This window comes from Coregonus clupeaformis, chromosome 3 (genome assembly GCF_020615455.1).
Source record: "Coregonus clupeaformis isolate EN_2021a chromosome 3, ASM2061545v1, whole genome shotgun sequence".
NCBI lineage: Eukaryota > Metazoa > Chordata > Actinopteri > Salmoniformes > Salmonidae > Coregonus > Coregonus clupeaformis.
Window position 1 is genome coordinate 17,553,608 of NC_059194.1, and position 288,358 is coordinate 17,841,965.

The window sequence follows — 288,358 nt, forward strand, 5'->3', positions numbered from 1 at the left end:
CACACACTGAGTCATAGTAGGTCTGTCATGTTGTGGGCTGGCAGTGTTATAGACCACACACTGAGTCATAGTAGGTCTGTCATGTTGTGGGCTGGCAGTGTTATAGACCACACACTGAGTCATAGTAGGCCTGTCATGTTGTGGGCTGGCAGTGTTATAGACCACACACTGAGTCATAGTAGGTCTGTCATGTTGTGGGCTGGCAGTGTTATAGACCACACACTGAGTCATAGTAGGCCTGTCATGTTGTGGGCTGGCAGTGTTATAGACCACACACTGAGTCATAGTAGGTCTGTCATGTTGTGGGCTGGCAGTGTTATAGACCACACACTGAGTCATAGTAGGTCTATCATGTTGTGGGCTGGCAGTGTTATAGACCACACACTGAGTCATAGTAGGCCTGTCATGTTGTGGGCTGGCAGTGTTATAGACCACACACTGAGTCAAAGTAGGTCTGTCATGTTGTGGGCTGGCAGTGTTATAGACCACACACTGAGTCATAGTAGGCCTGTCATGTTGTGGGCTGGCAGTGTTATAGACCACACACTGAGTCATAGTAGGCCTGTCATGTTGTGGGCTGGCAGTGTTATAGACCACACACTGAGTCATAGTAGGCCTGTCATGTTGTGGGCTGGCAGTGTTATAGACCACACACTGAGTCATAGTAGGCCTGTCATGTTGTGGGCTGGCAGTGTTATAGACCACACACTGAGTCATTGTAGGCTTGTCATGTTGTGGGCTGGCAGTGTTATAGACCACACACTGAGTCATAGTAGGCCTGTCATGTTGTGGGCTGGCAGTGTTATAGACCACACACTGGACACCTCATGCTTGGATGAGACACCTGCACTTCCACCAGCCATACACACACTGTCATAATCACAATATAGTAAAGAGAGACAGAGAGAGAATCACACAAACACCCAGAAATAGACTTAGTTCCAGCTTTATTTCTCATCGCAAATTAGCATACAGCTTCGAAGACACAAAAGTTCCCCATGACCATTTCTGTGTGTGTGTGTTGGAGTGCACACACACACACACTTTTCTCCATATGGATATCGAGGGTGAGACAGCAGTCTCTTTAATTATCAATGAACACCACCTGGCCACCTGCACGGGCCCAATCTGTTTGGGGAGTGTATATTTTATGATTTTACGTAAGTGTGCTTGTGTGTGTGTCTTGCATAATATGGCCTTTGGCCACGTGCCAGCTCGTGTAATGAGAGACAAACACAGCGGATCAGATGATGCATGACATTGTTGCTAAATTAAGAGGGACAAGTCAGTTCCTGCCTTGGGCGCTGTGCCCCCCTACCCAACTAAGAAACAACGTCATCTGGATTGAAAGTAACTCTGGCCATTTATACTTCATATGTGTAGATCATGTCAAACCTTTTTTTCTAGTCAAGAGGAAACCCTGACGAAAATGTTGAATCAACATTACAACAATGTTGGCTTGTGACATCTAATAAATCATAGCTTCAGCGCAAGTAGAGCGACTTGATTCTTTCCTTCTTTATTTCTTTAGCTAGATCTCACACCACCAAATGACTTCACGACACCCTTCAAAGTATTAATATGTCTCCCCAAGTATTAATGGGCATGCTGCTGTGCTCAACAAGTTTGCTTTTGGTCGAGCACCAGATGTGTCATCCGAGTGAGTCGGATGTTCCAAAACTGAAGATATATACTGTACACTTCACTGAAATGTGGTGCAGACGCTGCAATAGTTTTATTTGAATTTTCTCGACAGACTCACTAGAATATATGGAGAGAGCGGTTCAGAATATTAGGGATCAGTGAAAGAAAGCCATGTAAATACACGCATATTCGTCTCCTTTTCAGCACCAATTGGTAGATTAAAAAAATACTCTGATCTTGTATATTATTTAGGGATAGGAAAGTACTTATGAATAATAATAAAAAACATGTTTGGAGAGCCTTTACGCACAAAATATATTGGTGAATCAAAAATGGTGGTTTGATTCATCCTGAAAGTTGCCATATTAATTTGTTCAATCCATGAAATATTGGAAGGTGAGAAAAGTGTACAATAGGGGTTGAAGAGTATTCTACAAATCCACCCTAATAATCTTCACTAATCATGGAACTGTGATGACAATGGTCCAGTCGTCGTGAACCGTGCGCCATGCTCCAGGTTTAAACTGCTATGTATGGTCTGAGTTCCATAATGATTCAAATAGGCTACATGTCCCAAATTATTGTACAACTTGTATTACGTTAGCCTAATATGATCCACTATTGCTAGCGATCCTCAGGAACAAGCACACGGACGTGACAGAGAAAAGAAAGGTAAACTAACGATGTAATGGAATGATGCAAAATGTAATGAAACTAACACTAAAGTCACAGTTATAAATGCACAGTATGTGGGTATAACTGACGGTGGCTAACGATATATGTTGATATGCTTCAGTTTGCTGCCATATGACTGGTTTCACATGTCTCCAGTGATCATAAGGTAAAATAGATCGAAAACAATTGTCATTTATATGTACCCTTATCCAAACAGCTTAGTCATTTACCTAGCTCTTATCAATAGCTCTTATCAATTTGTAAATTACAGTGTATGGAGAATGGTGTTATTTCTATTGGGAAAAATACATTAGATGTTGTTCCACTTGTAACCGACAGGTTGCTCAACCTTATTCATCCTTTCCTCACGCATTAAGGTGGTAGAATTATTAGGGAATTAAGTCAATGTCAGAATATGGTGTATGAGTAGACAAACCTCTGCCACACCTTCATTTCTTAGATCTCCACCCCAAACAATTAGCGGGTGAATAGCATGCTCTTCTCATGTTTAAGTTCAAGGTCAAAATACCCGTAGAGAGAAAAGTGCATCAAAGGGAATTACAGTGCCTTCAGAAAGTATTCACAACCCTTGACTTTTTCCACGTTTTGTTTTGTTACAGCCTGAATTTAAAGTGGATTAAATTGAGATTTTTGTTTGTCACTGGCCTACACCCAATACCCCATAATGTCAAAGTGGAATTCTGTTTTTCAAAATGTTTACAAATGAATTACAAATGAAAAGCTGAAATGCTTAACAAGTCACATAATACTTTGCATGGACGCTGTGTGCAATAATAGTGTTTAACATGATTTTTGAATGACTACCTCATCCCCTCAGTCGAGCAGTGAATTTAAAAAAAAGATTAAACCACAAAGACCAGGAAGGTTTCCAATGCCACACAAAGAAGGGGGCCTATTGGTAGATGGGTAAAAATAAATAAAAAAGCAGACATTGAATATCCCTTTGAGCATGGTGAAGTTATTAATTACACTTTGGAGGGTGTATCAATACAGCCAGTCACTACAAAGATAAAAATGCAGTTGCCGGAGAGGAAGGAAACCGCTCAGGGATTTCACCATGAGGCCAATGGAGACTTTAAAACAGTTACAGACTTTAATGGCTGTGATAGGAGAAAACTGAGGATGAATCAACAACATTGTAGTTATGTTTGGGGCAAATTCAATACAACACATTACTGAGTACCACTCTCCATATTTTCAAGCATAGTGGTGGCTGCATCATGTTATGGGTATGCTTGTAATCATTAAGGACTGGGGAGTTTTTCACGATACAAATGACATGGAATGGAGCTAAGCACAGGCAAAATCCTAGAGGAAAACCTGGTTCAGTCTACTTTCCGCCAGATACTGGGCGATTAATTCACATTTCAGCAGGACAATAACCTAAAACACAAGGCTAAATCTACATTGGAGTTGCTTACCAAGATGACAGTGAATGTTCCTGAGTGGCCGAGTTACAGTTTTGACTCCAATCTACTTGAAAATCTATGGCAAGACCTGAAAATAGTTGTCTAGTAATGATCAACAACCAATTTGACAGAGCTTGAAGAATTGTTTTTAATAAAAAATGCACAATCCAGGTGTGGAAGACTCTTAAAGACTTACCCAGAAAGACTCACAGCTATAATCGCTGCCAAAGGTGCTTTTACAAAGTATTGACTCAGGGGTGTGAATACTTATGTAAATGAAATTTCATTTTCAATAAATTAGCAAACATTTCTAAAAACATGTTTTCACTTTGTCATTATGGGGTATTGTGTGTAGATTGGTGAGAAATATCAATTTTGAATTCAGGCTGTAACACAACAAAATATGCAATAAGTCAATGCGTATGAATACTTTCTGAAGGCACTGTACGTTCCATTTACCGCGCTTAAATCTGGTCAGAATTCCCCCCTTGATGCATTGCCGGAGATTAGACACCGTTTAGTGCAGAAATACATAAACTAAACATAGAGTAGATGCAATTAATGCACAAAGGAAATGCTGAGTAAATCTAATTTTCTGCTAAATGCTCAGAGGAAACATAAACCATTTCCTCTTACTTGATTCTCCCCCTCTTACTCTGCACTGCATGTAGTTTAAACCCACTCATAGGGCATGCTTTTATGGCTAGCCTCATGACAACAGCCCCCAGTGTCAGACTGTGTGTGTGTGTATGTATGTATAGGGCCACCCACCCCCGCAAGGCCAGGGTTACTGTCAAGGTTACCACAGTTTGCATGCAAGCCAGGGGTTGTGGACATGGAAGTCTGACACACACACACCTTTGGGCTGTTTGATAGGGGAAGAGCAACTGTGAGTGTGGCAAAACCAAAACCTGGACAACCTACCAAAGAGTAGAATTCACACTCTAACCTGCTTTCAAGTCAATACAGCAAGATCTACAACTCATGGGACAGCATTCTGCTTCCAAGTCAATACAGTAAGATCTACAACTTATGGGACAGCATTTGGCTTCCAAGTCAATACAGTAAGATCTACAACTTATGGGACAGCATTTGGCTTCCAAGTCAATACAGTAAGATCTACAACTCATGGGACAGCATTCTGCTTCCAAGTCAATACAGTAAGATCTACAACTCATGGGACAGCATTCTGCTTCCAAGTCAATACAGTAAGATCTACAACTTATGGGACAGCATTCTGCTTCCAAGTCAATACAGTAAGATCTACAACTTATGGGACAGCATTCTGCTTCCAAGTCAATACAGTAAGATCTACAACTTATGGGACAGCATTCTGCTTCCAAGTCAATACAGTAAGATCTACAACTTATGGGACAGCATTCTGCTTCCAAGTCAATACAGTAAGATCTACAACTTATGGGACAGCATTCTGCTTCCAAGTCAATACAGTAAGATCTACAACTTATGGGACAGCATTCTGCTTCCAAGTCAATACAGTAAGATCTACAACTTATGGGACAGCATTCTGCTTCCAAGTCAATACAGTAAGATCTACAACTTATGGGACAGCATTTGGCTTCCAAGTCAATACAGTAAGATCTACAACTTATGGGACAGCATTCTGCTTCCAAGTCAATACAGTAAGATCTACAACTTATGGGACAGCATTCTGCTTCCAAGTCAATACAGTAAGATCTACAACTTATGGGACAGCATTTGGCTTCTAAGTCAATACAGTAAGATCTAAAACTCATGGGACAGCAATATTCACAGTCAAACTGCTGAGTGTGAATTTTAGCGCGCTCACTAGAGGTTGTGGAACTCAATGAGGTGTGGACTGACATGAGGGTGATACTCCCCAGCCATTATACACAAACATAAACAGTTCCCTTCCCATCCCCTTTTCTGGCTCTCTGTGCACTGATGTGGGCAGGCTGTGAGTTAGAGGCAGGGGCATGCTGGTTGTGTCAGCTGCTGCCAACTACATCCTTGCCAACATTGTCAGTAAATAATGCCACTTATGTGTGGTAAGCCAAAACACAGACAAAGTGTAAGACGTGTTTGTGTTTGTTTGAGTGTCTAAGACCATTGCAGAACGTTATGAAGGACATACAAAGTTGTAGATTTACACTGTATGATTCTAGGTCTACAAAAAGCCATAACACACAAGATCAACCTTCATGTGACTCCTAGACTAGAGAACACAAAGCTTACCGCACCTGTAACTGTTCTCTCACTAAACATGCAACAGACAAAGCAGTTCTACCACTTTTTGTAAAGTAATGTGGTTGGTCTCCTCGGACTGACCCTGTCATTAGCCTGGTTAGCCAATAGCCATCATCTCACCCATGCATTATATTTTACCATCTACAACTCCTTCCACACAGTATTTATTGAAAAATGAAACTAGACGCTACCTGATCCCCCATCCACTCATTTGCGTGTTCACCTTAACATCCCTCACAAAATAACAATCTAGTTCTCTTCCACAACAGGTGTTTTTCTCTCTTTTCATTCAATTGTTCTTTTTCTTCAAAGGACTTCCTGCACATGAAACCACTGTGAATACTTGAAAGCAGATAGGATGTTGTATCAAAGGCATGTAAATGTTAATGATACAGCATTAGGACACTTTCAAACATGACAACCAATGTTGTTGTCAGTCTTATTTCCAGTCTTATTTCCTGTAAGGTATTTTTATTTGGAAGCTTGCTAACACACACACACACACACACACACACACACACACACACACACACACACACAGGAAGAGCTCCTTAGCTATCCGTTGTCCCAGTATTGATGAAACTGACAGACATCCTTAGTTACCCAGTTTCCCAAAAGAAGACCCCTGTCTCTCCCCGCTGGTGGTGTTAGTGTCTACACACACACACACACACACACACACACATACAGGCTCATGTTTCCCCTCTTATCTAGCCATGGTCTCGGTGTGGGACCTCTGAAGGCAGTGGGGGACTATCAATGTTTCCTCAGACGTACAGAGCAACATGATACCTGCCCCTACGCATCCCACTGGAACGAGGGAGAGAAAGAGGAGAGAAAGAATAGAGGAGGAGAAAGAACAAAGGGTCAATCCAGAGCTCCATTGCTCTCAGAATCACCCCTCTTCTTTGTGTACTGAAGAGTGGACAAAGACAAGTATGGATATCCACAGAGAACACATTATGGGTGTACTACAGCTTGGAAAACGACACTGACTAGCTAGCTACCTGATAAGACCAGTCTCTGTTTTCTTCAACATTCGGTTTGGAGGCCACATTAGATTAGCCTATACAAAACCACAACAAAAGCTCAATCAAAAGTGAAATAGCATGAGAGCGCAAAAGAAAGTCTACCAGGCAGCGAACATGTGGTGTGTGTGTGTGTGTGTGTGTGTGTGTGTGTGTGTGTGTGTGTGTGTGTGTGTGTGTGTGTGTGTGTGTGTGTGTGTGTGTGTGCTACTTGAGGACATCACCGAGCATGTGAGCACAAGGCCCGTAGTCTTCCTGTTTAGTGTGTGTGAGCAATTACTGTATGAGCCACTGTGTGTGTGTGTGTGTGTGTGTGTGTGTGTGTGTGTGTGTGTGTGTGTGTGTGTGTGTGTGTGTGTGTGTGTGTGTGTGTGTGTGTGTGTGTGTGTGTGTGTGTGTGTGTGTGTGTGTGTGTGTGTGCGTGCGTGCATGTGCGTGTGTTTCTGTGTGCGTGTGCTTCTGTGTGCGTGTGTGCGGTGGCCTAGCAGTGACAAACCAACTTTCACATCTCCCAAGAGTCATCGTGCTCCAGGGAATTCCGTAGGCCAAGTTGCATCAGACAGAAAGCCACTTTGAGGAACTAAACAGGGAATTCATGTTTGAAAATGAAAAAGAAAGATTCTCCAGAATTTTCCGGGAAAAGATAAATGTCTGTTCATGAGAATTCAGATGTATTGAATTACTTTAGGGTTGTATCCAGAGAGAAACCCTTGTCTTAATTTTCAGTCATTCATCAGCCCATTACATCATTTGTTCACTTACTCACTCCCCTGCATTTGTGTATCAATAATCCTAATCAATAATAATTTCTTATTCAATCCATTCATTCCTGGGGAACATTGACTTATCGGACACTGTTGATATTAAATTGGCATCTGATGAGTGGCAAGGTTCAGTGCAGTGTTAATCGGCCAGCTCAGATAGATTGAAACAGCCCTCAGCCCCCATTGGAATAAATGTATCAAACAAGCTTCTGAAATCACGTTTAGCTGTTCGCTTGACTGAATTAATTTGTCCAAGTGCTGGCTGGCTCAGAGAGGACCATCGAGGCACTTACTGACACACACACACACACGGCGGCGCAATCTCTCCCCGTTTCGCTCCCAAGTTAATTGCCATCAGTCCAGGAGTCAATTTCGGTCACATACTCCAGTCAACCGCACATGACAGTAGACATGACGCACAAGCCAGAAACACGGCCTTCCACAGGAAACCAAGGTGATAATGATGATGATGAGGAGAGAGAGAGGATGATTCCTTGACAGGAAATAGAGGAAGGGAGGAGACTCCGTTTCTCCACAATTAACTCAGAATATGAGGCATGTTAACAGTCTTAATAAGCTACACTGCACACACACCCTTCCCACTCCTTGCCTTCCCCCTGTAATCGAAGAGTTGTTGGGGAAGGTATGTCATTATTTTGATATGATGCAGTGAATTTGTTGGTTGATTGATTTCAGAATGCAGCTTTCTTCACATTGTAGTCTATTCTTTACTCTCTGTTCCCAACGTATCCTCTCTGTAGCACAACCTAAACATAGCCATCAGGGAAGTGTAAAGACCCCCAGGATATATTATCTAACTATGTGATATTAGGACTGCTATTATTAGATAATAACTGGGTATTTGGGAAGGTAAATGTGCAGTGTGTCTAAAAACATTCCCCAAGGCATGGGTTTGGCATGCAAACACTCATCTTTGTGTGCAGGGTCCTAACAGAATGAAACATTAAACTGCATCCAGCTAGAGCTCTGGTGCAAACTGCACACACCCAACACAGTGCAGGTGCACTTCCATTGTGGTGCTAATGTTGTGTTGGCTACTGAGAAGCATAATCTGCAGCTTTTTAAAGGTTCGATTCCATCTGGGTGAAACTAACCTGAAATAGACATGAGTCATTACCCTATTAAGTTTCTCTGAAATGTGGCACCAATGTCCAGGGAATTTGGCAGCTGAACCATAACAGGGAAAAGTGGCTGAATTTCAGATCTACCATAATAATCTAATGGGAATTTGCCTCATGACATATTTTCTTTTTTTCTTTAACATTTTTGTAAGACATTATAAATCATTACACAAATGGATAATCATGACATCATGCATTGGAGTTCCCAACAACATTGTGAGAGGCAGTGGCTTTCAAGTCCCTATTTAGTTGAACAGACTTTATCAGGTTACTTCTGTGCAGAGTTTGTTGACTAATAACCGCTGAAGAGGAATACATACATAGTTGTGATTTTGTTTGTTATATCCTCTCAGTGTAGACAACATTTGGCAGGGACCAAAGGCGAGTGCGAGGCTGCCAATGCCATGGGGGCTCCATGAAAGACCTGTGTGTGAACTGTCAATAACTATAGCAGCCCGCACTTTGAGGGAATTATCAGCCTATGAAGGGCACATCTGCTTGCCCAACAACTTCAAATCTCACAAAGCTCTATAAATGTACAAACCAAGGGGAAAAGGTCCATCAATGCAGGTTGAAGAGGTAGAATTGTGCAAGTTATACCACCAGTCAATTCGATTCCAGAACGTTAGATGCCGAAGTGCCTTAATATTGCAAGCCTCTGCAGGGAGAATCCTTTCTAAAAGCCAGAGCTACACAGAAACATTGGATCAGCATGAATAATCTACAGCTACTTTGTTTCAATCATGCTGCCTGAGATGCGCGCTTTGAGCAACCATCTGATTCATAATGTCAACGCTGTGTTTATACAGTGGAAAATATACCAAATACTACTCTGCAAGCGCAGGCTGAGAAATATAAAAACGCTTGTCTTGGGGGCTTTTAAAATTATGTATTTATCAACATAACCTGCTCAATGTAAGCAAAAGCTGCAAGGAAAATGCGTGACAAAGGTAGTAGGTCTGACGGTACCACCCGGTGAAAACGCTATCCTATTCCTCACGGTCAATGGATAACAACATGTCAATTTCATACACCAACACCAGCAGCTTATTTCCGAACACACAAACGCAAGTGAACGCTACACGATATCAGACCGATATTTTGTGTAGGCTCTGGTCTCCAATAGCAGACATCTTTCAAATCGCCTCAACAATCCCCCCCGCCCCATGGTGCGTTATAGCGGCCACCTTACCTTTGGAATTGCTGAACGCGGTGTACCAGGAGAGCGAAATGAGTCCGCATAGACCGAACAATACGACCGTTAGGAAGGTGCCATTTCGGAGCCTCATCTCCGGATCCCCGGGCTCATGTCCGAACCGAGTGCGGGGTATCTGGGCTCTCTCTGCTCGTTTGCGGCGCTTCCAGGAGAGAAATGCCTCTTCACGCCTGGCAGTCGGAGCAGAGGACTGGGTTTGTTATTGCGCGGCGCTGAGGACTGGGTTTGTTATTGCGCGGCGCTCTGCTCTCGGGTAGACTACTCGTTCGCACAAGCAGGCAGTGCTCACGGGGAGGGGTTGCCAGAAAAGGGGGAATATTTTTTCTCTCTTTCCTCGAGTCAGAGCAGAGTGGTTCAAGAGATGCCACACAATGTTGCGAGTGGGCGTTGGGAAATGTGAAAGGCAGCAGCTCCAGGTCGATGTTCATATTCCGCTAATTTAATTGAATGACGTGGGCCTAGGTGCCCGATGTAGCCTACAAGTGCTTCTCCATCCATTCGGATACTGAGCCCATGCATGCAACTGGCTCGCAAGTGCAGCACCAAGAGGCAATAATGAAATAGCCTTATCAACACACTTGGCTGAAAAATGTGTTACAGTGCTTTAAATGGAATGTTACTTCTGCTATAACATGGAAACGCAAACCATGTCCCCAAATCCATATGGGTTATTTAGCCTACCTAGAAGCTGGCTGTCAATTAAACTGTTTTTCGTTGAATAATAAGCCCATATAAACAATTAAATGGGATCCGGACTACCATTTCTAATTTGGGGCCGCAGGAGCAGTGCATTTCTCTCCACATCTGGTTTATAGGCTGCACTAATTAGCCCAATTATTTAGTTATTTTACCTTTATTTAACTAGGCAAGTCAGTTAAGAACAAATTCTTATTTACAATGTCGGCCTACACCGGCCATACCCAGACGACGCAGGGCCAATTGTGCGCCGCCCTATGGGACTCCCAATCACGGCGGGTTGTGATACAGCCTGGAATCGAACCAGAGGGTCTGTAGTGACGCTGCGCAACTCGGGAGCCCTAATTAACAAACCATTGCGCAAACTGTTCACACTTGTCAGTCGCTCTGCAAACAAGCTGCAAACATACTCACTACTGTCAAACTGAAAAACAATAAACAGGTAGCCTATCTTCCAAAAAACATTTTTTTCTTAAGATAACATTTTTTTTTTCAAACTATCCAGCAAGACAAGATCTTGTCAGACCCCATGTTTGATAAGCCTGTTTTCGTTTTGATAAATGCTCCATAAAAAAAATAATAATACAGGAATAATGTCTGCAAAGATAATTATGTCCATAGAGGTTATGCCAATGAAAATAGTCCCGTGTGGCTCAGTTGGTAGAGCGTGGAGCTTGCAACACCAGCGTTGTGGTTTCGATACCCACGGGGGACCAGTACGGAAAATGTATGCACTAACTACTACGTACTGTAAATCGCTCTGGATAAGAGTCTTCTAAATGAATAAAATGTAAATGACAGACACAATACCATTCTTAACATAAATAATTTGCCAGGAAAAGAAGGCAATGCGTAAATGTACAACTGCAACAAGCTTTGCGGGAACTTCTCAGAAATATCTTCAAATTTTAACAGGTCCCTGCCCCGCACCATGTAGTAGACTAGGCATATGGTTCGTGGAGAAATGCTATCATCTAGCGGTGAAAGCAAAACCTTACACATAGCGCATTTTTTTACTGTGAGTGCGTCTTGGTTTTGACTAGATGGAATACAGCTTTTGTCAGATTTGATTTTTCGTAGCAGCAGGTTAGGAGAATTTACGCAGCAGGTTAGAGTAATTAACGTAGCAGGTTAGGAGAATTAGGTCAAGGTTATGAAAAGAGTTAGGGTTAAAATGTAAAAAACAACCCCTTTTGACAAAAGATGTATCCCTTATTTTACATTTCCCAGACGCTCTTATCCAGAGCGATTTACAGTTAGTGAGTGCATACATTTTTCATACTGGCCCCCCGTGGGAAACGAACCCACAACCCTAGCGTTGCAAGCGCCATGCTCTACCAACTGAGCTACACCGGGCCTTATAGCAATGACTGTGCGCCTTTTCCTACCATTATTGCGCAGGTGACAATTACTCATCACATCAATAAGGTAACCATGGGATAACCTTAAATTACCCTATGAACATGGTCATTCAAGCTTTATGGCAACAATGATAGATTCATTGGACACAGAGTGACAACAACTTGTCACAACACAACAACAACAAAAAACTACATTCAGTCATAATCCAGAGATTTGATGGTTGAGATCCACGAATTATTATGCCAACATAGTCATACACCCACAAACAGATTTGATCTAGTTTATATAAACCATCTGTTTCTAGAAGCATCGTGCGTGTTCTACGGATTACCAAACGCTCCGGGGTAAAAAAAAAAAATCAACAGTTTGAGAACGCGGTCATAGGATCTATGAGTCAGAATCAGGTGACGGAGCACCACTAAGAGGCAGGAAAGGGAGGGTGAGATAAAAAGTAACGCTCTTTCACACAGCTTTCATCAGACGCTTTGGTTTAATATTTTCTGAATAACGTTGCATCGAACATTGACTAATGCAACATATCACCTCGAAGGTGTAATGATCATATTTCATAATTTTAGTATAGGCTAGGCTACTGCACAATAATGAATAACAAACTAATAAAATTGTGTGTAGCCTAGATGCTTTTGATAGATATATTGAAATTAAAATTGGTAGATATATTAAAAAATAATAAATAAAGTGACCTATTATGAAATATATTGTATGTCATGTCTTGTTTTAAGACATGGGGACCAACGTGCCACTCATGATGACTGCAAAAATGCTTAGTAAAAGTAGACCAAATCAACCCACTTATTCTACTCAAGTCTAAGGTACATCGTCTTTCTTATACGTCTATCGGCACTAAAACAAAGTGCATAGTCATGTAAAGGCAAAAGGGGGATACCTAGTCAGTTGTACAACTAAATGCATTCAACTGAAATGTGTCTACTGCATTTAACCCAATCCCTATGAATCAGAGAGGTGCTGGGGGCTTCCTTAATCGACATCCACGTCATCGCCGCCCGGGGAACAGTAGGTTCAGGGGCAGAACGACAGATTCGATCTAGCAACCTTTTGGTTCCTGGCCCAACGCTCCTACCCGCATGTAATAATATAATAATAATAATATGCCATTTAGCAGACGCTCTTATCCAAAGCGATTTTTTGTTTGTGTATGGGTGGTCCCGGGGATCGAACCCACTACCCTGGCGTTACAAGCGCCGTGCTCTACCAGCTGAGCTACAGAGGACCACTATGTGTACTATGGACTTCGTATTAGTCTAAACCCCTATAACTTAGAATCCGGCTATACAGAAGTTGGTCACTCATAAACTAATTGAGTCTGGCTCTCTCACTAGTATAGGCCTATTGCTATTAAGACTATTAATAACACAGTAATAGAATAGTTCGAAGCTATGTGAATCCAGAGTGATATGGGGATTTTTTTTTGGCAGACTAGTCTTCAAGACAAGCCCCTCTTCAAATATCAGTAAAGCCTGTCTTCAAATATCATCACATAGTAATCGAGGTCAATGTTTCAAGTCACTGGAACAGTTCGAGCTAGTGTAGATCAACACTGATCTCATGCGGGGAATTCCGGTACGGAAAGTGCCATGTCATACCTCGGCCTTCAACTTCATTCCCCTTTGGCGTCCCACTAATTTGTTTCAATGAGCTTGGAAGCCTTTTGCGCACAACAACAGAATGAGCAGATAACTTTGTCATTTAGTTAGTGCTATCCGGTATCCTTGGGACCTCCCTACCCTAACCTTAAAGCGGCAATCAGCAGTAGAAACAATAACAAAGCGTTTTCCCTTCCCCTGTTTTGCTAAAAAGCCGAGGGATGGGGCTGGAGAAATGTAACCATTCACAAATTCATAGAGCTTTGGATGCAAGGACTGACCATCCATGATATAAAAATCATAGTTTTAACCATGTTTTGAGGCTATGTAGTTGTTGTTCACATTTACTTTCTTTAAAGCAAGCTTATATTTTGGGTTCTGATGGGGGACAGTTGAACTAAGCTCATGAGGCATTTATAAGTTATATAAGCACGGCGCTTGTAACGCCAAGGTCGTGGGTTCGATCCCTGGGACCACCTATATACAAAAAAAATTATGCACGCATGACTGTAAGTCGCTTTGGATAAAAGCGTCTGCTAAATGGCTTATATTATTATTATATTTTTCAAGAATCAATGTGTACATATAATTCATTTAAGTCAAAAACTGGATGTAGCAACTTCTGATTACAACCCTTTAACCCATACTCTTACCCTAACAGTAACCCTTACATTTCCACTTTAATGGAGGGTAGGGACGTACCAATGATTTCGAATAGCGAGGGCCTTTGTCATTTAGAAGGTTGGACTTTCCCCTGAAGCCGCTCCAAGCCCTCGTGATTGGCTTGACAGCTGCATAAACATTACACGTGACGTCGCTATAAGGTTCATAAACGGAACTTTACCCAGAAAAGCAAGACGCACTGACAGCGACCGAGTTTACAGTGGAGCGGGCCTTTAACATTTTAACTGCGCAACAAATATTTCGGAGCGAGTATAGGACTGAAAGTCGTGAAAAGACTGAACCATGTCTATGACCGTCAAAGCCTATCTCCTTGGAAAGGAGGACGCACCGAAAGAAATTCGTCGCATTGCTGTCGACCAAGATGTTTCAACGAGTTTTGAGTATCTGAAAAAAAAGGTTGAGGATGTTTTCTCAACCCTGCGAAATGTCACCTACCAAATGTTTTACAAAGGTAAGCCTATACTAGTGTATGATTTTAACGTAGGCCTATACTGTAGTATCTTCGATTGTGTTTATTATGTTTTCATATCTGAATATGCCTGTTGGTGTTTGGCTGTAATCTTCCATAATATTGTCGGGCGCGCGCAGCGCAGTGCGCACTGAAACAACTAGCTACTGATTAATGTCGACGCATAGACCAAAGTGTGTCAAAGTTGCAATAAATGCAATAATCTGCTGACCAAAATAGAGCTCAACATGACAATTTGTCTTTATGCACCATATTGCACTAGATCAATCTGATAGAGCTGGTACACAGAGCGTTATTACATGCCTGCATTTAACAGCATTTCATGGTGAATGTCAGATAGAAATTGAGTGAGTAGGCCCTGTTTCATGTATGTCATACATGCAATGATGTAGATGTAGTAAATAAATACAAAAAGTCAATTACCAATTATAGCCTTAATTCTTCAATAGGCTAAGGCTGTTTTACTACGTTTCACTGAACTAGCCCTGCCTGCACACCTGTCAGTTCATAGTGGACAAAACATCCATTAATTATAACATGGGATACAGTGGTGGGGGCACATATGTTTTTTATAAGCCAGTGTTTAGGCTTTTAAGATTGGAAAGGGGGGTCTCTTGCCGTAACTTAGCAACAGATGGCATTAACCCAGGAAAAAAAAACAATACAATTCTATAAGAGCTCTACTCCCAATAAGCCTCCTCAACCCAAGGGAATCAGAGGTGACCTATTTCATACAGTAATATTATTCACTGGTACCACATCACAAAATTGACGTTTTCCATATTGGGCATCAGGGCTGGGGTCAATTTCATTACAACGCAGTCAAACCAGGAAGTCAATTGTAATTCAATATATGAATTGAAAAGACTTCATTGCTTAAAAATTGGGCATTTTCAAAAACGGACTTTGAAATTGACAACCCTGTTGGTCTTAGCACAACACCTTTTGAAGGAACAATATTCCCTAAACTAACCATTGTGCTTCATGTACTTATTGTGATCGAGATGTAGTTGTCCCTGATTGCACTGACTTTGCTCACAGCTGCTTGTTTGAAGAAGTGTACTTACTGTGATCAAGATGTGGTTGTCCCACTGGTTATCATAAGTTGAATGCACCAATTTGTAAGTCGCTCTGGTTAAGAGCGTCTGCTAAATAACTTAAATGTAAATAAAAAAGCAAGTGAGGATAAGCTGTGGACAGATGTCCTTACTTGTGAACTCTGGCAGCTATTATGTAATTATCTGGCTGAGATAAAGAGGAGCTGACAGGAAACAATGGCTTAGTGAATTAAATGTGACGACTTCTTTGTTTATTTTCTACCCAGATGAAGACGGTGATATGATCGCCTTTTCCACTGACGATGAGCTTATCATGGGCCTCACCTGCATCAAGGACTACACCTTCCGCCTCTTCATCAAGGGTGAGTCTTTTGTGATCAAATCTAATAGATAAAAATGAATAGAATTGTTACTAATGTGGAATGTATTAAGTAATCATTACCTTTACTAGAATAACTTAGCATTCTCATTGTTACTGACACATTGTAGTTCATAAGTACACCCGCCACACCCGTTGCTGACAGGTGTATAAAATTGAGCACAGTCATGCAATCTCCATAGACAAACATTGGCAATAGGATGGCCATACTGAAGAGCTCTGTGACTTTCAACATGGCACCGTCATAGGATGCCACGTTTCCAACAAGTCAGTTTGTCAAATTTCGGCCCTGCTAGAGCTGCCCCGGTCAACTAAGTGCTGTTATTGTGAAGTGGAAACGTGTAGGAGCAACAATGGCTCAGCCGCGACGTCGTAGGCCACACAAGCTCACAGAACAGGACCGCAGAGTGCTGAAGCACGTAGCGCATACAAATTGTCTGTCCTCTGTTGCAACACTCACTACCGAGTTCCAAACTGCCTCTGGTAGCAACTTCACCACAATAACTGTTAGTCGGGAGCTTCATAAAATGGGTTTCCATGGCCGAGCAGCCACATACAAGCTTAAGATCACCATGTGCAATGCCAAGCGTCGGCTGGAGTGGTGTAAAGATCACCGCCGTTGGACTCTGGCGCAGTGGAAACGAGTTCTCTGGAGTGATGAATCACGCTTCACTATTTGGCAGTCTGACAGACTAATCTGGGTTTGGCGGATGCCAGGAGACTGCTACCTGCCCGAATGCATAGTGCCAACTGTAAAGTTTGGATGAGGAATAATGGTCTGGTGCAGTGTTTTATGGTTCGGGCTAGGCCCCTTAGTTCCAGTGAAGGGAAATCTTAATGCTACAGCATACAATGACATTCTAGACAATTCTGTGCTTCCAACTTTGTGGCAACAGTTTGAGGAAAGCCCTTTCCTGTTTCAGCATGACAATGCCCCCGTGCACAAAGCGAGGTCCATACAGAAATGGTTTGTCGAGATTGGCGTGGAAGAACTTGACTGGCCTGCACAGAGCTCTGACCTCAACCCCATCGAACACCTTTGGGATAAATTGGAACACTGACTGCGAGCCAGGCCTAATCGCCCAACAGCAGTGCCCGACCTCACTCATGCTCTTGTGGCTGAATGGAAGCAAGTCCCCTCAGCAATGTTCCAACATCTAGTGCAGGGATCATCAACTAGATTCAGCCTTGGGACGCTTTTCTTTCTTGAGAGGCTGGTCAGGGGGCCGGAGCATAATAACAATTTGTAGCCTGCAAGTTGACCGCAAGATGCCCAAACAGATATAATGTTTGACTAAAACATAATCATTTCAAACCTTGCTTACATTTGTATACGATCACGTCGTGTCTCTTATGTGTGGGAATACTTGGGAACAGATTTCTTAAATTAAAACCACTTGGAGCTGATTTCCTGGTGTTTTTTTAGTATTTTACGTCCAACAATGAACATTTCCATAAAAAAAAGAAATACACTTTTGTTTGGTAACCCTGATCTAGTGGAAAGCCTTCCCAGAAGAGTGGAGGCTGTTATAGCAGCAAAGGGGGGACCAACTCCATATTAATGCCCATGATTCTGGAATGAGATGTTCGACGAGCAGGTGTCTACATACTTTTGGTCATGTAGTGTACTTGCTTTTCTTTACAGAGAAGAAGGCGCACAGGCGTGAGTTCCCTGCTTTTGCCTTCCCCGGCGGTGTCCCCCCTTTCGCCTTCCTCCCTCCCCCTGGAGCACCCCATACGGGACCTCCCCCACCCCATGGTCACGGCCCCCATGGTCACGGCCCCCACGGGCCCCCCATGGTGCACCCCAACGTGACCTGTGACGAATGTGAGGGCTCTGTGGCGGGGACCCGTTTCAAGTGCACCGTGTGCCCTGACTATGACCTGTGCTCCACGTGCCAAGCCAAGGGGCTCCACAAGGAGCACGTCCTCCTGCCCATCTGGCACCCCTTCAGCAACGCATTCGAGGTGAGACACACATCTTATGTTTATGACTTGTGTTTCTAAGTGGATATACTTGCAGATATACACATATCTGAGCAATTTTAAAACTCCATTGAAAGTGTTTTTTTGTCCAGGAACAAAAAGGGGTGTATGAATGTGTGGTTAGGGAGAGAGAAATGGCCTCTATAGTTGTTCTTCTACTCACAGTGGTGCCCTCGTGGGGGGAAGTGGATGCGGAAGATGAGGCACTGCATGTGGGCTCAGGCCCAAAGCCAGGCCCAGCCTGGTCCCTCTGTGTCCCAGCCAGGCCAGGCGGTCCCGGGGGACAGACAGCCCTCTGATGCCTCATCTGCTGCCTCCCAGCAGTCTCAAGCCAATATGGATTACCTGAAGAACATTGGAGAAGGGGTGGCAGCCATGCTTAGCCCACTGGGTAAGACCAAGAGAAAAGCCCCATTATAATAGTTTCATAATTATTATCAATCCATTATTTGAAATGTACTGACTACTCTAAATTTAAATACACTGAAATTGCTTACTTACCCTCTATGTTGCCTGCAGGTATCGATGTAGATATTGATGTGGAGCACGAGGTGAAGAGGACCAAGGTGATGACCACCAATCCAACCCCACTTGGGTCAGGAGGCCCCCCCAGTGCTAGGAGCGACAACGTGACAGGGGGGTCAGAGGGAGCAGGGGCTAAAGAGGGGGACATGGACGTGGACGGGCTGAGCAGCCTGGGGAGCACCAGTGATTTGGCTACGGTATGATGCACACATCAGAAAAGTTTAAATCACAATGTTTCATTATAATGAATAATTAATCACAAGTAATGGTGAAGAATAAAATACAATGGCCTCTCTGAGATGGTATGTGTTGTTGAACTCTATGAATCTCTCTGTGCAGGGTGGTAAAGACGCAGGGGGCAGTGGTGACGAGGAGTGGACCCACCTGACCTCCAAGGAGGTGGACCCCTCTACAGGGGAGCTCCAGTCTCTCAGGGCAGGCAAGGAGGGCTCTCTGGAAGTCCCAGAGTCCCCTACTGTCCCCCAGGGTCCCTCACAGGAACCACAGAAGTCACTCACTCTCGCTGAGGCCGCAGCCTACCCCCACCTTCCTCAAGGTAAGATAGTTAGAGGATGAGAATTCTCTTATCACTAGTAGCAGTTGTTGTGGTGATATCCTTATCCTCACTAGTAGTAGTAGTTGTGACAGTCAATGGTAGTTATATCCCCATTTAGTAGTAGGCATCATGGTACTTATGATATCCCTGATTACTAGTAGAATTGCCTACACCAGAGACTGACCCTCCACTGTGTCCTGTTTGTGTCTAGATGCCGATCCACGCCTGGTGGAGTCCCTGTCCCAGATGCTGTCCATGGGCTTCACAGATGAGGGTGGCTGGCTCACCCGCCTCCTCCACACTAAGGACTGCGACGTCGGGGCCGCCCTGGACACCATCCACTACTCCAAATCCCAACAGAAGTAACGGGGGCCCAACACAGTACCCTGAGGGACACCTACATCCCCCTATCATAGCCACTTCACCAATACTGCCTTCTCTTCTGTCCCTCTCATTCACACCTCTCTGGCAATTGCAGTTACTCACACAATAAAAGTCTTATTAGATCTGAATATATATAATGATCTTGCTATTTTAAATGTTTTTGCTCTACATCTATGGTTGCACTGACATTGAGAAGTACAGTATAAAGGGTTTACTAGTCAAGTATTTATCTGAATGGAAATTATGATATTTCAAAACCTTTGTTAAACTCTTTTCATTGTGATGTCATTGAACTGAAAGTGAAAGTTAACATATGGGTTCGTTTTTAAATTGGATTTACAAAAGCAGTAAAAAAAAGTTAAGATTAACCAACATGTAAAATATCAGCGTTAACTCAATAGGAAGTATCATCTATTGACTTTTTGATTAATCAAGTAACTGTTCTTACACTTATCATGTAGAGTTAATGCCAGATGTAATACATGTTCATTACCAGTGTCATCAAAATCAGGTGAAGGGTGTGGATAATGACTGTCTAACATTGAAATCATTTCTCTCCTTTCAAAACCAAATAAAATACTTCTGCAAAGAAAATGTGGTGTCATTCTTATACCGTCTCATTAAATACATAGTTGAATAATTAAATGTATTGCCACCATTAATATATTACAAAGAATAATTTGACAGAATCTAGAGATGAAGTATTTTTGTCAGTCGTGTCAGTGAAATGATTCATAAGAGAAAAAATATTAGTTTTCAAATTCAATAGCTTGAAATTTGCTAAATGTTTAAAATGACAAAACATTCAGTATTTACAGAGATGAATACATTTACATTACATTTACATTTTAGTCATTTAGCAGACGCTCTTATCCAGAGCGACTTACAGTTAGTGAATAATTTTTTTTTTTTTTATACTGGCCCCCCGTGGGAATCGAACCCACAACCCTGGCATTGCAAATGCCATGCTCTATCAACTGAGCTACATCCCTGCCGGCCATTCCCTCCCCTACCCTGGGCCAATTGTGCGCCGCCCATGAGTCTCCCGGTCGCTGCCGGCTGCGACAGAGCCTGGATTCGAACCAGGATCTCTAGTGGCACAGTTAGCACTGCGATGCAGTGCCTTAGACCACTGCGCCACTCAGGAGACTACGAGGCCACTTAGTATTTAGATGCACTCCTGCATCTACTGAAACAGAAAAAGGAGCAACCATTACATGGTTTTTCAAATGTCAAAGTCATCATCCGTGTAGAACAGGGTCCGGGGCGGGGCATGGTCGCTTGTTGGGCGGGGGCTGATGACAGGCAGGTGCTTCGCTCTCCTCATGTAAGGCCATATAGGTGGGACCTCCTCCGCTATTGACTGCCTCCTCAAACCCACAATGAGTGAAAGTCGACCTATCAAACGTCTTCCCTATGCTCTTCCCCAGAAAACCCCAACCCCACCTATCCCACCCAATATGGAAATACCACCACAGCCTGGTTGTCCTATAGGGGCCTATAGTACTGGTCCTTGAGCATCACATTAGACACTTTTAGAACATTGAACCAGTGGTTTGGAATTCATCCATATGCATTGTACAACTCCAGTTGGTCTCCTCATTTTACTCCGGAGGGGCAGAAGTTAGGATCTGGGCCCATTTGGAGGTCTGTGTGACTGCAGTACCCCAGGATCCAGAAGGTTGCGAGGTCCTAGCTGTGCAGTTGAAGAGGGTTTGCTGCTGGTAGTTGAGGGTAGTGCAGTTACAGTAGGGGGTTTGCTGTAAGCTGGGACTGGTGGCCTGCAGGGAGCTGATGGTTAGGAGACCATTCTACAGCGGCGAATGAGCTGGGGTAAAATGCCAACCAGAGAAAGCATATTAGTTTTGTACATACTGTACCACATACAAGATAGAGGCGGCTTTTGTGTGTGATAGTATGAATTAGCATTAGCTGCTTACCTTAGCCGACTTCCCTTGAGTAGGAGGCATGCTGCCCTCTTCTCCACTGGGATATACACTCACCCATTATCTCCTCTACCTCTCTTCCTTTTTATGTTGGGCCACATTAATCCATGCTGTCACAAATACCTATGCTCAATCTAAACACAGATTATGTCACATATAGAAGGCCATAGTATATAATGATGAGTGGTGCTGGTTTTAAATCAGTGTTTTATAATGGTGGCCATTTGATCCTCCTGTTCCATCACACTGGTGTTATTGAGAATCAGGAGGGTGACACAACAGTGGGGGATGACATGTAGGCCACTGTTTAGGCACAAACATGTAGACATAACAAAATATACTGAATAAAAATATAAATTCAACATGTAAAGCTTTGAACCCATGTTTCATGAGCCGAAATAAAAGATCACAGAAATGTTCCATCGCACAAAAAGTGTATTTCTCTAAAATGTTGTGCACAAATTTGTTTACATTCCTGTTAGTGAGCATTTATCCTTTGCCAAGATAGTCCATCCACCTGACAGTTGTGGCATATCAAGAAGCTGATTAAACAGCGTGATCATTACACAGGTGCACTTTGTGCAGGGGCAATATAAGGCCACTCTAAAATGTGCAGTTTTGTCACACAACGCAATGCCACAGAGTTTTGAGGGAGCGTGCAATTGGCATGCTGACTGCAGGAATGTCCACCAGAGCTGCTGCTAGAGAATTGAATGTTCATTTCTCTACCATTATACACCTTCAACATCATTTTAGAGAATTTGGCAGTACCTCACAACCGCAGATCACGTGTAACCACGCCAGCCCAGGACCTCCACATCAGGCTTCTTCACCTGCAGAATCGTCTGAGACCAGCCACCCAGACAGCTGATTAACCTGTGGGTTTGCACAACCGAAGAATTTCTGCACAAACTGTCTCAGGGAAGCTCATCTGCGTGCTCATCGTCCTCACCAGGGTCTTGACCTGACTGCAGTTCGGCGTTGTAACCGACTTCAGTGGGCAAAATGCTCACCTTCAATGGCCATAACCCCTAGCCTAGCTAACGTTAGCCACCTAGCTAGAATTCGTAACATATACATTTAGCAAATTAGTAACATAACACATTTAGCTAATTAATAACATATTTTACGTTTTTCAAATTCGTAACATATAAAAACGAATTGTATTTCGTAACATATCATACTAAATATTGTTTCGGATTTATGTACAGAATAATACGAAATGCTCTGAGATCAGGTTGGGTCCATAACACAACTCATAGCCCACACTGGTTGAATCAAAGTTGTTTCCACGTCATTTCAATGAAATCTCGTTTTATATATCAATGTTTTATTATTAGTTAGGCTGTCTTGTACACATGCACAGCTAAAAGCTGAATTGCCGTATTCAGATAAAAGAAAAAAGGAGAAAAGTTAGTTGAAGAAGAATAAAAAATATGGAGAGTGAAGTCTAGTCTTGACAGCTTCGGATGGTGCCTGCTCTTGGTGAAGGCCTCTCGTGTGTATAGATCATGGATGGGAATAGCTATTAAAAATATTGCCTAGTCAGCATGTATGATGTATTTGATAACATTCCGCATATTACCACGAGCCCGTCCTCCCGAATTAAGGTGCTACCAACCTCCTGTGTTGGCGATACTTCCTCAATTCCCGACTTGGAAGACAACACATTTTTATTTTAGAAAATGCTCCATTATTAAATAAAATAAATGTTTTGCTCCATGAAGTAATCCAACAATGTGGATGCCGCCATCTTGTCTATTTCTAAATCTTCTTATTGATCAAGACAGGTGAGTGGAAGTTTAGAAGACGTGTTGTCTTCAAGTCAGTATAGCCTAGTGAAGGTTGGTCGAAAATTCTCTGTGCTACGCTTAATATTACCTACCTAATAACTCCTATCAGCCAGATGGAACCGTAACAATGGTCTGACTAGGCTAAAATTGTAATAGCTAAGATTGCCATTGACCATGGCAGGCTAACCAGAAAGATAGATGGATTACATGTCTTAATGTTTTGTATAGGTGTGCATACAGTGCATTCGGAAAGTATTCAGACCCCTTGACTTTTTCCACATTTTGTTACATTACAGCCTTATTCTAAAATGGATTACATTGTTTTTTTGAATTAGAGTTGATGACAATGCAAAGACCATCAATAACCTACAGAACTTGAGACAATGGGCTTGTTCGACATTGCAGCCGACAATACAGGCGACTGCAGACTGACTGATTTACAAATCACCTTGCACCATAACTACTCATTATTATTTGTAGATCAGTCATTCAGTCACCGTTTACCCACAATGCATCATGGATTTGACTCTCTCGAACACGGCCATTGGCATGCAGTAGGCTTATTACAGTTTTTTTTCCAATTGCTAACAAGCATCATCAATACTGAAGCCACTTTTTCAAAACTCTTCACACAGTCTGCATTACCAACATGCAACTTGGCCAAACAGTTAATCTCACCTCCAAAACTCACTCAAACCACCAAAACACTTCATACATGTCTCAAAATAAGCTTGTTCGACCATAACACTGGCAACAATTCTCACTCAGAAAGCAAACATTGTCACTCATAACACACTGACCTAAAAAACACTAACAACAGGGAGCATTACATAAATGATTAACTTTTCTCTTTGAAGTTTGAATGATTTTTCACATAAATCAGTATTTCATTATAGAATAACACCTTTTCCCTTGACTGTACTAAAGTGTGTGTAACAAGAACGATTCAGAAATGCAGCAATTTGCTTCAATTGCCTTTTTTTCTATATCTTTGCATATAGTAATGTACTTGTGAAAAATAAAAAGTTGAAACAAAATCCAGAAATTACAATAATTACAACAACAAAAAACATCAACAACATGTATAGTATAATCACTCATACTGTACAGGACTGTGAGGGTTCTAGTTCTCCCTCTCCTGCATTTGGCCACAAGTTCTCATCAACATCACATCTTATATCTTCTCTGGCGATGCATCTTGGAAAGTATCTTCTGGAATGTCTAATCCGACCCTGGCAGTCTTCAGGAGAAGTGTCTCCACACCCCGCATTCATGGCATCCATTAAGGACATCTGGTCATGTGGATGGTGGTCATAAACCTTCCACCTCCACGCAGAGAAAAACTCCTCTATGGGGTTTAGGAAGGGGGAGTATGGAGGCAGGAATAGTACTGACATCCTGGGATGTGCAGCAAACCAGTCTGTGACTGCAGCAGAGTGGTGGAATGCCACATTATCCCACACAACAACGAAGGTAGAGGAGTTTCTTGCCCCTCTCTCCTCCGCTGGCACAAGTCGATTATGTAGGTCATCCAGAAAAGAAATGAGCCTCTCTGTATTGTAGGGTCAAATGAGTGGTTTGTGTGACAGCAAACCATCATTGGACAGTGCTGCACACATTGTGATGTTAGCTCCTCTCTGGCCTGGGACATCCACGGTTGCTCTCTGTCCAATCACATTTCTTCCCCTGCGGTGTGTTTTTGCCAGGTTGAATCCAGCTTCATCCCCAAAGATGAATGTATGTGCAGTTTGCCTGGCTTCCATCCCCATTGCTCTCTAAAATACAGTAAATCCACAGTTTTACAGTACTTTACATTATGCATAGCTGTGTATGTACCCTGTTTGGTTATTGAACAGACATCTTACCTGGACATATTGATACCGGAGTTCTTTCACACGTTCACTGTTTCTGCTTCATCCTTATTTTATGTTTCTATAGGACTCTGGCAATTGTCATTGTGCTGACCGTATTCACATTCCCAAAAGTGATATTGTCTGCCAGCACTCTGTCCCGAATTTCCCACAGTTTTATTGCATTGTTGCCAATTACCATGGCAACAATGGCAATTTCCTGCACATCTGATAATATTCTGGCTCTCCCTCCTGTGGGAGGCAACCTTTGGATCCTACTGAAAAACACAAAGCAATCAATATATTTCAAAATGTCAGAACATGTAAAAATGTGAACATACTGTATTGTACTGTAATATGTAGTTCAATTATCATTGAAGGATGCACATCTCACCTGTTGTTTTGCCGGAAAATTTGTACTATTGATGCAACTGTTGAACGCAGCAGATTTGGTTGCACCCTTAAACTGGCTTCTCTCAAAGAGAGACCATGGTTTACAACATGGTCAATAATTGTGGCCCTTATCTCATCAGAGACCACCACTCTTGGTCTTCCTCTCCTTTGTCCTCCACGCATTCTCCCTCTCCCTGCCACTCTTCTTTCCCCACCAACCTCTCTTCCTTGATCCATGTTTCCGAAATCATTCCGAAGCCGTCCTCTTTTGTCTGTTTGGTAACGAGACTAAAAACAGCACACTTGGGTAGGCTTTCAACTGAAATTGCAATCAGCTGTGTTTGGAATGATTAAATATTCTGCTGAGATTTTCTATATGTTTCAATCTGGTTACTGCAGAAATGCACAACATTTGCCATCATTCTGTTTTGAATGTGTTTTTAACAGTTTTGGAAACAGTGTGTTAGCATTTGAAAACGTGCTGCAAATATATAGTTGTGCAGGTGGTGGAGTATGAATGAGAAAAGAGTTCATGGATTTCTGAGAATGTGGTCATTGAATGCATTTTGTGTGAAAGCAATGAAAAATGATTCACAGTTTGGTCCAGATACACTTCTGTTTCGCTGACTGTGTGAAGAGTTTTGACAATGTGACTTCAGTTTTGACCAATGCATGTTAGCAATTGAAAAAAACTGTAAGCCATGAAACACTTTGATTGGCCAGTGTGTGACCAAGCCCTCATCACACCTACAATTTATTCATCAAAACCCAGCCCTTTCGCACCTCCGCCAGCTACTGCGCTCATAATTTCCGTTGTGAAAATAACACAAATATTTCTGACACACCCCCAGACCTATACCGCTATGATTTACCATTGTGTTAGGTTTTTTAAATAGAGCCGTAAGTGTTTTGAGATTATTTTTGTAATGAAAAGCTGCTGTGTGTTTAGATTGATAGAGCAGCCAGTCATGTAATGAGCTCTGCAGTATGATTAGTGTTCTGTGGTCACTGCATTGTCTCACCTCAGATAGCGTGAGACGCTTCTCGTGTTAAAATGACTATGGGCGCGTTCGAGCGGATCACTTTTGTAAAGTCAGTGACGAGCCTTTCAAAGTGTGTTGCATTATGGTTATAAAAATTGTTCGACTCGCGACTACATGTCGACTGCATGAACTTTACAAAAATCATGTGATCAAAGGTCATGCAGTTTTTTATGAAGTTGCCTTCAAGTCACTGCAGTTGCTTCTCACTAACTGCACCATGCAGCCATCCCCTGCATTGAGGCAGGCACTATTTGTCAACCAATTATTAGGGTGTTTTTGTTTGACCCACACGAACATGGCCAAAGATGTGACTGAAACAGGAACCAACTTTGTCACGATTCTAAAGCTACATGAAAGTGATATTTGAGACCTCTACCAAACTAATTAATTGTACACACGTTATGTTTTCAATTTGTGAGTGTGTGATATGGGGGGTATAGAAAAGTTTATTTTGACATTTATACTTTTCTTAACAATAGCAGCTATGTTGACCTTTGTCCATGTTCGCGTGGGTCAAACAAAAATACCGTAATGATTGGTTGACAAATAGTGCCTCCCACAATGCAGGTGATGGCTGCATGGTGCAATTGGTGAGAAGCAACTGCACCGACTTGAAGGCGTCTTCATCAACAACTGCATGACCTTTGATCACATGATTTTTGTAAAGTTCATGCAATCGACATGTAGGCGCAAGTCAAACAATTTTTATCCCCATAATGCAACACATTTTGAAAGTCGGTGACCAATTATGGTCACTGACTTGACAGTGATCTGCTCGAACACGCTCCCGCTCTTTCACCCTCTCTCTCTCAGTTAAATCCATCTATGTGATCAACCTGCTCAGGAAAATTTAACATTGCAAATGTGTTAATTGTAATGCTCTTATTTGCTGCCATTGTGTTAATCCATGCTTCCCTTTTGTGGTATCTCAGGAAGCTGTTCAGCCTGCAATGACGACAAATGTGCAAAAGTGAATAAAATATGGATAAGAAATGTATCGAATGACACTATTGTATTAGAGAAGTGACCCCATGGACAACCTTACAAGTTGCTCCACCATCTCTACACCACCTCAGTCAGAGATTTGTTGTGTGTCTTGCGCATACCGGAGCTGCCATCTTCTGTTTCCCAGACAGCTGGAAGGCAGCTGGGATGCTTGACTTTGAGGTTAATGGCTTGGGTGTCCATTTGAAAAACATCTCTGGGGTTGGTAAGTTTAATGGAGAACACAATAGTGAATTGAAGCAATGTCACAAAACAGATTTTTCTAGAATAATTGATTGCATTTATATAGCGATAATATAGCTAACATTAGCATACTATTCAGCAGGATGGGGAAATGTTGCCTTTTGTATATAAAATATATTTTCTATTTTTCTTTCTGTAAATAAGTAATAGAAATACTGCCATCCCTTCTATCAATGTATGTTTATAATCATTAACTTTTTTATTGACAGGCTTCCCAACAATGAAGACTGTTACTGAGCCAACAGGTAAACATCTGCTAAAAACATTCATGAAAATAGAAAAGTGCTATACTGACCTAAAAAGGTCAGCACCATATTTCTAAGAGAATAGTTGGATCCCAAACAAATAGCTGAAAGTGAAAGTTTTGTCTTTGCAGGATATTTCACTCGCTAGCTAGGCTAAAGTGAGAAAAAACGGTATGTCTACTAGCAGGGTGTAATCATGTGCCTATGCAACACCTCAGTCTACCCCACCCTTAGTCCTGGATGGATTTCTGGTACCATCAGCCCTGGTTGGATTGCTGTTATTTCAGGTATGTACCAGTTCATAGATTTTCTTTCTTTAGATTTGTAGTGTTTTTGTGGGTGAAGAGAATAAACAGTGAATAACTTGAGAAGTGTTAGGAATGTCAAGAACAAAACAGATTTTGTATTTTTTTTTTTTTTAAGTATGAAAATGTTTCCCCTTTCATAGTGATTGTCCTCATGTTGGTCACCATGTTGGGAATCAGATTCCACTGTTATCGCAAGACTAAATGCTGCTCTTGTCCTTCTAGACCTGTCTGCTGCCTTTGATACTGTGAACCATCAGATCATCCTCTCCACCCTCTCCGAGCTGGGCATCTCCGGCGCGGCTCACTCTTGGATTGCGTCCTACCTGACCGGTCGCTCCTACCAAGTGGCGTGGCGAGAAGCTGTCTCCGCACCACGTGCTCTCACCACTGGTGTCCCCCAGGGCTCAGTTCTAGGCCCTCTCCTATTCTCGCTATACACCAAGTCACTTGGCTCTGTCATATCCTCACATGGCCTCTCCTATCATTGCTACGCTGACGATACACAACTAATCTTCTCCTTTCCCCCTTCTGATAACCAGGTGGCAAATCGCATCTCTGCATGTCTGGCAGACATATCAGTATGGATGACGGATCACCACCTCAAGCTGAACCTTGGCAAGACGGAGCTGCTCTTCCTCCCGGGGAAGGACTGCCCGTTCCATGATCTCGCCATCACAGTTGACAACTCCGTTGTGTCCTCCTCCCAGAGTGCGAAGAGCCTTGGCGTGACCCTGGACAACACCCTGTCGTTCTCCGCTAACATCAAGGCGGTGACCCGATCCTGTAGGTTCATGCTCTACATTATTCGGAGAGTACGACCCTGCCTTACACAGGAAGCGGCATAGGTCCTAATCCAGGCACTTACATTTACATTACATTTACGTCATTTAGCAGACGCTCTTATCCAGAGCGACTTACAAATTGGTGCATTCACCCTATAGCCAGTGGGATAACCACTTTACAATTAGTTATTTATTTATAAAAAAAAAAATTTGGGGGGGGGGGAGGGTAGAAGGATTACTTTATCCTATCCCAGGTATTCCTTAAAGAGGTGGGGTTTCAAATGTCAAATGTCACTTGTTGGCTGGGCTCCCTGCCTGTGCCATTAAACCCCTACAACTCATCCAGAATGCCGCAGCCCGTCTGGTGTTCAACCTTCCCAAGTTCTCTCACGTCACCCCGCTCCTCCGCACACTCCACTGGCTTCCAGTTGAAGCTCGCATCTGTTACAAGACCATGGTGCTTGCCTATGGAGCTGTGAGGGGAACGGCACCTCCGTAACTTCAGGCTCTGATCAGTCCCTACACCCAAACGAGGGCATTGCGTTCATCCACCTCTGGCCTGCTGGCTCCCCTTCCTCTGCGGAAGCATAGTTCCCGCTCAGCCCAGTCAAAACTGTTCGCTGCTCTGGCACCCCAATGGTGGAACAAGCTCCCTCACGACGCCAGGACAGCGGAGTTACTCACCACCTTCCGGAGACATTTGAAACCCCACCTCTTTAAGGAATACCTGGGATAGGATAAAGTAATCCTTCTACCCCCCCCCCAAAAAAATAAAAATAAATAATAATAAAATAAATAAATTGTAAAGTGGTTATCCCACTGGCTACAGAGCATATGAGCGGAGTGGAGCGGTGAGAATCTCCGCTCCTCGCTCACGGAGCTGTTCACCCCTCCGCTCCCCCCGCTCAAAGCCACATCAGGCCAGTCCGCTCATTATCGCTCAGCGCTCAACGCAGTTTGCATCGCACTCCACTCAAATCGCCCCCCGCTCACTCCAAAAAAGGAACAAAATCTGCATGTATTTCACTTTTAGCTTAAACCACAGCCTTACTTTATCTCCCCGGATTATCCATTCTGTCTTGAAGCGGGATCTAACACTGACGCTAAAATGAGATGTTAATCAGTATAGTATATTCCATAGCGAATTGACACGTTGTTTGCCAATGTTTCTGCAAAAGCAGCGATGCACATTGGAAGTGCAGCGTGAGTGTAATCGGTGAGCAGGGATTTGATTTCTGTGACAGCAGGGAGGATCATCCCCAGGTTCCCCAGCTCCTTCTGCATTTTGTCTGTGAGATCTGCTAGTGGTGTTAGCACACTGACAAGGTGCGTCAGCTGCCGTACTTGATTCAGGGTGATGTTAGCAACATTAGACTTGAGTTTGTTTTGCCATAACGGGTCTTTTTGGAACAACCGGATGAACGACTGAATCATCCGCAGCTGGCTGCTCCATCGAATGGCACAGGCATTTGTGGGGCGGACACCTAATTGGTCGGTTTCCTCTGTGCTCTTGCGTACACTTTTCACCAGGTGCCCGACTTTCACTAACAGCCTATTAATGTTGTCGTGCTCGTTAAAGGCGTTTTTGATCGCCAGCTGAAGCATGTGAATGGGGCATCTCAGATGTAAATTTGACAAAGTAAAGTACTGATTTATCATAGTTTCTTGGGGGGGGTGTAGCCCGGTTGAGCTGCGCTGGCGAAGTGTTGCATCCCTTCGCGTTCTCCTTTACTCAGCGGTTCATAGTCCATGAAAATCATTTTAAAAAATGCTACATCCAGCTCTCTTTTTCTCTCCCTTGTTATGGTTGGGCCTTTGCGTGCAGTGAATAAACTTTTGAATTCCTCAACCCTTTTCTCTTGTTGCTGCTGCTGCTCCTCTCGCTCTATAAAATACAAATTCATGGACGACACAAATTAAATTAAACAGATGGATTCTGGGTCAGGCTTGAGCATGCTTCAGACTCGTGGTGTGAGCGAGCGAAATTGGAGCGGGACATAGGGCGACGCTCCGTCCTTTTAAAAATGCCGCTCTGCGCTCTGTTCAAAATCCGTCCGCTCACGCTCCACGCTCGCTCCCGCTCCGCTCATATGCTCTGACTGGCTATAAGGTGAATGCACCAATTTGTAAGTCGCTCTGGATAAGAGCGTCTGCTAAATGACGTAAATGTAAATGTAAATGGTACACACTTTCAAGGTGAATAGTTTGAGTCCTCTTATCCAGATATTCTGACTTCTTTAAAACAGATTGCATTATATGAAGTTATAATCAGGTTGGCTATTCTCAATTCTATATAATTAACCATAACATACTATATAGTAAAATTAAATGTATTTATTCCCTTGGGAATATTGATTCAAAATATTATTTTCTATAATAGCTACAAACAATAAGATTGCTAACCTTTATTTTATTTTACAGGGAATTGTCTGAAGGGGAGCGGGTGGGTTTGGTCAAACTTTATTTTTTTCTCCCTTAGGTGATGGTTAAGACCATTATCAACAACATATAAACGTTTATCATGGCTTTCTCTGGCATAAGTAACTCCTCGATCACACCGACAGCGTCATTGCGCAAAATGGTACGCAGATCATCTGGATATGTGTGCAACAAAAGTTTAAACATTCACCTTCTGCTACCATTTCTGTCAAGCCGTCTACGCATACAGTTGCACCACACAGAACGCAGTGCAACTGCTTCTGCAACGCAATGCTGCAAGGCAAACGCAGCGTTCCATTGGAAATGAATGTACTTCTGGTGTACCAAAATGCAATAACGCTGTTGGTGTGATTGAGGCGTAAGGGGAGAATAGATTGATGATAAACATGTTTTGATCCATGTCCACTTCTTTCTATAGGGATGAAAGTCAGGAGATGATGGCGCAAGTGTGGGAGGACCAGTGAAGCATTCTACATTTTCAAACAAACTTCAGAAAGTATTAATTACCCTTGACTTATTCCACATTTTGTTGTGTTAAAGCCTGAATGCAAAATGGATTCAATGTGTTCATTTTTTTCTCACCCATCTACACACTATACCCCATAACGACAGTGTTTTTAGAAATGTTTGCAATATTATTGAAAATTAATATATTTAATTTACATAAGTATCCACACCCGTGAGTCAATACATGTTAGAATCACCTTTGGCAGTGATTACAGCTGTGAGTCTTTCTGGGTACGTCTCTAAGAGCTTTGCACACCTGGATTGTACAATATTGCACATTATTATTTTTTAATTCTTCAAGCTCTGTCAAGTTGGTTGTTTATCATTGCTAGACAGCCATTTTCAAGTCTTGCCATAGATTTTCAAGTCGGTTTAAGTCAAAACTGTAACTAGGCCACTCAGGAACATTCAATGTTGTCTTGGTAAGCAATTCCAGTGTATATTTGGCCTTGTGTTTTAGGTTATTGTCCTTTTGGAAAGTAGACTGAACCAGGTTTTCCTCTAGGACTTTGCCTGTGCTTTGCTCTATTCCGTTTTTTTTAAATCCAGAAAACACCATAGTCCTTGCCATTGACAAGCACACCAATAACATGATGCAGCCACCACCATTCTTGAAATTATGAAGTGGTACTTAGTGATGTTTAGTGTTGGATTTGCCCCAAAGATAACGCTTTGTATTTAGGACATAAAATTCATTTCTTTGACACATTTTTTGCAGTTTTACTTTAGTGCCTTATTGCAAACAGGATGCATGTTTTGGAATATTTGTATTCTGTACAGGCTTCTTCCTTTTCACTCTGTCAATTAGGTTAGTTTTGTGGAGTAACTACAATGTTGTTGATCCACCTTCGGCCCTTCTTTGCGAGGCATTGGAAAACCTCCCTGGTCTTTGTGGTTGAATCTGTGTTTGAAATTCACTGCTCGACTGAGGGACCTTATAGATAATTGTTTGGGGTACAGAGATGAGGTAGTCATACAAAATAAATCATGTTAAACAATATTATTGCACACAGTAAGTCCATGAAACGTATTATGTGATTTATTAAGCACATGTTTTACTCCTGAACTTATTTAGGCTTGCCATAACAAAGGGGTTGAATACTTATTGACTCAATACATTTCAGCTTTTCATTTGTAATTACATTGTAAAAATGTCTCTAAACATAAATCCACTTTGACATTATGGGGTATTGTGTGTAGGCCAGTGACACAAAATCTCAATTTAATCCATTTTAAATTCAGGCTGTAACACAACAAAATGTGGAAAAGGTCAAGGGATATGACATACTTACAGTACCAGTCAAAAGTTTGGACACACCTACTCATTCAAGGGTTTTTCTTTATCTTTACTATTTTCTACATTGTAGAATAATAGTGAAGACATCAAGACTATGAAAGAACACATGTGGAATCATGTAGTAACCAAAAAAGTGTTAAACAAATCAACATATATTTTATTTGAGATTCTTCAAAGTAGCCACCCTTTGCCTTGATGACAGCTTTGCACACTCTTGGCATTCTCTCAACCAGCTTCATGAGGAATGCTTTTCCAACAGTCTTGAAGGAGTTCCCACATATGCTGAGCACTTGTTGCCTGCTTTTCCTTCACTCTGCGGTCCAACTCATCCCAAACCATCTTAATTGTGTTGAGGTCGGGAGATTGTGGAGGCCAGGTCATCTGATGCAGCACTCCATCACTCTCATTGGTCAAATAGCCCTTACACAGCCTGGAGGTATGTTTTGGGTCATTGTCCTGTTGAAAAACAAATGATAGTCCCACTAAGCGCAAACCAGATGGGATGGCGTATCACTGCAGAATGCTGTGGTAGCCATGCTGGTTAAGTGTGCCTTGAATTCTAAATAAATCACTGACAGTGTCACCAACTAAGCACCATCACACCTCCTCCTCCATGCTTCATGGTGGGAACCAAACATCCGGAGATCATCCGTTCACCTACTCTGCATCTCACAGACACAGCGGTAGGAACCATCAGACCAAAGGACAGATTTCCACCGGTCTAATTGTCCATTGCTCATGTTTCTTGGCCCAAGTAAGTATGTTCTTCTTATTGGTGTCCTTTAGTAGAGGCTTCTTTGCAGCAAATCGACCATGAAGGCCTGATTCACGCAGTCTCCTCTGAACAGTTGATGTTGAGATGTGTCTGTTACTTGAACTCTGTGAAGCAATTATTTGGGCTGCAATCTGAGGTACAGTTAACTCTAATGAACTTATCCTCTGCAGCAGAGGTAACTCTGGGTCTTCCTTTCCTGTGGTGGTCCTCATGAGAGCCAGTTTCATCATAGCGCTTGATGGTTTTTGCGGCTGCACCTGAAGAAACTTTAAAAGTTCTTCAAATTCTCTGGATTGACTGACCATGTCTTAAAGTAATGATGGATTGTCGTTTCTCTTTACTTATTTGAGCTGTTCTTGCCATAAATGGACTTTGTCTTTTACCAAATAGGACTATCTTCTGTATACCACCCCTACCTTGTCACAACACAACTGATCGGCTCAAACGCATTAAGGAAATAAATTCCACAAATTAACTTTTAAGAAGGCACACACACCTGTTAATCAAAATGCATTCCAGGTGACTACCTCATGAAGCTGGTTGACAGAATGCCAAGAGTGTGCAAATATGTCATCAATGCAAAGGGTGGCTATTTGAAGAATCTCAAATATAAAATATATTTTAATTTGTTTAACACTTTTTTGGTTACTACATGATTCCATATGTGTTATTTCATAATTTTGATGTCTTCACTATTATTCTACAATGTAGAAAATAGCTAAAGTATAGAAAAACACTGGAATGTGTAGGCATGTCCAAACTTTTGACTGGTACTGTATGTAAATGTCATATTTCAGTAAAATAAAATCAATTTAAGAATGATAGAGGCCACTGTGTTGTTGGGGACCTTCAATGCTGCAGAATGTTTTTGGTACCCTTCCCCAGATCTGTACCTCGACACAATCCTGTCTCGGAGCTCTACGGACAATTCCTTCGACCTCATGGCTTGGTTTTTGCTCTGACATGCACTGTCAACTGTGGGACCTTATATAGACAGGTGTGTGCCTTTCCAAATCATGTCCAATCAATTTAATTTACCACGGGTGGACTCCAATCAAGTTGTAGAAACATCTCAAGGATGATCAATGGAAACAGGATGCACCTGAGTTCAATTTCAAGTCTCATAGCAAAGGGTCTGAATACTTACAGTTGAAGTCGGAAGTTTACATACACTTAGGTTGGAATCATTAAAACTTGTTTTTCAACCACTCCACAAATGTATTTTTAACAAACTATACTTTTGGCAAGTCAATTAGGACATCTACTTTGTGCAATTGTTTACAGACAGATTATTTCACTTATAATTCACTGTACCGCAATTCCAGTGGGTCAGAAGTTTACATACACTAAGTTGACTGTGCCTTTAAACAGCTTGGAAAATTCCAGAAAATTATGTCATGGCTTTAGAAGCTTATGATAGGCTAATTGATATAATTTGAGTCAATTGGAGGTGTACCTGTGGATGTATTTCAAGGCCTACCTTCAAACTCAGTGCCTCTTTGCTTGACATCATGGGAAAATCAAAAGAAATCAGCCAAGACCACAGAAAATGTTTTGTAGACCTCCACAAGTCTGGTTCATCCTTGGGAGCAATTTCCAAACGCCTGAAGGTACCATGTTAATCTGTCCAAACAATAGTACACAAGTATAAACACCATGGGACCACGCAGCCATCATACCGCTCAGAAAGGAGACACGTTCTGTCTCCTAGAGATGAACGTACTTTGGTGCGAAAAGTGCAAATCAATCCCAGAACAACAGCAAATGACCTTGTGAAGATGCTGGAGGAAACAGGTACAAAAGTATCTATATCCACAGTAAAACGAGTCCTATATCGACATAACCTGAAAGGGCGCTCAGCAAGGAAGAAGCCACTGCTCCAAAATCACCATAAAAAGGCCAGACTACAGTTTGCAACTGCACATGGGGACAAAGATCGTACCTTTTGGAGAAATGTCATCTGGTCTGATAGAACTGTTTGGCCATAATGACCATCGTTATGTTTGGAGGAAAAAGGGGACACTTGCAACCCGAAGAACACCATCCCAACCGTGAAGCAATGGGTTGGCAGCATCATGCTGTGGGTGTGCTTTGCTGCAGGAGGGATTGGTGCACTTCACAAAATAGATGGCATCATGACGAAGGAAAATTATGTGGATATATTGAAGCAACATCTCAAGACATCAGTCGGGAAGTTAAAGCTTGGTCGCAAATGGGTCTTCCAAATGGACAATGACCCCAAGCATACTTCCAAAGTTGTGGCAAAATGGCTTAAGGACAACAAAGTCAAGGTATTGGAGTGGCCATCACAAAGCCCTGACCTCAATCCTATAGAACATTTGTGGGCAGAACTGAAAAAGCGTGTGCGAGCAAGGAGGCCTACAAATCTGACTCAGTTACACCAGCTCTGTCAGGAGGAATGGGCCAAAATTCACCCAACTTATTGTGGGAAGCTTGTGGAAGGCTACCTGAAACGATTGACCCAAGTTAAACAATTTAAAGGCAATGCTACCAAATACTAATTGAGTGTATGTAAACTTCTGACCCACTGGGAATGTGATGAAATAAATAAAAGCTGAAATAAATCGTTCTCTCTAATATTATTCTGACATTTCACATTCTTAAAATAAAGTGGTGATCCTAACTGACCTAAGACAGGGAATTTTTACTAGGATTAAATGTCAGGAATTTTTATTTTTAGATTCTCTATTCTGATGAAACCAAGATTGAACTCTTTGGCCTGAATGCCAAGCATCAAGTCTGGAGGAAACTTGGCACCATCCCTACGGTGAAGCATGGTTCTGGCAGCATCATGTTGTGGGGATGTTTTTCAGCGGCAGGAACTGGGAGACTAGTCAGGATCGAGGGAAAGATGAACGGAGAAAAGTACAGAGAGATCCTTGATGAAAACCTGCTCCAGAGCGCTCAGGACATCAGACTGGGGCGAAGGTTCACCTTCCAACAGGACAATGACCCTAAGCACACAGCCAAGACTTTGGGACAAGTCTTTGAATGTCCGTGAGTGGCCCAGCCAGAGCTCGGACTTGACCTGATCGAACATCTCTGGCGAGACCTGAAAATAGCTGTGCAGCAACGCTCCCCATCCAACCTGACAGAGCTCGAGAGGATCTGCAGAGAAGAATCGGAGAAACTCCCCAAATACAGGTGTGCCAAGCTTGTTGCATCATTGGATTTTCAACATTGCAGAACAAATTACATTTTTTACATTTTAATTGAGAAAATAAAGACAAATGGCATGGACAAAATTATTGGCACCCTGGAGCTAGTACTTGGTTGCACAGTCTTTGGCCAAGGTAACTGCAGACAAACACTTTATTGCCATCAATGAGTTTGCTGCACCTTTCTACTGGCAATTTGGCAAACCATTCAGCAGCAAACTGCTCTCATTCTTCAATATTTGAGGGGTGCCCACCAACTGCTGTTTTCAGATCCCGACATAGTTGGGCTTTTTTTACCCCCCTTTTCTCCCTAATTTCGTGATATCCAATTACGATCCAAAACCCTCCCCTAACCCGGACGACGCTGGGCCATTTGTGTGCCGCCCTATGGGACTCCCGGTCACGACCGGTTGTGACACAGCCTGGGATCGAACCCGGTTCTGTAGTGATGCCTCAAGCACTTCGATGCAGTGCCTTAGACTTCGCTGGCCACTACAGAACAGTCCACCATCTCTTCTTAACCATTGTTGAGTGCTTTGTTATGTGTGTTTGGGGTCGTTGTCCTGCTGGAAGACCCACAACCTTCAAAGGAGACCCAATTTCTGGACACTGGGTTGAACATTGGGGACTACAAAACACCTGATAATCTGCTGATTTCATGATGCCTTTAGTATGTTCAAGGACCCCAGTAACAGAGGCAGCAAAGCAACCCCACAGAATTATCAAACTTGATTGTAGGGAGGGTTTTCTTTTCATTGAATGCTTCATTCGGTCATCAGCCCTGATCTGTATAGCCAAAGAACAGTAATTTTGTTTCATTGGTCCACAGAACATTTCGCCCAGGATTTACGTTTATTTAGGTGGGTTTTTAAGAAGTTCAAATCAGGCTTTCTTGTCTCCTTTAGCAGTGGGGTATTCCTATGTTTACCAACGACAGTGACTGTGTTGCCAGTGTCCCCTCCAAAACTTCCACCCTACTTGTGTCTTTAGACGCAGACCGGAACCTTGCCCAGACAGCATGGGGAGACAGCGGCGTGTACGTCTGCTCTGTGGCGTCCTCTCAGGATCTGACAGGGAACAGCGAGGACTACACTGAGCTCATAGTGCTGGGTGAGTGGCTCCTATCCTCTCAGAGCCTCCATAGATCCCCCTGCCCTGCCCGCATCTTCCACCAACACCCCTCCGTCCTTTGACAAAAAACAACAACTTTTCCATTCAGTATTTGTATTTAGTACACAATATAGTACAGTACTGATCAAAGACAATTTAAAATGCAAGTTTGTGAATAAATAAATCTGTTACATGAATACTGTGATGACATTATAGCTATAGGTGGATAAACCGATTTGCAATGGCCACAGACTATCCTAGAAGCAAAAAGGATCCAAAACTGCTTCCTCATTCTTTGTTTTCACATTTAGCAAGTAGTCTGCAAGGTAAACGAGTACAATTAGTACATTTCAATAGATATCAGAAACATAGGCAGGTGCAAAGTGAAGAATATACAAAGAGTGAGACAGGGTTTTGTGTGCAAACTAAAAAAATCTACATACAATTGAATGAACTGGGACACTGTGATACCTTGGGGTATAAAACAATTATCTTACAAAGTGCCGATAAACATGGTATGTAATGCAGCAAACAAATTCCTTGGGCAACGCTGGACTGTTGTGTTTGGTTATGCACAAAGGGCCAGCCAGACAACATTTTACTACAGTCTGGTTTTAGTGTCACAGAAGAACAGTTCTGAGATTAGCATTGAGCCGTGGCAGCACATTTCTCCACTGATAATCAGACCTGTCTGGATAATCATAGGGGAAACTAAAACTGTGAGGAGCCTAGTCTTGTCTATCAATCCCTAACTCCTATTGACTACTCTAGTGTTTTTCAATCTGAAGTTCTGAAGGAACTAGATAGGTGCGAGCAATATTCTAGATATCCCCAAACCTCATCGGGACTGGAGCCATCGCCATATTGTTTACATCTGTCCGGTCCCTTCCAAAGTAGGGGACCTGAATGGTTTAAAGACAAGGGGTTCTTAAAGATACTTTTTCTAGTCAAACATTAAAAGATATTTGTTGACGAAAGTGGGCATGAAGCATTCTGTAGAAGTGCAAAATATCTGTTTGTGACCAATGTGACAGGTAATACAACAACGAGCATTAGATGATATTAAGCAAGTGTTTCTAGACTGAAATGTAATCGGAATCAGTAAAAAGAGTAGTTGCTTGTTTTCAGTAAACCATCAGGAAGTGTTTCCTTACTGCTATTCTGAAATGACAGAAGAAGTGCATTACAGGGGTAACCATCAAACACTTACTTACATAGATAAAACTGACTCACTGACAGTTAGGCCTAGTAACTGTAATGGGAAAACCATAGTATTTCTGTGGGTAAAACAATACTTGAGGTCATTTCATGAATGACAGATAGTGCCCCCTGAGTGTCTGCTTTGAACTAGGGGAAGAGAGATATTGCCTTGTTTGATATGCAGGTTAAAATCAAGAAGTGTATTCAATGAAAACAATGCCATTTCAATGCAATTTCAATGAGCTATACGGAGGCCCCCGCATTGTTACAGTTGGAATCCCTGTGTATATGCCAACCTACCCTTACAAAACAGTCTAATCAGGTCCTAGTAAGTTACGAGTGGAAGACAAGTCACCCAATGACAGAAGCTCCATGCTTATCTGAAGGCTGCAGATTAATTGACTGTTAGTTAGACTGCTGAAATGGGACTAATAAAACAAGTACTGGCCAGAGAACCGACTGGTAACGGCAACGTTCTCCCTAAGAAAAAACTACATAAAACAAAAACAAGCTGCTTTGAAGAAATCTAACATCTAGTTCAGTAATTTTTTTAAGGCAAGGCTTTCTTTCTTTAGTTTGAGACGGCTATGGATTTCACAGACACACAAACGTATACATGTCTCATATACAGGTCTTACATTTAAAGGCTTTTATCCACAGCTTCGATTGTGGTCCGCAGAGTGCAGAGAAGCAACAGAAAGGGCACAGGGATAGATACAATAATACAGTTGAGTACTAACATGTATAACTCTGATATGTTGCATCAACGCTCCTCTGCCCAACATCCTACCCTTGGATTAGCCACTACGCTTCAAGGGCCGGTTTCCCAGACCAATATTAAGCTTAGTCCTGGAATAGAAAGCATGCTCAATGGAGAATCTGTATTTTGAAAGTGCTTTTTAGTCTAGGAACAGGCTTAGGTGGAATCTGGTTCTGGGAAACCAGCCCTAAATGTTTAGGGTTATGTGGCTTTTATCAAAGGTAAGATCTGTTGGGCAGACTCTGGAGTATTTTGTTTCAATAGATATATTTCCTATATATACACATCTGGTTCTGTATAAGGATGACAATCACAACAGTGATACAGGTCTAGAGCTCCCTGTGAAATGGTAGTGAGGCAAGGCCCGACTTGAGTAGGACAGTGATGGGTTTCCCCTACGGGTGTGAAGAGACAGCGAGTGTTGAGTTCTGGATGGGTCCACTCAGGTCGAGAGCTGGGCCAATTCGTGGTCGCTTGACGAGCTCACCTGCCTCTCCACCCCCCTTTGCATCTTACAGGCGGCCATTCTTGCCTGAATGTCTCCCTTCTTCTCAAAGTAGTCCACCAGGGGCGGCTCGGTGAGCATCGACGCCAGCACCTGCTCGAAGGTGATGGACCAATCGCCGTCCAGTATGCTGCCTCGCCGCTGCTGGTCACCGGAGCAGCCAATCAGGACCGTGTCGTCGGCGATGTCCTCGCACTGCAGCGAACCTGTGCTCACCATGGAGTAGGACGAGACCGACGTGTCATCCTTCACTTCTTCATCCGACGACTGCTGAGGCGGCGTTTCTAGCTGGGCCTCCGCCAAGGCCCTGCAGACCAGGGACTGGCCTGAGCTGCTCTCCCCGTTCGGCCCCTCTTTTTCGGGTTGGGAAAGTTCAGCGGCAGGGGCGGGAGCCTGGGCATTGGTGGTGTCGGTTTGTTTCTTGGCACCGTTGTTGGTGAACTTCTTGCCCACCTCTCCAATGCGCAGCAGCAGGCTGGCCACAGTGGCGATGGCGTGGTAGAGCTCCTGCTCCAGTGGGTCCTCGCTGAACATGTTGTACAGGGTCTTACACAGCTCTATGAACTGTTCCTGTAGAGGACACAAACAGGGGATCAGTCAGAAATGGCTTCTCTATGTGTGTATGAGTAGTCAACTCTCAGTAATGTAGTATGTACCTGGTTCATCCTGCGAAGGTCTTTAATAGTCTCCTTCTTGGGCTCATTCTCCATGGCCCACATCCGCAGGTAGTACTTATAGTCCTTCACCTCTGAAACAGACATCACAATATTACACTGGATACAGTGCCTTCAGAAATTATTCATACCTCTTGACTTATTCCATATTTTGTTGTGTTACAGCCTGAATTTAAAATGGATTAAATATATATGTTTTTTCTCGCCAATCTACACACAATAATCCATAATGACAAAGTGAAAACATGTCTTTAAAGATGATCGCAATTGTATTGAAAATGAAATACAGAAATATATAATTCACAAGTATTCGCACCCGACTCAATACTTTGATTACAGCTTTGAGTCGTCTTGGGTATGTCTGTATCAGCTTTGCACATCTGGATTTTGGGATTTTTCCCATTCTTCCTCTCAGATATTCTCAAGCTCTGTTAAGTTAGATGGGGAGTGGCAGTGAACAGCAATCTTCAAGTCTTTCCACAGATTTTCAATGGGATTCAAGTCTGGGCTTTGGCTGGGCCACTCAATGGCTTTCAAATTCTTGTTCTGAAGCCATTCCAGCATTGCTTTGGCTGTATGCTTGGGGTCATTTTCCTCTTGGAACGTAAATCTTCGCCCCAGTCTAAGGTCGTTTGCACTCTGAAGCAGGTTCTCATCAAGGATTTTCCTGTATTTGGCTCCATTCATTGTTCCCTCTATCCTTACCAGTTTCCATCAGACCACAATCGTTTTCCTTATGCTCTCAGAGTCTTTCACATGCCTTTTTGCAAACTCCAGGTGTGCTGTCATGTGCCTTTTTCTCAGGAGTGGCTTCCGTCTGGCCACTCTCCCATAAAGCCCAGATTGGTGAAGTGCTGTAGAGACTTGTCATTCTGACAGGTTCTCCCATCTCAGCCAAGTAACTCTGTAGTTTTGTCAGAGTGGTCACTGTGTTCTTGGTCACCTCCCTGACCAAGGTCCTTCTTGCCTGGTTGCTCAGTTTGGTTGGATGGCCAGTGCTAGGTAATTCCATATTTTTTCAATTTCCCAATGATGGAGTTCACTGTGCTCTTGGAAACTTTCAACACTTTCAATAGTTTTATACTCTTCCCCAGACATATGCCTCATCACAATTGTCAGAGATCTATGGACAGTTCCTTAGACTTCCTGGTATAGTTTCTGCTCTGACATGAACTGTCAACTGTGGGACCTTATATAGACAGGTGTGTTTCTTTCTAAATCATGTCCAAACAATTGAATGGGCCACAGGTGGACTCCAATCACGTTGTAGTGACATCTCAAGGATTATCAAATTAAATTGGATGCACCTGAGCTCAATTTGGAGTGTCATAGCAAAGGGGTGTGAATAACTATGTAAATTAGATATTTCTGTATTTAATTTTCAATAAATTTGCAAATATTTATAAAAACATGTTTTTACTTTGTCATTATGGGGTATTGTGTGTAGATGGGTGAGAAAAACAAAAAAACAAATGTAATCCATTTTGAATTCAGGCTGTAACACAACACAATGTAGAATAAGTCAAGGGGTATGAATGCTTTCTGAAGGCACTGTATGTATAGCAATACCGCTTGAATCTTGCAGAGGGCAGGACAAGGAAGAAGACCAATACTGTAGAAAGGTCATTAATATAGGCAGGGGACTGAGACACACCTTTCTTCTCCTCTGCATCTCTGCTTCCCGACGCGTCCCCAGCCTCTTTCACCTCCTCTCCTGCAGACAGAGACAACCACCACCATCATCATGTCCACAAAGTCACTAATCAGACCATCCACACCAGTGTACACACTACTGTGACAAGTAGGAAAGTGGGTTACCTAGACAGGGGTTGGGAGGTGGGGGGTCTTTCCAGTGTAAAATGATTACAGTTAGTTTGATGTTTGTGCTAGTTTGTGAGACATCCACTGCACAGAAAATGTGACTCAACTAGCCCCCAGATGCTAGGAGGCTAGTTCTGTAATCTGCTGGTATGATGCTGTGCTGTCATTGAATGTGCTATACCACATGGGGAGGTTATTAACAGGTTAGAGATATGTCCTCTATGAACTACAACTAATCATTGTTTCACAAGTTTGCAGATTATTCAAACATGAGATTGACTATTCCCCCTGAAGACAGTGTGGCCACCATTTTGTTGATCAAAAGTGTCTTTGTGACACAGAGATTTACAGAGAGACAAACCTGAGGTCACTTCCTGCACCAGGAAGTCCAGATCAGACAGGAAGGTAGGTTCTGGAGCGGTGAGAAGAAATTGGAACCAGATGGGGAGAGAGGACAGACATGAGAGGAAGAATTAAAGAGAGCGATAGATAAAGAGCAAGATAGAGAGATTAAGACAAGTGAGAAGGGAGGGAGGAGAGGAGAGGAGAGAGGGAGGAAAGAGAGGGTGGGAGGAGAAAGAGGGAGGCAGGGAGGGAGGGCATCAAACGATAGGAAGATGAGAATACATATTCTGTTTAGTTAAGTCAGTAGTAGGAATCCGTTTTCCATGCACAGACGCATGCAAGGGAGCAGGAATGTAAGAACCACTCATTGCCTCAAGCAAAGAAATCTAACCAACATGTAAAATATTGCATGTAAATTGTGAGCAAACTACAGCATGAAAGATGGTTCACAAGTGTGTGTGTTCCCTCCTATGAGGGAATATGTTATGTTTATGTAAACAGCAATGTGTGTGTGTGTGTACCCTGTGGAGTGTCATCGTCAGTGAAGAACTGTGCCGCTTCCAGTGCAGACTCCGCCTCCTCTGGACACAATGCTGTAAGAGAAACAAGAAGCATGTTAGCCCCAGAATGTATTATCATAACACATACGCACGTACACATCTTTTCTCCAAAACTGCTAAATTGTTCCCTTTCTGAAACACTATTGTAAAACACCCACAGACACTAACGTAATTATTCTGTCATGCACACACATGGTGTCTGTCCCTTTAAAAACACACCACCCAAAGCACAGGGTCACAGGACTGTGTGCTGATTCACTACAACTGTGTTTGAGGGAAAAAGTGTGTGAAGCCAATTAGTGAGAATGGGAGTGTGAATATCCATGTCTACAATGAGTTGATCAGACTGTTATTGGACCGGCAGAGTTGTGTTTTTCCCTGCTTACCTGGAGGCAGGTGAAGTTTGTACAGTAACTTCAGTTTCTCTGTCATGTCTCCGTGGTACATCCCACCTGATGGGAGACACGTGGTGGGTCAGTTGGATCCATGCTGACTACAATCTTATAATCAACCAGTCAATTAAACAGTGGGATTTATCCTGCTACAAACCTGCACATAATTGGTCTCGAAACTACCTCAAAACACCAGCTGCACAACCCCCACCCCTCCCCCCGACAGCCGAAACATCAATGTTTTATATAGAAATCAGTTCATTTTTCAAACAGCAAGTTGCGATTCTTTACTTCAAATCTCCAAACTCACTCAGGCCTGTGACAAACTCCTTGAAGTTGATGAGGCCATCCTTGTTCATGTCCAGCAGGTGGAAGAGGCGTGCGGCCAGCGTGGCGGTGTGCGTGCCACACAGCCAGGTGCCCAGGGCCCCGAACAGCTGGCAGAACTGTCCCAGGTCAATGCGGTACTGCTCCAGGTAGGGCAGGCTGGGGTCGTGGCGCTCCGCCGCCGTGCTGCTGGCCCCCCAGTAGCAGCTCATGATGTGCTTGGCCTGCCATGGGGAAGGGGAGTGGGATGCAGATCAGAGGTGGTACTGGCTGATTGAAACATTGAATCGATAGTGCAATGGTGCTTGACAGTTGAGGGACTTGAGCTATTGACAATGGCTTGACAATGATGGCTTTTGTTGCAGGCTTTCAGTTTAATTTAAAAAAAAATGTTTTGTCACCTATACCGGATAGGTGCAGTGAAATGTGTTGTCTTACACTTGTTTGGGGCATGACTCACAACTTGTTTTGTTCTCAGTCTATTGATAATGGTTACATAACACCTAACGTGTGACAGCTGTGTGACTTGTTGTCATTACCACCCACCACACTAAGTTGACACGCCCGAGTATAGAACAACATTGCTAACAGAGAAAACTAAATGTTCCAAACCAGTGTCGGGTAAAAAGCCGTAGGTGCGGTAATAACAATGATTTCTTACCTTAAAGAGAACATAGAGTTCCTCTAGCTCCTCAATACTGAAGGCTGAGTCTGTCATGATAGCTCTCACCTGTGGACAGACACACAGCTCTACATCAGACAGAGAAAGACCTCTGGCTACAGCATATTAGGTAGGCACTGTATGACTTAGGCATGGACATGTTTTTGTTCCAACCTTAACATAACCTATTACATCTGATATCCACAATTGATCATTATTAAAGGGATACTTCAGGTTTTTGGCAATGAGGCCCTTATCTACTTCCCCAGAGTCAGATGAACTCATGGATACCATTTTTATGTCTCTGTGTCCAGTATGAAGGAAGTTAGTGCTAGTTTCGAGAGCCAATGCTACCTAGCATTAGCCCAATGACTGGAAGTCTATGGGTATCTGCTAGCATTTTGGCCTCATTGCCAAGATCTTGAAGTATCCCTTAAAGGTTGGAATGTATAACCTAATCCAGAGTCATATACACAGAGTATACCAAACATTAGGAACACCTTCCTAATATTGAGTTGCACCCCCTTTTGCCCTCAGAACAGCCTCAATTCGTCGGTACATGGACTCTCCAAGGTGTCAAAAGCATTCCACAGGGATGCTGGCCCATGTTGACTCCAATGCTTCCCACAGTTATGTCAAGTTGGCTGGATGTCGTTTGGGTGGTAGACCATTCTTCATACACACGGGAAACTATTGAGCGTGAAAAGCCCAGCAGCATTGCTGTTCTTGACACACTCAAACTGGTGCATCTGGCACCTACTACCATACCCCGTTCAAAGGCACTTCAATCTTTTGTCTTGCCCATTCACCCTCAATGGCACACATACACAAAGTCTCAATTGTCTCAAGGCTTAAAAATCCTTCTTTAACCTGTCTCCTCCCCTTCATTTACACTGAGTGAAGTGGATTTAACAAGTGACATCAATAAGGGATTTTAGCTTTCACCTGGATTCACCTGGTCAGTCTATCATGGAAAGAGCAGGTGTTCCTAATGTTTTGTACACTCAAGTGTATAGAGAGTTGGGCCAATGCGGTTTCTGTCTGACCGTTCCAAGCGCACTACTTTCTCCTCCATAGCCATTGCTAAGTGATAATTATGGACATATGAAGATGTCCAGTGAATATGCAATTTGTTGACAACAACACAGTACAGACTTGGATACACATTATCCCGAATACTAATCAATAAAAAAGTCTGTTAAATTGGCTGCTCTGTTTTGCTTGTTTACAGTGGGTCATTTCATAGGGAACTGTCAGAGGCGAGGTCACCAAATGCTTCATTCATGGTCACTTCTTTGCAGTAGTGGAAAAAGTACTAAATTGTCATACTTGAGTAAAAGTAAAGATACCTTAATAGAAAATGATTCAAGTAAAAGTGAAAGTCACCCAGTAAAATACTACTTCAGTAAAATGTCTAAAAGTATCTGTTTTTAAATGTACTTAAGTACAGTGGTGGAAAAAGTACTCAATTGTCACACGGACAGCCAGGAGCACACTCCAACACTCAGACATAATTTACAAACGCAGTATTTGTGTTTAGTTAGTCTGCCAGATCAGAGGCAGTAGGGATGACAACGTATGATATATTGATATGTGCGTGAATTTGACCATTTCCTTGTCCTGCTAAGCATTCAAAATGTAACAAATACTTTTGGGTGTCATAGAAAATGTATGGAGTAAAAAGTACATATTTTCATTAGGAATGTAGTGGAGTAAAAATAAAATATATAAACAGTGAAGTAAAGTACAGACACCCACAAAAACTACTTAAGTACTATATATTTCAAAGTATTTTTAGCTAGTTACTTTACACCACTGCTTCTTTGACATATGAACTCACCACGCTCCTCTTGGCGGTGTCCTCCAGCGATTGGATAACCTTTAACCTCTGCTTGAACCTCATCTGCTCGATGACATCAGCACGCAGACTACCAAACTTCTGCTCAGGGACACGGACAGACAGAGGGAAAAGGCAGTGAAGTCACTAATATGCAGAATCTACATCAATCTCTCCTTGTTCTATGCGATTGACTTAACCAGTGAGTTGTGTGACAGAACTAAGAATGGAATGAATTTTCAGTGAAAGGTAATGTGGCTCTACTAGTTATGTATTACGTCACAGGATGACTTGATGAGCTGGAACACGTCAATCTGAGGCGGTGGCTCATCGCCACTGGTCAACAGGGCGTGGAGGTGGGGAATGGGCGGAGACACAGTCTGCTTGTTGACAACATTGTCCAGATACCTGTGAGTGAGTGAGAGAGAGAGATTTCAATATTTTGCACTCCAGGGCAATGTGGCTATAGCTTCATCAGTCTAGAGTAGTAATGCCATCATTCATAAATAAAAAAACCTTTCTGTATAGTTACACTATAGTTACCATTCCAATTAAACATTTGGCTGCGTAATGTGTGTTGGTGTCAATTACATGGGAGTCAGTTCAGTCAAGTGAATTAGGTAAGAAACACTTGAGAAATTGTTCCTTCCTTCCATCCCTTCCTTTCCCTTCCCCCACTCACCGTCCAAGGAAGGTCATGGCCTCTCCCTCGTCAGTGCAGCCCAGCAGATGACCACAACTATGGTCCCTCCCTGCCTTCCTTCCATTCCCTCCGTCGATTCCATCCCCCACTCACCGTCCAAGGATGGTCATAGCCTCTCCCTCGTCAGTGCAGCCCAGCAGGGTGTCCATGTTGGCGTGCAGCACGGCCAGTGCCACCTGGAAGATGACCTTGATGCCCTCGTAGAAGAAGCAGTCGACCAGAAGCACGGCGCTGTCGAAGGGCATGACGCTAAGGAACAGGGTGAGGAACCAGGAGAGGGAGATGGTGGAGATGACTCCCAGCTCCTGCATGTGCTCGTAGAGGAAGGGGAGGCACTCGCGAGTCAGCTCCTCGAACACGCCCTGGTCAACGAGAGCACCTGGGAGAGAGAAAGGGAGAGCGAGAGAGAGAGACACAGGGTAAATTATATCCAATTTTCGCTTCCTCTACTCGCTCCAAAACGACTGAGTGGCCATGTCTGAAATCTGGCTTGCCTACTATACTTACTAAAACGACATACCTTGTACTAATCGTACTATTTAGAACGTACTGTTTAGTAATAAGGTATGCAATAAGCAACAAATATCAACATACTACTCATCCATACTGAGAAGCAATGTTCCCTCACATTTTTTTCAGCACTGAGCAAATTTCAGGTCTGCTGAGCGCAAAATGTAACTTTGTGAAAATTCTGTGCAACTTTCAGCGCACGTTTACTGTGAACACTGAGGCTGTACCCGCTTTAAGTTACAGTTTCAGACAGTGGTCAAGTAGGCTACTGTGGCTATTTGATCATAATGTAGGCCAATGGAGAAAATGCATTCCCTAACATTTCAACATGGAAATAGCTGTTCTATCATTCAGCCTACAGTGGCAGCCAATGTGTGGTGTTCAATGTAGGCCTACATTCCATGAGACTTTTGAAAAACACATGCAGGGCTTAACATTAACCTGTTTATCCACTTGTCCTTCAGACAAGGAGGTGACTGAAAATGTTGTTGTGTTGTTTGTTGCAAGAAACCACTTTACAAAATACAATGCATTATTATTCCCATTCCATTATTACAGAGAATCAGACAAATTATGCTACCCTCTGCCTACTTAGCTTATTCAAGCCGGTCTCAAAATACAACACGGCCTAACACTTGCTTTTCAAAGATGTCTAGAAATGTACACGTTTTGTCCTCTTGTTGGAAGCAATCACTCCCCCATTGCTGACTACAAATGATCTGTAACTGGGCTATTAAATCACCAACTAGCAAAGGATATGAACAAAATGTGCACACGTGGTTATATGCAGCTCTCGCTTTGATCTCAAAACAAGCGCATCTACTCACGACCGCTCATGCTGTAAACACTGTCCAGTTCAAGGTTAATGGCACAGATCCATATATGGCAATGGTCTATTTGCATATAGGCCTACTGCATCTCTGAATGTTTATGCCGCACCGGTCTGTGTAGAGTACGGGCTGAGTAGTACATGTCAATGAAATAGAATCCTACTCCGATGCGTTCTGCCTACAACAAAATCTCTTCGATAGTTAGTTTTGCATATCAAGTCCTGCATAGTTTGTTTTGTTTCGGTATGTTGCATTGAAAGTGGCTAATATTGCGTTGATTCGATCACAATTCCCACAGTAAAGGGAAACGTTGATCGTGTTAACTAAGGGGGAAAACTCTAGAAAGTTGAGTGAAGTTCAATCTCGTGCGTCTCTGCGTGGGCTGATATTTATTCAGCGCGGCAGTCCGAGGGGAGCCGCACACAATTTAGAGGCAACATTGCTGAGAAGGCGTCATCTTAGATGTGCAATTGTGCTTGTTCCCCGCCATTCGTTCAATTTTGTAGAGCGCATCCCCTATTCAGATGATAAACTATTGTCAAACACACGTGTGGAAAGACAATTATCTTCCTCAATAGTGGGCAGGGAATTATACTAGATGAAAAGCCAAAATGAGTATGACATCCTGGCATTTAAAGCATTCTACATTTTCTAAATTTCACATACTACAGAACGTTCTATTTTTCCATACCCAAATAGCTTACTAATTTAGAGCACAAGTATGGTTATTGGGACACTGTCACGGTTTCGGCCGAGGCTGCTTCTCCTCCTTGTTCGGGCAGGCTTCGGCGGTCGTCGTCTCCGGAGTACTAGCTGCCACCGTTCTATGTTTCGATGTTCGTTTGGTTTGGTCTGTTTGTACACCTGTTCTTGTTAGTGTTGATTATGTGCCCTATAAGTTCTCTTAGGTTTTGTCATGTGTTGTGTGTAATTGTTTCGTGTCAGCTAGGCGTCAGTTTGTTCTCTCTCGTTCTGTTTTGTTTTGAGAGAGTGTCCGCACTGTGTGCGCAGTTTGGGTTACGCACTGTTTTCTGTGTGCGTAATTCTTCGCTTGCCCTCCGGCTGGGATTTTGCCGTGAGTCTGTTGTATTGTTTGATCCTCACTAAAGACTGTTGAAGAGCCTCTGTTGTCCTGCGCTTGATTTCTGCACCACATCTACGCTCAGCCCTTGACAGAATTACACACCTTTATGGAATCAGCAGGAGCCGCCTCATCTGTCGAGGCAATCGAGGAGCGCCTTCGCGGACAGGATCAAAAGATCAGCTGGATTGGGAACTCTCTCGAGGGGGTGGTGGAGACCCTCCGTAGATGGGAGACCGGCGGGGCTCCCACGCATCCACCCATCGCACCATCGCCATCAGCCAGCCCGCCTGTTCAACTTCCGGAACCCAGTAGGATTCGGCTCTCGCTCCCGAGGGCGTATGATGGCACCGCTGCCGGGTGTCAGGGTTTCCTTCTACAAGTCAAACTTTACCTAGCCACTGTACACCCGGTGCCCTCGGGATACGAGAGCGTTTCCGCCATCATCTCCTGTCTCACCGGCAAGGCGTTGGAATGGGCCAACGCCGAATGGAGGAGGATAGACGCCGCTACTATCACATATGCGGAATTCTCCCGCCGCTTCCGGACTGTGTTCGACCATCCACCAGAGGGGAAAGCGGCGGGGGAGCATCTGTTCTACCTCCGGCAGGGGATGAGGAGTGCCCAAGATTTTGCACTGGAGTTCCGGACTCTAGCGGCTGATGCAGGGTGGAATGAGCGGGCCCTCATAGACCACTTTCCCTGCAGCCTCAGGGAGGACGTCCGTAGAGAGTTGGCCTGCAGGGACACCACTCTCACCTTTGACCAACTGGTGGACATGGCAATTCGCCTAGACACCCTGCTGGCCACCCGCGGACGCCCTGGGGGGGGTCGCCCATTCCACCCTCCAGCACCTCCGAGTCGAGTCCCATGGAGCTCGGGGGGGCTGGCGCTAGAGAACGGAGGAGTGGGAGTTCGAGGGGGGCCGTCCCCTGCACCAACTGTGGCCGTGGAGGACACACTGCGGCCAGGTGCTGGGGAGGGTCTCCTGAGGGACGAGACGGCAGGCCACGCGCTGGGGAGTCCTTCCTGGTGAGTAGGCGCCCCACTTACCCAGAGCTCTCTGTCGTGCACATAACCATACCTGTTTGTTTTTTACAGGTTGCACCTCGTTCCCAGCATAAGGCGCTAGTAGATTCAGGCGCGGCTGGGAATTTTGTAGATCGTAAGTTTTGTAAAGAGTTAGGGATTCCTCTCCTCCCTGTTAAAAGATCCCTTCCCTGTACATGCCCTAGATAGCCGTCCGTTGGGATCGGGGTTGATTAGGGAGGTCACAGCGCCACTTAGGATGGAGACGCAGGGGGGTCATGAGGAGACGATTCAGCTATATCTGATTGACTCTCCTGCGTATCCGGTGGTGCTGGGGCTTCCCTGGTTGATTACTCATGATCCCACTATTTCGTGGCGAGAGAGGGCTCTTAAGGGGTGGTCTGCCCAGTGTGTGGGGCGATGTCTGGGTGTTTCCGTGGGGGCGACCTCGGTGGAGAGTCCGAACCAAGTGCCCGCATTGCACATTCCCCCCGAGTATGAGGATCTGGCAGTTGTGTTTAGCAAGGCGAGGGCGGCGCGATTGCCACCTCATAGACAGGGGGATTGTGCGATAGATCTCCAGGCAGGAGCTGCGCTCCCGCGGAGCCATGTGTATCCGTTGTCGCAAGAGGAGAAGAGAGCTATGGAGACATACATAGCTGAGTCTCTGAGACAGGGATACATACGGCCCTCCACTTCCCCTGCGTCCTCAAGCTTATTTTTTGTGAAGAAGAAAGATGGAGGTTTGCGCCCGTGTATTGATTACCGTGGTCTCAATTAGATTACTGTAAAATACAGTTATCCACTCCCTCTGATTGCGACTATGACGGAGTCATTACACGGGGCAAGGTTCTTCACAAAATTGGACCTCAGGAGCGCCTACAACTTGGTGCTCATTAGGGAGGGCGATGAATGGAAGACAGCATTTAGTACCACCTCGGGTCATTACGAGTATCTCGTCATGCCATACGGTTTAATGAATGCTCCGTCAGTCTTCCAATCCTTTGTGGATGAGATTTTCCAGGACATGCAGGGACAGGGGGTGGTCGTGTATATAGACGATATTCTGGTGTACAGTTCTACCCGAGCCGAGCATGTAGCCCTGGTGCGCCGAGTATTGAGGAGACTGTTGGAGCACGACCTGTATGTCAAGGCAGAGAAATGTCTGTTTTTCCAGGAGTCGGTCTCCTTTTTGGGTTATCAGTTGTCTGCGTCAGGGGTGAAGATGGAGGTTGACCGTGTGTCAGCCGTGCGTAATTGGCAAACCCCAACCACAGTTAAAGAGGTACAGCAGCTCTTGGGCTTTGCGAATTACTACCGGAGGTTTATCCGGGGTTTTGGAAAGGTGGCAGCTCCCATCACGTCCCTTCTGAAGGGGGGTCCGGTGCGCAGGTGGTCAGTTGAAGCGGACAGGGCTTTTGGGAGACTGAAGGACCTGTTTACTTCGGCGCCGGTGCTGGCGCACCCGGATCCCGCTTTACCATTCCAAGTGGAGGTGGACGCGTCAGAAGCCGGTATCGGAGCCGTTCTCTCGCAACGGTCCGGCACGCCACCTAAACTCCGCCCCTGTGCCTTTTACTCGAAAAAGCTCAGTCCGGCGGAGCGAAATTATGACGTAGGGGACAGGGAGCTGTTAGCCGTGGTGCAGGCCCTAAAGGTGTGGAGGCATTGGCTTGAGGGGGCTCAACACCCTTTTCTCATTTTGACTGACCACCGTAATACAGTCGGGCAGCTAGGAGACTAAATCCTCGCCAGGCGCGGTGGACTATGTTTCTAGCCAGGTTCGTGTTTAAGATCACTTACATTCCTGGGTCCCAGAACGGAAAGGCAGACGCCCTGTCTCGGCGGTATGACACAGAGGAGAGGTCCGTTGAGCCCACTCCCATACTACCGAAGTCTTGTTTGGTGGCACCGGTGGTGTGGGAGGTCGATGCTGAAATCGAGCGGGCGTTACGTACCGACCCTAGTCCTCCCCACGTACGTTCCGCTCGAGGTTCGGGATCGACTCATTTATTGGGCTCACACGTCACCCTCCTCTGGCTATCCAGGTATTGGTCGGACAGTGCACTGCCTTAGCACGAAGTACTGGTGGCCAACGTTAGCCAGGGATGTGAGGGTTTATGTTTCCTCCTGCTCGGTGTGTGCCCAGTGTAAGGCGCCCAGACATTTGCCCAGGGGTAAGTTACAACCCCTGCCCGTTCCACAACGACCCTGGTTACAGACCTTCCCCCCTCACAGGGGAATACCACCATTCTGGTCGTTGTGGACCGGTTCTCGAAGGCCTGTCGTCTCCTTCCCATGCCGGGTCTCCCTACTGCCCTACAGACCGCTGAGGCACTATTCACCCACGTCTTCCGGCATTACGGGTACCCGAGGATATAAGTGTCTGATCGAGGCCCCCAATTTACTTCCAGAGTCTGGAGAGCTTTCATGGAGCGCTTGGGGGTTTCGGTTAGCCTTACCTCGGGGTACCACCCGGAGAGCAATGGGCAGGTCGAACGTGTGAACCAGGATGTGGGTAGGTTTCTGAGGTCATATTGCCAGGACCGGCCGGAGGAGTGGGCGAGGTATGTTCCCTGGGCCGAGATGGCACAGAACTCTCTCCGCCACTCCTCCACCAAACTAACTCCGTTCCAGTGTGTTTTAGGATACCAGCCGGCTCTGGCACCTTGGCATCAGAGCCAGATCGAGGCCCCTGCGGTGGATGAGTGGGTGCGGCGCTCGGAGGAGACGTGGAACGCTGCTCACGTCCATCTGCAGCGGGCCATCCGTCAACAGAAGACGAGCTCCGATCTCCACCGCAGTGAGGGACCGGTGTACGCACCGGGGGATCGGGTCTGGCTCTCGACCAGAAACCTGCCCCTCCGCCTGCCCTGCCGGAAGCTGGGTCGGCGGTTTGTGGGGCCTTTTAAAGTCCTGAGGAGGTTGAACGAGGTGTGTTACATATTACAATTGCCTATTGATTACAAGAATATTAACCCCTCGTTCCACGTGTCTCTCCTCAGGCCGGTGGTAGCTGGTCCACTCCAGGACTTTGAGATAGAGGAGACTCCTCCGCCCCCGCTGGACATCGAGGGGGCTCCGGCGTACACTGTTCGGTCCATCCTGGATTCGAGACGCCGGATGGGGGGGCTCCAATATCTCGTGGAGTGGGAGGGGTACGGCCCGGAGGAGCGGTGCTGGGTTCCGAGGAGGGACATCTTAGACCCCTCTCTTCTGACCGAGTTCCATCGTGGTCATCCTACGCGCCCTGCTCCGCGTCCGCCTGGTCGTCCTCGAGGCCGGGGTCGGCGCACGGCTGGTGCCGCGCGTCAAGGGGGGGGGGGGTACTGTCACGGTTTCGGCCGAGGCTGCTTCTCCTCCTTGTTCGGGCAGGCTTCGGCGGTCGTCGTCTCCGGAGTACTAGCTGCCACCGTTCTATGTTTCGATGTTCGTTTGGTTTGGTCTGTTTGTACACCTGTTCTTTGTTAGTGTTGATTATGTGCCCTATAAGTTCTCTTAGGTTTTGTCATGTGTTGTGTGTAATTGTTTCGTGTCAGCTAGGCGTCAGTTTGTTCTCTCTTGTTCTGTTTTGTTTTGAGAGAGTGTCCGCACTGTGTGCGCAGTTTGGGTTACGCACTGTTTTCTGTGTGCGTAATTCTTCGCTTGCCCTCCGGCTGGGATTTTGCCGTGAGTCTGTTGTATTGTTTGATCCTCACTAAAGACTGTTGAAGAGCCTCTGTTGTCCTGTGCTTGATTTCTGCACCACATCTACGCTCAGCCCTTGACAGACGCGGTCACTGTGTGACTACTATAAACTTAATTTGAGTGACGGCCATTTGAAGGGCAGTGAACGAAGAACGGGCTTGTCTACCCTATCAAACACTCCAAAATGAGGGGATTTGGAGGAATCTTAACAGATGATTCTTTCCTAAGCATGTAGTGAGCAACAAAACAAAGACATAACCCAATGGAATTAAACACAAGTGTGTGTCTATGAGAGGTTGTGTCAGTCACTCACCCACCACCCTGGTGTTGTAGTAGTCAGGCAGCATCCTCTCACACAGAGCCACCAAAAGCCAGAAGGCCTCCTCCTCCGTACAGTACAGCAGCAGTACCGACGTCACAATGTTCATCGCCTGGAGAGAGAGAGAGAACGGTTTAGTGATAACACAGAGGTTTATCACAACAGAAACAGACAGATAACCTTGACAGTAAAGAATAAACCACCAGAATAGAGTAGTCACCCTGACAGAACCATTTCCAGTCAAATAACCTAGTTACAATATCATGATTATGTTTCAAGAAAACAGTCACGCTTTATTTTAAATGGCATTTTCCTGGTATTTGCTAATTATAGTTATGGGCCCATTCTACTACTTCAAATAATTCAAATCAATTGGCCACTATCTGGAACCAAATCGTTAATTACAGTGAAGCAAAAGCCAAATTATTAAGACATTCTCTTTCCAAGGATTTTTGTACTTGTTACCCCTTCTTCTCCCCAATTTCATGAAATCCAATTGGTAGTTACAGTCTTGTCCCATTGGGAGAGGTGAAGGTTGAGGGCCATTCGTCCTCCAAAACACGACCCTGCCAAGCCGCACTGCTTCTTTACACACTGCTCGCTTAACCCAGAAGCCAGCCGCACCAATGTGTCAGAGGAAACACCGTACAACTGGCGACCGAAGTCAGCGTGCATGTGCACGACCTGCCACAGGAGTCGCTAGAGCACGATGGGACAAGGACATCCCGGTTGACCAAACCCTCCCCTAACCCGGACGGCACTAGGCCAATTGTGCGCCGACTCATGGCTCTCCTGGTCGCGGCTGGCTGCGACACAGCCTGGGTCGAACCCGGGTCTGAGGTGATGCAGTGCCTTAGCGCCACTCGGGAGGCATTTTAAGGAATTTCTAAGTCAGTCAGATAAGTCACACATTTCTATATCAGTCAGATAAACTACACAGTATATACAAACGTATGTGGACCCCCCTTCAAATTAGTGGATTCGGCTATTTCAGCCACACCTGTTGCTGAAAGGTGTATAAAATCGAGCACACCGCCATGCAATCTCCATAGACAAACACTGGCAGTAGAATGGCCTTACTAAAGGGCTCAGTGACTTTGAACGTGGCACTGTCATAGGATGCCACCTTTCCAAAAAGTCAGTTGGTCAAATTTCTACCCTGCTAGAGCTGCCCCGGTCAACTGTAAGTGCTGTTATTATGAAGTGAAAACGTCTAGGAGCAACAACGGCTCAGTCGTGAAGTGGTAGGCCACACAAGCTCACAGAACGGGACCGCCGAGTGCTGAAGCGCATAAAAAGCGTCTGTCCTCAGTTGCAACACTCACTGCCGAGTTCCAAACTGCCTCTGGTAGCAACGTCAGCACAAGAACTGTTCACCGGGAGCTTCATGAAATGGGTTTCCATGGTCGAGCAGCCACACACAAGCCTAAGATCACCATGCGCAATGCCAAGCATCGGCTGGAGTGGTGTAAAGCTCGCCGCCTTGGACTCTGGAGCAGTGGAAACATGTTCTCTGGAGTGATGAATCATGCTTCACAATTTGGCAGTCGGATAGACGAATCTGGGTTTGGTGGATGCCAGAAGAACGCTACCTGCCCGAATGCATAGCGCCAACTGTAAGGTTTGGTGGATGAGGAATAATGGACTGGGGCTGTTTTTCATGGTTCGGGCTAGGCCCCTTAGTTCCAGCATACAATGACATTCTAGACGATTCTGTGCTTCCAACTTTGTGGGAACAGTTTGGGGAAGGACCTTTCCTGTTTCAGCATGACAATGCCCCCGTGCACAAAGAGAGGTCCATACAGAAATGGTTTGTCGAGATCGGTGTTGAAGAACTTAACTGGCCTGCACAGAGCCCTGACATCAACCCCATCGAACAACTTTAGGATGAATTGGAACGCCGTCTGCGAGCCAGGCCTAATCACCCAACATCAATGCCCGACCTCACTCATGCTCCTATGGCTGAATGGAAGCAAGTCCCTGCAGCAATGTTCCAACATCTAGTAGAAACCTTCCCAGAAGAGTGGAGGCTGTTATAGCAGCAAAGGGGGGACCAACTCCATATTAATGCCCATGATTTTGGAATGAGATGTTCGACGAGCAGGTGTCCACATACTTTTGTAATGTAGTGTAAGTAAGACATTGTCAGTGTTGATAATGTGGCCCTGCGATAGACTAGCGTCGTGTTCAGGGGGTGTACTTGTACATCAAGCTGCTTCACACTACAAAAACTGGAGATTTTTCTGATTGTCTGTTGACCACCTGCATAGTTTTAAACAATGCTGTATAAACCCCCCCCAGAAAAACAAAACAAGTTGGCATACCTGGCAGTATCCTATGCCAGGGTTGCGGCAGGCGTAGGCGGTGAGGACCCTGCGGAGGGCAGCGATGCCCATCTCATTCTGGAAGGCATGGTGCTCAGGCATGGAGCGGTGCAGGTCCCTCTCGATTTCCTCCGTGGCCAGGGTACAGCGGCCCATGGCCTGCTCCACCAGCTCAGCATAGTAGCCAGGGTGGGTGGCCATCTCATTCTGAGCTCCTGGAGAGGGGATGGATGGATTGATGGAATGGATTATAAGGCAGATACAGTCAATATGGGTTTGTCAGTGTGCAAATGATCTAATGTTTAGATCCTTTTGATTCTAACCATTGTAAAAAAAATTCCAAGAGTCCAGGGAGTCAGCTGATCTCAGATGAGTCAGACAGCTTGGTGACGTTGCACCACTAGGCAACAACAGCGCTTCCCTTATCACCATGGCAACAGAGAGACTGAAACACACACTACCTTCAGGTCGCAAGGTACAGTGAGGGAAAAAAGTATTTGATCCCCTGCTGATTTTGTACGTTTGCCCACTGACAAAGAAATGATCAGTCTATAATTTTATTGGTAGGTTTATTTGAACAGTGAGAGACAGAATAACAAAAAAAAAATCCATGTCAAAAATGTTATCAATTGATTTGCATTTTAATGAGGAAAATAAGTATTTGACCCCCTCTCAATCAGAAAGATTTCTGGCTCCCAGGTGTCTTTTATACAGGTAACAAACTGAGATTAGGAGCACACTCTTAAAGGGAGTGCTCCTAATCTCAGTTTGTTACCTGTATTAAAGACACCTGTCCACAGAAGCAATCAATCAATCAGATTCCAAACTCTCCACCATGGCCAAGACCAAAGAGCTCTCCAAGGATGTCAGGGACAAGATTGTAGACCTACACAAGGCTGGAATGGGCTACAAGACCATCGCCAAGCAGCTTGGTGAGAAGGTGACAACAGTTGGTGCGATTATTCTCCCTCGACCTGGGGCTCCATGCAAGATCTCACCTCATGAGTTGCAATGATCATGAGAACGGTGAGGAATCAGCCCAGAACTACACGGGAGGATCTTGTCAATGATCTCAAGGCAGCTAGGATCATACGCCGTGAAGGACTGAAATCATGCAGCGCCCGCAAGGTCCCCCTGCTCAAGAAAGCACATATACAGGGCCGTCTGAAGTTTGCCAATGAACATCTGAATGATTCAGAGGAGAACTGGGTGAAAGTGTTGTGGTCAGATGAGACCAAAATCGAGCTCTTTGGCATCAACTCAACTCTCCGTGTTTGGAGGAGGAGGAATGCTGCCTATGACCCCAAGAACACCATCACCACCGTCAAACATGGAGGTGGAAACATTATGCTTTGGGGGTGTTTTTCTGATAAGGGGACAGGACAACTTCACCGCATCAAAGGGACGATGGACGGGGCCATGTACCGTCAAATCTTGGGTGAGAACCTCCTTCCCTCAGCCAGGGCATTGAAAATGGGTTGTGGATGGGTATTCCAGCATGACAATGACCCAAAACACACGGCCAAGGCAACAAAGGAGTGGCTCAAGAAGAAGCACATTAAGGTCCTGGAGTGGCCTAGCCAGTCTCCAGACCTTAATCCCATAGAAAATCTGTGGAGGGAGCTGAAGGATCGAGTTGCCAAACGTCAGCCTCGAAACCTTAATGACTTGGAGAAGATCTGCAAAGAGGAGTGGGACAAAATCCCTCCTGAGATGTGTGCAAACCTGGTGGCCAACTACAAGAAACGTCTGACCTCTGTGATTGCCAACAAGGGTTTTGCCACCAAGTACTGTCATGTTTTGCAGAGGGGTCAAATACTTATTTCCCTCATTAAAATGCAAATCAATTCATAACATTTTTGACATGCGTTTTTCTGGATTTTTTTGTTGTTATTCTGTCTCTCACTGTTCAAATAAACCTACCATTACAATTATAGACTGATCATGTTTTTGTCAGTGGGCAAACGTACAAAATCAGCAGGGGATCAAATACTTTTTCCCCTCACTGTAGGAGTTAGTGCTTTCCTTGATAACAACAGAATTCTGATGTGGATGTGTTGACACACACAATGCTTGCTTGCACACACAGACTCATTTATTCACACAGAGTATTGTTCACTGTGTTGCTAACATGGTGGCTGACACTCACATCCATCCTGAAAGATTAGACACCCACACTAATTTCACACTCAGGCACAAACAACGGCTAGCACTCACATATAAATATAGATGTCATCTTATCGCTCATAGAAACTCTTCTTATTACATTTTACATTTTAGTCATTTAGCAGACGCTCTTATCCAGAGCAACTTACAGTTAGTGAGTGCATACATTTTCATACTGGCCCCCCGTGGGAATCGAACCCACAACCCTGGCGTTGCAAGCGCCATGCTCTACCAACTGAGCTACACAGGGCTTATCTCTACGCTATCTCTATTTAACCTTCAAACTCTGCCATTCAAAATCATCATGTTTGAAGAAACCATATATGGCGTATATTGAGTCAGTGTATTAGTTTATATTTGGTAAATTATCTATTTTAATCTATACAATCTACAATTATGTTACCTTTATATAGGGCAAATTGACTTCATGGTACAGTCTGCTAGCGCCATCTAAACCAAACTTCAACCCTCAGAGAAGAACAGAAATCATTTGAGGAAGAGTTCCTCTGCAATGACACTACTTGTGGCTGTGGTCGGTGGTTTGAAACCCCACAGAGGTGCTGCTAAAAACACCCCAAAGACATGTGTGGTGGAGAAATTACAAGATTATGTTTAATAGTGTTTATGCAATAGAATAGGGTTCTTAGAACTCTCTCATCTGTGTGAACTGAGAGGAGCCTCTGAAGCTGGAGTTGACAATTGATTTATGAATGGTTTGGTGATAAAACCTACAGCATTCATTCCATAGAATGAGTTGGTGTTTGTGTAATGTAAGGTACCAGGGAGAGATGGCTCGGGTATGGATAATGATGAGAGGAACCTTGTCTTGGGGGCCAAACCCTGGTGTCCATACAATGAGAACAGTCTTCACCGCAGATACTGTCTGCTGTGAATTATTAATTTATTTCATACAATCCTAACCCTTTGACTCATTCCACACATCTGCTGTTTGTCATGTAAACTGAGAGGGTGTATCTTTGCTATAAAATATATTTGTATTGCCTGTATGTCAGAGCTCTCGGCCCAACACACAAGAGCGTTGGGTCGACCAGCCTCACTTACTACCTTATTAATACGTTTTGAATAAATAAATATCCTGATTGGTGATTGACCTTGTCTCTCCTCATTATTGATTAGAATTTCCACGACAATTTTGGCGATGAGGAGGTGATCTGCACTTCACCTGTTGACCGCTCCTGAAGACCTTGATAAATTGTGCACAGGAGATCAGAAATTGGGATCTCAGGGAAAACCACGCTCCTGTATAGCAGCTGGACCCGCCCAAGATCTGAGAGGAAGCAGGCACGGGGGGATGCCAGATCCCGAACATAGTACTGAGAAAGGTGAGCTTGGACAATTTATCAATAAGTGATGAAAAGTAAAAAATAAGAAAAGCCCCTGTTGTATGCCCAGAGCGAGGTCCTCCTTAAGGGGGCCACAGCTGGGTTAACTAGCAGGACTGTGTTGAGTTGATAGGAGTGTTCTTAAGTGAGGTATCCTTGACACAGGAAAACCAAAAGTCCAGATCCATGGTACTGGGTTGATCATAGTAGGACTGGTGAGGTTAATGTATTGAACGAGGGACTACAGTGCAGGTGACGCCTTGTGAGGGCATCTGACTTGGTGAAGTTTAAATTATAATGTATAATGTTTTGAGGAAATGTTTTGATAGATGAGGAAAACACGTATGCCCTGGGTTTGGGATGGTACATAGTTAGATAGGAGACACGGGTACTCTGTTGGTAGTTTTGCATAGACATAAGAGAATCGATACCACAGTAATCGCAGTAGGCAATATCCCAGTGTGGAGACAACACCCCGGTTTTGGGACCACTAATTAGGATAATGGTATGGGGGTTTCCCTGTTCATATAGACAGGGTTTGAAATCTAAAAACAGCGCTAACTGGTTTTCCTCGTCTGTCTCATTCCCCTGTGTGTCCTGTGTGTTCGTGTTCTGTGTGTTCGTGTCCTGTGTGTTTGTGTGTGAATGTGAGATGTTATTGTGAGTGTAGAAATAAGTGTTAATCTTAAATGTGGATAATAAGATATAGACATTTCCATAATAAGATGATTTAAATTTGGATAATAAGTTTCGATATATAGCGTTATTTTGGGGTTCCGTCCATCACTGCCCATCATAGAATATCGTGGGGTGGTATTGAGTGCGGATGTTATTTTAAACAGTAACGGCAAGTTTGGAGAACCGTTGAGGATACTTGTGGAGCATTATTCCCATGACCCGAAGGGCAGTGTCCGGGAAACTAGTTTTTTTCCCCCGTTGGGAGTATGACAACACACATGAAGTGGTGGATGTGAGTACCTAAGATTTCTAATGTTATACACTGCTCAAAAAAAAAGGGAACACTAAAATAACACATCCTAGATCTGAATGAATGAAATAATCTTATTAAATACTTTTTTCTTTACATAGTTGAATGTGCTGACAACAAAATCACACAAAAATTATCAATGGAAATCAAATTTATCAACCCATGGAGGTCTGGATTTGGAGTCACCCTCAAAATTAAAGTGGAAAACCACACTACAGGCTGATCCAACTTTGATGTAATGTCCTTAAAACAAGTCAAAATGAGGCTCAGTAGTGTGTGTGGCCTCCACGTGCCTGTAGGATCTCCCTACAACGCCTGGGCATGCTCCTGATGAGGTGGCGGATGGTCTCCTGAGGGATCTCCTCCTAGACCTGGACTAAAGCATCCGCCAACTCCTGGACAGTCTGTGGTGCAACGTGGCGTTGGTGGATGGAGCGAGACATGATGTCCCAGATGTGCTCAATTGGATTCAGGTCTGGGGAACGGGCGGGCCAGTCCATAGCATCAATGCCTTCCTCTTGCAGGAACTGCTGACACACTCCAGCCACATGAGGTCTAGCATTGTCTTGCATTAGGAGGAACCCAGGCCCAACCGCACCAGCATATGGTCTCACAAGGGGTCTGAGGATCTCATCTCGGTACCTAATGGCAGTCAGGCTACCTCTGGCGAGCACATGGAGGGCTGTGCGGCCCCCCAAAGAAATGTCACCCCACACCATGACTGACCCACCGCCAAACCGGTCATGCTGGAGGATGTTGCAGGCAGCAGAACGTTCTCCACGGCGTCTCCAGATTCTGTCACGTCTGTCACATGTGCTCAGTGTGAACCTGCTTTCATCTGTGAAGAGCACAGGGCGCCAGTGGCGAATTTGCCAATCTTGGTGTTCTCTGGCAAATGCCAAACGTCCTGCACGGTGTTGGGCTGTAAGCACAACCCCCACCTGTGGACGTCGGGCCCTCATACCACCCTCATGGAGTCTGTTTCCTGACCGTTTGAGCAGACACATGCACATTTGTGGCCTGCTGGAGGTCATTTTGCAGGGCTCTGGCAGTGCTCCTCCTGCTCCTCCTTGCACAAAGGCGGAGGTAGCGGTCCTGCTGCTGGGTTGTTGCCCTCCCTACGGCCTCCTCCACGTCTCCTGATGTACTGGCCTGTCTCCTGGTAGCACCTCCATGCTCTGGACACTACGCTGACAGACACAGCAAACCTTCTTGCCACAGCTCGCATTGATGTGCCATCCTGGATGAGCTGCACTACCTGAGCCACTTGTGTGGGTTGTAGACTCCGTCTCATGCTACCACTAGAGTGAAAGCACCGCCAGCATTCAAAAGTGACCAAAACATCAGCCAGGAACCATAGGAACTGAGAAGTGGTCTGTGGTCACCACCTGCAGAACCACTCCTTTATTGAGGGTGTCTTGCTAATTGCCTATAATTTCCACCTGTTGTCTATTCCATTTGCACAACAGCATGTGAAATGTATTGTCAATCAGTGTTGCTTCCTAAGTGGACAGTTTGATTTCACAGAAGTGTGATTGACTTGGAGTTACATTGTGTTGTTTAAGTGTTCCCTTAATTTTTTTGAGCAGTGTATATATGGATTCTGTGAATATATGAAAATATGACAAATTGTATGTGTGTATAATCTATTACTACAGATTTGATGAAGTAATAATGGAACGTATAATATTCATATACCAACTTGCGCACCCAAATGTAGACGTACGTCAGGGGTGGGGAAAAAAATAGATACAACAATTCTGAGTGGTCCGTTTATGGATCATTTGAAAAAGTTAAGGTTAAGCATTATATGACTGGGTAATAGTCTCAGAACATGGTTGGCGTATGTCCACTTTTGAAAAATATGGGGAATTGACTAACCGATGTAACTATAAAACGCTTATGGGATTTTCTCCGTCCGGGTACTACATTTAAAATAAAACTGCCCATAAGGCCTGAAAATGAGTTTTTTTCCCATACAGTTAGAGCAAATTAAGGTGGAATCTCCATGTAACTTATATCATAGTAAAAAAACTAATTAGGTTTTTCCATCTAAATAATTATCATTGCGGAGCTAATGTGATGTAGTAAAGGAATTTCATTATGTCGCAAGGGAAAAGATAATCCGGTTTTATTAAACTCATCAGATCTTTTTCCAAATCAATAAATGTGGATTTAACTCGTTGACTGCTAATGTATTCCCTTTGAGCATGTGAAATCTTTGCAAAGAAACACTTGGACAAACTTTAAGGGTCTTTTCTGGTAATTGTGTCGTTATGTGCCAGATGTTAAGACTACAAACCATTGTAATTGGGTTATTTGCGGGATTTACTTGTCATTTCAATAGGCACAGGGTCTGTGTTACTGACTACAATCTGGGTTTCTGATTGTAATTCAACTATTGGCATGTTTTGCTTCGATAGATACAACAGTCAGTGTTCAAATTTAAAGGTTCATTTATTCAACATGTGGGACAATTTTGAGGTAATAATTGTTTGTGTGTGGCTTAATGGTTTGCTGGAGGAACCTACTGAGAATGGGGTTGTAATTTAAAACACTGAATTGAATATGGATATGAATTGAATATATGCTTGTCAACAACAGCAAGTGTTTGTTTTATTACCTGTAGTCTAATCAGAAGGGACTGTTACCTATATCTTAATGCATTTTAATAATAGCGGATAGGCAATTGTGATAGAGCTGTGACTATGATCATAATTGATAACTAAACATGGGTATTAATTATTGCATGATAATACAAGGCTACAACAGCAATGAATTGAAGTTGTGGGCAGAAAGGGGGTCTAGCATTGTGAAGTGTTTTAGCGCCCGTCAAAATGTATATTTTTCCTTATGAATTGACTGATGTATAAATTTGGCGCATTACATGTTAACTTTAAAATAATGGACATTAAATAAGTGTGATGCAGAAAGAGAAGACAAAGTTGTCAAGTTTTTTAAAAACTTTACAATAGAAGTTAATGCAGAACATTGTTTGAGAATGGTTTTAAAAAATGTCTACTGGACAGAATGGAACAGTTTCTGTGTTTTAATCTGCGGGTGTTAGCGACTGGTGTTCGCTGAAATCGAGTGGGCTGTAATGGCCATAGTGGGTTAGTTTGGTGTAGAGTTTTGACTAAGTTGTATGCAGAGATGTTTTTGATAATTTATAATTAATTAAACACTAATTATTTTGATAAGAAATATACTGAGAAACTTACTGTAAACCTGGGATACGAAATGTATGAAATGTTTGACTGTTTCTAAATAATTAGTCTAATATAGAAAGAAACACTTATTTGAAGGGTTTGAATGACCTCTGACCTCTGTCCTGACTTTCTAGTGTGGTTTGATCGCCCTCACTGTAAAGCCGGGAGACATTGGATGATGATTTAAAAGGTCATATGTAATACTGATTTGAAGGTAATTTGTAATACTGATAATTATGAAGAAGTTTATAGTTCATAGCCCTATTTGTGATTCGGTCCACAGGGGAGAAGGAGAGGGTGTTGCCTTTCAATAAGGGTTGGCTGTCTTAGGTCTATTTTCCTATGACCGTATTGGTAATTTTTATTTATTTTTGGATTTATTATGGATTTCTTATTTTAAATTGGTTTTTATTTCACCAGTAGTGTGTTTATTTTTTATTTTTTACACATTAATCACATTGTGAGTAATGTGTCAAAATGGGAGACTTACCAGTCCTCTGAAGGTTTTTTGGATTGAAGTTTTACACACCTTGAGTGATATATAGAAGTGTATTGAGTGATATATGAAGAAGTGTATTGTTGTGTTGTTTGTTCTGTTGTGTTTCGATACAAATCTCACCAGATTGGGTCTGCTGGATGATAGAGATAACTCCCTAAGTATTAGTGGTCTAACTTCCTGATCCTGTGACTCTGCGGTGAGGACGACAGTGTGATAGGGGAGTATAAGCCAATTTGAAAAAATTGTTTCAACAGAATGTGTTGTTATTCTATTTGACATTTGTCTTAGAAATGTGTATTAAGAATATTGGTAAAAGTAATAATTTGTCATACAGTTAATGCTTGTCTGGATTTCCTGAATCAGAAATTAACTGAACTAAACTGTTGTTCTGATCTGTCCTCTCTCGAGGTTATGGTGAAGGTGACTACAGATGGTATCTAGATGCATGGAAGGGATCATTTGGCCAAGAACGGTGTGAACCTCCTCTGACCGGCTGAAGAAGAAAATGGCGTTCAATACGGCCCTGTCCTGCACCACTTCTACCGAGAGACCCGAGTCCGAGCCAGCAACCTGTACACAGCATCCAATCGAAGCTATCAACTGCCTTTTCTCTCATGACTTTTCTCTCAGGAGTGCGACAGTAGTCCACATGGAGTGAGCATGGAGAGAGATCTGCTCCAAACTTCTCTCATGTTGCTGGTATACTGGTTGGCAAATGGACAAGACATAATAGGCATTGTGGTTGGGCTCAGGTGAGATATTAGTCTGTCTAGGAAAATCAGATTATTCCTGAGACATTGAAATTGGGACATTATCATGGGCCATCCATTTTGAACTGTGAAGCTATCTGAAGAAGACAATGAAGAGACGCCAGAAGAATGAGTGCCTGCAGGGGGGGTTGGTCAACTGTGCCCGTAATTGATTTAGGCTTGTCAAAAATGGTTTATTTTGGGATATCAGGTTGATTGTGGAGGTCTATGCACTGCTAAATGTATAGTAATTTAGATTAAGAATGCATTAAGATACTGATCTGTAATTATAAATTGTGATGAGAAAGTTAATACTAGAATTATGAATAATTATACTATATGTTAATATAAATGTACATTCTGCCAGTGTTGATATGTGTTAAGTTAAGGGTTTTAACTCTGAGTGATAGGACTAATGTGAATCACTGAAGCATTGTCATTCTAAATTTGGGTTGGATAACTGAATGATTTTTTGAAAACTGACTAATTGGTTTGAGTAAGTTTATAGTATGTTAATAACTATATGAGTGAAGCAATTAATGTATTAGGAATTGATTGTTTTGATTGTTGTTATGCTAATTGTGACATGGTTAAAGATGATGTGTACTAAAGATATTGACACTATTCTCAGAATGCCCTGGTGAATGAAGAGGTTGAACTCTGATCCTGAGAATGAAACTGATCCTAATCTATTTGACCTATATCCATTACCAAATTACATTTTTGATGATAATGATAACTCAGAAACTATATCAGGTTTATGCTAATGAAACATTGAGTCCATAGGCGTTGCCTTATAAATAGTGGAATCATGATGCTTGTCCAGGGTCATGTTCATTAGGCACTAAACGGAATACATTTTACTTCAACCGCGAGTCACTACCTGGATTTGTCCAACAAGATATGCTAATTTTAGTTTCTACAGATGGTGTTATGGGGATGGAAATAGTTATTTACACTATGCTGACCAATAGGAGTGTGCTGAGTATCAACATGATGATTGTGTTTCGTAATGATGAGAAATGTATTTTCAATTTAGATTGCTGATAATTTCTTAATGATATTTGAATGTTTATATCATTCCCAATGAAGGATAATTTATGTTAAGGTTGAAAGCTCAATGAACCAACGGATGGTCATTTACAATGGTAACATACTAGTGCAAGGAAGTTTTTCCCCCCTATATGCTTGAGTTAGAAGTTGTTTGATGTTTTATTTGTAATTCATGTATTTTTTAACCTTGTAATTTTCTTTTAAATTGAGAGAAATCTCAAAATGGGGGATTGTGGTGGAGAAATTACAAGATTATGTTTAATACTGTATATGCAATAGAATAGGGTTCTTAGAACTCTCTCATCCGTGTCTGTGTGAACTGAGAGGAGCCTCTGAAGCTGGAGCTGACAATTGATTTATGATTGGTTTGGTGATAAAACCCACAGCATGCATTCCATAGAATGAGTTAGTGTTTGTGTAATGTAAGGTACCAGGTGAGAGGAACCTTGTCTTGGGGGCCAAACCCTGGTTTCCATACAATGAGAAGTCTTCACTGCAGATACTGTCTGCTGTAAATTATTCATTTCTTTCATACAAATCCTAACCTTTTGACTCATTCCACACATCTGCTGTTTGTCATGTAAACTGAGAGGGTGTATCTTTACTATAAAATATATTTTTATTGTCTGTATGTCAGAGCTCTCGGCCCAACATCAACCAGCCTCACTTACTACCTTATTAATACGTTTTGAATAAAGTAATATCCTGATTGGTGATTAACCTTGTCTCTCCTCATTATTGATTAGAATTTCCACGACACATGGTGTGTCTGCTACAGTTCTAGTGGCCTAGTGGTTAGAGCCAGAGGCTCACATATAGACCTAGACTCTGTACAGCCAAAGCAGAAGTTGAGAATAACTTTCATCAGATTCAGCACAAGTTAAGAAACATTGAGTGCAATTACTGTACATTGGGAAGAAGTACCTGCTCCATTTAAGACATCCCCCAAACATTTTCTAGGGCTATGTGGGTTAGGATAATGCAATAATCCATTAGTTTAAGAAAAAGTGTTTGAAATGAAATTTCTACCTGAGAAGAGCAGCCACAGCTCCCCTCTGAGGCTCTCAGGGATCCCATTGAGCACCAGCTCTCTGGTCTTGGAGGTACGGTACATACACACACCCCTGCCAAACTCAAAGAAGTGGATGTTCCACGACTCCTCCTTCATCTTCTCCTTTGTCTGAGGAGGAGAAAGTAAGAGGGGGGGGTCAGTATATCAGTATGACCTAACCAAAATGTAATCGAGCTAAAGGTATGTTTTAACAATATAACGACCAGAATGTTGTAAGGCCACGGTGGCTATGCTCCTTTGGCACCATGAGCAAAGCAAACAAAGTCAAAGCCCTACTACTAAGAGTCAGTAATCCTACAATCCCTTGAGTTTGGGAACCTAAACTGAGCTAGATAGCGGAGCCAGATGGATGAACAAATGGTGGCCTTCAAGCTTGCCTATGCATACATTTGGCTAAGATAGTTTCCTCTAGTGTAATGTTAACCCTGAGGACCAGAACCATAGACACAGCATACATTAGCCTACATTCTAAAGCATCCAACTGTGTCTACATCACTAGGTAGGGACAATAAAAGACTGTTTAGAAAGGATCACTTCAGCTTAATAACAGATGGCGACCACACTGAAGTAATAAAACCCTATTAGAAATGTGTAGGATATTCTAAGAGGATAAGACAGTCTAAGCCGTTGACGTGGGTCTGGGAGTGGGGTTGAACTCACAGCTTTGGGTCCGTGGTCCTCTGGGGCATCCTTCTGGTAGATGCGGAGCAGGCCCTGATTGGCTGTTGGCAGGCTGGGGCTGTAGTGGTGCCCCTGGGACGGTTCCACTGCTGCACCTATGGGTGTGGGGAGGCTGGAGGAGAGAGGGGTGGTACTGGGGCTGGGAGAACCCTGGGGAGAAGGAGGAGATCGTGGATTTAAAGGGGTGTTATGAGAGAAAGAATATGGATATTTTGATTTGTGTAACAAACTAATGCATTCAGAGAAATCATTCTGCCAAAAGCATGAACACAAATGAGTGATTATAGCATATTATTGTCATGTAGAAAGTAGCAGAAAAATCACTGTGTACATCAAAAAGCCCTATTATCCATCACAATTGCGATCTCGTTCACGACAGAGCATGACTGACAGTTCAAAGTAGGCTTGGGCGGTATACCGTATATTTGGAAAAAGCCACAGGATCGTTTTTCAATGCCGTCCATACCGTTTAAACTATTTATTTGGGGTTTTTCAATAAATGTGAATATTTGTAGCTACTTTTTAAGTAAATACCTGCAGTCAACTTGTGCAATAGGTTAGGAGATAAAGAACACTGCGTTCTTCATGTCACATTATTAAGAAGCTTACAGTAGTCCCCAGTCACGTGTCACATGGTGTTTGTTTACAAGCACACAACGACGAGAGACCGGAGCCTTGTGAGTCACTCACTGTTGTGCAGCATGCGCCAGGTGATCTAGTTACAGTATGGAATTCACAACTAAATGTTTGCCAGCTAGATATCTTATAGCTATTTAGTTAACCGTCTAAAATACGCTAAATGCTCTGCAGTTGTGCATTTGGTTTGCTAATTTAGTAGCTAGTTGACTATCTGTTCTTCCAAAATCAAGCATTAATTTGGTAACAGCAGAGAATCCCCTCCTGGACCAAGAGCCTTGCTAGTAATATTTGTTTTGTTCGTGCAGCAAACTGTGGGTAGCATTTTTTAGTTACTTGTACAGGATTTTACATGTACTTGTTAGCATTGGGTTTGAAAACAGCGCCCCTTGTGTATTACCGAACATCCCGGTATGGCACAAGGTTGGTATGAAGGTAAAGCCCAAGCCTAGTTCAAAGGGTAGACCCAAACAGCACACCTCCCCTCTGATTGGCTCACCGAATGGCCACTGTCCGGGGTGCGCTGCAGGAAGTCGGAGATACGCTGGACCAGGAAGTCGCGGTCCTTGAGGTTGGCGAAGAGGAAGGTCATCTTGTTCTTGGTGCTGATGGACACGGGGCAGGGCAAGACGCTGCTGCTGTCTGCCTTCTCCACAATGGACACCTAGAGAGAGGGATGGAGGGAAGGAGGAGAGAGAAGGGGAGATAGCGAGAGGGATGGAGGGAAGGAGGAGATAGAAGGGGAGATAGAGAGAGTGTGGGGTGAGAGAGGGAGGGGAAGAGAGACAGAGTGTAGGAAAGAGATCTACTGAACAACTTTAAGAACATTAGGCACATCCCACAATGAGGGTCTGTTATGTCCCCCATGAAAAACAGAAAGACAGATAGAGGGTGAGAAAGTGAGAGTGAAAGAGAGAAAATGAAAATTAGAGAATAGGAAAGAGGGATGCAGGATATAGGGAAAAGAGAGGGAAAGAAACAGAGAAAGGAGGCAGAATGCAGGAAACAAGAGAAAGAGGGCTCATGCTAGCATTGTGTTGTGTGTGTAGGTACCTCTCTGAGGGGGATGATGAGCTGACAGAGGTCCTCCTCACGGCTGCAGAAACAGATGTAGTTGTTGGAGACAAACAGCTGGCCCACAATGTGCATCTTGGCAAAGGGCGTCCACAGCGTGCAGTCTGTGTGTCCGTCCAGGCGCTCGTCCTGGGTCAGACGGAAAAGCGCCCGGTAGCGCTCGTTCTTGGCCCGTGCATCCAGGTCCCTGAAGTTGACATCCAGTAGTGAGAGGAAAATAGTAAATTAGCAAAGGTAGAAAAAGTACAGATACAGTAAATACATACAAAAAATATGAATAATGTCTATAACTACACTATACCCCCAAAAGTGATGCATTGGTGAGATGCAGAAACGGACCACTACATTGAGGACCATTATTAGCTAAATCAGGTGTGTTAGGACCTGAATTGTCTACCCCTGTTCTCTAGAGGGTGAAAAGACACGTTCTTGGAAGTACCACTCCATTTCAGTGAAAACAGTTGTTCGAAATACCACATTTTTTTATGGTCTGAAAAAACGGGATTTTCCTTCCTCTTGTACCTTGAAACCTCCTACCTCTTGAGTGCCGAGACGTTCTTGAGCGTCTTGCAGGGCTTGGGCAGCGAGCGGTCGGCGGCGAAGCCCTCGTTGTCCAACAGTTGGCGCATGGCGATGGTGGCCAGCTGCTCCATGAGCTTGAAGGTGTCGTTAACGTTGAGGAACATGGAGAAGTAGTGCTCTGTGTGACGCGTGCTCACCCGCACGCTCTCTGGGAACAGCAGCGTGGCGTTCTTCTCCAGGCGGGTGACCTCCGTCCACTGCACCACCAGGGTCACTATAAGGGGAGTGGGGGGTGGGAGAGAGATCATTTAGCAGACGCTTTTATTAAAATATTTCACTTCACTGAGAAAAGAGGGGGGGAGACAGCGGGAGATACAGCATAGAGAAAGAGAGATAAAGATGGGAAGAGAGTGAGACAGAGGGAGAGAGAGAGAGCGAGAGAGCGAGCAAGATAGGGAGAGGGAGACAGAGGCAGGGATAAGAGGGAGAAAGAGAAAAGGAAGGAGACAGTGGGGGCAGGGGGCAGGGAGAGATAGAAGGTGTACAGTAGAGGGGGAGAAACAGCAGAGGAGGAAGAAACAAAGAGGTAGATTTCATAGAGTTCCATCTTAGAGGTTTGAATTAATACAGCATTTTGCTGAGGGTTGGTGCTGCAACATTGAAGTGGGGCTATTCACTAGGAGTCAATCACATTCCTCAACATACGCACTAACACACACTCTCTAAGCCTCACTCTCTTCTTCTGTAATCTATCTCATAAGATCACTGCCCACAAACAGTACATTTCTTTCAATCCAATTGACATTTTTCAATCTCACACACACCAGGGTTTCCGTTAGGAAAATTTGGTGCTAGACAACATGACCGGCAAGATTTTAATTTACTGGACATCCATATGCATTGGGTGCGTAACGCATTAGGACGTCCACCCACGGTGCTCAAAATCACATTTAGATAATTGTAATTCATTTTAACAGCTTAGAAATTAGCCTGTAAAGTAGAACAATGTTCTTATACCAATATCACAGGTTTTATTGAAAAGCAAAACATTGCCTGTTACTTCTTCTTCCCTGCTATAAATCATTAAAAATAATAATGTTTTGCTTAGAAGAACAAGTCGCCTACACAGTAATAAAACTGATTTTAAAAAAATATTTGTATAATATACATTAGCAAATTACCTGTCCTATAGGCTATTTGTATGACAATTTTTATAAATCAAAAACTAAACACGGCTGTTTTCAAATACAATCTACCCTTCTCTAATTTAATTTAGCTTAGGCATGAACATTTTAATTAGGTCTAATAAATCAAACATAGCTGTGTACAAACACCAGGGCCAGCCGGTTGGTCATGGCTAGAAGGGATCCAGCAGTCAGATTTGGCTTTTCGTAGCAGGTTAGGAGAATTTACGCAGCAGGTTAGGATAATTAACTTAACAGGTTAGGAGAATTAGGTTAAGGTTAAGAAAATGGTTAGCTAAATTTGACAAAAGCTGGATCCCTTATAGCCATGACCGGCCCAGGCCGGCCCGCCCCACTCCCATTCCCGCTGCGAATCAGCATCGATAACAACTCTTTTTCCTGTTGGCTGCCTAGTGATTGCAACATTGTAACAGTCCCATGTGAATAGTTGGCAATGATATTTCGTTTCCAAGTGCTACTGAATAAGCTCAACTGAAATGCACCAATTGTGCATGATACACATCATTACTCTACTCTAGTCTATCAATCCATTGCAAATGTTTATACTATACATGACACAGGGGCGGCATATGTTGATCTTGCCTAGGGCTGCAGTAGAACTGCTAGGACCGGGCCTGATGAACACAATTTGTTTTGGAGAAAGAATCCCCTCTCGGCGGGCACACTGGAAACGAGTGTAATCAACACAATCTTCACCAATTTTGCCCAGTCAGGGTACACTTTTCTGAAGTCCCTTATGAGGACATGGCATATTTAACGTGAATAAAAATAGAAACACACAAAACCAACACTAATTTCTTATAATTTCTTATCCTATGAAGTATACAGTGGCTTGCGAAAGTATTCACCCCCCTTGGCATTTTTCCTATTTTGTTGCCTTACAACCTGGAATTGAAATAGATTTTTGGGGGGCTTTGTATCATTTGATGTACACAACATGCCTACCACTTTGAAGATGCAAAATATATTTTTTGTGTGAAACAAATAAGAAATGAAAACTTGAGCGTGCATAACTATTCACCCCCCCAAAGTCAATACTTTGTAGAGCCATCTGTTGCAGTAATTACAGATGCAAGTATCTTGGGGTATGTCTCTATAAGCTTGGCACGATCTAGCCACTGGGATTTTTGCCCATTCTTCAAGGCAAAACTGCTCCAGCTCCTTCAAGTTGAATGGGTTCCGCTGGTGTACAGCAATCTTTAAGTCATACCACAGATTCTCAATTGGATTGAGGTCTGGGCTTTGACTAGGCCATTCCAAGACATTTAAACCACTCAAGTGTTGCTTTAGCAGTATGCTTAGGGTCATTGTCCTGCTGGAAGGTGAACCCCCGTCCCAGTCTCAAATCTCTGGAAGACTGAAACAGGTTTCCCTCAAGAAATTCCCTGTATTTAGCACCATCCATCATTTCTTCAATTCTGACCAGTTTCCCAATCCCTGCCGATGAAAAACATCCCCACAGCATGATGCTGCCACCACCATGCTTCACTGTGGGGATGGTGTTCTCGGGGTGATGAGAGGTGTTGGGTTTGCGCCAGACATAGTGTTTTCCTTAATGGCCAAAAAGCTCAATTTTAGTCTCATCTGACCAGAGTACCTTCTTCCATATGTTTGGGGAGTCTCCCACATGCCTTTTGGCGAACACCAAACGTGTTTCCTTATTTTTTTCTGGCCACTTCTATAAAGCCCAGCTCTGTGGAGTGTACAGCTTAAAGTGGTCCTATGGATAGATACTCCAATCTCCGCTGTGGAACTTTGCAGCTCCTTCAGGGTTCTCTTTGGTCTCTTTGTTGCCTCTCTGATTAATGCCCTCCTTGCCTTGTCCGTGAGTTTTGGTGGGCGGCCCTCTCTTGGCAGGTTTGTTGTGGTGCCATACAGTGAGGGAAAAAAGTATTTGATCCCCTGCTGATTTTGTACATTTGCCCACTGACAAAGAAATTATCAGTCTATAATTTTAATGGTAGGTTTATTTGAACAGTGAGAGACAGAATAACAACAAAAAAATCCTGAAAAGCGCATGTCAAAAACTTTATAAATTGATTTGCATTTTAATGAGGGAAATAAGTATTTGACCCCTCTGCAAAACATGACTTAGTACTTGGCGGCAAAACCCTTGTTGGCAATCATAGAGGTCAGACGTTTCTTGTAGTTGGCCACCAGGTTTGCACACATCTCAGGAGGGATTTTGTTTCACTCCTCTTTGCAGATCTTCTCCAAGTCATTAAGGTTTCGAGGCTGACGTTTGGCAACTCGAACCTTCAGCTCCCTCCACAGATTTTCTATGGGATTAAGGTCTGGAGACTGGCTAGGCCACTCCAGGAACTTAATGTGCTTCTTCTTGAGCCACTCCTTTGTTGCCTTGGCCATGTGTTTTGGGTCATTGTCATGCTGGAATACCCATCCACGACCCATTTTCAATGCCCTGGCTGAGGGAAGGAGGTTCTCACCCAAGATTTGACGGTACATGGCCCCGTCCATCATCCCTTTGATGCGGTGAAGTTGTCATGTCCCCTTAGCAGAAAAAACACCCCCAAAGCATAATGTTTCCCACCTCCATGTTTGACGGTGGGGATGGTGTTCTTGGGGTCATAGGCAGCATTCCTCCTCCTCCAAACACGGCGAGTTGAGTTGATGCCAAAGAGCTCGATTTTGGTCTCATCTGACCACAACACTTTCACCCAGTTCTCCTCTGAATCATTCAGATGTTCATTGGCAAACTTCAGACGGCCCTGTATATGTGCTTTCTTGAGCAGGGGGACCTTGCGGGCGCTGCAGGATTTCAGTCCTTCACGGCGTAGTGTGTTACCAATTGTCTTCTTGGTGACTATGGTCCCAGCTGCCTTGAGATCATTGACAAGATCCTCCCGTGTAGTTCTGGGCTGATTCCTCACCGTTCTCATGATAATTGCAACTCCACGAGGTGAGATCTTGCAAGGAGCCCCAGGCCGAGGGAGATTGACAGTTATTTTGTGTTTCGTCCATTTGCGAATAATCGCAGCAATTGTTGTCACCTTCTCAGATGCTTGGTGATGGTCTTGTAGCCCATTCCAGCCTTGTGTAGGTCTACAATCTTGTCCCTGACATCCTTGGAGAGCTCTTTGGTCTTGGCCATGGTGGAGAGTATGGAATCTGATTGATTGATTGCTTCTGTGGACAGGTGTCTTTCATACATTAACAAGCTGAGATTAGGAGCACTCCCTTTAAGAGTGTGCTCCTAATCTCAGCTCGTTACCTGTATAAAAGACACCTGGGAGCCAGAAATCTTTCTGATTGAGAGGGGGTCAAATACTTATTTCCCTCATTAAAATGCAAATCAATTTATAACATTTTTGACATGAGTTTTTTCTGTTTTTGTTGTTGTTATTCTGTCTCTCACTGTTCAAATAAACCTACCAATAAAATGATAGACTGATCATTTCTTTGTCAGTGGGCAAACGTACAAAATCAGCAGGGGATCAAATACTTTCTTCCCTCACTGTATATACACTGAGTCACTCATGTGACTTAGATTGCACACAGGTGGACTTTATTTAACCAATTATGTGACTTCTGAAGGTAATTGGTTGCACCAGATCTTATTTAGGTGCTTCATAGCACACACCACTTTTCCGTTATTTATTTGTTAGAATTTTTTGAAACAAGTTATTTTTTTTCATTTCACTTCACCAATTTGGACAATTTTGTGTACGTCATTACATGAAATCCAAATAAAAATCAATTTAAATTACTGGTTGTAATGCAACAAAATAGGAAAAATGCCAAGGGGGATGAATACTTTTGCAAGGCACTGTATTTGCCTTTGAAGTTGGAGCACATCGACTGGATGAATAAAAAGCATTGTTTTATTTTTGGGGGGGGACAATTTGGCTGGCAACAATTTAATTTATCGGCTTCTCATACAGTGCATTCAGTAAGTATTCAGACCCCTTCACTTTTTCCACGTTTTGTTACGTTACAGCCTTATTATGAAATGGATTAAATCATTTTTTCCCCTCATCAATCTACACACAATACCCCATAATGACAAAGCAAAAACAGGTTTTTAGACATTTTTGCTATTGTATATTTAAAAAAAAAATTAAATATCACATTTACATAAGTATTCAGACGAAGCCCGCTTGGAGTTTGCCAAAAGGCACCTAAAGACTCTCAGACCATGAGAAACAAGATTCTCTGGTCTGATGAAACCAAGATTGAACTCTTTGGCCTGAATGCCAAGTGTCACGTCTGGAGGAAACCTGGTTCCATCCCTACGGTGAAGCATGGTGGTGGCAGCATCATGTTGTGGGGATGTTTTTCAGCGGCAGGGACTGGGAGACTAGTCGGGATGGAGAGAAAGATGAACGGATCAAAGTACAGAGAGATCCTTGATGAAAACCTGTTCCAGCGCGCTCAGGACCTCAGACTGGGGCGAAGGTTGTAGTTCCAACAGGACAACGACCCTAACACACAGTCAAGACAATGCAGGAGTGGCTTCGGGACAAGTCTCTGAATGTCCTTAAGTGGCCCAGCCAGAGCCCGGACTTGAACCCGATCGAACATCTCTGGAGAGACCTGAAAATAGATGTGCAGCGACGCTCCCCATCCAACCTGACAGAGCTTGAGAGACTCTGCAGAAAAGAATGGGAGAAACTCCAAATACAGGTGTGCCAAGCTTGTAGTGTCATAACCAAGAATATTTGAGGCTGTAATCGCTGCCAAAGGTGCTTCAACAAAGTACTGAGTAAAGAGTCTGAATACTTATGTAAATGTTATATTTATGTTTGTTTTTTTGTCCTGTTTTTGCTTTGTCATTATGGGGTATTGTGTGTTGATTGATTAGGGATTTTTTATTTTTTTTTAACCAATTTTAGAATAAGGCTGTAACGTAACAAAATGTGGAAAACGTCAAGGGGTCTGAATACTTTCCGAATGCACTGTATATTATATATTTACCAGCTAACGGAAACCCTGCTCCACACCCACCTTCTTTCCCCAGGAGGAGGGAGTAGAAGCACAGGTGGTTGACGCTGAGGTAGACCCAGCCCTGGCGGGGCACACGGCCCTTCCAGTAGCTACAGGAGTAGTAGTTGACCAGCTTCTCCTCGTCGGGCATGCCAAACAACTTCCTCATCTTCAGCTCAGCCTCGCGGAACTTGCCAGAGTCCTCGTCCTCCAGGGCCGCCTTGCTTTTGTTCTCCTCTGCGATGATGCCCTAGATAGAAAGAGTGGAGGAGGGAGTTAGGTTATTATCCAATAAACACACACACGAGCGCCCTCACAAGCATACCACTTAGCATGGGCCTGCATGGAATTTTCCGGATTGTGTGGGTTTAGATTAGAGGTCCTCACAGATCCACCTGTACCCGAATACCCGAGTCCCGTTCCGGGACCTGAGTGGGTCCGGATCCAGAATTCTAAATGTCACGTGTCTGGGTCGGATCTGATATGATTGTCACGAGTCTGTATAATTTTAACTGACTTGTCCGGAAGTACCCGTACAGATCCGAACGCGACTGCTGCAGTAGAGAGAGAGAGAAAGAAATTGTATAATTTATGCTGCTGGTCTTTGCTTTTCACAAGAGTGGTGCATGTAGCTTGTTGTTGGCCAAACATAAGTCACCAAAGCGGCAATAGGCTACAGTCATAGAGCCTCCGTGTGTGGCAAAAGTTAGTTGAGATCTGATCAATGGAAGATGGAATTAAAATGACGGAATTAAAAGTTAAAGGAGAAGGATAAGCTACAAAGAACAAGAGCCAACAGATAGGCTGCTACTTTATATTTTGAATGGGTTGTTGTTGTTGTTTGTAACTGTGCAGGACAGGAAAGCACATGCAGCCTCGCTAGCTAACTTACAGTTAAAGTTGGAAGTTTACATACACTTAGGTTGGAGTCATTAAAACTCGTTTTTCAACCACTCCACAAATTTCTTGTTAACAAACTATAGTTTTGGCAAGTCTGTTAGGACATCTACTATCTATATCCACAGTAAAACGAGTCCTATATCGACATAACCTGAAAGGCCGCTCAGCAAGGAAGAAGCCACTGCTCCAAAACCGCCATAACAAAGCCAGACTACGGTTTGCAACTGCACATGTGGACAAAGATCGTACTTTTTGGAGAAATGTAATCTGGTCTGATGAAACAAAAATAGAACTGTTTGGCCATAATAACCATCGTTATGTTTGGAGGAAAAAGGTGGTTGCTTGCAAGCCAAAGAAAACCATCCCAACCGTGAAGCACGGGGTGGCAGCATCATGCTGTGGGGGTGCTTTGCTGCAGGAGGGACTGATGCACTTCACAAAATAGATGGCATCATGAGAAAGGAACATTATGTGGATATATTGAAGCAACATCTCAAGACATCAGTCAGGAAGTTAAAGCTTGGTCGCAAATGGGTCTTCCAAATGGACAATGACCCCAAGCATACTTCCAAAGTTGTGGCAAAATGGCTTAAGGACAACAAAGTCAAGGTATTAGAGTGGCCATCACAAAGCCCTCAATCCTATATAACATTTGTGGGCAGAACTGAAAAAGCGTGTGCGAGCAAGGAGGCCTACAAACCTCACTCAGTTACACCAGCTCTGTCAGGAGGAATGGGCCAAAATTCACCCAACTTATTGTGGGAAGCTTGTGGACGGCTACCCAAAACGTTTGACCTAAGTTAAACAATTTAAAGGCAATGCTACCAAATACTAATTGAGTGTATGTAAACTTTTGACCAACTGGGAATGTGATCAAAGAAATAAAGCTGAAATAAATCATTCTCTCTACTATTATTCTGACATTTCACATTCTTAAAATAAAAATAAAGTGGTGATCCTAACTGACTTAAGACAGGGCATTTTTACTAGGATTAAATGTCAGGAATTGTGAAAAACTGAGTTTAAATGTATTTGGCTAAGGTGTATGTAAACTTCCGACTTCAACTGTAACTAGCTTCTCCCGGGTTTGATGCAGTCAAAACAGGTATTACGTAATCATATTGGATGATAAATAACCTAGCTATGGCAGCTATTAGTCTACTATAGCGTGAGTCGGCTTGGTTGGTTGCTGTCTCTCCCTCCCTCCCTCCTGTTCCCGTGTCACTCGCTCACACTCACAGTAGCCTACACACACAGCACGGCCCCTACTAGAGTGCCACCTCTCTCTACCTCCTCTCCCTCGCGCTTTATCAGCTCTGGTTAATAAAGTAGCTTAAAAATGGACTTTTCTGCTGATTCCCTCACTCAGATCGGGTCTGGATCCGACCATCGTGGTCCGTTCGGAATGGGTCTCTATATTTAAAAAATGTATGTATTATTCCGGATGGGAAAGCCCCAGGTCCATTTCGGAACGTGTCCAACTTTTTGGACCTGTGAAGGCCTCTAGTTTAGATTAATGTCACAATGATGCATAGTGAAGGAACTGAGTCAGTAGCTTAACGCAGGAGCAACAATTAGCTAGGACATAACAGGGTATGACCATTGAATTCTAATTTGTTCTAATTCTGAGGTTGAACTATACTTTGTGGCAGCAGTGCCTACCGAGATCTTCCCCTTGACGAAGGTGGTGATGTCTTCGTCGTTGTCGAAGATGGAGAGCGTTTGGAGTAGGTTGGTCTCCAGCCACTCCCAATGCTCTGTGACCTCCTTCCGGGAGGAGCCTGGGAAAACACAGTATTTCCCCACATCAACATAAAGGTAAAATCGGGTATAGGTGAGCTTTAGTGGGTGTGCTTTAGTGGGTCTAGGTGTGTTTTAGTGGGTGTGCTTTAATGGATCCAGGTGTGCTTTAGTGGGTGTGCTTTAGTGTGTATAGGGTTGGGATTGGTAGCTTAGTGGTTAAGAGCGTTGTGCCAGTAAACGAAAGGTCGCTGGTTCTAATCCCCGAGCCGACTAGGTGAACAATCTGTCGATATGCCCTTGAGCAAGGCACTTAACCCTAATTGCTCCTGTAAGTCGCTCTGGATAAGAGCGTCTGCTAAATGACAAAAAATGTTGATAAAAAAAAAATGATTGGGGGATCTGTACCTATGGTAAACTTCAACCCGGAGTGCTTTAGTGCAGCTAGCATAGGTGAATCTTGATATTGTAAAGCAGTGTTGTAGTCGAGTCACTAAATCTTGAGTCCGAGTCGAGTCCATATGGCTGAAGTACGAGTCCAAGTCCGAGTCACGAGTCCATCAATTTATAATAGGTCTCAACATGCAACTGTTTCTAGTCACCACCAAATGGCGTCACTCCCTCAACCCAACTAATTTACTATTCATCACTACCTCACAAGTTCTACTCAATAGTGTTTCACTACTTATTTACTACATTTTGTAATCGCCCACTGATATTTGAGTCGTTTTTTTTATTGCAGAGTGAAAACTAAAGGGAGACTTGTCAGAACCTGGCTTTGGGATGCATTGGATAAAGTGGGAGGGTAGTGCAAGATGAAAATTCAAAGAGAGAGACAAATAGCTACACTGTTGTACTATTAAACTCAATACTATAGTTTTCAATTTTGTAAAGCAGTTTCTGTTTCTTAACCAAGCAAAGCTAAATAGTAGGATGGTAACTGGTGTTTATTTGCACCCCAGTATCTCTATTTGCACATCATCTCTTGCACATCTATCATTCCAGTGTTAATACTAATTGTAATTATTTTGCACTATAGCCTATTTATTGCCTTACCTCCATAACTTGCTACATTTGCACACACTGTATATATATTTTCTGTTGTATTTTTGACTGCATGTTTTGTTTTACCCCATATGTAACTCTGTGTTGTTGTTGTTTTTAATCGCACTGCTTTGCTTTATCTTGGCCAGGTCGCAGTTGTAAATGAGAACTTGTTCTCAACTGGCTTACCTGGTTAAATAAAGGTGAAATAAAAATAAATACAAGTTTATGGGGAAGCAAGAGAGTCGCTTGCGCGATGTGTAGCCTATGATCGGAGGCTGAGCCGGAGCGGAGCCTACCTGTCTGTCTGCCCACACTCATCGCTTGCTCCCCCACAGCTCACCAGCTGATGTAGGCTGTGTGTGCCGGGTGTGGCGCGTCCTTCCCACTGCTAGAGAACAGAACCCTTGCTGCTCTGCTCACCCAGTGTTGCTAATATTCTGCTCACCATTGTAGCCTATCCAGTCCAATTGCAAAGTCACGGGAAGGCCAGTCCGAGTCACTAATGGTTGAGAAGGTGAGTCCGAATCCTGGACTCAAGTAATACAACACTGTTCTAAAGTGACTTCCTCTCCTTGTCACCTTTCCCTTCTTGGCACAGATATTAATAAACCAGGGCCCCTGTGTCCGGTCTAAATCATGACTGTGCCTTGGCTACCGTGTAGCAACCAGAGGATGTGAGCGGAGTGGAGCTAGAGTAGAGCGTTTGTAATTTGGCTGGCGCGTGGAGCGGATTTCTAAAATGTGGGAGCTTCAGCCTTCTCTCTCACTCCAATTTCACTCTGGTACCGCTCAGCCACAAGCTCTGGGGTCAGAGGATGTGAGCAGAGTGGAGCAGGAGTGGAGCGAGGAGCATGTGTAATTTTGCTGGAGAAAATATAATTTTGGGGGGAGTGTCTGCTTTCTCTTTCGCTCCGGTACCACTAAGCCACAAGCTCTGGACCTAGCGGTACCAAAAGCCCTGGTCTTCCCTAGAAAGCCTCTGTAAATGATGATCACCAGAACAGCCCCAACCTTTTTTAGACTGACGTTTTTTCATTTTTTTTTTGCTTATTATGAACAAGTTCGATCCCCACTGTGAATTATTTTAAAGTTTCCTACAAATCGAGATATTTAATTAAATAGTGATCCATTCTGACTACTACATTTGTTGTCACACAGGACCACGTGCTGACACAGACCAATCACAGGCCGGCAGGCTACGAGGAGGCTCGCGCCCTCATGCCATAGACAATAAGGTTGTCTCTCTCAGGCAAGATGAAAACGACTACATCGACCACGATCCTTTGCTAGTTACGGCCACTTTCACCATGATCCTTAGCGTTTTTGGGTGACACCGAGCCCCATTCAGCAATATGGCGCGCTTCAAATCCAAATACTACTGGTAATAATGGCGCCGGAGGAGATGGCTGCCGTTTTACGGGCAGCTAACCAATTGTAACCCTGGGACTAAACACCTCCCTCTGCAACTGGATCCTGGACTTCCTGACAGCCCGCCCCTATGTGGTAAGGGTAGATAACAACACATCTGCTATGCTGATCCTCAACCCGGGGGCCCCTCACGGGTGCATGCTCAGTCCCCTCATGTACTCCCTGTTCACCCATGACTGCATGGCCAGGCTCCAACACCATCATTAAGTTTGCCGACGACACAACAGTGGTAGGCCTGATCACAGACAAAGATGAGACAGCCTATCGGGAGGAGGTCAGAGACCTGGCCGTGTTGTGCGAGGATAACAACCTCTCCGTCAACGTGATCAAGAGAAAGGAAATGATTGTGGACTACAGGAAAATAAGGACCGAGCACACCCCCATTCTCATCGACGGGGCTGTAGTGGAGCAGGTTGAGAGCTTCAGGTTCCTTGGTTTCCACATCACCAACAAACGATCATGGTCCAAATACACCAAGACAGTCGTGAAGAGGGCACAACAAAGCCTATTCCCCCTCAGGAGACTGAAAAGATTTGGCATGGGTCCTCAGATCCTCAAAAAGTTATACAGCTGCACCATCGAGCGCATCCTGACTGGTTGCATCACTGCCTGGTATGGCAACTACTCGGCCTCCGACCGCAAGACACTACAGAGGGTAGAGCGTACGGCCCAGTACATCACTGGGGCCAAGCTTCCTGCCATCCAGGACCTCTATACCAGGCGGTGTCAGAGCAGGGCCCTAGAAATTGTCAAAGACTCCAGCCACCATAGTCATAGACTGTTCTCTCTGCTACCGCACGGCAAGTGGTACCGGAGCGCCAAGTCTAGGTCCAAAAGGCTTCTTAACAGCTTCTACCCCCAAGCCATAAGACTCCTGAACAGGTAATCAAATGGCTATTGGACTATTTCCGCTCCAGCAGGTATATCTCACTGGTCATCCCCAGACTGGAACGAACTGCAAAAATCTCTGAAACTGGAGACTCTTATCTCCTTCACTAACTTTAAGCATCAGTTGTCAGAGCAGCTTACCGATCACTGCACCTGTACACAGCCCATCTGTAATTAGCCCACCCAACTACCTCATCCCAATATTGTTATTTATTTTGCTCAATAGCACCCCAGTATCTCTATTTGCACATCATCTTCTGCACATCTTTCATTCCAGTGTAAATACTAAATTGTAATTATTTTGCACTATGACCTATTTATTGCCTTACCTCCATAACTTATTACATTTGCACACACTGTATATAGATTTTCTACTGTGTTATTGACTGTACATTTTGTTTATCCCATGTGTAACTCTGTGTTGTTGTTTTTATCGCACTGATTTGCGTTATCTTGGCCAGGTCGCAGTTGTAAATGAGAACTTGTTCTCAACTGGCTTACCTGGTTAAATAAAGGTGAAATAAAAATAAAAATAATAATTTGATTTGATTCATGCACCATCGGGAGTTTTCCATAGGAATACATGGAATACGTCAGAGCTATCTCTATCTACTGCTTGTAATGTCTACAGTATAAACCTAGAACAGTGAAAATAAAGGAGAGGTCTCTTAAAACTTGATGATAATGGTTCACATTTATATAGGCCTAGCACTTTTATACAGTTTTATTTAAATAGGCTAGCTTCAAATACAGTTTGGCTGTCCCAGAACATTCAGAGTTGTCATGGCATGGTTTTGCACCCACCACATGCGATGCTGCAGAAGATCTGGGAGTCCCCCGTCTGGTGCAGGATCCTATAGGGAGCCACTCTGGCACTAGAGTCCAGGACAACATCCATTGTGCCCACAAACAAGCCTAAAGAAAACAGCACAACAAGTTAGGCTACTATTCAATGTATGCCCCTTACAATCTGATTTGCATTTTAGTAATTTAGCAGACGCTCTTATCCAATATCCAGAATTACTTACAGTAGCAATTAGAGCTAAGTGCCTTGCTCAAGGGCACAGACTTTTCACAAGTCAGCTCAGGGATTTGAACCAGCGACCTTTCGGTTACTGGCCCAATACTCTTAACTGCTAAGCTACCTGTAGTAATGAAGTATCTCACTATAGTTTTTCAATTGACTAGTTGAGATAATAGGACTACAGGAATCCCAATAGGTGACTACAGGTCAATCATCCAACAATATTGTATTGCTGGCTGGAGGAGTCCTTACTTTGCATGGATTACTTTTAACCTGGGTAAACAAAGGTTATTTGGCTACGATGTGAACTGACATCTGTTTGTTAGTTGTGAGGAAGTCCAACGCCTGTTGAGGCCCAATGCCAGACAAACCAGACATGCATTCAAACTCACGTGTGGGCAAGCACACACACTCACACCTCAAGAATTTCTACAGTGGGGAAAAAAGGTATTTAGTCAGCCACCAATTGTGTAAGTTCTCCCACTTAAAAAGATGAGAGAGGCCTGTAATTTTTAATCATAGGTACATGTCAACTATGACAGACAAAATGAGGGAAAAAAAATTCCAGAAAATCACATTGTAGGATTTTTTATGAATTTATTTGCAAATTATGGTGGAAAATAAGTATTTGGTCAATAACAAAAGTTTCTCAATACTTTGTTATATACCCTTTGTTGGCAATGACACAGGTCAAACGTTTTCTGTAAGTCTTCACAAGGTTTTCACACACTGTTGCTGGTATTTTGGCCCATTCCTCCATGCAGATCTCCTCTAGAGCAGTGATGTTTTGGGGCTGTCGCTGGGCAACATGGACTTTCAACTCCCTCCAAAGATTTTCTATGGGGTTGAGATCTGGAGACTGGCTAGGCCACTCCAGGACCTTGAAATGCTTCTTACGAAGCCACTCCTTCGTTGCCCGGGCGGTGTGTTTGGGATCATTGTCATGCTGAGAGACCCAGCCACGTTTCATCTTCAATGCCCTTGCTGATGGAAGGAGGTTTTCACTCAAAATCTCACGATACATGGCCCCATTCATTCTTTCCTTTACACGGATCAGTCGTCCTGGTCCCTTTACAGAAAAAACAGCCCCAAAGCATGATGTTTCCACCCCCATGCTTCACAGTAGGTATGGTGTTCTTTGGATGCAACTCAGCATTCTTTGTCCTCCAAACACGACGAGTTGAGTTTTTACCAAAAAGTTATATTTTGGTTTCATCTGACCATATGACATTCTCCCAATCCTCTTCTGGATCATCCAAATGCACTCTAGCAAACTTCAGACGGGCCTGGACATGTACTGGCTTAAGCAGGGGGACACGTCTGGCACTGCAGGATTTGAGTCCCTGGCGGCGTAGTGTGTTACTGATGGTAGGCTTTGTTACTTTGGTCCCAGCTCTCTGCAGGTCATTCACTAGGTCCCCCCGTGTGGTTCTGGGATTTTTGCTCACCGTTCTTGTGATCATTTTGACCCCACGGGGTGAGATCTTGCGTGGAGCCCCAGATCGAGGGAGATTATCAGTGGTCTTGTATGTCTTCCATTTCCTAATAATTGCTCCCACAGTTGATTTCTTCAAACCAAGCTGCTTACCTATTGCAGATTCAGTCTTCCCAGCCTGGTGCAGGTCTACAATTTTGTTTCTGGTGTCCTTTGACAGCTCTTTGGTCTTGGCCATAGTGGAGTTTGGAGTGTGACTGTTTGAGGTTGTGGACAGGTGTCTTTTATACTGATAACAAGTTCAAACAGGTGCCATTAATACAGGTAACGAGTGGCGGACAGAGGAGCCTCTTAAAGAAGAAGTTACAGGTCTGTGAGAGCCAGAAATCTTGCTTGTTTGTAGGTGACCAAATACTTATTTTCCACCATAATTTGCAAATAAAATCATTAAAAAATCCTACAATGTGATTTTCTGGATTTTTTTTCTTCTCATTTTGTCTGTCATGGTTGACGTGTACCTATGATGAAAATTACAGGCCTCTCTCATCTTTTTAAGTGGGAGAACTTGCACAATTGGTGGCTGACTAAATACTTTTTTTCCCCACTGTACATTATGTACTATTTCATAGCCTACATTTTACTGTCTTCATGCGACGGGTTAATGTGTACTGTGGGCTAGTCTAAGACTTATGTTCCTAGAACTGGTCAGCAAAAGCAGCAGCAGTGGTGCTGTAGCTAATACAGAGAGGGACTTGGGGAGGGATATCTGAATCAAAGGGAAACATCAAACTCTTGTGAATGAAAGGCCACTTGTGTTTAGTCACTTTAAAGAGCGACTGCCTTTAAAAAGTAACACATCCCTTTGAAAACGGCCTATGTGGATAACATGGTGAACTGCTGCTGTGATTGCTCTTTATCGAATAGCATAGACAGCAACAGCCCTGCCCAGCACGCAGACTTTGTTTACATAAGACAACACGTCGCGCATTTTTTTACTTGAGAAATACTGCACCAAACACCATAGTTACATGTAAAATTGCGCAACTAAAACATCCACGGCCAAAACATCAAAATTAATTATAGATTTATCGAGTTATCTTAGATTCACTCTGAGGAAGTGAAATAGGCTTCCGCCTCTACAGTGTCTCACGGGGGACAAACAATATTAGCCAAACGCGGAATCGGTCAGGAAACACCTCCAAGACTGAAATCTAATTTTTCTAATGAGCAACAGAAAAACACAAGTGCCAATCGGCTTGTTCTGTGGCTCTTTAAATGAGACTTGACTTGAGGCCGTCTGGGTAGACTTGGGGAGTTTCTCTCATTCTTCTCTGCAGATCCTCAAGCTCTGTCAGGTTGGATGGGGAGCGTCGCTGCACAGCTATTTTCAGGTCTCTCCAGAGATGTTCGATCGGGTTCAAGTCCGGGATCTGGCTGGACAACTCAAGGACATTCAGAGACTTGTCCCGAAGCCACTTCTGAGTTGTCTTGGCTGTGTGCTTAGGGTCGTTGTCCTGTTGGAAGGTGAACCTTCGCCCCAATCTGAGGTCCTGAGCGCTCTGGAGCAGGTTTTCAAAGATCTCGCTGTACTTTGCTCCGTTCACCTTTCCCTCGATCCTGACTATTCTCCCAGTCCCTGCCGCTGAAAAACATCATGATGCTGCCAACACCATGCTTCACCGTAGGGATGGTGCCAGGTTTCCTCCAGATGTGACGCTTGGCATTCAGGCCAAAGAGTTCAATTTTGGTTTAATCAGACCAGAGAATCTTATTTCTCATGGTCTGAGAGTCTTTAGGAGCCTTTTGGCAAACTCCAAGCGCGCTGTCATGTACCTTTTACTGAGGAATGGCTTCCGTCTGGCCACTCTACCATGGTGGAGTGCTGCAGAGATGGTTGTCCTTCTGGAAGGTTCTCCCATCTCCACAGAGGAACTCTAGAACTCTGTCAGAGTGACCATAGGCTCTTGGTCACCTCCCTGATCAAGGCCCTTCTCCCCTGATTGCTTAGTTTGGCTGGGCGGCCAGCTGTAGGAAGAGTCTGGGTGGTTCCAAACTTCTTCCATTTAAGAATGATGGAAGCCACTGTGTTCTTGGGGACCTTCAATGCTGCAGATATGTTTTGGTACCCTTCCCCAGATCTGTGCCTTGACACAATCCTGTCTCGGAGCTCTACGGACAATTCCTTCGACCTCATGGCTTGGTTTTTGCTCTGACATGCACTGTCAACTGTGGGACCTTATATAGACAGGTGTGTGCCTTTCCAAATCATGTCCAATTAATTGAATCTACCACAGGTGGCCTCCAATCAAGTTGTAGAAACATCTCAAGGATGATCAATGGAAACAGGATACATCTGAGCTCAATTTCGAGTCTCATAGCAAAGGGTCTGAATATTTATGTAAACAAGGTATTGCTGTTTTTCATTATTAATAAATGTGCAACAATTTCAAAAAATCTGTTTTCACTTTTTCTTATGGGGTATTGTGTGTAGATTGATGAGATTAAAAAAAAATATATATATATATATTTTAGAATAAGGCTGTAACGCAACAAAATGTGGAAAAGGTCAGGAGGTCTGAATACTTTCCAAATGCGCTGTATCTGGTGTTTTATGATAGCATCCAAATTCAATATGGGAGGCTAATCCAACTTCCATTGTTTTGGTCATATGACAGAGCTAGCTAGACTCAGGTCTCAGGTTGGTTAAGAAGGGTGCAATCGCGGCCCGCAATTGGGGGAGTTCCTGCATGTTGGCATTCCTGCATCTGCAAGAACTAGTGACGGGAAGTTCAGCTCTTTTTACTGACTCCGATCTATTTGACTCGTTCAGTCAAAAGAACAAATATTTCGACTCATTTCGTTCATTTGAATCAGTAATGCCAAGAGCACAAAGGACCCCCTACCGGCGAACGATGAACTAAAAACTCGAAAGAGTCATGATTCTACGAGCCTTCCGTTCACATGTCATTCATCATAGGGGGCTTATTGGAGCTATAATTTGTGAGTGAGGCTTGTAAACGTGTGCTTTAAACAATGTACATGTGTTGATTGTTAGGCATTCAAATAACATTATCTCTTGATACATTTGAAACGAAGTAGCTGTGGCAGCTACCAGACTAGATTGTAGATTTTACTGAATGGGCGTTCATGCAGGAACCAATGGGATGTTCGGGGGCGGCGCGTTTCTGCAGATGCAGGAATGCCCACATGCAAGAACGCCCCGAATTGCGGTCCGCAATCACACAGTATTGAGTTGGTTAGGTTAGCAAAGTGTACTAGCTATTGTTAGCTAGCTGTGTGTACTGTTTAGTGATGCATGCGAGAAAATGCACATACTTCCTGCAAGTAATAGCTATCAACGATGTTAGTTAGTAGTAGCAGAAGAAGAAAAAAAACAGGGCGCTAGCTTGGTTAGCCAGCTCCACTTTTTTACATGTCAACACAACATCAACAGCTAGCCTGCGCGCTAGCTACCTTGCTAACACACCAAGCTTGCTAGCTAACGTTACCTAAAGCCCTCATTATTAATGCAAGACATTAGCCAAAACAAATGACATTTTTCACAAACATGAGAGCAATTGTAAACCAAATAATGTTATTGTATAGTTACCAGTGATGCCCCCTCCTTTGCCATGGCCCTTTCTCCTCTGGAGAATGAAGTAGGGGTTCGCCCTTTCGCTCACCCACAGAGCGTTGGCAAGCAACACCTCCTCCGGAGTTATCCACATTTTGGGCGTTTTGAATAAGCTTTTTCCAAATTACGCACTTATTTTAGGATATTATGGTGCAAAGTGTACGCTAAGCGACTTTACACAAGCCTGTTTTGCAGACGTGTTGCCTGCTGTTTTGAGTTCATGTCCGCGGGCCGTCCGTCTGTGCAGCTGGCTGTTCTGTTGTGTCTCCGCCGAAACGGTTTCTACTAGTTACCACAGCCACAATGACAAAATGGTCTATATCGTAAAAATGCATGAAAACAAACATTTGCTTTTTGGTCTTGATTTAACGTTAGTGTTAGCAGTGTTGTGGTTAAAGTTATGTTTAGAATCCAATTTTAAGAAGGGCAATTGTAGAAATGGGCGGGGTTTATGACTTTGTGGCTGGGATAACTAGTGACGACCCTCAAAACTGGTCGCTTTCTACTTTTACGAAAACATGCCCACTGTACGTTCATATCATAGTGTATGTGCACACGATTACACATTTTAATGGGGGTGATTGACTAATCGGGTGGTAAATTGCATCGCTGCATGACTCACTGCATTAATTTCAATTAAAATGTAATCACAAACCACATTCCCTCCACAGTTTTTATGCGAGTAAAGTCATACCATATAAAAACATTCACGACAGCTCTAATGGAAATAGGCAGTTTCGGTACAACGTTATAAATGCCGACAGATCATTTGTTCGTTCGACATGGTGGGATCTTTTTGTATCGGTGTAATTAATTATGCGACAAATGGTGGTTGAAATGCCTTTATGCGCAAATATTGATATAATAACCATAATCTCTATGTAAACTTGGGAGTCACGCGACCATATTGTGTGTAGTCCTCCCACTATGATTTAGGAAACCATGCAGTGTATTCAGCCTGGTCTCATAGACTGACCCAAAATATAACGGCAACATTCAACAATTTCAAAGATTTTACGGAGTTACAGTTCATATAAGGAAATCAGTCAATTGAAATAAATAAATTAGGCCCTAATCTATGGATTTGACATGACTGTGCAGGGGCGCAGCCATGGGTGGGCCTGGGAGGGCGTAGGTCCACCACTTGGGAGCCAGGCTCACCCACTGGCGAGCCAGGCCCAGCCAATCACAATGAGTTTTTCCCTACAAAAGAGCTTTATTACAGACAGAAACACTCCTCAGTTTCATCAGCTATCCGGGTGGTTGGTCTCAGACGATCCCGTAGGTGAAGAAGCCGGATGTGGAGATCCTGGGCTGGCGTGGTTACACGTGGTCTGCGGTTGTGAGGCCGGTTGGACATACTGCCAAATTCTCTAAAACGATGTTGGTAGAGAAATTAACATTAAATTATCTGGCAACAGCTCTGGTGGACATTCCTGCAGTCGGCATGCCAATTGTACGCTCCCTCAAAACTTGAGACATCTGTGGCATTGTGTTGTGTGACAAAACTGCACATTTTAGAGTGGCCTTTTGTCCCCAGCACAAGGCGCACCTGTAATGAACATGCTGTTCAATCAGCTTCTTGATATGCAACACCTGTCAGGTGGATGGATTATCTTGGCAAAGGAAAAATGCTCACTAACAAAATTTGAGAGAAATAAGCTTTTTGTGCATATGGAAATTTCTGGGATCTTTTATTTCAGCTTATGAAACATGAGACCAACACTTTACATGTTGCGTTTATATTTTTGCTGAGTATATTTTTTTATAAGATCATCTTTGAGAACTAATAATCAACAATAAAAACTAGAGAGAGAAATTACAATTTAAAAAATGTCATGGCCTTTGATTTAATGCCAAAAAATCATGCCCCAAATTCATTATCCCAATAGCTAGGCTTCCATCCACTTGGCAACGGATTTTCATGCAAATGTTCTAAAATCCTCAAAGTTTGCATTTTCCCACCAGTGGTGTTTCCAACAAACGGACTTGTTGCGGATAAAAGTCGGTGCGTGATGACGTAGTGCGCACAAAATGTACTTTTTAGTTTATGTTTTCATGTAACGATTAAAAATCTAATGTTCAATGTGTTTCTATCGCATTTTCAACTACTGATAGATTTGTCACAAACTGTTGTGTTTAATAGCAAATGTGCCTACTCTGGTCTTGGCATCTGCGCTCTAATAATAATAATAATAATATGCCATTTAGCAGACGCTTTTATCCAAAGCGACTTACAGTCATGCGTGCATACATTATTCGTTTTTTGTGTATGGGTGGTCCCGGGGATCGAACCCACTACCTTAGCGTTACAAGCGCCGTGCTCTACCAGCTGAGCTACAGAGGACCACGCCAACCTCTAGCCAACAGCTCCCATATACAGTGCAGGTAGGCTAGTCTACATGATGAGATTATTATGGATAAGATTGAGAATATTTGTATTTGTCAAACGGCAGTCAAGCACCGATCATCATGTCACCAGACCCTCTATTTATTGGAAAGGAGCATCAAGCTCATCATGCACTTTCACCACTCTGTGAAGTTCATCATTTATTTAATCTGAATAGATAAATAGAATCTTCTCCAAACTCCAGCTGAAAGGTTCATGACATTGAGCTGTGTTTCAGGAAGAAGCGGCACACATTGGAACGGGGCAACACCATGCATCAACAGGACGTAGGCAATAATGACACTTTTAATGCTGAGGCAGTGCTGTATGTAACACAGTGACCTAAAAACGGACACACTCCCCTCCCCGCGTCACATCATCATCCCAAATAACAGATACAAAGACGATAACACAAGGGGACAACAAGAACAGAGGACAAACCCTTCCACGCAATTCGCTTGTACAAGATTGTGAAAGGAAAACAAACAGTGCTTCAAGAGGCCACTTTAGAGATATAATGTGTATAGATTGTATATACTGTGTGTGTGTGTGTGTGTGTATATACACACACACACACTGGGGCTGATTAGTACACGCTGTGGGTATTTCATAGGCTTTTTTAAGTACACGTTAAAATGTATTTTTTTTATACAGATACATTGGTTTTGCTACAGGGAAGTAACACTGCTTGTCACAGAGTTCAGAACGTTGCATCACTGCATGTCCATTGTTCCACTGGTCTTATTCTTGCACCAGTCACCATGGTGCATTACACTAGTCTCTAGAGGCAAGGCCATATTGAGGGAGATACAGGGCATGTCTGGACAGGTCCCACCAGTCAAAATGTCCTCTCCACTGTCCTTTAGGCAGCATAGTAAATACAATAGAGCCAACTGGTCCACCAGGGAAGAAACTTTTCCATTGCTGCCTTCACGGAGAAAGAGACCTTTCTTACTGCATGAGAGCCAAAGGAAGCTAAATTAAATGACGGTTTGCTAATCATATATACAGATGTATTGTGGGCTGCACTGACACGTGGTTTATTATTTCTAGCTCATTTCAAATGGAAGATAAGCCGGGATCCTGCAAAGTAAGACTTGAAAGGGTTTATTCCCCACTACCGCATCTAGAAACAGATTTCACAGAGTCAGTTGTTGAAAACAGTTGTTGAAATGAAAGTGTAAAGAAAGGACTTTACTGAATATCTAAACGGGGGGAGAAGAGAGGTCGAGTATCCCCCCCTCTTCTTTTTGACAGGCAATAGTACATTCTGCACTGGAAGATAGTATTTGATGTCATCATGTCATTGTCGATGTTCCACAGGTTAGTCAAGGTTGTCATCTAGGTTGTTGTGCCACTCCTAACCCCTCCCCCACACACACACACACAATGGCTCGCCGGTGTGCAGGAAGGTACAAGGCCATCTGTCCCTTGGTCGGGGGTCGAAACCCCGGCGATGACCCTCACGACTTGTCATCGTAGCGGTCGAGCGATGCCTGGGTGTCAGGTAGCTCCATCTCACAGACCACACTGCGTGGGGACAGGGAGTTCCGGTTAAAGAAGTGGCCACCTGCAAAGAAACATGGGAAGATGTCAATGTCAGTGACACCAAGAAACATGACATTTGCCAGTAAGATACCTATCTAGAAAAGCTGATGCCTAGCACCATAAACAAAGAAAAGGTATTATTTATACTTTATCATTTTGTCTTGGCATCTGTAAACGTTATTGCAGGAGACACTGGGATTGGACACCATCATGGAATTCACAGTTGAGTAATAGTGTGACCGTGGGTGAGGTCAAACTGAACAGTGACATTGAGGCAATTCCATCATAACAGAATGATGCTGTGACTCAGATTTTCCACTTTAAACGTATGCCAAAACAAAAACCAGTGATTGCAAAGTTAAACAAACCATGCATCTCTATGAACAAAGACTACTTTTTACAATTTCCACTGAACATTTTACAAAAACACATTTACTTGAAGAATAGTGTGAATGCAAAGTTTGGTAACAGAATTACCGTTTGTGCTGTTGGTGCCATCATTCTGTTACCAAACTTAGCATCTGCACTGTTCTTCAAGTAAATGTTTATGTATGTATTTTTGGGGGGAAAAAGTGCTAAAAGTCGTCATTGTGCATGGAGTTGTATGGTTTGTTTAACTTTGCAAACATTGGTTTTTATTTGGCATACATTTTAAAGTGGAAAAGAGTATTGGCATCATTCTGTTACTGTGGAATTGCTCATTGTGAATCTTCAATGATCCTCAACATGATATTGTGATGGAACATTTTATGTTTGTACTTTTCTAATAACCAATTTCTGTGTTCTCTATTCATGTGATTTTCTAATAACCAATGTATGTGTTCATGTAAGTGACTGATTGAACGAACCATCACGATCAGTATCTGCAATTTGGCAGTACATCCAGAACCTTGTTTTGAATCAGTTTCAAGGTCTCACCTTAGAGAGAAGAAGCCTTGTGAGGTGTTATTGGTCGGTCACATGAATGAAGCAAACATTAATGATGAATTAATTATGAATGATGAATAAGCTAAATCATGCAAATATAACTTGTCTGTCTATAAGAGAACTAACGGGACTGCCCCGGGTGGAGCTCCTGATCGACAAGTGTACTTGGTGCATTGAGTTGGTTGGAAACCTCTCAAGCGCGCTGATAATAAAGAATGATTAATTTAAGATTTATTTCGAGTGTCCCTGTGTAGAACTTCCATGGCAATTTGGCGTCAACGAACAGGATGATTGATTCGGCCTGAATGCTAATGTTAGTGGCTTTCAGATAGCACTTTAATAATGCAATATCTTAGTAATTTCAAGAGGTAAATGCTATAATACAAGGTCACATGACGAACAGAGGGATTGAGCATTGGGACTGATATTAAATTAGAGCCCGCCATCTGGTGTTTGGGTTAGAGATAAGCTTTCTGTGGAACAATAGATAGTCGCCAGTGCTCACTGAACAAAAAACAGGCTGGAAGGGACACAGTAGGGACATTTGGGACAGATGTAAGAATAATTTAAATGACACGTTTTTTGACAATTTCCAATTATTATTACTCAATTCTATAGTTTGGGTAGCACCAGTGATTTAAGTAAGAAGGTAACGTCATCTAAAACAATCTGTTTCCATTATGTGGAACTGCGTCCAGAATTGAAGTAGATCCAAGTAAATGTGTTTAGTACTGAATATTGAGTTGATAAGCCAGCACCAACTTTTTGATGGTCCTAGCAGATTTGTTAAGCAACAGGTTTCATATTTTGACTAGTTTATGTCCCAGGGACAGTTTGTACAGAACTGTATGTCAATGCAACAGGTCAAAATGACAATGATTACAAGAGCATTAAACTCGATTAAGTTTATTTTCTTTCTTCCAGGACTGATGGAATGTCCGCTACCAAGTAAAAATAAATAAAAAAAATAAATCAATGATTCTGTATCTCTCCCTTTGAAAGGCTTGTTATTGAAACGGTGTACTATACAGTATATTCGTACCCGGATCCAGCTGTTAATAGGAGCTACCAAATTAAGTAAGGCCTGGCCATTTTGTTTGTTTTTACCCTGCGATTTTTACCACACACACGCCAGTACCCACACACAACCCACCTTAATAAGAAATGTGCTGAAAAACCCAATGTAAACCTGATACACAAAATGTTTCAAATATCTTTAAATAATGTCTGAGGTACAGGGAAAAAACACTCAATGGGGTTGAACCTCTGAGCTCTGTTCTGACTTCCTGGTGAGGCCTGATTACCCTCACTAGAAAGACTAGAGACATTGGGTGAGATTTAAAATCGTCTATGTAAACACTAAATAATTACAAGAAGTTTATAATTCATCAATAGTCCTATGTGTGATTCGGAACAAGAGAAGGAGAGAGAGAGAGAGTGCTGCCCCTGAATGAGGGACACCTGTCTCTAGTCTATTTTACCATTACCTTATGGGTTACAATTAAGTTAAGATGGAGTCATCAATGGTTGTAATTCTAATTTTATTAGTTATTTTGATTTAACAGGCAGTGCTACCCAGTATGAAAAATGTATGCACTCACTAAAACTGTAAGTCGCTCTGGATAAGAGTGTCTGCTAAATGACTAAAATGTAAATGTTGTAGTTTTTTTTGGGAATTACCGGTCCCCTGGGGCCCTTTGGTAAATATGCTAATTGGTTTTCTTCACATGCCTGCCAGTAAAAGGAAAAATATATGTTGGTAATGGCTGCCAGTTACTCCAAATGGATTGAAGTTTTCCCACATTGAGTGATATATGTGTATTGCTGTTATTGTTTTGTTTCGTTTGTTTTTGTCTTGCTTCAATAACAAATCTCACCAGATTGGGTCTGCTGGATGGTCGGGATTTCTCCCTAAGGATTAGCCCTCTGACTCCCTGATCCTGTAACTCTGCGGTGAGATCGCCAAGATGATAGGGGAGTATAAGCCAAAAATAAATACAAATAAAATGGTTTCAACTGTGTGTTGTTATTCTTTTTGACATTTGTCTTAGAAATCTGTATTAACAATATTGGTAGTAGTAGTAGTAGTAGTAGTAGTAGTAGTAATTTGTCATACAGTGAATATTTTTTCATTTATCATACAGTGAATATTTTGTCTGGATTTCCTGAATCAGAAATGCCCAAAACTATGTTCTGGTCTGTCCTCTCTCGAGGTTATGGCGAAGGTGACCACAGATGGTGTCTGGATGCATGGAAAGGATAATATGACCAAGAACAGTGTGAACCTCAACCCCCCCTAAATGTCTGAAGTAATTGTGACAATGGCTTCACTATGGCCCTTCACCACTTCTACCGTGAGACCTGAGTCCGAGCCAGCAACCTGTACACAGCATCCAGTCGAAGCTATCAACTGCTGGTGTACTGGTAGGAAAATGGACAAGACATAATGGACTATAAAGTACATTGGCGGCTCAGGTGAGAGACTTTGTCAAGGGCCATCCACTTTGAACATGTGCCATTTGGAAGACGAACTGAAACGCCAGAAGAATGAGTGCCGGGAGGGAGGGGGGTGGTCAACCGTGCCCGTAATTAATTTAGGCTTATCCAAAAATGTTTATTTGGGGTATCAGGTTGATTGTAGAGGTCTGCACACTGCAAAATGTACAGTACTTTAGACTAGAAATGCATTGCGATACCAATCGGTCATTAACAAGCCACTCGCAACAAAAGCTCCAGCTGAAATGTAATTGCCAGAATCCATAAATGAAATTGTGTAATGAAGCATATGTGTAACTATATGAAGTGAAGGTCTTAAGTTAAAACGTTCTAGTGCAATGTTTTTACAAGTACAACCCAGAATGAAGGGTTTGAAAGTGTCTGTGGTTTTATGCGTTGATTTTGTTGACATATTACTTACTACTTTGATAGTAGATTGTAGCTTTATTACTAATGAAATTAGATTAACTCCTGTTAATAAATTTTCTAATAACCAACTTCTGTGTTCTATTCATGTGCTTTTCTAATAACCAATTTATGTGTTCATGCAAGTGACTGACTGAACGAATCCTCACGATCAGTATCTGCAATTTGGCAGTACGCCCAGAACCTTGCTTTGAGAAAGGAATACCTCAGTTTCAAGGTCTCAGCTTAGAGAGAAGAAGCCTCATGGAGGTATTAGTCTGTCACATGCATGACCCAATATTGGTCGGGTACATGAATAAACAAACGCTAATGATGAATTAATTATGAATGATGAATAAGCTAAATCATGCAAATATACAGTACCAGTCAAAAGTTTGGACACACCTACTCAATACAAGGTTTTACTTTATTTTTACATTGTAGAATAATAGTCATCAAAACTATGAAATAACACATATGGAATTGTTTAACACCAAAAAAAGTGTTAAACAAATCAAAATATATTTTAGATTTTAGATTCTTCAAAGTAGCTGCCCTTTGCCTTGATGACAGCTTTGCACACGCTTGGCATTCTCTCAACCAGATTCATGAGGAATGCTTTTCCAACAGTCTTGAAGGAGTTCCCAAATATGCTGAGCACTTGTTGGCTGCTTTTCCTTCACTCTGCGGTCCAACTCATCCCAAACCATCTCAACTAGGTTGAGGTCGTGTGATTGTGGAGGCCAGGTCATCTGATGCAGCACTCCATCACTCTCTTTCATGGTCAAATAGCCCTTACACAGCCTGGAGGTGTGTTTTGGGTCATTGTCCTGTTGAAAAACAAATGATAGTCCCATTAAGCGCAAACCAGATGGGATGGCGTATCGCTGCAGAACGCTATGGTAGCCATGCTGGTTAAGTGTGCCTTGAATTCTAAATAAATCACTGACAGTGTCACCAGCAAAGCACTCCCACACCATCACACCTCCTTCTCCATGCTTCATGGTTGGAACTACATATGCAGAGATTATCCGTTCACCTACTCTGCGTCTCACAAAGACACGCGGTTGGAACCAAATATCTCAAATTTGGACTCATCAGACCAAAGGACAGATTTCCACCGGTCTAATGTCCATTGCTCATGTTTCTTGGCCCAAGCAAGTCTCTTCTTCTCATTGGTGTCCTTTAGTAGTGGTTTCTTTGCAGCAATTCGACCATGAAGGCCAGATTCACGCAGTCTCCTCTGAACAGTTGATGTTGAGATGGGACTGTTACTTGAACTCTGTGAAGCATTTATTTGGGCTGCAATCTGAGGTGCAGTTAACTCTAATGAACTTATCCTCTACAGCAGAGGTAACTCTGGGTATTCCTTTTCTGTGGCGGTCCTCATGAGAGCCAGTTTCATCATAGCGCTTGATGGTTTTTGCGACTGCACTTGAAGAAACGTTCAAAGTTCTTGACATTTTCCGGATTGACTGACCTTCATGTCTTAAAGTAATGATGGACTGTCGTTTATCTTTGCTTATTTTAGCTGTTCTTGCTATAATATGGAATATCTTCTGTATACCACCCCTACCTTGTCACAACACAAGTGATTGGCTCAAATGCATTAAGGAAAGAAATTCCACAAATTAACTTTTAACAAGGCACACCTGTTAATTGAAATGCATTCCAGGTGACTACCTCGTGAAGCTGGTTGAGAGAATGCCAAGAGTGTGCAAAGCTGTCATCAAGGCAAAGGGTGGCTACTTTGAAGAATCTCAAATATAAAAATATCTTTTGATTTGTTTTACACTTTCTTCCATATGTGTTATGGGGTCCCCGGGTGGAACCCCTGATCGACATATGTATTTGGTACATTGAATTGGTTGGAACCTCTCCAGCGCACTGATAATATATAATTATTCATTTAAGATTGACTTTGAGTGTCCCTGTGTAAAATTTCCACGACACTATACAACCTCAAGTCAAGAGAGTGATACATGGAAGATCACCCAGACCACCCTTTGAATCATAAAAATCATCAATATCATTCAGGCCAGCCTGAATAAGAGCTAAGCAGAGTTTTGTGGAGGTTGTGACCTGACACCATCCTGGATGTGGGAGGCTAGACCTGTACTGTATCGCTAAGAAATAGTGCCACCTACTGGGGATAGTGTTGCATCACGGACAAATACACTGAGTATACCAAACATTAGGAACACCTTCCTTATATTGAGTTACACCCTCCCCCGCCTTTTGCCCCCAGAACAGCCTCAATTCGTCGGGGCATAGACTCTACAAGGTGTCGAAAGCATTCTACAAGGATGCTGGCCCACTCCAATGCTTCCCACAGTTCCCTCAAGTTGGCTGGATGTCCTTTGGGTGGTGGACTATTCCTGACACACACAGGAAACTGTTGAGCGTTGCAGTTCTTGATACAAACCGGTGTGCCTGGCACCTACTACCATACCCTGTTCAAAGGCACTTAAATCCATGTCTCAATTGTCTCAAGGCTTAAAAATAATTATTTAACCTGTCTCCTCCCTTTCATCTACACTGACTGAAGTGGATGTAACAATTGACATCAATAAGGGATCATAGCTTTCACCTGGATTCACCTGGTCAGTCTATCATGGAAAGAGCAGGTGTTCCTAATGTTTTGTATTCTTAGTGTATTTTCAAGTTAAGGTCATGGATGAGCAAAGAAGAACATGAGACTTCAACCTTCTGTAGCGAGATGTGTCTGGTTTGGGAGCACAATAATTATTCTGTCTTTCATTAAATATAGAAACACACACATTTACGTCATTTAGCAGATGCTCTTATCCAGAGCGAATTACAGGAGCCATTAGGGTTAAGTGCCTTGCTCAAGGGCACGTAGACAGATTTTTCACCTAGTCGGCCTGGGGATTAGAACCAGCGACCTTTCGGTCACTGGCACAATGCTCTTAACCACTAAGCTACCTGCCCCCCACACACACACACACACAGTATTGATTACAAAAGAGAATATAAATCAAAGTACAAGTAAAAAGGAGGGATGGTTTAATGTCTCAAAGCGCTTTGCCCTATTACAACCACTAAAAACAATACAGCCAGGTTCAGCCAGTACAGTAGTAAAAGTTTCCAAATGCAATACAGAAACATATGGCAAAAGAAGGCAACATTGCCATGAGGCTCCGGCAGAGAAAGCGTCTAGAGGGGCAATATGGTGATAATCTTCACTCCTCCCACTCCAGGCTGGAAGAGAAGGAAGAGGAAATTAATGATGTTTAGAAAAGAACGTAGCAGAAGAAAAACAGAGCATTAAAAGGCACGTAGGAACAGAGAAGGGGAATGTAATTGATCTGAACTGTCACGGTCGTCTTCAAATGGAGTAGACCAAAGCGCAGCGTTTGAAGTGAACATGACTTTATTTAATAAAGTGCAACACGAAAAAACAACAAACAACGACGAAACGTGAAGTCCAACAGTACATAGACTAAACAGGAACAAAAACCCACAAACACAAGGTGAAAACACACAGTTTAAATATGGCTCCCAATCAGAGATAACGAGCCGACAGCTGACACTCGTTACCTCCGATTGGGAGTCATATGACAATACAAGCACACCAAACCAAACACACCCAATACACAACAAAGCCAACCCAAAAACCCAACAAAACGAACACACCCTGACTCAAAATACAAGTCCCGGAGCCAGAGTGTGACAGTACCCCCCCCTAAAGGCGCGGACTGCGACCGCGCCTCACAACCCCACAATAGGGGAGGGCTGGGTGGGTGTTGCTCCTCGGAGGCGGCTCCGGCTCCGGGCTTGACCACCACCCCACTATAGTCACTACCCACTCTCGTAGCCTCCTCCAAATGACCACCCTCCAATTTAACCCACCTGGATTAAGGGGCAGCACCGGACTAAGGGGTAGCACCGGACTAAGGGGCAGCACCAGGATAAGAGGCAGCACCAGGCTAAGGGGCAGCACCGGACTGAATGGCGGATCCTGGCTGGCTGGCTCTGGCGGATCCTGGCTGGCTGGCGGATCCTGGCTGGACGGCTCTGGCAGATCCTGGCTAGACGGCTCTGGCGGATCCTGGCTGGCTGGCTCTGGCGGATCCTGGCTGGCTGGCTCTGGCGGATCCTGGCTGGCTGGCTCTGGCGGATCCTGGCTGGACGGCTCTGGCAGATCCTGGCTGGACGGCTCTGGCGGATCCTGGCTGGACGGCTCTGGCGGATCCTGGCTAGACGGCTCTGGCGGATCCTGGCTAGACGGCTCTGGCGGATCCTGGCTGGACGGCTCTGGCGGATCCTGGCTGGACGGCTCTGGCGGATCCTTGCTGGGACGGCTCTGGCGGATCCTGGCTGGACGGCTCTGGCGGATCCTGGCTGGACGGCTCATGGCTGGCTGACGGATCTGGCTGCTCATGGCTGGCTGACGGATCTGGCTGCTCATGGCTGGCTGACGGACCTGGCTGCTCATGGCTGGCTGACGGATCTGGCTGCTCATGGCTGGCTGACGGATCTGGCTGATCCTGTCTGGCGGAAGGCTCTGGCTGATCCTGTCTGGCGGAAGGCTCTGGCTGATCCTGTCTGGCGGAAGGCTCTGGCTGATCCTGTCTGGCGGAAGGCTCTGGCTGATCCTGTCTGGCGGAAGGCTCTGGCTGATCCTGTCTGGCGGAAGGCTCTAGCGGCTCCTGTCTGGCGGAAGGCTCTAGCGGCTCCGGTCTGGCGGACGGCTCTGAAGGCTCATGGCAGACGGGGCGGCTTTGCAGGTTCAGTACAGACGGGCGGCTTTAGCGCCGTTGGGCAGACGGGCAGTTCAAGCGCCCGTTGGGCAGACGGGCAGTTCAGGCGCCGTTGGGCAGACGGGCAGTCCAGGCGCCGTTGGGCAGACGGGCAGTTCAGGCGCCGTTGGGCAGACGGGCAGTTCAGGCGCCGTTGGGCAGACGGGCAGTTCAGGCGCCGTTGGGCAGACGGGCAGTTCAAGCGCCGTTGGGCAGACGGGCAGTTCAGGCGCCGTTGGGCAGACGGCAGACTCTGGCCGTCTGAGGCGCACCTTAGCCCTGGCGCGTAGTGCCGGAACTGGAGGTACCGGGCTGAGGACACGCATCTCAGGTCTAGTGCGGGGAGAAGGAACAGGGCATGCTGGGCCCTGGGGACGCACCGTAGGCCTGATGCGTGGTGCCGGAACTGGAGGTACCGGGCTGAGGACACGCATCTCAGGGCTAGTGCGGGAAGCAGGAACAGGCCGGGCCGGGCTGGCGACGCACCATATCCCTGGTGCGTGGAGCAGGAACAGGCCGGGCTGGGCTGGCGAAGCGCACCGTATCCCTGGTGCGTGGAGCAGGAACAGGCCGGGCCGGGCTGGAGACGCACCCCACAGGCGTAGTGCGTGGAGCAGGAACAGGCCGGTCTGGACTGGCGACGCACACCATATCCCTGGTGCGTGGAGCAGGAACAGGCCGGGCTGGGCTGGCAACGCGCACCGTATCCCTGGTGCGAGTGGCCGAACAGGCCGGGCCGGGCTGGCGAAGCGCACCGTATCCCTGGTGCGTGGAGCAGGAACCGGCCGGGCTGGGTTGGCGACGCCCACCACAGGCGTAGTGCGTAGAGCAGGAACCGGCCGGGCTGGGCTGGCGACGCACATCGTGGACCTGGTGCGTGGAGTAGGAACAGGCCGGTCCGTACCGGGAACACATACCACTGGCCTTAACTGGGGATCAGGAACGGGCCGGACCGGACTGGTAACACACCTCAGTCTCTCACGCCGTGCCACAACAACTTCCCTCCCTCTACTCGCCAATGGCTCCCGTACTCCGATAGCCTTCTCTCCATATCTCCCTGTGGCAGCCTCCTGCTGCCCAGCCGCCCAAGCCATGTGCCCCCCCAAAAATTTTTTTGGGGTTGCCTCTCGTCCTTCCAACGATGGCCCTGCTGACGCCGTTGCTCCTCTCTCGCCAGGGCCTTGATCCTCCCCCAAGGTCCCTTGCCCCCGAGCATGTCCTCCCAGGACCACGATTTGCCCACCTGGGCCATCGCCAGCCTCTCGATCTCCTTACCCGGCGCCTCCTCCCATGTCCAGCTGTCTTGCTCCTGGACACGCTGCTTGGTCCTTTTACGGTGGGTTTTTCTGTCACGGTCGTCTTCAAATGGAGTAGACCAAAGCGCAGAGTTTGAAGTGAACATGACTTTATTTAATAAAGTGCAACACGAAAAAACAACAAACAACGACGAAACGTGAAGTCCAACAGTACATAGACTAAACAGGAACAAAAACCCACAAACACAAGGTGAAAACACACAGTTTAAATATGGCTCCCAATCAGAGATAACGAGCCGACAGCTGACACTCGTTACCTCCGATTGGGAGTCATATGACAATACAAGCACACCAAACCAAACACACCCAATACACAACAAAGCCAACCCAAAAACCCAACAAAACGAACACACCCTGACTCAAAATACAAGTCCCGGAGCCAGAGTGTGACATGAACATAAAAAATACTTGTAATCTTTTAAACCATGATGTTCTCTTGTGTAAGGCACTTAGCAGTTTGTCTGAGTGGGGATGGATGGAGGCTTCCGTGTAACTTTATACAGTAGCCCTGTTAGTTTCATTACTTTTCAAACTCTCTCTGTATCAGATACATGCCAGTACCCATGTCAACTGTACTTGACTTCAGTACACATATACTGTACAGTATGAGACAATTGTGCTGTTAAACTATTTCGATTGTTGTTTGCTGCGATCCAAGTTTAGTAAATTAATGGAAATGGAAGTTTGCCACATCTGAATAATAGTCTCAGATTGTTTTGCATCTGTCTGGTCTGTATCCAAACTCCATTGTCTTGGCAATGGTTCAAAGTAGTCTGAGTTGAGCCAATTTTCCAATATCCACAAATCAAGAAGTATAGGACTGAATTCTGGCTTAGTTAAGTAGAAATTAAATAGACAACAATAATCTATGACTCAAGCTTTATCAATAGTCTTCTGGACTATCCACAGTTCAGGACCACATGAAACCAAATCTTGATTGAAATGTAACTAAGGAGTAGAAACATTGAATTTATTTAATTCTGGAAGTGTACGGTGGTACTCACTCAGGGCTGGAGAAGCTGGCTGTGGCCTTGATGATCATGAAGCACAGTGTGAGAGTGCTGAGAAGGCCGAAGCTGCCGATTATAAACCACTCCTCTGTCAATAAAAGGAAAGGGGGGGGTCACTGCAGCCCAACATGCATTGGGTTAAAAACCGACGAGGCCAAACAGGAATACACAAAATATCTTTATTCTCTTTGAAAACCAGCAGTAAAGTCAGGAAAACGAAGAGACGAGGAGATGAAGAGAAGACGTCCTTAAGATCCAGATAAATATCCAGAAGAGGAGAGCCACACGGACAGAGGCAGGAGAAAGGAGAGACATTCACCAGGACAAGCTTGAAGACAGGAGAGAAAGACCTGGAAGCATGGGCATAGCGTAAAGACAGTGGTATGCACACACAGACACACAAGCATGACCTCAACGCACGCACACACACACAAGCACACACACAAAAGCAAAAAAAGACTCACAAACACATCCACACAGCACACGCATCCACATAGCACACGCATCCACACAGCACACACCAACGGCGACAAAAAGAGAAACCGAGGCACATCTAGGTCCATCTATACTGCATTTATAGCACTGACTTAACGTGCTGTCTCTTTAAATTTAGCAAAGTCAAGTAAAACAGTCCACATTGAAAGAGAGCAGGCCGTACACTATAGGAGCCCTTTGAGGTTTACCAGAAATGAGAGGAACCTGGGCCACATGATCAAACAGCAGAAATTGGGTGGATTTATATAAGAAAGGCTTCAATTAATTTATGGAAGTAGGCCTATCCTGAAACAGGTTTAGGTACCAAGAGTTATCTAACAACTCTTATTCACTATTATTCAACTATTATTCTGATTTGGAACTATTCACACGGATTAGCTATTCATTCAAATTGCTGTATGCATTACTGAATTACAATTACTAGCTATAAGTGAAAGAATGGTAAACAAGTAGTAGTATTGTCTTAATAACTGCAGTGCATGTTCTTATTTTTTTGCTGCAGTGCTGTGAAATCACCTTTTTCCCCCTTCATATATAGTTATGCACAGTAAAACAGAGAGTGGTTCAAGAGGTCATCTTAGGTCAGTTGTGCATTTTGCCTTCTCACGGTTGGGGCTAGGATCAGAGTTGGATAGGGATTATGGATTAAACAGACAGTGGCAGCGGGGAGAAGCAGTGTGATTTACAAGAGACAAGTCTCTGGGGGGTGTGTGTGTGTCCAAGGTCAAGGGAAAGTGTGAAAGGAGACTGAAATCTAAATGCAGAGTCATTGTAGAGGATTGCAAACTCACAAGGACAAAGAGAGACAGAGAAAGAGAGAGAGAGAGAGAGAGAGGTTGTCGGTGTGATCCTTTTAAAAGTGGTAGTATTTTTGCTGACAGAACAGAACACCCCTAATCTCACTTTTAGTGAAGGGAGGGGTAAAGGGGTATGGAGGGATTTATGATATATATTTTGAGTGAGTGTGAGTGTGTGTGAGTGAGTGTGCGTGTGTATGTCAAGTCAATAGGGTCTGCAGCTCCAGTTAATCCTTTGGTACTTCAGCTATTTAGTTTAAAACAATTATTATTTTGCCTTTAGTTTAGAGTTTTGCCTTACCTAATTTAAATAGCATAACAAGATAATTTGTTTTCATTGTTTAGAGGTCAATTCCTTTACTAAGTTTGTAAACTATGAAAAGGCTACATTTGATTTATTCCTATGTTCAGACAGAGCTTACATAATAATTATAATAATATACATTTGGTGGATGTTTATATTTGTCCCATTTTACACAGATACAAGTGTGTATTATACACATGTGTGAATTGGACATTTGTTTTTTGCATATCCCAACTCTCCCTGAGACACCCTCGGAGAGTGGGGTTATGGCCAGGGTCTGCCATTATCAACGGTGACCCTGGAGCAATTAGTGTTAAGTGAAGTGCCTTGCTCAAGGGCATATCGGCAGACTTTTCACCTTGCCAGCTCAGGGATTTGAACTAGCGACCTTTCAGTTACTTGCCCAACACGCTAACCACTAGGCTAACTGCCGTCCTGATTTGCAAGGATCAAATAAAACTGTGAGAAACTCTGATTTTATAATGCTGAATGTAACCTTTCATATCAATAAAGTCAATTGAAATAAAACCAAAACTTAAGTTGAAGACAAGAAAGGATGTCCGAGGTGGAAGCTACTTACTGGTGACGGAGATGTTGATCTCTCCGGTGCGGGGGGTGAGCTCTCCGCTCTCTGAGGGGATCTGGGGTCCAGTGCCGGGGTGGCCTTGCTGCAGGGGCTCCAGGCTGATGGACGTCTCACTGGACAGGTCCACCAGGGCCGTCCGCTGGCTTGCCATCATCTGGCTGCGCCCTATCCTATGGTCCATGTCGAAGCCGACGTTGTCCACGCACGGCAGGTTAGGCTAAAGGGGGGAGGGGGGTAACGACAAGGGTTAGAGGAATGTTATGGCTAGTGGTTAAACACAAGGGTTAGAGGAATGTTATGGCTAGTGGTTAAATACAAGGGTTAGAGGAATGTTATGGCTAGTGGTTAAACACAAGGGTTAGAGGAATGTTATGGCTAGTGGTTAGACACAAGGGTTGGAGGAATGTTATGGCTAGTGGTTAAACGCAAGGGTTTGAGGAATGGTATGGCTAGTGGTTAAACACAAGGGTTGGAGGAATGTTATGGCTAGTGGTTAAACAAGGGTTGGAGGAATGTTATGGCTAGTGGTTAAACACAAGGGTTAGAGGAATGTTATGGCTAGTGGTTAGACACAAGGGTTGGAGGAATGTTATGGCTAGTGGTTAAACACAAGGGTTGGAGGAATGTTATAGCTAGTGGTTAAACACAAGGGTTGGAGGAATGTTATGGCTAGTGGTTAAACACAAGGGTTGGAGGAATGTTATGGCTAGTGGTTAAACGCAAGGGTTTGAGGAATGGTATGGCTAGTGGTTAAACACAAGGGTTGGAGGAATGTTATGGCTAGTGGTTAAATACAAGGGTTAGAGGAATGTTATGGCTAGTGGTTAAACACAAGGGTTAGAGGAATGTTATGGCTAGTGGTTAGACACAAGGGTTGGAGGAATGTTATGGCTAGCGGTTAAACACAAGGGTTGGAGGAATGTTATGGCTAGTGGTTAAACACAAGGGTTGGAGGAATGTTATGGCTAGTGGTTAAACACAAGGGTTGGAGGAATGTTATAGCTAGTGGTTAAACACAAGGGTTGGAGGAATGTTATGGCTAGTGGTTAAACACAAGGGTTGGAGGAATGTTATGGCTAGTGGTTAAACACAAGGGTTGGAGGAATGTTATGGCTAGTGGTTAAAGTCTAATTTGTGTCGTATTAACTTTGGCCAATGTTAGGTCATGCTAGAAAGAACGGAGGCATGGTACGTTTTTGTAACAGCTGGGATTTTCTACATTCTGATCGCTGACCCTGATTTTGACCATGACCTTAACATGAACACTTGACTTCAGAGCAAATAGCTCTTGTAGCAGCTCATCAGATGTGATGATAACACTTTAGTCCTGGTTTGACTAGTTTCTGGTGTCTGAGCAATAGTTCCATAAATTGCCAGCAGGGGGAATACTAGGACTATGGATGAGGTCATATACAGCTGGCATAAACAGATGGTTACGCAATTGCCTGGGCCATGTTCAGTTGCCAAACATTTTTTTACATTGCAGATAGAAATGCCATGAATAGAGCTGATGTGATTCCTTATTCTACATGTCAGAGAGGCATGTTTGTTCTACATAGCCTATTTCTATCTGAACGTTCCAAAACGTTGCATCCTACTGAACGCGCCCCAGGATGAACATGGTCTGTCACAATGATGTGGAGCAGCATGTGAAGGGCAATCTGGGGAAATAATGTCTTAATCTACAACACAAGACAGGTTTTGTTGTATTCTACTGTTAATCAACATAAACATGTAAATGTAGATAATGACAATATATTAAGGCAATCTTTTTCCTCTCATTATTTGGGTCAAGAGTCGTTTGTGAAGTTGATCACAATTTTCTTTATGAGTACTGGCGTTGCCGGATAACATTGGCAAACTGACTTCCAACACATTTCTACTGATAAGGCATTGAGATATTGACTACACTAATACTCACCATGATTCCCAGAGCTTTGAGAATGTTCAGTTTACACATGGGGCAGGTACAGTGCTCATTCAGCCAGGGGTCCACACACAGCTTATGGAAGACATGTCTGTGCAGAGAGAAAGAGAAACAAAGAACACGGTTGAAGAGCAGGAACCCACCTCCACAAACAAGCCCCAAAATGGCCTACATGGGGCTCTTCAAAGTCAGCCTTGGCCCATTTACGTCCTGCGATTGCACAATGTTTGAGCTGACAAGGAGGGCCTGGAGTATGAAAGCGGAAATGGTAACACTTTATATTAAGGTCCCTTAATAAACAATTTATAAGCAGTTTGTAAAGAGTTTACTTACCATTTATGAATCATTATTCCTACATTTGTAAATGTCAATAAGCAATCTCTAAAGTCATGTCTGCATTTATAAACTCTATTTTAATTAAACTGCCTTTCTCGACAGCATGCTAGGCTAGCTTATGCTGAAGATAAGCTAGCCTAGCATGCTGATGAAAAAAATCAGTTTAATTAAATAGTGTTTATAAATAAAATGTATAAATGTTGTCCCCAGGAAGGGTAACTGGTGCTTCAGCAACAGCTAATGGGGATTCTAAAATAAAAAATAATCAAAAGACTCTTAAGAGATTATTGACATTTATAAATGTAGGAACAATGATTCAACAATGGTAAGTAAACTCTTTACAAACTGTTTATAAATGGTTTATTAAGGGACTTCAATATAAAGTGTTACCGAAACAAGTCGCGCTTTACAGACACAGTGATCATTGTGGCGCAACTTGGACAAGGTTTACATTGTCTGTCCGTCATGACAAAAGACAGCCATTGTAGATCTGAGAGAAACTTCATCATGTTTGAAATAGTGGTCTGCTCCCTATTACTATATGATGCCGGACGGCCAGTTTCAATGCACTTCAAAAGGACCATTAGGAACAGATTTACAGTATCTTCTCTTGCCTACCTCATAACATATCACTAACCATAACTGCTTGATGGCTTTATCAAAGGCATGGTGCATTAAACATCCTTATGATGAGCATCCTTAAAACAATACAAGGCCCCATTACATTATTGCTAAAGAACAATTCCTTAAGTGCGAGTACCAGCCATGCATAATAGAAAATACTTAGCCGCCAATACCTAAGAACAAACATAAAAGTGCACGTTGATTCTGTTAAGTGCCTGTCTAACATGGCCTGGCATTTCCTGGGCATGTTATGTTCCTTATTGAAGCCCCTTGCAGCGGGGGCACCGGGCCTCTACCACTGCTTTACTTTATTTCAAGGGGGGCACAGAAAACAAGGGCTCCATACATTAATGATGAGTCTGTTAACCATACAATGGCTTGGGGAGAAAGTCAGTGTGCAGTAAGAAGCAGTGCTACAAGAGAGGGACTTTTGGATAAGCTGTGGTTGTAGTGAGACTTGGATAAGTGTGTGTGTGTCAATAAGCTTTGATTGTGTGTGTGTTTGTTTTTTCATTAAATTTTTTTATTTCACCAGGTAAGCCAGTTGAGAACAAGTTCTCATTTACAACTGTGACCTGGCCAAGATAAAGCAAAGCAGTGCAATAAAAACAACAACAGAGTTACATATGGGGTAAAACAAAACATAAAGTCAAAAATACAACAGAAAATATATATACAGTGTGTGCAAATGTAGCAAGTTATGGAGGTAAGGCAATAAATAGGCTATAGTGCAAAAATAATTACAATTAGTATTAACACTGGAATGATAGATGTGCAAGAGATGATGTGCAAATAGAGATACTGGGGTGCAAATGAGCAAAATAAATAACAATATGGGGATGAGGTAGTTGGGTGGGCTAATTTCAGATGGGCTGTGTGTGTGTGTGTGTAACCAGTGTGATAGTGTTTGGGAATGTGTCAAAGGGTGAGCTTGTGTTGGAGTTTGTATGATTGTTTTACAGTGTGAATGTGTGTGTGTATATGTATGCTATAAGTGAGAAACTCCAGTCAGGGAAAGATTCCGCTCAGAGTATTTGCCTGCATCCCAGGATGCACCCTATTCCCTATGTAGTGCACACATTTTGACCAGGCCCATTGGGCTCTGGTCAAATGTAGTGCACTATATAGGGAATAGGGTGCCATATCAAATGCACTCTTTCTTAGAGCAGAGTAAAAACAGAGAAAGAAATGACAGCCGGACAGACACCTATTAGATACTATAACAGATGCCTTCACAGAACAACAACAACATACCAAGATAATTATGTTTGTTGTTCCTGTCTTGGTTCAAATCAAATCAAATCAAATCAAATTTGGTATGTTTGGTTTATCCAGATGGCATTTGTTACAGCATCTAAAATATTTGTCCACATGCCTACCTGCCTGCCTGTCTATCTGTCCATCCAAGTCTGACCAGGAAATCGTCCCTCCATTGACAAGACACTGTCCTATAGACTGATATTAAATGTAAAGAGACAAATTGAATGGCCGAGGGCAGGTCAAGTGTACTCCATTACTTCAATGCTTTTAGTTATTGATTGGGGGTAGCAGCGTGTACTTAAGGGAGGCACCAGAGGGGTTGGTGTTGAGAGATACAGTATGAACACACGTGATCAGGACCGATAAACTCCACTCTACATAAACAGCCCTGTTCACTCCTCCTCTCTCTCTGCCTTTCCCTTGTTTCCTATTGTTTGTCCTCATGTCATCCCCCTCTTTCTTCGTTCTTGCTCTCCCTCTCTTCATTCTCTCTCTCTCCACCAAGTCTGTGTGGATAATCCATGTGTTTGCCATCAGGATCAAGTCTTAGGTTCCGGCTCCTCTACTAAACTACAAACACTACAAGGATGCCAAGAAAATATATTTGTGCATCTTGGTGTCATTGCAGTATGCCCTAAAAACACCTATCTGATGAAGGGCACAAACCAAAGGTACATTTTAAACTACTAACATGACCAGTCGACTGCACAGGTTACTTCAAATTAGCCTACCTTTGGATTGCAGACAGAAATGAGCTCTTTAGGTAGCCTAACTCTGACACTTACAGTTCTAGTCAAAAGTTTGGACACACCTACTCATTCTAGGGTTTTTCTTTATTTTTACTATTTTCTACATTGTAGAATAATAGTGAAGACATCAAAACTATGAAATAACACATATGGAATCATGTAATAACCCAAAATGTGTTAACCTCTACGGGATCGGTGTCCCTTATAAGGGATGGTTGCTGCTCAATATGCGATATGTGACTAGAATGGTGTTGTAAACAGACAACTTTCTGGGACATAGACATATCTTATATGGGCAGAAAGCTTAAATTATTGTAATTCTAACTGCAGTGTCCAATTTACAGTAGCTATTACAGCAAAAAAAATACCAAAATAGTGCACAACAAAACACTTATCACGGCAACTGGTTTGGTACATTCACCTCTGAAGGTAAATAATGTACTTACATTCAGTAATCTTGATCTGATTTGTAAACCGGGGGGGCCCAGAGATAAAATGTAGTCTAGTTTTGTTTGAAAAATCTATTTTTATATTCGAATGTAGGAACTGGGTTCTACTGTTTGACCTCTGGATCCACACCCACCCCGCCCGGCCATCTAGATGTGACGGTTAGCGTCTTTTCTGTAGGGAAGCTAATGATCCATCTTGTATGACATTCCTGGGAGTGTGCAAACTAAAATGTTGTATTACCATAGCATTTTTTGTATGTTCTCTATAGTTATGTACTTGAAAACCAATTCGGCACATTTGGGAAAACTCCTGGCAGACTTGATACAACATATTGTGTAGTGATGTAATTCTTCACTGAATCAGTCTGAAACTTTGCACACACACTGCTGCCATCTAGTGGACAACATAAATTAAATCTAGAATCCTATATCACTGTCTGGCCTTTCTCTAGCATTTCAAAGATGATGCAACAAAAAATAATAATCGAAAATGCATGTTTTTTGTTTGTATTATCTTTTACCAGATCTAATGTGTTATATTCTCCTACATTAATTTGACATTTTCACAAACTTCAAAGTGTTTCCTTTCAAATGATATCAAGAATATGCATATCCTTGCTTCAGGTCCTGAGCTACAGGCAGTTAGATTTGGGTATGTCATTGTAGGTGAACATTTAAAAAAAGGATCCGATCATTAAGAGGTAAAACAGCTTCTATCTTAAGGCCATCAGACTGTTAAATAGCCATCACTAGCCAATTAACAGGTGTGCCTTGTTAAAAGTTAATTTGTGGAATTTCTTTCCTTCTTAATGCGCTTGAGCCAATAAGTTGTGTTGTGACAAGGTAGGGGTGGAATCCAGAAGATAGCCCTATTTGGTAAAAGACCAAGTCCATATTATGGCAAGAACAGCTCAAATAAGCAAAGAGACATTAACAATTCAAGAACTTTGAAAGTTTCTTCAAGTGCAGTCGCAAAAACCATCAAGCGCTATGATGAAACCGGCTCTCATGAGGACCGCCACAGGAAAGGAAGACCCAGAGTTACCTCTGCTGCAGAGGATAAGTTCATTAGAGTTACCAGCCTCAGAAATTGCAGCCCAAATAAATGCTTCACAGAGTTCAGGTAACAGACACATCTCAACATCAACTGTTCAGAGCAGTCGACAAAGATAAGTGGGAACGGTTGACGGCTCAGCTGCGAAGGGCGGGGCACGCGTAAACAAGATGGCGTATTGAATAGAAATCGGTACAAAACACCTCAAGATGAAAACATAATATTCAAAATCAGTAAGTTAGACTAAATATTAGCATTTCATATATTCGCAGTTAATATAATTCAATCTGGATAATAACAGAAATAAGATCATAAGGCTAGAGAAATATATCGACAAATATTACTACAACAAGCAACACCCAAACATGACTGAAGACAAGCGTGGAGAGCCGATCCCCAAAAGGAAACGCGACTCATCGACAGATACAGATGATATATGCTTTTCACCACTGGGTATGGTAAGTGTGGAAAGCGACCTGTTGAAGTCGATAAATGACAAATTGGGCATATTAGAATTGGTCAGTAAAGACGTAAAAGAGTTGAAAGCGAGTCTTCAAATGAGTGACGAAAAAGCTTTGGTAATGGAGAAAGAAACCAAAGAAATAAAAGTGACAGTCTCTAAAATGGAAACGGACGTTAGGGAATTAAAAAAGGAGAACAATCTTCTGAGAGAAGCCTTACTAGACATCCAAACTAGATCGATGAGGGAAAATCTAGTACTTACGGGTATTCAGGAAAAGGAGGGAGAAATAACAGAGAATATTATGAAGGACTTCCTGCATACAGCGCTACAAATCCCACTCGAGGCTGTCGATAAAATCCAACTCGAACGTGTACATCGTTTCGGAAAAAGAGGACAGAAATATGAGCGCCCAATCGTTGCCAAATTTGCTTTTTTTAAGGACAAAGCTATGGTGAAAACCCTGGGAAAAAGACTTGCTGGCACGAAAATAGGCATGAATGATCAGTTCCCGAAGGAGATTGTAGAAAGGCGCAAAGTTCTGTATCCAATCTTCAAGGAAAACAGATTAAAAGGGAAACGTGTTGCACTAGTGGTGGATAAATTATATATTGACAACCAAATGTTCAGAGACACAAAGACTACTCCATGGCTATTCTAAAAGTTGTAATAGAGGAGTCAAATATTGGAGCACCTGATACTAGCAATGATAGGGATTGTAATATTAAATAACATTTATAGTAAGTATAGTATTTTATAAATGGATAAAACGATATAACAAGCAGAATAATACATCTTTATATACAAATAATTAGAACATGGATTTTTTTGGCGGGAGGTTGTTGTTTTGGCGGATGGTTGTTGTGGTTGGTCCTGTGTTCTCTCTGGCGTCCTTTCCCCCTTGCAGCAGATGTGGATGCGGGTGCGTTTGCACGCTCGGCCCATTTCTTCCGCAGTCAACCATGTGGTGTGCATTTTTGTGTTTGAAAAGGTGCGGCGTTAAGTGAGTGAGAGGGGAAATGGTTGCATATCCCAGAGCCGACCGGGGGTCTATGAACAGGGGTAGTGAGAGAGAGAGAGCTTTCAATTTTGTGTAGATGAGGGATATACATTTTTAAATATAGTATACATCTAATCTAATTATTCATTGTCCTATCATGATGGAAAGATCCCTAACCCTATAACCTGGACACCCACCTGAGCGACACATACACCAAAGAGAAGTTCCCATCTATTTTATGGACCTGCTGTGAATATGCAGCCTAAACAGAGAAATAAATGCGGTCAGAGACCTACTTGAGCAGCACCGCCCCCTCAAGATTCTGAGCCTGCCTGGCAGGGTTGGTCCTACAAAGCCAGAGCCCCCTGATGGGAGAGCATAATATACAAGGAAATTCTCAAAGCTGCTAATGAGAACCTTGACGACCTTTTACCTAGCCGGTGGGGATTCCGGTGGGGTACACCCACCCAGGTAGTGGCAGTGCTGGCAACACTGGCTGTAACCCATGGGGAGGGGGTCACACTCGGACAATCAGAGAGGGGGTTTATCATTGTGGCCCAGGTGGCACAAAATAATCAAAGGTCTGACCGCATGGAGATGCTTGGGAAAATGGTTACAACAGGGGATCAGAGTGTTTGTGTCTCAGGTGAAGAGGGTGGATCTGATCTCCATCACCTAGGACTTGACATAGATTAAGTAGATTAATCAAATCTCACATTGTTATCAATTTCTGCTCAATCTGCATGCTTTCTCAATCAGCTTTAACTGTATGTGCACTCGTAGATCAAGTTATTTCTCGAGTTGGGCTCTGGGATATAACAGCCGTTGAGTATCGGATTTTATGGTGGATTGTGGGGGAGGGGGGTTGAGTGTGTTGGAGTATGTGAGTATGTGCATGTGTGCTTGTCTGGCATCTGTTGTGGGGGGTGGGGGGGGATGGGATGGACCGCGGGAATTATTTGCTAGGATAATAATTGCTTGTCAATGAATTAAATGTAATACAATGGCAATCCTGGTTATATGTTAGAATCCTATGCGTGAACTGCCGACATTATTACGCATATTAATTGATAATGATGGAAAATAGGATATGCATAATAAAAAATTAAAAAATAGTTATATAGATATATCTATATAGAGGTGAAAGCATTGGAAATGCTTTTGGCGGTTAACCTGCTTCTGTTTTGTGGGTGGCACTGTGTGCTGTTTTCGATGGATGGGTCCTGGCCTCTCGGGGCCTTAGGGATACGGAGGGACGTGGGTGGGATGCTGATCACTGGGATGACGGCTCAACTTGGGATGGGGAGGGGCTTTAGCGGGGGAATTAGTGGAGAACAATTGAAGGGTTACTCCGTAGCAATGCAAATATCACGGTACAGCTATATGGACACTCAATCATTACGCTATTTTTTATTGGTAAATTTACAAACATATATAATGATAAATAGACTTGAAACTTGTATCTCATTATGGTGTATGGTGAAATAAGTATAGCCAGTTATAATTGTAATGGCTTAGCTGATAATAACAAAAGAAGAACAATATTTACATGGCTCAAAGAGAAGGAATATAATATCTATTGTATACAAGAAACTCATTCAACAATTCGAGATGAAGTAGCGTGGAAAAAGAATGGGGGAAATATACTTCTCCCATGGGCAAAGAAATTCAAAAGGGGTGATGATATTAATTAATAGTAATTTCGATCCGAATGTGCAAATTGTCCAAATAGATACGCAAGGTAGATGGATTATTTTAAATATGGTATTGGACTATAAACAGATATGGCTCATTAACCTTTACGGACCAAATAATGATGATCCACAATTCTTTGACAATATATATAATAAATTATCAAGCCTGCAAGCAACTCAAGACAATATTATTATGGTGGGGGATTATAATACTGTTTTAAATAGCTCAATGGACCGAAAAGGAAATCACACCACAAACAATCACCCACATGCTCTTAAGGAAATTGTGAATGTCATGGATACATTAGAACTAGTAGATATATGGAGGCTTAAATATGCTGATCTAGTGAGATATACATGGCGGAGACTGAATCAAGCTAGTCGTCTTGACTTCTTTCTTATCTCATTCTCGTTGGCACCAAAAGTAAAAAAAGTGTTGATAGGGGACAGAATGCGGTCGGACCATCATATAATAGGCATATACATTACTCTGACTGAATTTCCACGTGGGCGAGGATATTGGAAATTTAATCAAAGCCTATTAGATGATAATTTATTTATAATTAGAACAAAGGAATTTATAACTGACTTTTTCCAACATAACATAGGTACAGCGAATCCCCTTATTGTATGGCAGAGAACCCCTCTCCACTGGGGTTCTCTGCCTCTAACCCTGTTGCAGGGGCTGAGTCACTGGCTTGCTGGTGCTCTTTCATGCCGTCCCTGGGAGGGGTGCGTCACTTGAGTGGGTTGAGTTACTGACGTGATCTTCCTGTCTGGGTTGGCGCCCCCCCTTGGTTTGTGCTGTGGTGGAGACCTCTGTGGGCTATACTCGGCCTTGTCTCAGGATTGTAAGTTGGTGGTTGGGGATATCCCTCTAGTGGTGCGGGGGCTGTGCTTTGGCGGAGTGGGTGGGGTTATATCCTTCCTGTTTGGCCCTGTCCGGGGTTTCTTCGGATGGGGCCACAGTGTCTCCGGACCGCTCCTGTCTCAGCCTCCAGTATTTATGCTGCAGTAGTTTATGTGTCGGGGGGCTGGGGTTAGTTGGTTATACCTGGAGTACTTCTCCTGTCTTATCCAGTGTCCTGTGTGAATTTAAGTATGCTCTCTCTAATTCTCTCGTTCTCTCTTTCTCTCTGAGAACCTGAGCCCTAGGACCATACGTCAGGACTACCGGGCATGATGACACCTTGCTGTCCCCAGTCCGCCTGGCCTTGCTGCTATTCCAGTTTCAACTGTTCTGCCTGCGGCTACGAAACCCCTACCTGTCCCAGACCTGCTGTTTTCAACTCTAAATGATCGGCTATGAAAAGCCAACTGAGAGACCTGAGCCCTAGGACCATACGTCGGGACTACCGGCCGTGGTGACTCCTTGCTGTCCCCAGTCCGCCTGGCCTTGCTGCTATTCCAGTTTAAACTGTTCTGCCTGCGGTTATGGAACCCCTACCTGTCCCAGACCTGCTGTTTTAAACTCTAATGATCGGCTATGAAAAGCCAACTGAGATTTATTCCTGATTATTATTTGACCATGCTTGTCACTTATGAACATTTTTGAACATCTTGGCATGGTTCTGTTATAATCTCCACCCGGCACAGCCAGAAGAGGACTGGCCACCCCTCATAGCCTGGTTCCTCTCTAGGTTTCTTCCTAGGTTTTGCCTTTCTAGGGAGTTTTTCCTAGCCACCGTGCTTCTACACCTGCATTACTAGCTGTTTGGGGTTTTAGGCTGGGTTTCTGTACAGCACTTCGAGATATTAGCTGATGTAAGAAGGGCTATATAAAATAAAATTGATTGATTGATTGATTGATATGGGACACCTTTAAATGTGCCTTTAGAGGCCATGCAATTCAGTACTCATCTCGAAAACAAAAGCAATTTAGGTCAAAAGAGTTTATACTAAGAAAGGAAATAGAAAGTCTAACAGAACAGATAGATGGCAACAAAAACTAACATAGAGGCTCAGAATAAATTAGAGGAAAAACAAAAAGAAATGGAAAAACTTATTCAAGAAAGATCAAGTGTAATATATTATAAAAATAAAGCAAACTGGATGGAATATGGGGAAAAATGCACAAAATTCTTTTTTAATCTTCAACATAGGAATGCTACCAAAAAGAACTTAATGAAACTGGTTACAATTGACGGAGTCACCCATAATTCACCTAATGATATTTTGAAGGAAGAAACAAAGTATTTTAAGCATATGTTTTCTTTTCAGTCGCCTCCATCTCCTCTAACTGAAGCTAATTGTAGAGATTTTTTTTCTATTGATAATGTCAAATTAACAGCCACACAGAAAGACTCATGTGAAGGTGAAATTACAGAGGAGGAACTTCTGGATGCAATTAAAGACTTTAAGTCCGGGAAAACTCCAGGGTTGGATGGCATACCAATCGAGGTATACCAAACCTTTTTGATATACTAAGAGGACCGTTATTAGCATGTTTTAACCACTCCTATGTAAATGGTAGATTATCTGACACTCAAGAAGAAGGTCTGATCTCATTATTACTGAAACAGGATACAAGTGGAAAATATAAAGATCCAGTCCATTTACAAAATTGGAGGCCACTTACACTTCAGTGTTGTGATGCAAAAATCCTAGCAAAATGTATAGCGCATAGAATTAAAAAGGTATTGTCGGATATTATTCATTCTAATCAGACAGGTTTTTTATATGGAAGATACATTGGAGATAATATAAGGCAAGTATTGGAAACAATAGAACACTATGGAAAATATGGGAAACCAGGCCTGCTATTCATAGCAGACTTCGAAAAGGCATTTGATAAAGTTCGACTGGAATTTATATATAAATGCCTGGAGCATTTCAATTTTGGAGAATCTCTTATAAAATGGGTCAAAATCATGTATAGTAACCCTATGTGTAAAATAGTAAATAATGGCTATTTCTCAGAAAGTTTTAAACTGTCAAGAGGAGTGAAACAAGGTTGTCCACTATCGGCATATCTATTTATTGTGGCCATCGAGATGTTAGCTATTAAAATCAGATCCAATAATAATATCAGAGGATTAGAAATACAGGGCTTAAAAACAAAGGTGTCATTGTACGCAGATGATTCATGTTTTCTTTTAGATCCACAAATAGAATCCCTCCACAGCCTCATAGAGGATCTAGATACATTTTCTAACCTCTCTGGATTAAAACCAAATTATGACAAATGTACTATATTACGTATTGGATCACTAAAAAATAAAAATTTTACATTACCATGTAGTTTACCAATAAAATGGTCTGATGGTGATGTAGATATAGTCGGAATACATATCCCAAAGGAAATAAATGATCTCACTTCAATAAATTTTAATAGAAAGTTATCAAAAATAGATAAGATCTTACTACCATGGAAAGGAAAATACCTGTCAATTTGTGGAAAAATCACCCTGATTAACTCTTTAGTATTATCCCAGTTTACCTATTTGCTTATGGTCTTGCCTACGCCTAGCAAACAGTTTTTTAAATTATATGAGAAAAAAATATTCAATTTTATTTGGAACGGCAAGCCAGACAAAATTAAAAGAGCATATTTATATAATGAATATGAATTCGGAGGACAGAAATGATTAAATATTAAAGCATTAGACCTATCACTAAAATCTTCAGTCATCCAAAAGTTATACTTAAATCCGAACTGGTTCTCAAGCAAATTAGTAAGATTGTCTCACCCACTGTTCAAGAAAGGCCTTTTTCCCTTTATTCAGATTACAACCTCTCACTTTCAGTTATTTGAAAAGGAAATAATCTCCCAAATGTCAATATTTCTAAAAAAAGCCATAGAAAGTTGGTTGCAATTTCAATTTAATCCTCCAGAAACTACAGAACAAATAATGCAACAAATATTGTGGTTAAATTCAAATATACTAATTGACAAAAAACCTTTATTTTTTGACAGAATGTTTAAAAAAGGTATAATCTTCGTAAATGATATCATCGGTAGGACTGGTGGAGTTATGTCGCACATGCAGCTAACAAAAACATATGGAAATGTCTGCTCTACCCAAAATTACAACCAAATAATTGCAGCCTTACCGCAAAAAGTGGAAGAGGAAAGTTGAAGGGGGAGAAAGTAAGGAACTTGTCTGTCGGCCTTGCATTAAAGAACATAATTGGTTAAGGAAAACTGTGATAAATAAAAAAGTATATCAGTTTCACTTAAGGACCAAAGGATTGACAGCCATCCCATATAGATTGCAAAATAGTTGGGAAGAGATCTTTGACGTACCGATCCCATGGCATAGTGTTTATGAACTGACACGCAAAACGACACCGGATTCAAAAATTAGAGTCTTTCAATTTAAATTATTATATAAAATTCTTGCTACCAATAGAATGTTATTTATATGGGGGATACAATCTTCCCAGCTCTGCAGATTTTGCTGTGAAGAGATAGAATCATTAGATCATTTGTTTTGGTTCTGTCCATTTGTAGCTTGTTTTTGGACACAGGTCCAGGAATGGCTAAAGGATTGCAATATTTACCTGGAACTAACCTTGCAGATAGCATTACTGGGTGATCTGAAAAGTCATAGTCAATCAATCAATAATATAATAATACTTTTAGCAAAAATGTTTATTTTTAATTCACAATCTGTAGAAGCAATGAGAATAGAAAGGTTCAGAACTTTTGTAAAACATCACAGTACGGTTGAAATATATATGGCAAATAGAAATCCTATATGGATGGTGTTAAGAGATAGATGGGAGGTATTGAATAGAGTTGAAGGATGGGACTAATAACAAATAACAACAAATAATAACAAAGATAGCTAATAATGTAAGCATACTGTGTCCATAATAAGTATATAGGTTGTATGTTGGGAGCTTTTGGGAAAGAGCACAGTTAGAAAGATATGGCATTTAGAAGCAAACCGGATGGACATCATGAAAATGATCGGAGAGGTTGAGAGTAGAAGAAGTTCAGGAGCAAAAAAATAAATATATATATATATATAATTATTGTAAAATTAACTCTGTCCATAAGGTGTAGATAGTAAGTATAGACCGGAAGTAGAGGCCTGGGCGTTGTTGTTCACTAATTTACTCCAAGTAGGGAAAGGATGGTGGGGTTGAAAAGTAATAAAGGGGAATATATATAAAAAATAAAAATAAACATGGGGGATTGGAAGTGATGCAGACAATTACATTGATAGAAGATACAATCTATCTGCAATATTAAGCTGATCCATCCCCCCAATAATAATAAAAAAAAAAAAAAAAAAAAAAACTGCACCTCAGATTGCAGCCCAAATAAATGCTTCACAGAGTTCAAGTAACAGACACATCTGAACATCAACTGTTCAGAGGAGACTGCGTGAATCAGGCCTTCATGGTCGAATTGCTGCAAAGAAACCACTACTAAAGGACACCAATGAGAAGAAGAGACTTGCTTGGGCCAAGAAACACGAGCAATGGACATTAGACCGGTGGAAATCTGTCCTTTGGTTTGATGAGTCCAAATTTGTGATGTTTGGTTCCAACCGCCGTGTCTTTGTGAGACGCAGAGTAGGTGAACGGAAGATCTCTGCATGTGTGGTTCCCACCATGAAGCATGGAGGAGGTGGTGTTATGGTGCTTAGCTGGTGACACTGTCTGTGATTTATTTAGAATTCAAGGCACACTTAACCAGCATGGCTACCACAGCATTCTGCAGTGATATGCCATCCCATCTGGTTTGCAATAGTGGGACTATCATTTGTTTTTCAACAGGACAATGACCCAACACACCTCCAGGCTGTGTAAGGGCTATTTGACCAAGAAGGAGAGTGATGGAGTGCTGCATCAGATGACCTGGCCTCCACAATCACCCGACCTCAACCCAACTGAGATGGTTTGTGATGAGTTGGACAGCAGTGTGAAGAAAAAGCAGCCAACAAATCAAATCAAATCAAATTTTATTGGTCACATGCGCCGAATACAACAGGTGCAGACATTGCAGTGAAATGCTTACTTACAGCCCTTAACCAACAGTGCATTTATTTTAAACAAAAAAAGTAAGAATAAAACAACAACAACAAAAAAGTGTTGAGAAAAAAGAGCAGAAGTAAAATAAAGTGACAGTAGGGAGGCTATATATACAGTAAAATAAAGTGACAGTAGGGAGGCTATATATACAGGGGGGTACCGTTGCAGAGTCAATGTGCGGGGGCACCGGCTAGTTGAGGTAGTTGAGGTAATATGTACATGTGGGTAGAGTTAAAGTGACTATGCATAAATACTTAACAGAGTAGCAGCAGCGTAAAAAGGAGGATGGGGTGGGGGGCAGTGCAAATAGTCCGGGTAGCCATGATTAGCTGTTCAGGAGTCTTATGGCTTGGGGGTAGAAGCTGTTGAGAAGTCTTTGGACCTAGACTTGGCACTCCGGTACCGCTTGCCGTGCGGTAGCAGAGAGAACAGTCTATGACTAGGGTGGCTGGAGTCTTTGACAATTTTGAGGGCCTTCCTCTGACACCGCCTGGTATAGAGGTCCTGGATGGCAGGGAGCTTTTCCCCAGTGATGTACTGGGCCGTACACACTACCCTCTGTAGTGCCTTGCGGTCAGAGGCCAAGCAGTTGCCATACCAGGCGGTGATGCAACCAGTCAGGATGCTCTCGATGGTGCAGCTGTAGAATTTTTGAGGATCTGAGGACCCATGCCAAATCTTTTTAGTCTCCTGAGGGGGAATAGGCTTTGTCGTGCCCTCTTCACGACTGTCTTGGTGTGTTTGGACCATGATAGTTCGTTGGTGATGTGGACACCAAGGAACTTGAAGCTCTCAACCTGTTCCACTACAGCCCCGTCGATGAGAATGGGGGCGTGCTCAGTCCTCTTTTTTTTCCTATAGTCCACAATCATCTCCTTTGTCTTGGTCACGTTGAGGGAGAGGTTGTTGTCCTGGCACCACACGGCCAGATCTCTGACCTCCTCCCTATAGGCTGTCTCATCGTTGTCGGTGATCAGGCCTACCACTGTTGTGTCGTCGGCAAACTTAATGATGGTGTTGGAGTCGTGCCTGGCCATGCAGTCATGGGTGAACAGAGAGTACAGGAGGGGACTGAGCACGCACCCTGAGGGGCCCCCCGTGTTGAGGATCAGTGTGGCAGATGTGTTGTTACCTACCCTTACCACCTGGGGGCGGCCCGTCAGGAAGTCCAGGATCCAGTTGCAGAGGGAGGTGTTTAGTCCCAGGATCCTTAGCTTAGTGATGAGCTTAGAGGGCACTATGGTGTTGAATGCTGAGCTGTAGTCAATGAATAGCATTCTCACGTAGGTGTTCCTCTTGTCCAGGTGGGAAAGGGCAGTGTGGAGTGCGATAGAGATTGCATCATCTGTGGATCTGTTGGGGCGGTATGCAAATTGGAGTGGGTCTAGGGTTTCTGGGATTATGCTGTTGATGTGAGCCATGACCAGTCTTTCAAAGCACTTCATGGCTACAGACATCAGTGCTACGGGTCGGTAGTCATTTAGGCAGGTTATCTTAGAGTTCTTGGGCACGGGGACTATGGTGGTCTGCTTGAAACATGTTGGTATTACAGACTCAGTCAGGGACATGTTGAAAATGTCAGTGAAGACACTTGCCAGTTGGTCAGCACATGCTCGGAGTACACGTCCTGGTAATCCGTCTGGCCCTGCGGCCTTGTGAATGTTGACCTGCTTAAAAGTCTTACTCACATCGGCTACGGAGAGCGTGATCACATAGTCGTCCGGAACAGCTGGTGCTCTCATGCATGCTTCAGTGTTGCTTGCCTCGAAGCGAGCATAGAAGTGGTTTAGCTCGTCTGGTAGGCTTGTGTCACTGGGCAGCTCGCGGCTGTGCTTCCCTTTGTAGTCTGTAATAGTTTTCAAGCCCTGCCACATCCGACGAGCGTCAGAGCCAGTGTAGTATGATTCAATCTTAGACCTGTATTGACTCTTTGCCTGTTTGATGGTTCGTCGGAGGTCATAGCGGGATTTCTTATAAGCGTCCGGGTTAGAGTCCCGTTCCTTGAAAGCGACAGCTCTACCCTTTAGCTCAGTGCGGATGTTTCCTGTAATCCATGGCTTCTGGTTGGGGTATGTACGTACGGTCACTGTGGGGACGACATCATCGATGCACTTATTGATGAAGCCAGTGACTGATGTGGTGTACTCCTCAATGCTGTCTGAAGAATCCCGGAACATGTTCCAGTCTGTGCTAGCAAAACAGTCCTGTAGCTTAGCATCTGCGTCATCTGACCACTTTTTTATTAACCGAATAACTGGTGCTTCCTGCTTCAGTTTTTGCTTATAAGCAGGAATCAGGAGGATAGAGTTATGGTCAGATTTGCCAAATGGAGGGCGAGGGAGAGCTTTGTATGCGTCTCTGTGTGTGGAGTAAAGGTGGTCTAGAGTTTTTTTCCCTCTGGTTGCACATTTGACATGCTGGTAGAAATTAGGTAGAACGGATTTAAGTTTCCCTGCATTAAAGTCCCCGGCTACTAGGAGCGCTGCATCTGGATGAGCGTTTTCCTGTTGATTAATGGCCTTGTACAACTCATTCAGTGCAATCTTAATGCCAGCATTGGTTTGTGGTGGTAAATAGACAGCTATGAAAAATATAGATGAGAACTCTCTTGGTAAATAGTGTGGTCTACAGCTTATCATAAGATACTCTACCTCAGGCGAGCAAAACCTCGAGACTTCCTTGGTATTTGATTTTGTGCACCAGCTGTTGTTTACAAATATACAGAGACCGCCACCCCTTGTCTTACCAGAGTCTGCAGTCTGCTCAGCATATGTGGGAACTCCTTCAAGACTGTTGGAAAAGCATTCCTCATGAAGCTGGTTGAGAGAATGCCAAGAGAGTGCAAAGCTGTCATCAAGGCAAAGGGTGGCTACTTAGAAAAATCTAAAATCTATGTTGATTTGTTTAACACTTTTTTGGTTACTACATGATTCCATATGTGTTCTTTCATTGTTGTGATGTCTTCACTATTATTCTACAATGTAGAAAATAGTCAAAATAAAGAAAAACCCTTGAATGAGTAGGTGTTTCCAAACTTTTGACAGGTACTGTATGTAGGCAGTAGTCGTGAGATGATGATTGCCGTGCATTGCATTGTGTGTCTTTTACCTAATTAAATAATAGCAGGTTGAGGCCTGAGGCAAAAAAACACTTCATGTTTAAAATCAGTTGCAACGATGTCAAATCAAATCATTTTATTGATCGCGTACACATATTTTGCTTAAGTTATCACAGATGCAGCGAAACGCTTATGTTCTAGCTTTAACAGTGCAGTAATACCAAACAATACAAAACAACACATACAAATAAACAAACAAACAAAAATTAAGAAATATCAGAACGAGCAATGTCAGAGTTCGGAATACAAATATATATGTATATGATGGTGTGTATAGACATTATGGACAATATATGAATAGAAAAGGTGTGTACAGCTGTAACTATATAGGAGGAGCATTGACTAGAATACAGTATATACATATGAAGTGGGTGAAACAGTATGTAAACATTATTAAAGTGACCAGTGTTCAATGACTCTGTACACAGGGTAGCAGTCTCTAAGGTGCAGGGTAGAGTACCGGGTGGTAGCCGGCTAGTAACAGTGACTAAGTTCAGGGCAGTGTACTGGGCAGAGGCCGGCTGGTGATGAATGTTTAACAGTCTGATGGCCTGGAGATAGAAGCTGTTTTTCGGTCTCTCGGTCCCAGCTTTGATGCACCTGTATGTACTGTCTCTGCCTTCTAGATGGTAGCGGAGTGAACAGGTCATGGCTCGGGTGGCTGAGGTCCTTGATGATCTTATTGGCCTTCCTGTGACACCGGGTGCTGTAGATGTCCTGGAGGGAAGGCAGTGTGCCCCAAGTGATGCGTTGAGCTGACTGGACCACATCTGGAGAGCCCTGCTCAGACATTTCAAACTGTTCAACTTCCTTTAACACTAGCTAGCGATTTTGAAACATGCCGACTATCAGCACATCCACACCTTCTGTGAGGATGAGGACATACTGTACGTGAAGTCTTGCCCTTTCTGCCTCATAGGACCTGTTCTTCACTTCCCCTTCTCCCAGCCCCTCTGATTGCTCCTCTTTGACAGAGACTGGATAAGCAGGATGGATGGAGAGCATTAATGGTAGATGACCAGTTCAGTCCTGGACTGCGTTTACATTTCTGATATCTGATCTGGACTGAGCTGGTCTGGTCTGGACTGAAGAAGGAGTGGGTACATTGTCCTTGTGTCAGTTGGGCCAAACTAAACATTTATATTTGAGTAATTTAGCAGTCACTCTTATTCAGAGCGACTTACAGTAGTGCATTCATTTTAAGATAGCTAGGTGGGACAACCACATATCAAATCAAATTGTATTTGTCACATGCGCCAAATACAACAGGTGTAGACCTTACCGTAAAATGCTTACTTACAAGCCCTTAACCAACAATGCAGTTTTAAGAAAAATAAGTGTTAAGTAAAAAAAAAAAAAAGCAGCAGTAAAATAACAGTAGCGAGGCTATAAACAGGGGGTAACGGTACAGAGTCAATGTGGGGGGGCACCTGTTCGTCGAGGTAATTGAGGTTATATGTACATGTAGGTAGATTTAAAGTGACTATGCATAGATAATAAACAGAGAGTAGCAGCAGCGTAAAAGAGGGGGGCGGACGGACGGACGGACAATGCAAATAGTTTGGGTAGCCATTTAAATTAGCTGTACAGGAGTCTTATGGCTTGGGGGTAGAAGCTGTTAAGAAGCCTTTTGGACATAGACTTGGCGCTCCGGTACCGCTTGCCGTGCGGTAGCAGAGAGAACAGTCTATGACTAGGGTGGCTGGAGTCTGACAATTTTTTTAGCCTTCCTCTGACACCGCCTGGTATAGAGGTCCTGGATGGCAGGAAGCTTGGCCCCAGTGATGTACTGGGCCGTACGCACTACCCTCTGTAGTGCCTTGCGGTCGGAGGCCGAACAGTTGCCATACCAGGCAGTGAAGCAACCAGTAAGGATGCTCTCGATGGTGCAGCTGTAGAACTTTTTGAGGATCTGGCCAAATCTTTTCAGCCTTCTGAGCGGGAATAGGCTTTGTCGTGCCCTCTTCACGACTGTCTTGTTGTGTTTGGACCATGATAGTTTGTTGGTGATGTGGACACCAAGGAACTTGAAGCTCTCAACCTGCTCTACTACAGCCCCGTCGATGAGAATGGGGGCGTGCTCGGTCCTCTTTTTCCTGTAGTCCACAATCATCTCCTTTGTCTTGATCATTTTGAGGGAGAGGTTGTTATCCTGGCACCACATGGCCAGGTCTCTGACCTCCTCTCGATAGGCTGTCTCATCATTGTCAGTGATCAGGCCTACCACTGTTGTGTCGTCGGCAAACTTAATGATGGTGTTGGAGTCGTGCCTGGCCATGCAGTCATGGGTGAACAGGGAGTACAGGAGGGGACTGAGCACGCACCCCTGAGGGGCCCCCGTGTTGAGGATCAGCGTGGCAGATGTGTTGTTACCTACCCTTACCACCTGGAGGTGGCCCATCATGTCCAGGATCCAGTTGCAGAGGGAGGTGTTTAGTCCCAGGGTCCTTAGCCTAGTGATGAGCTTTGAGGGCACTATGGTGTTGAACGCTGAGCTGTAGTCAATGAATAGCATTCTCACGTACAGTTGAAGTTGGAAGTTTACATACACTTAGGTTGGAGTCATTAAAACTTGTTTTTCAACCACTTCACACATTTCTTGGTAACAAACTATAGTTTTGGCAAGTCGGTTAGGTCATCTACTTTGTGCATTTTTCTAACAATTGTTTACAGACAGATTATTTCACTTATAATTCACTGTATCACAATTCCAGTGGGTCAGAAGTTTACATACACTAAGTTGACTGTGCCTTTAAACAGCTTGGAAAATTCCAGAAAATGATGTCATGGCTTTAGAAGCTTCTGATAGGCTAATTGACATCATTTGAGTCAATTGGAGGTGTACCTGTGGATGTATTTCAAGGCCTACCTTCAAACTCAGTGCCTCTTTGCTTGACATCATGGGAAAATCAAAAGAAATAAGCCAAGACCTCAGAAAAAGAATTGTAGACTTCCACAAGTCTAGTTCAACCTTGGGAGCAATTTCCAAATGCCTGAAGTTACCACGTTCATCTGTACAAACAATAGTACGGAAGTATAAACACCATGGGACCACACAGCTGTCATACCGCTCAGGAAGGAGACTCGTTCTGTCTCCTAGAGATGAACATACTTTGGTGCGAAAAGTGCAAATCAATCCCAGAACAACAGCAAAGGACCTTGTGAAGATGCTGGAGGAAACAGGTACAAAAGTATCTATATCCACAGTAAAACGAGTCCTATATCGACATAACCTGAAAGGCCGCTCAGCAAGGATGAAGCCACTGCTCCAAAACCGCCATAAAAAAGGCAGACTACGATTTGCAACTGCACATGGGGACAAAGAGCGTACTTTTTGGAGAAATGTCCTCTGATCTGATGAAACAAAATAGAACTGTTTGGCCATAATGACCATCGTTATGTTTGGAGGAAAAAGGGGGCTGCTTGCAAGCAGAAGAACACCATCCCAACCGTGAAGCACGGGGGTGGCAGCATCATGCTGTGGGGGTGCTTTGCTGCAGGAGGGTCTGGTGCACTTCAGAAAATACATGGCATCATGAGGAAGGAAAATTATGTGGATATATTGAAGCAACATCTCAAGACATCAGTCAGGAAGTTAAAGCTTGGTTGCAAATGGGTCTTCCAAATGTACAATGACCCCAAGCATACTTCCACAGTTGTGGCAAAATGGCTTAAGGACAACAAAGTCAAGGTATTGGAGTGGCCATCACAAAGCCCTGACCTCAACCTATAGAAAATGTGTGGGCAGAACTGAAAAAGCGTGTGCGAGCAAGGAGGCCTACAAACCTGACTCCGTTACACCAGCTCTGTCAGGAGGAATGGGCCAAAATTCACCCAACTTATTATGGGAAGCTTGTGGAAGGCTACCCGAAATGTTTGACCCAAGTTAAGCAATTTAAAGGCAATGCTACCAAATACTAATTGAGTGTATGTAAACTTCTTACCCACTGGGAATGTGATGAAAGAAATAAAAGCTGAAAGAAATAATTCTCTACAATTATTTCAAATTCTTAAAATAAAGTGGTGATCCTAACTGACCTAAGACAGGGAATTTTTGCTAGGATTAAATGTCAGGAATTGTGAAAAACTTTGTATTTGGCTAAGGTGTATGTAAACTTCCGACTTCAACTGTAGGTGTTCCTTTTGTCCAGGTGGGAAAGGGCAGTGTGGAATGCAACAGAGATTGCATCATCTGTGGATCTGTTGGGGCTGTATGCAAATTGGAGTGGGTCTAGGGTTTCTGGGATAATGGTGTTGATGTGAGCCATGACCAGCCTTTCAAAGCACTTCATGGCTACAAGTCATTTAGGCAGGTTACCTTAGTGTTCTTGGCCAAGGGACTATGGTGGTCTGCTTGAAACATGTTGGTATTACAGACTCAGTCAGGGACATGTTGAAAATGTCAGTGAAGACACTTGCCAGTTGATCAGCGCATGCTCGGAGTACACGTCCTGGTGAATGTTGACCTGTTTAAAAGGTCTTACTCACATTGGCTACGGAGAGCGTGATCACACAGTCGTCCGGAACAGCTGATGCTCTCATGCATGCTTCAGTGTTGTTTGCCTCGAAGCGAGCGTAGAAGTAATTTAGTTTGTCTGGTAGGCTCATGTCACTGGACAGTTATAAGAAATCCCTCGTAAAACTGACTATCCTACCGATCCTTGACTTCGGCGATGTCATTTACAAAATAGCCTCCAACACTCTACTCAGCAAATTGGATGTAGTCTATCACAGTGCCATCCGTTTTGTCTCCAAAGCCCCATATACTACCCACCACTGTGACCTGTACGCTCTTGTTGGCTGGTCCTCACTACATATTCGTTGCCAAACCCACTGGCTCCAGGCCATCTATAAATCACTGCTAGGCAAATCCCCGCCTTATCTTAGCTCATTGGTCACCATAGCAACACCCACCCGTAGTCTGCGCTCCAGCAGGTATATCTCACTGGTCATCCCCAAAGCCAACACCTCCTTTGGCCGCCATTCCTTCCAGTTCTCTGCTGCCAATGACTGGAACAAATTGCAAAAATCTCTGAAGCTGGAGACACTTATCTCCCTCACTAACTTTAAGCATCAGTTGTCAGAGCACCTTACCGATCACTGCACCTGTACACAGCCCATCTGAAATTAGCCCGCCCAACTACCTCATCCCTATATTGTTATTTATTTTGCTCATTTGTACCCCAGTATCTCTATTAGCACATCATCTCTTGAACATCTATCATTCCAGTGTTAATACTAATTGTAATTATTTTGCACTATAGCCTATTTATTGCCTTACCTCCATAACTTGCTACATTTGCACACACTGTATATATATATATTTATTTCTGTTGTATTTTTGACGTTGTTTTGTTTTACCCCATATGTAACTCCGTGTTGTTGTTTTTATCGCACTGCTTTGCTTGATCTTGGCCAGGTCGCAGTTGTAAATGAGAACTTGTTCTCAACTGGCTTACCTGATTAAATAAAGGTGAAATAAATAAAAATAAATAAAAACTGCTGCATGCTTATGTGCCTAAGTGTGTGCGCACACATTGCGGAGTGTGTGTGTGTATATATATATATATATATATATATATACACATACACAGTGAGGGAAAAAAGTATTTGATCCCCTGCTGATTTTGTACGTTTGCCCACTGACAAAGACATGATCAGTCTATAATTTTAATGGTAGGTTTATTTGAATAGTGAGAGACAGAATAACAACAAAAAAAAATCCAGAAAATCGCATGTAAAAAATGTTATATATTGATTTGCATTTTAATGAGGGAAATAAGTATTTGACCCCTCTGCAAAACATGACTTAGTACTTGGTGGCAAAACCCTTGTTGGCAATCAAAGAGGTCAGACGTTTCTTGTAGTTGGCCACCAGGTTTGCACACATCTCAGGAGGGATTTTGTTCCACTCCTCTTTGCTGATCTTCTCCAAGTCATTAAGGTTTCGAGGCTGACGTTTGGCAACTCAAACCTTCAGCTCCCTCCACAGATTTTCTATGGGATTAAGGTCTGGAGACTGGCTAGGCCACTCCAGGACCTTAATATGCTTCTTCTTGAGCCACTCCATTGTTGCCTTGGCCGTGTGTTTTGGGTCATTGTCATGCTGGAATACCCATCCACGATCCATTTTCAATGCCCTGGCTGAGGGAAGGAGGTTCTCACCCAAGATTTGACGGTACATGGCCCCGTCCATCGTCCCTTTGATGCGGTGAAGTAGTCCTGTCCCCTTCGCAGAAAAACACACCCAAAGCATTATGTTTCCACCTCCATGTTTGACGGTGGGGATGGTGTTCTTTGGGTCATAGGCAGCATTCCTCCTCCTCCAAACACGGCGAGTTGAGTTGATGCCAAAGAGCTCGATTTTGGTCTCATCTGCCCACAACACTTTCACCCAGTTCTCCTCTGAATCATTCAGATGTTCATTGGCAAACTTCAGACGGGCCTGTATATGTGCTTTCTTGAGCAGGGGGACCTTGCGGGCTCTGCAGGATTTCAGTCCTTAACGGCATAGTGTGTTACCAATTGTTTTCTTGGTGACTATGGTCCCAGCTGCCTTGAGATCATTGACAAGATCCTCCAGTGTAGTTCTGGGCTGATTCCTCACCATTCTCATGATCATTGCAACTCCACGAGGTGAGATCTTGCATGGAGCCCCAGGCTGAGGGAGATTGACCGTTATTTTGTGTTTCTTCCATTTGCGAATAATAGCACCAACTGTTGTCACCTTCTCACCAAGCTGCTTGGCGATGGTCTTGTAGCCCATAGCCCATTGTGTACGTCTACAATCTTGTCCCTGACATCCTTGGAGAGCTCTTTGGTCTTGGCCATGGTGGAGAGTTTGGAATCTGATTGATTGATTGCTTCTGTGGACAGGTGTCTTTTATACAGGTAAAAAACTGAGATTAGGTGGCGAATCGCATCTCTGCATGTCTGGCAGACATATCAGTATGGATGACGGATCACCACCTCAAGCTGAACCTTGGCAAGACGGAGCTGCTCTTCCTCCCGGGGAAGGACTGCCCGTTCCATGATCTCGCCATCACGGTTGACAACTCCGTTGTGTCCTCCTCCCAGAGTGCGAAGAGCCTTGGCGTGACCCTGGACAACACCCTGTCGTTCTCCGCTAACATCAAGGCGGTGACCCGATCCTGTAGGTTCATGCTCTACAACATTCGGAGAGTACGACCCTGCCTTACACAGGAAGCGGCACAGGTCGTAATCCAGGCACTTGTCATCTCCCGTCTGGATTACTGCAACTCGCTGTTGGCTGGGCTCCCTGCCTGTGCCATTAAACCCCTACAACTCATCCAGAATGCCGCAGCCCGTCTGGTGTTCAATCTTCCCAAGTTCTCTCACGTCACCCCGCTCCTCCGCACACTCCACTGGCTTCCAGTTGAAGCTTGCATCTGTTACAAGACCATGGTGCTTGCCTATGGAGCTGTGAGGGGAACGGCACCTCCGTACCTTCAGGCTCTGATCAGTCCCTACACCCAAACGAGGGCATTGCGTTCATCCACCTCTGGCCTGCTGGCTCCCCTTCCTCTGCGGAAGCATAGTTCCCGCTCAGCCCAGTCAAAACTGTTCGCTGCTCTGGCACCCCAATGGTGGAACAAGCTCCCTCACGACGCCAGGACAGCGGAGTCACTCACCACCTTCCGGAGACATTTGAAACCCCACCTCTTTAAGGAATACCTGGGATAGGATAAAGTAATCCTTCTACCCCCCCACACAAAAAAAATGGTGAATGCACCAATTTGTAAGTCGCTCTGGATAAGAGCGTCTGCTAAATGACGTAAATGTAAATGTAAAATTAGGAGCACTCCCTTTAAGAGTGTGCTAATCTCAGCTCGTTACCTGTATAAAAGACACCTGGGAGCCAGACATTTTTCTGATTGAGAGGGGGTCAAATACTTATTTCCCTCATTAAAATACAAATCAATTTATAACATTTTTCTGGATTTTTTGTTCAAATAATGGTCTCTCACTGTTAAAATAAACCTACCATTAAAATTACAGACGGATCATTTCTTTGTCAGTGGGCAATCGTATAAAATCAGCAGGGGATCAAATACTTTTTCCCCTCACTGTATGTATGTGTGTAATATATATATATATATATATATATATATATATATATATATATATATATATATATATATATATATATATATATATACATATACATACACATACATACATACATACATACATATACACACACACACACACTCCGCAATGTGTGCGCACACACTTAGGCACATAAGCATATATATATGTATATGTGTGTGTGTGTGTGTGTGTGTTTGAGAGTGTGTGTCGGAGGAAGCTGAAGTGTGTGTGTGCAGGTCATTTGGCAGCACTGGATCTAAATATAGCCGGAGCTACCTGGCAGGGGTTACGACTCACAGTGTGCAGCGAGACGAGACAGCCTTGATAGTGTCTGCATTTCCAAAACAGACCAGACTCCATTTAGCTAGAGCACAACTCTCTCTTTTCTCTCTACCTTTGTCACGCTCTCTCCTCCTTTCCTCTACCTCTCTCGCCTTCCCTCCTTCCTGTGCTCGTTATATTTTTTTCCTGTCACGCTTTCAATACCTCCTCTGGTCTGTTACTTTCCGTAACTCCATCTTCCTTTCTCCCTTTCTCCTTTTTCCTGGCAAGAACTTGAATGTCAACTGACTGACATTACATTTTCCACTTCCTTTATAAAGCGTAGTGATCCACTAAACCAACACATGCTGTATGTGTGTCCTACAACTGATCCTAAATCAGATCCAAATGGTCAAACCAGAGATGATTGACAGGTAGTAAAGACACCTCCTACTGTATCAAGGTTTTTATGGATTATGAATTATCACCTCACCAGCACAAATACAGTATTTACTTTCTACCTTTTCACATTGGTGGTGTGATATATCTAAATATGTGCAAATGAACTATGGCTGAACTGTGGTGGGGCGTGTCTCTGGTCTAGTCTGATGTGCGTCAGTACAGTCGTCCCACTGAGCAAAGCAGCAGGAAAGGTGTGAGACGGATCTGATGGGGGGATGAGGAGGGAGGGAAGGAGGGGCGCCGTGTGACGGATGGGTGTGGAGATTACCACAGACAGGAGAAACTTCAGGGAGGTGTAGAAACGTATGTCAGAGGCGGAAGGAGGGGATGTAAGTGGATGGTGTGACATTGAGGATGAGTGGATGGAGTGTAAGAGGCACAAGGGCTGTGTCAGGCTGTCCCACACTCCTATCTTAGGATGTATATAGGTAACACACACACACACACACTCATCCCCCCCAAACACACACACTCACTTGCAGGGCAGGATGCGGACTACGTCGTTGAGCTGGTAGCCCTCGATGCACACGGCGCAGTGGTTGAAGTCCGGGTCTGTTTCCTGCAGCACAGAAGACAAACAGAACAGAACAGTCAGTGTTAGACAGCCACAATGAACAGAAAGCCATTTTTACTGAGGAAGAACAGTGACAAAATCAGACACTTTGCTTTTGACCATTCATATTCACTATCAACCAGATTAATAATAGCTGGTTTGTTCAACAGGCCGAGGTGAAAGCAGTGCCTAACATGGTCAGTGTTTCCTCTTGAATGTTTGTTTGGAGAGACCCTTTAGACATCCTAGAGGGCTGGGACTGAAGGTTTGCTATTTTTGTAGGCAGGTTGACTGCCTATGTAAAATCATGTAATGGTAGGGGAAACATGTTCAGTATACAGAGTACAATTAAGTAGAGTACTCTTGTTGTATCAGCATGTCAGGGATGGAACTGACGGCCACGTTGCCGTGTCAACCAAACCCATCACTGTGACAACAGCCACGACAGGTGGCGGCACGTCTGTGACTGACTGACTGTCCTGGCATGTCCATCAGCAAGTGTCATGCTTAAGCATGCCATGGGAGGGGGAGAGAGAGAGAGAGAGAGAGAGAGAGAGAGAGAGAGAGAGAGAGAGAGAGAGAGAGAGAGAGAGAGAGAGAGAGAGAGAGAGAGAGAGAGAGAGAGAGAGAGAGAGAGAGAGAGAGAGAGAGAGAGAGAGAGAGAGAGAGAGAGAGAGAGAGAGAGAGAGAGAGAGAGAGAGAGAGAGAGAGAGAGAGAGAGAGAGAGAGAGAGAGAGAGAGAGAGAGAGAGAGAGAGAGAGAGAGGTGGGAAGAGAGGAGAGGAGAGGAAGAGGTGTGAAAGGGGCAAAGAGGTAAAGGGAGAGGGAGTGAAAGACAGCGATAGATGGGGATGACATTGAAAGCATGACAAGAGAGGTGCAGAGAGCCAAGGAAGGAAGGAAAGAGGGGGTGATGTATTGAAAGAAGGATGGCAGAAAAGAGTGTAATAGAGTGATAAAGAGAAAGAAGAAAATAACAGAGTTTGATAAAGAGAGAGAGAGGGAGAGAAATAATCAATGCTGTGTTATTTATGGAGGGTGGCTAACCGTCTCTGCTGACAGTGGAGAAGCTACCACAGAGGTGCACAAGGACATACGGGTGCACAGCCCCGCCTGGCCGGGGCCTGAATTAGCCTGTGGTGCCGAGCGAGCAGGGAGGGACCGATCGATACGCCAGGAAGAACTGAGAGAACACAGACCTGTCATCTCTCTAGTCATACCCGGGAACACTAGCCTAGTTCGACATGTATGTGCTTTACATAGCTCCACTGACTGTACACAATTACATGGCAACAATAAAGCCCATATAGATATGGGACCAGGAAATGATATGCCAACGATAAAGCCCATATAGATGTGGGACTAGGCAATGACATGCCAACGACAAAGCCCATATAGATGTGGGCCCAGGCAATGGAAAAAAACTAACACAAAGGCAGAAGTCATTCTAATAATAATAATAATAATAATAATAATAATAATAATAATGTGTGTGTAGCTGATATTTTAATCCAGTGACTTAGAGTATTTTAGGTCCCTGCAGGAATCAAATTGCCAACTTAAAGACTAACATTTTTTTTGCAAGTAGTTATGAAAGTAGCACTCCTCACGATCCAAAACATACCAGTCAAAACTTTGGACACACCTACTCATTCAAGGGTTTTTCTTTTTTTTACTATTTTTACATTGTAGAATAATAGTGAAGACATCAAAACTATGAAATACCACATATGGAATCATGTAGTAAACAAGTGTTAAACAAATCAAAATATATTTTATATTAGAGATTCTTCAAATAGCCACCCTTTGCATTGATAATAGCTTTGAACAATCTTGGCATTCTCTCAACCAGCTTCATGAGGAATGCTTTTCCAACAGTCTTGAAGGAGTTCCCACATATGCTGAGCACTTGTTGGCTGCTTTTCCTTCACTCTGCGGTCCAACTCATCCCAAACCATCTCAATTGGGTTGAGGTCGGGTGATTGTGGAGGCCAGGTCATCTGATGCAGCACTCCATCACTCTCCTTCTTGGTCAAATAGCCCTTACACAGCCTGGAGGTGAGTTGGGTCATTGTCCTGTTGAAAAACAAATTATAGTCCCACTAAGCGGAAACCAGATGGGATGGCGTATCGCTGCAGAATGCTGTGGTAGCCATGCTGGTTAAGTGTGCCTTGAATTCTAAATAAATAGCAGACACTGTCACCAGCAAAGCACCCCCACACCATAACACCTCCTCCATGCTTCACGGTGGGAACCACATATGCGGAGATCATCCGTTCACCTACTCTGCGTCTCACAAAGACATGTTGGTTGGAACCAAAAATGTCAAATTTGGACTCATCAGACCAAAAGACAGATTCCACCGGTCTAATGGCCGTTGCTCATGTTTCTTGGCCCAATCAGGTCTCTTCTTCTTATTGGAGTCCTTTAGTAGTGGTTTCTTTGCAGCAATTTGACCATGAAGGCCTGATTCACGCAGTCTCCTCTGAACAGTTGATGTTGAGATGTGTCTGTTACTTGAACTCTGTGAAGTATTTATTTGGGCTGCAATTTCTGAGGCTGGTAACTCTAATGAACTTATCTTCTGCAGCAGAGGTAACTCTCGGTCTTCCTTTCCTGTGGCGGTCCTCATGAGAGCTAGTTTCATCATAGTGCTTGATGGTTTTTGCGACTGCACTTGAAGAAACGTTCAAAGTTCTTGAAATTTCCGGATTGACTGACCTTCATGTCTTAAAGTAATGATGGACAATTGTTTCTCTTTGCTTATTTGAGCTGTTCTTGCCATAATATGGACTTGGTCTTTTACCAAATAGGGCTATCTTCTGCATACCACCTCTACCTTCTCACAACAAAACTGATTGGCTCAAACGCATTAAGAAGGAAAGAAATTCCACAAATTAACTTTTAACAAAGCACACCTGTTAAATTAAATGCATTCCATGTGACTACCTCGTGAAGCTGGTTGAGAGAATGCCAAGAGTGTGCAAAGCTGTCATCAAGGTAAAGGGTGGCTACTTTGAAGAATCTCATGGTTACTACATGATTCCATATGTGTTATTTCATAGTTTTGATGTCTTCACTATTATTTTACAATTTAGAAAATAGTAAAAGTAAAGAAAAACCCTGGAATGAGTAGGTGTGTCTAAACTTTTGACCAGTACTAAATATATATATATATATATATATATATATATATATATATATATATATATATATATATATATATATATATATATATATATACACACACAAAGTTTGGGGCCACTTAGAAATATCCTTGTTTTTTGGCCATTAAAATAACATCAAATTGATCAGAAATACAGTGTAGACATTGTTAATGTTGTAAATGGCTATTGTAGCTGGAAATGGCTGATTCTTTATGGAATATTGACATAGGTGTACAGAGGCCCATTATCAGCAACCATCAGTCCTGTGTTCAAATGGCACGTTGTGTTTGCTAATCCAAGTTCATATAATTTTAAAAGGCTAATTGATCATTAGAAAACCCTTTTTGCAATTATGTTAGCACAGCTGAAAACTGTTGTGCTGATTAAAGAAGCAATAAAACTGGCCTTCTTGAGACTAGTTGAGTATCTGGAGCATCAGCAATTGTGGGTTCGATTACAGGCTCAAAATGGCCAGAAACAAATAATTTTCTTCTGAAACTCGTCAGTCTATTCTTGTTCTGAGAAATGAAGGCTATTCCATGCGAGAAATTGCCAAGAAACTGAAGATCTCGTACAACGCTGTGTACTACTCCCTTCACAGAACAGCACACACTGGCTCTAACCAGAATATAAAGAGGCCCCGGTGCACAACTGAGCAAGAGAACAAATACGTTAGAGTGTCTAGTTTGAGAAACAGACGCCTCACAGGTCCTCAACTGGCAGCTTCATGAAATAGGACCCGCAAAACACCATTCTCAACGTCAACAGTGAAGAGGCGACTCCGGGATGCTGACCTAGGCAGAGTTGCAAAGAAAAAGTCCAGTGTCTGTGTTATTTTGCCCATCTTAATCTTTTCTTTTTATTGGCCAGTCTGAGATATTTCTTTGCAAGGTCAGCATCCCGGAGTCGCCTCTTCACTGTTGACGTTGAGACTAGTGTTTTGTGGGTACTATATAATGAAGCTGCCAGTTGAGGACCTGTGAGGCAATTCGTATGACATGTTTCAAATTTGTAAGTGCATTCTTCATACAATATGTTACCAATTTGTAAGTGCTTAAGATCCCATTCTCTCTAACTTTGTTCCAACCAACTAAGCCATTAGAGAGGGCCATGCAGCTGGCAAAATTGGAAGAGCAGTGACTAGTACTCCTGGGTTTGGGAGTTCTGGGTATGGGAGTTTTGATCAAGTCTGACCGGTTTTGTAGAACAGATAGTGATCCGTACCAGGTTGCCATGTAGAGATACAGGACAAAAACATAGTACTGAGGCCCATCTGACCTAGTGGGGCGGCAGTCGGGCAGTTTTAAAGACCCTGGGGAGTCCGCTCCCCTTCCTCTCGACCCTGACTTCCTGTCACTGTGAGCGAGGCAGGCTGCTGTAAATGGCTGCCTGATTAAATATGAATGTTTTCCTCTACAGAGGCTGCAGGCACAGAATGAGGCCAAGGCACACGACACAGACCAGGCCCTGTGTGAAATAGGCTTCTGCTCAAATAAAGCAGATCTGTGTCACTAATGGCAGATTTTCATGATGGCAGAATCTGAGCTTTCTAGGGCCCGGGAATGACTGGGGTTGTGGAAGGGCAGAGAAGTGTCACTCACCACCACAAGTCACTTTGCACTATGAGACGAAACTGATGTTTTATCAGTTGGCTACGGATGTGATGAAATAGTCCCTGACGCGGCCTGAATGTGTCCTATGTGGACTGTGATACATGGGTTACGGAGCTGACCAGTGCACTATTGAACGTGGTAAAGTGGACACGGAGTTGATCAGCGTCGGTGTTGACGGACATGGAGTTGACAGAGGCCTGGCCCATGTCCTAGGGACTGGCAAAATACGTGTCGGCACTGACCTTTTAATGTTGGCACTGGTATTTCAATCAATTGATCAATAGTTCTGCCATTTTGATTGAGCTGGACAGTGGTGTTATTGTTGGTCTATGAAGGAAATGGCCCTCCAGCTGGGCAATGATGTTTAATTAAACTAATGACCTTCATAGCCGTAACAACAGTCCATAGCAGCCGCAACATAGTAGAGATGCAGTGAATGCTGCTACATGCAGGTCTGATACACAGTAGATGTGATGGCTCAATTGGTTGGAGCATGTTGTTCATAACTCCAGAGTTACAGCTTGGATTCCCACATGGGTCCACAAATAGTGAATTTATGTGTTCGCTGTAATGACCATATAAAAGTTGTGTAGATAAGGGAAGGGCAGCCAAACATACTGGCTAGAATGCCTCGTATTGTATCTGGACAGTATCAGGTATCATGTAATTAGCTCTCGACTGCAGCTTATTACGCAAGCAGTCCTTGTCGGCTGTCGACGGTTATGGCAAGAGCTCCCCATTTTGTTACAGCAGGGAAAGAGCTATCACACGGTTGTTGATGTTTCTCTCAAACCCTCCTTCCACTCAGTCATAAGGGCTCTTAAGTCCAAACCCATCAAGCACGGGCAAGGTTAACATAATTTCTTGTCCAGAGGGACATCGTGATAAACTGGTTGTGACACAGTAGTCATCTCCGTCATCACCGTAACAGGCTGTATTATCTACCAAGAGCCTTGACCCCTTAGTGCCTACCTTCTCCCCCCTCCTTCTTATCCTTCTGCTCCCCAATATCCAGGCTCGACATCCGGCTCAGTGCGGTCAATCATTCCCGGCGGACTTCCTCCAGATGGAAGGTTTCAATTTCTGCGGCACACTCCAAGGCCCATGGTTTATTCATGAACGGAGACCTGTCTGACCTTGACGAGGGCTCAGAGGAGAGAGGCCAGACGGAGAGGACCAACCCTCGCTCTCCTCCTCCAAGACCCGTCAGCCCTGACACTCATCTTCACTTGAGACATTCTAAGAACCTCCGTTACACTTCACTAGCGTTTCACTTTTTCAGTCAGATGTGATTTGTACTATTTCTTGCATGTATCAATGTAAGAAATACATCTGGTGTGCTCATAGGAGGATTTAGAAAGGAATTGAATCTTGCGTCTTCGTTTAGTTGTTTTGGTTACTCACGTTGACTACCAACCACATATTCTGGAATATTTGAATAATGAACACAAGCAGAGTTTGTATTTAACATTCACAAGAGTGCAAGACCCCTCAATCAATAAATCAATTCTCTCCTTTGACACATATGGCTTTAGCCATTCTCTGCTTGTCTCCAATTACCTACTAACCCACGTTTGTGCTAAAAGACAGCGTTTAAGCCGACTCTTCCGTCCATCCATACATACACTCATCCATCACCTTTGACGACCTCATCCGGAGCTGTAAACCCTCTGCGAGGTGACAGGCATAAATAAAGAAGAAAGCCTAATACGATAATAAACATCCTTGTATCAGATACTTCAGGGCCACCGTTCCTGGAAGGACTTGATTAGCGAGAGAAACATGGCAGAAGCCATATTACTAATGGTGAACCTTCCACCAACCATTGGTCCAGAAGAGAAGAAGAACCAAGAAAGGAAAGCATAAATGGGTATTGGGAGGAATGTCTTAATTTGTACAGGCAGAAATGTATTTTTCATCTCTTCCTAACATCAGTTAGGAAAGGCTGAATTATGAACCAAGGTCAACTAGACAGGATATTCTCAAATTCTGAAAAGGCTCAATCCCATATCTCTAGACAGGATGTATACATGGTAGTACATGGCAGTAGTGGTAGGACATGGCAGTACATGGTAGTAGTGGTAGTACATGGTAGTACATGGCAGTAGTGGTAGGACATGGCAGTACATGGTAGTAGTGGTAGTACATGGTAGTACATGGCAGTACATTGTTGAGAAGGTTACTAAGTTGTTGGACAGGGGGTGACATGGACAAGAAAGTAGTGCCGGCAGGTTTACCTTGTCCCCTTTCTTCACTGTCCTGGTTGTCAGCTTCCCTATGGCTTTCTTAGCTGCATCTCCAAGTCGACGCTGGCAGAGAGAGAGAGGGAGAGGAAGGAGGGAGGGAGAGAATATAAAGGTGAATATGGAGAGCAAATGTAGCCTGAGGGTTGAATTAACAATATGAATTAAATATACCTTATTCAGCAAAAATGACTATTCTCAAACTTATTTGCCAAAACTCCATAGTGTACCATTAATATAAGTGATTCAACACATCCTTTTTGCCTTAAACATTTAGAACCAGTGGGGAATTGGAGCAACAGTGCGAAACATTGACTTCCAGCCCAGTCAATCAAAGACATGATTGTTAGGGCGAGTTGTACTGTTAAAATCCCATGAATAATTATATTTAATTTGAATTCCCCTGCCTGTGAGTTTTATAACTTCATGCAGCTCACTCCAACCAACCCCTGATGGTGTCAGAGAAACTAGGGGGTCATAAACTGTCTCCCCAAACTCCCAGTGACATCCGCTACCAGGCCACCAATAGGTTGCTAGGGATGTTGCTAGGAGGCAGGACACGTGACAGTCCTTCTGCCTGCTCAGGTGAGAGCCTCTTCATTCTCTCTCCAAGTGGACAAGAGTGATGGAGTGTGTGGACAGAAGTGAGTGATGTTATTGAAACTTGTGCATTTACTATTTGTTGTTAATATTGCTAGTTGTTGATAGTAGTTGATGCTATGTTATACAGTCCTTTGCTTATGTCACCATCTCCTTATATAGTATATTTTATTTTTGTTCTTGTGCCATTACTCCATTCTCATGATAGGTTTATTATGTACAATATATTCATTCATATCTCTTCTCTGTACAGAACCACATCGATCTCATATTATGTCCTCTGGAAATAAAGTTCTCTATTTGTGTGTAACTCTGTGAGGTTGCCTTATTCCTCTGACCGTGAGAGCTGTCAGTGAATCACAGACCAGTCCAACTGCAGTGCCGCTCTCTTTCAGAGTTGATCTTTGGACATTTAAACCAAGGGCAGAATAAGGTGCCAATGAGCAAGGCTTCAATACATTGGGACAATGTCAAAAGACCTAGAGCCAGAATCATAAGCATTTTGCATTTATGCAGCATTTTACACTTGAATAACTGGAACATTTTCAATGAAAGGTCACATAAAGGGCACAAAGAAACAAACCATTCTGTCTCATCTTTAAGGCATGGTTCTTCACGTCTGTAATTCCCGTCTGAGAAAATAAGTGGCACAATCTTTGCACAGATGCCGAAGACGTCAGGGTCTAACTGTAGCTATGTAGTCACAGTGTGGAGACAGCAGGGTCTAACTGTAGCTATGTAGTCACAGTGTGGAGAGAGCAGGGTCTAACTGTAGCTATGTAGTCACAGTGTGGAGAGAGCAGGGTCTAACTGTAGGTAAGTAGTCACAGTGTGGAGAGAGCAGGGACTAACTGTAGGTATGTAGTCACAGTGTGGAGAGAGCAGGGTCTAACTGTAGGTATGTAGTCACAGTGTGGAGAGAGCAGAGTCTAACTGTAGGTAAGTAGTCACAGTGTGGAGAGAGCAGGGACTAACTGTAGGTATGTAGTCACAGTGTGGAGAGAGATTGACATTTGTAAAGCACCTCTGTTGCTGAAGGAAAAGCACTTGTTCAGTGTCTTTCCACTGATTAAACAGGCTGATTTAGCAACAGTAGTGTAGACACAGTGAGAGAGAGAGAGATAGCGATAGTGTCTGTGTGTCAGGGCTCTACAGTGCGACCATTTTACTTGCATATGTGCCTAAATATTTTGCTGTGTGACCTGGAATGTTTATTTAGGGGCACCAGTGCGCCTAGAAAAATGTATGATTATAGCTTTATTACCTCAAATGTTTTTCATTGTGATCCTAATTTTTTGGGTGCGCCTAAACTAGGCGCTCGCGCGCTCCTTGTTTAAAAGGTCAGCATAGAGCCCTATATGTGTGCGTGTAGTCTAAAAATAGATGAAGGCTAGTGATGAAGATGAGTCTAGCGACTTGCTGACGCCAGCCTGGTCTGTTGATTCAATATGGCATTGTACGGCTGGATGGCTGTATATTTACATCTCACAGGAGAGAGCTACACCTTCGGCGTGGAAATCTCCAGGATGGGACGTTCCCGCAGAACCCTGGGAGCACAGACACCGTCGGGGGTGTGACGACTGATGAAAACTTGAATTGACTAAATGTATGAATTAAACGGTCATGTTTGGTTTGTTTCAAGAGTTCATAAAGAGTTGTGAATGTTGATATGTCTCACTGGGCACACAATGATTGAGTCAATGTTGTTTCCACATTATTTCAATGAAATTACACTGAACATAAATATAAACGAAACATGTAAAGTGTTGGTCCCATGTTTCATGAGCTGAAATAAAAGATCCCAGAAATGTTCAATATGCACAAAAATATTATTTCTCAAATGTTCTGCATTAATTTCTTTACATCTTGGTTAGTGAGCATTTCTCCATTGCCAAGATAATCCATCCACCTGACAGGTGTGGCATATCAAGAAGCTGATTAAACAGCATTATCATTACACAGGTGCACCTTGTGCTGGGGACAATAAAAGGCCACTAAAATGTGCAGTTTTGTCACACAACACAATGCCACAGATGTCTCAAGTTGAGGGAGCGTGCAATTGGAATGCTGACTTCAGGAATGTCCACCAGAGCAGATAATTGAATGTTCATTTCTCTACCATAAGCCGCCTCAAACGTCATTTTAGAGAATTTAGCAGTACTTCCAACCAGCCACACAACCGCAGACCAAATGTAACCACGCCAGCCCAGGACCTCCACATCCTGCTTCTTCACCTGTGGGATCGTCTGAGACCAGCCACACGGACAGCTGATGAAACTGTGGGTTTCCGCATCTGAAGACTTTCTGCACAAACTGTCAGAAACTGTCCCAGGCAAGGTCATCTGCGTGCTCGTCGTCCTCACCAGGGTCTTGACCTGACTGCAGTTCAGCGTTTTAACTACCTTCAGTGGGCAAATGCTCACCTTCGATGGCCACTGGCACGCTGGAGAAGTGTGCTCTTCACAGATTAATCCCGTTTTCAACTGTACCGGGCAGATGGCAGACAGCGTGTATGGCGTTGTGTGGGTGAGCAGTTTGCTGATGTCAACGTTGTGAACAGAGTGCCCCATGGTGGTGGTGGGGTTATGGTATGTGCAGGCATAAGCTACGGACAAAGAACACAATTGCATTTTAACGAATGCAATTTGAATGCACAGAGGTACCGTGACGAGATCCTGAGGCCCATTGTTGTGCCATTCATCAGCCACCATCACCTCATGTTTCATGATGATAATGCTGAAAATGTCCCAGTTCTTCCATGGCCTGCATACTCACCAGACATGTCACACATTGAGCATGTTTAAGACAGCGTGTTCCAGTTCCCGCCAATTTCCAGCACCTTTGCACAGCCATTGAAGAGGAGTGGGACAACATTCCACAGGCCACAATCAACAGTCTGATCAACTCTATGCGAAGGAGATGTGTTGCGATGCATGAGGCAAATGGTGGTCACACCAGATACTGACTGGTTTTCTACTCCACCTTTTTTTTTTTAAGGTATTTGTGACTAACAGATGCAGATTTGTATTCCCAGTCATGTGAAATCCATAGATTAGGGCCTAATGAATTTATTTCAATTAAATGATTTCTTTATATGAACTATAACTCCGTAAAATCTTTGAAATTGTTGCATGCAGAGTTTATATTTTTGTTAAAATTGAAGCAATGTGGAATAGACGTTGAATTGACGTCTGTGCCCAGTGGGGTCTTATTGCATTATATGTTTTCTGGTTGATGCATTTTAAAGTGACTGGATTGAAATTGTATGTTGGGTTGACTGATCAGCCACATTCCTGTTGTCCGGTCATCATTCCAATTGAGTTGATTAGATTCAAATCTGGATTTATTGTTTCTGCCTTTTGTTTTCACTAGCAAAGTGCACTGCCATTTGTATTCAGCTTGGGGGTGCGTTCCTGCTGGAATTTGGTTAAAAGGGCAGTGAATTCGCTCATACTTTGAGAACTTGTTAGCAAGCTCCTGTGTGTATCTTTTAGAGATTATTCTGAATTGAAGACACGTGTAACCACGTTAAGTCTTATTTAGGTGATAGTCATTTACTCTGTGTTATTCTGTAATGTAATGTATTTCATGTACATGTAATTGTAGTGTCAATTATTTAGTGACTAATAAATCCTATTAGTTGAATTGAGTAAACGCATTCCTCGTTTTACAGAGTAATTATTTGATTGACTATACGTTCATAATTTAGTAGGTCTATTGATAGTTGTTATTTACACTACACATAGCATATGCTTGGGTACCACCATGACATCCCTGATCTACTTGACTCAATAAAATAATGCTAGAACATTGGTCGCCAGGATTAGCTATTTGTATCTAGCCTCTTTCGAAACAGCTAATGGGGATCCTAATGAAATACCAAATACCAATAATTGCAAGATATACATGTTCATTATAGTCATAGTAAGTCGGTGATGCAATGATTCAATATCTTGCAAGATCCTTCAGAGACGGACAGGGCCTGTTGCATTTATTCACACAATAATGAGTCAGATTGATTTACATTTAAGTCATTTAGCATTGATGAATGTAGTTGATTATTATTTAACAATTTCTACACATTTACATGTGTGTGTGTGAGAGAGAGAGAGAGAGACTCCCTCTGTGGTTAGAGGTAGTAATAGGTCTGGTCAGTCCCATTCACTACTAGTAGGGATCAGTGTGTAGAGTAGAGTGGACTTATTCATCACTCACCTTATGACCCCACTGATTAATACTGTGTTCTAATGTGAAAGAATATACCTTCTGAGAGAGAGAGAGAGAGAGAGAGAGAGAGAGAGAGAGAGAGAGAGAGAGAGAGAGAGAGAGAGAGAGAGAGAGAGAGAGAGAGAGAGAGAGAGAGAGAGAGAGAGAGAGAGAGAGAGAGAGAGAGAGAGAGAGAGAGAGAGAGAGAGAGAGAGAGAGAGAGAGAGAGAGAGAGAGAGAGAGAGAGAGAGAGAGAGAGAGAGAGAGAGAGAGAGAGAGAGAGAGAGAGAGAGAGAGAGAGAGAGAGAGAGAGAGAGAGAGAGAGAGAGAGAGAGAGAGAGAGAGAGAGAGAGAGAGAGAGAGAGAGAGAGAGAGAGAGAGAGAGAGAGAGAGAGAGAGAGAGAGAGAGAGAGAGAGAGAGAGAGAGAGAGAGCTTTGCAAACATGCAGAAGCAGTTGACTGGGCAGTTGAGTTTGTCAGGTTATACTATCAAAGTTTGTCACCTCTTGCCTCCTCTGAGAGCAGAGAGTGAATGGTAAGTACAGTGTTATAGTGATCAGAGTATTTAGTGACACAAACACAGTTTCTGACAGATAGCTGGAGAGAGGAGTCCCTCCCTGGCAGATGCTACACTAGGACTGTTTGTAAGCAATCTTAAATGGCTCCTTGTTCTACCACAGACGGCAAAAGGACATTAGGCTATTTAAGATCATTGAGACAGGGCCCCACTAACCTCCACTGTCCTCCAGTATCTTGGCTTAGATTATTGGCACAGTTCAGGTACTAAAGGTTGTGTCTTAGACTAGACCAACCGAAAGGGGTGAGTGTGTATTTCAAAGATGCCAGACATTGGGGAAGCAGCGTTTTACCACAACGATTCTCCATTAAAGATTAATAAACAATTTACAGCATCAAAATTGCATGGCTGCTTCTTCTTGCTGGTTTCCCCACCCAACAGGAGGAGAGAGCGAGAGAGAGCACAGGGCGGTCAACCGAGCCAGACTACAAACATCTGGAGGGCATGAAGGTGAGGACATCTGGCGCTTGACCTGCTCTTCACTTCCTTTACCTGATATGAGTCATCAGATTCATCACAGACACCTGAAAACTAGTGTGTCAAAGTGACATTGAGAGCATATGCCTCAACTAAAAGCTCCAAGGCATGGCAAAATGAGTCACCACTACTTTGCTCTAATGTAAAAAAAAAAGTAAATGGATTTTTGTAGCCTTGGGTGTTAATATCAGGACCTCTGCCTCCCTTCCAAATAAAAATATGATGGGAAAACTAAAACAATGTGATATTATTACCTGACTGCAATACAACCATTCAAGTGTGATAACGGGCTTTGAGCTACATGTGTGGATCTCAATTTACAAATTGGACCCTTAGTAAATAAACACCAAATAAATACCAGACTGTAATAGAAAGAGTAACCATTAGTTAACATACTCTATGTCCTACCTGGCTGCGGTCACGTGCGTTCGTAAAGCGTATCTTCTGGATGAAGTAGAAGATGAGCCAGGCAGAGGAGATGATCATGAGTACGATGAAGGAGATGGAGACGAAGACCAGGGAGCCGCGGTTGATGTTCTTGGCCTGGCCACGCTGGCCCACCACCACACTCACCAGCACCGTCAGGTTCCTCTCCAGCAGACCCAGGATCTCCTTGCCGTAAGACTCGGTGATCATCACTGCCACCGTGTCGCCCGTACCTGAGAGAGTAGAGGGCCATTAATAGCATAGTGGCTTTGTTTTTGTGGTAATCCAAATCAGAACTTTTCTTTGAGACAAGTCAAGCTAATGAAAGCAATGACCAGTCAGTTCCAATCCATTATTTGAGTAAGTCAGTCAGTTAGCATACACTTACTCATGTTCCCTCCACTATATTTATCTGCCAGCTTGTATATGTCAGATGCATAACACAATAATTGCATAGGCAATTTATTTTCACCTACATTGACAGGATCCATAGAGCCAAGTCATTAACAAAATCTACAGATCTAGGATCAGTTCCCAGCTCTGGCAAAGTAGACCAATCTCTTTAGCCACTATGAAAACACTCATAGAGCCAGTCAATAGATTCTCATTCCTCCTCTACCCAGCTCAACCCATTCCTCATTTATTAACACAGGGTTCTGAACACCTACTCAGCCAACACAACTGTGTAATGTCCCATGGACTGTGAAATACATGTGGAGACTGGAGAAACGTATATGTGAATATATTCATCATGTGAATAATATACCCTATGTGAAGAAATGTGAACTATTATGTCCCTGGTCCAGGCCTATACAGAGCAACAAAAGTGATGTGGTATACATGCAAAGGAAATCATTCATTGACAATGACTGCAATGACTTGAAAAACAACACAAATCAAATGTTATTGGTCACATACACATATTTAGCAGATGTTATTGTGGGTGTAGCGAAATGCTTGTGTTCCTAGCTCCAACAGTGCAGTAGTATCTAACAATTCACAAATCTAAAAGTAAAAGAATGGAATTAAGAAATATACAGTACCAGCCAAAGGTTGGACACACCTACTCATTCAAGGGTTTTTCATCTTATTGGTGTCCCTTAGTAGTGGTTTCTTTGCAGAAATTCGACCATGAAGGCATGATTCACTCAGTCTCCTCTGAACAGTTGATGTTGAGATGTGTCTGTTACCTGAACTCTGTGAAGCATTTATTTGGGCTGCAATTTGAGGCTGGTAACTCTAATGAACTTATCCTCTGCAGCAGAGGTAACTCTGGGTCTTCCTTTCCTGTGGCGGTCCTCATGAGAGCCAGTTTCATCATAGCTCTTGATGGTTTTTGCGACTGCACTTGAAGAAACTTTCAAAGTTCTTGAAATGTTAATGTCTCTTTTGCTTATTTGAGCTGTTCTTTCCATAATATGGACTTGGTCTTTTACCAAATAGGGCTATCTTCTGGATACCACCCCTACCTTGTCACAACACAACTTATTGGCTCAAGCGCATTAAGAAGGAAAGAAATTCCTCAAATTTACTTTTAAAAAGGCACACCTGTTAATTGGCTAGTGATGGCTATTTAACAGTCTGATGGCCTTAAGATAGAAGCTGTTTTTCCTCTTAATGATCTGACCCTTTTTTTCCAATGTTCACCTAAAATGACATACCCAAATCTAACTGCCTGTAGCTCAGGACCTGAAGCAAGGATATACATATTCTTGATATAATTTGAAAGGAAACACTTTGAAGTTTGTGGAAATGTCAAATGAATGTAGGAGAATATAACACATTAGATCTGGTAAAAGATAATACAAACAAAAAAACATTCATTTTCTATTATTATTTTTTGTTGCATCATCTTTGAAATGCTAGAGAAAGGCCAGACAGTGATATAGGATTATAGATATAATTTAGATGTTGTCCACTAGATGCCAGCAGTGTGTGTGCAACATTTCAGACTGATTCAGTGAAGAATTACATCACTACACAATATGTTGTATCAAGTCTGCCAGGAGTTTTCCCAAATGTGCCGAATTGGTTTTCAAGTACATAACTATAGAGAACATACAAAAATGCTATGGTAATACAACATTTTAGTTTGCACACTCCCAGGAATGTCATACAAGATGGATCATTAGCTTCCCTACAGAAAATACGCTAACCGTCACACATCTAGATGGCCGGGCAGGGCGGGTGTGGATCCAGAGGTCAAACAGTAGAACCCAGTTCCTACATTTGAATATAAAAATTGATTTTTCAAACAAAACTACACTACATTTTATCTCTGGGCCCCCCAGTTTACAAATCAGATCAAGATTACTGAATGTAAGTACATTATTTACCTTCAGAGGTGAATGTCCCAAACCAGTTGCCATGTTAAGTGTTTTGTTGTTGTGCACTATTTTGGTATTTTCTTGCTGTAATAGCTACTGTAAATTGGACACTGCAGTTAGATTAACAAGAATGTAAGCTTTCTGCCCATATAAGATATGTCTATGTCCCCAAAAGTTGTCTGTTTACAACACCATTCTAGTCACATATCGCATATTGAGCAGCAATCGTCCCTTATAAGGGACACTGATCCCGTAGAGGTTAACACTTTTTTGGTTATTACATGATTCCATATGTGTTATTTCATAGTTTTGATGTCTTCACTATTATTCTACAATGTAGAAAATAGTAAAAATAAAGAAAACCCCTTGAATGAGTAGGTCTGTCCAAACTTTTGACTGGTACTGTATAAATATTAGGAGGAGCAATGTCGGAGTGGCATTGACTAAATACAGTAGAATAGAATACAGTATATACATATGAGATGAGTAAAGCAGTATGTAAACATTTTTAAAGTGACTAGTGTTCCATTATTAAAGTGGCCAGTGATTCCATGTCTATGTAGCCGGGTGGTACCCAGCTAGTGATGGCTATTTAACAGTCTTGATGGCCTTGAGATCGGAGCTGTTTTCAGTCTTTCGGTCCCAGCTTTGATGCACCTGTACTGACCTCACCTTCTCTGGATGATAGAGGGGTGAACAGGCCGTGGCTCGGGTGGTTGATGTCCTTGATGATATTTTTGGACTTCCTGTGACATCGGGTGCTGTAGGTGTCCTGGAGGGCAGGCAGTGTGCCCCCTGTGATGTGTTGGGCAGAACGTACTACCCTCTGGAGAGCCCTGCGGTTGTGGGCGGTGCAGTTGCTGTACCAGGCGGTGGTAAAGCCCGACAGGATGCTCTCAATTGTGCATCTGAGGGTCTTAGGGGCCAAGCCAAATGTCTTCAGCCTCCTGAGGTTGAAGAGGCGCTGTTGCGCCTTCTTCACCACACCGTCTGTGTGGGTGGACCATTTCAGATTGTCAGTGATGTGTACACCAAGGAACATGAAGCTTTCCACCTTCTCTGGATAGGGGCATGCTCTCTCTGCTGTTTCCTGTCCACAATCAGCTCTTTCGTTTTGTTTACGTTTTGCCAGTTTGATTGCCTTACGGAGGTAATAACTACACTGTTTGTATTCAACCATATTCAATTGCCCTGGGAGGTACGATCAAAGGATCCAATTCGGGAAAGTTGTATTCCTGGTCGTAATGCTGGTGAGTTGCCGCCGCTCTGATATCCAAAAGTTATTTCCTCCTGTATGTAATAACACAAAAACTGTTCTGGGCTAATAATGTAAGAAATAACGAAAAAACAAAATACTGAAAAGTTGCTTAGGAGCTAGAAGCAGAGCTGCCATGTCTGTCAGCGCCATCTTATATCTTAGAGCATTAGACAGTGGAAAATATGAATAGTTTATTTTAAACTATACTGAGCAGTGGTAGAGCCATCTGTGATCATCATCATCATCATCATCATCATCATCTTCATTTTAGTTGTTGGTAGTGAGATCCAGACAGCTGACTGCTACAGGCCAGGGGGAGTCAAGTTACTGCTGGAGACGACTCCTCTGTCCCTCCGGGCTCTTTACCACAGCTTGCCTTGCCACTAATAGCAGCTGAAAGTGCACTTTGTGTGTCTGTGTGCGTGTAAGCGTGTCTACTGTACATCAGTGTGTGTGTGTGTGTGCATGCCAGTGTGTGTGTGTGTGTGTTTAGTCCAGTAAAGTCATGTTTCAGCAGCAGGAGAGCGAGAGTGATGACCACCAGAGGAGTGCAGGGCAGTTTAATTTGCCTCAGTGTTGACAACTGGCCGACAGCACGCTTGTGTCACACACACCAAGGCCATTTGTTTCAATCCTCATGAGAGTAAGACCACCACCACCACCACCACGGCTGCTCTGTGCTAACCTTATAGCCTACTAGAGTATAGTAGACTACATCATGATGACATCCATTGCCATTTCAGTAAGCTAGCCTAAAGAGGCCAACGCTCCAAGTGTATTTACGCATCTAATACACACACCAACTGAAATTCTAGACAAACACTCAGACACACGCACAATCACACACACTTGCATTAACCAAAAGGAAGTGTGTAATCATATACACACACGTGTACAGTATGCACACATACACATTTGTAAACACTCAAGGACGTAGGACAGGAAACATCCACTTGACATGAGGCCTCTACTTTTCTCCTGTAGCACACAGAATCCGTCTATTTTCTAGAGACAGTGTCTACCAGCATTCTCACTGTGACAGCAACCTCTTTTTCTATATAGTCATCCGTCCCTGCAGGATGTCAAAACAGTAAGATCAACTTTGATTTTCCGTTTTCTTACGCAGATGTCCCCCTTCCTCAAATATGTAAAAACGACAAGAGCATCACAGCATCTTTAAAAAAAACTTGCCAGCATCCACACTGCCTCAACCTCTTTACCTCGACCTAGTTTGACTTTGAATTATCAATAAACCATGGCTGCTTCTTATCAGATGGGAATTCCTCCAATACTGGTCTCAAAAAAATCTGTTTTCTTTTTTCTTGTTCAGAGAAAGAGAGAGAGAGAAAGAAAGGGCTGTAATTCAGAGGGCTGGGTATAATGACTCCCTGTCGTACAGGCTGAATGGCAACAGTTATGTCATTACGCTATTGATCTCTCTACCTCTCTCCATCTCTTTCTCTGTACCTTTCCCTCCCTCTCTCCTCTGTGAAAGCCCTCTCTTAAAGGTGCCCTTTAGCCAAACGCCGCCTGGCTCCTGACTCAGCTTTTTTGGGGAGCACGGGTGCCACAGGAGATGTGGCGATTGAGGCCACCTTTGCACTGAGCTACCTGACAAAGAGGAGGAGGAAGGGATTTGTTAACATTGGTGAAGGGGGCTGGTTATGTTGTGGTCATTCGGATTTGGAATCCCAAGGTTTGAGTGTACTTATAGGGATAGTTCACTCCACAATTAAAGTTTTTCAGATATTCTCAATAGGGCAAAATGTAATAACAGTGTAACTACGGTTAAGGATGAACACCATCATGAAAATAAAATAACCATTCAAACCGTTTAAATAGCCCTACATTCATTTAGGGATTTTAAAAAATGATCTTTATTTTCATGTAGATAAACTTTACCTAATAGTGGGTGTGTTTACTAATGATTATAAGCAATTGTTTTGGTAACTTAGTCGGTCTATTAAACTTTCTACAATTCTTCCTCTCCTCCTTTGATGCTCCAGCAGCTAGTCTGCTAGATGGGCAGGGGTGTTGAGCGTTATGGGCTATGGCACTTCAGTCAAAATATTGTTTGATTTGTGGACATTCTTTTACACAATGTACGTTTTCATTGCTTGCTAGTAAACAAATACATCCGACAAGGTTGTTCTGGCTCTGAGGCATATAATGTTCTAATGTTGTGTTAATTGGACATTGTGTCAATCCTCTCTAACCTGGCATGGTATTATTTGATATGGAATCTTTTCTTAGTTTATAGACTAATCAACGCTGATCAGGCCCGGTCTTGGCCGATATGGTGCCCTAGGCGAGACCCAATTTTTTTTGCCGTCCTCCTATCCCAGCAATGTAGAATAGTAGCCTAGGCTATACAGTGTGGGCCCACAATGCACTTCTATGAATGCCCATGTGGTAGCCTACCGTTTGTAAAACAGGCAATTTACCGTTAATCCCTGTCATTTGGTTACATTCATTTAGGTTAAATAATGTATTAATTACAGTATTTTACCATTCTCATTCTCGGAATGGAAATGTTGCTTGCAGAGTTCAAAACCTGCTACACTTGTGAGAAACAAGTTTTGGTTTATTTCATAACCATAATTTACATGCTCCATGTGAGCAATGAGCATATGTCTGGTTTCTCTGTCCTGTTAATGTTGACCGAGCACATGCACCTGAGCACGCATAGAAATACCTGGCCTGCCTCCCAAGCAGCGCAGAGGTCTAAGGCACTGCATCGCAGCGCTACAGGCGTCACTACAGATCTGAGTTCGATCCCAGGCTGTGTCGCAGCCAGCCGCGACCGGGAGACCCATGAGGCGGCGCACAATTGGCCCAGCGTCGTCCGGGTAAGGCGAAGGTTTGGCCGTCTGGGATGTCCTTGTAACCATCGCGCTCTAGCGACTCCTTGTGGCGGCTGGGCGCATGCACGCTGACGTCAGTCGTCAGCTGTACGGCGTTTCCTCCGACACATTGGTGCGGCTGGCTTCCGGGTTTAGCGAGCAGTGTGTCAAGAAGCAGTGCGGCTTGGCAGGGTCGTGTTTCGGAGGACCCATGGCTCTCGACCGTCGCCTCTCCCGAGTCCGCATGCGAGTTGCAGCGATGGGACAAGACCGTAACTACCAATTGGATATCACGAAATAAAAAATTAAAAAACATTAACCTGGCCTGCTTCTCGCAAATGTCAAATGTAGGAAAGTGCCCAGCTGGGCTTCTCAGTCCGTGTTTTTGTTAACATCCATTCAAATTATAATAGTTCCAGTATTTGAATAATCTTTCCAACACTCCCCATCAATAATTAGCGTGGCTGATAAATAGGCTATGGACATGTTTGTATTTGTTTCTATTTTACTGACTGTCAATTTCATCTTCATACTATAGCATGGCTGTCCCCGTCACACTTTCATTGTCAATTAATTTACATTTACATTTTAGTCACTTAGCAGACGATCTTATCCAGAGCGAATTACAGTTAGTGCATTCATATTAAGATAGCTAGGTGGGACAACCACATATCACAGTCATAGTAAGTAAATTTTTCCTCAGTAAAGTGGTGAGAGGGCCAAGAGACCAAAGGTGGCAGAATGGAGTGCTCGGGTTGGGGTGTAGGGTTTGAGCATAGCCTGAAGGTAGGGAGGGGCAGTTCCTCTTGCTGCTCCGTAGGTGAGCACCATGGTCTTGGAGTGGACGCGAGCTTCGACTGGAAGCCAGTGGAGTGTGCGGAGGAGCGGGGTGGCATGGGAGAACATGGGATGGTAGAACACCAGGCGGGCTTCAGTATTCTGGATGCGTTGCAGGGGTTTGATGGCACAAGCAGGGGGCCCAGCCAACAGGGAGTTGCAGTAGTCCAGATGGGAGATGACAAGTGCCTGGATTAGGACCTGCGCCGCTTCCTGTCTGAGGTAGGGTCGTACTCTACGGATGTTGTAGAGCATGAACCTACAGGAGCGAGTCACTGCTTTGATGTTTTGCAGAGAACGACAAGGTGTTGTCCAGGGTCACGCCAAGGTTCTCTACACTCTGGGAGTGGGTCAACATGGAGTTGTCAACCATGATGGAGAGGTCTTTCAGCGGGCAGGCCGTCGACGGGAGGAACAGCAGCTCAGTCTTAATTCATTATCTTATAGCCAACTTTCAGGAAAGGTAGGCCTAGATTTTTTAAGGAAAGGATAAATATTTGCTAATGTCTGACATATGCTGGTAGCTTTGATTGACAGGTGCTTTTACGGGGGTGTGCGTATGTGAGTTAGCTGATTCTCTCTATAGGCCTATATGTCCATTCAGAAAGTTTCCTAAAGTATCCTGTCTGGACTCCATCTCTTTAATAAGATTCAAACGCTCCTGTTATGATTTAATCTAGTAAAAGGCCTGTTTTAACCTACTATAAATATGAATTGCCCTCACTTCACTATCTAAACCAGGGATGGGCAACTGGCGACCTGCACTTTGAAGGCCCTCGGATCAATTCCTTCCTGAGAAACTCAGTCAGGGTCTCAAATTACTGTTGCGAGTTAGAATAGTAGAATACACAAGGTGCAATTTTGAAATTTGGTTGTGCGTCATCAGTTTTTATCTTGTTATGTCAGTCAATCAATTAGCCCATGTCAGCTAACTTTTTTTAGATTGCTAAATTAGTTTAGCGGCCAGCTATCTAAACTTGTTATCATGGTCGAATTACCAGCCGGAGGGCCCGCATTGATTTTGTTAGCGTCACTCAGATATTATTTTATTTAACTTTTAATTAACTAGGCAAGTCAATTAAGAACAAATATTAAAAACTGCAAACATTTCTCTCCACCCTATGGCAAAATGTGTAGAAATGCACAAAATTAACTCAAAAATGTATTATTATTATTTTAATAATAAATGTGTAGAAATGTTTTGCTCACAATATGGGGTGGAAGGGAGTTCAGATTTTTTATGGGCCCCACCCCCATTAAAGTTGCCCATCCCCTGATCTAAACCAAGCAACACAAACACTAAAGAGAAAGAAACCTTGACCTGGGAACACAAAACGCACACACCCTTGCCCTGCTCCTAACATACACACACAGTCTGCAACACCTCTGCTTATCAAAAAAAAAGTGCACCTGCCTTTATGATACGCTCTATTAACTAATTTATTTAAAAAAAAACGGAAATATCACATTTAAATAAGTACTCAGACCCCTTGCTATGAGACTCGAAATTGAGCTCAGGTGCATTTTGTTTCCATTGATCATCCTTGAGATGTTTCTACAACTTGGAGTCCACCTGTAGTAGATTCAATTGATTGGACATGATTTGGAAAGGCACACACCTGTCTATATAAGGTCCCACAGTTGACAGTGCATGTCAGAGCAAAAACCAAGCCATGAGGTTGAAGGAATTGTCCGTAGAGCTCAGAGACAGGATTGTGTTGAGGCACAGATCTGGGGAAGGGTACCAAAAAATTCTGCAGCATTGAAGGTTCCCAAGAACACAGTGGCCTCCATCATTCTTAAATTGAAGAAGTTTTGAACCACCAAGACTCTTCCTAGAGCTGGCCGCCCGGCCAAACGGAGAAATCGGGGAGAAGGCCCTTGGTCAGGGAGGTGACCAAGAACCCGATGGTCACTGACAGCGCTCTAGAGTTCCTCTGTGGAGATGGGAGAACCTTCCAGAAGGACAACCATCTCTGAAGCACTCCACCAATCAGGCCTTTATGGTAGAGTGGCCAGACGGAAGCCACTCCTTAGTAAAAGGCACTTCAGCCCGCTTGGAGTTTGCCAAAAGGCACCTAAAGACTCTCAGACTATGAGAAACAAGATTCTCTGGTCTGATGAAACCAAGATTGAACTCAGACTGGGGCAAAGGTTCACCTTCCAACAGGTCAACGACCCTAAGCACACAGCCAAGACAACGCAGGAGTGGCTTCAGGACAAGTCACTGAATGTCCTTGAGTGGCCCAGCCAGAGCCCGGACTTGAACCCGATCGAACATCTCTGGAGAGACCTGAAAATAGCTGTGCAGCAACGCTCCCAATCCAAGCCGACAGCGCTTGAGAGGATCTGCAGAAATGAATGGGAGAAACTCCCCAAATACAGGTGTGCCAAGCTTGTAGCGTCATACCCAAGAAGACTCAAGGCTGTAATTGCTGCCAAAGGTGCTTCAAGTACTGAGTAAAGGGTCTGAATACTTATGTCAATGTGATATTTCAGTTTAATTTTTTTTATAAATTAGCAAAAATGTATAAAAACCAGTTTTTGCTTTGTCATTATAGGGTATTGTGTGTAGATTGATGAGGGGAAAAAACTATTTCATCAATTTTAGAATAAGGCTGTAACCTAACAAAATGTGGAAAAAGTCAAGGGGTCTGAATACTTTCCGAAGGCACTGTATCAAACTTCTATCACTCCAGTATCCCTGCACATTGTAAATATGGTACTGGAACTGACTGACTCTGTATATAGCTTACTTACTTTATCGTGTTCTTCTTATTTCTATTTCTCGTGTGTTTTTGTTCTACCTCATGTTATTTTTAGTACTACATAGTTATTGATTACTGCATGGTTGGGTTTAGAGCTTGCAAGAAAGGCATGTCACTGTACTTGTGCACCTCCCCCAACCTTCCCTCCTCTCCCTTCCCCTCTCTCTCCTCCCTCCCCCCTCCCCATCTCTTACCTTCCCTCCTCCCCCTCCCTCGCTCTATTCCTCCCCCTCTCCCTCTCTCCCCCTCCCACTCGCCCTCCCTCTCCCACTCTCCCACTCCCTCCTCTCCCACTGCCTCTCGCCCTCTCCCTCCCTCCCCCTCCCACTCTCCCACTCCCTCTCGCCCTCCTCTCCCACTCCCACTCCCTCTCGCCCTCTCCCCCCTCCCTCTCGCCCTCTTCCTCCCCCTCTATTCCTCCCCCCTCCTCTCCCTCCCTCCTCTCCCTCCCTCCCCCCTCCCTCTCGCCCTCTTCCTCCCCCTCTATTCCTCCCCCTCCTCTCCCTCCCTCTCCCCCTCCTCTCCCACTCCCTCTCGCCCTCCTCTCCCTGTCCACCTCTCTCGCACTCTCCCACTCCCTCCCTCCCACCCACCCCCTCTTCTCCCACTCCCTCCCTCCAACTCTAAACAATTATCTGTAAATCTCCACAGCTAAGTCTCCAGACAGGCATTCACCACAGTGGAAAACAGAGAGATCCGGGCAGGCACGTGCCCAGGCATGTTTTCATGCCACCCTCTCTGGCTTTGTTTTATAGGTGGTCCTTAAGGGCTGAACCCAGATCTGCTGTGATGGCTTGCTTCCAGATATTTATCCAAGGTCTGGTTTTTGTTTTTTCCCCTAATGGTTAAGGGTATGATTTGGGTAAGGTAAGCTGTTCCTAGACCTGTGACATGCCAGTCAGCACAGTAACAATGTTGCCAGTGTGCCGCCTTCTGCGAGGCTGATGTCTATCTCTGACCTATATCTCCACACAACATCTCTGGTATGCCCTTATCTCTCTAGCACTGTGTCAGTGCAGCTACTGCACTGAAACACACACACAACATACACACACACTACCACCCTAGACCCACTTCAATTTGCTTACCGCCTCAATAGATCCACAGGCGATGCAAACGCCATCACACTGCACACTGCCCTACCTATGTAAGAATGCTGTTCATGACTATAGCTCAGCATTCAACACCATAGTAGCCTCCAAGCTCATCATTAAGCTCGAGGCCCTGGGTCTGAACCCCACCCTGTGCAACTGGGTCATGGACTTCCTGACGGGCCGCCACCAGGTGGTGAAGGTAGGAAACAACATCTCCACTTCGCTGATCCTCAACACTGGGGCCCCACAAGGGTGCGTGCTCAGCCCCATCCTGTACTCCCTGTTCACCCATGACTGTGTGGCCAAGCATGCCTCCAACTCAATCATCAAGTTTGCAGTCGACACAACAGTAGTAGGCTTGATTACCAACAATGACGAGACCGCCTACAGGGAGGAGGTGAGGGCTCTGGGAGTGTGGTGCTAGGAAAATACCTTTCACTCAACATTAACAAAACAAAGGAGATGATCGTGGACTTCAGGAAACATCAGAGGGTGCACCCCCCTATCCACATCGACAGGACCGCAGTGGAGAAGGTGGAATGCTTTGGCGTACACATCACCGACAAACTGAAATGGTCCACCCACGCAGACAGTGTAGTGAAGAAGGCGCAACAGAGCCTCTTCAACCTCAGGAGGCTGAAGAAATTCGGCTTAGCACCTAAAACACTCACAAACTTTTACAGATGCACAATTGAGAGCATCCTGTCAGGCTGTATCACCGCCTGGTACGGCAACTGCACTGCCCGCAACCGCAGGGCTCTCCAGAAGGTGGTACGGTCTGCTGAACGCATTACCGGGGGCAAACTACCCACCCTCCAAGACACATACAGCACCCGATATCATAGGAAGGCCAAAAAGATCATCAAGGACATCAATCACCCGAGCCACTCCCTGTTCACCCCGCTATCATCCAGAAGGCGAGGTCAGTACAGGTGCATCAAAGCTGGGACCGAGAGAATGAAAAACAGCTTCTATCTCAAGGCCATCAGACTGTTAAATAGCCATCACTAGCACATTTGAGGCTGCTGCTGCCTATTGAAATCGCTGGCCACTTTAAGAAATGGAACACTAGTCACTTTAATAATGTTTACATATCTTGCGCTACTCATCTCATATGTATATACTGCATTCTATTCTATAATATTCTACTGTATCTTAGTCCATGCCGCTCTGTCATTGCTTGTCCATATATGTACAGTGGGGAAAAAAAGTATTTAGTCAGCCACCAATTGTGCAAGTTCTCCCACTTAAAAAGATGAGAGGCCTGTAATTTTCATCATAGGTACACGTCAACTGTGACAGACAAATTGAGATTTTTTTCTCTCCAGAAAATCACATTGTAGGATTTTTTATGAATTTATTTGCAAATTATGGTGGAAAATAAGTATTTGGTCACCTACAAACAAGCAAGATTTCTGGCTCTCACAGACCTGTAACTTCTTCTTTAAGAGGCTCCTCTGTCCTCCACTCGTTACCTGTATTAATGGCACCTGTTTGAACTTGTTATCAGTATAAAAGACACCTGTCCACAACCTCAAACAGTCACACTCCAAACTAAGCAGCTTGGTTTGAAGAAATCAACTGTAGGAGCAATTATTAGGAAATGGAAGACATACAAGACCACTGATAATCTCCCTCGATCTGGGGCTCCACGCAAGATCTCACCCCGTGGGGTCAAAATGATCACAAGAACGGTGAGCAAAAATCCCAGAACCACACGGGGGGACCTAGTGAATGACCTGCAGAGAGCTGGGACCAAAGTAACAAAGCCTACCATCAGTAACACACTACGCCGCCAGGGACTCAAATCCTGCAGTGCCAGACGTGTCCCCCTGCTTAAGCCAGTACATGTCCAGGCCCGTCTGAAGTTTGCTAGAGTGCATTTGGATGATCCAGAAGAGGATTGGGAGAATGTCATATGGTCAGATGAAACCAAAATATAACTTTTTGGTAAAAACTCAACTCGTCGTGTTTGGAGGACAAAGAATGCTGAGTTGCATCCAAATAACACCATACCTACTGTGAAGCATGGGGGTGGAAACAAATACAATTTGATTTGAAGTATGTGCACAGCACACATACATCACATCTGTGCATTCTTCTTCCCTCAAAGTCAAATCCATATACAGTATATCCCGTGACATTAATAAATAACTCCCACCCCATGATAAATGACGTGCATTTCAGGCAAACAGCGATCGATACTGAATAGTATGCGCTCGGGGGAACTATCAGCATTCCACCGTTCGTTCATGGTAGAAAATTACCTTATAAATTAGTGATGGGATCCCTTCTATATTTATAAACAGCCCATCAATCCCACCCAGATTAGTGATGGGATCCCTTCTGACTCCCTCTCTCTACCCCTCCCACTCCCTCCCTCTACCCCTCCCACTTCTTCCCTCTACCCCTCCCTCCCTCCCACCCCTCCCACCCCTCCCACTCCCTCCCTCTACCCCTCCCACTCCCTCCCTCCCCCACTCCCCCTCCCTCTCTCTACCCCTCCCACTCCCCCTCCCTCTCTCTACCCCTCCCCCTCCCTCTCTCTACCCCTCCCACTCCCCCTCCCTCTCTCTACCCCTCCCACTTCCTCTCTATACACCTCCCACTCCCTCTTTCCACTTCCTCCATCCCTTTCCCTTGCTTCTCCTCCCGTTGCTAAGGTCTATGGATGCTATACAATATTTCTCACTGTGTTTTCTTTCATCCCCTCTCTCCCTTCTTCTCAGTGTTTCCTTACCTCGCTCCTCCCGTGTCCAGTCCTCTAACCAACACTGTCTGCCTGCCTGTATTCCCAAATATCTGCTCCTCAGTGCTCTAGTGATGCTACACCAGCTCCCGCCCCCTTTCTCTCTCCCCCTCTCTCTTCACCTCCTCACTTGAATCTTTCTTTATTGTCTCATTCATGCAGGCTTTTCAACGCTAGCTTGAATTAGCTCAGGGTATCCCCTGGGGTGGGGTGACGCTAAGGTGACGTGCAAAACAGCTCTAGGCTAGCTGTCAGCTACTGTCACTCAATCACTCATACAGGAGCCTCATTCATGAAGTATCTGGTTATATTATAATGGATGTTGTTTTTAGACATACTTCATGGAAAAAGTTGTGATCCCAAAGGTCAGAATGTCTGACTGTACATTGTGACTGAGGCAGTGATGGTAGCAATGACACAGCAGGCTATCTGGCTATAAAGTCCATATAACAAGAGCCATACAAAATGCCATACAAACAAGCCATATGAATAGGATGTATATACAATGAACCCATTTAAATAGGCCAAGCCATACGTACCCATAATAATATGACTCCCTGGTCATGCATAAGCCATATGAATAATAACCCATATGAATATATCTAGACGGTGTCCTCCATGGAGTTGTTGTAGATGAGTCAAATCAAAAACCATATACAAGCCATATATAGTCCTTAAGCCATATAATTAATACATTTTTATTTTATGCTTTATTGTCACATACACTGGATAGGTGCAGTGAAATGTGTTGTTTTACAGGGTCAGCCATAGTAGTACGGCACCCCTGGAGTTAAGTGCCTTGGCCGTATAAACAACCCATTTGAATATGCCACTATGTGACCTCACCTTCGTGGCCCATCTTGACAGTGTCCTCATTGGAGTTGTTGTTGTAGATGAGCACGGCGGAGGCGTTGAAGGCCGAGGCCTTGAGGATCTTCTCCTTGAAGGTGCAGTTGCCGCGCTGCAGCAAGGCCACCCAGTGCCCCGTCCGGGGAGGCACCACGAATCGAGTGTGGGGGTCGCAGCCCTGGCGGTCCACCACTGGAGAGGAGAAGAGTGAAGGGTTAGGAACCATACCAGGCTGTATAAAATGGTGAGTGGTGTCAGTGTATTTGAAGGGCTGCTGATAAACTACTTATAACTCATTAATATGTCATTGAGTAATCAAATAAAAGTGATTGTAAATCTAAAGTTATAGCATGGAACTAGTGTTGGGGTTCACCCCTGCACAGATACAGCATAGAGGAGAGGGTCAGAACACACACACACAAACAAACAAACAAAAACACAAAAACACAGCTCAGTCTCTGTGAGTTGCTTAACCTTTACCAGTGTATAAAGCAGTTTAAAATGCACACAGCTGCCTATGGACAGCAGCCACTAGCTCACATTTCGGTGTAACTAAGAAACACAGTTTAACAAATCCACAACCAGGAAATCCAGTTGCTTATAATGGGTCACTATAGCAAAACAAATCACACCAATAAAGCTAAGTATTGCACGGAGTGACTGCCGAGAAGACAATAAATAAAAAAGGGTTACACATTAAGTAGAAAGCATGATCTGGTTACAAAATGGGCAGTTCTTCAGTAGCTAGCTGTCAATCAGGTCAATGTTGTGTAGTAGCCATGCATGCCCTGCTAAACCAGTGGACTGCAATGCTTTTCATTTCGGCAGGAACCCATGACAAAACATGCTATGTGCATCTAAAATGGCACCCTATTCCTTATATAATTCACTACTTTTGACATACAATGCCTTCAGAAAGTATTCACACCCGTTGACTTTTTCCCCCTTTTGTCGTGTTAAAGGCTGAATTTAAAATGGATTAAATTGAGATTTTTGTGTCAGGCCTACACACAATACCCCATAATGTCAAAGTGGAATTACGTTTTATTTTAGTTTTGACAAATTAATTAAAAATGAAAATCTGAAATGTATCGAGTCAATAAGCATTCAACACCTTTGTTATGTCAAGCCTAAATAAGTTCAGGAGTAAAAATTTGCTTAAGTCACATAATAAGTTGAATGGACTCTGTGCAATAACAGTGTTCAACATTATTTTTTAAATGACTACCTCATCTCTGTACCCCACACATACAATAATCTGTAAGGTCTCTCAGTCGAGCAGTGAATTTCAAACACAGATTCAACCACAAAGACCAGAGAGGTTTTCCAATGCCTCACAAAGAAGGGCACCTATTGGTAGATCGGTACAATTTTAAAAAGCAGACATTGAATATCCCTTTGAGCATGGTGGTTATTAACTACACTTTGGATGGTGTATCAACACAACCAGTCACTACAAAGAATACAGGCGTCCTTCCTAACTCAGTTGCCGGAGAGGAAGGACACCGCTCACGGATTTCACCATGAGGCCAATGGTGACTAAAATAGTTAGACGCTAATGGCTGTGATAGGAGAAAACTGAGGATGGATCAACACCATTGCAGTTACTCCACAATACTAACCTAATTGACAGAGTGAAAAGGAAGCCTGTACAGAATAAATAATATTCCAAAACATGCATCCTGTTTGCAACAAGGCACTAAAAGTAATACTGCAAAAAATGTCCAGAATACAAAGTGTTATGTTTGAGGCAAATCCAATACAACACTTTACTGAGTACTACTCTCCATATATTTTCAAGCATAGTGATGGCTGCATCATGTTATGGGTATGCTTGTAATCGTTAAGGACTGGGGACTTTTTCAGGATAAAAATAAATGGAATGGAGCAAAGCACAGGCAAAATCCTAGAGGAAAACCTGCTTCAGTCTGCTTTCCACCAGACACTGGGAGATGAATTCACCTTTCAGCAGGACAATAACCTAAAACACAAGGCCAAATCTGCACTTCAGTTGCTTTCCAAGAAGACAGTGAATGTTCCTGAGTGGCTGAGTTACAGCTTTGACTTAAATCTTCTGTACTTTAAAATCTATGGCAAGACCTGAAAATGGTTGTCTAGCAATTAATTTTACAGAGCTTTTTGAAAAGAATAAATGGGCAAATGTTGCACAATCCAGGTGGGGATAGCTCTTAGAAACGTACCCAGAAAGACAGCTGTAATCGCTGCCAAAGGTGCTTCTACAAAGTATTGACTCAGGGATGTGAATATTTATCTAATTTACATATGTCTGTATTTAATTTTCAATACATTTACAAACATTTCTAAAAACATGTTTTCACATTGTCATTATGGGATAATCTATTTTAAATTCAGGCTGTAACAACAAAATGTGGAATAAGTCAAGGGGTATGAATACTTTCTGAAGTGCAATACTGTGTGTCTAAAATTATACCCTATTCCCAATATAGTGCACTACTTTCGACATATGGTATGATACTTTTGACGAGGGCCGGCATAGGGCTCTGGTCAAAAGTAGTGCACTATAATATAGGGAACAGGGTGCCAATTCGGGTAACGGTAAACAACACACAACAGCACGAATGAGTCCCTGTGCATATGGTCAATAAACAGGCCGGTCCAAAAACAGATGGATCAAAATGCCGGTTTAACACTAAAGCAGTCATTTGGACTGCTCATTATTACTCTGCTATTTTATTTATTTATACTTTACCCCTTTTTTCTCCCCAATTGGTAGTTACGATTTTGTCTCATCGCTGCAACTCTCCAACGGACTCGGGAGAGGCGAAGGTCGAGAGCCATGCTTCCTCCGAAACATGACCTGCCAAGCTGCACTGCTTCTTGGCACACTGCTCGCTTAACCCGGAAGACAGCCGCACCAATGTGTCGGAGGAAACACCGTCCAACCGACGACCGAAGTCAGCTTGCAGGCGCCCGGCCTGCCTCATGGAGTCACTAGAGCACGATGAGCCAAGGAAATCCCACCGGCCAAACCCACCCCTAAACCGGACGACGCTGGGCCAATTATGCGCTGCCCCATGGGACTCCCGGTCACGGCCGGCTGTGACACAGCCTGGGATCGAACCAGAGGCTGTAGTGGCGCCTCAGCACTGTGATGCAGCCACTTGGGAGGCCCAACTCTGCCATTTTTAAAGTCATGCCCCCCTCTGTCCTTGACTTTCCTAAATACGTCTATATAACACCCTGTTGTTGTAAGAATCTTAATATCACAAACAGATCTGGAGTTATAACCAATTTTAGGAGGGCATGTCATTTTTTGAACGGTTTTCCCCCATTGCCCGTTCTTCTCCCAACAGTGGAAGGTGCCGTGTCCAGTTGATAATCACCCTGATAATTGCCTCAAAACTGAACCTAAACCACACCGCAACTAATTTCACACATAACAACAAATGAAACGTTGAGAGAACAACAAATGAAACGTTGAGAGAGGAGAGAGGATAGAACATTTTTGGAAAAGGGCTTGTAAGTAAGCATTTCACGGTAAAGTCTACACCTGTTGTATTCGGCGCATGTGACAAATAACATTTGATTTTATTAAAAAAATTAAGTATCAGTATGATGGGGAGAAAGTGGGAGAATGGGTGAGATAATGAGAGAGGGGAAGCGAACGATACATCATTATGTAATCACCAATTGTGAATGAAGAACAGGGCGGCCCATTCTATTGTATTGATCTATTCTAATTATAATCTCAAAGTGGTATGTACCCTTATCAGTCCACCGAATCCAAGCAGACTTAGTGCACTCTGGCCTACTTGGTGTACACAGTGTGAGCGTGCTTATGGCAAGAAGACCAAGACGAATGGATGCACATGCTGCATTAATTATTTTTATTTGCTTAATATTGCAGATAGATTGTAACTTCCATCAATGTAATTGTCTGCATCACTTCCAATCCCCCATGTTTATTTTTATATATATATACACACACACACACACACACACACACACACACACACACACACACACACACACACACATCCTTAAAAATATATATATATTTCCCTTTATTACTTTCCAACCCCACCACCCCTTCCCTAATTGTAGTAAACTAGTGAACAACAATGCTTAGGCCTCTACTTCCAGCTTATACTTACTATATACATTTTATGGACAATTAATAATTATATTTTGTTAGTTTTTTCTCCTGAACTTCTTCTACTCTCAACCTCTCTGATCATTTTCATGCACATGCTGCGTTAGCGTTGCTACACAATCTGAATGAAAACGACTCAGATGGTGGGAAAGAAATGAATAATGACATCTCTGATGAGTATTCTTCTGATTCTGTGCCTCAGACTGAACCTACACCTCCGAGGCCTAAGCCAAAAAAGCCAGAACGGTGCACACTGAGCATGTGCCTGTGCCACCACCAAATGAAACGGTGAGACAGGAGAGGAGAAGAACGGCACAGTTTGTATAGAACAAGCCAGTGACAATGCTACAGGCTATTATCAGCACAAAATGTCATCACAAAGAGCAGGCCTTACATCTCAAGCAAAAAACAACATCAGCAACGCACTCACCATCTTTCATTGTTTATGTGACATGGACATGCTCCAATTGATGCCATTGCGTGAAGACGCGCACCATGTAAGCACGAGCTGACAATAATTGACTTTTTGTGACTGCTGTCATATCGACACATTCATTATAATGACATTATTGCTTTTGTGCTGATTTTCACTATTTATCAAGCACACTTGGTGCTTGTAGTGATTAGGCTACTGATGTTTTCATCATTTGACAGTACTTCTTGCTGTCCGTGTGTCTTGGTGATGGGGTATTTTATTTTGTCGTTATGAAAAGAAGCTCTTACCGCGTTCCAACACATATGCTCTGTTTCATAGTTGTAATATGTTGTTTACATATAGCCTACAGTATTCTAATGTTACCTAAGACCTTCATAAACACAAATGATTAATTTTGCAATAGCATATATGAAATGTATTAATTACACTGTTAGAATGTTGCAGTCAGAATGACTGCTCATTAGCTTGAAGTGGGGTCCCTCGAGGCCCAGCAGTTCTACTGTTAATAGCAGAGACCCAGCACACTGAGGGCTGAGGCTGGGCTGATACAATACAAGGTCACAGACATTGATTGTGTTTCAGAAAGGCGAGGAAGGAGAAGAATGAGAGTGTGTTTCTGCTTTTCAGCGTCCTTTCTTGTTCCAGTAAACACTCAAATCAGCTCTGATGGATCCGTGCATTAAAATAATGTAATGCGAGCTTGTGTGAGTGTGTGTGTCTCTACTAGGGAGTGGCGATTGATAGTTTATTCTGTGAGTGAGGGTGTGATCTATTATGAATGTGTGTGTAGTTGTTGGTGTATTTGCGTGTGTGTTTGTGTGTGTTTACCCCTCTTTCCCTCTGTCCTCTGGTGCATGATGGTGGCATGGTCTCTATCCTGTAAGTTCACCTTCCAGGGACACACACTCAGACAGACAGTGAAATATTCATCAGGCTGCAGTGTCAACACTACGGAGCAGATGCTCACTGTCCCCATGAGATTTACTCTGTGTGTGTGTGGCTCATTGAGTCAGTCCTGAGGTGTGTGTGTGTGTGTGTGTGTGTGTGTGTGTGTGTGTGTGTGTGTGTGTGTGTGTGTTTATATATATATATATATATATATATATATATATATATATATATATATATGTCTATATCTGCATGCGTGTGTTTATTATAGTTGAGTGCATAATGAAAAGCAGTTAATTTAACTTAATTTAAATTCCTTGAATTTAAGAGACAACACACAAAGAGTGTACTCTTTCACGTACAGTACCAGTCAAAAGTTTGGACACAGCTACTCATTCAAGGGTTTTTCTTTATTTTTACATTGTAGAATAATAGTGAAGAACTATGAAACAACACATATGGAATCATGTAGCAGCCAAAAAGTGTTAAACATATCCAAATATATTTTATATTTGAGATTCTTCAAAGTAGCCACCCTTTGCCTTAATGACAGCTTTGCACACTCTTGGCATTCTCTCAACCAGCTTCATGGGGAATGCTTTTCCAACAGTCTTAAAGAAGTTCCCACATATGCTGCGCACTTGTTGGCTGCTTTTCCTTCACTCTGCGGTCCAACTCATCCCAAACCATCTCAATTGGGTTGAGGTTGGGTGATTGTGGAGGCCAGGTAATCTGATGAAGCACTCCATCACTCTCCTTGGTCGAATAGTCCTTACACAGCCTGGAGATGTGTTTCGGGTTATTGTCCTGTTGAAAAACAAATGATAGTCCCACAAAGCACAAACCAGATGGGATGGCATATCGCTGCAGAATGCTGTGGTAGACGTGCTGGTTAAGTGTGCCTTGAATTCTAAATAAATCACGACAGTGTCACCAGCAAAGCACCCCCACACCATCACACCACCTCCTCCATGCTTCACGGTGGGAACTACACATGCGGATATCATCCGTTCACCTACTCTGCGTCACAAAGACACGGCGGTTGGAACCAAAAATGTGGACTCATCAGACCAAAGGACAGATTTCCACCGGTCTAATGTCCATTGCTCATGTTTCTTGGCCCAAGCAAGTCTCTTCTTCTTATTGGTGTCCTTTAGTAGTGGTTTCTTTGCAGCAATTCGACCATGAAGGCCTGATTCACACAGTTTCCTCTGAACAGTTGATGTTCAGATGTGTCTGTTACTTGAACTCTGTGAAGCATTTATTTGGGCTGCAATCTGAGGTGCAGTTAACTCTAATGAACTTATCCTCTGCAGCATAGGTAACTCTGGGTCTTCCTGTCCTGTGGCGGTCCTCAGGAGAGCCAGTTTCATCATAGTGCTTGATGGTTTTTGCGACTGCACTTGAAGAAACTAAAAGTTCTTGAAATGTTCCGGATTGACTGACCTTCATGTCTTAAAGTAATGGAGGACTGTCGTTTCTCTTTGCTTATTTGAGCTGTTCCTGCCATAATATGGACTTGGTCTTTTACCAAATAGGTATATCTTCTGTATACCACCCCTACCTTGTCACAACACAACTGATTGGCTAAAATGCATTAAGAAGGAAATAAATTCCACAAATTAACTTTTAACAAGGCACACCTGTTAATTGAAATGCATTCCAGGTGACTACCTCATGAAGCTGGTTGAGAGAATGCCAAGAGTGTGCAAAGCTGTCATCAAGGCAAAGGGTGGCTAAAATATAAAATATATTTTGATCTGTTTAACACTTTTCTGGTTACTATATGATTCCATATGTGTTATTTCATAGTTTTGATGTCTTCACTATTATTTTAAAATGTAGACACCAGTAAAAAATAAAGAAAAACCCTGGAATGAGTAGGTGTCCAAACTTTTGACTGGTACTGTAAGTAACGTTATCATTAACTAAACTTAGACTAATCACACACAGGCCGTACAGACTTTCAACACACATACACAAAACTAACCACCCAAATGTGCCCCAAACCAAACAAGCGCATACTTCATCCACAGCCTGGTAAAACGTGAGCAGCAGGTCAATAGCTCTTAGGAGAGACTCAGGTAGTGCGGTACAGTACTTGACTGTTCACTGTAAAAGGCTGCAGTCAGGATGACTTCTATTCACTTAATTCAATGCCGTGGGAGCCATGCCTGACATTCATTTTAGCCTAATGAACAGGCACTCATGCAGGAAGGATGATTTAAAGTGGCAATTTGCAGCTCAAACAATAACAAAGTGGCTCCCCGCCACTGATTTGGTAAAGAGCTGAGGGATGGGGCTGGAGAAATGTAACCTCAAATACAGACAGAGCTATGGATACAAGAACTGACTATCCATGATATAACAATTATAGTTTGAACCATGTTTGGAGGCTATACAGTGTTTGTTTACATTTACATTTTTTACAAACAAAGGAGTAAAACATATTCTTCAAATATCAATGGGCATACATCATTAATTTAAAAGTCTAAAAATTGATGCAGCAACTGCAGATCGCACCTTTAAGGGTGCGTACATGTGAGGGCGTGTGTGTGATGATGTGAACATGTACAGTGGGGAGAACAAGTATTTGATACACTGCCGATTTTGCAGGTTTTCCTACTTACAAAGCATGTAGAGGTCTGTAATTTTTATCATAGGTACACTTCAACTGTGAGAGACGGAATCTAAAACAAAAATCCAGAAAATCACATTGTATGATTTTTAAGTAATTAATTTGCATTTTATTGCATGACATAAGTATTTGATCACCTACCAACCAGTAAGAATTCCAGCTCTCACAGACCTGTTAGTTTTTCTTTAAGAAGCCCTCCTGTTCTCCACATTACCTGTATTAACTGCACCTGTTTGAACTTGTTACCTGTATAAAAGACACCTGTCCACACACTCAATCAAACAGACTCCAACCTCTCCACAATGGCCAAGATCAGAGAGCTGTGTAAGGACATCAGGGATACAATTGTAGACCTGCACAAGGCTGGGATGGGCTACAGGACAATAGGCATGCAGCTTGGTGAGAAGGCAACAACTGTTGGCGCAATTATTAGAAAATTGAAGAAGTTCAAGATGACGGTCAATCACCCTCGGTCTGGGGCTCCATGCAAGATCTCACCTTGTGGGGCATCAATGATCATGAGGAAGGTGAGGGATCAGCCCAGAACTACACGGCAGGACCTGGTCAATGACCTGAAGAGAGCTGGGACCACAGTCTCAAAGAAAACCATCAGTAACACACTACCACGTCATGGATTAAAATCCTGCAGCGCACGCAAGGTCCCCCTGCTCAAGCCAGTGCATGTCCAGGCCCGTCTGAAGTTTGCCAATGACCATCTGGATGATCCAGAGGAGAAATGGGAGAAGGTCATGTGGTCTGATGAGACAAAAATAGAGCTTTTTGGTCTAAACTCCACTCGCCGTGTTTGGAGGAAGAAGAAGGATGAGTACAACCCCAAGAACACCATCCCAACCGTGAAGCATGAAGGTGGAAACATCATTCTTTGGGGATGCTTTTCTGCAAAGGGGACAGGACGACTGCACCGTATTGAGGGGAGGATGGATGGGGCCATGTATCGCGAGATCTTGGCCAACAACCTCCTTCCCTCAGTAAGAGCACTGAAGATGGGTCGTGGCTGGGTCTTCCAGCATGACAACGACCCGAAACACTCAGCCAGCGCAACTAAGGAGTGGTTCCGTAAGAAGCATCTCAAGGTCCTGGAGTGGCCTAGCCAGTCTCCAGACCTGAACCCAATAGAAAATCTTTGGAGGGAGCTGAAAGTCCGTATTGCCCAGCGACAGCCCCGAAACCTGAAGGATCTGGAGAAGGTCTGTATGGAGGAATGGGCCAAAATCCCTGCTGCAGTGTGTGCAAACCTGGTCAAGACCTACAGGAAACGTATGATCTCTGTAATTGCAAAAAGGTTTCTGTACCAAATATTAAGTTCGCTTTTCTGATGTATCAAATACTTATGTCATGCAATAAAATGCAAATTAATTACTTAAAAATCATACAATGTGATTTTCTGGATTTTTATTTTAGATTCCGTCTCTCACAGTTGTGTACCTATGATAAAAATTACAGACCTCTACATGCTTTGTAAGTAGGAAAACCTGCAAAATCGGCAGTGTATCAATAACTTGTTCTCCCCACCTGTATGGGGGAGGAAATGCACACAAATGTAATCTTAATAAACCGCCTTCCAGGCGAATTTGGAGTGTCAGCACTATCCCATTCCTGAACATTTACAGTGCCTTCAGAAAGTATTTTGTTGACCTATTTTGTTGTCTTACAGCCTGAATTCAAAATGTATTGAAATACTTTTTCTTCACCCATCTACACACAATACCCCATAATGGCAAAGTCAAAACATGTTTTTAGAAATGTTTGTAAAGTGTATTGAAAATGAAATACAGAAATCTCATTTACATAAGTTATTCACACATTTGCACTGTCAACTATGGAACCTTATATAGACAGGTGTGTTTCTTTCTAAATCATGTCCAAACAATTGTAGACATGAAATGCTTTGAAAAGCTGGTTATGGCTCAACACCATCATCCCAGAAACCCTAGACCCACTCCAATTCACATACCGCCCCAACAGAACCACAGATGATGCAATCTCAACTGCACTCCACACTTATCCAGGTGGGAAAGGATAAAAGAACACCTACCTGAGAATGCTGTTAATTGACTACAGCTCAGCGTTCAACACCATAGTGCCCTCCAAGCTCATCACTAAGCTAAGGACCCTGGGACTGAACACCTCTCTCTGCAACTGGATCCTGGACTTCCTGACGGGCTGCCCCCAGGTAGTGAGGGAAGGCAATAACGCACACACGCACGCACATTACCTCAATTACCTTGTACCCCTGCACATTGACTCAGGACCGGTAGTCCTTGTATATAGCCTTGTTATTGTTATTTTATTGTGTTACTATTTCCTTTTTTTTATTGAGCAAATGTCTTACTTTTTAACTCTGCATTGTTGGGAAAGGGCTCGTAAGTAAGCATTTCACGGTAAAGTCTACACCTGTTGTACTTGGCGCATGTGACAAATACAATTGAATTTGAGTAGCAGTAGTAGCAGCAGAAATTGTAGTAGTAGCAGTAGTAATAGTAGTAGTATTAGTAGCAGGAGTAGCAGTAGTAGTAGTAGTAGTAGCAACAGTAGTAGCAGTATTAGCAGTATTGGTAGCAGTAGTAGTAGCAGTAGCAACAGCAACCATTCCAGGGAAAAGTGACTTTACCACATGGTTGAACAGTTTCTCAGCGCTCCAATCATTTGCACATATTGATTGGGCCAGGTTTTAGCTAAATTTGAAGTTATAGCTACATTTGTTGGTTTTGGCACTTAGTATTGACAGTTAAGGTCTGCCTTCGAGGCATTGGAATTGGCAGTTGGGGCATGCGCACAGGACATGCACAGACCCACCCACAATGCTCAATATATCTATTTCAGGGCTGACATTGGATGGCTGAGCCACCCTGACTCTGAAAATGATGAAGTTGGCCTACTGTTGAAAGAGCACAGTATTCCATCTCATATGAAGGGATGGGATCAAATCAAAAGCTTACAATATAACCCAGAAAAGCTGTAAGTAAATCACTATGCGCGCGCACACACACAGTACAGTATGACAAACGCAGAGCATAATGATGATTACCCAGAGTGCCTGAGGGTGAACGGTATCCCAGAAGCCTACGTTGCCATCAATACTCATTAAATGGGTAGACAGTAATTAAGGGTCACAGAGTTTGTTTTAATCATCATTGGCATTCTAAATTTGGGACATGGGCTATAGTGGAAAGATGTGAACTGAACACCCACACCACATGATAAGCAGAGTATTGCTGCTTGAAATGATGAAGTACCCTTTATTATTTTCACCCGAGGTAAGTTTATATGAAATGAGTTGTCCAACATTTGAACTGATAAGCCAATTGACAATCGGCTGACTAATAAGCTGACTCCATAGAAATTCAACCACAGGAGGCATGGCCCAGTTCTCAGGCTTAAAAACCCTACATGCATGCATGGTAATGTACAGCGGAACCATCAGAGCATTTGCACTAGCCCTTATAGCAAAGCCCCTTGAAAACAGACTGGAAACCACCATTTATAGTGTATGTCACTACAAAGACGATGCTAATGTTCGCCTCAGGGTCATTTTCATTCCTACTAATACGTTACGATGCAATTTAGAACCTTGTTTCTGAAGCGCCTTCTTGGGTGAGATATTCAAATCGGAAAAAGTCAGATGCATACATGCAATGCTGTGGTGTTAAGTTACTTGCTAGCCACTGATAGTGTGTTAACAACAGTGTGTGTGGAGTGACTCAGAGCAATGTTGAACTATGCAGAGTGGAGAACAAGAATAGGAAGCTTGAATCGGACCCGACAACACAGGAAGACCCGATAACACAGGAAAACCGCTGCTGGTATGCATGGCGCCAACCGTTTGTGAGATATTGGTGGAGTTTGAACCCACGAAAGCACCTGTTCCTCTTCAACATCTCACTTCTATGTGCTTGGCATGATGGCATATATACAGAGAGAGAGGCATTTAGAGGAAGGACATCTGTGTACTGAACATCACAGCATTGCAAAGCTAACCTCAAAGTGAAACTGTCAAAAGTGGGATGTTGTGAAACGCAGTAGTGTTAAACTGAAACATACTTCTGTAAACCGCCAGACTTGCTCAACTGCCATTTCAGAGGTGTCTTAAGCCCTATTCGGAAGGGATACGTTTTACTGTGGGAGCTCAGGTAATGTAATTATTTGCAAAAGCACAAATCACCACTTCTGTTATTTTAGTCCTCTCCGAATCTGCCATGTTAGTAATTATTATTATCCCAGCCCTAAAAACATACTATTTTTCAGCAAACTCCCAGGTCCTCTGATAATACTTATACCATGCGAATCATCATCCCTGTGTTTTGAGGGATATTACAGAGTTGAACAGGTGGTGCATTCAGCTTGGGTAAGAAAATGGGAACACATTCATGCTTAAAAGTGCTATGCATGTAGCTGTTGTCATATCAACTTTCCTCTCTTTTAAAAGAAGTGGAAGATATTGTGCCAATGAATTCATAAATTGCCAACTATGTCAGTTAATAGTTCTTATTGACACGCATTATTATTTTGACTTTCTCCAAACTGAAGGCCATTAGGCCAATATTAGGCTATCCCTAGAAATATGAAATATCTTCACACCTAGAAGGGCCTCCAGACTTCCGTCATAACGGTCAATTTTGAATGAGGAAAAAAAAGAATTACAGGGGTAGTTTGGGAAAACTAATACCGTCCCAATCAACCACTGGAAAATAGACATGCTGGGGTAATAATGACATAATGAGCGTTCTATAGTAATACTAGTCCCGTGCGAATAGGGCTATTAGTGAACATACTGTATCTTTATCAGATTAGTTTTTCAACCAAAAAAGTTCTTAAACTTTGATGGGGGTGGGGGCCACAAAAAAATCTAAACTCATCAGGAAGTGCTGCAGTGGCTCGTGCGTCTGTGTACCCACATCCATACAGAGCCCACCTTGCGAGCAAAACACTTTAGCGACCCCCCTCTTGACAGCAGAGAGAAAAAAATGTCCGTTTTAGAGTTCATTTCCTGCAATTTGACACATTTTGCCATCGGTTGGAGATAAAATGTTGCAGTTTAAAAGCAAGTTTGCTGCAATTCTACACATTTTGACATGGGGCGGAGAGAAGATTTAGCCATTTTATAACAAATTTAATACAATTCTACTCATTTTTCCATCAGGTAGAGAGAAAAATTAGCAGTTTTACAGCTAATTTCCTGTAATCCCACAGATTTTGCCATAGGGTGGAGTGAAATGTTTGCGGTTTTTAATATGATATTTGACTGAGAGTGATTAACAAAATACCCCCGGTTGGTAATTCGACCATGATTGCTAGAAGTTTAGAACAGCTTACCAATCTAAAAACAATTAGCTGACATGGGCTAATTGAGTTGGATAATGTGAGCCAACTGAGCAAAGTGAGTCTGACAAGGTTATGTAATACAGTGTTTCCCAACTCCAGTGCTTGAGTACCCCCAACAACTCCAACAAAAATGTGTGCTGTTGGAGGTACTAGAGGAATGGATTTGGGAAACGTATTACATAAGCTCATCTGACTCACCCGGCTCAGTGGGCTCACACAGGGAGCCTGCAGGACCGCTCTGAGGTAACAATCTCACACAGGAACGATATAGACGTCCTCTTAAGGAAAGGGTCAAGGGAAGGTTAGTATAGCCTGCTTATTCACTCAAATAACCTAATACTCAAAATAACTGACAGTAATAAAGATGCTGGTGTAAAGTCATGGTTTAAAAAAAATAAAGCAACACCTCAGGGCACAACACCTCTCTCCCATGTGACCTACTTGTTGTGTGTACAGTTGAAGTCGGAAGTTTACATACACCTTAGCCAAATACTCAGTTTTTCACAATTCCTGACATTTAATACTAGTAATCATTCCCTGTCTTAGGTCAGTTAGGATCACCACTTTACTTTAAGAATGTGAAATGTCAGAATAATAGTAGAGAGAATGATTTATTTCAGCTTTTATTTCTTTCATCACATTCCCAGTGGGTCAGAAGTTTACATACACTCAATTAGTATTTGGTAGCATTGCCTTTAAATTGTTTAACTTGGGTCAAACGTTTCAGGTAGCCTTCCACAAGCTTCCCACAATAAGTTGGGGAATTTTGGCCCATTCCTCCTGACAGAGCTGGTGTAACTGAGTCAGGTTTGTAGGCCTCCTTGCTCGCACACACTTTTTCAGTTCTGCCCACAAATGTTCTATAGGATTGAGGTCAGGGCTTTGTGATGGCCACTCCAATACCTTTACTTTGTTGTCCTTAAGCCATTTTACCACAACTTTGAAAGTATGCTTGGGGTCATTGTCCATTTGGAAGACCCATTTGCAACCAAGCTTTAACTTCCTGACTGATGTCTTGAGATGTTGCTTCAATATATCCACATAATTTTTCTTCCTCATGATGCCATCTATTTTGTGAAGTGCACCAGTCCCTCCTGCAGCAAAGCACCTCCACAGCATGATGCTGCCACCCCCGTGCTTCACGGTTGGGATGTTCTTCGGCTTGCAAGCAGCCCCCTTTTTCCTCCAAACATAACGATGGTCATTATGGCCAAACAGTTCTATTTTTGTTTCATCAGACCAGAGGATATTTCTCCAAAAAGTACGATATTTGTCCCCATGTGCAGTTGCAAACCGTAGTCTGGCTTTTTTATGGCGGTTTTGGAGCAGTGGCTTCTTCCTTGCCGAGCGGCCTTTCAGGTTATGTCGATATAGGACTCGTTTTACTGTGGATATAGATACTTTTGTACCGGTTTTCTCCAGCATCTTCACAAGGTCCTTTGCTGTTGTTCTGGGATTGATTTGCACTTTTCGCATCAAAGCACGTGCATCTCTAGGAGACAGACTTGTGGAGGTCTACAATTTTTTTTCTGAGGTCTTGGCTGATTTCTTTTCATTTTCCCATGATGTCAAGCAAAGAGGCACGGAGTTTGAAGGTAGGCCTTGAAATACATCCACAGGTACACCTCCAATGGACTCAAATGATGTCAATTAGCCTATCAGAAGCTTCTAAAGCCATGACATCATTTTCTGGAATTTTCCAAGCTGTTTAAAGGCACAGACAACTTAGTGTATGTAAACTTCTGACCCACTGGAATTATGATACAGTGAATTATAAAGTGAAATAATCTGTCTGTAAACAATTGTTGGAAAAATTACTTGTGACCTGCACAAAGTAGATGTCCTAACCAACTTGCCAAAACTATAGTTTGTTAACAAGAAATTTGTGGAGTGGTTGAAAAACAAGTTTTAATGACTCCAACCTAAGTGTATGTAAACTTCCGACTTCATGTACAGTGGGGAGAACAAGTATTTGATACACTGCCGATTTTGCAGGTTTTCCTACTTACAAAGCATGTAGAGGTCTGTAATTTTTTATCATAGGTACACTTCAACTGTGAGAGACGGATAAAAATCCAGAAAATCACATTGTATGATTTTTAAGTAATTCATTTGCATTTTATTGCATGACATAAGTATTTGATACATCAGAAAAGCAGAACTTAATATTTGGTACAGAAACCTTTGTTTGCAATTACAGAGATCATACGTTTCCTGTAGGTCTTGACCAGGTTTGCACACACTGCAGCAGGGATTTTGGCCCACTCCTCCATACAGACCTTCTCCAGATCCTTCAGGTTTCGGGGCTGTCGCTGGGCAATACGAACTTTCAGCTCCCTCCAAAGATTTTCTATTGGGTTCAGGTCTGGAGACTGGCTAGGCCACTCCAAGACCTTGAGATGCTTCTTACGGAGCCACTCCTTAGTTGCCCTGGCTGTGTGTTTCGGGTCATTGTCATGCTGGAAGACCCAGCCACGACCCATCTTCAATGCTCTTACTGAGGGAAGGAGGTTGTTGGCCAAGATCTCGCGATACATGGCCCCATCCATCCTCCCCTCAATACGGTGCAGTCGTCCTGTCCCCATTGCAGAAAAGCATCCCCAAAGAATGATGTTTCCACCTCCATGCTTCACGGTTAGGATGGTGTTCTTGGGGTTGTACTCATCCTTCTTCTTCCTCCAAACACGGCAAGTGGAGTTTAGACCAAAAAGCTCTAATTTTGTCTCATCAGACCAAATGACCTTCTCCCATTCCTCCTCTGGATCATCCAGATGGTCATTGGCAAACTTCAGACGGGCCTGGACATGCGCTGGCTTGAGCAGGGGGACCTTGCGTGCGCTGCAGGATTTTAATCCATGACGGCGTAGTGTGTTACTAATGGTTTTCTTTGAGACTGTGGTCCCAGCTCTCTTCAGGTCATTGACCAGGTCCTGCCGTGTAGTTCTGGGCTGATCCCTCACCTTCCTCATGATCATTGATGCCCCACGAGGTGAGATCTTGCATGGAGCCCCAGACCGAGGGGTGATTGACCGTCATCTTGAACTTCTTCCATTTTCTAATAATTGCGCCAACAGTTGTTGCCTTCTCACCAAGCTGCTTGCCTATTGTCCTGTAGCCCATCCCAGCCTTGTGCAGGTCTACAATTTTATCCCTGATGTCCTTACACAGCTCTCTGGTCTTGGCCATTGTGGAGAGGTTGGAGTCTGTTTGATTGAGTGTGTGGACAGGTGTCTTTTATACAGGTAACGAGTTTAAACAGGTGCAGTTAATACAGGTAATGAGTGGAGAACAGGATTGCTTCTTAAAGAAAAACTAACAGTTCTGTGAGAGCCGGAATTCTTACTGGTTGGTAGGTGATCAAATACTTATGTCATGCAATGAAATGCAAATTAATTACTTAAAAATAATACAATGTGATTTTCTGGATTTTTGTTTTAGATTACATCTCTCACAGTTGAAGTGTACCTATGATAAAAATTACAGACCTCTACATGCTTTGTAAGTAGGAAAACCTGCAAAATCGGCAGTGTATAAAATACTTGTTCTCCCCACTGTATGTACTGACATGTGTAACTGATAGATGCACACTCACACACTACATGTTGCCCTGTTTATCAAAAGTGTTGGAAAAACTTGTCGATATTCAGCTGACTGGCTTTCTTGATGTCTATAGTATTCTCTCTGGTATGCAATCTGGTTTACGCTCAGGTTATGAATGTGTCACTGCAACCTTAAAAAGGTCCTAAATGATGTCACCATTGCCCTTGATTCTAAGCAATGTTGTGCTGCTATTTTTATTGACATGGCCAAAACTTTTGATACGGTAGACCATTCGATCCTTGTCGGCCGGCTAAGGAGTATTGGTGTCTCTGAGGGGTCTTTGGCATGGTTTGCTAACTACCTCTCTCAAAGAGTGCAGTGTATAAAGTCAGAACATCTGCTATCTCAGCCACTGCCTGTCACCAAGGGACTACCCCAAAGCTCGATCCTAGGCCCCACACTCTTCTAAATTTACATCAACAATATAGCTCAGGCAGTAGGAAGCTCTCTCATCCATTTCTATGCAGATGATACAGTCTTATTCTCAGCTGGCCCCTCCCCGGATTTTGTGTTAAACGCTCTACAACAAAGCTTTCTTAGTGTCCAACAAGCTTTCTCTGCCCTTAACCTTGTTCTGAACACCTCCAAAACAAATTTAATGTGGTTTGGTAAGAAGAATGCCCCTCTCCCCACTGATGTGATTACTATCTCTGATGGTTTAGAGCTTGAGGTAGTCACCTCATACAAGTACTTGGGAGTATGGTACACGGTCCTTCTCTCAGCACATATCAAAGCTGCTGGCTAAGGTTAAATCTAGACGTGGTTTCCTCTATCGTAATAGCTCCTCTTTCACTCCAGCTGCCAAACTAACCCTGATTCAGATGACCAACCTACCCATGCTAGATTACGGAGACGTAATTTATAGATCGGCAGGTAAGGGTGCTCTCGAGCGGTTAGATGTTCTTTACCATTCGGCAATCAGATTTGCCACCAATGCTCTTTATAGGACACATCAATGCACTCTATACTCCTCTGTAAACTGGTCATCTTTGTATACCCGTCGCAAGACCCACTGGTTGATGCTTATTAACAATGTAGGTAGGGGTAAAGTGAGTGTGTGTGTGTTGGAGTGTTAATGTAGTACCTGTGAGGGTGTGGTTAGAGTCCAGTGAGTTTACATTGAGCATGTGCAAGAGAGGCAGTGCAAAAAAATTTGAATAAAATAAGGGAGGTCAATGTAAATAGTCCGGGAAGCCATTTGATTAACTGTTCAGCAGTCTTATGGCTTGGCGTAGAAGCTGATAAGGAGCCTTTTGGTCCCAGACTTGGCGCTCCGGTACCGCTTGCCGTGCGGTAGCAGAGAGAACAGTCTATGACTTGGGTGGCTGGAGTCTTTGATAATCTTTTGGGCCTTCCTCTGGAGTGAACATGAGCCTATTTGCAATGTGTTTACACAGTATTTTCTTTTTTGCTATGATCAGCTCGTCAAAAATGTGCGGATATAAACTTGAAAGCACTGATCATGACAATTTTGCCCACGGGATGAAACTCCTGGACAGCAGATGTGAGTTGCCTGATTGTCCATTCCATATTGTCCATTTTCCTTTGAACGCTCCTGTTTTTAGGATATGTTTGTTAACATGTCAGCACATATTTTATCTGATTGGGCGCCATTTAGGTTAGACTACAGTGGGGGAAAAAATGATTTAGTCAGCCACCAATGGTCCAAGTTCTCCCACTTAGAAAGATGAGAGAGGCCTGTCATTTTCATCATAGGTACACGTCAACTATGACAGACAAAATGAGATTTTTTTTCTCCAGAAAATCACATTGTAGGATTTTTAATGAATTTATTTGCAAATTATGGTGGAAAATAAGTATTTGGTCAATAACAAAAGTTACTCAATATATAACCTTTGTTGGCAATGACACAGGTCAAACGTTTTCTGTAAGTCTTCACAAGGTTTTCACACACTGTTGCTGGTATTTTGGCCCATTCCTCCATGCAGATCTCCTCTAGAGCAGTGATGTTTTGGGGCTGTCGCTGGGCAACACAGACTTTCAACTCCCTCCAAAGATTTTCTATGGGGTTGAGATCTGGAGACTGGCTAGGCCACTCCAGGACCTTGAAATGCTTCTTACGAAGCCACTCCTTGTCCACTCATTGTCATGCTGAAAGACCCAGCCACGTTTCATCTTCAATGCTCTTGCTGATGGAAAGAGGTTTTCACTCAAAATCTCACGATACATGGCCCCATTCATTCTTTCCTTTACACGGATCAGTCGTCCTGGTCCCTTTGCAGAAAAACAGCCCCAAAGCATGATGTTTCCACCCCCATGCTTCACAGTAGGTATGGTGTTCTTTGGATGCAACTCACCATTCTTTGTCCTCCAAACACGACGAGTTGAGTTTTTACCAGAAAGTTCTATTTTGGTTTCATCTGACATTCTCCCAATCCTCTTCTGGATCATCCAAATGCACTCTAGCAATCTTCAGACGGGCCTGCCCTGAATCTTACCAACTCTTCCAAGATGGCGTAGCAGTGCGGTCGCTTTTATTCATTGTCCCTGTGTAAATATCCCGTTTCTTGTTTTTTTTGTCTATTTTGTATATATTTCTCAATTTTTACTTTTCATTCTTTAACTAAATATACTCTCCTGCAACCCGCCTCACCCAACGTGGAAAGGATTCTACTATTTCTTTATAACTTTCATCAAGAACCATAAGCTGAAAATTGTGTAGCTGCAACTGAATGGCTACTTGTTATTAGTCACCGTTAGCGTCTTCACCACTGTCCGTGGCCTACACTATCCACCAGCCAGCTCTAGCTCTAACCTGGACAATTCGGTCGGCCAGTCTGCACAGCGTGCTACTCGACCCAGCGTGCTATCGACCCAGAACTTATTGGACTTTCTGCCGGAATCACTGGACCCTAGCGCCGGATCATCGCAACCAGCTAGCTAGCTGCAACCTGTTGTTGGCTGATTACCATTGCCCTATAGCAAGCACCAGTTAGCCTTGAGCTAGCCTCAGGCCCATCTCCCGGCTATCTATCTCTCTGTCAACCGGACGGGACCTCCTAGTGTTGACACTGAGCCCCGCCGATCCAACACGACTGGTCTGCCGACGAAATATTCTGATGTGGTTTCAACAGGCTTCCCGTTGCGGCGACCACGAAGATCCATCTGCCAGCCCCGCCCGCTAGCACACGCAAACTACAACTGTGCTCCCTGCTAGCTGTGCTGAAGCACCAATTTGAACTGCTCTCGGACTCACATATTGCTGTTCACTGGACCTTATGATCACTCAGCTGCACAGCTGATGCCTGCTGGACTGTTCCTTTACACGGTACCCTGTCCTGTTTATTCTGTTTAGCCTAGCCCAAACGTTATCGCTATTTCCAGTTGTCTTAGCTCTCTCTAATAACACCTGTGACTGCTTTATGCCTCTCTCCCATGTCAATTATGCCTTGCCTATTGCTGTTTGGGTTAGTTCTTATTATACAATTTCACTGTAGAACCCCTAGTCCCTCTCAAACTGCCTCAAATAGTTCCTTTGTTCCACCCCCATACACGCCGAGACCGGCTCAATCGGTGCCTCCAGTGACGCTATCTCTTTCATTGTTACCCAACGCTTAGGGTTACCTGAACTGTACTCATATCCTTCCATATCCTTTTCTGTACATAATGCCCTGAATCTTTTCTACAACGCCCGGAGAACTGCCCCCTTTATTCTTTGTACCCAACGCACTAGAAGACCAGTTCTTAAAGCCTTTAGTCGTATCCTTATTCTAGTCCTCCTCTGTTCCTCTGGTGATGTAGAGGCTAACCCAGGCCCTGCAGCCCCCAGTATCACTCCTACTCCCCAGGAGCTATCATTTGTTGACTTCTGTAACCGTAAAAGTATTGGTTTTCTGCACGTAAATATCAGAAGCCTCCTTCCTAAGTTTGAGTTATTCACTGCGTTAGCACACTCCGCCAACCCTGATGTTCTACCAGTGTCTGAATCCTGGCTTAGGAAGGCCACCAAAAATTCTGAATTTTCCATCCCCAACTATAACATTTTCCGTCAAGATAGAACTGCCAAAGGGGGTGGAGTTGCAATCTACTGTAGAGATAGCCTGCAGAGCTCTATCATACTATCCAGGTCTGTGGCCAAACAGTTTGAGCTTCTACTTCTAAAAATCCACCTTTCCAGAAATAAATCTCTCACTGTTGCCGCTTGCTACAGACCCCCCTCAGCCCCCAGCTGTGCCCTGGACACCATATGTGAATTGATTGCCCCCATCTATCCTCAGAGTTCGTACCGCTTGGTGACCTAAATTGGGATATGCTTAACACCCCGGCCATCCTACAATCTAAACTAGATGCCCTCAATCTCACACAAATTATCAACGAACCTACCAGGTACAACCCTAAATCCGTAAACATGGGTACCCTCATAGATATCATCCTGACTAACTTACCCTCTAAATACACCTCCGCTGTCTTCAACCAGGATCTCAGCGATCACTGCCTTATTGCCTGCGTCCGTAACGGTTCCGCGGTCAAACGACCACCCCTCATCACTGTCAAACGCTCCCAAAAACACTTCAGCGAGCAGGCCTTCCTAATTGACCTGGCCCAGGTATCCTGGATGGATATAGATCTCATTCCGTCAGTAGAGGATGCCTGGTTGTTCTTTAAAAGTAATTTCCTCTCAATCTTAAATAAATATGCCCCATTCAAAAAATACAGAACTAAGAACAGATATAGCCCCTGGTTCTCCTCAGACTTGACTGCCCTTGACCAGCACAAAAACATCCTGTGGCGTACTGCATTAGCATCAAATAGCCCCCGCGATATGCAACTTTTCAGGGAAGTTAGGAACCAATATACACAAGCAGTTAGGAAAGCAAAGGCTAACTTTTTCAAACAGAAATGTGCATCCTGTAGCACTAACTCCAAAAAGTTTTGGGACACTGTAAAGTCAATGGAAAATAAGAGCACTTCCTCCCAGCTGCCCACTGCACTGAGGCTAGAAACACTATCACCACCGATAAATCTACAATAATCGAGAATTTCAACAAGCATTTTGCTACGGCTGGCCATGCTTTCCACCTGGCTACCACTACCCTGGCCACCAGCTCTGCACCCTCCGCTGCAACTTGCCCATGCCCCCCGCTTCTCTTTCACACAAATCCAGACAGCTGATGTTCTGAAAGAGCTGCAAAATCTGGACCCCTACAAATCATCTGGGCTAGACAATCTGGACCCTTTCTTTCTAAAACTAGCCGCCGAAATTGTCGCAACCCCTATTACTAGCCTGTTCAACCTCTCTTTCGTAACGTCTGAGATCCCCAGAGATTGGAAAGCTGCCGCGGTCATCCCCCTCTTCAAAGGGGGTGACACTCTAGATCCAAACTGTTACAGACCCATATCCATCCTGCCCTGCCTTTCAAAAAGTTTTTGAAAGCCAAGTCAACAAACAGATCACCGACCATTTCGAATCCCACCGTACCTTCTCCGCTATGCAATCCGGTTTCCGAGCTGGTCATGGGTGCACTTCAGCCACGCTCAAGGTCCTAAACGATATTATAACCGCGATCGATAATAGACAGTACTGTGCAGCCGTTTTCATTGACCTGGCCAAGGCTTTCGACTCTGTCAACCACCGCATTCTTATTGGCAGACTAAATAGCCTTGGTTTCTCAAATGACTGCCTCGCCTGGTTCACCAACTACTTCTCAGATAGAGTTCAATGTGTCAAATCGGAGGGCCTGTTGTCTGGACCTATGGCAGTCTCTATGGGGGTGCCACAGGGTTCAATTCTTGGGCCGACTCTTTTCTCTGTGTATATCAATGACGTTGCTCTTGCTGCTGGTGACTCTCAGATCCACCTCTACGCAGAAGACACCATTTTGTATACATCTGGCCCTTCATTGGACACTGTGTTAACAAACCTCCAAACGAGCTTCAATGCCATTCAACACTCCTTCAGTAGCCTCCAACTGCTCTTAAACACTAGTAAAACTAAATGCATGCTCTTCAACCGAACGCTGCTTGCACCCGCCCACCCGACTAGAATCACTACTCTCGACGGGTCTGACCTAGAGTATGTGGACAACTACAAATATCTAGGTGTCTGGTTAGACTGTAAACTCTCCTTCCAGACTCACATTAAGAATCTCCAATCCAAAGTTAAATCTAGAATCGGTTTCCTATTTCGCAACAAAGCCTCCTTCACTCATGCTGCCAAACATGCCCTCGTAAATCTGACTATCCTACCGATCCTTGACTTCGGCGATGTCATTTACAAAATAGCCTCCAACACTCTACTCAACAAATTGGATGTAGTCTATCACAGTGCCATCTGTTTTGTCTCCAAAGCCCCATATAATACCCACCACTGTGACCTGTACGCTCTTGTTGGCTGGTCCTCACTACATATTCGTCGCCAAACCCACTGGCTCCAGGCCATCTATAAATCACTGCTAGGCAAATCCCCGCCTTATCTTAGCTCATTGGTCACCATAGCAACACCCACCCGTAGTCTGCGCTCCAGCAGGTATATCTCACTGGTCATCCCCAAAACCAACACCTCCTTTGGCTGCAATTCCTTCCAGTTCTCTGCTGCCAATGACTGGAACAAATTGCAAAAATCTCTGAAGCTGGAGACACTTATCTCCCTCACTAACTTTAAGCATCAGTTGTCAGAGCACCTTACCGATCACTGCACCTGTACACAGCCCATCTGATATTAGCCCACCCAACTACCTCATCCCTATATTGTTATTTATTTTGCTCATTTGTACCCCAGTATCTCTATTTGCACATCATCTCTTGCACATCTATCATTCCAGTGTTAATACTAATTGTAATTATTTTGCACTATAGCCTATTTATTGCCTTACCTCCATAACTTGCTACATTTGCACAAACTGTATATATATATATATATGTATTTCTGTTGTATTTTTGACTTTGTTTTGTTTTACCCCATATGTAACTGTGTTGTTGTTTTTATCGCACTGCTTTGCTTTATCTTGGCCAGGTCGCAGTTGTAAATGAGAACTTGTTCTCAACTGGTTTACCTGGTTAAATAAAGGTGAAATAAATAAATAAAAAAAAAGCAGGGGGACACGTCTGGCACTGCAGGATTTGAGTCCCTGGCGGCGTAGTGTGTTACTGATGGTAGGCTTTGTTACTTTGGTCCCAGCTCTCTGCAGGTCATTCACTAGGTCCCCCCGTGTGGTTCTGGGATTTTTGCTCACCGTTCTTGTGATCATTTTGACCCCACGGGGTGAGATCTTGCGTGGAGCCCCAGATCGAGGGAGATTATCAGTGGTCTTGTATGTCTTCCATTTCCTAATAATTGCTCCTACAGTTGATTTCTTCAAACCAAGCTGCTTACCTATTGCAGATTCAGTCTTCCCAGCCTGGTGCAGGTCTACAATTTTGTTTCTGGTGTCCTTTGACAGCTCTTTGGTCTTGGCCATAGTGGAGTTTGGAGTGTGACTGTTTGAGGTTGTGTACAGGTGTCTTTTATACTGATTACAAGTTCAAACAGGTGCCATTAATACAGGTAACGAGTGGAGGACAGAGGAGCCTCTTAAAGAAGAAGTTATAGGTCTGTGAGAGCCAGAAATCTTGCTTGTTTGTAGGTGACCAAATACTTATTTTCCACCATAATTTGCAAATAAATTCATAAAAAATCCTACAATATGATTTTCTGGATTATTTTTTCTCAATTATTCTGTCATAGTTGACGTGTACCTATGATGAAAATTACAGGCCTCTCTCATCTATTTAAGTGGGAGAACTTGCACAATTGGTGGCTGACTAAATACTTTTTTCCCCCACTGTATTTGATCGGAAAAACCTGCATGATGTAAAAAGTGTCTGTCTCATTACATTGTATCTCCAGACAGTAGACTACAGAAAAGGCCACATACTATATCTGCTACTTGGTTTATGTTAGATGATGTTTTTGACGGAACGTTGGTGGAGCGCCGCAGCGATGCGTCTCTCCAACAGCACCCTCGAGAGGCGCGCTGGGAATGGGTAAGTGAAATATTTTGCGCCCCTGCCTTTGACAAAATGGCCACGGCATCAGCGCTCACCTAAAAAGACCATATGCCACTGGTTGAGAAATTGTCATTGTTTTTGGGAAGAATTATGTGAGGTTTTGTATGTTGTTGTTGGCGGTGCGTCTTGGTCAGTTTAGCTCAGAAAATGCCGCCCTCTTCAATCTGCCGCCTAATCCTGCCTAATGAGCGGGCCGGCCTTGGCTAATTGGTGCTGTGCACAATTTCAAGTGTCACGGCCTGTAAGGGACAGTAGAAATAACTGGGCAAGTTGACAGTTGTCCTTATTTCTTCCCAGTAGCTAGGGAGAGTTGTTCATCCATGGCCTGGGGTGAGGCTAATTAGCCAACATCCCCACAGAGCCACGCCGTGCCAGGGTCATTTACCGCCATGTGGGCCCACTCGAGCACCTCAAATCCCCTGGCTCAGCAACTACGCAATGGCATAACAGGGTTTCCATTGACACATGGTCTTGTTGGCCAAGTATTTTTTACGACAGGCCTGCATCCATCTGACAAGGCTACTCTGGCTGCTCTCGGTCTTTACATTTTTACATTTTAGTCATTTAGCAGACGCTCTTATCCAGAGCGACTTACAGTTAGTGAGTGCATACATTTTTCATACTAGTCCCCCGTGGGAATCGAACCCACAACCCTGGCGTTGCAAGTGCCGTGCTCTACAAACTGAGCTACACGGGTCTTAATTCTGATTGGGTGGTAGAAGGATGCTGAATGGCTTGACAGGTTGGCTAGTTTTTGGAATGATTTCTCATTGGCTGCTGAGTCAGACCTGTGGTGAGGAGAGACTAGTCGAAGTAAATGGAGCGTGGGAGAGGACGGGAGAGAAGGAGCTAGAGGGGATTAATCTGAGGGACTGCTCATCTTTACAGCTTGCCGAAGGGCTCAGAACAGCTTTGGTTCCAATCGTTTGATCTCCCCACCATATGTCCTTCGCCTCAGTCCTACGGTTGCACAGCCAGAGACGCAGAGAGATAAAGATGGAAAGGCAGGAAGTGCTAAATCACAACTCAAAACAGGAAGTGCTAGATCAACTGGTTTATGTTCCAAGAGGCCCTGAATCTGGAGGAGGCTGTAGATCATGTTTTGAATGGCTCTAATACATTTTTACTTCTCTCCTGAAGTACTACCGGTACTCACACTCTGTATAACAAACCATATTTAATTAAAATGGTCCATAAAAAGGTTATGTGAAAATGTTACAAGATATTAAAAACTTTGCTAATATAAAATGAGAACTGAATTAAACGGATATGATTGGTTTGACACCTCACCTTCAGTAATTTGACAGTAACAGACCAAAGACCGAGTTCAAAGTTCAAAATATCAGGTTCAAAGGGTACAGACAAAGAAAGGTCAAGGACCTCTGTCTGCGAGGACAGTAGTTGTACTTTATAGGTGCTCTGATACCTTCCATATCTCTGCCAAGACTCCAGAGTCAGACAGTTTGATGAAGCCAGGGTTTCCGTTTCGATTAATGTCCTCCATAGAAGCGACAGCTGGCAGCCACCGCAGCAATATATTGTTATGAAGTCCTTTCAACATTGGGTCCTCGTGGAGAACGTGTTAACTTTGTTATAATAGCAGTCTAAAAAAAAATAGCACAGAACTTGGAAGCCAAGGGCCTGCCACACACCTAAAACCAGTGACTCCACAAAATCAGGTGGATGGATTGTTGGATGGATAGAACTGACAGTGGGTGGCCAAAGAGGCTTGAGGATGTAGTCTCATACTGAGGAAAAGGCTGTATTAGAATAAAATGTTCCACAGGCAACTTCTACCTTATCCTAACTCATTTTGTTTCTCTCAGTTCCTCAGTTATACGAACACAAAAGTGTTAAGTGGAATGCAGGTGACTGCCAAAGCATGGTGTTTTACAGTCAACAGGCATTCGGCGTCCTTGAAATCAATGGAGTGCTGATGATAATTCCATCGAGGCAGGTACATGTGCGGTGCTAAGAGATTGATTTCCGTCAGACCTATTGAATTGAAGAAAGACGAGAAACAGTGTAGTGTTCCCGCTCACCTATGTGCAGACGCAATGGCCTTGATTGACAGTAACGGAATCCTGTACGGCACTCGCAGATTGCGGGCAGCGGGAAACCAGTTCTATTTTAGTCCAGTAACCCCCTCAACAGAAGAACCTTACCATGACTCTAATAGCACTTCCCATTTGATGTGATCCACAGGGATCTCCCAAGTAACTATGACCCAAGTCATACAAAAAAGTAAATGTGTTACTTTGGTGAACATTAGCCCTACCTTTGGTCATCTGGTTGTTAACATGCGGTTGGTGTTCCACTTTGCCTGACCGAGTTTGGGGTTGGCAGTTTGACTTTCGCTGGCAAGGTTGCCACACAGGTCACGCCACTCCCACAAGGCCAAACTGCCACTACGGCACCAGCAGCAGACAATGGAAACTAGGTGATTGGTCGTCAACCCGAGCGACACCAAAAACAAGGCAGAGACTAGGACACAAGGCTAATCTACATCAAATCAGATTTCAACCAATGAAGTTCTCGATCAAACGTTTGGACATAACAAGAACAGGGGAGTTGTAACTACTTTAGGCTGCCCATACTGAAGTTTGATGATACACAGACGAATCAAAAGGCGCCTTCTGCCCACAACAGGGATGGCAACCGTAGTGCTGCTTTTCTGGCCACTTCAGTTTCCATAGCAACTATACACCTATCATGTTCTATATCATCATCCAAAGGGACGAGTAAAACCTTTCAAAGAGTATCCTTTTGTTCTTTGTGAACGAGCAAGACAAAGAACTGTTCAGAACAAAGTCCTTATGCCAAGAACAAAGAAAGGTAGGAAAATGTAAACTGATGTTTGCTTGCTTCCTCTCTTTCTTCCTTTGACAGACGTAGAGGATCGGTGAAGATGCTTGACCCCGTTTTAACCTTAACATTCTCAGTTTCATGCTCCTGTAGGTTTTTTTGTGCATCCTGTAACCTGAACACAGCTAACGACCCGAGCATCAGCGGGACCAGGGTTCACACCACCAACGCCAGAAAGATGATATGGTCCCCATCGGTGGCATTATTGACATAATACATCCCCCATTGGCCTATCGCTGCAATACACATGCAACACAGTCTAAGGACCAGGATGATTCAGCTAAAACCATTTTAAGTTACCCACTATGTAATGTTCTACTACAGTAGCTTAGAGACCTGGTTCATGGTTTGTTGTTGGAGTAGGGGAGAAGTGGACCAAAAGAGAGTACACTCTGTTCATAGCTATAGGGTGAACTTATGCTCAGTAATGCAGTCACACATAAAATCATGGACACAACACATAAAAAACACACAACACACAGCCTGCTATGTTAGGGGTGGAATATGATGTAATGGTTGTAAATACCAAGCATGCCAATTGGCCCCCAACCCCCCTTCTGAGTGTTCCTCAAATTCCCCATCAAGCCACGCCCTCACAAGTCATTCAGAGCCTCCTCAGAACTGTTACGCCCTAGGAAAGGGTGTTTAGGGGACGCTGCTGTTTAGTGTTTACCATAAACTGAGGAGCGAGACACAGGACAGCTGCATCCAGCCTGTCCAGTCTGTTTACCTCAGCCAGAATAGCCCGAAGGCACTCAAACAAGCGGCTCAGGGAAATGGGGTAAATATGAGTTTGCACAGAAGAGGTCCAAAAGTCCAATGTGATCAAATTAGAACAGAATCTTTTCATGATTTGAAAAGTTACCACTGTTTGCAAATCTCAAAAAGGAAGTAGTGCTCAGTTCTGAACAAAGTATCATGTAAATGAAAATGTCCAGGAAGTAGCCTATGTCAGAGATTTACTTTGATATTCTGAGAAATTAGCTTAGCTTTGCAGAAACATTGGCTATTTCCAACCTGTGGCCCCATAACAGACAAACATAAGGGGCAGAAGGGGAAATGCGACTACTGATGAAAGAGAGTGACAATATCGCATCTTGAAATAACAGGAAAATATTGCCTAAACAATTGGGCATTTATTAATCCAGCAGCAGTTTGGTAGAAGGCCCTTCAAAACTGATAATTAAAGTCCCAGTAGTTTGTTACTGTGTGTCATTTGGAGAGGCTCTGATTTTATCTGGTGTTTCTGTGTGTGTCACTAGCAGAGCCTTGCAAATAATTCAGATGTTGTTATAGATAAAATTGCTTGAGTAACTTATATTTTGACTCCTCATTTTTTCAACTAGTGTCATATTAGATGTTAGAGGTTATAAAGGGCTTTTAGAAAATACAACAGAAAGGGCCTCTGCATGAAAATAATAATAATAATAATAATAATAAATTGGTCATTTAGCAGACGCTCTTATCCAGAGCGACTTACAGGAGCAATTAGGGTTAAGTGCCTTGCTCAAGGGCACATCGACAGGTTTTTCACCTAGTCGGCTCGGGGAGTAGAACCAGCGACCTTTCGGTTACTGGCACAACGCTCTTAACCACTAAGCTACCTGCCGCCCATGATCTCGCTCGCACACACACATTGATGTTGATGATTCCACAGATGCAATGTCTGGAACTAGAAAATATTATGGGAACAGGTTTCACTCAGAAGCAAATGTGTGTGTCAGTAGTATTATTGACACCTTGAGTACAAGGCAATTCCTCAATATCACTCAAAAATACATTAATGGAGTTCAAAAAGTAATGCATGCAGTAATACCTTACATTTTAACATGCATGCAATGATGCATCACTGCCGGTAAAAGATAGGCTACAATGGATGCGTTTACACAGCCAGACGAATTCTTATCTCAGAGCTGACTGGTCAAAAGACCAATTAGTGAAAAAATGATCTGAATTGGCTGCATGTGTAAACGCAGCCAGTGTGCCCATACTTGTGCCAACCTACCTCCATGATTCGGTGCAGGTGCAATCACGATTCCTTTTGCGTCCACTTTCGGTGAATTCTGGCCGTACATGCCATCGTCCTTGGTTAGAATTTGCTTAGGATTGCCTTTGGAGTCAAGTACGGTGGCATTGACCGTAGCACTAACATGGTCTTCCTTGCTTATGGTTTTGTCGGCACGGATCGACAGTATACATCTGGGCAGAACGAACACCAACAAGACGACCGGGAGATAGCTGCATGGCGTTGCTGTGGTCCACCTCTTGGGCATCTTCGGAATGTCTTACTGTAATGTCCCTTTTACATCCAAGCTGTTACTCAGGGAATCGAACCACTCCCAACGACTTCCCCTCCCCCAAAAAACAGACAGGGGTTCGGCGTCTTCCGTGTGGCGTCCCGTCATAAAAACATGCGGTGCTCTTCACATAGTTTTCTTATTCCAATACATGTGTAGCCTATACTGCCTTTGGAACGAAAAAAAAAAAAAAGGAAGCGCACATTAGAGCTGTAGGGAAACAAGCTGAAATAATGAAATACAATGGCTTTGGGCAGATGTAGACTATATTCTTATGATTTGCCTATTTGTTGTCAATTGGTTAATATTACAAGACAATCCATGTAACCTTTTATCGCATGAAAACCTAAGGAGAGCACTTTATTTGAATATCATAGGCCCTATATTAATGTCAACTATAATGCGCATTTGTATCGTTCGAGTACTTAGCAGGCTATCCCGAATATAAATACATAGCCTATGCATTAAAATGAGAAGCTTATGAAAAGCCTATAGACCGTGTCCAGATTTTCAATAGCCGGCAAGCTGTCCGAGTGCCAATGTTTTTTTAAAAATATACAAATGTTACAGCTGTGCATTATTGCCACAAGTGAACAGCTGTCATTACTGCTTTGTGTTCACAATAGTGTGCCAATGATCGCGAGCTACCCTTGCTCGGAGCCACTAATGTACGACATTTGTCGCATTGATTCGCAGCTCGGAAAGCCATGACGCGGTACCTACCTTCTCCATTTCGTCGAACCAAAACGATATTGATACAAAACCTCTTGCCTTGCTTTATTATTATGAACGTTCAGTGGCCCTTGCCTCAAAACAACGATAATGCGATCCACTCTCTCGTCTTTTCCTTCTGGTTCTTCTGGAGCCACACAGCGCAAGCGCAGCGCGACTTGAGCGTACAAAACTCGCGCACATAGAAGGGGGCGATTATAGGCCCACCGTCACGCCAACGTTCTCAATATCTAAAAAGACGGCCACCTGTAGATAGCCTTACAATCACCTCACCTGTCAACATTAAATAATACTGTTATTTAATCAATTATAGCCTACTGATAAAGCGTGGATTGGTCACAGTGTCCCTCATATCCAATTGTAGGCAGTCAATTAGGGAAAATGTTTTCAACACATGTTCTAAGCTGGTAGCCTATAATCTTATTGATTAGGGGAACCAATATGTCACTATCCTGCAGTGACAGGTTTATGCTATCAAAACGAAACTAAGCTATAAAGATATCTTTATGTAGTCTATTCAATTTTTCTTGTGGATTTGGGGATTTTATGACAGCGTTTTCACTAAGGCCAATTTCGGGGGAAAAGGGAACAAAATACTTGACTCTCATCCAGACAACAAGCACCTGTTCAAAGCTTATGGATCTGCTTATGCCCTTCCCCTTCTCACACAGTGTTTGTGTGTAGATGTTACACTGTTCCAACCTGAACACAAAATGGCTTCCCCTGGTGTTCCACATCTTTGTCCATTTGCCACTATACCCTCTGGTCCCGCTCTATCCATTGTTGACAGGCTCTTGTATTTTCCCACCTGTGCTGTACTCTGCACAAAAGCAGGTCGATTTTAAACTAACAGCCAACAGTAGCCTCAGGAAGAAGCGGGGGAGTTTGAGATGAGTCTCTCCAGTGCATGACCAGTGTACAGAATTTCAGCCATTATTACAAACATGACTGGGAGGAAGGACGTGGGAGGATGAGGGAGAGGAGAGAGGGATTCTGGCCGAGGAGGATAGGAGAGGAGGACTGATGGGGAGGAGAGGGAGAGTGTGGCGGAGGAGGACAGGAGAGAGGGAGAGTGCGGTAGAGGAGGAGAGGAGAGGGGGAGTCTGGCAGCAGAGATAGTGAATTGGCTCCCCATAGACCTGGCAGGTGGCTACATTGAGGGATCGGCTTACCTTTGGCAAGAAGAGAGCCCGCGGCCACCCGGTACTCAGTGACAAGCTAATTGATACATGTCGCAGGGCTTGCTCCTGTCACTAAATCCGTGCGGCACTGGAGAGACCTGCTAAGGTGGAAAAATGACTGAATGATATAAGATCTGATTCTCAATGGAGTCGTGCAGTAAAGATCAAAGAGGCGGGACAGTAGAGAGATGGCTGGGTTGTTGTTCCAGTACATCAAACCTGGATACTGTTATGTATGGATGGATGGCTGTGAACTAAATCACAGAGGCTTTGGTGACGGTTGAAGTTACAGTAAATTAGGAGCGATGGGCTGTTTAACTACAGCATCTCTGAGATGTCACTCCTGATATGACAGATAAACTAAGGGGAGACATGCTGTCCATTTTAATTAAAGTAAATAAAGGCGTCAGAGCCGTCTCTGTGATATAAAATACCTGTTGTTGCCTTAGAAACATTGATTGTACCTGTCATTTGTTTTTATGCAGGTGTTCTTTCACTTCCTCTGCCCTCTCTCTCATCAGTAGTGCAATTAGGTTTGAGATGTCCTATATTAATACATACCACTGTTGCTGTCTTGCTGACGTTCTGATGAATCAGAGACTGATTGCAGGGCCTACAGGCAACAGAGCATTTTCCAAATTCCACCCACATATTTCCTCAGTTCAAGACAGAGGTTGCGCTTTTTTACTTTTGTTTGTCAAGACTGACCTCTGGTGGTTGGAGTAGGTAACAGTGAACGGTCTTTGGAAAAAGCCAAACTGAACGCCACAACATTTTGTGTCTTGTAATTTCCTGTTTATTTTAATTAAAAACAGACCAACTTTACTGCATTTGAGCAAAAGTGGCTTCTAAGAAAATAATGCTTTTGCTAATTCTGTAAACGTTTTGTTTTTTTCCAAATCCACTTCCATTCTCGTCTGTAGACTATTAAAACAATGAACTAGGTCAAATGAAAATGACACCTTAATTCTGTCCAGTTTGTATGTGGGCATTTCCATGTAAAAAGCCCCATGTAACGTGAAGTTCATAGGAGCATATCAAATTTGTGTCAAATGAAAGAAAGCTAAGGGTCTATATTTTGGAGAAATTAAGAGACATACAATGGGGTCCTAAATTATTGACACCCTTGATACAGCTGAGCAGAAATTTTTTTATATATTTTTTTGTCATTTAGCAGTCGCTCTTATCCAGAGCGACTAGGGTTAAGTGCCTTGCTCAAGGGCACATAGACAGATTTTTCACCTAGTCAGCTCGGGGATTAGAACCAGTGACCTTTCAGTTACTGGCACAACGCTAAGCTACCTGCCACCACATGACTGTATAAAATAAATACTTCAAATACTGAGCTATATTGTATGCTAAAAAAGGGGCTCAGAGAAAGAGATTTTGTTTAACAAGTAAACATTTTTTATTTTCAAAAGGTAGGGGGTCAAGCTTATTGACACCTCTAAAGATTCTTACAAATAAAGTAAAGTAAGTTTAGTATTTGGTCCCATATTCCTGGTATGCAATGACTACATCAAGCTTGTGACTCTACAAACTTGTTGGATGCATTTGCAGTTCATTTTGGTTGCGTTATTTATATTTGTGCTCAATAAATGGTAAATATGTATTGTGTCATTTTGGAGTCACTTTTATTGTAAATAAGAATAGAATATGTTTCTAAACACTTCTACATTATGCTACCACGATTACGGATAACACTGAATAAATCGCGAATAATGATGAGTGAGAACGTTACAGACAGTCAAATATCATACCCCCAAGACATGCTAACCTCCCCTGTCATTGTAATGGTGAGAGGTTAGCATGTCTTGGGGGTATGATATTTGTGCCTCTGTAACTTTCTCACTCGTCATCTTTCACGATTCATTCAGCATTATCAGTAATCATGGTAGCAAGTTTATAAAATGTTGCCAAGTGTCTTGTCATTTTTTACCAAAAACCCACATACCTTTAAGATATTTTCTTTATTTCTCTCCTTCATGAGAAGTGAGGATTATGAAAGTTCACAGAAGTAACAAGTAAATGTAGACCTACCCATTAGTTAGAGTGTTGTTTCTGATAACAATTTGGCTTATGATTAAAACATCCTGTTACCAAATCGGTAACTATTTTGGTCAGGCTGATCTTAGGCTAAATTTGGACCAAAACGGACTGAGTAAACATAGACCAATTTGGGATGACCATTTTTTGGGCAAAAAAACAGTCACGATGGACAGACCTGATATCGCCCATAATTTGCCATCCGTGGACATCACGTGCTGAGTCGGAGAATGACCAAAACATCTGTAACAGAATGACTGTAACTCAATTCATAATGACTGTAACTCAATTCATAGAAATTCATAATAGTTGGGTCAACCACAGTTGGGTCACCTGCTACTGTCCTCCATTCCACTGGCATACTGTTACTGTATGTTCAGCTCATAACTGTTTTCTTTCTATTTCTGTTGCGTGGTGGTTCAAGCAACAGTGTGAAAACAGTCTGGACAACCCCTCCCTCTCGCTCCCCCTCTCACGGTTCTTACTGACACCTACCTATGAGCGGCAGGTAGCCTAGCGGTTAGAGAGTTGTGCCAGTAACCGAAAAGTTGTTAGTTCGGATCCCTGAATCGACAAGGTGAGGAATCTGTCGATGTGCCCTCGAGCAAGGCACCTTACCTAATTGCTCCAGGGTTGCCGTTGATAATGGTAGGCTGTGACCCCACTCTCTGAGGGTGTCTCAAAAAACACTTTTACAATTCCCACATGTGTATTAATGAAATAGGACAAATATAAGCACACAACACATTTTTATCATGAGCCCCCTCTCTTTCCATTTACTATAACCAGCCCTCTCCTCACTGAGCACTGACCGACACCGGACATCCATGGATGCTGAAAAGTAGTTGAAATTTGGTCAGTCCAAATCTGAACCAATCATAGATGACCGTTTCACAAGTTTGGACAGTATAGTACAGTACAGTAAAGTCGGGTAGAGTATAGGTCAGTACATTACAGTACAATAGAGCACACTAGAGTACAGTATAATTTACTCTATTGTACTGTACTGAACTCTACAGTGCTGCACTCTACTGTATTCTACTGAGCTGTACTTTGATGTCCAAATTTGTTCAACATAGAGGTCTATGATTGGTTCAGATTTGGTCTGGTCCGGAACAACCAAATGTGGTCTTTTTTTGGGGGCGGAGCTCATTAGAATAATACCCAGTGTGTAGAATAATACCCAAATATGCAAAGGAGGATATTAAATTTTTCTACCTTTGTGTACCTATCTAGGATACCTCACCATGATAATAATGACATTCATAATTATACATTTCTGTGTAGTACATATCAGGGACCCATGATGTTATTCTGTTACCGGGTGTCGATCCACTTCAATAACCAAAATCGTTTTTTTCAAACAACTGAGATGTCATCTCATAGCTGACGCCCGATTGTTTCTGCAGACATCTTTTAATCTTAATTCGGAGAATATATTTAACAGAGTGTTTGGAAAACATGGTCAATCCATAGTTTTTGTTGTTTGGTACTTTTAAAGTGAGAAATCAGAGTCTCAGTGTCATTCTGTTACCGTTGAATTGACCATGTGTCAGCTATGATCAAAATCTAACCATGCAACTCATCCTATAAGAGTCATTGTCACATATTCAGCTATGCCACCAAAAACAACACTCATGTTAATGGTTGGGGATGATAACAACACGTTGCCAAATGTAATAGGAAAATTACAGATTTTTTAAATCAGTGATAGGCAGAATATATAAACATCAGGGTGACACACACACACTTCCCCTATATCTTTGATCCCTCTTTTCCATCAGCAAGGAGGATCCTATCATTTCCTGTGTGGTGTCAGCTATTCACATGAACACATCAGTAGGGTATAACATTAGCTAAGCACTGTTGACACAGAAGTTGAAGTCATTCTCAACCTCTTGCCCCGTGCTGGAAGGGACAAGTATTATAATGATGATGTGTTGCAGACCCGATTTGACTTTGCTATTTGTCCTTTCAAGGCCATGGCATTGACACGTCTCTGTTTTTCTCTGACGGAATGGAATGTGTCTGCTCCTCATGTAGGCGTCTGCCTCTCGGTTCCTCACAGTTGCCATAGCTACTGGGGAACAGGAAAAAAAAAAATCCGTCTCGATAGACCGTTTGTTTGTGTTAGTTCGAGTTTATGTGTGTGTCTGGGTATGGTATGGTATGGTTTGGTATGGTATGGTATGGTATGGTATGGTTTAGTATGGTATGGTATGGTTTAGTATGGTATGGTTTGGTATGGTTTAGTATGGTATGGTATGGTTTGGTATGGTGTGGTGTGGTTTGTTATGGTGTGGTTTAGTATGGTATGTTTGGTGTGGTGTGGTTTGGTATGGTTTGGTGTGGTATGTTTTGGTTAGGTTTGGTATGGTATGGTTTGGTATGGATTGGTATGGTTTGGTTTGGTTTGGTGTGGTATGGTATGGTTAGGTATGGTTTGGTATGGTATGGCTTGGTATGGTTTGGTGTGGTATGGTGTGGTATGGTTTGGTATGGTTCGGTATTGTCACGACATCCTCCGAAGCTGCCTCCTCTCCTTCTTCGGGCAGGCTTTGGCGTTCGTCGTCACCGGCCTTCTAGCCACTGCCGCTCCATATCTCATCATTCCATTTGTTTTGTCTTGTCTATTACACACACCTGGTTCATATCCCCTCATTAGTATGTGTATAAGTGCTCCCTCTGCCCCCTTGTCCTTGTGGGTGATTGTTTATTGTGAGAAGATAGTAGCTCGGTTGAGTTCAGTGTATTTTGTATTGCCGGGGTATTTTCCCTGTGTGCCTGTTTGTTCCAGTGCGCCTGTTTTGTGATTTACCCTCCTGCGCCTGAGTCCTTCAAATCACGCATCACAGGTATGTGTGCAGAGTAAGGACTAACTGCACAAATATGTTCAGTTGATGCCACAGTCCTAAGGAGGAGCGATAAACTAAGCTACGTAAACAATAATCGAGGTCTCGCATAAAAGCAAAAGTTGGATATTTCTCCATACAGTCTTTGGGTGGAATGTAGATCCTCTCTGATCCTATTGACATAAGCTTATTCAACATTGGGTTGTCCTCCGAAGAATGGCAGGAATGTCTTTCTTCTGGCATCAAGACCTGAGGGGCTTTTTATGGGTTGTGTTTTAAATGGCATCTGAGGATGCACTATTGAGTCCAGTATGGATTACACAAGATTGCTACAAGGGAGAGGAGGATCGGGATTGTGTAGGCGTTGTTTAGGACAGGATATTTCAATGAATGTCAGATCATGGCGCTCTTGAACACAATGACACTTACTAATGAAGCATGTGCTTGTGTGTTTTTTAATGTGTTTGTGTGTGTATGTCTGCGCGCATGTCACTTGTGTACATGCGTGAATGTGTGTGTGCTCTTACGAGAAAGGGAGAGTGGGTGTTAATTGGCATTTGTCAGTGTCTGGTCGCATTTCCTCTTTCTAGAAGCGTATGGAAGATAAACTCACAGCTCTCTCATTGTATGACTCATAGTACGAAAGGAACATTGTCACCCCCCTTCCACAGAAACATACAGAGGCAGAACTACATTTACATTTACATTTACGTCATTTAGCAGACGCTCTTATCCAGAGCGACTTACATTATTATCTAGACACACAGCTGGACCGCATTACAAGAGACCAGAGGAGAACACACTATAGAGACAGTGGCAGTCTGTTGAAGTCAAGCTGCTGAACTCATCTGAGACACAACGAAGACTCTTTGGCAGACTTTGGCAGGAATAGTGATTTGAAGGTTGATATTGGGACAAGAGAGATTACAATTTTAGACGTCACTGCATTACAAGTGGACTTGGTAAGAAAAGCACCAGCGCTACACTGCCACTTCAGATTCAAATTCCAAACTGTGTCTCATCACATCAAGTGGATTTGGATAAGAGGAGTACCCACACAACTCCAGTCTGAGGCTAAAATATATTACTTAGCAGGTGGTAATAGGAAGAGAGGCTGTATAACACGGAGCGGAGAAAGGAAGGGAGAGGAGTGTGTGAGGCAGCTCTCTGCTTGTGGAAGTAGCTGCTAGCCACACCTTACAGCTCTTGCTGGGAAAGACTAAAGATCCTCTACAGAACCATGACTCTCTCTGCCCCAGCCGGGACTCTTCTATTGCTGTTCTCTGTCTCCTTTCTTCTACATGGCTGTTCCCCCTCTTCCACCACGGAGGAGTGCACCGGCGTCCGTAAGTTGGTGCTTCTCTTTTTCTCCGGCTTTCATTCCAAACTCCTTTAGGTCTTTTTTTCATCAGGCAAACCATTAACCGAGGCTTTGCCATAAAACATTCCAAATGTGTGTGTTTGTGTGTGAATCTGTTGTGTGTAGGTGTTCATGTTCAATCTTACTGTAGCTTCAATGTGGTAATTTCAGCTGAAGCAGCTTGTCGTCTTGGTTTCCTTTGATTTTGAAGATATACCGGCATGCAAGCTAAACATGCCTCTTATCTACGGAGTAGGAATGCGTTCCCTATATAGTAGTTTATGTAAGTTACTGCTATGTACCGGCCAGCTATTTCCTGTCCATTAAATCATTCGCTGAAATGAGCCTTAGCTCTCTCGGAACTTTCACTCTATCCTGCCACCTAATTGTTATGGCTAAACAGCAGCAAGCATGAATTCCATGGCTGATTTGATAAAAAACGTGTCCACAACACTGAGCCCCTACCAGGGTTGGGTAGGTTACTTTTTAAATCCTCCTTACCTTCAGGCTCTGATCAGACCCTACACCCAAACGAGGGAACTACGTTCATCCACCTCTGGCCTGCTAGCCCCCCTACCTCTATGGAAGCACAGTTCCCGCTCAGCCCAGTCAAAGCTATTCGCTGCTCTGGCACCCCAATGGTGGAACAAGCTCCCCCACGACGCCAGGACAGCGGAGTCACTGACCACCTTCCGGAGACACTTGAAACCCTACCTCTTTAAGGAATACCTGGAATAGTATAAAAGTAATCCTTCTGTAGACCTATAACAGTGCTAAATCTGGATACCAAAATATAAATTTGCATTTACCACAGTTAGTGCTGTTGTTATTAGGTTAATGCACATTAACTCTTAACTTTCCAGCTCACATATATGAATATTTATTATGTATCCAGGTCTCCAAGGGGACATGTGGTCATAAAGAGCTTTCAGCTGCAGCGTAAATGTCAATTAGACAGTTAAGGTTTTTTTTGTTCAGCCTCAAGAGGATCCGCCTGAGGATGTGATGAGTCTAGCTGACCTTCAGACACACTTCAGACCACTTTAATGTTCTTGCTAGACCCCTCCCATGACCCTAGCATCTTTTGAAGTTGATGAGACAACTTTGTTCTTAATAGCTAGGATTCCATCCAATTGGCGACAGATTTTCATGCGAATATAAAAAAATATGCATAAAGAAAATATGCACATTTTCCCACCAGTGGTGTGTTTCCACCAAACTAGTGTTGAGTGATTAGTGCTTTTTGAGGTCGGTTCGGTTTCGGTTAGATTACTAAAAAATAATCATTGTTTTTATTTCGGTTTCGATTATTTGAGTTGAATGCTGTAACAATACAGAATAAAATAATTAATAAAAGTCCCATGATGGTAGTGACAGCTCATTACTGCTTATCACTTGTTAACCATAATTTATTCACATTGCTTTTCTTTAATAAAATATTTCAGTTGTTGTGTATATTACATTTGTTTTATTTGATGACTTTATTATTTAATTCCAAGTCATTATCTCATAGAGCTGCTGCTGTCTGAGGAAATCATTATTTTGTAGTTCTTCAAAGTAAATAAGGCACAGCTGCTCTCTATATCCCCTCACAATCTGCATATTCTTCTGCCTCTTCCATAACAGGCATAAAAAAACCAGAGACTGGACAATAGATGCACAATTAATTATGGTCTTTCTAGTTAATTACCACGTTTTCTTTGCTAAACTATGTAGAATATTTGCTTGTTGGAAACTATAACTCCCTGCTACATTGCATAGTTCAGGCTGGATCTGATTTATCTCTAGAAAAACTACAATGTGCGCATTGAGCTCACAGAAAAAAACTTGAACCAAATGGAATTCAAATAATCAACTGACATTGGTTAATGAGTTGTTTAAAAAACGGAAAATAACTGACATTTTAATCGCTCAGCACTACACCAAACTGACTTGTTGCGGATAAAAAGTTTTCATGTACAGAATAAAAATCTAAAGTTCAATGTGTTTCCATCGCATTTTCAACTCTACCAATAGTTTTATCACAAAAACTTGTCACGGGCTGAGCGTAGATGTGGTGCAGAAATCAAGCGCAGGACAACAGAGGCTCTTCAACAGTCTTTAGTGAGGATCAAACAATACAAAAAGACTCACGGCAAAATCCCAGCCGGAGGGCAAGCGAAACAATTACGCACACAGGAAACAGTGCGTAACCCAAACTGCGCACACAGTGCGGACACTCTCTCCAAACAAAACAGAACGAGAGCGAACAAACTGACGCCAAGCTGACACGAAACAATTACACACAACACATGACAAAACCTAAGAGAACTTATAGGGCACATAATCAACACTAACAAAGAACAGGTGTACAAACAGACCAAACCAAACGAACATCGAAATATAGAACGGTGGCAGCTAGTACTCCTGAGACGACGACCGCCGAAGCCTGCCCGAACAAGGAGGAGAAGCAGCCTCGGCCGAAACCGTGACAAAACTGTTGCATTAAATAGCAAATGTGCCTACTCTGGTCTTGGCACGTGCGCTCTAGCCAACAGCTCCCAGATACAGTGCAGGTAGGCTTGTCTACATGATGAGATTATTATGGATAAGAGCGAGAATATTTGTATTTGTCAAACGGCAGTCAAGCACTGATCATCATGTCACCAGAATATTTAATCCCTTTTTTTAGGCACTAAACTACTTCCATATATACTTCCATTCATTTTTAAACGGGTATTGGGCTACCTCCAGACGAGTCATGTTCGTGAGAGTCATCTTTCCATAGAGGGGTCATAATAGTTTGTAGGCTAAACCTTTAGGATGCTACAGATGTTTTCCTGAGAAGACCAATTTTTGGGATGTCTCATGGTCTGACAAACACTGCTGTGGCTCTGTCACCTTTAAATCAATATTTACGCATAGATATTTCTCGCATAATTGATTTTACCGACACAAAAAGATCCCACCACGTCGAACGAACAAATGAGTTGTCGACATTTATACATTTGTACCGAAACTTCCTGTTTCCATCACAGCTGTCGTGATTTTTTTTTATATGGTATGACTTTACTTGCATAAAGATTATGGATAGAAACGTGGTTAATCAGCTGAATCGTAGCTTGAGATCCACTTGAGTAACTCAAATTTTCACCCAAATCTCCCTTCGACATCACGGCATGATTTAAGGACGTGAAAGTCTTGCAAGCTTAACAAAGCGGGCTGAATCCTAACTTGAGATATGCACACAGCTCAATCTTTTGTGTAAGTCACACATTCATGTCAATGGGAAATTTTAGTCTGAATGCTTGACTTGGATGCAAAGTTTCTCCTGGATAAAAAGGTCAGTACAGTATGTGTACGAACTGTTTATATCAAATGAAATATATTGACGTACTTGTAATGTAGGCCCACACTAAATCCTTGAATCAACATAAATTATCTACAGTATACTGAGAATCCTTGTATAATGCTTGTAGCATGTATAATGTCTAATGAATCGTCAAATCTTCTGTGCCTTCTTGGACAGGGATGCGCTCCTTTAAGCTGGTGTCCACGTGTAACTTCACCACCCTGAAAGACAAGCAGATCAAGGAGGTGCAGGCTTCCACCACTGTGCTCTACGTGCCCATCCTCTACATGATCACCTTCACTCTGGGCCTCCCGGCTAACCTCCTGGCCCTGTGGGTCCTTCTGTTCCGTACCAAGAAGCTGCCCTCTACCATCCTCCTCATCAACCTCACTGCCACCGACCTCATGATCCTGCTGGTGCTCCCCTTCCGCATCGTCTACCACTTCCAGGGCAACGACTGGGCCTTTGGTGAGCCTTTTTGCCGCGTGGTCACAGCGCTCTTCTACGGCAACATGTACGGCTCCGTGCTGTGTCTGGCGTTCATCGCTGTGGACCGCTACGTGGCGTTGGTGCACCCGTTCGGTGCCAAGACCCTCCGCAGCTGCCGCACCTCTCTCTACATGAGCCTGTGTGTGTGGGTGGCGGTGTTGGCCGCCATGCTGCCTCTCCTCGTCTCGCGCCAGTCCTACACGCTGGACGAGCCGCGCATCACCACCTGCCACGACGTGCTGCCCGAGGAGGTGCACGAGAACTACTTCCTGCCCTACTTCCTCACACTATTTTTTCTTGGCTTCGTGCTCCCCCTTCTGGTCGTCCTCTACTGCTACGTCTCTGTGATATGCACCCTGGTGGCGGGAGGCCAGCGCTACGCCCACGCCGTGCGCGTCACCATGCTAGTCCTGGTGGTGTTCGTGGGCTGCCTGCTGCCCAGCAACATCCTCCTCCTCCTGCACTACTCAGACTCTTACCTGGTGGACAACGGGGAGGACCTTTACGTGCCCTACATGGTTAGCCTAGCCGTTAGCACGATGAACAGCTGCATTGACCCCTTCATCTTCTACTACATCTATGATGACTTCAGGGACAAGGTCATGATGGTGCTGTGTTGCCGTGGCAACAATGGGAGAGACTCATCCACAGGGAATCAGGTGTCCTTTTCGTCCTCCTTACAGAGGTCAAAGGTGACGCTGCTGTCCAAGTCTAGTCAGAGGCCGGGGACGTCAGAGGGGTAGGAAGCATGAGGACAACAGGCAATAGAGGACTAGACGCACAGTGAGGGAAAAAAGTATTTGATTCCCTGCTGATTTTGTACATTTGCCCACTGACAAAGAAATGATCAGTCTATAATTGTAATGGTAGGTTTATTTGAACAGTGAGAGACAGAATTACAACAAAAGAATCCAGAAAAACGCATGTCAAAAATGTCATAAATTGATTTGCATTTTAATGAGGGAAATAAGTATTTGACCCCCTCTCAATCAGAAAGATTTCTGGCTCCCAGGTGTCTTTTATACAGGTAACGAGCTGAGATTAGGAGCACACTCTTAAAGGGAGTGCTCCTAATCTCAGTTTGTTACCTGTATAAAAGACACATGTCCACAGAAGAAATCAATCAATCAGATTCCAAACTCTCCACCATGGCCAAGACCAAAGAGTTCTCCAAGGATGTCAGGGACAAGATAGTAGACCTACACAAAGCTGGAATGGGCTACAAGACCATCGCCAAGCAGCTTGGTGAGAAGGTGACAACAGTTGGTGCGATTATTCGCAAATGGAAGAAACACAAAATAACTGTCAATCTCCCTCGGCCTGAGGCTCCATGCAAGATCTCACCTCGTGGAGTTGCAATGATCATGAGAACGGTGAGGAATCAGCCCAGAACTACACAGGAGGATCTTGTCAATGATCTCAAGGCAGCTGGGACCATAGTCACCAAGAACAAAATTGGTAACACACTACGCGTGAAGGACTGAAATCCTGCAGCGCCCGCAAGGTCCCCATGCTCAAGAAAGCACATATACAGGGCCGTCTGAAGTTAGCCAATGAACATCTGAATGATTCAGAGGAGAACTGGGTGAAAGTGTTGTGGTCAGATGAGACCAAAATCGAGCTCTTTGGCCTCAACTCAACTCGCCGTGTTTGGAGGAGGAGGAGGAGGAATGCTGCTTATGACCCCAAGAACACCATACCCACCATCAAACATGGAGGTGGAAACATTATGCTTTGGGGGTGTTTTTCTGCTAAGGGGACAGGACAACTTCACCGCATCAAAGGGACGATGGACGGGGCCATGTACCGTCAAATCTTGGTTGAGAACCCTCAGCCAGGGCATTGAAAATGGGTCGTGGATGGGTATTCCAGCATGACATTGACCCAAAACACACGGCCAAGGCAACAAAGGAGTGGCTCAAGAAGAAGCACATTAAGGTCCTGGAGTGGCCTAGCCAGTCTCCAGACCTTAATCCCATAGAAAATCTGTGGAGGGAGCTGAAGGTTTGAGTTGCCAAACGTCAGCCTCGAAACCTTAATGACTTGGAGAAGATCTGCAAAGAGGAGGGGACAAAATCCCTCCTGAGATGTGTGCAAACCTGGTGGCCAACAACAAGAAACATCTGACCTCTGTGATTGCCAACAAGGGTTTTGCCACCAAGTACTAAGTCATGTTTTGCAGAGGGATCAAATACTTATATCCCTCATTAAAATGCAAATCATTTTTGACATGCGTTTTTCAGGTTATTTTTGTTGTTATTCTGTCTCTCACTTTTCAAATAAACCTACCATTAAAATTATAGACTGATCATGTCTTTGTCAGTGGACACACGTACAAAATCAGCAGGGGATCAAATACTTTTTTCCTTCACTGTATAGACACCTGGATCAGACTCAGGCTCACCCCATTGTTGTGGCACGCAATGTTTTCCTCTGGTATATGTGAGACATCTCATGTATACATACAGTGACTCAGTATACACAGCTATGCCAGATGTGGGGACTTGTCATAGACAACTTAAAATGGATGGTCTTTCTTTGCCATTTTCCCATAAACAAGCAGTCAATGGATGGAGGTGGGGAATTAAGTGTTTATGATTCCTCATCCCATAGGGATACAGTTTTTGTCATTACAGAAATAAAGGGCGCTGGAGATAGGGGTGGGGGCTAGTGGGTCTGGGCAGGTGTGATATAGTAATGTTAGTATTTGTATGTGTATGTTTTGTATTGTTTATAAAAATAAAAATAAATCTTACAAAAAAAAGAAAGAAGAAATAAAGAAATACAGCGTTACACAGTCTAACTATTAGTGGAGTGTCATCTAGAAGTCCAACAGAATTGGAGAATACTGTAGCAGAATATGTTATCCCTACAATACTGCTGTCTAGGTGAAGATCCTACTATAGAGTGGGTATAGTTCTTCAATTATATACTGACAAGAATATCTCAGAGTACAGAATCAGCAGTACAGTATTACAGCATTAAAAATAGACAACATTACGGGGGTAGGGTTATCTATTCTATAGCCTACAGCTATGTGGTAATTGTCTATGGAATAAAAACTACATAGCTTGTAGCTGTGAGGTCACCAACAGCATAATACATTACTGATGCCACCATTTGTTTCTATTTAGACTTATTGGCCAAATTCAGGCATGTCCAAGTGAAAATGGGAAGGCGTCTGGAATGCATTCTGTCTATACCAGGTGTGACTGACTGCTTCGGTCTGGAACCAATTAAAATTTTGGACATTTCCTTCATAAATTATAGATTCTAGAGTATTTTTTCAAGGTAAAGCATATAGATTTAGTAAAACACCCTGTAAATGGTTTTTGCTTGAATACTTGAACTTATATTGTTTTCACTGGTTTTTATTTACCCGCATTTGCTATGAAAGTATGGGGCATTATGCTTACAGTATATCCAAAAGTTCAAGGGGGGGTGAATGAGTGACACCCATGGGAGGTAGATGCATCAGTTAGGTGGGTCTAAACTGGAATAATAACAATTGTCTCCATTGGGATTGTAATACATTTGACTAGGTATGTTATTTTTGTTCATTAACATTGTAATTACTGATATTGATGTTGAAAACTATATCTGCATGTGTAATTTACAATGTAGTCTGACATGCAAAGAAAAACTATTGTTTAAAAAGACTTTTGCATATTTGGCTTGGGCATCTGAAATACTGTAGGTTCATGTTTGAGAATAAGTGGGTTTGCATATCTGCCACCTCTACAAGGTACCAACATCTTCTCTTCCTGTATGTGGTTAGGTGATAATAATCTTTGCTTGAGCGTTACAGAATAGAAACTCAGAAAGTTAGCTATAGATTTGAGAAAAGATAAAATTATAAATGTTATTCAGTAATGAAATGAGCATGGATTTTAGTGTGTTTACATGCATGTACAGTATAGTTAATACTAACAGAGTGTACACATACATTGTTCTTTTTATTTTTATTTTTCACCTTTATTTAACCAGGTAAGCCAGTTGAGAACAAGTTCTCATTTACAACTGCGACCTGGCCAAGATAAAGCAAAGCAGTGCGATAAAAACAACAACACAGAGTTACATATGGAATAAACAAAACGTACAGTCAATAACACAATTAAAAATCTATATGCAGTGTGTGCAAATGTAGTAAGTTATGGAGGTAAGGCAATAAATAGGCCATAGTGCAAAATAATTACAATTTAGTATTAACACTGGAGTGATAGATGTGCAGAAGATGATGTGCAAATAGAGATACTGGGGTGCAAATGAGCAAAATAAATAAAAATGTAAATAACAATATGGGGATGAGGTAGTTGGGTGGGCTAATTACAGATGGGCTGTGTACAGGTGCAGTGATCGGTAAGCTGCTCTGACAACTGATGCTTAAAGTTAGTGAGGGAGATAAGAGTCTCCAGCTTCAGAGATTTTTGCAGTTCGTTCCAGTCATTTGCAGCAGAGAACTGGAAGAAATGGCAGCCAAAGGAGGTGTTGGCTTTGGGGATGACCTACCTATATGTTTGTGAGTGTACCACTATGTTTACATGTGTATGCATGCGTGTGTATGTGTGTGTGTAACTGTGTGCGTACGTGCCTGTGTGCATGTGTAGAGCTATCAGGATGCATACAGTCACACACATAACTACTCCTCCATTCAATGGACTCTTTGCATGTTAACAGTGTTAGCCTTGGCAAACCCATAGCAGACACTACCAGCCTCATAGTGGGCTGACAAAATAGAGGCTAAATGACCTGTGAGGCTAATGGCTTCTTCCTCTAATGGTCTGGAATGCCTTAGCCTTAGCATGGCCATTAAAACACAGACAATTAGGTTTAGGAATTCACAGCATCCCAAGAGTAATTCCCCCACGTCGTTTCTATTGATTCTCAAAAGAGGCTCTCAAAGGTCATTTATTTTCTTTTGAACATTATTTTCAACGTTGGGAAAATAGGGTTTGAATACCGTCAGGGAGGCCCGGGTCTGACCACAGTAACCTGAACTGAAACCTGAATGACGTTCAGATGTGATGAAATATGCTAAGGCGGTAGGTAGTCTAGAGGTTAAAAGAATTGGGCCAGTAATCGAAAAGTCGCTGGTTCGAATCCCCGAGGCAGCTAGGTGAAAAATCTGTCGATGTGCCATTGAGCAAGGCACATAAGCCGAATTGCTCCTGTAAGTCGCTCTGGATAAGAGCATCTGCTAAATGAGTAATATATATATATATATATATATATATAATAGGTAACACATATACCTAAGGAATCATTTGCATGTTATTTGGGGTGGGCAGTGAGACTCAAAATACAATTCAAGAGATGAGCAAAAGGGAAGTGGTAAGACAAATATAACGCCTAAAAGGAGGTGGGATCTTCATCTCAACCTCTTTGTCACTATATCATTAACACTGGCCTTTGTCCAAGTATTTCTGCAATATAATATTACATATAGCATTATGTGGGTAACAGACACAATACTGGTCCGGCTGACCGGCACGACAACTAGGTCCAACCAGATAGCTTGGTCCGGCCGGCCGGCACGACAACTAGGTCCAGCCAGATAGCTTGGTCCGGCTGGCCGGCACGACAACTAGGTCCAGCCAGATAGTTAAGACCGGCTGGCCAGCACGACAACTAGGTCCAGCCAGATAGCTTGGTCCGGCTGGCCGTCACGACAACTAGGTCCAGCCAGATAGCTTGGTCCGGCTGGATGGCACGACAACTAGGTCCAGCCAGATAGCTTGGTCCGGCTGACTGGCACGACAACTAGGTCCAGCCAGATAGCTTGGTCCGGCTGACCGGCACGACAACTAGGTCCAGCCAGATAGCTTGGTCCGGCTGACCGGCACGACAACTAGGTCCAGCCAGATAGCTTGGTCCGGCTGACCGGCACGACAACTAGGTCCAGCCAGATAGCTCGGTCCGGCCGGCCGGCACGACAACTAGGTCCAGCCAGATAGCTCGGTCCGGCTGGCCGGCACGACAACTAGGTCCAGCCAGATAGTTAGGTCCGGCTGGACGGCACGACAACTAGGTCCAGCCAGATAGCTTGGTCCGGCTGGACGGCACGACAACTAGGTCCAGCCAGATAGCTTGGTCCGGCTAGACGGCACGACAACTAGGTCCAACCAGATAGCTTGGTCCGGCTGGCCAGCACGACAACTAGGTCCAACCAGATAGCTTGGTCCGGCTGGCCGTCACGACAACTAGGTCCAGCCAGATAGCTCGGTCCGGCTGGACGGCATGACAACTAGGTCCAGCCAGATAGCTCGGTCCGGCTGACCGGCACGACAACTAGGTCCAGCCAGATAGCCTGGTCCGGCCGGCCGGCACGACAACTGGGACCAGCCAGATGGCTTGGTCCGGCTGGCCGGCACGACCGCTAGGTCCAGCCAGATAGTTAGGTCCGGCTGGCCGGCACGACAACTAGGTCCAGCCAGATAGCTTGGTCCGGCCGGCCGGCACGACAACTAGGTCCAGCCAGATAGCTTGGTCCGTCCGGCCGGCACGACCACTAGGTCCAGCCAGATAGTTAGGTCCGGCTGGCCGGCACGACAACTAGGTCCAGCCAGATAGCTTGGTCCGGCTAGTGGTAGCATGAGACGGAGTCTACAACCCACACAAGTGGCTCAGGTAGTGCAGCTCATCCAGGATGGCACATCAATGCGAGCTGTGGTAGCATGAGACGGAGTCTACAACCCACACAAGTGGCTCAGGTAGTGCAGCTCATCCAGGATGGCACGTCAATGCAAGCTGTGGCAAGAAGGTTTGCTGTGTCTGTCAGCGTAGTGTCCAGAGCATGGAGGCGCTACCAGGAGACAGGCCAGTACATCAGGAGACGTGGAGGAGACCGTAGGAGGGCAACAACCAAGCTGCAGGACTGCTACCTCCGCCTTTGTGCAAGGAGGAGCAGGAGGAGCACTGCCAGAGCCCTGCAAAATGACCTCCAGCAGGCCACAAATGTGCATGTGTCTGCTCAAACGGTCAGAAACAGACTCCATGAGGGTGGTATGAGGGCCCGACGTCCACAGGTGGGGGTTGTGCTTACAGCCCAACACCGTGCAGGACGTTTGGCATTTGCCAGAGAACACCAAGATTGGCAAATTCGCCACTGGCGCCCTGTGCTGAAAGCAGGTTCACACTGAGCACGTGACAGACGTGACAGAGTCTGGAGACGCCGTGGAGAACGTTCTGCTGCCTGCAACATCCACCAGCATGACCGGTTTGGCGGTGGGTTAGTCATGGTGTGGGGTGGCATTTCTTTGAGGGGCCGCACAGCCCTCCATGTGCTCGCCAGAGGTAGCCTGACTGCCATTAGGTACCGAGATGAGATCCTCAGACCCCTTGTGAGACCATATGCTGGTGCGGTTGGCCCTGGGTTCCTCCTAATGCAAGACAATGCTAGACCTCATGTGGCTGGAGTGTGTCAGCAGTTCCTGCAAGAGGAAGGCATTGATGCTATGGACTGGCCCGCCCGTTCCCCAGACCTGAATCCAATTGAGCACATCTGGGACATCATGTCTCGCTCCATCCACCAACGCCACGTTTGCACCACAGACTGTCCAGGAGTTGGCGGATGCTTTAGTCCAGGTCTGGGAGGAGATCCCACAGGAGACCATCCACCACCTCATCAGGAGCATGCCCAGGTGTTGTAGGGAGGTCGTACAGGCACGTGGAGGCCACACACACTACTGTGCCTCATTTTGACTTGTTTTAAGGACATTACATCAAAGTTGGATCAGCCTGTAGTGTGGTTTTCCACTTAAATTTTGAGGGTGACTCCAAATCCAGACGTCCATGGGTTGATACATTTGATTTCCCTTGATAATTTTTGTGTGATTTTGTTGTCAGCACATTCAACTATGTAAAGAAAAAAGTATTTAATAAGATTATTTCATTCATTCAGATCTAGGATGTGTTATTTTAGTGTTCCCTTAATTTTTTTGAGCAGTGTATTTTTGTGACTACCTGGACCTACCATTTGGTTTAAACAGTACAGTCGTGGTCAAACGTTTTGAGAATGACACAAATACTAATTTTCACAAAGACTGCTGCCTCAGTTTTGATGATGGCAATTTGCATATACTCCAGAATGTCATGAAGAGTGATCAGATGAATTGCAATTATTTGCAAAGTCCCTCTTTGCCATGAAAATGAACTTAATCCCCCAAAAAACTTTCCACTGCACAAAAGTAGACTACAAATGCATGCTGGGCCGGGCATGCCCTGAGCTCCTGAAGTGAGCACTACTGGAGCACTACTTGAGCGAAATTGGAGCAGATGAGAAGTTACAGGTAATGTAATGGAGTTCAGGGTCATGTCACCATTTGTTTATCCTGCTGTCCACCATTTTGTTCTACCAATTGAGAACACCAAATATTTTTTCGGGATTTCACAAATTTAACAAAGAATTTCCACATTTCCACTCTGTGGTAAGAGTTTGAAACAAGGGTGTGTAATGTGGTAAAGTCCTCACTTCATGAGGTACTTAATAAAGCACATACCTTGTGCAGTCAGAAGCACAGACTGAAGCTGAGCAAGACCTTCTTGTAGAGTTTCTCCTTGAGTGAAACCATCACCTCAGGCATCAACATGAAGACAGCTGTTCTTCTGTTTACTGTGGTCCTCATAGGTAAGAAGAACCCAAAATGACTTCTATTCGTTCAACTATTAGGTCAATCCATTACGATAGCTATCACGTTGTTATATAGATTAGATATTTCATATCAAGTAGCTGGTCAGCTCGCACATGCGATTTGGTTCTGGGTGCAGTTTCTGTTCAATATTATTTTGTCATCTTAAAGGTCCAATGCAGTTTTTATCTCAAAATCAAATCATTTCTGGGTAACAATTAAGTACCTTACTGTGATTGTTTTCAATTAAAATTGTTTAAAACAAAAAGCTACATGCAATTTCTCAAGCAAGAAATTTGCTAGGACTGTCTGGGAGTAATCTGAGAGAGGGGCCTAATTGGAGGAGCCAAATGTGAGGGATGTGTAACATGAAAACAAGCTGTTAATGGTAGAGAGGAAAAACTATATTTCTTATTGGTCTATTAACTTATTTTTATAAAACACCCAGAAATGTCAGGCAGTCGTTTCAAACAGCATTAACACTAAAAGAGCATTATCATAATTTTCACAATTTCACAGTATTATTCCAACCTCAGTGTAGAAATATATATAAAACACAGGAAAATCACGTTTTTGACTGCACTGCTCCATTAATATAAATGCCCGTTAGTTAGTTTAGTGGAAAAGAATATCGGCATAAAAGGGTTTCCTCCTCAGTCAACATATCTGTTGTCCATTTCATCTCTAGCTGTGTTGTTAGAGTGTGAGATGGTCAAGTTTGGTCAGCTGTGTAACGGCAACTCCAGTAACAGGAAGAGTACAGGGGACAACTTGGGACAAGGACAGTACGGAGCACACAGGTATGGCAAGTGTGTGTGTGTGTGTGTGTATTTGTGGCTTGCATTTTGATGTATCAGTTTGGTTTTGCTTTATTTGACTGTTCGCAATTTACTTCATAATTTAGTTGGTAAGATGGTAACCACATATAATAATTATTTCTAAGAACCCATTAGTACAATATGAATTATATCAATTTGATCTTAGACCCCTGCTCTGACTGTACACAGTACAATACTCAGAAAACTACAAGTGAAAACATACCATAGTGGTCTGAATGAAAGACTGTGAATGCTTTGTGAATCCCTCTGCATTAACCCCTTCCAATCTCTATGTCCAGAACAGACCATGTGCATGAGGGCATTGACATCGTGTGTAACGACGGGGCCACAGTGTACGCTCCATTTGATGTGAAACTCAACGGCAAAATGACTGTGTACACAAACCCGAAGAAGGCAGCCATCAACGATGGGATCAACCTCAGTGGGGAGGGTCAGTGTCTATCCAGAATCATTTGTTTTAATGCTCTGGAGGGAGATCAATAGTCTATCCTGAATCATTTGTTTTAATACCCTGGAAGGAGATCAATAGCACAGTTAACGCTATGCCTATTGTAATAATGCATCCCGATGTTCTGACTACTGTTTCACTGAGGTACAGTATATACCGGCAACTAATGTGTCACATGGCGGAATGTAATGGAAGAATATATGGCTAATTAATTGATTGACTGGTTGAATGATTGATTGATCGACTCACACTGTGGTTTTCTGTTTTCCAGCTCTGTGCTTTAAGCTGTTCTACGTGAAGCCTGACAGTTACTCTGGGTTGGTGAAGAAGGGCCAGAGGATTGGGACCCTGCTCCCCATGCAGAGTGTATACCCAGGGATCACTTCTCACGTCCACGTCCAGATGTGTGACAAGTTCGACCCCAACAAAAACTTCTGATTGCAACACCTCTCCTTTAACCAATCAATCAACCAACCAATCAATAAATAAATAAATCGACTAAATGATCATAATGATAGGCCTTACTGTGTTAAAACAATTATTTGTTATCCTTTTTTATTATTGTATAAAATACATAAATGTTGTAAACTTCTGAAATAAAGTTTTACATTCATTCTCTATTGGAATATATTCAAAGCTTAAAAAGATAGTCCACCTATCGTGAAATGATCATATTCTGACCTCTTACCTTTCTGATACTCCCACAACAAACAACATGTGTTGAAGTTTCATAGAGCTCATCATGACATTTATCATTGATTTGTCTTACTGGTTATACACTCCTATTCACTTCCTTGTTTATCTACATTAAACACATATCAGATGTCTTATGATTGATACAAGGACATCAAGCAGCTAACCCGTTATGCTGTTGTAATTTCTTTATGGGAAGCACTGGAGGCACATGAGAGATTATAAAGGTCTATGGCAATAATTATGTTTACATTATATTCATAGATAAAAAAATTTTAATGTGTTATTTTTATTTTTAGAGGGTAGATCAGTTTAATATTTCAGATAGATTGTAACTTCCATCAATGTAATTGTCTGCATCACTTCCAATCCCCCATATGTTTTTTCTCGCAAATATATATACATGTATATATATATATATATATATATATATATATATATATATATATATATATATATATATACAGTGGGGAGAACAAGTATTTGATACACTGCCGATTTTGCAGGTTTTCCTACTTACAAAGCATGTAGAGGTCTGTAATTTTTATCATAGGTACACTTCAACTGTGAGAGACGTAATCTAAAACAAAAATCCAGAAAATCACATTGTATTATTTTTAAGTAATTAATTTGCATTTTATTGCATGACATAAGTATTTGATCACCTACCAACCAGTAAGAATTCCGGCTCTCACAGACCTGTTAGTTTTTCTTTAAGAAGTCCTCCTGTTCTCCACTCATTTCCTGTATTAACTGCACCTGTTTGAACTTGTTACCTGTATAAAAGACACCTGTCCACACATTCAATCAAACAGACTCCAACCTCTCCACAATGGCCAAGACCAGAGAGCTGTGTAAGGACATCAGGGATAAAATTGTAGACCTGCACAAGGCTGGGATGGGCTACAGGACAATAGGCAAGCAGCTTGGTGAGAAGGCAACAACTGTTGGCGCAATTATTAGAAAATGGAAGAAGTTCAAAATGACAGTCAATCACCCTCGGTCTGGGGCTCCATGCAAGATCTCACCTCGTGGGGCATCAATGATCATGAGGAAGGTGAGGGATCAGCCCAGAACTACACGGCAGGACCTGGTCAATGACCTGAAGAGAGCTGGGACCACAGTCTCAAAGAAAACCATTAGTAACACACTACGCCGTCATGGATTAAAATCCTGCAGCGCACGCAAGGTCCCCCCTGCTCAAGCCAGCGCATGTCCAGGCCCCGTCTGAAGTTTGCCAATGACCATCTGGATGATCCAGAGGAGGAATGGGAGAAGGTCATGTGGTCTGATGAGACAAAAATAGAGCTTTTTGATCTAAACTCCACTCGCCGTGTTTGGAGGAAGAAGAAGGATGAGTACAACCCCAAGAACACCATCCCAACCGTGAAGCATGGAGGTGGAAACATCATTCTTTGGGGATGCTTTTCTGCAAAGGGGACAGGACAACTGCACCGTATTGAGGGGAGGATGGCTGGGGCCATGTATCGCGAGATCTTGGCCAACAACCTCCTTCCCTCAGTAAGAGCATTGAAGACGGGTCGTGGCTGGGTCTTCCAGCATGACAATGACCCGAAACACACAGCCAGGGCAACTAAGGAGTGGCTCCGTAAGAAGCATCTCAAGGTCCTGGAGTGGCCTAGCCAGTCTCCAGACCTGAACCCAATAGAAAATCTTTGGAGCGAGCTGAAAGTCCGTATTGCCCAGCGACAGCCCCGAAACCTGAAGGATCTGGAGAAGGTCTGTATGGAGGAGTGGGCCAAAATCCCTGCTGCAGTGTGTGCAAACCTGGTCAAGACCTACAGGAAATGTATGATCTCTGTAATTGCAAACAAAGGTTTCTGAACCAAATATTAAGTTCTGCTTTTCTGATGTATCAAATACTTATGTCATGCAATAAAATGCAAATTAATTACTTAAAAATCATACACTGTGATTTTCTGGATTTTTGTTTTAGATTCCGTCTCTCACAGTTGAAGTGTTCCTATGATAAAAATTACAGACCTCTAAATGCTTTGTAAGTAGGAAAACCTGCAAAATCGGCAGTGTATCAAATACTTGTTCTCCCCACTGTATATATATATATATATATATATATATATATATATATATATATATATATCACACACACATATACATATATATATATATACATACACATACACATACACACATATATACACACACATACACACACATATATATACATACATACATACATACATACACACACACGTATCCTTTTTTAAATTATATTTCCCTTCATTACTTTCCAACCCCACCACCCCTTCCCCAATTGGAGTAAACTAGTGAACAACAACGCTTAGGCCTCTACTTCCAGCCCAGACATACTATATACATTTTATGGACACAGTCAAATTCTACAATAATTATATTTTGTTTGTTTTTACTCCTGAACTTCCTCCGATCATTTTCATGATGTCCATCTGGTTTGATTCTATATGCCATATTTTTCTAACTGTGCTCTTTCACAAAAGCTCTCATCCTATAACCTATATACTTATTATGGACACAGTATGCTTTACATTAGTTATCTTGTTGTTATTAGTTGTTATTAGTCCCATCCTTCAGCTCCATTCAACACCTCCCATCTATCTCTTAACACCATCCATATTGGATTTCTATTTGCCATATATTTTTCAACTGTACTGTGATGTTTTACAAAAGTTCTGAACCTTTCTATTCTCATTGTTTCTACAGATCGTGAATTGAAAATAAACATTTTGCTAAAAAGTATTATTATATTATTGATCGATTGACTATGACTTTTCAGATCACCCAGTAGTGCTATCTGCAGGGTTAGCTCCAGGTAAATATTGCAATCCTTTAGCCATTCCTGGACCTGTGTCCAAAAACAAGCTACAAATGGACAGTACCAAAACAAATGATCTAATGATTCTGTCTCTTCGCAGCAAAATCTGCAGAGCTTGGAAGATTGTATCCCCCATATAAATAACATTCTATTGGTAGCAAGAATTTTATATAATAATTTAAATTGAAAAATTCTAAGTTTTGAATCCGGCGTCGTTTTGCGTAGCAATTCATAAACACTATGCCATGGAATCGGTACGTCAAAAATCTCTTCCCAACTATTTTGCAATCTATATGGGAAGACTTTCAATCCTTTGGTCCTTAAATGAATCTGGTATACTTTTTTATTTATCACAATTTTCTTTAACCAATTATATTCTTTAATGCAAGGCCGACAGACAAGTTCCTTACTTTATCCCCCTTCCACTTTCCTTTTCCATTTTTGTGGTAATGCTGCAATTATTTGGTTGTAATTTTGGGTAGAGCAGACATAACTCCACCAGTCCTACCGATAATATCATTTACGAAGATTATACCTTTTTTAAGTAAGTTTTTTTATCAATTCGTATATTTGAGTTTAACCACAATATTTGTTGCATTATTTGTTCTGTCGTTTCTGGAGGATTAAATTGAAATTGCAACCAACTTTCTATGGCTTGTCTTCGAAATAGTGATATTTGGGAGATTATTTCCTTTTCAAATAACTTAAAGTGAGAGGTTGTAATCTGAATAAAGGGAAAAAGGCCATTCTTGAACATTGGGTGAGACAATCTTACTAATTTGCTAGAGAACCAGTTTGGATTTAAGTATAACTTTTGTATGACTGAAGCTTTTAGTGATAGGTCTAATGCTTTAATATTTAATAATTTCTATCCTCCGAATTCATATTCATTATATAAATAGGCCCGTTTAATTTTGTCTGGCTTGCCGTTCCAAATAAAATGGAATATTTTTTTCTCATATAATTAAAAAAACTGTTCGCTAGGCGTAGGCAAGACCATAAGCAAATAGGTAAACGGGGATAATACTAAAGAGTTAATCAGGGTGATTTTTCCACAAATTGACAGGTATTTACCTTTCCATGGTAGCAAGATCTTATCTATTTTTGCTAACTTTCAATTAAAATTTATTGGAGTGAGATCATTTATTTCATTTGGGATATGTATTCCGAGTATATCCACATCACCATCAGACATTTTATTGGTAAACTACATGGTAATGTAAAAATTGTATTTTTTAGTGATCCAATACGTAATATAGTACATTTATCATAATGTGGTTGTAATCCAGAGAGGTTAGAAAATGTATCTAGATCCTCTATGAGGCTGTGGAGGGATTCAAGTTGTGGATTTAAAAGAAAACATGAATCATCAGCGTACAATGACACCTTTGTTTTTAAGCCCTGGATTTCTAATCCCTTGATATTATTGTTGGAACTGATTTTAATAGCTAACATCTCAATGGCAATAATACATAGATATGCCGATAGTGGAGAACCTTGTTTCACTCCTCTTGACAGTTTTAAACTTGCTGAGAAATAGCCATGATTTACTATTTTACACCTAGGGTTACTATACATGATTTTAACCCAATTTATAAGAGATTGTCCAAAATTGAAATGCTCCAGGCATTTATAGTCGTACTTTATCAAATGCCTTTTCAAAGTCTGCTATGAATAGTAGGCCTGGTTTCCCAGATTTTTCATAGTGTTCTATTGTTTCCAGTACTTGCCTTATATTATCTCCAATGTATCGCCCATGTAAAAAACCTGTCTGATTAGAATGAATAATGTCCGACAATACCATTTTAATTCTATGCGCTATACATTTTGCTAGAATTTTTGCATCACAACACTGAAGTGTAAGGGGGCTCACATTTTTTTAATGGACTGGATCTTTATATTTTCCACTTGTATCCTATTTCAGTAATAATGAAATCAGACCTTCTTCTTGAGTGTCTGATAATCTACCATTTACATAGGAATGGTTAAAACATGCTAATAATGGTCCTCTGAGTATATCAAAAAAGGTTTGGTATACCTCGACTGGTATGCCATCCAACCCTGGAGTTTTCCAGGACTTAAAGTCTTTAATTGCATCCAGAAGTTCCTCCTCTGTAATTTCACCTTCACATGAGTCTTTCTGTATGGCTGTTAATTTACATTATCAATAGAAAACAAATCTCTACAATTTGCTTCAGTTAGAGGAAATGGAGGCAATTGAAACGAAAACATATGCTTAAAGTACTTTGTTTCCTCCTTCAAAATATCATTTGGTGAATCATGGGTGACTCCGTCATTTGTAACCAGATTCAATAAATTATTTTTGGTAGCATTCCCATGTTGAAGATTAAAAAATAATTTGGTAAATTTTTCCCCATATTCCATCCAGTTTGCTATATTTTTATAATATATTACACTTGATCTTTCTTGAATAAGTTTCTCCATTTCTTTTTGTTTTTCCTCTAATTTATTCTGAGCCTCTATGTTACAGTTTTTATTGCTATCTATCTGTTCTGTTAGACCTTCTATTTCCTTTGTTAGTGTGGACTCTTTTGACCTAAATTGCTTTTGTTTTCAAGATGAGTACTGAATTGCATGGCCTCTAAAGGCACATTTAAAGGTGTCCCATACAATAAGGGGATTTGCTGTACCTATGTTATGTCGGAAAAAATCTGTTATAAATTCCTCTGTCCTAGTTAAAAACAAGTTATCATCCAATAGGCTTTAATTAAATGTCCAATATCCTCGCCCATGTGGAAATTCAGTTAGAGTAATGTATATGCCAATTATATGATGGTCCGACCGCATTCTGTCCCCTATCAACACTTTTTAAACTTTTGGTGCCAACGAAAATGACATAAGAAAGAAGTCAAGACGACTAGCTTGAAAGAGTCTCCGTCATGTATATCTCACTAGATCAGGATATTTAAGCCTCCATATATCTACTAGTTCTAATGTATCAATGACATTCACGATTTCCTTAAGAGCATGAGGGTGATTGTTTGTAGTGTGATTTCCTTTACGGTCCATTGAGCTATTTAAAACGATATTATAATCTCCCACCATAATAATAGAGTCTTGAATTGCTTGCAGTTGATAATTTATTATATATATTGTCAAAGAAGTGTGGATCATTATTATTTGGTCCGTAAAGGTTAATGAGCCATATCTGTTTATGGTCCAATAACATATTTAAAATAATCCATCTACTTTGCGTATCTGTTTGGACAATTTGCACATTCGGATCGAAATTACTGTTAATTAATATCATCACCCCTTTTGAGTTTCATTGCCCATGGGAGAAGTATATTTCGCCCCCCCCATAGATTAATTGTTACTAGAAGGTGACAAGTAATGTGTGTGTCTGTGTGTGTGTGTGTGTGTGTGTGTGTACGTGTGTGTGTGACCTTTGGCAGTGTTTACATAGCCATCCTATGAACCCAATTTCATATCCAATCTTTTTTTCTGACTGTCCACACTTAATTGTATATGTGACCCATATCAGATTTGCACATTCACATTGATATATCTTTTGAAGTAGCATGCAGATGCAATTATCATTTCCAGTCACTTTTGGGTGGTTGTTGTGGTAATGGCAGGTCACAAGGCAGTTCAATTATGATATTTTGCCCAATTATTGGCAAAAGAGCTGATCTGATTGGTTAAAAGACAAATTCGTGGAAAAACATCAGAATTGGGCTGACTGTGTAAACGCAGCCAATATTGTATCAAGATTGAGAACCACATACCGATGTGATATAAATCTGAACTCAAAATCTCAGATTCCATGTGTTTTTTGTTGTTTAGACATTAGGTGCGTTTACACAGGTCTTTTGACTAAACAAATTAGATATTTTGCCAATAATTGGGCAAAAGATCAGAATTTGGTTAACTCTGTACATGCAGCCATTGTTTCCCACAATGTGTCTAATCAATTGAGAAAAACTAACAATGAAGTCAAAATGACCCCATGGAGGGTAAATAAAGGTTATACAGTTGCTAGGAAAAAAGGGAATCATGTCAGGGGAGAAATCCAGGCCATTGAATACTGCCGTGAGCATGATGCCTTATGTTCAAATCTGGGTTAACATGGAGATAATGTCTTGTTTACAAATTTGCTCTATTTTCACAATAAACATGCTATCCCCTCAGTAATACTTATCCTAAGTATCTGTCTTGACATTTTTATTTTAACCAATTGAATCCTTAAATGTTTCTCTATTGATTTGGCACATTGTGGGAAACAGTGTTCATACCTACCAAAAACAGTTAACACAGCAATCGAAATAGACTTCAATTTAGCAAAATAACCGAAATCCACAGCAAAATCTATTGATTAACTCATATCTTCAGCCGTTTCCATAAAGGTGCAGTACAATGAGATAATGTTGATGGTGTTGTGAATACCTTAACCATAATGTAATTCATCATGCTGATACAGTTTCATGAGTATATACCACTTTGTAGAAATAAATAGTAAGGATTGTTCAGACTGAGTAATCAAAAACAAACATCCCAGATTGCTCAAAGCTCAGAGTTCACTTTGTGCCTCAACACAGCCAGGACATTTATTTTGGATCATGTACAACAATGACCTGAAAGGGTTCAAACATTTGATAAACAGGGAAAAAATATTGCTTAACATTCTGGTAATGAAAAAAATATATATATTATTTTATATTATATATTATTATTTTCATGGTAATATTACATTTTCAGAAGGGCAATTCCTCTAAATTGTTAAAAGTAGTCCTAGTGCATAGAGTTGAACGGCTTGTTTAACTTTGTAATCAAAACCCAGACGGGGTTATCTGAGATGAAAGCAGTACTGCATTTTCATTAGATTTGGACAATTTTGCTAAGTATGATGACTATGTTTAATATCACCCTACATGTAGCATAATGACTATCTTTAATATCACCCAACATGTAGCATGATGACGATCTTAAATATCACCTTACATGTAGCATGATGAATATCTTTTATATCACCCTACATGTAGCATGATGACGATCATAAATATCACCCTACATGTAGCCTGATGACAATCTTTTATATCACCCTACATGTAGCATGATGACTGTCTTCTATATCACACTACATGTAGCATGATAACTATCTTTAATATCACCCAACATGTAGCATGATGATGATCTTAAATATCACCCTACATGTAGCATGATGAATATATTTTATATCACCCTACATGTAGCATGATGACTATCCTCTATATTGCACTACATGTAGCATGATGACTATCTGTTATATCACCCTTCATGTAGCATGATAACTATCTTTAATATCACCCTACATGTAGCGTGATGACTATCTTCTATATCACCCTACATGTAGTATGATGACAATATTTATATCACCATACATGTAGCATGATGACTATCTGTTATATAACCCTTCATGTAGCATGATGACTATCTTTAGCATCACCCTACATGAAGCATGATGACAGTTATCTTTAATATCAAATAAAATAAAATACAAATAAAAATGGCCACATGCGCCGAATACAACAGGTGCAGACATTACAGTGAAATGCTTACTTACAGCCCTTAACCAACAGTGCATTTATTTTTAATAAAAAAGTAAAATAAAACAACAAAAATGTGTTGAGAAAAAAAGAGCAGAAGTAAAATAAAATAACAGTAGGGAGGCTATATATACAGGGGGGTACCGGTGCAGAGTCAATGTGCGGGGGCACCGGCTAGTTGAGGTAGTTGAAGTAATATGTACATGTGGGTAGAGTTAAAGTGACTATGCATAAATAATTAACAGAGTAGCAGCAGCGTAAAAAGATGGGGTGGAGGGGCAGTGCAAATAGTCCGGGTAGACATGATAAGCTGTTCAGGAGTCTTATGGCTTGGGGGTAGAAGCTGTTGAGAAGTCTTTTAGACCTAGACTTGGCACTCCGGTACCGCTTGCCGTGCGGTAGCAGAGAGAACAGTCTATGACTAGGGTGACTGGAGTCTTTGACAATTTTGAGGGCCTTCCTCTGACACCGCCTGGTATAGAGGTCCTGGATGGCAGGAAGCTTGGCACCAGTGATGTACTGGGCCGTACGCACTACCCTCTGTAGTGCCTTGCGGTCGGAGGCCAAGCAGTTGCCATACCAGGCGGTGATGCAACCAGTCAGGATGCTCTCGATGGTGCAGCTGTAGAATTTTTTGAGGATCTGAGGACCCATGCCAAATCTTTTCAGTCTCCTGAGGGGGAATAGGCTTTGTCAAACCCTCTTCACGACTGTCTTGGTGTGTTTGGACCATGATAGTTCGTTGGTGATGTGGACACCAAGGAACTTGAAGCTCTCAACCTGTTCCACTACAGCCCCGTTGATGAGAATGGGGGCGTGCTCAGTCCTCTTTTTTTTCCCTGTAGTCCACAATCATCTCCTTTGTCTTGGTCACGTTGAGGGAGAGGTTGTTATCCTGGCACCACACGGCCAGGTCTCTGACCTCCTCCCCTATAGGCTGTCTCATCGTTGTCGGTGATCAGGCCTACCACTGTTGTGTCGTCGGCAAACGTAATGATGGTGTTGGAGTCGTGCCTGGCCATGCAGTCATGGGTGAACAGGGAGTACAGGAGGGGACTGAGCACGCACCCCTGAGGGGCCCCCGTGTTGAGGATCAGTGTGGCAGATGTGTTGTTACCTACCCTTACCACCTGGGGGCGGCCCATCAGGAAGACCAGGATCCAGTTGCAGGGAGGTGTTTAGTCCCAGGATCCTTAGCTTAGTGATGAGCTTTGAGGGCACTATGGTGTTGAATGCTGAGCTGTAGTCAATTAATAGCATTCTCACGTAGGTGTTCCTCTTGTCCAGGTGGGAAAGGGCAGTGTGGAGTGCAATAGAGATTGCATCATCTGTGGATCTGTTGGGGCGGTATGCAAATTGGAGTGGGTCTAGCGTTTCTGGGATAATGGTGTTGATGTGAGCCATGACCAGCCTTTCAAAGCACTTCATGGCTATAGACGTCAGTGCTACGGGTCGGTAGTCATTTAGGCAGGTTATCTTAGAGTCCTTGGGCACGGGGACTATGGTGGTCTGCTTGAAACATGTTGGTATTACAGACTCAGTCAGGGACATGTTGAAAATGTCAGTGAAGACACTTGCCAAATGGTCAGCACATGCTCGGAGTACATGTCCTGGTAATCCGTCTGGCCCTGCGGCCTTGTGAATGTTGACCTGCTTAAAAGTCTTACTCACATTGGCTACGGAGAGCGTGATCACATAGTCATCCGGAACAGCTGGTGCTCTCATGCATGCTTCAGTGTTAATTGCCTCGAAGCGAGCATAGAAGTGGTTTAGCTCGTCTGGAAGTCTTGTGTCACTGGGCAGCTTGTGGCTGTGCTTCCCTTTGTAGTCTGTAATAGTTTTCAAGCCCTGCCACATCCAACGAGCATCAGAGCCGGTGTAGTACGATTCAATCTTAGTCCTGTATTGACTCTTTGCCTGTTTGATGGTTCGTCGGAGGGCATAGCGGGATTTCTTATAAGCGTCCGGGTTAGAGTCCCGCTCCTTGAAAGCGGCAGCTCTACCCTTTAGCTCAGTGCGGATGTTTCCTGTAATCCATGGCTTCTGGTTGGGGTATGTACGTGCGGTCACTGTGGGGACGACATCATCGATGCACTTATTGATGAAGCCAGTGACTGATGTGGTGTACTCCTCAATGCTATCTGAAGAATCACGGAACATGTTCCAGTCTGTGCTAGCAAAACAGTCCTGTAGCTTAGCATCTGCGTCATCTGACCACTTTTTTATTAACCAAGTCACTGGTGCTTCCTGCTTTAGTTTTAGCTCATAAGCAGGAATCAGGAGGATAGAGTTATGGTCAGATTTGCCAAATGGAGGGCGAGGGAGAGCTTTGTATGCGTCTCTGTGTGTGGAGTAAAGGTGGTCTAGCGTTCTTTTTCCTCTGGTTGCACATTTAACATGCTGGTAGAAATTAGGTAGAACGGATTTAAGTTTCCCTGCATTAAAGTCCCCGGCCACTAGGAGCGCTGCCTCTGGATGAGCGTTTTCCTGTTGACTTATGGCCTTATACAGCTCATTCAGTGCAATCTTAATGTCAGCATTGGTTTGTGGTGGTAAGTAGACAGCTATGAAAAATATAGATGAAAACTCTCTTGGTAAATAGTGTGGTTTACAGCTTATCATAAGATACTCTACCTCAGGCGAGCAAAACATTGAGACTTCCTTAATATTTGATTTTGTGCACCAGCTGTTGTTTACAAATATACACAGACCGCCACCCCTTGTCTTACCGGAGTCAGCCGTTCTATCCTGCCGGTGTAGCGTATAGCCCGCTAGCTGAATGTTATCCATGTCGTCGTTCAGCCACGACTCGGTGAAACATAAGATATTACAGTTTTTAATGTCCTGTTGGTAGGATAACCGTAATCTTAGGTCGTCCAATTTGTTCTCCAATGATTGAAGATTGGCTAATAGGATTGATAGAAGAGGCAGTTTACTCGCTCGCCGTCGGATCCTTACAAGGCACCCCGACCTACGTCCACGATATCTCCGTCTCTTCCTCATGCGAATGACGGGGATTTGGGCATTGTCGGGTGTCTGTAGGATATCCTTCGCGGCCGCCTCATTGAAGAAAAAATCTTCATCCAATACGAGGTGAGTAATCGCTGTCCTGATATCCAGAAGCTATTTTTGGTTATAAGAGACGATGGCAGAAACGTTATGTACAAAATAAATTACAAATAACGCAGAAAAACACACATAATACTACAATTGGTTAGAGGGCTGTAAAACGGCAGCCATCTTCTCCGGCGCCATCCCCTACATGTAGTATGATGACTATATTTATGTCACCCTACATGTAGCATGATGACTTTTATTTTTAACATCAACCCACATGTAGCATGATGACCATCTTTAATATCACACTATATGTAGAACGATGACTGTTATCTTTAATATCACCCTACATGTAGCATTATCATTATCTTTAATATCAACCTACATGTAGCATGATGACTATCTTCTATATCACCCTGCTAGTAGCATGATAAGTATCTGTTATATCACACTTCATTTAAAATGATGACTCTCTTTAATATCACCCTACATGTAGCACGATGACTGTTATCTTTAATATCACCCTACATGTAGCATGATGACTATCTTCTATATCACCCTACATATAGCATGATAACCATCTTCTATATCACCCTACATTTAGTATGATGACTATCGTTATATCAACCTACATGTAGCATGATGACTATCTTTAATATCATCCTATATATATATGTATATGTACATGTAGCATGATGACTGTTATATTTATTATCACTTACATGTCGCATGATTACTATATTTTATATCAGGCCCCGTGTAGCTCAGTTGGTAGAGCATGGCGCTTGCAACGCCAGGGTTGTGGGTTCGTTTCCCATGGGGGGCCAGTATGAAAATGTATGCACTCACTAACTGTATGTCGCTCTGATAAGAGCATCCGCTAAATGACGTAAATATATAGTATGATACATATCTTTAATATCACCTTGCATGACGGCGGATATCTTTTATATCACCCTACATGTAGAAAGATTACTATATTTAGTATCAACCTATATGTGGCATGATGACTGTTATCTTTAATATCACCCTACATGTAGCATGATCAATCTATTTAATATCAACCTACATGTAGCATGATGACTATCTTCTATATCACCCTACTTGTAGCATGATGACTATCTTCTATATAACCCTACTTGTAGCATGATGAGTATCTGTTATATCACACTTCATGTAGCATGATGACTCTCTTTAATATCACCCTACATGTTGCATGATGACTGATATCTTTCATATCAACCTATATGTAACATGATGACTATATTTAGTATCACACTATATGTAGCATGATGACTGTTATCTTTAATATCACACTTCATGTAGCATGATGACTCTCTTTAATATCATCCTACATGTAGCACGATGACTGTTATCTTTAATATCACCCTACATGTAGGATGATTAATATTTTTTGTATCACCCTACATGTAGCATGTTGACTGTTATCTTTAATTACAACCTATATGTAGCATGATGACTATATTTAGTATCACCCTACATGTAGCATGATGACTATCTTAACATCACCCTACATGTAGCACGATGACATTTATCTTTAATATCACCCTACATGTAGCATGATGACTATCTTAACATCACCCTACATGTAGCATGATGACTATCTTCTCTATCACCCTACATGTAGCATGATGACTGTTATCTTTAATTTCAACCTATATTTAGCATGATGACTATATTTAGTATCACACTATATGTAGCACGATGAGTGTTATCTTTAATATCACCCTACATGAAGCATGATGACTATTTTTAATATCACCCTACATGAAGCATGATGACTATCTTTTACATCACCTTACATGTAGCATGATGACTATCTTTTACATCACCTTACATGTAGCATGATGACTATCTTCAATATTACCCTTCATGTAGCAAAATGACTATATTTAATATCACCCTAATTTGTAGCATGACTGTTATCTTTAATATCACCCTACATGTAGCATGAAGACCATCTTCTATATAACCCAACATGTTGAATGATGACTATCTTTAAGTACAACCTACATGTAGCATGATGACTATCTTCTATATTCCCCTTCATGTAGCATGATTTGATGACTATCTTCTATATCACCCTACATGTAGTATGATGACTATATTTTATATCACACTACATGTAGCATGATTACTATCTTCTTTATCAAACTAAATGTAGTATGATGACTATATTTTATATCACCCTACATGTAGTATGATGACTATCATTATATCTCCCTACATGTAGCATGATGACTGTTATCTTTAATATCACCCTACATGTAGCATGATGACTATCTTTTATATCACACTACATGTGGTACTCTGTAGCTCAATTGGTAGAGCATGGCGCTTGTAAAGCCAGGGTAGTGGGTTCGATCCCCGGGACCACCCATACGTAAAAATGTATGCACACATGACTGTAACTCGCTTTGGATAAAAGTGTCTGTTAAATGGTATATTATGTAGCATGATGACTATCTTCTTTATCAACCTAAATGTAGCTTGATGACTTATCTTTTATATCACCCTATTTGTAGTATGATGACTATCATTATATCTCCCTACATGTATCATGATGACAGTTATCTTTAATATCACCCTACATGTAGCATGTTGAATGTGTTTAGTATCACACTACATGTGGTATGATGACTGTTATCTGTTATATATCCCTTTATGTAGCATTATGACTATCTTTAATGTCATCCTACATGTAGCATGAAAACTATTATCTTTAACGTCACCCTATATGTATCATGATGACCAACTTCTATATCACACTACATGTAGCATGATGACTATCTTCTATGTCACCCTACATGTAGCATGATGAATATCTTCTATATCATCCTACATGTACGATGATGACTGTCTTTATATCACCCTACATGTAGCATGATGACTGTAATCTTTGTTGACTGTAATTTAGTCAGCCACCAATTGTGCAAGTTCTCCCACTTAAAAAGATGAGAGAGGCCTGTAATTTTCATCATAGGTACAAGTCAACTATGACAGACAAGATGAGGAAAAAAAATCCAGAAAATCACATTGTAGGATTTTTAATGAATTTATTTGCAAATTATGGTGGAAAATAAGTATTTGGTCAATAACACAAGTTTCTTAATACTCTGTTATATACCCTTTGTTGGCAATGACACAGGTCAAACGTTTTCCGTAAGTCTTCACAAGGTTTTCACACACTGTTGCTGGTATTTTGGCCCATTCTTCCATGCAGATCTCCTCTAGAGCAGTGATGTTTTGGGGCTGTCGCTGGGCAACAAGGACTTTCAACTCCCTCCAAAGATTTTCTATGGGGTTGAGATCTGGAGACTGGCTAGGCCACTCCAGGACCTTGAAATGCTTCTTACGAAGCCACTCCTTCGTTGCCCGGGCGGTGTATTTGGGATCATTGTCATGCTGAAAGACCCAGCCACGTTTCATCTTCAATGCCCTTGCTGATGGAAGGAGGTTTTCACTCAAAATCTCACGATACATGGCCCCATTCATTCTTTCCTTTACAAGGATCAGTCGTCCTGGTCCCTTTGCAGAAAAACAGCCCTAAAGCATGATGTTTCCACCCCCATGTTTCACAGTAGGTATGGTGTTCTTTGGATGCAACTCAGCATTCTTTGTCCTCCAAACACGACGAGTTGAGTTTTTACCAAAAATTTATATTTTGGTTTCATCTGACCATATGACATTCTCCCAATCCTCTTCTGGATCATCCAAATGCACTCTAGCAAACTTCATACGGGCCTGGACATGTACTGGCTTAAGCAGGGGGACACGTCTGGCACTGCAGGATTTGAGTCCCTGGCGGCGTAGTGTGTTACTGATGGTAGGCTTTGTTACTTTGGTCACAGCTCTCTGTAGGTCATTCACTAGGTCCCCCCGTGTGGTTCTGGGATTTTTGCTCACCGTTCTTGTGAGATCTTGCATGGAGCCCCAGATCAAGGGAGATTATCAGTGGTATTGTATGTCTTCCATTTCCTAATAATTGCTCCCACAGTTGATTTCTTCAAACCAAGCTGCTTACCTATTGCAGATTCAGTCTTCCCAGCCTGGTGCAGGTCTACAATTTTGTTTCTGGTGTCCTTTGACAGCTCTTTGGTCTTGGCCATAGTGGAGTTAGGAGTGTGACTGTTTGAGGTTGTGGACAGGTGTCTTTTATACTGATAACAAGTTCAAACAGGTGCCATTAATACAAGTAACGAGTGGAGGACAGAGGAGCCTCTTAAAGAAGAAGTTACAGGTCTGTGAGAGCCAGAAATCTTGCTTGTTTGTAGGTGACCAAATACTTATTTTCCACCATAATTTGCAAATAAATTCATTAAAAATCCTACAATGTGATTTTCTGGAGAAAAAAAATCTCAATTTGTCTGTCATAGTTGACGTGTACCTATGATAAAAATTACAGGCCTCGCTCATCTTTTTAAGTGGGAGAACTTGCACAATTGGTGGCTGACTAAATACTTTTTTTCCCCACTGTGCATGTAGAATGATGACTATCTTCTATATCACCCAACATGTATTATGATGACTGTTATCTTTAATATCACTCTACATGTACTATGATGACTGTCATTATCTCAACCTACTTATAGCATGATGACAGCTATCTTTAATATCACCCTACATGTAGCATGATGACTATTTTCTATATCACCCTACATGTAGCATAATTGATGACTATCTTCTATATCACCCAACATGTAGTATGATTACTATCTTTATATCACCCTACATGTAGCATGATGACAGTTATATTTAATACACCCTACATGTAGCATGATTACTATATTTAGTATCATACTATACAGTGGGGAAAAAAAGTATTTAGTCAGCCACCAATTGTGCAAGTTCTCCCACTTAAAACGATGAGAGAGGCCTGTAATTTTCATCATAGGTACACGTCAACTATGACAGACAAAATGAGAAAAAAAAATGCAGAAAATCACATTGTAGGATTTTTAATGAATTTATTTGAAAATTATGGTGGAAAATAAGTATTTGGTCAATAACAAAAGTTTCTCAATACTTTGTTATATTCCCTTTGTTGGCAATGACACAGGTCAAACGTTTTCTGTAAGTCTTCACAAGGTTTTCACACACTGTTGCTGGTATTTTGGCCCATTCCTCCATGCAGATCTCCTCTAGAGCAGTGATGTTTTGGGGCTGTCGCTGGGCAACACGGACTTTCAACTCCCTCCAAAGATTTTCTATGGGGTTGAGATCTGGAGACTGGCTAGGCCACTCCAGGACCTTGAAATGCTTCTTACGAAGCCACTCCTTCGTTGCCCGGGTGGTGTGTTTGGGATCATTGTCATGCTAAAAGACCCAGCCACGTTTCATCTTCAATGCCCTTGCTGATGGAAGGAGGTTTTCACTCAAAATCTCACGATACATGGCCCCATTCATTCTTTCCTTTACACGGATCAGTCGTCCTGGTCCCTTTGCAGAAAAACAGTCCCAAAGCATGATGTTTCTACCCCCATGCTTCACAGTAGGTATGGTGTTCTTTGGATGCAACTCAGCATTCTTTGTCCTCCAAACACGACGAGTTGAGTTTTTGCCAAAAAGTTATATTTTGGTTTCATCTGACCATATCACATTCTCCCAATCCTCTTCTGGATTATCCAAATGCACTCTAGCAAACTTCAGACGGGCCTGGACATGTACTGGCTTAAGCAGGGAGACACGTCTTGCACTGCAGTATTTGAGTCCCTGGTGGCGTAGTGTGTTACTGATGGTAGGCTTTGTTACTTTGGTCCCAGCTCTCTGCAGGTCATTCACTAGGTCCCCCCGTGTGGTTCTGGGATTTTTGCTCACCGTTCTTGTGATCATTTTGACCCCACGGGGTGAGATCTTGCGTGGAGCCCCAGATCGAGGGAGATTATCAGTGGTCTTGTATGTCTTCCATTTCCTAATAATTGCTCCCACAGTTGATTTCTTCAAACCAAGCTGCTTACCTATTGCAGATTCAGTCTTCCCAGCCTGGTGCAGGTCTACAATTTTGTTTCTGGTGTCCTTTGACAGCTCTTTGGTCTTGGCCATAGTGGAGTTTGGAGTGTGACTGTTTGAGGTTGTGGACAGGTGTCTTTTATACTGATAACAAGTTCAAACAGGTGCCATTAATACAGGTAACGAGTGGAGGACAGAGGAGACTCTTAAAGAAGAAGTTACAGGTCTGTGAGAGCCAGAAATCTTGCTTGTTTGTAGGTGACCAAATACTTATTTTCCACCATAATTTGCAAATAAATTCATTAAAAATCCTACAATGTGATTTTCTGGAATTTTTTTCTCTCATTTTGTCTGTCATAGTTGACGTGTACCTATAATGAAAATTACAGGCCTCTCTCATCTTTTTAAGTGGGAGAACTTGCACAATTGGTGGCTGACTAAATACTTTTTTCCCCCACTGTATGTATCATGATGACTGTTATCTTTTATATCACCCTACATGAAGCAACATTACTATCTTTTATATGACTCTACATGTAGCATGATGACTATCTGTTATATCACCCTTCATGTAGGATGATGACTATATTTCATGTCGCCCTACATGTAGCATGATAACTATTATGTTTAACCTCACCCTACATGTATCATGATGACTATATTTATATCACCCTAAAGTAGCATGATGAAGGTTATCCTCAATATCACCCTACATTTAGCATAATGACTATCTTCTATATCACCCTACATGTAGCATTATGACTATCTTTAATATCACCCTACATTTATTATGACGACTATCTTCTATATCACCATACATATAGCATGATGACTATCTTCTATTTCACCCTACATGTAGCATGATTACTGTCTTTATATCACCCTGCAGATAGCATGGTGACTGTTATCTTTAATTTCACCCTACAATTAGCAGGATGAATGTCTTCTATATCACCCTACATGTAGTATGATGACTATCTGTATATCAGTCTACAGGTTGCATGATGATTGTTATCTTTAATATCACCCTACATGTAGAATGATGACAATCTTTAATATCACTCTTCATGTTGCGTTATGTCTGTCGTTTATATCACCCTATATGTAGCATGATGACTGTCTTCTGTATCACATTACATGTAGCATTATGACTATCTTCTATATCACCCTATATATAGTATGATGACTATCGTTATATCACCCTAAATGTAGCATGATGACTGTTATCTTCAATTTAGTATCATACTATATGTAGCGTGATGACTTATATTTTATATCACCTTACATGAAGCATGATGACTATCTTTTATATCACCCTATATGTATCATTATAACAATTTGTTATATCACCATTCATTTCTCATGATGACTATCTTTAATATGACTTTACACGTAGCATTATAACTGTTATCTTTAACATCAACCTACATGTAGCATAATGACTATCTTCTATATCACCTTTCATGTAGCATGATGACTATCTTCTATATCACCCTACATGTAGTATGATGACTATTTTTATATCACCTTACATGTAGCATGATGACTGTTATCTTTAATATCACCATACATGTAGCACGATGACCATCTTTAATATCACCATACATGTTGCGTTAGGACCATCTTTAATATCTCCTTATATGTAGCATGATGACTTTTATCTTTGACATTACCCTACATATAGCATGATGACTATCTTTTATATCACCCTACGTGTAGCACGATTACTATCTTCTATTTCACCCTACATGTAGCATGATTACTGTCTTTATATCACCCTGCAGATAGCATGATGACTGTTATCTTTAATTTCACCCTACAATTAGCAGGATGAATGTCTTCTATATCACCCTACATGTAGTATGATGACTATCTGTATATCAGTCTACAGGTTGCATGATGATTGTTATCTTTAATATCACCCTACATGTAGAATGATGACAATCTTTAATATCACTCTTCATGTTGCGTTATGTCTGTCGTTTATATCACCCTATATGTAGCATGATGACTGTCTTCTGTATCACATTACATGTAGCATTATGACTATCTTCTATATCACCCTATATATAGTATGATGACTATCGTTATATCACCCTAAATGTAGCATGATGACTGTTATCTTCAATTTAGTATCATACTATATGTAGCGTGATGACTTATATTTTATATCACCTTACATGAAGCATGATGACTATCTTTTATATCACCCTATATGTATCATTATAACAATTTGTTATATCACCATTCATTTCTCATGATGACTATCTTTAATATGACTTTACACGTAGCATTATAACTGTTATCTTTAACATCAACCTACATGTAGCATAATGACTATCTTCTATATCACCTTTCATGTAGCATGATGACTATCTTCTATATCACCCTACATGTAGTATGATGACTATTTTTATATCACCTTACATGTAGCATGATGACTGTTATCTTTAATATCACCATACATGTAGCACGATGACCATCTTTAATATCACCATACATGTTGCGTTAGGACCATCTTTAATATCTCCTTATATGTAGCATGATGACTTTTATCTTTGACATTACCCTACATATAGCATGATGACTATCTTTTATATCACCCTACGTGTAGCACGATTACTATCTTCTATATCACCCTACGTGTAGCACGATTACTATCTTTATATCACCCTGCAGATAGCATGATGACTGTTATCTTTAATTTCACCCTACAATTAGCAGGATGAATGTATTCTATATCACCCTACATGTGGCATGATGACTATCTTCTATATCACCCTACAGGTAGCATGATGACAATCTTTAATATCACCCTTTGTGTTGCGTTATGACTGTCGTTTATATCACCCTATATGTAGCATGATGACTGTCTTCTGAATCACATTACATGTAGCATTATGACTATCTTCTATATCACCCTACATATAGTATGATGACTATCATTATATCACCCTAAATGTAGCATGATGACTGTTATCTTCAATGTTACCCTACATCTAGCTTGATGACTATATTTAGTATCACACTATATGTAGCATGATGACTGTTATATTATATATCAACCTACATGTAGCATGATGACTATCTTTAATATCACCTTACATGTAGCATGATGACTATCTTTAATATCACCCTACATGTAGCATGATGACTATCTTTAATATCACCCTACATGTAGCATGATGACTATCTTTTACATCACCCTACATGAAGCATGATGACTATCTTTAATATCACCCTACATGAAGCATGATGACTATCTTTAATATCACCCTACATGTAGCATGATGACTATCTTTAATATCACCCTACATGTAGCATGATGACTATCTTTAATATCACCCTACATGTAGCATGATGACTATCTTTAATATCACCCTAAATGAAGCATGATGACTATCTTTTACATCACCCTACATGAAGCATGATGACTATCTTTAATATCACCCTACATGAAGCATGATGACTATCTTTTATATCACCCTATATGTATCATTATGACTATTTGTTATATCACCGTTCATTTCTCATGATGACTATCTTTAATATCACTTTACATGTAGCATTATAACTGTTATTTTTAACATCACCCTACATGTAGCATAATGACTGTCTTCTATATCACCTTTCATGTAGCATGATGACTATCTTGTATATCACCCTACATGTAATATGATGACTATTTGTATATCACCTTACATGTAGCATGATGACCATCTTTAATATCACCATACATGTATAATGATGACTGTTACCTTTAATAACACCCTACATGTTGCGTTAGGACCATCTTTAATATCTCCTTATATGTAGCATGATGACTTTTATCTTTGACATCACTCTACATGTAGAATGATAACTGTTAACTTTTATATCACGCTACATGTAGCATCATGACTATCTTTTATTTCACCCAACATGTATCATGATGACTATCTTCTATATCACCCTACGTGTAGCACGGTGACTGCTTATATATATGAAGCATTAATGTACACTACCGGTCAACATTTTTGTTTCCAACCGCCGTGTTTTTGTGAGACACGGTGTGGGTGAACAGATGATCTCTGCATGTGTTTTTCCCACTGTAAAGCTTGGAGGAGGAGGTGTTATGGTGTGGGGGTGCTTTGCTGGTGACACTGTCTGTGATTTATTTAACCAGCTTGGCTACCACAGCATTCTGCAGCGATACGCCATCCCATCTGGTTTGGGCTTAGTGGGACTATCATATGTTTTTCAACAGGACAATGACCCAACACACCTCCAGGCTGTGTAAGGGCTATTTTACCAAGAAGGAGAGTGATGGAGTGCTGCAACAGATGACCTGGCCTCCACAATCCACTGACCTCAACCAAATTGAGATGGTTTGGGATGAGTCGGACCGCAGAGTGAAGGAAAAGGAGCCAACAAGTGCTCAGCATATGTGGGAACTCCTTCAAGACTGTTGGAAAAGCATTCCAGGTGAAGCTGGTTGAGAGAATGCCAAGAGTGTGCAAAGCTGTCATCAAGGCAAAGGGTGGCTATTTGAAGAATCTCAAATATAAAATACATTTTGATTTTTTTTTTTGACAACACTTTTTTGGTTACTACATGATTCCATATGTGTGATTTCATAGTTTTGATGTCTTCACTATCATTCTACAATGTAGAAAATACTAAAAATAAAGAAAAACCCTTGAATGAGTAGGTGTTCTAAAACTTTTGACCGGTAGTGTAGTGCTTATGAACATTAACATAAATTGGAGTTTGTTTGACTCTTTCCTCTTTTAAGATATCTGATTACCATGGCTAATCATATCTCATATGGTGAAGGTCATAAAGCCTTTTTTCCGCAGTGTACACTGGAGAGGATAGCAAAGGAAAGGAAGTCATCAATAAGGGGATCGAACTCAGTAGAGAAGGTCTGTATCTGTCCAGAGGAGTCTGTTTGAATATTTGGTGTGTGATTAAGTGGGAGGTTAATGTATGTCTATTAATAATTCACCCTTAATGTTTTGATTGTAATTAGATGCTACAGATGTAGGATCTTAATTTTATCCTACATCATTGTTGCTGAGAATCTTCCTGCCCAGCAGGAAATGCCAACTTGTAGTGTATTCAAGGTTTAAAAAGTATTCTAAAGTTTGTAATTTCCACTTAAAAAATGTCAGACTTGATTTGCTCTAACAAAAAATGTATCAACCCCTACAAAAAATATCCATTAACTTTAATCCACATAATAATTCATATTTCCTGTTGCTGCAGGATTATTTTCCTGCTGTAGCAAAACTGGCTCAAATTAAAATCCTACATCTGCATAATTTGTAGAGTAAATCTGTATAATGAACCATTAGGTCAAGGTTGATTGATTGCATGGATTGGATGAGTAATGCTCTGGTTGTGCCCCTTTTGCCAGGCCTTTAAGATGTTATATGTGGACTCAGACAAAAAGTGTGGAGATTGGGTGAGGAAAGGGGAAATAATTGGTACAATGACACCAATGCAGTATGTCAGAGCTTACAAAGGCATTACCTCTCATGTTCATGTCGAAATGACAGACCCAAGCATGAACCCCAACACCATACTTCTGATAGAGACACCTTTGACTGTTAATGTACATCTCATCCAAATTTCAACCTAATGTCACCTTTTACAGCTTTATAATTGTAACACAATCACTATGTATCAACTGTTTTGCTTGTTGAACCGTCACTGTCTTAAAGGGATAGTGTGAGATTTTGCCAATTAAGCCCTTTTTACTTACCCAGATTCAGATTAAATTTGTATCTCTCTGCGTGCAGTTTGAAGGAAGTTGAAGGTAGTTTCGCAAGCCATTGCTAACTAGCGTTAGCGCAATGACTGTTCCCATAGACTTCCAGTCATTGCACTAAAGCTAATTATAATTTACGTTAACGCTAATTAGCAATTTCCTTTAAACTGCATGCAGAGACATAAAAATGATAACCATGAGTTCATCTGACTCTGGGTAAGTAGAAAAAGGGCTTGATTGCCAAAATCTTGCACTATCCATTTAAGAGCCATTAACATGAGCTTCTAATGTAGAATTACAATTCAATGTTCCTTAGCTCCACAATGGCAATTTGAAATTTGAAATTAAATGTGCTGCTTTGCTCTACATAAAGCAGTAGATGGCAGCAATGTATTATGATATTTCAAGGATGAAATGGCCAAATTATAATTGATAGACGGCATCTCTATTGCTCCTCTCTGACACTGAAATTGTAAGTATGAATGCATCCCTAAAAAGAAATAAAGCAAAAACAACATTTGCATTATTTAACTGCATTGCCATGAAAAATAAACAGTATCATGTATTCAACATTCAACGATATGTTGGCATTCTATTCGTTTTTCTTTACAATCCCTCTAACATTGAAGAACATCTAGTTATGTTCCATGTTGGCTTGAATATTGACCCTCAGCCGCTTCTGAACAGATTGAATTAGAAATAAATTCGCTGGCACTTCTCCTGTCCCCCCATTGAGAAGGGGGATTGGATCCTTCTCAAAGGGATTCTGGCCCCATAATCCAAATGAACACCCCCAAAACCCCAACTTTTCAGGGCACCGTGCACCAACACTCCCCTGTTGCCTGGGTTCTCCAACTAACCTGGTAGTCGGTTAGTAGATAGGCTACCTGGGCCTGAGTTTCACTCTCCAAAGGTGGGCTGCTGATTAATTGAGGCTGAGGATGTATGGCCTGCGCTGCCAGATTCTAAGTGCAGATGCTATGATTAGAGAAAGAGCTCTCCATCTTCACCTAGTGCCTCATTATCTATGTTGCAAATGTGGCCAAGGAGCAGCCACACCTCTAAAGCGTTATTCCAGATATTTCTCGTGTTGACAGGCAAGGCTATTTTTGATGTTATCCACTCATTAATGCACCTTAACCACTAGTTAGCATGGTTCAACTTAATCTTACCCTATCCCCAACCTTAACCACTAGCTGGCATGCCCAGGGGCGGACTTTGTGATTTGGAGGCCGCAGGCATCGGCCAGTCTGATGTAACATCCAATCAAAATCTTGCCACTGGGAGCCAGCGGACCATTCAAAGCATTGATGCAGTACAAAATTCTCCATATCTCCAAGGGAGGTGTGAAAGCTACTACTGAAAAGCGAAATACTACTACTAAGCCAACATATGGAATGGTTTTAAGATGGAAATACCAAGGATAATTTAGCCATTTGATTTTGGTAGGTATATAGAAAAATACGTATATAGGTAAGTATACAAAAAAATTAAAAATATATATTTGATGAAACTTTGAATTTAGCCTTACTGCTATTAGCCCAAAGAAACGCATTGAATAACAGATTCATACATTAAAAAGCAGATAGTCAATCATTTGTATCAAAAGGAAGTATGTTTTGTGGTCCTTTGTAGCTCAGTTGTTGGAGCATGGCACATGTAACGCCAGGGTAGTGGGTTTGATTCCCGGGACCACGCATAGGTAAAATGTATGCACGCATGACTGTAAGTCGCTTTGGATAAAAGCATCCGCAAAATGGCATATATTATATTTTATTGAAGTGTCTGTCCTATATCTGAGAGATATAAGAAAGATTTTTCTAACATTTCTTTTACTGTGAAATTACCTGTATACCTTTGACATGGAAAATCCCTATTCACTTCAATTAATTTTTCGGCCCGGTACCGGGTTACCTTCAGACGAGTCTCGTGACACTTGTGGGGGTCGTAGTGGAAAACGGAGAATATCATGTTCTTGAGTCTCATCTTTCCATAGAGGGGTCATATCATTAATTTGTAGGCCAAACAGATATTTCTGTGAGAAGACTGATATTTGAGATGTCTCCTGGTCAGACAAACACCGCTGTAGCTCTGCAACATTCCACCGCAGATGCGGAAGGCCGACATCTGCGGACGCAGAGGATTGAAACGCAGCCCATGCAAAAAAGAACATATCTCCAGCTTAAACAGACAGATTTTGACAGGGATTTTTTTAGTATTTATTTATTATGCCTCGAGCGCAGCATGGGATGGCCTCAAGCGAAAAAATTATTTTAATATATTTTGTAATTAATTTAATTTAAAAAATATGCCCAGCTCATCCGCCAGTGAGCAAGGAAAAGCAGCTAACAAACCCTTGAATGAGTAGGTGTGTCCAAACTTTTGACTCGTACTGTATGTGTGTTTGATGACGACGTGGGGTGTTTTAGGAGTTGTTCATCTGCATGTACAGTATTGCCAGAATATCTAGAGAAAACAAAAGTCTTAATTCCTCAGGAAGTCAAACTAGTCACTTATGATTATGGTGATCACACTCCGCAGATGGGAGGGGGCGAAATTGAGGGAGAAGAAAGAGAGTGTGTGTGGTGGAGTGTGTTGTAAAAATTTACATTTACATTTAAGTCATTTAGCAGACGCTCTTATCCAGAGCGACTTGGGAGCGAGAGAGAGCGAGAGAGCGAGAGAGTGTGAGAGAGAGAGAGAGAGTCTGTGGGTCTCTAGTGTTCTCTCCTACTGCTAAATTGGGATATCTCTCAACAATAAGGCATATTTCAAACGATAGGAACCCTTCAGAGATAAGGCAGATTTTTTTTACGAGCTCTTCCAAAAGCATATAAACCACTGAATAGCAATAGCCACCTGCATATTGTGTGACTGGATTAAAGCATCCCAGGGGTATAGATTGAGAAGTGTTTGCTAACTGATTGAACTAGAACGATTTAAGAGAAGTCTGGACTGTATCTAAGAGGCACAGGGCAGCCTTAGGTCTAGTTTATGCAAAAACATAGCATGAGACTTATTTAGCATGTATTCTTCTGTAGGTTATGGAGAGGTCTCGGTGGGGCCTCAGGCCAATTACCATATCTCATAATTCCACCAATTTTTTAAAGATTACTTCTGAGGAGAATCTTTGTGACAGCTGTCCCCAACACTGTTGTCATTATGCAGACAGAGATGTTCAAAAATAAGAGATCCAAAACACATGTGGGGGCGAGGAGACCAGAGAGACCAGAATAACCGTAGATTTCACAAAATGTTCCCTCTTTTCATCGACCGGCACACCATATTAATCTTTAACCAAGCAAAGCCATCACATATTACTGCTTAATTTCTGAACAAAAAAAAACACGTTACACATCTAAATTGCCCTCCCAGTATTTTCTTTCCCTTTTTCAGACAGAGATAAAACAGGCATTTGCAAAGTGAAAAGCTATGCTAGTCTGGTGTGACAACATCTCTCTGTGTTCCTCCGTTATCCTATTCTGATGGCCGACTTTATCTGAGGGTCCATGCTGAGACGTGAAAGCTACAGCTTAATTCTTATCAATACTTCATTATACAGTATATCACATCACCATCCATACTATGAGTCAACCACATTAGGAGCAGCGTTTGGGTGATTTAACACTCCCAGAATGGAGACATACATTCTCATCCCATGCTATAATGCTCATCTCTCTGAGGAAAAAAGGACCTTTCAGTGTTCATAGTTGATAGAGCATATTCAATATCACCAGTGATTGGCTATGTGGCAATATGGTCCTGCCAATTTACAGTACCTCAGGCATTCAGTCAGTGCAGGGGGTCCGGAAAGTTAACTGTTATTAAAAATAAATATCCCTAAAACGTCAGTTGTCCTGTGTGGGGATTCACTGTATATTGAACGGTATCATTGCGAGTTAATATCTGCATATAGTTTGTGTTTAGTACCATGCTACTTTTACTACCATGTCCTTGCCTTCAGAGTAGTTCATGGTGTTGTCTGGTTTAGATTCTGTAAGAGCTTCATGAGTAACATGCATGTTTTAGGCACATAATACATTTTTACAAATGAACCATTGAATTCACAACTCTAAATTGTCCTGATATAGCCTCCCCAAGTTGTGAACTTGAAGCCATTCGTTTGGAGTCTGGAAGAACTGTAATTATATTATTTTAGAACCTACCCTGATGATTATAAGGAAATGCTCTAGATCTATCATACAGTTGCATCTCAACCCAGGACCCATTTTTATGTAGTGTCATTTTACATTTTAGTCATTTAGCAGACGCTCTTATCCAGAGCAACTTACAGTTAGTGAGTGCATACATTTTTTCATACTGGTCCCCCGTGGGAATCGAACCCACAACCCTGGCGTTGCAAGCACCATGCTCTACCAACTGAGCTACACTCCCAGCTGGGCAGTTCCCTGCAATCCACTTAGAAAGTATAATTTATCTGGCTTCGTCTATACAGGCAGTTATTTCAGACACCTGCCATGATAAATGAGTGAACCTATCGTTAAATACATAATTACATCTCCATACACAAACATTTATGCACGCATGACTGTAAGTCGCTTTGGATAAAAGCGTCTGCTAAGTGGCATATTATAATATTATAATAATATCCCCCATGTGATCAACTCGGGGCTATTGTAGCATTAGAATGGGATTCTTACAATACAATTATCAAACATTCCTGTTGTGGACAGTGTATCGTGCATAAGTTAAACAAATCGATTGAATCAGACCTGCATTGCGGTAAATCCACATCATTATGACCTTGTATCTTCCCTGCCAACATGTTGTTGTATGTAACTTGTACGATGGTTGGTGTCTGAGACCGAGGATGTCCTAATATGCACACCTAATATGCATGCAGTTAGCTCAGGATTTTAACAGACAAAGTCAGGTAGAAAAAAAAACGGACTCACTCAAGCTTTCAATCTGTGCTTAGCTCACTTAACTTCACAAGGAAATAAAACTATTGTGACCCACTAAAATAAAGAAGCTTAAAGCATCAACCCTTTTAGGAAGACTGTTGCATGTTGTTTTTCTCTAATCTGGCGATTTACTAAACTAATGGTTGTCTTTAGAATTTCTACCACTTCTCAGTTCCCTGCTGGGCAGGGGATGGCTGCTTTGTGTTCTACCACTTCTCAGTTCCCTGCTGGGCAGGGGATGGCTGCTTTGTGTTCTACCACTTCTCAGTTCCCAGCTGGGCCGGGGATGGCTGCTGTGTGTTCTATCCCTTCTCAGTTCCCTGCTGGGCAGGGGATGGCTGCTTTGTGTTCTACCACTTCTCAGTTCCCAGCTGGGCAGGGGATGGCTGCTTTGTGTTCTACCACTTCTCAGTTCCCTGCTGGGCAGGGGATGGCTGCTTTGTGTCATACCACTTCTCAGTTCCCTGCTGGGCAGGGGATGGCTGCTTTGTGTTCTATCCCTTCTCAGTTCCCTGCTGGGCAGGGGATGGCTTCTTTGTGTTATACCACTTCTCAGTTCCCTGCTGGGCAGGGGATGGCTGCTTTGTGTTCTACCACTTCTCAGTTCCCAGCTGGGCAGGGGATGGTTGCTTTGTGTTATACCACTTCTCAGTTCCCTGCTGGGCAGGGGATGGCTGCTTTGTGTTCTACCACTTCTCAGTTCAATGCTGAGCAAAAAAAAAAGAAAGTGCAGCCAGGAGTTAACAAAAATTCAACATGTATCACATGCAATGCACAACATTGTACAGGTGTGGCACTTAACTATTATACAATATGCTCAAGTAATTGAGGTTACCATAGCAATACACATGGAACTACATCATGCTCAAATAAAGGGCAGGTCAGCAAAACATTTCTCCAGTCCAGCTAATTAGATAGACAGACTGTCCGGTTGTATGAGATTTGAAGTGTTTTATGGTTAATGAAGGCACCACCTGCAATGAACCCATTCAAAGATCATCTCAGGCTTTTATTAATGCATGAAGCCTGGCTGGGCGGGCATCCCTTCCCCCCACCCCTCCAAGAAACACATGATTAATGGTCTTCCCCCAAATTGCATCAGTTAGCCAGCGTTATCTGGTATTTGTCTTTACAAGATGGTATCGAATTTTGTGACATCATGCAGAAAATGAACTGTCATGTGCGCAAGCTCTGCACTGAATGAACGCTGATAATACCTTCTGAGCCAACTGTAATAAATAATACAGGCCGACGAAGAACAGGCTGGGCAGACAAAGCACTACCACAATGTCTGGCCTCCTTTGAAATGAGAATGTTAATCTTGTGAGTGGCTTTAAAATTCAACTTCATATTCATAATCTCCAGCACCACCCCAACATCAACATATATGAAAATGGTGCATTTCTATGTTTTGTGATAAAAAAGATAAGAGGAAGATAAGTGTTTCCAATTACATCATTGGTGTGCATCGTGTGATTTTAACAAATTATGAGAAGGCATTGCCTACTAATTGGTTGATGATGTCATTGGAAACACTTATCCTCTATCTTCTTTACTACAAAACCTAGAAATGTGCAATTTTCACATATGTTGATGTTGGGGTGGTGACATTTCCCTTTAATACGAGTGGCTCACTCCTCATTTGTAAAGATATTTTGAACAGAGGTCTTAGTGAAGAAGAAAAAAACGATCAAGCTGTTCTAATGTTTGCAAGGCCTAGATAATGGGGTCATAATGTTTTCTTTACATGCGTTGTGGAAATGTGTTACAAAAAGCATAGTGATAGCCAGCTCTGCCTTTGTCGTGCTAAATGGATACTTAAAGTCAGATTAACATCCAAGAAGCAACATCTAACATGATGAATTTCAAGTACGTTTTTTGCACCGTCTGGAGGCCATTATATTTCCCCAAGGACATCAGAATAGCAATACAACTAGCTCTTAGAACATTGTCTATTTACATACTGATCTGTTTGGTGGGTTTGATATGGTTTCTCACTCAGAATATTGTGACTCTTTAATTCTTTAATTATAAATGTTACTTGTAATATTCTGTGGCTTTTCAACTTTTATCCTCATGGTGCAACAGAAAGACAACTTTCAATATGGCGAAAAAAATATATTTAAAACCACAAAGCATCACTACTCACTCCGATTTCAAGTTAAGGTCATTCATGTTGATCTTTTGTTTGTGCCATTTCTGTTTTTTGATGTGTGTTGTTGCAATAGGGAAGTTTATGCAATAGGGAAGTTTACTTTTCACTAGGGAAGTTTACTTTGCATGACTCATTCTGCAGTGGACTATTATGGAAAAATGACACAATCAAATCCTAATCAAATAAATGTGTCAGTGTCAGTTGTACAATTGTAAATTAAGTCAAAGCTTATCGGTTCAACAACTTTAGAACCTCCAAGGTTGTATTTTATATGGAACAAGAATTACGCAGATTAAGCGGTGCCATATTTTTCAGATGAAGAGTTTTTAATTTATACTTGAGTTATCAGTTTTCATAGCGATCAATAAGTAACTCAATGCACGTAATCACAATATAAAAGCATTTTATCGATAGTCACATGATGTCTCTGGAAAAATATAAATTCTCAAGTTCACAGGTAGAAGCCAGAACACACTTCATATGAATGGTGTGTAGGCTGTTTTGATCTAAATGATGGGGTTCTTAGTGATGACATCAGGGGCTCTGCACTGGTGATAGGTCAGGTACGGTGTCACGACCAAGCCACCTGCCTGGAATCACCTGTAGAACATGAGAGGGGCAATGCCTTTCCAACACAGTCTTTCACCTGCACCTGTCAAGACGGATTTGTCGGCAACGGCATCACCTGTTATGACCTCAAGATCTGCGAAAGTGGTTCCTGCTGTCATCAAGGTTACCGCTGGTTCTCTATACTGGGCTGTGTGGACGTTGACAAGTGTTCCCTTACTGACCAGCCCTGCGCCCCTCCTCAGGTATGTGAGAACACCCCTGGGTCCTTCAACTGCCTGGTGCCTCCAGAAAATAACCTCAGCTCAGTCCAGCACACCAGCACAAACGTGGACCCCCACTCTGTCCAGTTTGTGTGTGGGGACACAGAGTGTCTAGTGGGACAGGACTGTATCAGTATTGGTGGAACATCTCGCTGTGCAGACCCCTGCCAGCACTACTCCGTGCTGAATGAGGCCTGGCGTGCCACCAACTACAGGGGTAGTGAGAACTGCGACAAGGATATCAACTTTCAGGGCTGGTATCGCATGTTCCTGGGGGACACCAGTGTTCAGATGCCAGAGAGGTGTGTGCAAAAGAACACATGTGGTACCAGTAGCCCGATGTGGCTCACAGATCCCCATCCCCAGCTGTCAGACGGAGTGGTTCAGCGGGGTATCTGTGGGAGCTATGATAACTGCTGCCAATATAAACAAACCCCAATCCATGTCAAAGCCTGCTATAGAAACTACTACGTCTACAAGTTTGTCAGTCCAACATATTGCAGCTTTGCCTACTGTGCAGATGTCAACACTATGGTATGTGCTACCTGTAGAAACGATCAGACTTGTGTGAGTGAGGATAAGATCAACTGGAGATGTGAGAGGAAGGCTCCAGAGCTGGTGTGTGGGCGCAACCTCCTACAGGTGGGTCTAAGCAGAGCTCATCTGGAGGGTGCTGGTATAAACGCTACCTCTGCTCACCTGGCCGACCGGCGCTGCTCCGCCCACGAGGATCGTAATGGCATGGTGTGGTACCAGGTGGAGCGCAGGGAGGGACACTGTGGAAACACAGTGAAGACAAATGGCACCCATGCTGTCTACTCCAACAGCTTATTAGTTTATCCAGCAGATGCACAAAACAATTCTCCCCTTAGCTTTCCTTTCTCCTGTATCTGTCCTCTGGAAATAGAGACCAGCCTGGATGTGCCCATCAGACCGCATCTACCAACTGAAAATGCAGTTGTCGCAGTCGGTGCCAAGGCCAGAGCCTCCATGTTTCTGTATCGTAACTCCAACTACACAGAGCCTTACCCAGCTGGTCAGGCAGTCACTCTGCTTGTAGGTTCCACCCTGCATGTGGGCGTGTCCGTGGACGAGTCAGACCCAGAATTTTTTGTGGTAGTTCTAGACGACTGCTACACCACGGAATCCCCCAGCCCTGACAACCTCCTTCGATACTACATTATTCAGGACAGCTGTCCAAGCAATCGTACCCATGTGACAGTCGAGGAAAGCGCCTCATCCCTCCAGGCTCGCTTCTCTGCGCTTCTGCATGGGGGCTACCGTTACGTCTTCCTACACTGCCGCCTCAGCCTGTGTAACCACAGAAGCGCCTCCTGCTCTCCAGTGTGTTCCAGGAGGAAATCCCGATCTGTGGCCAAGTCTGTCTCCCTCAACCCCCTCACCATTGGGCCAATCACCTGGGCCCAGAGTCTGGAATGACCTCCAGCACCTCCCCCACCCCTCAACCCCATTGTCAACCCACTGGGCCCTCTCCCTCCCCAGATCTCCATTCCAACCAGCACAACCAATGGTCATGCAAGGGCAGCAAATTACTTTCTGCTATTATTGTTAATGAATTTATGCAATACAGTGTGGGATTTCATTGTACTGTAAATGTTTTATACACATAGACTTGCATTGTTTTTGAGGACCGATCATTTACTCAAAGAATTGCGTTAGTGCCAACCAAACCTGAGTTGCTCAGTGTGTATGCTGTCATTTGATAACGACAATAAATAACTATATGATAAAGAAAACATCACTGCTCATTTATTTTCTCTGTATCGCTCCCCACACTTGCACATAGAGACACCCCCCTCTATTTCCCAAGCCTGCAGCCATTTTCCAAAGCCATTCGTCTTAGACACAACTGTTGGCTGAGGTTTTTTCTTTCACCTTCTTGTAATTCCCAGTCGAATCTAGAGTCAGTGCGAGGTCCCTGAAGTCATACCTGCAGCCATTTTGGGGCAATCTTGAAGAAAGAGATTGCATCAACCAGCCAGATAATGCAAGTATTGCTAGGAGCTGATTGCCGACATAGCCGGGCTACCAGGGTCACCAGGGAGCCTTTGGAGCCCAATCTAAAGGGGGGAGAGAGGAGCCTCTTACATCCGCCAGTAGAGGGAGGAATGATTGCCCGGGGAAGATAATTGTGAGGAGAGAAGCATGGAGCAAAAGCAGTGCCAGGAATTGTATTAGTCGGTGGCCCCTTTACAGCCTCTGCCCGTCTCGGATAAGGGGGATATGAAAACTGGCAAGGTGCAGCTGGGAGAGAGAGAGTGTCATTATCGTGGGACCCCCACACAACGCCATAACCCTTTCATCTGCTTTATTTTACTTTCCACTTCATTTTGTGTGTGCTCTTTGCTCTGCCGTTTGCTTGACGAGGTAAACGTGCAAGTCCCCTGGCCTTTGAAATCAGTTTGGGTCCTCGCTGTGTCTCGTACGACACCTGACTGGCCCCGTGGCACCCCTCCTTGATGAGGCCTGGCTGGCCCCCTGGCTCCCCTCCTTGATGAAGCCTGGCTGGCCCCCTGGCTCCCCTCCTTGATGAGGCCTGGCTAGCCCTGTGGCGCAGCTCCGTGAGGAAGCCTGGCAGGGGGCTTTTGGCTGCCCTCCCTGTGTTGAAAGGTGGAGGAAGTGATTAACAGTGACGGCACACACACGCACATGCGAACACACACACACACACACATCTCTGGTTCACTCATGCAGAGGGACACAGCTATGAGCTACATTCCTGTGAGACACTGTGAAGTAGGTTGTTGATTGTAAAATTGGCCCTTCCTTAAGTGATACCACGCTGGAAATAATTGATTATTCAGATCCCCTTGTCTACTTTGACCTCATACACAACCTGGGTTAACAAGAACTACTATTACAACATTGATTGTCAAAATAATCAGAGTAGGTGCACTTCACTCCGATAAGCATTGAGCTATAGTTATTAAATCAAATCAAAATCAAATAAATTTGTATTTGTCACATGCGCCGCATAAAACAGCTGTAGACCTTACGGTGAAATGCTTACTTACAAGCCCTTAACCAACAATGTCGTTAAGAAAATAGAGTTAAGAAAATATTTACTAAATAAACTAAAGTAAAAAAGATGAGGCTGATAACAATAATGAGGCCATATACAGGGGTTACCGGTACCGAGTCAATGTGTGGGGGTACAGGTTAGTCGAGTTAATTTGTAAATGTAGGTAGGGGTAAAGTGACTATGTATTGATAATAAACAGCAGGTAGCAGCAGTGTAAAAAAAAAGGAGGTGGGTGTCAATGCAAATAGTCTGGGTGGCCATTTGATTAATTGTTCAGCAGTCTTATGGCTTGGGGGCCTTTTAGACCTAGACTTGGCGCTCCGGTACCGCTTGCCGTGCGGTAGCAGAGAGAACAGTCTATGACTTGGGTGACTGGAGTCTTTGACAATTCTTTGGGCTTTCCTCTGTATATACACTACCGGTCAACAGTTTTAGAACAAGTACTCATTCAAGGGTTTTTCTTAATAGTGAAGACATCAAAACTATGAAATAACACATATGGAATCATGTAGTAACCAAAAAAGTGTTAAATATATCTTCAAAGTAGCCACCCTTTGCCTTGATGACAGCTTTGTTTAACACTTTTTTGGTTACTACATGATTCCATATGTGTTATTTCATAGTTTTGATGTCTTCACTATTATTCTACAATGTAAAAAATAGTACAAATAAAGAAAAACCCTTGAATGAGTAGGTTTTCTAAAACTTTTGACCGATAGTGTAGGTCCTGGATGGCAGGAAGCTTGGCCCTAGTGATGTACTGGGCTGTACGCACTACCCTCTGTAGTGCCTTAAGGTCGGATGCCGAGCAGTTGTCATACCAGTCGGTGATGCAACCGGTCAGGATGCTCTCGATGGTGCAGCTGTATAACTTTTTGTGGATCTGGGGACCCATGCCAAATCTTTTCAGTCTCCTGAGGGGGAAAAGACATTGTCGTGCCCTCTTCATGACTTTCTTGGTGTGTTTGGACCATGATCGTTTGTTGGTGATGTGGACACCAAGGAACTTGAAACTCTCGACCCAATCCACTACAGCCCCGTCGATGTGAATGGGGGCATGTTCGGCCCTCCTTTTCCTGTAGTCCACGATCATCTCCTTTGTCTTGATCACGTTGAGGGAGAGGTTGTTATCCTGGCACCACATGGCCAGGTCTCTGACCTCCTCCCTATAGGCTGTCTCATCATTGTCGCTGATCAGGCCTACCACTGTTGTGTCGTCAGCAAACTCAATGATGGTGTTGGAGTCGTGCTTGGCCACACAGTCGTGGGTGATCAGGGAGTACAGGAGGGGACTAAGGACGCACCCCTGAGGGGCCCCCGTGTTGAGGATCAGCGTGGCAGATGTGTTGTTGCCTACCCTTACCACCTGGGGGCAGCCCGTCAGGAAGTCCAGGATCTAGTTGCAGAGGGAGGTGTTTAGTCCCAGGGTCCTTAGCTTAGTGATGAGCTTTGTGGGCACTATGGTGTTGAACGCTGAGCTGTAGTCAATGAACAGCATTCTCACATAGGTGTTCCTTTTGTCCAGGTGGGAAAGGGCAGTTTGGAGTGCGATTGAGATTGCGTCATATGTAGATCTGTTGGGGCGGTATGCAAATTGGAGTGGGTCTAGGTTTTCCGGGATAATGGTGTTGATGTGAGACATGACCAGCCTTTCAAAGCACTTCATGGCTACCGACATGAGTGCTACGGGGCGGTAGTCATTTAGGTAGTTTACCTTCTCTTTCTTGGGCACAGTGAAACATGTAGGTATTACAGACTCAGTCAGGGAGCGGTTGAAAATATCAGTGAAGACACTTGTCAGTTGGTCCATGCATGCTCTGAGTACACATCCTGATAATCCGTCTGGCCCCGCGGCCTTCTGAATGTTGAACTGTTTAAAGGTCTAGCTCACATCGGCTACAGACAGCGTGATCACATAGTCGTCCGGAACAGTTGGTGCTCTCATGCATGCCTCAGTGTTGCTTGCCTCGAAGCGAGCATAAAAGCATTTAGCCCGTCTGGTAGGCTCGTGTCACTGGGCAGCTCGCGTTTAGGTTTCCCTTTGTAGTCTGTAATAGTTTGCAAGCCCTGCCACATCCGACGAGCGTCAGAGCCGGTGTAGTATGATTCAATCTTAGTCCTGTTTTGACACTTTGCCTGTTTGATGGTTCGTCTGAGGGCATAGCAGGATTTCTTATAAGTGTCCGGATTAGTGTCCCGCTCCTTGAAAGCGGCAGCTCGTTGAGTGCGGTCTTAGTGCCAGTAAAGGATGCTTTACTGTAACAAGTGGGTCAAGGATTGAGGAAAAGAGGAGACTGGTCAACCAGGAGAAACAGAGCAAACTGGTTACCCAGGGGAAACAGAGAAGACTGATTAACCAGGGGAAACAGAGCAGACTGGTTACCCAGGGGAAACAGAGAAGACTGGTTACCCAGGGGAAACAGAGCAGACTGGTTACCCAGGGGAAACAGAGCAGACTGGTTACCCAGGGGAAACAGAGCAGACTGGTTAACCAGGAGAAACCGAGCAGACTGGTTAACCAGGAGAAACAGAGGAGACTGGTTAACCATGGGAAACAGAGAAGACTGTTTAACCAGAGGAAACAGAGAAGACTGGTTACCCAGGGGAAACAGATAGGACTGGTTACCCAGGAGAAACAGAGCAGACTGGTTACCCAGGGGAAACAGAGAAGACTGGTTAACCAGGGGAAACAGAGAAGACTGGTTAACCAGGGAAACAGAGCAGACTGTTACCCAGGGGAAACAGAGCAGACTGGTTAACCAGGAGAAACAGAGCAGACGTATTGTGTACTGGTATATACATAACAGGACAAAGTACACACTGTGGATTGTTTATACTCAGTAAAAAACATTTGTTTTATTGTCACAGACATTCAGCCTGTAACTCATTCCGGATCCACTCCTTGTTCTAGAATCTCTTAATCCCTTCTCTTAACATGTATAAACTCAGAACTTAAATCGAGCAGCAGACCAATTACTTGAGTTAACAGAGAAGATCATTGGATATGTCACTTTTTACCTCATCTCTTAGTGCATGTACTGACGTATGGTGACCTTGTTTACTCAGAAAGATGACGACCAATTTAAATGTGGAATTATCAATATTGTTGACCCATTTCACTGAAAAGCACTCATTGCCAACTAAGTTATGAATAGAAGAAAAGAGAATGAATGTAGGCTACCATAGTGCTGCACACTACACATATGACCTTGTTTACCATGGATTCAGACATTTCTAATTCCCTCAGTGTCTGAGTGCTACAGAATGTACAGATTGCCTGGATTAGTGTGAGGCCTAATAAAAAAGACTGGCCAAAGCCTTACTGTGAGTTGACATGAGGAGATGTCCTCACTGGGTGCAGAATTACTCAATGTTATATCAAGAAGCAGAAAGTAAAGAAAATCTCCTTAGTTTCCTTAACAGTCTTTATTTATTGCTATAGCTGTGACAGAATGCAGCCAGCGTGATTCCATTCATTTGTTAATTAGAAGAAACTAAACACAAATATTGAATGATGTGTGCCCCTGCCAGTTAAATTAGTTTCATGAGGGGAATTTTAATTCCAACTTTTAGGGACACGATTGCGCCCCTCAGCGCTTTTGTTAAAGATTGATTCATGGTATATTTGGTGCAAGAGGACAAAGGAGGGCAGGGACAACATACTAAGCGCTCTTTTTATCTTTTGCATCAAGAATGTGTACATTACTTTATAAATTAGACACTTGTTCAAGTCTGGCCAATTAAAATGTGAAACCTTTCATGTTGTCATGGTTCTCTGGAGGTGCTGCTGGGTTGGCTGCCTTTTGCTTTGGCGATAGGGGAGTATATACTCGCAATGGTTAATTCATGGGTAAACCCACTGCACAGTGTTTTTTTTGTGGATTATGTTCGCTTTCACCTGGCAGACTCCTCTTAAGATTTACCCCTCTGAACCCGGCTTTCTTGAGTGGCAGCTGAGCACGTCCTACAAGCCCCCATAATCCTTCGCTCTGCTTCCGTCTGATGTCATCTTTTCCCTAGGATAAACACTGGCGCCCCCAGGGCTTCCTGATAAGAACCTCTTCTGAGAATGAAGACTAGGATCAGATTCTTTCACTTCCACACCCTGGAACTAAAAAACGAAAATATCAGCACCCAACATCCCTTTATTTATAGCCGCATAAAACCCTTGGCAATTAGTTACCCTGTGAAGCAAAACACACTGCCAAATCTTGAAAATATTTGCTTACAGTAGTTAAAGTTGCCGATACTTGAATTGTGCAACAGATGGTGACTTGTACTTTGTGTTGTTGATCCATGTTTAAGCCACTTAAGTTGCTTTAGAGAAATAAAAAAATAAAAAATTATGGAACGCATTTGTCTAGCAGCACATTTTGTTGAGTCTAAAAGCACTTAATGTCTTCAGTAGATTACACACTTCATCCACCACCGACGTGTAGCTGTCCCAATATGGACACCGTACGCATACTAACCACTGCCACCAACCTCCAGTGACTATACATGTACTGTTTAGTCAATATGCTAGTACGTGCATGTAAGAAAACAATGGAATCACATGCATAAGGGATTTAACTTAATAAGCAAAAACCCAAGCTACATTGATACGGCAACCCCATACTTTCCCCAATTAAATCTGACACCGCTGTCCCCAGTTAATACCATAAAACAATACGAACTTGATCACCAGCATTCTTCCAGGTAACACTTTATTTGGATAGTCGGTAGAGCATCTACAGATGGACTATAAGTAACATTTCAACTAACTATCTACTAACCCTAACCCTAGCCCCAACCCTTATCCTAACCCTAAACGTAACCCTTACCCTTAACCCTTACCCTAACCCGTATTTTAAACCCAACCCTAACCTTAGTAAGCAGTTGCTTATCAACAGATAGTGTGTTGACAGTATGACCATCTACATGGGACTACCTAGACTATCCAAATAAAGTGTGACTTTCTTCCAGGCCATAATCTAACATGAAACGCAGACCTGGGTTCAAATACTATTTGAAATAATTTGAAAAACTTTAGCTAGACTTAATTGAGCTTGTCTGCTGCAATAGAACCAATTGAATAGTCGCAAAACTGCAAATCCCACTTATCTGGCACTCCAGGCAGGTTATAAAGCAAACGCTAGATCTATTTGAAAGATTTCAAATAGTACTTGAACCCAGGTCTGGTGAAACGCCACAATGTTTTTTTCTTCATTCTTCCTCTCTCATCACTGTAAAATAGAATGATTTGCATATCTCGGGAGGTGTCCCCTCTGAGATTTTCTGTGTGTTATGTGTACAAAATTTCCCTCAGTGCACTTTTAATCAGTCAGCAGATAAGGGCGGGATTCTTGTGAAAAAAATTAAGGGAATACAAAAAAAGTTAATGAGGTTTTTCCTGCAATACACCTCTAGAGGAATGGGTCCACTTAACTGCAATGTCATTATCCAGGAATTAAATGGGGACTGTTGTTTTGCAGTGCAATCTATTTAGACTTTAATTGCGTGTGAACGGTTCTCCCCACAACAAGGGAGTGAAGGCTCAGCGTGTGACCAGATATTCGGAATTTGAGCTGTTCTCCATTTCTTTAATGAGGATTTTTTGGTTACAATGTGGGGGCGAAAGCACTTGCGTGGCATCAACCTCAGGCAAACAGGTATTGGATGTAACGTAACAACGTTCCTTTTTAGTGTCAGTTAAACTTATTTTTTTAAACATTTTGTACTTTATTTTGTACTTTTATCTTTGACCATCATTCTACCCCCCGCCCAGCAACTTCACTCTCACTTGTCTCCAGTTCCACATCCCAACCCTCAGCTTCCCTCAGCCCATCCCACCTATCTCTGCTGGCCACCCTCTTCGGATTTCTACGTGTCACATATCTTTCAACTATACTGTGATGTTTAACATACAATTTGAATCTAATCGAATAGAATCCACAGATTGCGAGGTTGAAGATAAATACTTTTACTAAGAGTATTAATATATTAGTAATTGACAGACCAGGTCTCTCCAAATCTCCCAACAATGCTATTTCTAGGGTCAATTTTAGATTAATGTTATGCTTTTTTAGCCATTCCTGAACCTGGAACCAGAAACAGGATACCTGAGGGCAATTCCAGAACAAATGGTCTATTGATTCTGTATCCTCGCAACAACATATGCAGAACTGTGATGGTTGTGTGCCCCAAATATTTAACATTTTGTTGGTAGCAAGAATTCTGTTCAATAATTTTTGTCTTGAATCTAATCTAATACACCCTGTGCCATGGAATTGGTCAATCTTTTCTGTGGGATGAAATTTAAATTGTAACCAGCGCTGCATTGCTTGTTTAAAAAAGAGATATACTTTGAACAAGGTTTCAATTTCAATTAATCGAGAATGAGAAATGGCAATCTGCACAAAGGCAAAAAGGCCATTTTTAAACAAGGGATGAGCTTGTTGACATGTTCACAATGTTGACATCAGCAAACCGCTCGCTCGCCCACACAACACCATAAATTCTGTCTGCCATTTGCCTTGCACAGTTGAAACCGGGATTTATCCGTGAAGAGCACATTTCTCCAGCGTGCCAGTGTCCATCGAAGGTGAGCATTTGCCCACTGAAGACGGTTATGATGCCAAACTGCAGTCAGGTCAAGACCCTGGTGAGGACGACAAGCACACAGACAAGCTTCCCTGAGACAGTTTCTGACAGTTTGTGCAGAACTTTTTCGGTTGTGCAAACCCACAGTTTAATCAGCTGTCCAGGTGGCTGGTCTCAGATGATCCCGCAGGCGAAGAAGCCATATGTGGAAGTCCTGGGCTGACGTGGTTACACATGGTCTGCGGTTGTGAGGCCGGTTGGACGTTCTGCCAAATTCTCTAAAACAACATTGGATTATGGTCGAGAAATTAACATTAAATTCTCTGGCAACAGCTATGGTGGACATTCCTGCAGTCAGCATGCCAATTGCATACTCCCTCACAACTTGAGACATCTGTGGCATTGTGTTGTGTGACAAAACGGTACATTTTAGGGTGGCCTTTTATTGTCCCCAGCACAAGGTGCACCTGTGTAATGATCATGCTGTTTAATCAGCTTCAGATGTCAGGTGGATGGATTATCTTGTCAAAGGAGAAATGCTCAATAACAGTGACGTAAACAAATGTGTGCACAGCATTTTAGAGGAAAAAGCTTTTTGTGTGTGTGGAACATTTCTGGGATCTTTTATTTCAGCTCATGAAACATGGGACCAACACTTTACATGTTGCATTTATATTTTTGTACAGTATATATTACATAATTTTTTTTGAAAATACACAGCTTGATAAACTAGTAGGTGTATTAGCAAAAAGCTTTGTCATTTTTTAAGAACAAAATGCAATTTACCACTTGGCTGTCTACTATATCACCCTGTCACAGGCCCTCCCAGTCAACCCCACCAGTTGTTCAAGAGATGTCCAGTTTGCAGCCGAACATGCACCTTATAGAAGACCAGCAAGGGGGGCCTCTTCAACATGTGTGTGTGTGACCAATCTTTTTGATGAGGGGCCAGGAACTGATCTACACTGCAATGCCCATCAATCGTGCTCTGGCAAAGACCTCACCTCCATCCTCATTACTTGCCTGCTCACCAATGGTCGTTTATGGGGATAAAATAATTATGTAGGTTTAGTCTGACCTGTTCAAAGTTCAACATAGTATATGTTTGTGTGTCAGATATCCCCTATCCCTAACTTCCATTGGTAATCGTACAGTGTGTGTGTGTTCACATATGCATGAGATGCAGAGATACCTGGCACTCAACACATCCACTCAACACATCCACAATAAGGTGATTACTAATAACCCAGTACAGCACAAATGTCCAGTAATAGCTACACCCTTTTCATTCATGTGTCACTGATGAACTCTGCCTCCACTCTGCGTATTCCTACAGATGAACTGGAGATGCTTTTGCCAGACGCCAGCCTCAGTCGTTTGATGGGGAGACCATCATTGTCTAGGTTTTATCTGACCTGTTCAAACCTCAACATAGTACCTGTTTGTGTATCAGATATTACCTATCCTAACTGCCATTGGTAATCGAACTGTGACTGTGTATGTGTTCACAGAAACATATAAGAAGCAAGCCAAAAAACTAGGCCAAATCAGCAGGTGCAATTTCTCTAACAGAAAATGACCTTCTGGTGTAAAAACCATGGAAATTAAAAACATTTAAAGTGAAAAGTAGGCATTGGTCTGAAGCCGAAAAATAAAGGGAATTCATATGAGCACCACAATGCCTACTCCACCCATGCTCCAACAAGGTTTTCTAGCACACAGCTTTGACCTACTACAGTAGCTATGTTGGTATTGTACTTCAAACTATGTGTAGGCAGGTGGCATAGGATTCAAACCTTCTAAAACAGCCTAATTCATACTCTTCAGAGGGATAATGGACTTTACAGTGTCCTATTAAAATTATGTATACCGAGATATGTATGTATGTATATAATCATTAGGCTGTATGTATTTTTAGATATAGGCCTATTGTAAATGTGTATTATTGTTGTGTAACCATCTTTATTGCAAAAATAAACAAGTACAAACATAATATTAAGCTACATATTATTTTGACAGAGGTAATGAGTTGTCCATTGATCAGCACTGCAATTGATAAAACAGGACCATGTTTGAAACACAAGTGGTTCTGACTGAGCTTATGTCAATATTAAACAGGTAAGCGAACAGTTACAGAAATCAGGAATGCAGACAAGCACCATCTATCTGAACTACTATGTCCAACACACCACCACCTGTTATGATTATAATTTTTCAATGACATGTGATGCTAAAGTGAAGGTTTAAAGAAATACAGGCATGCACCACATTAGTGCAAGACAAAACAGCTCAATCAAGCCTGATGGTCTTGTAAGTAATAAAAGCAAAGCATGATAAAGGTAGTGTAATAGAATAAAGGCTTACTGTGGTGTGTGATGAATCCAATACTTTAACTTTAATGCGGTACAAATCACATTGTGGAAGCACCTCCTCTAAGAGTATGAATTAGGTGGTTTTAGAAGGTTTGAATCCTAAGCAACCTGTCTACACATAGTTTGAAATACAATACCAACTCCAAAAGTATTGGGACAGTGACACTTTGTTTGTTTTTTTGGCTCTGTACTTCAGCACTTTGAAATGATACAATGACTATGAGGTTAAAGTGCAGGCGGTCAGCTTTAATTTGAGGGTATGTTCATTCATATCGGGTGAACCGTTTAGAAATTACAGAACAATTTGTACATAGTCGCCCCATTTTAGGTGACCAAAAGTATTGGGACAAATTCACTTATATGTTTATTAAAGTAATCAAAAATGTTGTATTTGGTCCCATATTCCCAGCACAGAATTATTACATCAAGCTTGTGACTCTACAAACTTGTTTGATGCATTTACTTTTTGTTTTGGTTGTGTTTCAGATTATTTTGTGCCCAATAAAAATGATTGGTAACTAATGTCACTTTTATTGTAAATAAGAATATAATCTGTTTCTAAACACATTAATGATGATTATGGATAGTCCTGAATGAATTGTGAATAATGATGAGTGAGAAAGTTAGATGCACAAATATCATACCCCCAAGACATGCTAACCTCTCACCATTACAACTACAGGGGAGGTTAGCATTTTGGGGGGGTATGATATTTGTGCATCTGTAACTTTCTCAACATATCCCAAAGTGCTGGAGCATAGAGCCAAAACAACAAAAACTGTGTCATTGTCCCAATACTTTTGGAGCTCACTGTAGCTACTGTAGTAGGTCAAGGCTGTGTGCTGGAAAACCTTGGTAGAGCATGGGTGGAATAGGAATTGTGGTGCTCATGTGAATTTCCTTTCTTTTCAGCTTCAGACCAATGCCTACTTCACTTAGCAGCTTTTTATTTTTAGTATACAGTACGGGGGAAGTTAGTGTTATTGATGTTGATCCACACTTGAACATACGTGTTATAATCATGTTGATATTTTTTAATTCTTATGAGCATTCTTCATAGCCGGTCTTGCCATGCTCAAATACTGCTTGCTAACCAACTAGTTTAATACACATTATCCAGAGTAAAAGTCTTATTTAGAGATGTCAGAATACTGAAACCCTCTAATTTCCCACCAAACAGGGTCAATCAGTAAATAGATCATCACCATACACAGTCATTGATACCTTCCCTACAGTGGGAATGAGATGATACATTAATATCACAGTCTCTGTGCAGTACTTGAGGCACTTGATGTAGTTAACAAAATGAGGTACCTAATTGATGCAAATGTCAATACAGCATGCCTGGAAGCGGCAACATGGGAGTCATTGGTGCGCACGCCCACACACACACACACACACACAGGTTCAAGATAATGTCAGTCAAAGTAGCTATATATATATATATGTATATATATATATATATATATATATATATATATATATATATATATATATATAAATGCAATACAATAAGGTAAGATTGCTGCCAAAAACATTTAAAACTAATTGCCAAATATTATTTTTGGCAGAAAAATGTTTCTGAGCCAAAAGTGGATGTATTGTTACTTTGTGTTACTCAAAGGAAAATAAATGTGACAGGACACACGTCTGAATGATAAACAATGCCATTCTGTTTCAATTGAATTGTTCTTCTTTAATCAAAAGAGAGAAAGCTGCTTCATGTTGATATGCCATTCTGAGGGCCAACACAAATCAATGATGAACATCTACAGTATATCAATACAGGACTCTTTTCTATGACTGACATGTTGTTTAAAAACACTATTTTACCAAATTCTCATCTATTTCTTTAATTTGAGGGAAAGGAACCCATTCAACCCAGTACTAAAGCCAAAGGCTGCATTTACACAGGCATCCCAATTATGATACACTATATATACAAAAGTATTTGGACACCCCTTCAAATTAGTAAATTTGGCTATTTCAGCCACACCCGTTGCTGACAGGTGTATAAAAATCGAGCACAGCCATGCAATCTCCATAGACAAACATTGGCAGTAGAATGGCCTTCCTGAAGAGCTGTGACTTTCAACGTCATAGGATGCCACCTTTCCAACAAGTCAGTTTGTCAAATTTCTGCCCTGCTAGAGCTGCCCCAGTCAACTGTAAGTGCTGTTATTGTGAAGTGGAAACGTCTAGGAGCAACAATGGCTCAGCCACATTTACATTACATTTACATTTACATCATTTAGCAGACGCTCTTATCCAGAGCGACTTACAAATTGGTGCATTCAACTTATGATAGCCAGTGGGACAACCACTTTTTTTTTATGGGGGAGTGGGGGAGAGTAGAACGATTACTTTATACTATTCCAGGTATTCCTTAAAGAGGTAGGGTTTAAAGTGTCTATGGAAGGTGGTCAGTGACTCCGCTGTCCTGGCGTCGTGGGGGAGCTTGTTCCACCATTGGGGTGCCAGAGCAGCAAATAGCTTTGACTGGGCTGAGCGGGAACTGTGCTTCCGTAGAGGTAGGGGAGCTAGCAGGCCAGAGGTGGATGAACGCAGTGCCCTCATTTGGGTGTAGGGTCTGATCAGAGCCTGAAGGTAAGGAGGTGCCGTTCCCCTCACAGCTCCGTAGGCAAGCACCATGGTCTTGTAGTAGATGCGAGCCTCAACTGGAAGCCAGTGGAGTGTGCGGAGGAGCAGGGTGACATGAGAGAACTTGGGAAGGTCGAACACCAGACGGGCTGAAGCGTTCTGGATAAGTTGTAGGAGTTGCAGTAATCCAGACGGGAGATGACAAGAGCCTGGATTAGGACCTGTGCCGCTTTCTGTGTAAGGTAGGGTCGTACTCTGCGAATGTTGTAGAGCATGAACCTGCAGGATCGGGTCACCGCTTTGATGTTAGCGGAGAATGACAGGGTGTTGTCCAGGGTCACACCAAGGTTCTTTGCACTCTGGGAGGAGGACACAATGGAGTTGTCAACCGTGATGGCAAGATCATGGAGCGGGCAGTCCTTCCCCGGGAGGAAGAGCAGCTCCATCTTGCCGAGGTTCAGCTTGAGGTGGTGATCCGACATCCACACTGATATGTCTGCCAGACATGCAGAGATGCGATTCGCCACCTGGTTATCAGGTTATTTATAGAAAATTAATTGTGTGTCGTCTGCGTAGCAATGATAGGAGGGACCATGTGAGGATATGACAGAGCCAAGTGACTTGGTGTATAGAGAGAATAGGAGAGGGCCTAGAACTGAGCCCTGGGGGACACCAGTGGTGAGAGCACATGGTGCGGAGACAAATTTTCGCCACGCCACCTGGTAGGAGCGACCTGTCAGGTAGGACGCAATCCAAGAGTGAGCAGCGCCAGAGATGCCCAACTCGGAGAGGGTGGAGAGGAGGATCTGATGGTTCACAGTATCAAAGGCAGCGGATAGGTCTAGAAGGATAAGAGCAGAGGAGAGAGAGTTAGCTTTAGCAGTGCGGAGAGCCTCCGTGACACAGAAAAGATCAGTCTCAGTTGAATGACCAGTCTTGAAACCTGACTGGTTTGGATCAAGAAGGTCATTCTGAGAGAGATAGCAGGAGAGTTGGCTAGAGACGGCACGCTCAAGAGTTTTGGAGAGAAAAGAAAGAAGGGATACTGGTCTGTAGGTGTTGACATCGGAGGGATCGAGTGTAGGTTTTTTGAGGAGGGGTGCAACTCTCGCTCTCTTGAAGACGGAAGGGACATGGCCAGCGGTCAAGGATGAGTTGATGAGCGAGGTGAGGTAAGGGAGAAGGTCTCCGGAAATGGTCTGGAGAAGAGAGGAGGGGATAGGGTAAGCGGGCAGGTTGTTGGGCGGCCAGCCGTCACAAGTCGCATGATTTCATCTGGAGAGAGAGGGGAGAAAGAAGTCAAAGCATAGGGTAGGGCAGTGTGAGCAGGACAAGCGGTGTCAAATGAGGATCGGATGTCATCAACCTTCTTTTCAAAATGGTTGACGAAGTCATCCACAGAGAGGGAGGAGGGAGGGGGAGGAGGAGGATTCAGCAGGGAGGAGAAGGTGGCAAAGAGCTTCCTAGGGTTAAAGGCAGAGGCTTGAAATTTAGAGTGGTAGAAAGTGGCTTTGGCAGCGGAAACAGAGGAAGAGAATGTAGAGAGGAGGGAGTGAAAAGATGAGGGAGTCTAGTTTTCCTCCATTTCCGCTCGGCTGCCCGGAGCCCTCTTCTGTGAGCTCGCAATGAGTCGTCAAGCCACGGAGCAGGAGGGGAGGACCGAGCTGGCCTGGAGGATAGGGGACATAGAGAGTCAAAAGATGCAGAAAGGGAGGAGAGGAGGGTTGAGGAGGCAGAATCAGGAGATCGGAGGGAGAAGGATTTAGCAGAGGGAAGAGATGATAGGATGGAAGAGGAGAGAGTAGCGGGAGAGAGAGAGTGAAGGTTGCGACGGCACATTACCATCTGAGTAGGGGCAGAGTGAGTAGTGTTGGAGGAGAGCGAGAGAGAAAAGGATACAAAGTAGTGGTCGGAGACTTGGAGGGGAGTTGCAGTGAGATTAGTAGAATAACTGCATCTGGTAAAGATGAGGTCAAGCGTATTGCCTGCCTTGTGAGTAGGGGGGGACGGTGAGAGGGTGAGGTCAAAAGAGGAAAGGAGTGGAAAGAAGGAGGCAGAGAGAAATGAGTCAAAGGCAGACATAGGGAGGTTAAAGTCACGCAGAACTGTAAGGGGTGAGCCATCCTCAGGAAAGGAACTTATCAAGGCGTCAAGCTCATTGATGAACTCTCCAAGGGAACCTGGAGGGCAATAAATGACAAGGATGTCAAGCTTGAATGGGCTAGTGACTGTGACAGCATGGAATTCAAATGAGGAGATAGACAAATGGGTCAGGGGAAAAAGAGAGAATGTCCACTTGGGAGAGATGAGGATTCCTGTGCCACCGTCGCACTGACCAGATGCTCTCGGGGTATGAGAGAACACATGGTTAGACGAGGAAAGAGCAGTAGGAGTAGCAGTGTTTTCTGTGATAATCCATGTTTCCATCAGCGCCAAGAAGTCGAGGGACTGGAGGGTAGCATAGGCTGAGATGAACTCTGCCTTGTTGGCCGCAGAACGGCAGTTCCAGAGGCTTCCAGAGACCTAGAACTCCACGATGGTCGTGCGCTCAGGGACCACCAGATTAGAGTGGCAACAGCCACGTGGTGTGAAGCGTTTGTATGGCCTGTGCAGAGAGGAGAGAACAGGGATAGACAGACACATAGTTGACAGGCTACAGAAAAAGGCTACAATAATGCAAAGGAGATCGGAATGAAATGAACTAAACATCTGGGAAAGCGAGAGAGCGGGGCCTCCCTCACTTACGTTTCACTGAAACACTCAAATATAACTCTCCCAACTTCCACTTTAGAAATTATAATTGTTGTAAACTACAGCGGTTCAATGTTTTCTAGAAATATACTCTAACTTAGTTTATTCAGCCAGCTAACTTGGTGCAGGATTCTTCCGTGAAAACTGTCCAGGGCGCCGAATCCTATGATGCCATAGCCAACTAGCATGCCAGCCTCCAATAACACGGTTCAGCACCAATACTCAGTTACAACAAACCACCAGTGTGTTAACACGCCAAGCAGATCATTCGTGTCCGTCTCTAACGTTGTGTAAAGTTTTGGGTTAGTTTTGACAGTTTGAGTGAGTACGTCGTCAACTTATTCAGCCAGTTAGTTAGCACGAAGTGGTAGGATACACAAGCTCCCAATTATTGGCAAAATGATTTGATCCGATTGGTCAAAAGACCCGTTAGTGGTAAAAGATCAGAATAAATCTGTAAACACATTCTTAGTAGTCTAGTTTAAAGAGTTTCAAAACACATCTCACCATTCACCTGACTTCATCAGCTGTACCGCACCACATTCCAATTGACTCCAGGATATCAAGATGGGTGATGCTGGCGCCAGGTGCATACTCAAAATAGAGCCCTCTCATTGGACTCTCTCCCAGGGATGCAATTTTGTCAATGCATTATTTATACGGTGCCTTCAGTAAGTATTCACACCCCTTTACTTATTCTACATTTTGTTGTGTTACAGCCTGAATTCAAAATGGATTAAAAAAAAATAAAAAATCTCACCCATCTACACACAATATCCAAGTGAAAACATGTTTTTTAGACATTTTTGAATTTTTTTGAAAATGAAATACAGAAATATCTTATTTACATAAGTATTCACACCCCTGGGTCAATACTTGTTAGAATCACCTTTGGCAGCGATTACAGCTGTGAGTATTTCTGGGTAAGTCTCAAAGAGCTTTCCACACCTAGATTTTGCAACACTTGCCCAATATTAATTTCAAAATTCTTCAAACTCTGTCAAATTGGCTGTTGACAATTGCTAGACAACCATTTTCAGGTCATGCCATAGATTTTCAAGCAGATTTAAGTCAAAACTGTAACTCAGCCACTCAGGAACATTCACTGTCTTCTTGTTAAGCAACTCCAGTGTAGATTTGGCCATGTGATTTAGGTTATTGTCCTACTGAAAGGTGAATTAATTTCACAGTGTCTGGTGGAAAGCAGACAGAACCCAGTTTTCCTTTGGGATTTTGCCTGTGTTTAGCTCCATTCCATTTCTTTTTTAAACCTGAAAAACTCCTTTAAAATTACAGTGAGGGAAAAAAGTATTTGATCCCCTGCTGATTTTGTATGTTTGCCCACTGACAAAGAAATGATCAGTCTATAATTTTAATGGTAGGTTTATTTGAACAGTGAGAGACAGAATAACAACAAAAAAATCCAGAAAAAAGCATGTAAAAATTTTTATACATTGATTTACATTTTAATGAGGGAAATACGTATTTGACCCCCTCTCAATCAGAAAGATTTCTGGCTCCCAGGTGTCTTGTATACAGGTAACGAGCTGAGATTAGGAGCACACTCTTAAAGGGAGTGCTCCTAATCTCAGCATGTTACCTGTATAAAAGACACCTGTCCACAGAAGCAATCAATCAATCAGATTCCAAACTCTCCACAATGGCCAAGACCAAAGAGCTCTCCAAGGATGTCAGGGACAAGATTGCAGACCTACACAAGGCTGGAATGGGCTACAAGACCATCGCCAAGCAGCTTGGTGAGAAGGTGTCAACAGTTGGTGCAATTATTCGCAAATGGAAGAAACACAAAAGAACTGTCAATCTCCCTCTGCCTGGGGCTCCATGCAAGCTCACCTCGTGGAGTTGCAATGATCATGAGAACGGTGAGGAATCAGCCCGGAACTACAAGGGAGGATCTTGTCAATGATCTCAAGGCAGCTGGGACCATAGTCACCAAGAAAACAATTGGTAACACACTACGCCGTGAAGGACTGAAATCCTGCAGAGCCCGCAAGGTCCCCCTGCTCAAGAAAGCACATATATATGCCCGTCTGAAGTTTGCCAATAAACATCTGAATGATTCAGAGGAGAACTGGGCGAAAGTGTTGTGGTCAGATGAGACCAAAATCGAGCTCTTTGGCATCAACTCAACTCGCCGTGTTTGGAGGAGGAGGAATGCTGCCTATGACCCCAAGAACACCATCCACACCGTCAAACATAGAGGTGGAAACATTATGCTTTGGGGGTGTTTTTCTGCTAAGGGGACAGGACAACTTCATCGCATCAAAGGGACGATGGACGGGGCCATGTACCGTCAAATCTTGGGTGAGAACCTCCTTCCCTCAGCCAGGGCATTGAAAATGGGTCGTGGATGGGTATTCCAGCATGACAATGACCCAAAACACACGGCCAAGGCAACAAAGGAGTGGCTCAAGAAGAAGCACATTAAGTTCCTGGAGTGGCCTAGCCAGTCTCCAGACCTTAATCCCATAGAAAATCTGTGGAGGGAGCTGAAGGTTCGAGTTGCCAAACGCCAGCCTCGAAACCTTAATGACTTGGAGAAGATCTGCAAAGAGGAGTGGAACAAAATCCCTCCTGAGATGTGTGCAAACCTGGTGGCCAACTACAAGAAACGTCTGACCTCTGTGATTGCCAACAAGGGTTTTGCCACCAAGTACTAAGTCATGTTTTGCAGAGGGGTCAAATACTTATTTCCCTCATTAAAATGCAAATCAATTTATAACATATTTGACAAGGGATTTTTTTTTTGTTATTCTGTCTCTCACTGTTCAAATGAACCTACCATTAAATTTATAGACTGATCATGTTTTTGTCAGTGGGCAAACGTACAAAATCAGCAGGGGATCAAATACTTTTTTCCCTCACTGTACAAGCATACCCATAACATGATGCAGCCATCACTATGCTTTAAAAGTGTGGCACTCAGTAATGTGTTGTATTGGATTTTCCCCAAACATAAGTTATTTACTTTGCCACATTTTTAGCAGTATTACTTTAGTGCTTTATTTTGTGGGAATATTTTATTCTGTACAGGCTTCCTTATTTTCACTCTGTCAATTAGGTTAGTATTGTGGAGAACTACAATGTTGTTGATCCAGTTTTCTCCTATCACAGCCATTTAACTCTGTAACTATGAAATCCCTGAGCGGTTTCCTTCCTTTCTGGCAATTGAGTTAGGAAGGACGCCTGTATCTTTGTAGTGACTGGGGTGTCATGAGGTCTTTGTGGTTGAATCTGTGTTTGAAATTCACTGCTCGACCTTACAGATAACTGTATTTGTGGGTTACAGAGATGAGGTAGTCATTCAAAGATCATGTTAAACACTATTATTGCACACAGAGTGAGTCCATGCAACTTGTGACAAGCAAATGTTTTATTCTACACTTATTTAGGCTTGCCATAACAAATGGGTTGAATACTTATTGACTCTACACATTTCAGCTTTAGATTTTTTATTAATAAAAAAATAAAAAATAAAAAACATAATTACATTTTCACGTTATGGGGTATGGTGTGTAAGCCAGTGACAAATGAAAGGGTTGTGAATACTTTCTAAAGGCACTGTATGTGCTAACGTGTGACATGGATTAGCTGAAAGGCCACCTGTGGTTTGTCTCTCAAATAAATATACTACAGGAGGAAACAGCAATAATTTAGGAAATGTATCGCTGGATAGGTCTTTTTAGAATGCATGCAGAGTCAGTTATGCATTTTAGGGGTATGTGATTGTTTAATTTTATTTTTATTTTTCCTTTATTTAACTAGGCAAGTCAGTTAAGAACAAATTCTTATTTACAATGACGGCCTACACCGGCCAAACCCGGACCAATTGTGCGCCGCCCTATGGGACTTCCAATCACGTCCGGTTGTGATACAGCCTGGAATCAAACCGGGGGTCTGTAGTGATGCCTCAAGCACTGAGATGCAGTGCCTTAGACCGCTGCGCCACTCGGGAGAAAGTAATTGATTGATTTAGTTTATATGGATTTATTGGGACAGAGCTTTAGCTGAAATGCAAGTTGAGAAAATATAAGGGCTGGTGGAAGACAGATCCTTACTGTCACGCTCGTCGTAAGAAGCAGACCAAGGCGCAGCGCGATATGTGTACATCTTTTAATGAGTACTTATTATAACAATAACAAAACAACAAAACAATACGTGAAGTCCTAAGGTTAACAAAACACAAACCTCTCTGGAACAAGATCCCACAAATGACAAGTGCAAAACACAGCTGTCTCTAATTGGGAACCACCCTGGCCAACATAGAAATAAACGATCTAGAAAGAAACACATAGAAAACAAAACATAGACACTACACACCCTGGCTCAACATTTAAGAGTCCCCAGCAGGGGCGGTGTGTTCATTAGGGCGATATGGGCGACGCACTGCCAAACGGGAAAAGGAAGGGATTTTTTTTCTAATCAATTATATCACGGCAACAGTAGTTCAGTGTTCTAATCTAGACGTCTGATCTGCCACTAAATGTCCAATCAGGCTAAAGTCGTGCTTCAAATGTCCCCGCCCGTTTTGGGGCGATTTCAGTCAGGTTGAAAATCGCCCAGAAGTCTCTCATAGCCTCTAATGTAAAATATTTTTTTTTCAAATATCAGAGCTTTCAATACAATCTCTATGGGTTTCTGAGGGCTTGCACTTACGCGCTTTCGTCATACGTAACGTAACATAACCATGAACGTAACTAAGAAACTACTCTTTCACCCTGAAGGCGGCACGGCAGACAGCACCGCTTGGACAGCGACTGGTGTAACCGACATGCACCATCTTTCAGAAAAGATTAAGAAAAATGAGCTGTCAAAGACCCACATGGATAGCTGTTTGAGATTGTCTGCTTTGGGGAGAGTGAATATTGCCACTCAACTGGATGAGGGATACAGGCTAGCTGTCCGCCGCCACAACGATGAGGTTAGCAACAGCAGAGTCGTGAACACTGTCTACGAGAATCGAGACGACCTCATAGAATGTTTTGAAGCCATCCGGACGGGTTCATTGGGTTCATTTGACCAGCCCACAGTGAGAGAGGCATCTGGCTACGTGAGGATACTACATGATGAAGATAAAAAAAAATTCCTGCGGCTTTTTCACAAAATCATGCCCCACGTCGACATTCTGTACCAGAAGCTACAGAAGAAGGACATCGATGCTGTCTTTATCAAACGTGCCCTCGACAGCTTCACAAGCAGTGTGCAGGCCATAAGGTAAGATTAAACAATATCATTCGATCTTTCTCAAAGCAGAGCTTTATTTGAAAATGTATGCATGAAAGGAGACTGCATTTGTGTTTGAAATTACATTATTCTCATTATATATGGCCAGTGGTGTAATCTATCTTATTTTATATACTATGTGTACTGTACAGTGGTGCTCATACGTGTATGAACACATTCTAAAGTTGACTAAAAAGAGGAATACAAAAATAAAAAAATCATCTTTTGGAAATTGATCTTAATGACTTAATTAAAAAAGTTGGAAAATCCAACCTTTAAGGACACCAATTTTCTTTTCTTTTTATTCCTCTTTTTAGTCAACTTTAGCATGGGATCATAAGCTTATGAGCACCACTGTATACTGTGCTGAACATCCAGGCTATGTGAGACACAAAGGCTAACTTAAACACTAAAGACTTTATGCATCCCTGCCCATTTTAAGTGGAACTGAAGTATTTGTACTATACATGGATACATTGCATATACCTGTGCATCACATAGACAACAATACTGTACAAAGCCAACAAACACATTGGTCTGTTTGCCTTCAGGGACTCCTCTCAACAGCAGCTGCAAGAAGCAACAGGAGCCAAAAGACCCAGAACAGCTTTGAGAGAAGAGGAGAAGCAGAGGCTGTCTGAAGAGGTCTGCAACACCATCCTGGATCACACCAAAGAAAGGTTCTCTTTCTCTGGCCACCTTGTGAGTGCTACCTTACTGCAAGCAGACATGTTTGAAAGGTACTGCCATTCAAAAAAATAAAAAATCTGTTCATGTTCATTTTTACAAATCTATACAATTGGCCATAATATGGTTGTTCATATTTACAAATCTATACAATTGGCCAGAATATGGTTGTTCATTTTTACAAAGCCATACAGATAGCTGTGTTTACCTTTTCTAGAAATTACTTTCAAATTCTGTTTTCAGGCAAAATGTCTATCACTGTTCATTTTCACAAATCTATACAAGAGGGCAGAATATGGAAGTCTATAAAAAATTCTTATTACCAATAACTTGCATCAATGTTTTCAGTAGCCTCTATCAAAAGCTCCTGCTTGCTTGTTGTGAATTATGCTCAGGTGCACATATTTCCAATTCAACCATGAGGCAAAAAATGTGGTAAAAGCTCTTGTTGATCCTGCAATCTGAACAAATACCAAGATGCTGTATTTTCAGCTGATATTTCATTTGTTTATGGAAATGCATATTGTTTATGCAGTGTTGAGGAATGTGAAAGAACACCCTTGATTATTTTTACTGTGATAACTTATTTTGCTTTTGTAAGCCAACACTTTTGAGATCAGTCAATAAATGCTTCTGGTATTGACTTATATGCTGCCCCTGTCTTCATGTTGTTGCTGGACATATATTTTTAAAAATGTGTGTAGGTCACCTAAATCATCAGAAAAATTGCCCCCCCTGAGAATTTTTTCAGGAGCCGCCACTGGTCCCCAGAGCCAGGGCGTGACACTTACCATGAGAAAGGGTACATAATTATCTGTTAATAAAAAGTACTTAGCAATGCTCTTATCATGGCTCCTGTCAACCTTATCACATTAATGTTAACTGGGTGTAAAGTAATGCTTTGTAATGATAGCTACTTGTAAAGTGTTACCATCATACCCTAACAGTTTTTAAAATACTTCCTGTTTTATCAATCGCTAATATCACAGGAACGGACTACCTGTTTCCTGTTTTGTCATTCGCTAATATCACAAGAACAGACTTATATTACCTTGCATGTCTCTGCACAGCTTAGCATTTTACTGCCTACTCTAATCTTTCTGCTACTACAGAGTTTTGAATTGAAGTCTTCTGTCACATAACCAAATCACAATGCCCTACACCCCACTGCTCCCTCTATCTCATGGTAGATAAGGTGCATCTCAATCCAGGGGCTTTAAGTGACGGGGCCAGGTTCAATGAGAAGCCATTTGTTATCTTAGCTTGGGGGTGACCATAATAGCAAGATAGCAACCTGCAACTCAATAACCATAGAGTGGAGTTAGTTGACGGTACCTGAGGGAGACTGTAGAACTAGACCCCCTGCTATGGAGGAGTAATCCCTCTAATACCAGACTGGATTTCCCTCTACACAAAGCTGTTCAGAAACACAGGATATTTATGTGTGGGCATCTTGACTCCCACACTGCACAATAACAGATTTTGTGTGCATCCCAATTGGCACCCTATTCCCTATATAATGCATTACTTTTGACCAGAGCTTAAATAGCATCCTATTCCCTCTATAGTGCATTGAGAGAGGGAAAAGTTGTGCTGTTTTGGAGTGGTTGCTAAGGTGACATCCGTCAATCATCGTACAGAGGCTGTTGGAAATTGTGGTCTCAATCTTTCTCCTGAACCAGACCCGAGGGGGCAGGGGGTAAAGGGTTTAGGAAGGTTGACTGACAGCTATGTGAACGAACGACACTATCAGGGGTACAGGCTGGAGGAAATACCTCTTACAAAGATGTTGGTCTGTCTGTTTTTGACTAACCCTGGGAATTGATTCTGTCTATCAGGACCAGGTAACACAGTCATTGTTCTGTCTGTTATTATCTGTGTATGGGGCAAATTATGGAGTTCTGCGTGTGTCCTTTTTGTCCCATTCACCTTATGACGCCTGGCAACAAGGGCGCATCAAATTTGTTGCTATTGTTTTCCTCCTTCCGGCCCATTCACAAACAAGCGAAATTTAGTTAAATATTAATTGAATTGATCAAAACGATTAAATAACACGCACATAAATGCAAAATAAACATTTTGTTTTCAAGCAGAATAAGCACTCAGAAGCCAACGTTCGTTAGCATTTGTGAATGGGCCGGAAGGAGGAAAACAGGTCAGGAGCTGTAATACAATCTAGGGGATGAGGTCCCCATTGTAAACACAGTGGCCAGTGAGAGGTGCTCTATTAGAGCTGGCTAGAGGCTACAGTGAACTAGAGCGGGCCAGACATTAGGGTAATTGCGCCGTCTCCACATTATTGATTGCCTTTGGGAATTCTAAATATACTGAGCAAAAATATAAACGCAACATGCAACAATTGTAAAGATTTTACTAAGTTGCAGTTAATATAAGGAAATCAGTCAATTGAAATAAATTAATTAGGCCCTAATCTATGGATTTCACATGACTGGGAATACAGATATGCATCTGTTGGTCACAGATACAATAAAAAGGTAGAGGCGTGGATCTGAAAACCAGTCAGTTTCGGGTGTGATCACAATTTGCCTCATACAGCATGACACATCTCCTTTGCATAGAGTTGATCAGGCTGTTGATTGTGGCCTGTGGAATATTGTGCCACTCCTCTTCAATGGCTGTGTGAAGTTGCTGGATAGTAGCGGGAACTGGAACACGCTGTCGTACATGTCGATCCAAAGCATCCCAAACATGCTCAATGGGTGACACGTCTGGCGAGTATGTAGGCCATGGAAGAACTGCGACATTTTCAGCTTCCAGGAATTGTGTACAGATCCTTGCGATAGGGAACCATGCATTATTATGCTGAAACATGAGGAGATGGCGGCGGATGGATGACACGACAATGGGCCTCGGGATCTTGTAACGGTATCTCTTTGCATTCAAATTGCCAATCAATAAAATGCAATTGTGTTCGTTGTCCGTAGCTTATGCCTGCCCATACCATAACCTCACTGCCACCATTGGGTACTCTGTTCACAACGTTAACATCAGCAAACTGCTCGCACACACAATGCCATACACGTGGTCTGCGGTTGTGAGGCCAGTTGGAAATACTGCCAAATTCTTTAATTGATGTTGGAGGTGGCTTATGTTGGAGAAATGAACATTCAATTATCTGGCAACAGCTCTGGTGGACATTCCTGCAATCAGAATGCCAATTGCACGCTCCCTCAAAACTTGAGACATCTGTGGCATTGTGTTGTGTTACAAAACTGCACATTTTAGAGTGGCCTTTTATTGTCCCCAGCACAAGGTGCAGCTGTGTAATGATCATGCTGTTTAATCAGCTTCTTGATATGCCACACCTGTCAAGTGGATGGATTATCTTGGTAAAGGAGAAATGCTCATTAACAGGGATGTAAACAAATTGGTGCACAACATTTGAGAGAAATAAGCTTTCTGTGCATATGGATTCTTTTGGGTATCTTTTTTTTCAGCTCATAAAACATGGGACCAACACTTTACATGTTGCGTTTATATTTTTGTTCAGTATACACTACCGGTCACTACCGGGGGGGGGTAACCCTATTTGGTAAAAGACCAAGTCCAAATTATGGCAAGAACAGCTCAAATAAGCAAGGAGAAACGACAGTCCATAATTACTTTAAGACATGAAGGTCAGTCAATACGGAAAATATCAAGAACTTTAAAAAGTTTCTTCAGGTGCAGCCGCAAAAACCATCAAGCGCTATGATGAAACTGGCTCTCATGAGGACCACCAGAGGAAAGGAAGACCCAGAGTTACCTCTGCTGCTGAGGATACGTTCATTAGAGTTACCAGCCTCAGAAATTGCAGCCCAAATAAATGCTTCACAGAGTTCAAGTAACAGACACATCTCAACATCAACTGTTCAGAGGAAACTGTGTGAATCAGGCCTTCATGGTCGAATTGCTGCAAAGAAACCACTACTAAAGTACATCAATAAGAAGAAGAGACTTGTTTGGGCCAAGAAACAGGAGTAATGAACATTAGAGTGGTGGAAATGTGTCCTTTGGTCTGGAGTCCAAATTTGAGATTTTTGGTTCCAACCGCGTGTGTTTGTGAGATGCGGTGTGGGTGAACGGATGATCTCCGCATGTGTAGTTCCCACCGTAACGCATGGAGGAGGAGGTGTTATGGTGTGGGGGTGCTTTGCTGGTGACACTGTCTGTGATTTATTTAGAATCCAAGGCACACTTAACCAGCATAGCTACCACAGCATTCTGCAGTGATACGCCATCCCATCTGGTTTGGGCTTAGTGGGACTATAATTAGTTTTTCAACAGGACAATGACCCAACACACCTGCAGGTTGTGTACGGGCTATTTTACCAAGAAGGAGAGTGATGGAGTGCTGCAACAGATGACCTGGCCTCCACAATCCCTCGACCTTAACCAAATTGAGATGGTTTGGGATGAGTCAGACCGCAGAGTGAAGGAAAAGCAGCCAACAAGTGCTCAGCATATGTGGGAAATCCTTCAAGACTGTTGGAAAAGCATTCCAGGTGAAGCTGGTTGAGAGAATGCCAAGAGTGTGCAAAGCTGTCATCAAAGCAAAGGGTGGCTATTTGAAGAATCTAAAATATATTTTGATTTGTTTAACACTTTTTTGGTTACTACATGATTCCATATGTGCTATTTCATAGTTTTGATGTCTTCACTATTATTCTACAATGTAGAAAATAGTCCCCCCCCAAAAAAAACATCTTGATTGAGTGGGTGTTCTAAAACTTTTGACCGGTAGTGCATAATGGGATTTGCTGGACGTTCGGATCGGCGAGGGGGTTGTTGGATTGACCTGGGGCCGTTGCATGTATAGATGTAGAGGATGTGCATGTTAGCTTGGTAATTGAGAAGCTTTGATGACTCAACCTAACCTGAGGGTCATGAGATATGCATCATTTTAATTCATGGACAAAATGAGCCAAACCTATTAGTGGTCTTTGAAATGTGGTTGTGTCATTTCAACCACTTTCATTAATGTATAAATGTGTCACGCCCTGGCTCTGGGGACTCTTGTATGTGGGGCGGCAGGTAGCTTAGTGGTTAAGAGCATTGTGCCAGTATCCGAAAGGTCACTGGTTCTAATCCCTGAGCCGACTAGGTGAAAAATCTGTCGATATGCCCTTGAGCAAGGCACTTAACCCTAATTGCTCTGGATAAGAGCGTCTGCTAAATGACTTAAATGTATGTTGAGCCAGGGTGTTAGTTTCTTTGTGTAGTGTCGATGTTCTGTTCTAGGTTATGTGTTTCTATGTTGACCGGGGTGGTTCTCAATCAGAGGCAACGAGAATCAGCTGTTGCTTGTTGTCTCTGATTGGGAACCATACTTAGGCAGCCTTTTGTGCACTTGTGTTTCGTGGGATCTTGTTCCATGTTGGTTTGTGTTGTTTACCGAGGACTTCACATTTCGTTTGGTTGTTTTGTATTTTGTATCGTGTTGCCAGTACACTATTAAAAAGATGTACGCATATCACGCTGCGCCTTGGTCCAATCATTATGACGATCTTGACAGAAGATCCCACCAAAACGGGACCAAGCAGCGTTTCCAGGAGCAAACGCCGGGTAAGGAGCTGGAGAGATTGGCGATGGCCCAGGTGGGCCAATGGTGGTCCTGGGAGGATATGTTTGCGGGCAAAGGGCCATGGGCTAAAGTTAAAGCCCTGGCGAGAGAGGAGGTACGGCGCCAACAGTGTCGTCGTCGGACAGGCGAGAGGCAACCCCAAGAAAAAAAATTGGGGGGGCACAAGGCATGGACGACGGGGCTGCTGGAGTCAGATACAGTGCGAGTTTGTGGACGAGGAGAGAAGGCCACCAGGTTACGGGGGCCATTGGTCAGTTGAGGGAAGGAGAGTGTAGAGGCACGGCGAGAGGTGCTGAGGTGTGTTACCAGTCCGGTCCGGCCTGTTCCTGATCCCCACACAAGGCCAGTGGTGTGTGTTCCCAGTACGGTCCGGCCTGTTCCTGTCCCTCGCACCAAGCCTGTGATGCGCGTCGCCAGCCCGGCCCGGCCTGTTCCTGCCCCTCGCACCAAGCCTGTGGTGCGCGTCACTAGCCCGGCCCGGCCTGTTCCTGCCCCTCGCACCAAGCCTGTGGTGCGCGTCGCCAGCCCGGTCCGGCCCGTTCCTGCTCCCCGCACCAAGCCTGTGGTGCGCGTCGCCAGCCCGGTCCGGCCCGTCCCTGCTCCCCACACCAAGCCTGTGGTGCGCGTCGCCAGCCCGGTCCGGCCCGTTCCTGCTCCCCGCACCAAGCATGTGGTGCGCGTTGCCAGCCCGGTCCGGCCCGTCCCTGCTCCCCACACCAAGCCTGTGGTGCGCGTCGCCAGCCCGGTCCGGCCCGTTCCTGCTCCCCGCACCAAGCATGTGGTGCGCGTTGCCAGCCCGGTCCGGCCCGTCCCTGCTCCCCGCACCAAGCCTGTGGTGCGCGTCGTCAGTCCGGCACAGCCCATGCCTGTTTCACCGGTGCCTGATCCGGCACCGGTCAGCTGCTCCACACCGGAGCCTAAGCAATCCGCTCCACCGATGTCCAGTCCAGCTCCAGCCAGCGGGACCAGACCAGGGGCGCTACAGGGGGTTTGTTAGAGGGTGGTGGTCACGCCCGGAGCCGGATCCGCCTCCGAGAAGGAATGCCCATCCGGCCCCTCCCCTGTTGGGTTTATGTTGGCGCGGTCGCAGTCTGCGCCTTTGGGGGGGGGGTACTGTCACGCCCTGGCTCTGGGGACTCTTGTATGTTGAGCCAGGGTGTTAGTTTCTTTGTGTAGTGTCGATGTTTCGTTTTCTATGTTTTGTTCTAGGTTATGTGTTTCTATGTTGGCCGGGGTGGTTCTCAATCAGAGGCAACGAGAATCAGCAGTTGCTTGTTGTCTCTGATTTTTGTGCACTTGTGTTTCTTGGGATCTTGTTCTGTGTTGGTTTGTGTTGTTTACCGAGGACTTCACGTTTCGTTTGGTTGTTTTGTATTTTGTATCGTGTTGCCAGTACACTATTAAAAAGATGTACGCATATCACGCTGCGCCTTGGTCCAATCATTATGACGATCTTGACAAAATGTACAGAAGGATGAATCATGTCACTAAAATAGGTTGGGTGCAGTTACAGTTCACAGTTCACAAACATACCTAACTGTTTGTAAAATCTATGTTATATATTTAGCACATTCACTCAAGCATGTTACAAATCTTTGATGTATTATTTATAAATCCTGTGGGTTTGAGAGTGCAACCTAGAGTGTAACCTAATCCTGTAGAAAAAAAACGTCTGAGGAAAAATGTATATTATGAATGCACCGCCGTAGGGAATTCTAAGGATAATGGAGCGGAGCTATGTGTGCTTTCAACTTAAAGGAGAAAATGATGTGAAATCTCTAAGTGATTAAACACCTCTAGGTGGCATGACATTAAATGACGACTAAATGTGACAATTCCTTTGCTTATCAGTGTAATGGACTGAAACTCATAAGAAATGTATTTTAAATACATTTTGTTTGTCTTGAGTCAATAAGCATTCAACCTCTTTGTTATAGCAAGCCTAAATACGTTCAGGAGTAATAATTTGCTTAACAAGTCACATAAGTTGCATGGACTCACTCTGTGTGAAATAATAGGGTTTAACATGATCTTTGAATGACTACCTGATCTCTGTACCCCACACATACAGATCATTGTAAGGTCCCTCAGTCAAGCAGTGAATTTCAAACACAGATTCAACCACAAAGATCAGGGAGGTTTTCCAAGAAGGGCACCTATTGGTAGATGGGTACAAAAAAAAAGCAGATATTGAATATCCCTTAAAGCATGGTGAAGTTATTGATTACACTTTTGATGGTGTATCAATACACCCAGTCACTACAGAGATACAGGCGTCCTTCCTAACTCAGTTGCAGGAGAGGAAGGAAACCGCTCAGGGATTTCACCATGAGGCCAATGATGACTTTAAAACAGAGTTTAATGGCTGTGATAGGAGAAAACTGATGATGGATCAACAACATTGTAGTTACTCCACAATACTAACCTAATTGACAGAGGGAAAAGAAGGAAGCCTGTACAGAATAAAAATATTCCAAAACATGCATCCTGTTTGAAACAAGGCACTAAAGTAATATTACAAAAAATGTGGCAAAGCAATTCACTTTTTGTCCTGAATGCAAAGTGTTATATTTGAGGCAAATCCAATACAACACTTTGCTGAGTACCACTCTCCATATTTTCAAGCTGCATCATGTTATGGGTATGCTTGTAATCATTAAGGACTGGGGAGTTTTTCAGGATAACAAATACATTAAATGGCGCCAAGTACAGGCAAAATCATAGAAGAAAACCTGGTTCAGTCTGCTTTCCACCATACACTGGGAAATGAATTCACCTTTCATAGGACAATAACCTAAAACAAGGCCAAATCTACACTGGAGTTGCTTACCAAGAAGACAGTGAATGTTCCTGAGCGGTCAAGTTAGAGTTTTGACTTAAATTTGTTTGAACGTCTATGGCAAGACTTGAAAATGGTTGTCTAGCAATGATCAACAACCAAATTTGACAGCACTTGAAGAATTTTGAAGAATCCAGGTGTGCAAAGCTCTTAGAGACTTACCCAGAAAGACTCACAGCTGTAATCGCTGCCAAATGTTCTTCTACAAAGTACTGACTCAGGGGTGTGAATACTTATGTAAATTAGATCTTTATCTTTATTATGCAAACATTTCTAAAAAAAGTTTTCACTTTGTCATTATGGAGAATTGTGTGTAGATGGGTTTTATCCATTTTGAATTCCGGGTGTAACACAAGGGGTATGAATACTTTCTAAAGGCACCGTAAACAGTGAAGCTGTGAGATAAGAGGACTGAATTCAGAGCTGGCAGTTTGACAGTTACTGTATGTCAAGCTCATATCCAGTCTTCCTTTTATGCCTTCATCTTTACTATGTGATGCCAAATAGATAATCCTTCTCTTAAAGAAAGGGGGGGGGGGGAGGGGGGGACAGCATCTCACAGTTAAGCAGGTAGGTGTTGATCGATTGATGATTGATCGATTGATCCAGTCATTCATCCATCCATCCAGCCAACCATTCACCCATCTAGCCATCCAGCCATCCATCCATCTACCCATCCATTCACCCATCCATCCAGCCATATTACATTTACATTTTAGTCATTTAGCAGACACTCTTATCCAGAGCGACTTACAGTTAGTGACTGTATACATTTTCATACTTTTCATCTATCCATCTATCCTTTACAGATATAAAGTAGATAAACCTATGCCTTGTGGAGTGCACTTCTGAGCAGCTTTCTTCACCCCCTGTGATGCAAGTAATAAAATCAGCTCTCTCCATGTTATTCTAAGCAACTGGGAGTTTAGAGCATTCCTGGCTGGAGCCTTGTGACAACACTCTCTCTGTGCATGGCACGCCAGCCATACAGTGCTGGAGGGAAACTGGAGGCGAGGTAGACAGTGTTGGATCATGAAAGGGAGCAGAGAGCTCAGTATCAAACGGCTTAGCAGAGACAGACAGAACATGAAGAGGGATAGAGAGTGAGACGAGGGAGAGACGGAGGCAATTTGGGTGCCACGGAGAGTGAGAACCATGAGTGACCAGACCTAACAACTAAATCACAAGGGATTCTGGGTTGTGATTTCAGCTGGTCTCAACATCGGTGCTCAAAACTTTCAAAATGCTTTCAGCCAAGATACTGGGTTAAATCTTGAAAGGTGACAAGAGAAACAGTCACAAGAGAATAAAAGATCTGTGGACACACATTGAATGGTATTGACATGCTGATTGTTGGGGTTATGGGTTGGCTGGGAAGGAACCATTCAGGGTCACGATCAGTGTGACACTCTGGCTCCATGGACTTTGATTATTGAGCCAGGGTTGTTCATTTTCATTGTTTGGGTGTATTTCTATGTTGGGTATTCTAGTTGTTCATTTCTATGTTTGGTGATTGTTCTTGATTAGTCATATGACTCCCAATCGGAGGTAACGAGTGTCAGCTGTCGGCTCGTTATCTCTGATTGGGAGCCATATTTAAACTGTGTGGTTTCTCCTTGGTTTTTGTGGGTTTTTGTTCCTTTTGGTCAGTGTACCGTGGACTTCATTGAGTCGTCTTTTGTTTGTAGTCCGTTAACGTTTATTTAATAAAGTCATGTTTCTTGGACACGCTGCGCCTTGGTCATACTTGGACGACATAGACCCTCGTGACAGAAAAACCCACCATAAAAGGACCAAGCGGCGTGTCAAGCGGCAACAGGATCCACCTACACAGGATTTATATCCACCCATAAAGGATTCATGGACATGGGAGGAGATTCTGGATGGTAAGGGGCCTTGGGCACAACCGGGAGAATATCGCCGTCCTCGTGAAGAGCTGGAGGCAGCTAAAGCCGAGAGGCGGCGATATGAGGAGGCAGCACGGAGGCAAGACTGGAAGCCTGTGGGTACTACCCAAGAATTTCTTGGGGGGGGGCTAAGAGGGAGTGTGGCGAAGTCAGGTAGGAGACCTGCGCCTACTCCCTGGACTGACCGTGGAGAGCGAGAGTACGGGCAGACACCGTGTTACGCAGTTGAGCGCATGGTGTCTCCTGTACGCAGGCATAGCCCGGTTCGGTACAGTCCAGCTCCACGTATCGGCCGGGCTAGATTGAGTGTTGAGCCGGATGTCATGAAGCCGGTCCCACGCAGCTGGTCACCACTGCGTCTCCTCGGGCCGGGCGTACATGGCACCAGCCTTGCGCATGGTGTTCCCGGTTCGCCCACATAGGCCGGGGTGCGGGTTATTACACCTCCCCGTACTGGTCGGGCGACGGGAGCATCAACCCAGGGAAGGTTGGGCAGGCTCAGTGCTCAAGGGAGCCAGTACGCCTGCACGGTCCGGTATTTCCGGTACCACCTCCTCGCTCCAGCCCAGTACCACCAGTACCTACACCACGCACCAGGTTTCCAGTGCGTCTTCAGAGCCCTGTGTCTCCTCCACGCACTGGCTCTATGGTGCGTGTCTCCAGCCCTTTACCACCAGTGCATACACCACGCACCAAGCCTCCTGTGTGTCCCCAGAGTCCTGTGCGTCCTGTTGTTGCTCTCCGCACTAGCCCTGAGATGCGTGTCCTCAGCCCGGTACCTCCAGTTCCGGCACCACGCATCAGGCCTACGGTGCGTCCCCAGGGTCCAGCATGCCCTGTTGCTTCTCCCCGCACTAGCCCTGAGATGCGTGTCCTCAGCCCGGTACCTCCTGTTCCGGCACCACGCACCAGGCCTACGATGCGCCTCAGACGGCCAGAGTCTGCCGTCTGCCCAACGGGGCCTGAACTGTCCGTCTGCCCAACGCCGTCTGAACTGCCCGTCTGCCCAACGGCGCCTGAACTGCCCGTCTGCCCAACGCCGTCTGAACTGTCCGTCTGCCAAGCGCCGCAGGAACTGCCCGTCTGTACTGAGCCTGCAAAGCCGCCCCGTCTGCCATGAGCCTTCAGAGCCGTCCGCCAGACCGGAGCCGCTAGAGCTCTCCGCCAGACAGGAGCAGCCAGAGCCTTCCGCCAGACAGGATCAGCCAGAGCCTTCCGCCAGACAGGATCAGCCAGAGCCTTCCGCCAGACAGGATCAGCCAGAGCCTTCCGCCAGACAGGATCAGCCAGAGCCTTCCGCCAGACAGGATCAGCCAGAGCCTTCCGCCAGACAGGATCAGCCAGAGCCTTCCGCCAGACAGGATCAGCCAGAGCCTTCCGCCAGACAGGATCAGCCAGAGCCTTCTGCCAGACAGGATCAGCCAGAGCCTTCCGCCAGCCAGGATCCGCCAGAGCCGTCCAGCCAGGATCCGCCAGAGCCGTCCAGCCAGGATCCGCCAGAGCCAGCCAGCCAGGATCCGCCATTCAGTCCGGTGCTGCCCCTCAGGCCGGTGCTGCCCCTTAGTCAGGTACTGTCCCTTAGTCCGGTGCTGCCCCTTAGTCCGGTGCTGCCCCTTAGTCCGGTGCCGCCCCTTAATCCAGTGGGGTTTAGTTGGGGGGTGGTCATGTGGAGGGGGCTACGGAAGCGGATAGTGACTAAGGTGGGGTGGGGACCACGACCTGGGCCAGAGCCGCCACCATGGACAGACGCCCACCCAGACCCTCCCCTAGACTGTATGCTGGTGCGCCCGGAGTTCGCACCTTTAGGGGGGGGTACTGTGACACTCTGGCTCCATGGACTTTGATTATTGAGCCAGGGTTGTTCATTTTCATTGTTTGGGTGTATTTCTATGTTGGGTATTCTAGTTGTTCATTTCTATGTTTGGTGATTGTTCTTGATTAGTCATATGACTCCCAATCGGAGGTAACGAGTGTCAGCTGTCGGCTCGTTATCTCTGATTGGGAGCCATATTTAAACTGTGTGGTTTCTCCTTGGTTTTTGTGGGTTTTTGTTCCTTTTGGTCAGTGTACCGTGGACTTCATTGAGTCGTCTTTTGTTTGTAGTCCGTTAACGTTTATTTAATAAAGTCATGTTTCTTGGACACGCTGCGCCTTGGTCATACTTGGACGACATAGACCCTCGTGACAATCAGTAGGCACGAAATGGAAGGAAATTCAGAAATGGAGTGAAACTCAAAGGTCCTATTTGAACTATTCCAGTAAGAATCACTCATTTTCTTTTTCTGTAGAAAAATGTTTTGCTTTGTTTTGCCACATCCTGTTGAGAGAAAAGTGGCAGCTTTTAGGAAATAGCAAAACTTGCCTCAGTCATGTGGTTTGAGGAAAATTACTTTATACTGTTTGTCAAATGGGGCAACATTGCTCGCTCATGTTTCAAATGTCATCCACAACAACAGAGAACAGCACTGTCCGATGAATTGCCTGTGTGGGAAAATGTAATATACTGTATGTCATATCACCCCATATATTGATACTGTATTTCAAAACACCATTTCATATCAATCCTTACCTTATGTAAGCCTAACCCACCCACTGGACATGCAAATGATGTGAAAGTGCTCATCTGAGTCCATTCCGATGAGACCTGAAATAGACAAGCCATTTCCTACTGGAATTAGAAATGGACAGATCCAATTCCTTCAGAGCCCAGAACACCTTGTTTGCAACTTTAGCGTTATGCAGACCTTGCATCAAATGACGCCCACACTCTAGCCATCTGATTATCCTTGAAAATCACCTCCAGCATGTTCTGACACTGGCCTTTTCTCATTTGGTCCTTCCTCCGCCCTCTCTCCTCAGTGACCCGGAAACCGATAAGTGGTTGAGTGGTTGATTCGTTAGTAGGTAAACGGAAGACAATCGTCCCCTCCTCGATAGCCTCCTTTTGGCAAGGAAGCACATGTGTATCCTACCTGAGTCCTTTGTGGAAGAGTATTGAAATCTGACACACCCCCTTTGAAGCAGTTGTTTTCTCGAAGGAGAAAAGCATTTAAAAACAATATGCTATTTATACTTTTATCTATAAAATGTCTTACACAACTAGCTACATTTGTTTTATCACTTTATACATGTATTTTGTGATTCCACCTTGTAAACACCATTTCCCTGAAAACGCTCGATTTGTGAAGGAGAGTCTCCTTTCATACAAGCGCATTTGTCCACCTTCCCTCTCCTCGCCGCCTCTCCTCTATTACCTTTGACCTTTTTCAAAAGGAGGCCAGAGAGGACAGAGGACGCAGGATTCGATCAAATCCAATTGAGAAAATGTCACTCGCTCCCATATTAGCCTGTGAAACCTGATACAAGCTTTTTTCCCCTTTTTCTTCTTCCCTGGGGTGTAGTACCTTTCAAAAGCCAGTAGGGGGCACTCTTGTATTTCTTGCATCTCTTCCCATGTAGGCCATGAGGGAGATAAATTATGAAGTGTCAGGTCTTCCCAGAGGCTTAATTCCCAGATGCTGGCATAGCGGTGTGCGTGGACAGACTTGGTCAAAGGTTTTGCTGTATTCTCTGCTCACATACTTACCGGGGAGCTACCAGGGAGCTGTCTGTGTCAGTGTGCAGCTGGGTCTAAGGGAGTACCAGAGATCCTCCTATGGAGCTATGGGGGCAGCATCAGTGTTTTTCTCCTACCACAAACAGATGAAAAGTGCAAGTGCCCGCCGACTTGGTTTGCTGGCAAATCACTGCATGGAGGAGTCTATGGACTCCTCCTACTGTGAGCTTAGTGTAGAGTAGACCTGGCATTGGGGGTGCCACTGCTCCTGGTCCTTTTCAGAATTGCCTACAAAAGAGCCATTCACTTTTAATCCGGCAGCATCTTCCTTCTATGAACTGGTTACAAAGAGAAACAGGAAAGGCCAAAGAAAGAGTGCTTTGTATCAGGGTTGGCTATCGCCGAGTAAAACGATTGGTGTTAAACCTTTGAGGCAAAAAGGCAGCTTTTTAAATCCGCTTTAATAGTATATGATACATCTATCTTCTCCCTGTATCAACTTATCAAATCTTTAAAAATAAGTTCTGTAAGAGCTGTATATGCAATCATGAGGCAATCAGTTTCTCACCAACTGCTACCAAGAGAAACCTGTCAAACAGATCTGGGGCCAGTCTAGGTAAAGTGTGCTTCTCTAGAAAGAAGCCTCCTGTATTGCTTTGATATTGCTTAGTAATTATTCAATGACTTGTGGCTGTCCTGATATGGACACCACAGACTTATTTGGATGGTTAGCAACTTGTACCCACTCAGTTTTCCTTCATGCTTTTTCCTATATGCTGACATTAAGCTAACATAGTTTCAGAACCCTATTTGACTAGATCTTTAATATTTTTTAACCCTAAAAAAATAATCCTACTGTCACCAGTTAGCATTAATGACCAAGAATTGTTAATGTGTTAAAACATTTCCATATCTGAGATGCCTATGCAGTTGAACACAATTTGAATTAAGGCTGTGCCTCATGTGATTCTTGGAAGTCTTGACTCATGGTGCGATAAGTTAATTATATCATTTTTATCCGTTTCAGCCAAAGTAAACTAAATCATGATATCCCAACTTATTTGGTATTCTACAATGTTCGCTGACACAAACGTTGAGATGATATGAGTCCTTGACAATATCTCCGTCACATGCACTATATTATTGAGCTTCTAGTCCCACCCCATTGAGTAAGACATCTGTCTAACACTTGGGAAATCACTACTCGAGTTCAAATGAGATGTGTTGGCAGATATAAAATGTACGTCAAACAGTTTGCTTCTTCATATCATAGCACTCAATACTCCTTGCTTTTTAAATGAGCATTATACTGTCTTTAACCAGCCTATTTAGAAGTAGATATGTACAGTGGGGAAAAAAAGTATTTAGTCAGCCACCAATTGTGCAAGTTCTCCCACTTAAAAAGATGAGAGAGGCCTGTAATTTTCATCATAGGTACACATCAACTATGACAGACAAAATGAGAAAAGAAAATCCAGAAAATCACATTGTAGGATTTTTAATGAATTTATTTGCAAATATGGTGGAAAATAAGTATTTGGTCAATAACAAAAGTTTCTCAATACTTTGTTATATACCCTTTGTTGGCAATGACACAGGTCAAATGTTTTCTGTAAGTCTTCACAAGGTTTTCACACACTGTTGCTGGTATTTTGGCCCATTCCTCCATGCATATCTCCTCTAGAGCAGTGATGTTTTGGGGCTGTCGCTGGGCAACACGGACTTTCAACTCCCTCCAAAGATTCTCCATGGGGTTGAGATCTGGAGACTGGCTAGGCCACTCCAGGACCTTGAAATGCTTCTTATGAAGCCACTCCTTCGTTGCCCGGGCGGTGTGTTTGGGATCATTGTCATGCTGAAAGACCCAGCCACGTTTCATCTTCAATGCCCTTGCTGATGGAAGGAGGTTTTCACTCAAAATCTCACGATACATGGCCCCATTCATTCTTTCCTTTACACGGATCAGTCGTCCTGGTCCCTTTGCAGAAAAACAGCCCCAAAGCATGATGTTTCCACCCCCATGCTTCACAGTAGGTATGGTGTTCTTTGGATGCAACTCAGCATTCTTTGTCCTCCAAACACGACGAGTTGAGTTTTTACCAAAAAGTTATATTTTGGTTTCATCTGACCATATGACATTCTCCCAATCCTCTTCTGGATCATCCAAATGCACTCTAGCAAACTTCAGACGGGCCTGGACATGTACTGGCTTAAGCAGGGGGACACGTCTGGCACTGCAGGATTTGAGTCCCTGGCGGCGTAGTGTGTTACTGATGGTAGGCTTTGTTACTTTGGTCCCAGCTCTCTGCAGGTCATTCACTAGGTCCCCCGTGTTGTTCTGGGATTTTTGCTCACCGTTCTTGTGATCATTTTGACCCCACGGGGTGAGATCTTGCGTGGAGCCCCAGATCGAGGGAAATTATCAGTGGTCTTGTATGTCTTCCATTTCCTAATAATTGCTCCCACAGTTGATTTCTTCAAACCAAGCTGCTTACCTATTGCAGATTCAGTCTTCCCAGCCTGGTGCAGGTCTACAATTTTGTTTCTGGTGTCCTTTGACAGCTCTTTGGTCTTGGCCATAGTGGAGTTTGGAGTGTGACTGTTTGAGGTTGTGGACAGGTGTATTTTATACTGATAACAAGTTCAAACAGGTGCCATTAATACAGGTAACGAGTGGAGGACAGAGGAGCCTCTTAAAGAAGAAGTTACAGGTCTGTGAGAGCCAGAAATCTTGCTTGTTTGTAGGTGACCAAATACTTATTTTCCACCATAATTTGCAAATAAATTCATAAAAATCCTACAATGTGATAGTTGACGTGTACCTATGATGAAAATTACAGGCCTCTCTCATCTTTTTAAGTGGGAGAACTTGCACAATTGGTGGCTGAATAAATACTTTTTTCCCCCCCACTGTATAGGGGTAAGGTGACTGGCATCAAATATATGATAATGAAGTTGATAATTGAACTACTGACAACTTTTTCCATACACAGACATCCACCTACACATACAGTCAAAGGTCAAACGTTCGGTTCCAGTTCTCTGCATGTGCATACAACCGACGAAGTAACATTGTGATGTGTGATCATAAAAGTGTTCTCATTCAATATTATTTCAATAAAGAACTGTACTTGCATCGTGAAAACCAAGATAATTTAACCTCTTAACTGTAACTACATGTAATCTAAAATGTAATCTATGTAATCTCCAAAAGTAATTATTTATCATGAGAGGAAACCAGAACTAATAATGCTGCATACTCAAAGAAACATTAGAATCTCACCTTTCTGGTAAAAATAGTTATACATTGCTGAGGTGTACTCACTTTTGAGATCACAAGCTCAAGTACACAGTACAAATATGATAAAAAGATGAAATATTTTATATTACATATTTCCTATTAAACAAAACTGTACGAATAAGGCTTGAAATAATATATGCTTTCTAAATATAGTATAATCAAATTATAAAACCACTAACTATAAGATTTCACGTTCCTTAAAACTGTAAAATACATACAGTATTTGTACGTTTAGTGTTAGAGAAAATGTGCATATTTTCTAAAGGTCTCTCATCAAAAGTCTGCCCCCATCGCTGTGAATGTCTCACAGAGCTCTAGCTTGGCTTCCTGAACTCG

The 288,358-nt window shown here is 43.1% G+C and overlaps 6 protein-coding genes across 13 annotated transcripts; 4 read left to right on the forward strand and 2 right to left on the reverse strand.

The window, feature by feature from the left end:
* The first annotated feature begins 14,629 nt into the window (after positions 1–14,629).
* Positions 14,630–20,443, forward strand: LOC121541633 (sequestosome-1-like). The gene is made up of 7 exons (XM_045209179.1): positions 14,630–14,943; positions 16,286–16,381; positions 18,044–18,366; positions 18,550–18,775; positions 18,904–19,106; positions 19,249–19,465; positions 19,677–20,443. Exons 1-7 carry the CDS (start codon positions 14,775–14,777, stop codon positions 19,829–19,831), a joined length of 1,389 nt encoding a protein of 462 aa, XP_045065114.1. The 5' UTR covers positions 14,630–14,774; the 3' UTR covers positions 19,832–20,443.
* An 18,418-nt stretch (positions 20,444–38,861) lies between these two features.
* On the reverse strand, positions 38,862–90,924 carry LOC121541612 (TBC1 domain family member 9B). Of its 3 annotated transcripts, XM_041850769.2 has the most exons (22): positions 90,543–90,924; positions 85,278–85,388; positions 81,033–81,151; positions 78,492–78,720; positions 72,337–72,595; positions 71,779–71,986; positions 71,225–71,389; positions 70,069–70,239; positions 69,366–69,516; positions 58,330–58,544; positions 56,000–56,117; positions 48,643–48,928; positions 48,125–48,254; positions 47,850–47,948; positions 46,010–46,078; positions 45,332–45,572; positions 45,016–45,081; positions 44,591–44,662; positions 44,086–44,136; positions 43,558–43,617; positions 41,886–41,977; positions 38,862–41,799 (listed from the first exon to the last, which is right to left on the reverse strand). In XM_041850769.2, the coding sequence occupies exons 1-22, from the start codon at positions 90,658–90,660 to the stop codon at positions 41,167–41,169; spliced, it is 3,663 nt and encodes a 1,220-aa protein (XP_041706703.1). In that variant the 5' UTR covers positions 90,661–90,924; the 3' UTR covers positions 38,862–41,166. The 3 variants fall into 3 exon arrangements, with proteins under 3 accessions (XP_041706703.1, XP_041706711.1, XP_041706719.1); XM_041850777.2 differs by lacking the exon at positions 44,086–44,136; XM_041850785.2 differs by lacking the exon at positions 81,033–81,151 and having other exon boundaries at positions 90,543–90,665.
* Positions 90,925–93,103: 2,179 nt separating this feature from the next.
* LOC121541588 (E3 ubiquitin-protein ligase RNF130-like) lies at positions 93,104–194,780 on the reverse strand. 6 transcript variants are annotated; one of them, XM_041850741.1, is made up of 10 exons: positions 194,613–194,779; positions 193,598–194,058; positions 163,678–163,872; positions 148,926–149,188; positions 142,664–142,735; positions 135,570–135,652; positions 109,524–109,620; positions 107,597–107,819; positions 105,415–105,512; positions 101,336–101,553 (listed from the first exon to the last, which is right to left on the reverse strand). In XM_041850741.1, the coding sequence occupies exons 2-9, from the start codon at positions 193,863–193,865 to the stop codon at positions 105,415–105,417; spliced, it is 1,299 nt and encodes a 432-aa protein (XP_041706675.1). In that variant the 5' UTR covers positions 193,866–194,058; positions 194,613–194,779; the 3' UTR covers positions 101,336–101,553. The 6 variants fall into 6 exon arrangements, with proteins under 6 accessions (XP_041706657.1, XP_041706682.1, XP_041706675.1 ...); XM_041850714.1 differs by having other exon boundaries at positions 105,415–105,508; positions 194,613–194,778; XM_041850731.1 differs by having other exon boundaries at positions 105,415–105,508; positions 148,938–149,188; positions 194,613–194,776.
* A 10,718-nt stretch (positions 194,781–205,498) lies between these two features.
* On the forward strand, positions 205,499–206,699 carry LOC121546262 (proteinase-activated receptor 4). The gene has a single exon (XM_041857429.2). It carries the CDS (start codon positions 205,571–205,573, stop codon positions 206,621–206,623), a length of 1,053 nt encoding a protein of 350 aa, XP_041713363.2. The 5' UTR covers positions 205,499–205,570; the 3' UTR covers positions 206,624–206,699.
* Positions 206,700–214,770: 8,071 nt separating this feature from the next.
* On the forward strand, positions 214,771–216,324 carry LOC121546257 (leukocyte cell-derived chemotaxin-2-like). The gene is made up of 3 exons (XM_041857416.2): positions 214,771–215,307; positions 215,625–215,776; positions 216,066–216,324. Exons 1-3 carry the CDS (start codon positions 215,216–215,218, stop codon positions 216,230–216,232), a joined length of 411 nt encoding a protein of 136 aa, XP_041713350.1. The 5' UTR covers positions 214,771–215,215; the 3' UTR covers positions 216,233–216,324.
* A 30,101-nt stretch (positions 216,325–246,425) lies between these two features.
* On the forward strand, positions 246,426–248,995 carry LOC121538207 (uromodulin-like). Its single transcript, XM_041846029.1, has 2 exons — positions 246,426–246,439; positions 247,252–248,995. The coding sequence occupies exons 1-2, from the start codon at positions 246,426–246,428 to the stop codon at positions 248,993–248,995; spliced, it is 1,758 nt and encodes a 585-aa protein (XP_041701963.1).
* The last annotated feature ends 39,363 nt before the right edge of the window (positions 248,996–288,358 follow it).

Coding starts and splice junctions, on each gene's coding strand:
- LOC121541633 (XM_045209179.1), top strand. CDS start 14,775: ATGTCTATGACCGTCAAAGCCTATCTCCTTGGAAAGGAGGACGCACCG. Junction 18,776..18,903: donor AGCCATGCTTAGCCCACTGG/GTAAGACCAAGA, acceptor TGTTGCCTGCAG/GTATCGATGTAGATATTGAT. Junction 19,466..19,676: donor CTACCCCCACCTTCCTCAAG/GTAAGATAGTTA, acceptor GTTTGTGTCTAG/ATGCCGATCCACGCCTGGTG.
- LOC121541588 (XM_041850714.1), bottom strand. CDS start 193,865: ATGCCCAAGAGGTGGACCACAGCAACGCCATGCAGCTATCTCCCGGTC. Junction 135,653..142,663: donor CAGTGAAGAAAGGGGACAAG/GTAAACCTGCCG, acceptor TCTGTGCTGCAG/GAAACAGACCCGGACTTCAA. Junction 107,820..109,523: donor TCAAAGCTCTGGGAATCATG/GTGAGTATTAGT, acceptor TCCCCCCTTTAG/CCTAACCTGCCGTGCGTGGA.
- LOC121546262 (XM_041857429.2), top strand. CDS start 205,571: ATGCGCTCCTTTAAGCTGGTGTCCACGTGTAACTTCACCACCCTGAAA.
- LOC121541612 (XM_041850769.2), bottom strand. CDS start 90,660: ATGTGGATAACTCCGGAGGAGGTGTTGCTTGCCAACGCTCTGTGGGTG. Junction 81,152..85,277: donor CTTCTGCAGCATCGCATGTG/GTGGGTGCAAAA, acceptor GTGTTTTCCCAG/GCTCCTCCCGGAAGGAGGTC. Junction 72,596..78,491: donor CCTCCTCCTGGGGAAAGAAG/GTGGGTGTGGAG, acceptor CTCCCCTTATAG/TGACCCTGGTGGTGCAGTGG.
- LOC121546257 (XM_041857416.2), top strand. CDS start 215,216: ATGGTCAAGTTTGGTCAGCTGTGTAACGGCAACTCCAGTAACAGGAAG. Junction 215,308..215,624: donor GGACAGTACGGAGCACACAG/GTATGGCAAGTG, acceptor CTCTATGTCCAG/AACAGACCATGTGCATGAGG. Junction 215,777..216,065: donor GATCAACCTCAGTGGGGAGG/GTCAGTGTCTAT, acceptor TCTGTTTTCCAG/CTCTGTGCTTTAAGCTGTTC.